The following is a 242,699-nucleotide window of genomic DNA, read 5'->3' as shown; positions in this document are numbered from 1 at the left end:
TTATTCAAACATTAGCAAGTTCACAAAACAAAAAGTCACTTTCAAGCCAAAAGTCCCCTTGCAGTATTGGTGTCAGTTCACACCAGCAGTATTGGTGTCAGTTCACATCAGCAGGCTTCAGTCAGCCTGTTCCCCTCACACGGGTCTCAGCCCTCCACCCCGGCACAAGCCTCAGATCCCAATACAGAGATTTCCTCTGCTGATCCCAGCTGTTTTTTTTAAACGCAGCTAGGTGTTAACGAAAACCCGGACCGGCACCTGAGATCCAGTCCGGTGTTTGACCCCACCGGGCCACCAATCAGTCCAGCAGCACACACTGGGAGGAAAATACCTGCCTCCCCATACAGTGTCACAATGCGTATAATCACAGCCGTGATGGCCTAGACCAGGCATGCTCAACCTGCGGCCCTCCAGCTGTTGCGAAACTTCAACTCCCAGCATGCCCAAACAGCCTACAGCAGGGCATTGTGGGAGTTGTAGTTTTACAACAGCTTGAGGGCCACAGGTTGAGCCTGCCTGGGCTAGACATTGGAAATGTTATGTAAAATGGTATTTAATCTACTTTTGCAATAGCTTTAAAGGGGTATTCTTGTTGTTGGACGTTATCTAAGTATTAGATCGTGGGGGTCCTACTGCCTGAGACCACCACCGATCACGAAAACGGAGGCCTCATACCCCCTGCAGCCCTCCTGAAATGAACATACGCCATGCCCTCTGCAGCACATATGCGAGGCTAGTCCATTCATTTTTGTAGGAGTTATGGAGATGGCCGAGTACAGGGCACGGCTATCTCCGGAATTCCCATAGAAATGAATAGAATGGCCGGACACATGCCCATCAGGCGGCTCTGTTTATTTCAGGGGGGTATGAGGCCCCTGTTCTCATGATCAGTGGGGGTCCCAGCTGTAGGACTCCAACCGTTCTAATAGTTATCCCCTATCGTGTTGATAGGGGATAGCTTCAAACAACTCGGAGGTGTATATAACATCCTGTCAGTGTTATACAATATATTTCAGAGCTGTAAGGGTTACATAGTATCATAACTCAATATAATGCTATGTGACCCCGTCAGTGCTGGGAGGTCAGGACGGGAGCTGCTGCAAGTCAGATGCGTGAGACTCGCTCATCTGAAAGGGGCCTAACTGTATCTACAGTATTTCAGCTGAGCACCACTTTCTTTGAAAGAGGCTGAGCTGCGATTCCAGGCACAGCCTTCTGAAAGGAGTGGCGCTGTTTACTTAGTCTCATACAATCCCGTTCAATGAAGGTATTAGAGGGATGGCTCGAGTCTGTACCATGAAGAACCGCTCTCCATTCTCAGTTTGTGTCATTGGCTACTACTCACCTTCTCTTCATTGGTCTCTTCTGCAGCTCCCCCAGTCCACACACTAGCACACCCCCGCAGGAACCTCAAACAGCTTGACTTTTGCTTGCTTTCTGACTCTCTTCTCCCACTCTCTACCATCTGTTGCCTCCAAGACCCAGAAGCTGCTACCACCCTATATAACACCACATTAAGTACAGCTCTGGACACTGTTGCCCCCCTCACACACAACAAAATCCGGAAAATCAACAGACAACCCTGGCACACCAACCTGACCAAAAAACTCAGACAAGCTTCCAGGGCTGCTGAGCGGCAATGGAAGAAATCCCATTCTAAAGATCATTTCACCGCATACAAGCAATCCCTCCTCATATTCAAATCCTCACTCGCTGATGCAAAACAGGCTTACTTCTCATCTCTCATATCTTCCCTGTCCCACAGCCCTAAACAACTTTTTAGCACTTTTAATTCCCTTCTCCGTCCCCCAGCGCCCCCACCCTCTCCTCTCTTCTCAGCTGAGGACTTTGCCAAATATTTCAAACAAAAGATAGTCCACATCAGAGAAAGCTTTACTACACAGTCCCCACAGACCCTCTACACAACTGCTCGGTCCTCTTCTCCCAAAACCCACTTCTCTACCATTACAGAAGGTAAACTCTCCACTCTACTCTCCAAATCTCATCTGACCACCTGTGCACTTGACCCAATCCCATCCCACCTCATCCCTAACCTCACTGCAGTGTTTATCCCAGCCCTAACTCATCTCTTCAACCTATCACTAAACTCTGGTGTCTTCCCCTCTGCTTTTAAACATGCTACCATTACACCCATCCTCAAAAAACCTTCACTTGACCCATCTTCCTTGTCCAGTTATCGCCCCATATCACTTCTTCCGTATGCCTCAAAGCTACTTGAACAACATGTCCATTCAGAACTGTCCTCCCACCTCTCCTCCTGCTCCCTCTTTGACCGCCTACAATCTGGCTTCCGACTCCACCACTCGACCGAGACTGCCCTTACCAAAGTCACCAATGACCTACTCACAGCCAAAACCAAGAAACAATACTCTGTCCTCCTTCTCCTTGACCTGTCCTCTGCCTTCGACACTGTTGACCACTCCCTTCTGTTGCAAACGCTCTCATCTCTTGGCATCACTGACCTGGCCCTCTCCTGGATCACATCATACCTCACAGACCGGACATTCAGCGTCTCCCACTCCCGCACCACCTCCTCGTCTCATTCCCTCTCTGTTGGTGTCCCGCAAGGCTCTGTCCTAGGACCCCTGCTCTTCTCTATCTACACTTTTGGCCTGGGACAGCTCATAGAGTCCTATGGCTTTCAGTATCACTCCTACGCTGATGACACACAAATCTACCTCTCTGGTCCAGACATCACCACCTTACTATGTAGAATCCCACAATGTCTATCTTCTATATCATCCTTCTTCGCCTCTCGCTTTCTTAAACTTAACATGGATAAGACAGAATTCATAATCTTTCCCCCATCTTGTTCAACCCCCCCTACAGACCTATCTATCACGATCAATGGCTGCACACTATCCCCAGTCAACAAAGCCCGCTGCCTTGGAGTGATCTTGGATTCTGCCCTTTCCTTCCGACCGCACATCCAAGCCCTTTCCACCACCTGCCGTCTCCAACTCAAAAACATCTCCCGCATCCGCGCTTTCCTTAACTTTGAATCTGCGAAAATACTTGTACATGCCCTCATTATCTCCCGCCTAGACTACTGCAACATTCTCCTCTGTGGCCTTCCATCTAGCACTCTCGCACCCCTCCAATCTATCCTCAACTCTGCTGCCCGACTAATCCACCTCTCACCCTATTATTCCTCTGCCTCTCCCCTTTGCCAATCCCTTCACTGGCTCCCCATTGCCCAACGAATTCACTTCAAAGTACTTACAAATACATACAAGGCCGTCCATAACCTGTCCCCTCCCTACATCTCTGAGCTTATTTCCCGATACACCCCCACACGCACTCTCCGATCCTCACAAGACCTCCTTCTCTCCTCTCCTCTTATTGCCTCTTCCCACAATCGACTCCAGGATTTCTCCCGTGCATCCCCCATACTCTGGAACTCGCTACCCCAACATATCAGACTCTCACCTACAGTGGAATCCTTCAAAAGAAACCTGAAAACCCACCTCTTCAGACAAGCCTACAACCAGTGACCCTGCTGCCTCTATACCGCCACGACCTGCTTCACCCGCACCTACTGTGTCCTTCTCCCATACCATGTAGATTGTAAGCCCTCACGGGCAGGGCCCTCTCTCCTTCTGTACCAGTTTGTAACTCATTTTGTTTATGATTAGTGCAATTGTCTGTATTATGTATGTGCACCCCTTATCATATGTACAGCGCTATGGAATGAATGGCGCTTAAATAATAAATAATAATAAAATTGGCACAATGGACGTAGCTCTAGCACTAGGAGGCGACACTAGGTAAGAAAAAAGGTCTCCTACACATGCTATACCTCTCCTACAGGCACCAGTCTCGGGGCTTGTTCACACATTGGTAAATTATGGACATGTGCCGTGTCTCTGTAGATTTTTATGTTTCTGTTCAGACATCTTTATTTTCATTGGTGGTAAGCAGAAAAACAATGGAGGCAGTTTTGCAGATGAAACACCTGTAGAAGTCTATTGGTTTGCGAAATCCATGCCGTCCGTGTTCTGTCCGTTCTTCTATGATTCATTGCGTAGAAGAAAAAGGTCTAAGTATTTTCATCCACAAATTGGACTCGTTCCTGTCACTGTGAATAAGGGTGCTTTCACAATAGCGTTTTTCTTTTCCGGCACTGAGTTCCGTCACAGGCGCTCTATACCGGAAAAGAACTGATCAGTTTTATCCCCATGCATTCTGAATGGAGAGCAATCCGTTCAGGATGTTTTCAGTTCAGTCTTTTTGACTGAGCAGGCAAAAGATAAAACCGCAGCATGCTATGGTTTTATCTCTGGCTAGAAAAACTGAACACTTGCCCGAATGCATTTTTTTCCTTAGGAATGTATAAATGCCAGATTCGTCCTTCCGGCCTGTGCATGAGCAGACCGGAAAAAAAGTGAAAAAAATACAGATCTGGCATTTTTAATGCATTTATAAGACTGATCAGGATCCTGATCAGTCTTACACATGCCATCAGTTGGCATACGTTTTGCCAGATCCGGCAGGCAGTTCCGGCAACGGAACTGTTTGCCGGATCACTCTGACGCAAGTGTGAAAGTAGCCTAAGGCCCCTTTTACACGGGCTAGTATTCCACGCGGGTGCGATGCGTGAGTTGAACGCATTGCACCCGCACTGAATCCTGACCCATTAATTTCTATAGGGCTGTTCACATGAGCAGTGATTTTCACGCATCACTTATGCGTTGCGTGAAAATCGCAGCATGCTCCTCTTTGTGCGTTGCGGTGCGATAATCCACGCAACGCAGGCCCCATAGAAGTGAATGGGGTTGCGTGAAAATCGCAAGCATCCGCAAGCAAGTGCGGATGTGGTGCGATTTTCACGCATGGGTTCTAGGTGACAGTCTATTCTCTGTATTATTTTCCCTTATAACATGGTTATAAGGGAAAATAATAGCATTCTGACTACAGAATGCATAGTATAATAGTGCTGGAAGGGTTAAAAAAAATAAAAAAGTTAACTCACCTTATCCTCTTGATCGCGTAGTTCCCGGTCGGTCTCTTCTTTAGCTGTGGGCTAAAGGACCTGTGGTGATGTCAGATCACATGCTCCATCACCATGGTGATGGACCATGTGATTGGAGCATGTGATCTGACGTCACCACAGGTCATTCAGCCCACAGCTAAAGAACAGACCGGGAACTACGCGAACAAGAGGAGAAGGTGAGTTAACTTTTTTTATTATTTTTAACCCTTCCAGCACTATTATACTATGTATTCTGTATTCAGAATGCTATTATTTTCCCTTATAACCATGTTATAAGGGAAAATAATACAATCTTCAGAACATCAATCCCAAGCCCGAACTTCTGTGAAGAAGTTTGGGTACCAAACATGCGCGATTTTTCTCACGCGAGTGCAAAACGCATTACAATGTTTTGCACTCGCGCGGAAAAATCGCGCATTTTCCCGCAACGCACCCGCCTCTTATCCGGGCAAAAAACATGACGCCCGTGTGAAAGAGGCCTAAGGCTTTGCCTAATGTCTGGGAGGCAGCTTAGTGACGTGAGTAATGTGGACTGTGTATGGCAACATGGGGGAGATTTATCAGGACCGGTGTTTTCTCACTTAATATACCCTGCGCCGCTGGAGGATGCTCCTAATCTGTGAGGCGCACACCTCCTTGTAAATTAGGTGCATCCCCCAGCAGTCAGTGCGCCTAAACAGCAATCTATGACAGCCCAGAGCTGCTGTGGATTTCTGGCTTCATTCGCGTCAGAAAACTGGCGAAAATGAAGATAAATTTGTCGTCTACATGTCACCAGATGGTTGGGGGCCCGCACTGTACGGTATCAAGGTCCGCAGGTTTAGATCACAGCATTATTCATGTGTTAGAATGGTCCAGTCAAAGTCCAGACCTAAATCCCATTGAGAATCTGCGGCAAGAGTTGAACATCCAATCTGACTGAGCTTCAGCTGCCGTATTTGGCAAAGAAGGATGTGCAAAGCCGGTGGAGACATACCGCAAAAGACTTGTAGCTGTAACGAGAGCAAAAGGTGGTCCTACAAAGTACTGACTCCCGGGGCTGAATACAAACGCACTCCACACTTTTCAGATTTTTATTTATTAAATATTTTGAAAACCATGTATCATTTTCTTTTCCCTTCACATATATTCGCTACTTTGTGTTCGTCTGTCACATAAAATCCCAAGAAAATACATTTAAGGCCTCATGCAGTTTGCGATCCCCCAATGCACGGGAAACGGCCGGGATGGATCGAGACCCATTCAAATTGAATGGGTCCGTGATCCGTCCACACCCCAAAACAAGTGAATGGGTCTGCATCTGTGATGCTGGGAGCACACAGCCGGAGCCCCCATATTGCGGACCCGCTGTTTGCGGGCCGCAATATGGCAACGGCTGTGGGCATGAGGCCTAAGTTTGTGGGTGTAAAGGGAAAAAGGTGGAAAAGTTCACTGGGTATGAATACTTTTTCAAGGCCCTGTACTTGTTTTTCTTCACGTGTCCGTGTGCTGTGCCTCAGTAATACCATATTTATATAGGAGCGTGCCTCTTTACTGTATATACTCATACACATGCCCAAATAGACAGCAATTGCAGCAGTGGTCACTAGAGGGAGCTGTTAGCTTATGTTAGACATTCTCTTCCATGTAACAGCGAGGACGTCCGCGCACATCATTTTATTTTTATGTAATTTCACTCAGAATACATCATTCCTCTAATAATTTGGGACTTTCCAGTCATAAAGGTTGTCCGCTACTTAAGTTAAAATTCTCTGCGATGGCAACTGAAAATGTGAGCAGCTACATGACCAAAAGTAGGTTGGATCCTCTTAGAAATAAAGGATCTGGATATTTTCACACTGAGGAATGCAGTCAGAGGACGTCCGCCTCACTATGGGGCTTTTTATTACTGAGATCAATGGGCGATGGGTTGTCATCAGTTTGTAATCCATTTATTCCAGGTTTACAGTCGTTTTATCCTCTGCAGTGATTGTCAATGGATTCCTTCATCAGTCTGAATGAGAAAACGGATCATGATGGATCTGGTAATGCGCTTCATGATGAATGTCAATCCTTTACATCTCAAGATTCATTGTGATGTTATTTCAGTTTTTTTTAAGGCTACGCGCACATGGCTTCTACATCCATACTTAGTATTTTTTGTCCATGTCTGTTCCGTTTTTTTTTTTTGGGGGGGGGGGGTTTGCGGCACGTATGCGGAACAATTTACATCAATGGGGATGTAAAAAAAAATGCAAATGACTGTGCATTTCGTGTCCGTATGTCCATATGGCTGTTCCACCAAAAAATATAGAACATGTCCTATTGTTGTCCGCATTACGGACAAAGATAAGACTGTTCTATTAGTATCCGTGTTGTGTAGACCCGCGATTTGCTGACCGCAAAACAACAACAGTTGTGTGCATGAGCCCTGATAATGATGGGCCCAGTTTGAGGTTCTAATTTTATTTATTTTTTGCGGACAAGACCAGCAGTGCATGCTGCGGCATTGCTGCCATCGACAATAACTCCTGTCACCCTAAGGGCTCATGCACACAAACGTATTTTCTCTCTGTGTCCGTTCCGGGTTTTTTTACGGACCGTATGCGGAGTCATTCATTTCAATAGGTCCAGAAGTTACTCCATGTGCATTCCGTTTCCTTATGTCCATATGTCTATTCCGCAAAAAAATAGAACATGTCCTATTATTGTCTGCATTACGGACAAGGATAGCACCGTTCTGTTAGGGGCCAGGTGTTCGGTTCTGCAAAATACGGAATGCACACAGACGTCATCTGTATTTTTTGCGGACTGCAAAATACATACGGTCGTGTGCTTGAGCCCTTAAAGACATACTCTGCGTGACCTTCAAGGTAGTCGTTACCCTCTGTTCACACTTGTGTTGTGGTCCTCTGTTGTGTTTTCCGGTATTGGTGACCACAGTGATAACAGAGTCACAGCAAATGACCTCCAAGCAGACCCCGGTAAAGTCCAAGGGGTTCGATACTGATCTGTGCCACAAACAAAGAAGCCCCTTACCGCCCCCCAGATGTGCCATTCAGTGCCGAAATAGCAAAGGAGTTTCCAGGTGTTCTGTAGATGAAGAAGCTGAATGTGATGCCACATCTCCTCCACAACGGTTCTGTTTATCTCGTTACATGATGCCCCTAAGCTGCAGAACAGAACCGTCCAGGGAGCTGCTGACATCACATTCAGCTTTTACATTCATACCAACTGGCCGGTGAAGGTCCATCGGCAGATCATCTTTTGCATTCCTGACGTTGGGTGTGAGACTTTGGTGCTGTTCTCAACTTGAGTTTTTACTGTCCTCAGGATAGGTTATCAGTATCTGATAGGTGGTGGTCTGACTCCTGCACCTCCGCCAATCAGCTCCAGCTTGCGCGGCGGCCTCCTCGTGGTACACCAAGTGCAGCTCCATACATTACATAGCGGTTTAGCCTTGTATTGCAGCTCAGGTCCATTGACTTGAATGGGACTGAACTGTGCCTAGGCCACGTGACCGAAGAAAGTGACATCACTGGCCCAGGACAGGACCACAGTGGTCACCAGAGCTCCAAGGTCTCTTCAAACAGCTGATTGTCGGTGGTGCCGGGAATCAGACCTCCACCGATCTGATACTGATGACCTATCCTGAGGAAAGTCCCTTAAATAATTCCAGACTACAGGCGATATTAAAACAATGTAGAATAAGGAAATCATTTCGATATTAAAGGGGTATTCCATTATAAAAACAACCAATCACAGCACAGCTTTCATTATCTACTGGGCACACGGATGGCGTCTGAATAGGATGGCGTCACACGGATGGCGTCTGATAATACACTATAATGGTCGTGATGGATCTGTAACCACGGACAAAATAGAGCATATGAATGCGTGCATGTGCTGTGTAGTAACCTGTATGAGGCCTTATTCGCACGCCAGTGATTCACGGACAGCACATGCACGCATTCATATGCTCTATTTTGTCCGTGGTTACAGATCCATCACGACCATTATAGTGTATTAGTACGTGAAAAACATGGACCCAACTCAGACGCCATCCGTGTTTAATCCATGTTTCAAGGACAGTTTATAGAAGATGCTCTGAAAATTAATTTTCAGCTGGGCAGTGTCTGTGGAACACGGATAACACACGGAGAACAAAAAACCAACACATGGGCCAAACACGGAGTCTTCGCGGAAATCTTCATGGATGAATCACTGACCATCTTATGACGGATTTCATGGCTTACACAGACATGTGAGTGAGGCCAGTATTTGCTCACACTGTAGTCACTGGACTGACCGCGCTGTTTAATATGGTGAGCTATGAAAGTAGAGGACGGGAGTCGTATGGCCGCGGCGTCTGGTAAATAGTAAGGCTGGATATTATTTACCTTTGTTTTGCTGGTGTAAGCTCTGCTGTCAGGCCTGAGGGCTGTGTACAGACAGGCAGCTCAGCAATTACTGCGAGTGACAGCTCAGACTCTCATATTCATCACTGTGCGCCCCTCTCACCCCGCGGGCGACTTATTATACAAGTAAAATAAGGAAAAGCAGCGTTATCTACACTACTGGGTATTAGAGATATCATAAGAAAATGATACAATGATCTATCTATCTATAGTATGCATCTATCTATTATCTGTCTATTATCTATCTATCTATCTATCTATCTATCTATCTATAGTATGCATCTATCTATTATCTGTCTATCTATTATCTGTCTATTGTCTATCTATCTATCTATTATCTGTCTATCGTCTATCATTCACAAAGCATTCAGACCTTGCACTTTTTCACATTTTGTTATGTTGCAGTCTTGTGCTAAATTGAGCGATTACAGCCTCCAGTCTTCTTGGGTAGGTCTCGACAATGTTTTCACATCTGGATTTGGAGATTTTCTGCCATTCTTCTCTTCACATCCTCTCAAACTCTGTCAGGTTGGATGGAGACGAGTGGTGGACAGCCATTTTCAGGTCTCTCCAGAGATGATGGATTGGATTCAAGTCAGGGCTCTGGCTGGGCCACTCAAGGACATTCCTAAACCTCTCCTATTTTGTCTTAGCAGTGTGCTTAGGGTCATTGTCTTGTTGGAAGGTGAACCTTCAGCCCAGTCTGAGGTCCAGAGCACTCTGGATCCGGTTTTCATTAAGCACTTTGCTCTGTTCAGCTTTTCTTAAACCCTGAGCAGTCTCCCTCTCCCAGCCACTGAAAAACACCCCTACAGTATGATGCTGCTGTTTTGGTCAGTGTCTGGTTTCCTCCAGACATGATGCTTAGAATTGAGGTCAAAAAGCCATTTTTTTTTTTCATCAGACCAGAGTGTCTTGTTTTTCATGATCTGAAAATACTTTAGTTTTTTTTGTTGCAAACTCTAGGTGGGCTTTCATGTGTCTTTTACTGAGCAGAGGATTCTTTCTGGCCACTCTGCCATAAAGTCCGGATCAGTAGAGTGCTGCAGTGATGGTTGACCTTCTGGAAGTTTCTCCCATCTGCACACAGGATCTTTGAAGCTCAACCAGAGTGACCATTCAGTTATTGGTCACCTCTCTTACCATGGCTCTTTTCTCTCAATTACTGGGGCTGCCAGTCCTGGTTGTTCCAAACTTCTTCCATTTAAGAATTATGGAGACCACTGTGTTCTTGGGAACGGTCAGTGCAGCAGATAGTTTTGTGCACCCTTCTCTAGACTTGTGCCTCCACACAACCCTGTTTCTGATCTCTACAGGCAGTTTTCTTCCTCGTCATGGCATAGTGTTTGCTCTGATTTGCATTGTCAGCTGTGAGACCTTATAAAGACAGGGTTGTGTCTTTCAAAATCATGGCCAATTAACTAAATGTATCACAGGTGGACCCAAACAATGTGTAAAAACATCTCAAAGATGATCAAGAGAAATGGGTGGCCCCCAGAAGTAATTAAGTGTTCAGTTTTTTCACCGCTACTCTTCTCATTACACACAGCCAACTTTCCATATAATACTGACCAATGCCACCTGAAAAAAGTCTCAAATGACTCGGTGGTAACGGAGAGAATCAAAGATGGGGGGGTGGGGGGGGGGGGATATATTCAAGTGATATGAGTCATTGTGCAGGAATGTGACAGACACAAAGGAGAAGGTAGTGAGGTTCGGAAAAAAAGAGGCAACCTGTGCAGCTGATTTTGATTGACTGCCAGAAGGTCGAGATTGTCACCAGATACAAATATCTAGAGGTCCACCTTGACAATAAACTTGAATGGCAAACAAACACATGCAAAATAAACAAGAAAAGAGTGAGTCATCAGTACTTCATGAGGAAACTGAGGCCATTCAACGTGTGTAAGAAAATACTAGAAATGTTCTACCACTCTGTAATGGACAGTATTATGTTCTTCACAGTCAGGGAGGAAGTGATAAGGAGGGGGACATGGGGGGATACTCAAACTAATTAAAAATAAAAGCTGGCAGCATGGCGGGCACCCAACTGCCTCAACCTGAGTTGGTGGCAGAAGGGAGGATCATTGCAAAATGTAAGAATATCATCAGGAACCAGCCCCACACCCTACACCCACTAGTACTGAGGCAGAGGAGCAGCATCAGTGAGGGATTCATGCAGATGAAATGCGGCAAGGGCAGGTTCAGGGGATTCTTCCTTCCGACAGCCATTGCACTATACAACAAGGAACTGCAGAACAACATGGACTGAAAATCAGGCCCGACTAATGTTCTGAAAGAAGGCACCATGCATTGACTCCTTATACAACTATACAAACACTCCCGAGGTGTAAATTTGTATGCTTTTTCCCTCTCCCCCCCTACTCCTTCCCTCTGACCCAATCCTCTTACATGAATAAGTATACAGTGAGTCGCTTGTGGCACTAAGGGATTAATAAAGATTATTTTTATCACAGTCAAGGTTCTCCAACTTTTCAATCAGGGCCTTGTCAGTAATGCCCAAGTAAATTGCATCTGGCATACAAGTTACAGGGTCATCAAGGGCAGATGCTAATGACTTAATTTTTCAATGTCTATAACTGGACAGGTTGTAGACCCTGATAACATTCCCCTGTCACAATGGAAAGTATTGAGTGTTTGTGCTCTCCTCCATGTCATGATTCGAGTATGAGTTCTGTGATGATTGACATTTGTCCCTCATTGTTTAAAAGATACTGGACCATTAGAAAGAACAAAAGACAATGCCCACACAGTACAGGCCTAGAGCTAACATGGAGGGTAAGATACTTTTACATGGTGCAATACAGGGCCATGAATAGAAGTCACAACGCAGATGTGAACTTTTACCTTCATTTGGTAGAATTTGAATGCCTAGTAATGTGGTGGTTGCTCACTAGAGGACAATACTTCTATAAGTGATGGTGATCCCTAGGAACTCTGTGTATGACCATACAGTTGCTCCATGAGGAACTTTAGTCTCTCCTAGAAGCATGAACTCCTAATTAAAATAATTGCTTAGATGTAATTATGGAAATGAGGGGAAATTTGTGATTAATGTTTCAGATTTAGACAGCTTGAGCCTCCTATGTAGAAGATGAGCCAAATGTATTGCTGTGGAGCATGCTGTGTGACTGATTTAGCACATCATTTTGGAAACTTTTTCTTAGGAAACTTCTTGGTTGACTTATTTCTATGGGGCATTTAACCCCTTAGTGACCAGAAACATTTTTTTTTTCGTTTTTGCCTCTCTGCATTTCAGCACCTATAGTATTTTTATTTTTTCATGTATGTGGCTGGCTGAGGCCTTGTTTTATGTGGGAGAAATGTTATTATTTTGTGGTATACCATATTTTTCACTCCATGAGGGTGCATTCACACGACCATATGTAATTTGCGGTCCGCAGAATGCGGATCCTCAAAAAATACTCATGACGTTCGTGTTGCATCCTTTTTTTGTGGACCTATTGTAACAATGTCTATTCTAGTCGGACAAGGACAGGACATGTTCTATCTTTAGTTTTGCAGGGGTACGGAACAGATATTGGGATGCGGACGAACAAATTTTTTGTAACATTCCTCAGGTCATATTAATACCTCATATGTATATTGTTTAATTTGTATTTAATGTGTGAGGGAGAGGAAGAAATTGATCTGTCACTGGCTCTTTCTGTTTGGTTTTTATGAAAGAGGGCAAGCAACTCACCATCTGCACCCCAGGAGGCTTTCAGCAGGTCTAGGACTGCCTTCAGATCCCTCCAGTGGATGTGCCGTCTTGGATGCCTGTTGAGGGTGACCTTCTCCTACGACCCCTTCTGAAGCCAGACAACTGGTGTTTTGTTGAGTTCTGCAATGCTAGGTCCATTGTGGACCCTTTTCCATTTATTATCTTTTCATTCTAATTATGTTGTTGCTCTGCTCATTGCACATTGTTAATAGGCTGCAGACCACGCTGTGCTCATTCTCTGACTTTCTCTAAGTTACAATGTAGTGTTTCCCCGCACCTCTCCACTAAACCTGAATAACTACTGGTTCATATAATCTTATTTGGATTATTTTCTATTTTCTTCAAAGATGTTACATTTATGATGTTCTAGTCTAGAGATACCATGATGATGACATTGTTTTGTATGGATGTTTTGCCCTGACTACACCCCCTTACTACAGACTCAGAGCTTTGATAAATGGTTTCATAGTTGTAATCCTACTTTATAAAGACATGTCCTTTAGGCCTCATGCGGTCCGCAAAAAGGGGTTCCGTTGTTCCGTGATCCGTGTCCGTTTTTGTTTCCGTGTGTCTTCCTTTATTTTTGGAGGATCCCCAGACATGAAGGAAAGTAAAAAAAAATCTAAGTCAAGTTTGCCATGCAAATGATAGGAAAAAAATGGACTCGGATGACAATCTTGTGTGCCTCTGAGTTTTTTCACGGACCCATTAACTTGAATGGGTCCGCAAACCGTTTTCCGTGAAAAAAATAGGACAGGTTATATTTTTTGGACGGACTGAAACCACGGATCGCGGACGCGGATGACAAACGGTGCATTAGCCGAGTTTTCAACGGACCCATTGAAAGTCAATGGGTCTGCAGAAAATCACGAAAAACGGAACAACGGACACGGAATGAAACAACGGTCGTGTGCATGAGGCCTTATCCAGCTGGATATTTTTACAACTGAAGATATATTTTCCTTAAAGGCACTATTGCTGATACAGAAGTAATTTTGCTTCAAATCATGGTCAATCTACCTGTTTTTCATCCACCTTCCAGACCCTAAGTTGTTCACCTCTGGGGTTCTGATCGTAGAAGGCAATATAAATGTGACATTTAATCCCTTATTAGACTTCTTCTCTGGCAAATCTGCGTTATCTATAAAAACACTAGATAATAGAACCTTGGAGAACTTCCATTTTTGGGATTGCTGAAAAATTATACATACATCTACAGATGAGCGAATCGAAGTTGACAAAGTGAAATTAGATCCGAATTTCAGGAAAAATTTGATTTGCAACGAAGTCGAATTTCCTCACGCTTAGTGGTAATGAATCGTGTTTTTTCCTAAAATGGCTGCTGCACATATTAGAACATGGCGCTAAGAACTCTGGGAATGAGGGATCACCTACAATGCCATGCATGCTGCCAATCAGCAGCCAGCCCTGTGATGTCACAGTCCTATAAATAGCCTCAGCCATCTAGGATTCTGCCATTTTCCAGTGTACTTAGTGCAGGGAGAGACGTGACAGGTGCTAGGGACAGTGTTAGGAAAGACTTTATTCATAAAAAAATAAATAAAAAAGATTTAGAAGTTCAGGGAAAGATCATTCAAAGTGTAGGGAAAGGATAGGGAGGCATTATCCACACTATAGGGAGAGAGCAGGGTCCAATAGGGGAGTGTAAAGCCTGGGTAATGAGCGATTACTATTATACCTTGATGCACTAATTTGGGGATCCAAATTGCACTATATGATAGCTCAGTAATTCCAGCAAACCTTGCTTGTTATTGGGGTGAAAGTGCTATGTGATACAGCCAGTTTTGGGGTGTATTAATAGGAAATACAAGTATAGTACGTCTTATTAGCCGTTCTGCAGTGAAAGAACATTGTGATGCAGCCGTTTTTGGGGTGTATTAATAGAAAATATAAGTACGTCTTATTAGCCGTTCTGCGGTGAATTTACATTGAGATACAGCCATTTTTGAGGTGTATTTATAGGAAATGCAAGTACTTCTTATTAGCCGTTCTGCGGTGAACTCACATTGTTATACAGCCATTTTTGGGGTTAATTTATAGGAAATCTAAGTACTTCTTATTAGCCGTTCTGCGGTGAACTTACATTGTTATACAGCCATTTTTGTGGTTAATTTATAGGAAATCTAAATACTTGTTATTAGCAGTTCTGCGGCGAATTTACATTGTGATACAGCCTTTTTTGGGGGCCAATTTATAGGAAATAGAAGAACGTCTTATTCGCCATTCTGCTGTGAATTTACATTGTGACACAGCCTCTTTTGGGGTTTATTTATAGGAAATATAAGTACGTCTTAGCTGTTCTGTAGTGAATTTACATTGTTATACAGCCATTTTGTGGGTTTATTTATAGGAAATACAAGTACGTCTTATTAACCGTTCTGCAGTGAATTGACATTGTGACACAGCCTTTTTGGGGGGGTGTTTATAGGAAATACAAGTACGTCTTATTAGCTGTTCTGCTGAGAACTTACCTTGCGATACAGCCATTTCTGGGGTGTTTACTTTTAATAAATTCTTTTATTTTACAGTATGTCAGACAGAGGAGTGACAGGCCCTTCAAAGGGAACGGGCAGTGGCCAAAATGTTTGGTGCAGGCAGAAGTAGGGGGCGGGGTGGCAGCAGAACAGGCCTGAGCTCCTAGTGTCATCTAGCGGTCGTATCTTGACCAGCAGTCCAGTGGTGCTTGAATAGTTGATTCGGTCTTCTACTTTGAAGCAAGTGACATCAGACTCCCCCAGCCAAGAGACGATTGTGCCCCCACCTGTCCTGAAACTTCCTCTGTTATTTTCAGTTCCCTCAGTTTGAGAAGTATTATATGCCGTAGGCTCAGCTCCACTTTTAAGCAAGGATGAGTTTCTAGAGGACAGTCAGCAGTTACTGCCCAGCCAGGATCTGGAGGAGAGATCAGCCACTTCCTCTGGTAGGCGGGCAAGTAGTGATGAGAGTCGCATGGCAGCTCGTGTTGCAAGCGGTCAGGCTCCTGGCCCTGAGACCGTTGAGGGGGACATCAGTGACGTGCAGACAGTAGCGGATGATGATGTAGCCCATCGCACTTGGGTGAAGAAGGGGCTTTATCATCATCAGGAGAAGAGAGTGCCTGAGCAGTGGCTGAGCCAGCATAGTGGTAGTGTGGCCGTGAGTCAGCAGAGTGGCAGAAGTGCGAGGTCAGGAGCCAATTGTGCCCGCGTTAGACTGCCTGCCTCGCAGGAGCCTAACTGCCTGGAAATTATCGGTGCAGGGGTTCATGGAGGCAGTGGTAGCAGGCAGTCAGCACGGAGTGTTAGAGGGAAAATGCCATACTCGGCGGTGTGGCAATTTTTCATCAAGCTGCTGGAGGAGGTGAACATGGCCATTTGCCGAATCTGTAGGCAGAAGGTGAAGCGTGGCCAATGTTGGCACCATGGCCCTGAGTCAACACATGCAGTGTCAACATACAGTTGGCTGGGAGAACCGTGGCTCTGATGTAATGGTCCAGCCTGCCAGTGCATCACGCAGTGGCCTGCACCCCTTTTTTTTACAGTCAAGGCTCCACCACCTCAGCAGAAGGGAGCCGTCTTTCCTTCCCATCATCTACTGGTCCTGATGCTCCAGCTCCTCCTACTCCCATCAGTCATTTCGTCAGCAATAGATCACCAAAGTGATTTAAAAAAGACAGCAGTGCGAGTGCACTCATCCAACAGCGCAGATGCTGAACATGCTCCTGGCCAAGTTGCTGGTACTGCTGTCCCTCTCTTTCCAAGTGGTGGTCTCTGCACTTTTATAAGAACTGATGGCTTGTGCCAAGCCAAGGTAGAGAGTCCCAAGCCGTAATTTCTTTGCGAAAAAGGCAGTACCAGCCCTGTACACATATGTGGGCCAGTCCTTGAGCCTGTCAATGTCCACTAAAGTACACAGCAGCGCCAATGTGTGGAGCTGTAACTACGATCAAGGACAATATATGCCTTTACAGCCCACTAGGTAAATGTGGTTCCTGCCCAGCCATACCAGCAACTTGGCCAGGTAAAGCCACTGCCGCCTCCACGTTCTCAAGCTGTGAGTCCTGTGCTAATGTCTTTCTCTGCCTCCTCATCCTCCACTGCAGGAATAATTCACAGTGCTCCTCCAGTATACCACATGTGCAGGGCACGGCAGTGTCATGCTGTTCTGCACCTAGTTTGCCTGGGCAAAAGGAGTCACACAGGGGAGGAACTGCTCTGTGTCCTCCATCAAGAAATTAAATCCTGTCTATCTCCGCGACAACTCAAAATCCGAACCATGGTCAACAATAAAGGTAAGAATATGGTATCGGTGCTGCATCAAGGAGGGCTGAGCCATGCGCCCTACATGGAGCAAGTGTATAATCTGATTGTAAAGCTTAAAGTCTTCCACCCATCTGCAAGACATTCTAAAAATGGCCAGGAAACTTTGCATGCACTTCAGCCACTCTTACACTGCAAAGCACACCCTCCTTGAGCTGCAAAGGCAGAATGGCGTTCCCAAACATCAACTGATATGCAACGTTTCCACCCGTTGGAACTCTACCCTCCATATGTTGGAACAACTATATGAGCAGAGAAAGGCCATAAACGATTTCTTTATGATACAGGTGGACAGAAGTACTCCCTTGTGTAACTTCGATGTTAGCCAGTGACAGCTCATGCGTGACACCTGCCGTTTGCTCGAGCCATTTGAGGAGGCCACTTTATTTGTCAGTCACCAGAAGAACGGGATGAACAACATCATTCCACTGATTCACGTCCTGGAACAGATGCTGCTAAATCTGGCTGGCCAGGGTACAGGAGACGTGGCGCCTACGACTCATGGCAACATGAACCCTGTGGGGGCTGAACTGGAGAAGGAGGACATTCACGCATAAGCAATGTGTAGAGAAATGGGTGTTTTTTCTGCACAGGTGATAGGAAAGGAGAAGCAGGAGCAGTTGGAAGAGCTGGAAGATGAGGAAGACGAGGCAGATGACCCAGATACACTGTGGCAGTATGCAGTGGAGATGAAGGCAGGAAGTCCCTCCGAGTCACTTTCGCAAATGGCACGATGCATGCTCAGTTGCTTGCATTGTGACAGTCGAATTTTCACCATTCGACAGAGGGATGACTACTACATGTTAGAACCTAGCTACCAGACCAAAATGGGGGTCTTTTTTGCACCCGGTGAGAGGGAGGACAAACTGAACTACTATCGAGACATCCTATGTAGTCGGTTGGACACTGCCTATGTGCGCCATCTCACCTCCTAACGAATATCTGACCTTCCACTGCCATGGCTGCTTGGGGGTGAGGGGGGGGGCAGGAGCAGTACCAGCTCCATCAGCAGCAACTTAAGTCTAGAGTCTCTGATGATCAGTTTTCTTCATCCGCCTAGTAAAGAAACTACTCACCAGCAGCAGCAGCTAGACATGGTGCAGAACCTGAACCAGCAGGTGGTGGCATACTTGGACTGCACCCTGCCACCCCACATGGAAGATCCCCTGGACTACTGGGCAGCCAAACTTAATTTATGGCCGCAACTGGCCGAGTTTGCCATGGACAAGCTTTCCTGCCCAGCCAGTAGTGTGGCATCAGAGCGGGTGTTTAGTGTGGCGGGGGCCATAGTTACCCCAAAGAGAACTCTCCTTTACACCCAAAATGTGGAGAAACTTACCTTTGTGACAATGAATCAGGCGTGGATCAGCTAGGATTTCCACGCACCAGTGCCTGATGCATCAGACTAGATTATCCATGGTGCCACACCCAAACTTTGTCAAAAGAGACCTGTTTCTTCTGGCTACCTTCTTCAGCTACTATTCTGATGCTGCCACCATCCTAATGCCACACACCTGCTGCCAGGTGATCCTACTGCCACCCAACATCTTGTGCTGGTACTGGCCAGGCTTGTGCCTCCCACCTCCCCACTCTGTGACTCTGTGGTCTCCTTATGATGATGCCACCTCACCACTCTGTGGTCTCCTCATGCTGCTACCACCTCACCACTCTGTCACTGGGCCACTCTGTGGACTTCTCATGCTGTTCCTACACTATGACGGGACCGCCATTTTCCCTTTTTGGCCTTGTTGACATCAGCATTTATTTTACCCTTCCTCTGATCGGATCCTGTGTTTGGAGCAGCCGTAAGGCCTGTATTACATGGTTCCTATTTTGCATCAGGATATGCTCATGATTTGGTAGCCAAAAGCAGGAGTGGGTACAAAACACAGAAGACATGCAAATATTGCATTCACGTGTCATCTCTGTTTTGAATCCACTCCTGCTTTTTTTTTTGGCCTTAGCAATACTGATGAATTACTGACCAAATGCTGACCGAGTGAAGGCGGTTGCTCAATAGACAGGATCTGCTTTTTGTGGGTTGTTCTTCTGGCGGATCAGAAGTAGTGAAAAATAACCTGTGACGTCAACACAAACTTACTGCTAACACCCTCTCCACTCTGTCGGATGGGGGCTAAACTTGTATCAGCATTTAACAGAACAGGCTCTGTTGAAATCTATGTGGAATCAGCTGACATTGTAAAACAAGTGCAATCTTTCACACTATAGTAGGATCTTGGGCCGCTGCACGGTTCTTCATACCTGACGCTGTAAGGCTGAGTTCACAATTAAATTATTTGGTCAGTTCTGGCACGGTAACTAACCAAATAAGTGAAGTGTGCAGTGATTCTAAGAGCGACGCCTGTCATCCTGCCTGACAGTACTGTTTCACTACCACAGCAGAATTCCTATTCAACAAATATATACCCTCTGCAATGAGGATGAGATCCACAGCCATTTCTGTGGCAAAAACACAAGAAATTCATGAATATTTTGTTGCAGACTTTTCTGTGTTTTTGCAATAAATGTGCAGCAAAATCTTCACCGGACTCTTCGACAGTATTTTACGTCTCTTGTGATGTACCCTAAAGCAGTGCACTTTATAAAACAGATATAAAAATGTAGTGTAACACCGAAAATGATGTCCCTCTTTTTCAAGCTTGTATGAAAACCTATTAAATTTGTGCTTCCGAGCTTGTTCTCAGCAGCCGTAAAACCATTCTGTAATAAAAAAATAAAAAATAAAACTCCAGCGAGAATACAGCTGTCAAAATGCGTTAAATAAGATTTATTATATCACTTCAATAAGAGAGCGCAAAAAACAGCAATGTATGACTGAGAGTAATTACTGGAGCAATCAATTATAGCAACTACATGAAAATCCAGAACACAAGTCTTTGTATAAATGGATGGGAAATGAAATTCACTTTATCTATGGATGTCATTTCTAGAGCATGCCAGCAAAAACAAGGTTTCCTCATCATTCAATTAAAGAAACCCCAGCATGATGAGAAAGCAGTGCAGTCTGCAGGTTATAGAGCAGGAGGAGCTGAGCAGATTAATATATAGGTTTGTGGGAAAAGATTCGGTAAAACTTACAGTTTATTGATCTAAATCTCTGCTCTTTCTGGTCTAAGGAGTCCAGTGGGCGGTCCTACTCAGTGCTTGACGGCCTTCCTGTATAAATGTGCATACAGAGATAGCTGTCAATCATTAAATAGTATGAGCAGAGATTCAAATGAATAAATGATTCGGTATACTGATACAATCAGTTTGCTCTGCTCCTCACGCTTTATACCAACGATGCCTGCAGATTGACCTGAATTTTCAATCTGACAGGTTCACTTTAGTCACAGACAACCCTAATCCTTGGAGGTAAAAAAAACGATGGCTGCTTAAATAAAATTCTTGTATATCCAGATGAAGTAGAGCTGTGTTTGTCATTAGGCCCCATTTTGATGATGAAAAACAGAAGAGGTTGCAGTCAAGGGAATTTAACTGGGTTTTTTTTTAAAAATACCTGCATTCAGGAGCATTGCTAGGTATGTTGAATCGGGGCCCGGACTACAAGCACATTGCTGTGATGTTTGTATTTTTCACTGCACTGGCAGCTTATTTTCATGGTTATATTGAGCCACCAGTGCGGGGCTGCAGTGCGGCTCAAAATACATCAGCCAGGGGCACATTAAACTTATGGGAGCAGCTCTGTTGTACCCCCGGCTGAAGCGCTGGGGGACCGGCCAGCAGCCAATCACCGATGTCTCCATATCAGAGCAGGAAGCGGAGCTTGTGCTCAGCCCCACCCCTCACTCAGGCCTGGCACCCGAGGACCAGACCCAGCCCTGAAGGAGAGTCAGACAGGACAAGCAGATTGCAGAGGTACTGCAGCCTGTCCTGCTCCAGCTGTCCAGGTCACCACTGCTAGAGTGTGACAGGCCTTATGAAAATAGCCTCTGCCAGCCCAGCAGCAGCCACTACCAATGTGGTTCCATACAGCAGAGAGGTGTGTTACCAATAAGTTCTCCACCATCCATGTATAGGACAGTATGCTTATGGGACTTGTTTACTTGTTAAATAGTATATATTTCAGCAAAAACATTTACATTGAAAAGCTAAGCTGACCCAGCTTATTTCACTGCAAGGTTCATTAAAGGGATTTTCCAGTACTTAGATATTAAAACCTATCCTAAGGGTAGGAAATTAATATCAGAACAGTGGGAGCCCGATACCCTTCACCCCTACCAATCAGGTGCTTTGGTCTGCAGCCAGATACCATACAGTGGATGAAAGGTTCCGTCCACCGTGTAGATTCCAGCACAAGCCCACTGCACACCAGCTCCCATTCACTTGAGCTGCAGTAGCCTGGCAGTGGACAGAACCCTGTGCTCCCAGTTTTATCCACTGTATAGTTTCCAGTCCCGGCGAATGCCTGGGGAGGGTGCCAACTGTTGGACCCTCACCAAACTGATATTGATGAGCTATTCTGAGGATAGGCCATCAATATCTAAATACTGAAAGCTCCTCTAATTTGATTCATCTAATTATAGCTAGTCATGATTAAAGGGATTCTGCACTTTCATTTAACTGATGATCTATCCTCTGAATAGATCATCAGCTTCTGATCGGCAGGGGTCCGACACCCGGGACCCCCATCGATCAGGTGTTTGAGAAGGCAGCGACGCTCCAGCAGCGCCGCGGCCTTCTCACTGTTTACCGCTGGGCCGCCGGCCCACTGACGTCACAACTAGTATCAACTAGCGTGGGCGCAGCTAAGCTCCATTCAAGTGAAAAGAGCTTAGCCGCGCCCACGCTAGTTTATACTAGTCGTGACGTCAGTGGGCCGGTGGTCCGGCGGTAAACAGTGAGAAGGCCGCGGCGCTGCTGGAGCGTCGCTGCCTTCTCAAACAGCTGACCGGCGGGGGTCCCGGGTGTCGGACCCCCGCCAATCAGAAGCTGATGATCTATCCAGAGGATAGATCATCAGTTAACTGAAAGTGCAGAACCTCTAAGTTCCATTAAACAACTTGCTAATGTGAATTACGACTGAAAGCATATGCCAGGCTCCACTTATTGTGTAATGCTAGGTGAGCAGGGTACACGTCTATTACCACCTTGGCAAAGTAATGTCTATTGTATAGACAGCATCATGAGAAAAACAAAGAACACCCTCTTTGAATTCTATGGTTTTATATATCAGGGCATAAAAAATAATCTGGTTCCTAGAAGGTGTAAGTCTAGTTTCATCCTAGCACTTTGAGATCTGGCATAGCTCATATCTATCATATCGCCGTCCGGCCCCATTCTCTATAATGGGGACCAGTGGACATCTGGCTGCAACCCGGCAAATATGTTGCATAACTGTCGCATCGGAGTGACAGCATGTTGCAATGCGACACCATTAACTATCATTACAAAAACATTGTGCGACTTTTCAGCTACACATGTTACCATGTAGCTGTACCCTTTTTTGTGATGCGACTTGGTATCACCCGACAAATGTCACCGTGTAGCCGTAGCATTACTGCTTCCATAGGAATTAAGAGGTAAGTAGCAGCTAGATACTACCACCTTTTTTAAAACCAGGTGTTTTGGCAGTTTGCTGGTCTGGAGCTTTCAGGTGTGTGCTAACACTATGCCAAGGAGGAAAGACATTAGCAATAATCTTAGAGAACAATTGTTGATTTCCAAACAATTTGAAGTCCATCATTCAACAGTGATAAAGATTATGGCAAACATTTAACAGTTTGACAGTTGACAATCTTCCCAGGAGTGGACATCCCACCGCATTCACAATAAGATTAGACAATCCAGTGCTCAGAGTAATTGCAAAAACCCCAAGAGTTACATCTATGACTCTATAAGCCTCAGTTGTCAGCAAATTTGTACCTATGAAACTGGCTGACCTGTGCGCTTAGCAGCTGAAGGCATCTGCATTGGTCCATTGTTCATATGTTCCTGCATTGCTGAGAAAAATTATATTTTAATATGTGCAATTGATTCTCTAAGGGCAACGGGGGCATTGGATTACACCTAGAGGCTCTACTGTCTCTGCAACTGCTGCACCCTGTCAAGAAGTGTAGGCATGATTGCGGCTGTCTGGCCATATCAATAATAAGTTGCTTCTAGAGGCTCATTTGCATATATTAAAACATAATTTTTCTCAGAGATACAGGCACTTATAAACATAGGACCAACGTAGATGCCTTCAGCTGCCAAGTGCACATGTAACAGGTCAGCCAGTTTTATATGTACAAATCTGCTTATAGATGCCCTTTAAGGGTCGAAGTTCATTACAGTACAATTAGAAAAAAAAAACAAAAAAAACAAACAAACAGGTATGGCTTGTTTGGAAGGGATGCCAGGAAAAAGCCTCTTATTTTTAAGAAGAACATGGTAGCACAGGTTAAGTTTGCAAAGTTGCATCTGAACAAACCACAAGAGTTCTGGAACCCTGTTCTTTGGACAGACAAGATCAAAGTGGAGATGTTTGGCCATAACCTGGGCACCATGCAGTTATTGAGTAGACCATCAACTCCTCAAATGTGAGGCCACCTATCCAACTGCTAAAAGCTTAGCCGAAACTGGGTCCTGCAGCAGGACAATGATTCCAAGCAAAAAGGAATGACTGGAAAAAAAAATTCAAGGTGTTGCAATGGCCTCGCCAAAGTCCACACCTCAACCCAATTGAAATGCTGTGGTAGGACCTTAAGAGAGCTGTGTATAAATGAATGCTCGCAATCCTCAATGAGCTGAAAAAAAGATGTTAGGAAGAATGGGCCAAAATTCTTCTAGGATGATGTGAGAGACTCATGAAGTCATACAGAAAACAATTACATACTTCAAGTTATTGCTGCCTGCTAAAGATGGTTGTCCAAGCTATTGATTCATGGGGTGGACTTTTTTTTCTTCTTCTTATACATGGCTTTTCCATTTTGACTTAATTTGTGTTGAATATATGACACAAAGGAATCTGTTGTGTGTTGTCAGGTTAAATAGATTTTTTTTTATTTAAATAGGATTTTTTTCTATAAAATTCTTTTTGAGGAAAAAAATATAGATTTAGGAAAACTAGAGGAATGGTCAAAAATCTGGCAACTAAAATTTAACATTGATAAGTGCAAGATAATGCACCAGGGGGGTAAAAACCCAAGAGCAGAATATAAAATCTGTGATACAATCCTTACCTCAGTATCTGAGGAAAGGGATTTAGGGGTCATTATTTCAGAAGACTTAAAGGTAGGCAGACAATGTCATAGAGCAGCAGGACATGCTAGCAGAATGCTTGGGTGTATAGGGAGAGGCATTACCAGTAGAAAGAGGGAGGTGCTCATGCCGCTCTACAGAGCACTAGTGGGACCTCATTTGGAGTATTGTGCTCAGTACTGGAGACCATATCTCCAGAAGGATATTAATACTTTGGAGAGAGTTCAGAGAAGAGCTACTAAACTATTACATGGATTGCAGTAATAAACTTACCAGGAAAGATTAAAGGACCTTAACATGTATAGCTTGGAAGAAAGACGAGACAGAGGGGATATGATAGAAACGTTTAAATACATAAAGGGAATCAACAAGGTAAGAGAGGAGAGAATATTTAAAAGAAGAAAAAAAAACTGCTACAAGAGGACATAGTTTTAAATTAGAGGGGCAAAGGTTTAAAAGTAATATCAGGAAGTATTATTTTACTGAGAGAGTAGTGGATGCATGGAATAGCCTTCCTGCAGAAGTGGCAGCTGCAAATACAGTGGAGGAGTTTAAGCATGCATGGGATAGGCATAAGGCCATCCTTCATATAAGATAGGACCAAGGGCTATTCATAGTATTTAGTATATTGGGCTGACTAGATGGGCCAAATGGTTCTTATCTGCCGACACATTCTATGTTTCCATATGTGTAATTTTTGGGGTAAATAAATTCCATTAATCCATTCACAATGTCATGCTCTTCCAGAGGTTTTTGTAAGATTATTGGGCAGTTTCTCTGCCTAAAAGATATTATCACAGATGCTTGGTTTACTTTTGCAGTTCTTAAAACTGAATTTGACTCAGCAGAGATCACATGCCTCTTCTTCACAGCAAAAATGTTATAACATGAACAGAGTTGAGAAAAATACCTTAATCCTAACTTCTACAAACCTATGAATGCAGAATCAACCTAATCAAACTAATATGAAAAGTTGTTATTCTAAAAATCTTCATCAACTTGCATATTATAAGTTATACCAGCAAGAATTAGTCTTTATGTAGAAAACTAGGATTTAAATCAAGCCTTACTGACTAGTGATTTAAATTGTGATTTAAATCGTGATTTATATCATTTTGATTTAAATCAAATCCACCCTGTGTGTTGTTCATATGAGATTGTATTTACCTAAGACCTTCTAAAGACCAGGGGGATATTTATCAAAACCGGTGTAAAGGAAAACTGGCTTGGTTGCCCATAGCAACCAAATTCCTCCTTTCATTTTCCGAAAGAGCTCTGAAAAATGAAAGATGTAATCTGATTGGTTGTGCTGAGGAACTAAGCCAGTTTTCCTTTACACCAGTTTTGATAACGCTCCCCAGACATTTTTTTTATTATATCCTGAAAAAGAATGTGTATTTTGTTTTTTTCATGATTATGCATAAACTATGTATTCATATTTTAGTAAACCATAGATTGCACATCCTGTTCCCAGTGTTAAAGAATTGTGGCAAGTCAAAGGTCGCTTGTTTTCCATATATCATATCTGATGTAGAGTCATTCGGTCGAGGGTCTTTAGTAATGTTAATAACTGGTCTGACACTTTGTAGTATGACATGCAGAGAATATTTTCAGATGGGGTCCTATATTTCCTAGAGCACTTTATAAGTGAATCAATAGGTTGGTAAAATTTCTACCTAGATTTTGATGATCCCAAATTACGATTGCATAATATATCACACTGTAATTAATAAATATATAGGTAATGCTTCATACAGACAGTCTCATCATCACATTTCATATTTTCATTGGTGTGTCCAAACCCCAATGTGTTAAATCCATTTTGTATAAATAATAGAAGCTGGGGAACTGCTCCTCAGACTTAGCATATACGCCATCCTTATCTGTGTGTTGCTCTGTTCTCGAGCCTTGAGGAAAGAAGGGAAAGGAGGGACATGAGCTAAACATTTAAGTATGTTAAAGGTATAAATAAGGTTCAGTAGGGAAGTGTTTCAGGAAAATATTTCAGGAAATATTTTTGCATTGAAAGAGTATTTCAGGCTTGGAACAAACTCCCATCAGATGTGGTAGGGAAAATAACAGTAAGTGAATTTATACATGCCTGGGATAAACACATGCTTGTGATAAGTAATAATATAAGGGTAGAATAGATAGACCATGTGATATTTTTCTTCTGTTAATCATCTGTGTTTCTATATAAGTACCTAAACACCTTTGATTTGACCCCACCCAGATAACAAGGGGAACTCCATTAGCAGTTCCTGAGGTCAATATACTTTGACAATAGATAATCATGAGGGTTGACATATATGTGTAGAGATGCCACCACCACAGGTGCCTAGTAGTCCAGATGACTGTGTGGTGTGTAGTCCTCCTGTAATAGAGAAAAATAGTAGTCCGGTTGGTCCCTCATTTGGAAGTTGTGAACATGCTAGAGGACCTTCCACCAGGATATTACCTCCATGCTCTTATATATCCAGTCTAGAAAGGATACAATCTTGGTATATACACCTGGGCGGTTGGGCTCAGCACATCCCATTCCCCAGCTCACCACTCCAACCAGTCGCCAGGTATAGTCAGTCTGACAAACCAAGGGTCCACCACTGTCACCCTACAGGAACAAGACCAGAGAAAGTGAGGCAACCCTTCATTATACAATGTAACTTATGACAACAATTATCTCATCTCTAGTTTCCACAATCTAAAAAGGCTATCTGTCTATGTATGGTGTAGGTGGTAGTTTAATGGTGTAGAGAATGTTGGCATATATTTAGACCTCTGGTCCAATTGATTACTGATTTAATTATATATTTTGCTGAAATAATGTCACTATTCATATACTATTTTCATAGCCTTAAGGTGCCTATACGCATAAGAGTAAAGCCAGCTAAACTCCCCGATTCTGTCACGACCAGAGGGCTATCTTATGTCTATGGGAGCCTTTTGACTCTGTCACGAACAGATGATGTTGGGGAGGGGGGAGGGGGGGGGGGTTGGATATAGTTGGCTGGGGAGATAAGCCACCACTAGTGTCTAGCAACTGCTTACTCCCCTCTTCCCGTTGAGGATACACATATATCCAAGGGTGTGTATGTATGGGGGAGTTGGGAAAAATAGTTTTTGGCTAAACCTTCTAGCAGTCATTTTTCCAGTATCTCTTGCCACATCATCTCAAGTTACAGTAGTTCCCCAAATATAGCCAATCATTCTTGGTCTGCACTTCTATTAGATCTCAAACTATTAAAGCAATGGTTGTGGAACCACTGTGCCAACCAGCTTGACTTTGGGCTAGACCTAAGGCCTTAACCTGATGGTCCCATGGCATTCACCCTTTAACCCCTATATAGGGATTCACTGCAGGGAAGCCACCAGGCCATGACCTCTTGGAATAGTGCCATGTGGTTGGCTGTTGACCCATAGGGATCAGAGACACTGAATAGGCAACACACACACAGTCGGGAAACAGGAAGAGGACAGGGCTGGCAGAGTTTATGCAAATCCAAGAAACAATCCAATGGTTAGGGAAGGCGGCACATGAACAGGAGAGTGAACGGGCACAGGTCAGAAAACAGACAAACGGATAATGGTCTCTACAGCGTTTTCTAGCTAGGGGCTGTATAAGAGCTAACTGTGCAGACCAGGACCAGGGGTTATCCAAGAAAAGATCATGAGGGTATGAGTCCTAGCACCCCTGTGAATCAGCTGTTTCAGGGAGCCACTGTGCTCTGCTCATAAAAGCTATGGATAGCGCAGTAGGCCCCTGACAGCTTTCCAAGCATAGCATCATATAGCCACTGTGCTTGGTATTGCAGCTCAGCCTCATTGACTTGAAATGGGCTGAGCTGCAACTAGGCCACGTGCCCGATAGACGGTGATGTCACTGGCCTAGGAAGAGACCCAGCCTCTTCTAACAGCTGATTGGCTGTGGTGCCGAGAGTCAGACTCCCACTAATCTGATATTGATGACCAAAATCAATATCTTTTCCCAGATAACCCCTTTAAAGGGGTTGTCAGGTTTACTATATTAGCTGCTTGAAAGGAAAGCAGCTCCACTTGAATGGGAAGGAACAACTGTAGTTTCACTCAGTCCCATTCAAGTGAATGGGACGGAGGAGCTGTAATGTTGACAGCGAGCAGTTAAATAGCTGACACTTAGCACTCCATCGATGGGATATTCATGATCTATCCTGAGGATAGTAAACAGATGGGTATATACAGGTGAAACTCTGTAAATGAGAATATCGTGCAAAGTTTATTAATTTCAGTAATGCAACCTAAAAGGTTGAGATAGACTCATTACATGCAAAGTGAGATATTTCAAGCCTTTATTTGTTATAATTTGGATGATTATGGTTTACAGCTTATGAAACCCCAAAGTCTCAGTTTTGAGGTACCCTTTGCTAAGGGGGTATGGAATAATTAGCTGACTATAGTGTGACACTTTGAGCCTAGAATATTAAACCTGTTCACAAAATTCTAATTTTAAGCTGCATTAATGCAATTCCTTTTAATTTGCATTACTGAAATAAATAGACTTTTGCAAGATATTCTAATTTTTCGATTTTCACCTGTATGTAGGAGCAGCTGATAGCAACTGGACACAGTCATGCAGCAGCTCACAGAGCAAGAGACGATTAACCCCAGCAGTGCTGAAGACAGCGCTACAATGAATACAAGCCCTAATTCACACACACGAAGCTGGTGCCTTTGCGCTATGTACTGCCATTGTAACAAAGGCACAGCTCATTAGGGATGTAGTAGAATGGGATATTCAGATAATGGAGGTTCAGTGACCAGATCAACTACAGGATGCATTCATGTCAAAATGGACCAGAGTCACCACATATGTTAGTTTATGTCTAATGAAGGTTTTATGAAAACTAAAACTAAAATAGGGGACGGTTGATGTATAATTCATTCCGTACCTGACATGCATCCACTTTTCCATCAAGGTAACCAGCACAAAGCATCCTGGGAGTAATGTCGCCATCATATATGCAGGAACTATTGCATTTCTTAGTGCTTATGAGGGGCACCATAGCTTCCTTCAGACTTTGAGGCATGTGTGCTAAGGAAATAAGATACTTATGAATCTGTCCAATATCTTGTCAAAGCTTAAAGGGATTGTCCAGCTTTTTTATTTGCACCCCAGCCAGGAATACCTGTGCAAAATACATACTCACCTGCTGCCCGTCTCTCCGTTTTATGTCTCAGTCCCTGCCTCTCCTGACTCGCCTTTTAACCACTTCAACCCCCCTAGCTTAAACCCCCTTAATGACCAGGCCACTTTTTACACTTCTGCACTACACTATTTTCACCGTTTATTGCTCGGTCATGCAACTTACCACCCAAAGGAATTTTACCTCCTTTTCTTCTCACTAATAGAGCTTTCATTTGGTGGTATTTCATTGCTGCTGACATTTTTAAATTTTTTGTTATTAATCGAAATGTAACGATTTTTTTTGCAAAAAAATGACATTTTTCAATTTCAGTTGTAAAATTTTGCAAAAAAAACGACATCCATATATAAATTTTTCGCTAAATTTATTGTTCTACATGTCTTTGATAAAAAAAAAATGTTTGGGTAAAAAAAAATGGTTTGGGTAAAAGTTATAGCGTTTACAAACTATGGTACAAAAATGTGAATTTCCGCTTTTTGAAACAGCGCTGACTTTCTGAGCACCTGTCATGTTTCCTGAGGTTCTACAATGCCCAGACAGTAGAAAACCCCCACAAATGACCCCATTTCGGAAAGTAGACACCCTAAGGTATTCACTGATGGGCATAGTGAGTTCATAGAACTTTTTATTTTTTGTCACAAGTTAGCGGAAAATGATGATTTATTTTTTATTTTATTTTTTTCTTACAAAGTCTCATATTCCACTAACTTGTGACAAAAAATAAAAAATTCTAGGAACTCGCCATGCCCCTCACAGAATACCCTGAGGTGTCTTCTTTCCGAAATGGAGTCACTTGTTGGGTAGTTATACTGCCCTGGCATTTTAGGGGCCCAAATGCATGAGAAGTAGTTTGCAATCAAAATCTGTAAAAAATGACCGGTGAAATCCAAAAGGTGCTCTTGGAATGTGTGCCCCTTTGCCCACCTAGGCTGCAAAAAAGTGTCACACATCTGGTATCACCGTACTTAGGAGAAGTTGGGGAATGTGTTTTGGGGTGTCATTTTACATATACCCATGCTGGGTGAGATAAATATCTTGGTCAAATGCCAACTTTGTATAAAAAAAATGGGAAATGTTGTCTTTTGCCAAGATATTTCTCTCACCCAGCATGGGTATATGTAAAATAACACCCCAAAAAACATTCCCCAACTTCTACTGAGTACGGCGATACCAGATGTGTGACACTTTTTTTGCAGCCTAGGTGGGCAAAGGGGCACACATTCCAAAGAGCACATTTCGGATTTCAACGGCCATTTTTTTACAGATTTTGATAGCAAACTATCAAATGAGGGGCATGGCGAGTTCATAGAATTTTATTTTTTTTGGGCACAATTTAGCGGAAATTGATTTATTTTGTATTTTCTCACAAAGTCTCCCTTTCCGCTAACTTGGGACAAAAATTTCAATCTTTCATGGACTCAATATGCCCCTCACGGAATACCCTGGGGTGTCTTCTTTCTGAAATGGGGTCACATGTGGGGTATTTATACTGCCCTGGCATTTTAGGGGCCCTAAAGCGTGAGAAGAAGTCTGGAATATAAATGTCTAAAAAAATTTACGCATTTGGATTCCGTGAGGGGTATGGTGAGTTCATGTAAGATTTTATTTTTTGACACAAGTTAGTGGAATATGAGACTTTGTAAGAAAAAAAAAATAAAATATTTCCGCTAACTTGGGCCCAAAAAATGTCTGAATGGAGCCTTACAGGGGGGTGATCAATGACAGGGGGGTGATCACCCATATAGACTCCCTGATCACCCCCCTGTCATTGATTACCCCCCTGTAAGGCTCCATTCAGACGTCCGTATGATTTTTATGGATCCATGGATCGGATCTGCAAAACACATACGGACGTCTGAATGGAGCCTTACAGGGGGGTGATCAATGATAGGGGGGTGATCAATGACAGGGGGTGATCAGGGAGTGTATATGAGGTGATCACCCCCCTGTCATTGATCACCCCCCTGTAAGGCTCCATTCAGACGTCCGTATGTGTTTTGCGGATCCGATCCATGTATCCGTGGATCCGTAAAAATCATACGGACGTCTGAATAGAGCCTTACAGGGGGGGTGATCAATGACAGGGGGGTGATCAATGACAGGGGGTGATCAGGGAGTGTATATGAGGTGATCACCCCCCTGTCAGGCTCCATTCAGACGTCCGTATGTGTTTTGCGGATCCGATCCATGTATCCGTGGATCCGTAAAAATCATACGGATGTCTGAATGGAGCCTTACAGGGGGGTGATCAATGACCGGGGGGGGGGGGTGATCAGGGAGTCTATATGGGGTGATCAGGGGTTTATAAGTGACAGGGGGGTGTAGTGTAGTGTAGTGGTGTTTGGTGCTACTTTACAGAGCTGCCTCTGTCCTCTGGTGGTCGATCCAAGCAAAAGGGACCACCAGAGGACCAGGTAGCAGGTATATTAGACGCTGTTATCAAAACAGCGTCTAATATACCTGCTAGGGGTTAAAAAAAAAAATCACATCTCCAGCCTGCCAGCGAACAATCGCCGCTGGCAGGCTGGAGATCCACTCGCTTACCTTCCGTTCCTGTGAACGCGCGCGCCTGTGTGTGCGTGTTCACAGGAAATCTCGGCTATCGCGGGAGGACACGTATATGCGTCCACCCAGAAGAGCAGGGCCGCCGCCAGGACGCAATCCTGCGTACGGCGGTCCTGAGCAGGTTAATCCCATCTATCAACTTCTATAAGGCCTCTTGCACACGAACGTATTTTCATTCCGTTTCCGTTCCGTTTTGTTGCGGACCGTATACGGAACCGTTCATTTTAATGGGCCCGCAAAAAAACTCTGTGTGCATTCCGTTTCCGTATTTCTGTGCCACAAAAAAAAATAGAACATGTCCTATTATTGTCCAGACAAGGATAATACTGTTCTATTAGGGGCCAGGTGTTGCCTTCCGCAAAATAGGGAATGCACACGGACGTCATCCCATTTTTTTGAAGGATCCATTTTCTGCGGACAGAAAAATACATACGGTCGTGTGCAAGAGGCCTAAGGAAGGGGTCACTGGCACCACTGCAGACAATGGCTGGGTAACTGATGAGGGTCACAAGATGAATGTAGAGAGGCAGGGAGACAGTATGGAATGGACTAGGGTGCAGGTGAATATGGATTTTTTCAAAGGTATTCCAGGCTGGGGTAGAAATATAAAAAAAAATAAAAAATCGAAAATCCCTTGAAGGTCATTATGTGGCCTTTTTTTTTAAGTTTAATATGACAAACATTTGTGTTGTTGCAGTTATTCTGCTTTCAAATGCACCATCAGTACTGTTCTTCCAATTCTGGGTAAGGCCAGAGGTGACAGATATTTTCCATATTGACATGCAGTGCATTGATCCATATATTTTTGAAAATGCCATCCACATGTATTGTACTGCAAATTATCATGTCTGTGAAGGTTCTCATTTATCCAGGTCATGGTATATATCTGTAAAGAATAAATCAAGGCAACTGGACGTACTGTAGATTTCTTGAAAACGTTTCACTCGTTCTTCCAACGAGCTTTCTCAATTCTGAGTGATTGTACAAAAATTCTGGGAATAAATATGTAACTGAATCCACATCTGGTAATTATACCCAGCATTGGGTCAAAGGTGTTGATTCCATTATCCTAATTGGAGTCAGTAGGTGATAAAGACTTACCAGATGTGGATTCAGTTACATATTTATTCCCAGAATTCTTGTACAATCACTCAGAATTGAGAAAGCTCGTTGGAAGAACGAGTGAAACGTTTTCAAGAAATCTACAGTACGTCCAGTTGCCTTGATTTATTCTTTACAGATATATGCAAATTATCATGGATTTTCAGAACGAATCTGCACTAAAAAAGGGAGTTCACTCTTTGGCCACATGCACGTGTAAAAGTACGTCTACATGGCACAGTCGTAATGCAGTTAGGACCTGCAGAAACTAGAATGGAATACCCCAGCATTCACTGTCTTCAGCAGGGGCGTAGCTATAGGGGAAGCAAAAGATTAAACTAAAAGATTTTATTGTCAGGGTCCCCTCAACAGTATTATACAATGACATTATATTACAGTGACACTGTAGGAAAAGGACAGAGTGGCTGCCGGGCATCGACTGAGAGCGCAATCTTGACTAGCCACTGGAGTGGGCTTGCAAAGAAGTTGCTGTTCAAAACTTTGCTGTGGCACCCAGCCATTTCTAGCTATGCCACTGGTCTTTAGTCAAGATGCAAATTTATTCACAAACAGAACATGTGACGTTTCGACTGCACAGTCTTTTTCAAGCACTCTGTGCAGCCGAAACATCTCATGTTCCTTTGGTGAATAAATTTGGATCTTGACTGAAGACAGTGAGTTTCTGCCTACAAAGGGCCCATAGGGCTTGGGCCCGACACTGCTGGTACCACCACCTTATGGACTTTCTGTAACCAGATCATTCAGTCGTGCTGTTTATTGCTTGGATTATGCAGGAGCTTCTAATAGAATTGGAAATAGGTTTCTGACATAGTTGTGATGGTGGCACCTGATTGACCCCACATAAAACATGTCCTGCTGCTTGTGGTTCCTGACCGCAGGGGGTATACAACTGAGTAGCCGCTTGCAGTATATGTTTAACATATTTTACCACATGTGTCACTATTTGAGGTTTATCAGACTGGTAAATAACCATGGACATTCACAATGGTTCAGACACTAGTCCTTAAACGATTGTGGACAAAAAATGCATGATCATGCATGCAGTAACCATGCAGCGCCATGTGGTCATACACTTACATATTACGTGCGGTTTTGCAGCACAGCACCACACACTGCCAGCTAAGTAGATGACATTTTCAAAATCTTATCTGCAAGCTACGGCCATTTTCAATACATAAATTGACCTGCAGTTCGGCTTTTGAAATCCACAGCACGTCAGTTCTTTCTGTGGATTTTCATTGCAGATTTCACCCCTCGAAATTATGTGTTCAGCGTGGCATTTGGTAAGTGGGTAGGGGATAAGGCTTTGTAATGAGAGAACCCCTTTATAGGGATATTTCAAAACTGTAAGGGCTCGTGCACACAAACGTATTTTCTTTCCGTGTCTGTTCCAATTCTTTGCGGACTGTATGCGGAACCATTCATTTCAATGGGTCAGCCCCCCCCCCAAAAAAAACCAGCTAAAGTTACTCCGTGTGCATTGCGTTTCCGTATGTCCGCATGTCCATTCCACAAAAAAATAGAACATGTCATATTATTGTCCGCATAACAGACAAGGATAGGACTGTTCTATTAGAGGCTGACCCGCAAAATATGAAATCCACACAGACCTCATCCATATTTTTTGCGAATCCGTGCTTTGCGGACCACAAAATACATACTGCAGTGTGCATGAGCCTTAAGTTTGATGTTCCATCCTTAGGAAGATGGAGGTCGAGCACCCCTGCAGAACAGGGTCCCCCGTGACTAGTCCTGTCAGCCTCAGTTTTGTTGGTATGCTTCTGTTAACCCTTTCGCTACCAGCGCCATACATGTACGGCGCTGGAGCGAGAGGTAAACATGGAGCCTGCTCGCACTTGCAGCGGACGTTTTAAATAGCAGAGACCTGTGGCTAATTACCGCGACCAGCAATAATGCCGATCGTGGTGATCAAAGGCTTTAGATGCTATGATCAAGTGAGATCACTGCATCTAAATGCGCAAAAATCTAGAAGCTCGCACTTCCGGGATCGTTACCGGCATCCCCTGCAGCCAATGGGGATACTGGTAATTGATTTGAATGGGCTCAGCCTTGTAGAAGAGGCTGAAAGCCTTCAAAGTGCAACATAAAAAAGGCCAATATAAGAAATAAGCAATTCTCAATAATAAGTCCAGTTTAAAAATACATGATTGTTCAAAATTCTAAATCCCAAAATTCTAAATCATTGCAAAAAAATATAAACGTTTTAAATCACCACTCTTTGCATATCATAAAAATGAAAATACATAAATAACAAAAAATATAAACATCATAGGTATCACTATGACTGAAAATGCCCGCACTATTAAAATATATAACTATTTTTCCAATACGGCGAATGGCATAATGGAAAAAAGGGTCAAAATGGCTGATTTGCTTCTCCCTACCCAAAAAATGAAATAAAATATGATCAAAAAGTCACACACACTCCAAAATAAGATATGAGTAGATAGAAAGTGAGATATAAGAAGATAATAAAGTTATGGGGGTCAGAATATAGTGATGTAAATTTTATTTTATTTTTTTTCAAAGGTAAAATGTATTTTTACACTATTTAGACATAAAAAACCTATACATATGTTGTAATCGTACTGACCCAGAGAATGAAGGGCATAGGTCAGTTTTGCCGCAAACGGAAAGCCGCGCTAACAAAACCCGTAAAATGGTGGAGGAATTGTGTTTATTTTCCAGTTCCACCCCATCTGGAATTTTGTTTACCTCTTCCCACTACATTGCATGCCATAACTAATGGTGGCATTAGAAAGTACAAGTTGTCCAGCATAAAATAAGTCTTCATATGGACATGTGAACGGAAATATAAAAACTTTATAGCTCAAGGAAGATAGGGAAGAAAAATGAGAATGCAAAAAAGAAAAAAACTCGATATCCTAAGGGTTAAAACACTTCTAGAAACTTTTCAAATTAAACTGTGACCAATACAAAACTCATTACAGCCGTAAATGTATGAGACATGCTTCTTCTTCTAGCGGTGCAGCAGAGGGATTTCTTACTGCTGACCGCTACCAGTATTGTTAAGCTGAGTGGATTTGCAGTCGAACCTACTTTTAGTAGATGTTAGTAGGCATTGCTGTATTTAGTATTATAACTGTAGTTTAATTGGGCATTAGACGATACAGAAGAAGCGTCCTGCCCGAGCCTGCAATCTTCTCCTGCAGAACGGAAACCTGGAAATTAGCAGAAGATTGTGTTTTGCATTCGGGGTCGGACTAGGAACTTAAAAAGGCCCTGGAAAAAAAAATAACCCCTGCCACCTCTACTGTATATTACATATGGCGTTGTGCTATACATTTCATTAGCATTTATAAGCTGCAGACTTTAGATATGGTGTGCTAGTAATCATCCGTCACTGCAGATTGCTCATTCCCAGCTACTACCTACATTACATAGCTACTTCATTTTCTAGTTCTCGGCTGTCACTGCAGCTTCTTCATCTAGGGAGTTCTCTTCGCTTAAAGCCTTGAGGATGCCATAGACCTAGACCTTTGTATCTATCAAGACTTTAATTATCTCACCTAACCAGGAAGGACTCACTTCATGCATAAAATCAATAAAGGCCATGGACGATCCATCTACCTTACCATACGTTAGCATCAGTAGCATTATCACTCGTGTCCTTCCAGATGTCCTCTAGTCCTGTGTATTTATTTCCTGACTGGTTTCTTCTAATCGTGATAAATATGTGCACCTTTGCAACCAATGCATTCAACATAAAACATTAAACGTTTTCTGTCTACAGCTCCTATGGAGACACATACGTCTTAAAAAAAATAAAAATAAAATAGAAGGACATTTATCATTTGTGTTTGTTTCTGTGTCAGTTTTAAAGGGGTTTTCCAAGACTTTAATACTGATGACCTATCCTCTGGATTAGTCATCAGAATCTGATCGGTGGGGGTCCAACACCCTGGACCCCCGCCGATCAGTTGGTTGAAAGGGCAGCAGGGCTTGCAGTAGCGCAGCGACCTTCTCTCAGCTTTTCCTCGGCCAGTAATGTCACGTTCATTTGTCACATGGCCTAGACTCAGCCCAGTGAATGAAGTTGAGCTGCGATACCAAGCACAGCCACTATACAATGTACAGCGCTGTGCTTGGTGAGCTGCGAGAAGGCTGGGACGCTCACAGGGTCCCGGGCGTAGATCCCCAGGGACCAGATACTGATGACCTATCCTGAGGATAGGTCATCAGTTGTAAAATCTTGGAAAACTCTGTCTTTGCTGTGTGTGTCTGCTTCAAATTTATGAAATGGTTCAGCTTAATAATATATTTGGTGTGAGCGCAATGTGGTTTACACTTATACAGTATCTCACAAAAGTGAGTACACCCCTCACATTTTTTGGAAATATTTTATTACATCTTTTCATGGGACAACACTGAAGATCTGACACTTAGATACAATAAAAAATATAGTCAGTGTACAACTTGTATAACAGTGTAAATTTGGTGTGCCCTCGAAATAACTCAATCCATTAATGTCTAAACCACTGGCAACAAAAGTGAGTACACCCCTAAGTGAAAATGATCATGTGACTCGTTAGTGTTACAAGGTCTCAGATGTGTTAAATTTGCGGATATCACTCTCATACTGGTCACTGGAAGTTTGACATGGCTCCTCATGGCAGAGAACTCGGAGGATCTAAAAAAAGAATTGTTGCTCTACATAACGATGGCCTCCTGGGCTATAAGATTGCCAACACCCTGAAATTCAGCTGCAGCACGGTGGCCAAGACCATACAGCAGTTTAGCAAGGCAGGTTCCACTCAGAACACCCCTCGCCATGGTCGACCAAAGAAGTTGAGTGCACGTGCTCAGTGTCATATCCAGAGGTTGTCTTTTCAAAATAGACGTATTAGTGCTACCAGCATTGCTGCAGAGGTAAAAGGGGCGTGGGATCAACCTCAGTGCTCAGGCCATACTCTGCGCACGGCATCAAATTGGTCTGCATGGCTGTCATCCCAGAATGAAGCCTTTTCTAAAGATGATGCACAAGAAAGCCTGCAAACAGTTTGCTGAAGAAAAGCAGACTAAGGACATGGATTACTGGAACCATGTCCTGTGGTCTGATGAGACCAAGATTAACTAATTTGGTTCAGATGGTGTCAAGTGTGTGTGGCGGCAACCAGGTGAGGAGTACAAAGACAAGTGTGTTATGCCTACAGCCAAGCATGGTGGTGGGAGTGTCATGGTTTGGGGATGCATGAGTGCTGACCGCTCTGGGGAGCTAGAGTTCATTCATGAATGGCAACATGTACTGTAACATAGTGAAGCAGAAGCATTTTTTGCGGGATGAGATGGCACTATTTTGGGGTGCATATGACGTTTTGATCAATTGCTATTACACTTTTTGTGACGTAAGATGACAAAAAATTGCTTTTTTTTACACCGTTTTTATTTTTTTTACGGTGGTGACCTGAGGGGTTAGGTCATGTGATATTTTTATAGAGCCGGTCGATACGGACGTGGCAATACCTAATATGTATACTTTTTTTTATTTATGTAAGTTTTACACAATGTTTTTTTTTTGGGTAGGGTATGATTTTTGCGGGATGAGTTGACGGTTTGATTGTTACAATTTTGCCGTACATGCAACTTTTTTTTATCACTTTTATTACCTTTTTTGGGAAGTAAGGTGGGCAAAATTTCAATTTCATCATAGCTTTTTATTTTTATGGAGTTCACCGTTCGGGTAAAGTAACATGACTGTTTTATAGATCAGGTCGTTACGGACGCGGCGATACCAAACATGTGTAGGGAATTTTATTTTTTTCATTTTTAATCAGTGATAAATTTGATTTTTACTTTTTTTACTTTTCTTTTGACCCAGACCCACTTGGTTCTTGAAGATCCAGTGGGTCTGATGTCTGTATAATACAGTACAGTACAATATATAGTGTTTTGTACTGTATTTTACTTTCACTTTGTGCCTTTAGCACAGATCTGTTCAGGACCATGGACAGCAGGATGCCTGAGATGCCTGTGGCCACAACTGCGCAGACGGGGAAGGGTAAGGAGGGGGGGGGAGCTCCCGACTGTTAACCTCTGCTCTTCCATACCGTGGTCCGTACCGTGGTATGGAAAGGGTTAAACGGCTGACATTGCATCACAGATGTCAGCCGTTTATACCAGGGTGTCAGCAATGTTCTGACACCCTGCTATACCCACTGGCCACCAACGATTATTCAAGGGGAGGCGGCAACCCGCCCCCCCAGCACCCCGCCGACATAAAATCATTCAGGGGTGGGGGGGTTGTGAGACCGCGGGGATCAGAAACTGCAGAATTGACCTGTGGTTTGTTGCGATCGCCGACATGGGGGGTCACGGGACCCCCCGCGCATTTAGCCCAGGTGTCGGCTCAATGATTTGAGAAGGCACCTTGTCCGATCACCGCCGGCTGGGCGGCAGTGATCGGAACAACACATGACGTACCGGTACGTCATGTGTCCTTAAGTACCCGTCACGGCGGACGAGCACTCAGACACACAGATAAACCAACAACCAGGCTCTAGGCGAGAAGCAGGCGAAGGGTCACCTCCTAGCTAATCCCTGACCTCTCTCCCTGCACTGCTCAGCCCACATTCAGACCTTGGTGGTAGGAATGATGTGTCCCCGTGCCTGGGCTAAAACACCCTAGATTCCCTGAGATGGTGAAAAGGGGAAATAGGAGCAGCCTGCTCGCACAGAACCTGGATGGGAGAGATGACACAAACACAACTTAGACAGCAAACAACAAAAACTGAAACTACACTTATCTTATCTGAGCTGGAACAGACAACCTTTCTTCCTTGCTTCCAAGGCCAGACTGATTTCTATAACCCGCTCAGAGCACTTGAATTGAGAGCCATTTAAACTAATGACCCCAACCAGTGCACCTGATGGGAGGCGGATCCAGCACGACTCCAAAACAAACACACATGTGCTGCTATTCTGGCCGACCTCTGCACATAGTCAGAGCAGGGCATGACAGTACCAGGACAACATGACGTACCGGTACGTCATGTGCCCTAAAGATGTTACATTTCATCTGTCTCTAACTTGGCAGGGGCAGATGGAAGGCAGTACAGGGTCAGCCTACACTGGGTTTGGGCCCATTTACACGACCGTACTTTTCTGTAGGCATCTTTTCCGCAATTTTTCGGATTAGATGCAGATCCATTCATTTCAATGGGGCCACAAAAGATGTATACAGCACACCATGTGTTGTCCTCATCCGCACTGCTGTTCTACGAACCTGCAAAAAAGATAGAGCGTGTCCTATTCTTGTTAGTTTTTGCAGACAAGAATAGGCATTTATATCATAGGGAAGGACATTCTGATCTAATTCAGTCCACAAAAATGGATACGGTTGTGTCAATGAACCTTTTATATGCAGTCTGTAACCATGGAACCACCTACAGTAGATCTAGATAGGAGCTGAACAAAAAATGTGCATTAAACATTTTTATCATGAATTCTGCCTTCACAGCCTGCTTTATTTTCTGGTGCAGCTTTGTGGAGGTTTTAGGTTATTGACACTGTATTTTAATGGCAGTTTTTTCACAATATATATTGGCAATACTCACTGTTGTCAGGATGAGTATATCCCCAGCCTGAAACCCAGCACTCGGAGCCTGCAGGGAGATCTTGTTCATATTGTGGTAGGCACACAGGGCGAATGCTGTCTGAGGAAAATCATGGTAGTCAATTGCAAGAGTCATCCACAAAAAGGGTTAGAAACATAAGCAATATATACTGCAAAAAGGATATAGAATACCCATAGCTCTAATGTAGAACAACAGCTTAAGGCCTCATGCACATGATCGTATTTTATTTTCGGCAAAATACGGAATGCACACGGACGTCATCTGTATTTTTTGTGGATCCGTTTTTTTGCGGACCGCAAAATACATACGGTTTTGTGCATGAGGCCTAAAAAAGTACAAAGATACATAGGGATTTATAATTACTGACTAATTAATACCTGTTTAGTGCCCTGGAGCAGGGGTACTTTAGTCTATGTACAGTCGTGGCCAAAAGTTTTGAGAATGACACAAATATTAGTTTTCACAAAGTTTGCTGCTAAACTGCTTTTAGATCTTTGTTTCAGTTGTTTCTGTGATGTAGTGAAATATAATTACCGTATATACTCGAGTATAAGCCGACCCGAATATAAGCCGAGGCCCCTAATTTTACCCCCCAAAAAATGGGAAAAATGATTGACTCGAGTATAAGACTAGGATGGGAAATGCAGCAGCTACTGGTAAATTTCAAAAATAAAAAAAGATACCGTACCAATAAAATTACATTAATTGAGGCATCAGTAGGTTAAAGGTTTTTGAATATTTATTTCAAAGAAAAACAATATGGTATCAACAATAACTTTAACAGTACAAAAACCAACTAAAGCGAATATTTGATTTTTGGAAAAATACCAGTTCATGCAAATTTTTATGCGAAAATTTGAATGCGATTTTTTTGCGAATTTTCGCAATCAAGACCTAGACTCGAGTATAAGACGAGGGGGCTTTTTGAGCACAAAAATATGTGCCAAAAAACTCATCTTATACTCGAGTATATACGGTACACGCACTTCATACGTTTTAAAGGCTTTTATCGACAATTACATGACATTTATGCAAAGAATCAGTATTTGCAGTGTTGGCCCTTCTTTTTCAGGGCCTCTGCAACTCGACTGGGCATGCTGTCAATCAACTTCTGGGCCAATTCCTGACTGATAGCAACCCATTCTTTCATAATCACTTCTTGGAGTTTGTCAGAATTAGTGAGTTTTTGTTTGTCCATCCGCCTCTTGAGGATTGACCACAAGTTCTCAATGGGATTAGGATCTGGGGAGTTTCGAGGCCATGGACCCAAAATGTCAACGTTTTGGTCCCCGAGCCATTTAGTTATCACTTGCCTTATGGCACGATGCTCCATCATGCTGGAAAATGCATTGTTCTTCACCAAACTGTTGTTGGATTGTTGGAAGAAGTTGCTGTTGGAGGGTGTTTTGGTACCATTCTTTATTCATGGCTGTGTTTGTGAGCAAAATTGTGAGTGAGCCCACTCTCTTGGATGAAAAGCAACCCCACACATGAATAGACTCAGGATGCTTTAGGCCCCTTTCACACGGGCTAGTATTCCACGCGGGTGCAATGCGGAATACTATGGGGCTGTGCACATGAGCTGTGATTTTCACGCATCACTTGTGCGTTGCGTGAAAAATCGCAGCATGCTCTATATTCAGCGTTTTTCACGCAACGCAGACCCCATAGAAGTGAATGGGGCTGCGTGAAAATCGCAAGCCCCATGGTTGCTAGGTGACGATCGGGCTGGGGACCCGATCTGTATTATTTTCCCTTATAACATGGTTATAAGGGAAAATTATAGCATTCTGAATACAGAATGCAAAGTAAAATAGTGATGGAGGGGTTAAAAATAAAAAAAATAATTAACTCACCGAGTCCACTTGATCGCGTAGTCTCTGTCTTCTTCTGTAATGTTGAGCTGCCAGCTAAGGACCTGTGGTGACGTCACATCACATGATCTAATCACATGGTCCCTCACCATGGTGATGAACCACGTGATTGGACCATAGTGACGTCACCACAGGTCTTTTGCCAGGTCCTGAAGATAGAACAGAGACCGGCAGCTATGGAGCAGGTAAGTTAACTTTTTTTTTTTTAACCCCTCCATCCCTAATTTACTTTGCATTCTGTATTAATAATGCTATTATGTTCCCTTATAACAATGTTATAAGGGAAAATAATAAGATCTACACAACACCTAACCCAAACCTGAACTTCATTGATGAAGTCCGGGTTTGGGTCAGGGTACCAAACATGGCGATTTTTCTCACGCGGGTGCAAAATGCATTAAAACGCTTTGCACTTGCGTAGAAAAATTGTGCATTTTACCGCAACGCACCCGCATCTTATCGGGCCCTCACACGCCACGCTCGTGTGAAAGAGGCCTTACTGTTTGCATGACATAGGACTGATGGTAGCGCTCACCTTTTCTTCTCCGGACAAGCCTTTTTCCTGATGCCCCAAACAATCGGAAAGAGGCTTCATCGGAGAATATGACTTTGCCCCAGTCCTCAGCAGTCCATTCACCATATTGTCTGCAGAAGATCAATCTGTCCCTGATTTTTTTGGGAGAGAAGTGGCTTCTTTGCTGTCCTTCTTGACACCAGGCCATTTTCCAAAAGTCTTTGCCTCACTGTGCGTGCAGATGCGCTCACACCTGCCTGCTGCCATTCCTGAGCAAGCTCTGCACTGGTGGCACTTCGATCTGCAGCTGAATCCTCTTTAGGAGACGATCCTGGCACTTGCTGGACTTTCTTGGACGCCCTGAAGCCTTCTTAACAAGAATTGAACCTCTTTCCTTGAAGTTCTTGATGATCCTATAAATTGTTGATTGAGGTGCAATCTTAGTAGCCACAATATCCTTGCCTGTGAAGCAAGTTTTATGCACGCGTTTCTTTGCAGGTCACCATGGTTAACAATGGAAGAACAATGATTTCAAGCATCACCCTCCTTTTATCAGGTCAAGTCTGCCATTTTAACCCAATCAGGCTGACATAATGATCTCCAGCTTTGTGCTCGTCAACATTCTCACCTGAGTTAACAAGATGATTACTGAAATGATCTCAGCAGGTCCTTTAATGACAGCAATGAAATGCAGTGGAAAGTTTTTTTTCGGATTAAGTTAATTTTCATGGCAAAGAAGGACTATGCAATTCATCTGATCACTCTTCATAACATTCTGGAGTATATGCAAATTGCTATTATAAAAACTTAAGCAGCAACTTTTCAAATTTTCAATATTTATGTAATTCTCTAAACTTTTGGCCACGACTGTACATTTGTGGACATTTGCCCCTGTTGCTACCATGCAAATCCATCATCTCCCTACTTTATTGCATATTGAAGGGTTAACTTGTATTGTGATTTATGCTGCAGTGTGCGCTTTAGCCCTGTTTATGTCTGAAGACTTGTTTATGTCTGGAAAAACTGCTTATTCATTCCAATATACTTGCATTTAAACTGTATACAATTATACAAGTCTATGACAGACTTAGGGCTCATGCACACAAATGTATTTTGTTCCTGTGTCTGTTCAGTTTTTTTTGCGAACCATATGCAGAACCATTCATGTCAATGGATCCGCAAAAAAAGCTGAAATGACCCCATGTGCATTCCGTTTCCGTATGTCTGTATTTCCGTTCAGCAAAAAAATAGAACATGTCCACAATACAACTCCTGCAAAATACGGAATGCACACGGATGTCATCCTTATTTTTTGCGTATCCGTTTTTTGTGGACCGCAAAATAAATACATAAGGTTGTGTGCATGAGACTACTTTCACATTAGAGTTTTTTTTTATACAGGTTTTGAGATCAAAACCTTAATAAAATGCTTCCGTTTCATTTAATACAATCGGATGCATAAGTTTAGTCTGGGTCTGGTTTTATTAAATACAGTAGAAATTGAACGAACTGTATCCTGCATTAAAATCACTGTAAGTCAATGGGTGCCGGATCCCTTTTTTTTTTGTTACTGAAAAAAAACTGATCCGGCACCATTGACTTACATTGATTTTCATGCCGGATCCAGTTTGTTGAGTTTCACAGACCAGACACAAAACCGCAGCTTGCCACGGTTAAACCGGAACGGAAGGCATCCTAATTCTGATCTGGTTTGTTCTGTTTTGTCCCTATTGATAATGAATGGGGGAAAAATGAAAGCGTATTGCCCCGGTTTTGAGATCCTCTGCAGGGTCCGGAATGCAACGCACGAACGCATGAACAGAAGCAATGAGCGCTTCCATCAATACAGATGGTAGCGCTCATTGCTTTTCCCTTTATAAGATGCAGGGCATAATGGATGCGCTCACTAGTCTGCAGGAGAATGGGGAGAGAAGCGCTGTGAGCGCTGTACAGTACTTACCCCTCCTCCTGCTCGCTCTTCTCAGGGCCCGCATTGCTGTGTCCTGGCTGCCTGCAGCATCAGGACGTACAGAGCGCACTCTGACGTGACGCTGCAGGAGGTCAGATGACTGCAGCGCCGGTCCTGAGAAGGGGAGACAGCCATGACAGGGAGAGTGGTGACAAGAGAGGTAAGTTACTTTATTATTTTACAGTCTGATCTGAGGTCTAATATGGAGGTCTAATGGGGGGTCTGGAGAGGTCTAATGGGGGTCTGAAGTGGTCTAGAGGTCTGACTGGGGGTCTGGAGATCTGATATGGGGGTCTGGTCTGAGGTCTGATATGTGGGTCTGGAGGTTTAATGGGGGTCTTATATGGGGGGTCTTATCCGAGATCTGATATTGGGTTGGGGTCTTACATGGAGGTCTAATGGGGGGTCTAATCTTAGGTTTAAAACTGAGGTCTTCTGAAAGGAAGGTAGTTTTTTTTAAATACTAGCGCACAATATAAAGGGTTGTTTTTGTACTGACGCACTATCTGTGTGGTACCAGTATTTTCAGGAGGACTGTGTCTGCATGAAAGTATTGGGGAGCACAGTGGACACAGAATTAGGGGTGGCAGGATGGAGTGTTGAGAAGGTGGGAGGATGATGGAAAAGTAGGAAAGTAAAAGGTCTGTTTGTTAAACTCTGCAGAGACGAGGCGCGGCTGAAAGAAGTCACCAACAGGAGAAGAAGAGGAAAGAGAATATCTACATCAGAGAAGAGAAGTCACTGTATGTAAGAGGTATATGGAGCTGTATGACCCTAATGTTTTCCAAGCATGTCTTTAAAGGGGGTGTCCGCTTTTTTCTTTGTATGAGCGCTGCCTTCTCTGCTCTGTTTACCAGCTCATCACTGCAAATGCTACAGCGAGCAGGTGAACAGAACAGAGAAAGCAGCTCTCATATGAGCGCTGCCCTCTCTTCAAACAGCTAGGGTCTGGGGGCACAGAGGGCATTCCTACTATGGAGGAGACACAGAGGGCATTACTAATGTGAAGGGGGCACAAAGGGCATTTTTACTATGGAGGGGCACAGAGCCATAAGGCATTACTACAATGAAAGGGGCACAGTGGGCATTATTACTGTGAAGTGGGTTCAGTGGGCATCATTACTGTGAAGGGGGCACAATGGGAATTTCTACTATGGAGGGGGCACAGTGGGCATCACTACTATTAAGGGGGCATAATGGGCATTATTACTATGAAGAGGCAAAATGGGCATTATTACTGTGAAGGGGGCACAATGGGGATTATTACTGTGAAGGGGGCCAAAGAGGGCATTGCAACTGTGAAAGGTGCACAGAGAGGGCATAACTACTGTGAGGGGGCACACATCTGTACAAAACTACTGTGAAGGTTGTACAATGAGGGCAATACAAAATACCCTAGGCACGAGAGTGCTTAGGCTCCCAGGGCCTTCTCGAGCGGGGACCTCAAAACGTGTAGGTCTCTGCAGTTTCAAACAATAGAGGCCAGGGCTAATGTCTGCGACTGGTAAGAATGTATACATTTAATCCTTTAGATGCCATGGTTATAGCATCTAAATGGCAAAAAAAACTAAAGCACGACAACCTATACAAATATGATATCTTTGTAATTGTACTGACCCAGAGAATGAAGGGCACAGGTCATTTTTACCGCATAGAGAATGCCGTAGGGACAAAACACATAAACCTGGAATTTTGGAATTTTTTTCTCGCTTTCCCACACCTGTAATGACTACTATGGTAAGTCCTTGGTATTCACAGCATTTATCACTGTGCAATGCAGTGCTCATTAGAAGAGACAGCTTATGCAACTAACAAACCATGCACCCATGCTAGCTAGACAAGACCAGGCGAAATTTTCAGCCTAAGGATCTTAAATGTAAACAAAAAATAGTTCTATTCACTGACACGAAGCAGATAATTTGAGAAAATGTGGGGCAGATTTACTAATGCAAATTCTTGGTGTGTATTCCTTGGGGTTTTAGGCACTTTTCATGCTGTGCCCGAGAAAGGAGCATGGCTGAGAAGAAAGAAGCGTGACTTAAAATGTGACAATGGAAGAGATTTATTTAGCTCGGACTAGTGTCCATCGACCCTGGCAGATCTGTCATCATTTACTCCAGTTTTCCGGCTACAAACTGGCCTATATTTCAATCGAAGTGCTATATTTCATTCTAGAACTCCTGCATAACAGATCTGGTCTGGTCTGTAGCCTTGTCTTGGTCCAGGGAACTTTCTTCCTGGATTTTGAGGCTCTTTGGTTTGGCCTCCTGATCCAGCAGAGCTTAAGGTTCTCTGGCTGGCTTGGATACAGCCTTCCCCTAGCAGGGGGTACTCTGTTCTCGACCTCTCCCCTAGAAGGGGTAGGCTAGATTGACTTCTAACTGGCTAAACTCCTCCCCCCCTAGAGAGAGAGCTAGAATGGAATGAAGGTTTCCATTCTAGGTAAAATATCTCTGCCATTAATGCTGCCATCTGTTGGTGAACCAGGCATATTACACTTTAACAGTTACATAACAATAAATATGAATACACATTTTGCAGGGTCTAGAAATAAATACATATGATGATATTATGTTAACTATAGGAGATAGTGGCTGGGTGCAAAGGTGGTAATGCACCTCTGGGGTGTTACACTTCTCCACGTTGGCTGTGAACAGGCGGCTGCGCTTGTCTGTGATAACGCCCCCTGCCATGCTAAACACACATTCAGACAATACACTGGCTGCAGGGCATGCCAGCACCTCCAAGGTGTAAAGGGCAAGCTCAGGTAATGTTCCCAATTTGGAGACCCAGATGTTGAATGGGGCAGACCCATCAGTCAGTACATGTAGGCGTGTGCACACTTACTGTTCCACCATGTTGCTTAAATGCTGCCTCCTGCTAAGACATTCCGCATCAGCTGGTGGTGCTGGTTGTTGTAGTGTGCTGACAAAGCTTTTCCACATTTCGGCCATGCTAACTCTCCCTTTTAAGGTGCTGGCAGTGCCCAATCTGCGTTGGCCACTTCTTCCTCCTACTTCTCTGCTTTTGCCTTGTGCTTCCACTGAGCCCCCGCTGTCAGGTGTGAATGCCATCAGCAGTGCATCTACCAGCATGCGCTTGTACTCGCGCATCTTCCGATCGAGCTTTAGCGACAGAATTAAGAACAGCACGTTGTCCTTGTAGCGGGGATCCAGCAGGGTGGCGACCCAGTAATCAGCACTGGTTACAATGTGGGCAACTTGGCAGTCATTGCGCAGGCACTGCAGCATGTAGTCGCTCATGTGTGCCAGGCTGCCCAGAGTCATGATAAGCTGTCCTCTGTGGGAGGTGTATTGTCTGTGTCCTTTGTATCCCCCCAGCCACGACCCATTGATGACCATAAGCTGCTTTGGGTGCCACCATGCTGTGAACACGGTTCCTCCTCCTCATCATCCTCCTCCTCCAGAACTGTGCCCTGGCTGGATAATTGTGTACCTGGCCTCTGTTGGTGCAGGAACCCACCCTCTGAGCCACTTGTAAATGACTGGCCTGATAACCGTGGAAATGATCTTTCTTCCTCCTCCTCTTCCTCCTGTGGCACATCATTTTCCATCATCGCCCAAAGCGGTTTTTCAAGGAAACATAGAAGTGGAATAGTAACGCTGAGGACTACCATGGCACTGGCCATGTTGGTGGGGTACTTGAAACAGCGGCACACACGTCCCGCACGGAGGCCCTGTTGTTGGTGGTGAAGTGGTGCTGTTCCGCAGAGCGACTCACCTGTGCGACTGCAGCTGAAACTCCACAATCGCCTGCTGCTGCTCGCACAGTCTCTCCAGCATGTGCAAGGTGGAGTTTCACCTTGTGGGTATGTTGCATATGAGGCGGCAAGCGGGAAGGCTGAAGTTACATTGCAGTGCAGTCAGGCGAGCAGCAGCAGGGTGAAAACGCTGAAAGCGTGCACAGACAGTCTGCAGCTCTGACATATCGGGGTAATTTTTAAGGAACCTCTGCACCACCAAATTCAGCCCATGCGCCAGGCAAGGGATGTGCGTCAAACCGGCTAGCCCCAGAGCTGCTACGAGATTTTGCCCATTATCGCACACAACCAGTCCAGGCTTGAGGCTCAACAGCACCAACCACTGTCTGTTGTTCCATGCCCGTCCACAGCCAGTTGGCGGATTACAATAGGGACGTTCGGGTCGGCAGCCCCAGGCCCAGCGCCGCTGGGGGGCCCAACGCCGACCTGAACGCCCACATACTGCGGCGGGGCACGGCAGAGCATAGCTCCCTGTCCCGTCGCCTATCACCGCCATAGGCTTCAGGCCTAGTAGGCCTGAGGCCTATGCGGTAGGGAAATCCAGGCGCAGGCATGCGTGATGATGTCATCACGCGCCTGTGCCTGGACACAGCACATTGACGTGTGCACGCCTGCCTCATCCCGCCTTGAACCTTCGTCTGCGAGCCTGCGTGCCTGCCCTGGACGGTGAGTATTTAGCTTTTCATTTTTTTATTTTTTATTTCATGTGCCTACTTTGGGGGACATGTGGAGGACGACACACAGAGGAGGACATATTAGGGAAGAGTCGAGACCTCGAGTACATGGGAGGGGGAATGTGGGGGCTGTGTGGGGCTAAATTATTATGGCATTGGGAGGGACTACTATGTGGAGGCAAATTACTATGTGGGGGCAAATTACTATATGGGGGCAGTGTGGGGGAAAATTATTATGGGAGGGACCCGGACTACTATATGGGGGCAAATTACTATGTTGGGGCAGTGTGGGGGCAAATTACTATATGGGGCTGTGTTATTATTGGAGGGACTACTATGTTGGGGCAAATTACTATATGGGGGCAGTGTGGTGGAAACGATTGTGTGGGGGCAGTGTGGGGTAATTGCTATGTGTCGACAGTGTGGGGTTATTTCTATGTGGGGACAGTGTGGGGAAATTGCTATGTGGGGACAAATTACTATGTGGGGGAAACTATTGTGTGGGGGCAGTGTGGGGTAATTTCTATGTGGGGAAATTGCTATGTGGGGACAGTGTGGGGGCAGTGTGGTGGAAATTACTATGTGGGGGCAAATTACTATGTGGGGGCAGTGTGGGGGGAAACTATTGTGTGGGGGAAATTGCTATGTGGGGACAGTGTGTGGAAATTGCTATGTGGGGACAGTGTGGGGAAAAATTACTATGTGGGGGAAACTATTGTGTGGGGGCAGTGTGGGGTAATTTCTATGTGGGGACAGTGTGGGGAAATTGCTATGTGGGGGAAATTACTATGTGGGGGCAGTGTGGGGGAAATTACTATGTGGGGGCAGTGTGGTGGAAATTACTATGTAGGGGCAGTGTGGGGCAAATTACTATGTAGGGGAAATTACTGTGTGGGGGCAAACTACTATATGGGGGCAGTTTGGGGGAAATTACTGTGTGGGGGAAAATTACTATGAGGGGATTACTATGTGGGGGCAGTGTGGTGGAAATTACTATATGGGGGTGTTGCTATTGGGGAGGCACTGTAGGGGCAATTCTATTATTTCTGGGGACACTATACAGGGATTATTGCCTGGAGCACAATAGAGGGTGGTATTATTACTCGGGGCACTCTAGGGGACATTATAACTGCTGTGGACACTATAGGAACATTTGGGGTAATTTATCAAACTGGTGTAAAGTATAACTGGCTTAGTTGCCCATAGCAACCAATCAGATTCCACCTTTCATATTTGACAGCTCTTTTGGAAATCCAGTTCTACTTTACACCAGTTTGATAAATGACTCCAATTATGTCTGAGTCACTATTTTGTAAGCAGTATAGTACCTTGGACATTGGGGAGCAAAACGGGCACAGTATTGGGGGTGGCAGGATGACACTGTGGGGACACAAGGATGAGGAGGTTGATGGAAAAATTGAGAAATCTAACATGTCTGTTACAAACTGTAGAGACGAGATGCGGCTGAAAGAATTTGCCATGGTGGTCTGGGTCAAACGGAGGAGAAGAGGAAAGAGAAGGTCTACATGACAGGAAATGTCACTGGACGTAAGAGGCATGTGGTGCTGTATTCTCCTCCATGTCTTTTTTATTATAATTATATGTATTTTAAATTTGGCGACCACATTTTTCAGTTTAGGAGTAGGACCCAATTTGGGATATTTTTTTTTGTCTGCAGATGTCATATGGCCTAAGAAGAGACTGTGGCGCTCCTGAAGCACCGCAGCCTCTTCATACAAAAAAAACTAAAACTAAACTAAAATGGGGGGCGGGGGGGGGGGCCCCCAAGTTGGTGAGACAGCCCTGGGCCTATCATGCACTTAATCTGCCCCTGTCCACAGCTCCTGCGAAGTGTGGGGCTTTTTCCCCAAACGGATGAGTTTCAAAACAGCCTGCTGTCGTTTGCCCATGGCTGTGCTGAAGTTGGTGGTGAAGGTGTTGCGCTGACCGGATGAGGAGGTGGTAGAGGAAGAAGCAGAGTAGGAGGAGGAAGCAACAGAAGGCAAAGAGAAATGTCCTGCAATCCTCGATGGCGGTAGGACATGCGTTAAACTGCTATCAGTCTCAGGTCCAGCCGCCACAGCATTTACCCAGTGTGCAGGTAGGGAGATATAACATCCCTGACCGTGCTTACTGGTCCACGTATCGGTAGTTATATGGACCTTGCCACAGATGGCGTTGTGCAGTTCACACCTGATTTTGTCTGCCACTTGGTTGTGCAGGGCAGGGATGGGTCGCCTGGAAAAGTAGTGGTGGCTGGGAACCACGTACTATGGGACAACCACCGCCATAAGGCTTTTAAAAGTCTCTGTCTCCACCAGATGGAATGATGGCATTTTAAAGGCCAGGAATTTAGAAATGCTGGCATTCAGTGTTTGGGGGGATGGACAGCTGAACGTTTCCATGATACAGTGTGGACATGCTGGGTGACGCAGGTGGAGGTGGTGGTGTTGCTGCCACATCCTCTGTTTGCGGGGTGGCACCTTCACTTCGGGGGGGGGGGGGAGGAAGAGCCTGAGACTGCAGCAGAAGAGGGAGCAAGAGGTGCCTGAGATCTTTTGTGGTTTTTAAGGTGTCTACTCCACTGCAGCTCGTTCTTTGCATTTAGATGCCTGGTCATGCGGATGGTGCTCAGGTTTAGAACATGTATGCCTCGATTCAGGCTCTGATTGCACCGCATACAAACCACTCGTGTCTTGTCATCAGTACATTGTCTGAAGAACTGCCATGCCAAGGAACTCCTTGGAGCTGGCCTTGGTGTGCTCAGTCCCTGGGTGCGGTGGGCAGTAGCAGGCATACTGGCTGGGGACGGCCACTCTGCTTTTGCACCCTGCTCCCTCTTTTGCTGTTCGGCTGGGGCTGTGTGACCACCACCTCTTCCTCAGAACTGCACACGTCACTCGCATGACCTTGATTTCATGTGGGGTCTAGGACCTCATCATCCTCCACATCATCTTCCACCCACTCTTCACCCCTGCCCTAATTGCCGGTCTGCACTCGGCCGAAAGCCGCAGCAGTTGGCACCCGTGTTTCGTCATCATCAGAGATGTGCTGCGATGGTCCTCCCATCTCCACATCCTGAAACATAGTGGTTGGGAATCAGTGCACTTAATCTCTTCCACTTCCGGGGCAGGGCTAGGTGGCTGGCCCACGGAAACCCCACCAGCAGAGTTGTCAAAAAGCATAAGAGACTGCTGCATGACTTGGCTGATTTGCAAGTGGGGGAGGTGAAAGACAGATGCCCATGGGCTGCAGGTGCCAACTTTGCGGTTTCAGCAGGGGACCGGGTGGGAGATAATGTGAAGGAACAGAGGCACTGTCAGCCATCCAATCTACTAACTCCTCTACTTATTCTGGCCTCACCATTCGTACACCAGTATTCGGGCCTACAAAATGACGCTGAACGTCCTGTCGCCTACGTGCACCTGAGGAAGGTGTTTCATTTGGGCTTGTAGTTGACACAGATTGACCTCGTCCTCTCCCTGCAACAGGAGCACCATGACCAGGGCCACATCCGTTATTTGATGCTCTCCTCATTCCTTGAGGTCACCCACCGAACTAATAGACAGATTAACTATATTAATTTCCCTGTCACGTATGCGGTGCAGGTTTACCTCACACCATAAATTTGAATATGTCACCCACCGAACTAACAGACAGATTAATTATATTAATTTCTCTGTCACATATGCAGTGCAAGTGTATCTCACACCAAAAATGGGTATATTTTACTAGCCGATCTAACTGTCAGATTAACTATATCAATTTCCCTGTCACGTATAAAGTGCACGTGTATCTCACACCAAAAATGGGAATATGTCACCCACTGAACTAAAAGACAGATTAACTACAGTACAGACCAAAAGTTTGGACACCTTCTCATTCAAAGAGTTTTCTTTATTTTCATGACTATGAAAATTGTAGATTCACACTGAAGGCATCAAAACTATGAATTAACACATGTGGAATTATATACATAACAAAAAAGTGTGAAACAACTGAAAATATTCAAGGTTCTTCAAAGTAGCCACCTTTTGCTTTGATTACTGCTTTGCAAACTCTTGGCATTCTCTTGATGAGCTTCAAGAGGTAGTCACCTGAAATAGTTTTCACTTCACAGGTGTGCCCTGTCAGGTTTAATAAGTGGGATTTCTTGCCTTATTATAAATGGGGTTAGGACCATCCGTTGCGTTGTGGAGAAGTCAGGTGGATACACAGCTGATAGTCCTACTGAATAGACTGTTAGAATTTGTATTATGGCAAGAAAAAAAACAGCTAAGTAAAGAAAAACGAGTGGCCATCATTACTTTAAAAAATGAAGGTCAGTCAGTCCGAAAAATTGGGGAAACTTTGAAAGTGTCCCCAAGTGCAGTCACAAAAACCATCAAGCGCTACAAACAAACTGGCTCACATGTGGACCGCCCCAGGAAAGGAAGACCAAGAGTCACCTCTGCTGCGGAGGATAAGTTCATCCGAGTCACCAGCCTCAGAAATCGCAGGTTAACAGCAGCTCAGATTAGAGACCAGGTCAATGCCACACAGAGTTCTAGCAGCAGACACATCTCTAGAACAACTGTTAAGAGGAGACTATGTGAATCAAGCCTTCATGGTAGAATATCTGCTAGGAAACCACTGCTAAGGACAGGCAACAAGCAGAAGAGACTTGTTTGGGCTAAAGAACACAAGAAATGGACATTAGACCAGTGGAAATCTGTGCTTTGGTCTGATGAGTCCAAATTTGAGATCTTTGGTTCCAACCACCGGGTCTTTGTGCGACACAGAAAAGGTGAACGAATGGACTCTACATGCCTGGTTCCCACCGTGAAGCATGGAGGAGGAGGTGTGATGGTGTGGGGGTGCTTTGCTGGTGACACTGTTGGGGATTTATTCAAAATTGAAGGCATACTGAACCAGCATGGCTACCACAGTATCTTGCAGCGGCATGCTATTCCATCCGGTTTGCGTTTAGTTGGACCATCATTTATTTTTCAACAGGACAATGACCCCAAACACACCTCCAGGCTGTCTAAGGGCTATTTGAAGATGAAGGAGAGTGATGGGGTGCTGCGCCAGATGACCTGGCCTCCACAGTCACCGGACCTGAACCCAATCGAGATGGTTTGGGGTGAGCTGGACCGCAGAGTGAAGGCAAAAGGGCCAACAAGTGCTAAGCATCTCTGGGAACTCCTTCAAGACTGTTGGAAGACCATTTCAGGTGACTACCTCTTGAAGCTCATCAAGAGAATGCCAAGAGTAATGCAAAGCAGTAATCAAAGCAAAAGGTGGCTACTTTGAAGAACCTAGAATATGACATATTTTCAGTTGTGTCACACTTTTTTGTTATGTATATAATTCCACATGTGTTAATTCATAGTTTTGATGCCTTCAGTGTGAATCTACAATTTTCATAGTCATGAAAATAAAGAAAACTCTTTGAATGAGAAGGTGTGTCCAAAAATGGGTATATGTTACCAGCCGATCTAACTGTCAGATTAACTATATCAATTTCCCTGTCACGTATAAGGTGCACGTGTATCTCACACCAAAAATGGGTATATGTCACCCACCGAACTAACAGACGGATTAACTATATTAATTTCTCTGTCACATATGCAATGCACGTATATCTCACACCCAAAATTGTTATAGGTCACCGGCTGAACTAACAGTCAGGTTAACTATATTAATTTCCCTGTCACGTATAAAGTGCACGTGTATCTCACACCAAAAATGAGCATATGTCACCCACCGAACTAACAGACGGATTAACTATTATATTTTTATGTCAAGGGTACAAAGATGGTGCATTGCACCCACAGAAAGTTGCTATAGGTCACCCTCAGAATTAACAGCCAGATTTATTATTATATTTCTGTGTCAGGGGTGCAAAGTTGGTGTATTGCACCCGCAAAAAAATCATTATAGGTCACCCGCAAAACAAATAGCCAGATTGCTAACTCTCTCCGTCGCTTCAGCTGCCTGCTTCCTGTCCCTGCACTACTCATAGCTGATGATGGTGCTACATGTGATCCAGCTTATATGGAGGCTGGGTCACATGATGCACCGGCCAATCACAGCCATGCCATTACTAGGCATGGGTGTGATGGCTTCTAAGTACCCACAGCTTAAAAGCTTGTTAATTGGCTGCCCTGCAGCCTTTCAAAAGCTTTATTAAATGCCCTAACACTGAACTTGAATCCAAACTCTTCCGGCAAAGTTCGGGTTCGGGTATCCGAACTCGAAAAGTTCGTTACAGACCCGAACTTTGCAGTTTGGGTTCACATTCACATTTTGTGGCTCTGTTTTTTTGCAGGATATAATACAGACACGGCCACGTGCATGAAGTCTTATCTAAACACCACTGGCGTTTCAAGAAAACTAGTAAAAAGAGAAGGAAGACTTTGCAACCTATTTCATTCATTCCGGCTGGTAACTGATGAAATTATATTGCAAAAATAATAACAAAATCAACCTGAATAATTTATCGGTTTCTCCAGTTTCATTAATGCAATGTCATAATCATGGGTCCGGGCATCATACTTCTGGTGATAGATGATTTTCTCCACTGCCGATGAAGATGCTTGTTGTCTTACAGCAGAGTGACTGACCATGCCCGAAAGGACGGACCAACTGGACAGCTGAGGAGACCTGTAACTTAAGAGGATCACTCAACAATGACACATGAAATAATTAATCATTTAATTTTATTTCTATGTTATATATATATACATACACACACACACATACACAGTTTTTTAAGCAGTCTCTTTTTTAAAGGGATAATCCACCATAAAAATATATCTCCTATCCACAGCATAGGGAATAAATATCTGATCAATGGAGGTCCTACTGCTCGGACCCCCACCGATCATAAGAAGGAGGTGCCAGAGTCCCCGTGGTAGGTGAACAGGTGGTCACACATGTGCTCTGCCGCTCCAGTCAACTATATGGGACTGCTGGAGCACTGTACCTTTAGCTTCTCTTCAACAGTCTCATACAGTTGAATGGAGTGGCAACATACATGTGTGACCACCATTCAGCACACTTCAGGGATTCTGGCACCTCATTCTTGTGATTGGTGGGGTTCCCACTTCAGATCCATTGAGGACCAGAAGCAGAGGAGAAAGTGGAAGTGGAGCGCCAGTAACAGGTGAGTTTTTTTTGTTTAACCCATGCATTCTGCCTGAACATATGAAAAGGTCTCCTGGTCTCAGAAAACCCATTTATACTAAAGTCAGCTTCTGGACCATGAATGCCTTGGCTTGGGAGAGACAGAAGATTGGTAAGGTGAGAATACAGTTTTTTTACACAATTTCCCACACTTGCAGATTTTGCATGTTAATCCACAGCAAAAGTTCACAATACTAGGATTTAATGACAGATAATAACTTCCCAACTGAAGTCAATAAGGAAAATTTTCAACAAATCCTTGCTTTTTCCATAGCATAAATTGCCAAACTGTGGATTGAAAATTTTTCACTGCAGGTCAATTTCTGTGCAGAAAAATGCAGCAGCATATGGATGAGATTTGTTATACTCATCCACTTTCCCACTACTGTAATCTGATATTGATTTTTCACATCTCTGCACTAAAAAAAATCCATTCCACAACATTTCCATGAAAAATTATCTTGAGGCCTCATGCACACGGCCGTTCCGTGCATTGGGGACCACAATTGCGGCCCCAATGCACAGGCAACATCCGAGCAGCGGGCCGGACCCATTCAACTTGAATGGGTCCGTGGTATGTCCGCATTGTAAAAAAAATATGACATGTCATTTTTTTTGCGGTGCAGAACCACAGAAAGAAACACGAAAGCACTCTGTAGTGCTTCCGGTGTTCCGTTCTGTGACGCCGTTCCACATCTCCGGAATTGCGGACCCATTCAAGTGAATTGGTGCGGGGTGCACACGTGTGCATGAGGCCTAACTGTTCTCATAATGAGCATGATCTCATACCAAAAACTACACGGTACTCAAAATTTTTTGAACCTGTATAAGATGTCATTATAGGTGGATGAGTTGCTAACTTCATCCTTTCCTTATATGAGAAAATGAAAACCATGGTCTTTCTGTAGACAGCTTTTAATATGTTAGAAAATTTCAAAGTGTGACTAGAAGCAATTCTGTTCATACACAGACTATTTCTTGATGAACTGATGGGCTGGGTCATCTAACAGAACCATCTACGGTCAGCCTAGAATTTCAGATGGCTGTTTTCTTGGCTGTGTTCATAGTTGGTCTGACTGTGATGGTTGTTGTCTTGGATGACATCGCAATAAGTTAAAACAACAAATCACTGATCAATTTGTGATGTGATCTGTGGCCTAGAGATACAGACCTGTCATCAGGGGAGTAGCTATAGGGGGTGCAGAGGTAGTAGTGGCTACTGGGCTGAGGAGCCTGAGGGGGCCCAAAGACCCTTGTGCCACATTAGAAGACACTGCTATTATAGAAAGTGCACGCAGGTCAAGTTACACCTCTGGCTGGAGGGAAGGGGGTTGTCATGGAGGGAGGGAGGTGGGTTACAATCTTTGCATCAGGCAGCACAAAGGCTATGTGCGTCATGGAAGGTGAGGGAAGGAAAGCAAACCAAACAACAAAATTAAACAAAACAGCAGGCTAGGCCCCACAGCTAGGGAACAGGGAAAGGTCACCTCCTGACAATCCCTGAGCCTTTCCCTGACTGCTACCAACATGAACAAATCTCGAAGCTAGAAGTGTTCATGCACTCGAACCTAAGCCCTGCTGCAACTGACACAAACCCTCAGCTAGGAAGCAGGCAAAAAGACAACCGGTTTCTTGCACAAGATGAAGGAACCAGCGTCTACATAAGGCCTAGCCAGTACAAACAACAGTAGGGAAGCAAGGAGGACTTAACTGAAGACGAATTGGGAGCAGGAGATCCATCAAACACCAGCAGAGAACTCCAGGAGAAACTATAAACCGCAAGGGCTGTAGTGAGAGGCAGGTATAAATAGCATCACTAACTAACTAATGAGCAGAACCTGCGAGGGGGTGGGATCCTGAACAAAGCCACAACAAAGCAATCTGTCAGATAGATTCACGTGCAGCAAGTCTGACAGATCTTCTCAGATCACTCACAGGCCAGGGCGTGACAATGTGTTTCCCTGCCCCTGGCCACAAAGCACTGAAGGAAAGAGGGGCCCATACTGAACTCTTGCACCAGGGCCCATGAGCCTTTAGCTACGCCCCTGCCTGTCATGTAGCATGGAAGACTTTTCAACTACATCCTGGGTAACAACCAAATCCCACATGGCACATGAACTTGTTAATTTTTGTCATTGGTCAGCATGTGTATGTACTGTAGATGCAAATGGTCTAAATTGGCCTAAAATGGCTTTTTAAGGCCTCTTTCACACTACCGTTTTTTTTTTTCTGTTTTGCGGTCCGTTTTTTGCGTTCCGTATACGGTCCGTATACGGAACCATTCATTTGAATGGTTCCGCAAAAAAAACGGAATGTGTTCCGTATGCATTCCGTTTCCGTATTTCCGTTCCGTTGAAAGATAGAACATGTCCTATATTTGGCCGCAAATCACGGTCCGTGGCTCCATTCAAGTCAATGGGTCCGCAAAAAAAACGGAACACATACGGAAATGCATCCATATGTCTTCCGTATCCGTTCCGTTTTTTGCGGAACCATCTATTGAAAATGTTATGCCCAGCCCAATTTTTTCAATGTAATTACTGTATACTGTATATGCCATACGGAAAACGGAACCACAACGGAAGCAAAAAAAACGGATGCCCAAAATCTGTAGTATATATCCAGCTTAATCAATATTTAGATAAGGTTGAGTTCATATGACCATTTAGCTTTCTGTTCTTCCGATCCGTCAGAAGAAGAGAACATAAAAAATAAAAAAAATGATCTGTAATTTTAAGCATCAGTTATTATCCGTTTACATCAGTTTGTGTCACTTCTGTCAGAGATCAGTTATTTTTGAGAAGAGAAAAGGTACGGTACTTTTTGCAGGACTTTTTCTCCTGTCAAAAATAACTGATCTCTCAAAGAAGTGACACAAAACTGACGCAAACTAATCATAACGAATGCTCAAAATAACAATCATTTTTTTTCTATGCTTCTGACAGATCAGGAGAACAGAAAGCTAAACGGTGATGTAAACTCGGCCTAAGGCCTCCTGCACACAACCGTTTTTCCCCCCCCGTTTACTGAGCGTTTTTTGCGTTCCGTATACGATTCGTATACGGAACCATTCATTTCAATGGTTCCGCAAAAAAACGGAATATACTCCGTATGCATTCCGTTTCCGTATTTCTGTTCTGTTTAAAGATAGAACATGTCCTATTATTGGCCGCAAATCACGTTCCGTGGCTCCATTCAAGTCAATGGGTCAGACAAAAAAAACGGAACACATACGGAATGCAATCCGTATGTCTTCTGTTTCCGTTCCGTTTTTTGCTGAACCATCTATGGAAAATTTTGTGCCCAGACCAATTTTATCTATGTAATTACTGTATACTGTATATGCCATACGGAAAAACGGAACAGAAACGGAAACACAACGGAAACAAAAAACAGAACAACGGATCCGTGAAAAACGGACCGCAAAACACTGAAAAAGCCATACGGTCGTGTGCAGGAGGCCTAAGGCTGTTTCCCAAATCATCATATCTTTTTGCACTGTTTTTCATTGTGTTTTTTTTACAATGAAAAACACTGCATGTTGGCCAGAAGCAAATTATAGTTCTTTTGTGTGGTCTTTTTTTTTTATAGCATCCTGTTGGTTTTTTGCCACTTGGCATTTTTATTTAAATAACAGCATGCTGTAGGTATGGGATTTATTTTCAAGCATTTTCCCTATAGGTAAAAAACTGCAGAAAAATATTATGCACTTCCCCCAAAAGCAAAAACATTTTAAATGCAATAAAAAAAATCCAGGAAAAATGTAGTGTGGCAGTAACAGTGATTCACCAAGACTTACTTGTGCACACAGTGTGCTGCGGTTACGATCCATTGTTGCGCTATGATGGAGCCACCACAGACATGCTTGTTGTGTACGTACAGGCTGACTTGCCATGGCCAACGACCCAAGGCCACATCACGTCCTCCAATTATTCTCGAAGATTTGTAACGGGATCCACATTCTGCAGAAGTAAGGGTAAAATGGTATTCTGCTTTAAGAAACAAAATCATGGAAGCATTCTGTGAAATCAAAAGATTTAGGGCTCATGCACATGAGCAACTAGTGGTCCGCAATGCATGGGCACCGGCCGAGTGCCCCCCATTTGCGGATGCGGACCCATTCACTTGAATGGATCCATGATCCTCAAGAATGAGTCTGCACCAGAGAAAAATAGAACGTTCTACCTTTTTGTGGTGCGAAGGCACGGACTGAAATCCCATTGAAGAGCTCCGTAGTGCTTCCATCTGCTCTGTGCCTCCACTCCACACCGTTCCGTATCTCGCAGATTGCGGACCCAGTCAAGTGAATGGGAGTGCACACGGCTGGAGCCCGTATATTGCGGACCCGCTGTTTGTGAGCTGCTGGTCTTCTGAGTGTACAAACAACGGTAAGCATCTTTTACCAGAAACAGCGCCACTCTGGTCCATGGACTATGTCTAGTATTGCAGCTCAGCTCCATTCACTTGAAAGTGACTGAGCAACATAAGTGGTGCTGTTTCAGGAAAAACAGTAGACCCTTTTTTCATCAAATGTATTTAGGTTCTTGCCACACTACATCTTTTTCTTTGTTTTTGTTTTTTCATGCAATTTTTTTACAAGCGTTTTTGGGGTAGAATTTTTTTCAGACACTTTTTTTCGTATAGAGAGGTCTATGGGAAAAAAATGCCACACCCAGAGCATGCCGAGATTGGGAAAAAAAAAAAAAACACGGAGGAAAAAAAAAACACTAGGAAAATGACACTACAAAACAATAAAACATGTTTGTAGGACATTTCATAATTTCCATCCTATAAGCCTGCATGTAACATCTGGCCACAGGATTTTTTGCTAATAAAAATAAATAGAAAAGTAATAAAAACATACAGTAATAAAAAAAAAATAATGTATTGAGAAACTGCCCTAAAGAAAAGGCTTTAAAAGTAAACCCAATGCTTTCATCGTTGTGGTGGGCGGTTTCACAGATAGCTTTTTTTCTGGAAATAAGCTGCAGTTTTTGTAGTAGTTCTTCATGCACCTTTTTGGGCCAGAAGGAATGAGAAGTATAAGGCCCCTTGCAGACGAGCGTGTCCGGATTAGGTCCAGATGCGTCCCGGGTGCATTGCGGCAAACCCGCGCGAGTAAGTACCCAATTGTAGTCAGTTTTGACTGCGATTGCGTTCCGTTGTTCAGTTTTTATCGCGCGGGTGCAATGCGTTTTGATAAAAAACTGAATGTGGTACCCAGACCCGAACTTCTTCACTGAAGTTCAGGTTTGGGTTCGGTGTTGTGTAGATGTAATTATTTTCCCTTATAACATGGTTATAAGGGAAAATAATAGCATTCTTTAATACAGAATGCTTAGTACAAGGTCAATTGAGGGTTAAAAAATAAATTAACTCACCTACTCCAATTGAGCGTAGCTGGCGGTCTCCTGTTCTTTCTTCACGACCTGTGGTGATGTCACTGAGCTCATCACATGGTCCATCACCACGGTGATGGACCTTGTGATTGGACCATGTGATGTGACGTCACCACAGGTCCTTTAGCCGACAGCTCATGATTAAAGAAGTAAGAAGAGATCAGAGGTGAGTTAATTTTTTTTATTTTTTAACCCTCAATTGACCTTCTACTAAGCATTCTGTATTAAAGAATGCTATTATTTTCCCTTATAACCATGTTATAAGGGAAACTAATACAGTGAATAGACTGTCATCTTAGCAACCGTGCGTGAAAATCGCACCGCATCCTCACTTGCTTGCGGATGCTTGCAATTTTCACGCAAGCCCCATTCACTTCAATGGGGCCTTTGTTGGGAGGAAAACGCACAATATAGAGCATGCTGCGATTTTCATGCAACGCACAAGTGATGTGTGAAAATCATTGCTCGTGTGCACAGCCCCATAGAAATGAATGGGTCCGGATTCAGTGCGGGTGCAATGAGTTCACCTCACGCATTGCACCCGCGCGGAAAACTCGCCCGTGTGAAAGAGGCCTAAGAGAAGGCCTTCTACTCCTGGTTTTGGTTCAATAAACTACATAAGAAACTGCCACAAAACACTGCAGCCAATCTCAACTCACTCTCTGAAAATAGCCCATCGTTGTCCCAGACAGGTGAATGGGGAGGTGGCTGCTCTGGCATGGTGCACTGCTCTGGGACTTCTAGTCATATGCCATCAATGCCCCAGATAAGACAACCTCTTTAGGCCTCTTTCACACTACCGTATGGCTATTTCAGTGTTTTGCGGTCCGTTTTTCACGGATCCCTTGTTCCGTTTTTTTGTTTCCGCTTTCGTTCTGTTTTTCCGTATGGCATATACAGTATACAGTAATTACATAGTAAAAAGAGTGGATACGGAAGACATACGGATGCATTTGCGTTTTTTTTTGTGGACCCATTGACTTGAATGGAGCCACGGAACGTGATTTGCGGTCAATAATAGGACGTTCTATCTTTTACGGTATTAAACTGTATGGGTGAATTCACAAGAGGTTCAGATTCCATTCCATATCTGATTCTGTATGTATCTGCATGGATTTCTACAAGCCCCATTTAGGTGAATACGACAGTGCAATGAATTTCCTTTACTACAATAGGAACGGGCTGTGCTACAGAACTCTGCTAGAATATGCATAAAATAGGTCTTTAAATATTTCACATTTACAACTCACCGGAACATTTTAATGTAACAATTCGTCCAGAAAGACATCCTCGTCTGCAAAGTGAAAGGTGGAAATAAAAAGCTGGCACAAAGTGTACCAAATGTGATAAATACTTCACAATCATAAAGAGGCAATTCACTAAAAAAACTTCCCAAACTAATGTCGTAAGAAGAGACCTATGGAGAAAAGGCCTCTGTTAAAGAATACTGTATATGTGGATAGTATGTAAACCACGCCTGACAGCCCGTGAAAATATCCAGTATTACTTATTATCATGTATGTAGTAATAGTTTGCTTTTACTTTGCTTTTGTACAGTGATCTATGCTTTCCGTTAGGCCTCTTTCACACTGGCGTGTTCCGTGGGCATTCCGTGTCACAGATGCGGACCCATTCACTTGAATGGGTCCACAAATCTGGAGATGCGGAATGGTGCGGTACGGAACCACGGAACGGAACCCTACGGACGCACTACAGAATGCTTCCGTGGGGTTTCGTCCCGTACTTCCGTTCCGCAAAAAGATAGAACATGTCCTATCTTTTTGCGCAACAGCGGGATCACGGACCCATTCAAGTGAATGGGTCCGCGATCCGCTGCGGCTGCCCCACGGACTGTGCTCGTGCATTGCGGCCAGCATTTTGCGGGCCGCAGCACGACTACGGGCCGCACACGCCAGTGTGAAGAGGCCTTAGTCTCCTGACTTACCTGGTTTGCCACATATGCTCAGGTCCAGTAGTTTGACCAAGCGGGACCTGAACAAATTCTTGACTGTGATTTAAATGGTTGGATGTCAGATTCACAGCCTTGTGATGCACCAACCTACAAGAGACAATTCAGGGAGTTAGATTTTAACTCGGTTATGAACTTTACGGTATATCGTACAACATCAGAAACAAGTCTTAGGAGGTAACATAATTCAGATATGAAGTTGAGATCCAAGTTGGCAGCCAAAGAAGACCTAAAATTCCATAATCAAATAAACTAGACTGCTACAAACAGACCCCTTTGAAAATACAGTAATGTATGCATTTCCTGATGTCTCTTTATCATTTCTGCATTTTATACATTTGTCAGGAGTCTGACATATAAATGGATTTCCTGAGGTTTGAGTGATGACAGGGGTGGTGGTCCTGTGATGGCAGGTTAGATGACAGCTCTCAGCTAAGTAGTGTAGTGACAAGGTAAGGATTGGTGGCAAGTTTGATAAAAAAAAAAAAAACAGCAAGCAAATTTGGAATATATCATTGTCCTAATATGGGCACAATAAAGGGACAGTCCAAGACTGACCTAAACTTCAATCCAGGAAAATGTCTAGCAGGATGTGCCAAACTAAACTTGTGCTTCATCATTTACCCTGGGTTCACACCTGAGCGTTCTGAAAGGAGCGCTCTGTATGCGCGATTGTACGGGCGTTTGCAATCGCGCATACAGAGACAAGCGAACGCCCATTGTCGCGCGTTCCCGAAAGTCTATGTACGGGAACGCGCGACAAAACGCCCCAAAGAAGCTCAAGAACTTGTTTATGCGTCGGGCGTTTTTCAGCGCGTTCGAACGCGCTGTAAAACGCGAAAATGTGAACCAGTCCCATAGGGAAGCATTGGTTTGCATCGGTTATGCGTTTTACAGCGCGTTCGAATGCGCTGTAAAACGCGCAAGTGTGAACTTAGGGTTAAAGAGATTTTCTGGGGCCAAGGTAATGATGACCTACCTTTTAATGTCAGGTTGGAGGGGGTCTGACTCCCAGCACCCCAGAAGCTGTGCAGTTCCGGTGCCAGAGCTTCTATAACGAAGCTGATTGTGGGGGTGCTGGAAGTTAGACCTACGCCAATCTGATATTGATTATAGAGATAAGCAAATCGATTAGTTGGAATTTAAATATGTCATGAATTTTTCCCAAAAATTGTCAGAATTTCTTGAGATTTGATTTGGGAGAATTATGAGAGAGAGGAAAGAGAGGCGAGAGCGAGAGAGATTTTCAGAGATCTAAAGCACTTTCAATTCAAATAGAATCGATTCGTACCTGAACCAAATTTCTTGGCAGAATCAGATCCGATTAAGGATTGGCGCATCCTTTTAAAAAATTTACCCATGTTAAGAGTAAGTACAGGAGTGGTTGAAAAATTACTTTCGGACAAAGTTTTTTACCTGATGTATCCCAAGTGTCTACATACATGGGTTCCCCAATCTGCGTTCCATCTTTCATGACAAGTGAGGAGCCATTCTTGTCTGCTTTCCACCTGCACTTCCAACAAGAAGTTTTCTGTGTTTATTCTGAAAGATACTAAAACCATATTATGTAAAGGATGATTTATGATGAAAGATTTTTTTTATTAATGAACGGACACCCTGACATCCAGATGTGGTATGGCTGTAATCGGGCTTTGAGAATAAATTAATACTATTAAATGGTGCCATTACAAAATACAACTTGACCAACAAAAAATAAGCCCTAAAACAGCTTTGTGAATGGAAAAATAAAAAAGTTAGGCTCCTTTCGCATGGGCAAGTTTTCCGCGCGGGTGGTGCAATGCGTGAGGTGAACGCATTGCACCCGCACTGAATACGGACCCATTTATTTCTATGGGGCTGTGCACATGAGCATTGATTTTCACGCATCACCTGTGCGTTGCGTGAAAATCGCAGCAAGCTCTATATTGTGCGTTTTTCACGCATGGTTGCTAGGATAAAAGTCTATTCACTGTATTATTTCCCCTTATAACATGAAAATAATAGCATTCTTTAATACATAATGCTTAGTAGAAGGTCAATTGAGGGTTAAAAAATATATTTAAAAAATGTACTCACCTCCTCCAATTGATCGCGTAGCTGCCGGTCTCCTGTTCTTTCTTCAGGACCTGTCAAAGGACCTGTGGTGACATCACTGTGCTCATCACATAATACAGGCATGTCCAAAGTGCGGCCCTCCAGCTGTTGCAAAACTACAACTCCCAGCATGCCCCAATAGCTGTAAGCTATCCAGGCATGCTGGGAGTTGTAGTTTTGCAACAGCTGGAGGCCCGCACTTTGGACATGCCTGACATAATACATCACATGATCCATCACCATGGTGATGGACCATGTGACGAGCTCAGTGACGTCACCACAGGTCCTGAAGAAAGAACAGGAGACTGGCAGCTACGCGATCAATTGGAGGAGGTGAGTTAATTTTTTAACCCTCAATTGACCTTCTACTAAGCATTCTGTATTAAAGAATGCTATTATTTTCCCTTATCACCATGTTATAAGGGAAAATAATAAAAATTACAGAATACTGAACCCAAACCCGAACTTCTGTGAAGAAGTCCGGGTCCGGGTCTGGGTACCAAACATGCAGATTTTTCTCACGCGAGTGCAAAATGCATTAAAACGCTTTGCACTCGCGGGGAAAAATCACGCATGTTCCTGCAACGCACCCGTATCTTTTCCCGCAACGCCCGTGTGAACCAGCCTTATGGCTCCGGGAAAGCAGGTAGTGAAAAATGGAAAAAAAATGAAAATCTCTGCGTCCTTGGGGTCAATGTTGTAGCTGCATTGTGTTTTTAAAATCTTTCCCAGTGACAACCATACTCGGTGACACAAATTTCCTTCATTCATATGTATAGATAGTGCTAAGGCTGCACCGCCAACGTGGTGAGGTGAGCTGATTGTCTTAGGCAGTGACAACTAGGAAGTGCTCACCTCTCTATATTCACCTGTATCATCGTCCTAAAATGGGGCATTTTTGTACTGGCACACACTATAAGGAGGGCACTGTGGGGACATTGTTTCTACTGGTGGAACTACTGGGGGAACTAAAATGGGGTACAATATAAGGGGACATTTTTGTACTGGAACATAGAATCAGTATTTTTTTTGTACTGGCACACATTATTTTTGCAATGGCACATGTTATAAGGGTAATTATGGCTACTGAGGGGCATTGTGGTGGGCTTTATTACTACTGGGGGACTATGCGGAACATGATTACTAGTATGGGCACTACTATTGGAGGCACTGTTAACATTAATTGCACTCTGCCAGACAATTATTACTATTGGTGGGACTTTTGGGAGCACTATTACTGTGGAGGGCACCCCGGCACAGTATCAGTGTAGGACAATATGTTTACGACACTATTAGTGTCAGGGACACTATTTCCTGGGTGCAGGGCATCATCTGCGTGGTACTAATACTTTTAGGGAGAACTAGTTTTCTCAGGGGGATTATCTGTTTCTGCAGTATAGTATTGTGGAGCACAGTATTGTGTGTGGCAGGTTGGGATGTTTAGAAGGTGGAGGATGATGTAAAAAAAGGAAACTGATATGTTTGTCAAACTCTGCAGAGACAAGAAACGGCTCATGGCGGTCTGGTCCAAATGGAGAAGATAAGGAAGGAGTCCATACATCAGAGGAGACGTCATTAGATGTAAGAGGTATGTGCTGCTGTATTACCCTGAATGTTTTATAGCGCTGTAAGTAATGTTTTCCAAGTATGTCTTAAACAGTAGGGCTGGAGGGAAGGGTTAGATTGAGAATTTGGTATGGGGAATGGGGCGCCCTTTCAATTTTTGCCTCAGGTAGCAGGAAGGCTAGGTGTACCCATAGACAGTGCAGTGGGCTGTATCTGCTTTAGGACTACTGCAATGATTAAAAAATAATAGACAAAAATACATAAAGTAAAACAGTCTTCATAAGTATGGAGTGCAGCACTTCCCTCAGTGACCTGCCATAGGCAGGAAGTTGCATATAAAGTTTTATCTGTGCATTTATTGTATAGTGTTTTTAGTTTGCCTTATCTAGGTCTTGGTCTAGGTCTTGAGCATCCTTTCTTCATTGTGCCATTCCTTTGTTATTCCTTCTAGAAGTTTTTGAATTGACAAGTAGGTTACCATCCTTTTCTAGGAGGAATAGTAGAGGAACAGTACATTATAGAGCTCTAAGAAAAAATGCTCCAGAAATGTAAAGTCATAGGGAATATACACCATTACTTTGACTGACTTAATATGTTAATGCGATAAAAAACAACAACAAAATAAAACTCACATTGCAATAATACAACAAATGAAATTAAAGTGACCATCTTGGCACAACTGGTGTCAAAATAATGTTAGCTATATCTTAAGTATTTACTAAAGCAGAAATGTCAAGAGTCAGGACAAACCCTCTTCATTTAGTACAGTAAAGCTGTCATTTCATTTCTTTCCTCTAATTATAATGTGATGACTGTGATGAACCTTACACAGTCTGCACAGTAAAGCCAAAAAGTGATCTGCAGAAAACAGAAAAGCTTATCTTGTGTGCTCCAGTGTTCAATGGCAAAAATGTAATGTTTCAGAATTTCTTTATGTGTATAGTCTTATAAGAAGGAAATAAAAACACCTCTACACAGGGGTGGATTGGTCATAAACATTACAGAGAAATTTCTCAGTGGGCTGATGCAAAGACGGCCACCCAAGCCCTCAGTCTGCTGCTGACCGGGTACACAATGAGCTATCAGTGGTCATTCATTCTGTGAGATTCAGGTACTCATGTACCCGACCAGCAACCCACATGCCCTCCTATATTCAACTGCTCTGGCCCACACATCACCTCCTTAGCCCCCTGCTCCATATCCTAATCAGAGAGAACTGAAGGAGGAGGAGAGAGAATGGCATCTATTGATGGCCCCCACAGAGGGACAGCTTTTGGGGCAATATATTGTGCTGCACTGTGGCATATAGTTCTTATGGGACTATATTTTACTCTATAGTATTGCTGACCCCGCCTGTTTGTTTTACCCCACCTTCTGTCAATTTGGACCCCCCTATAAAATGGGGTCACTTTTAGGATTTTTTTTCAGGGCCACTTCAAGTTCCCAGTCCGCCCTATCCTCTATACCATTTGTATAGGATATTTATCCCCAAAACAGCAAATTTAAAGGGTCTGGCCTACAAGTAATATTTATTATGTATCCACAAGTTAGGTAATACATTTTTGATTGCTGGGTGTCTGATCACTGGGACCCCCATAGATCACAAGAACGGGGGCCCCAAGGCCTCTGTTTGAATGGAGCAATAGTGTGCATGTACGACTACTGCTGCTTTCCTTTAGATGGGAACGCCCTGCAGTCTAATATACAGTAGATGGAGCTGTGGTCACGCCCACACGCTATTGTTGAATTAACACATAAGACTTAAGGCTTTTATAATCAGTGAGGTCTTAATAGTCAGACCCCAGTGATCATACATTTATCACCTGTCTTATGGATAGGGAATAAAGGTTGTTCCTGGGCCAACACCTTTAAATAGTATACCATGATCGATGATACATTCCCTTTAAAGGAAATGTCTCACCATTTTTTTCTGCTAGATAAAACCAGATAGCGGTACATATACTTTTTCTCTATTCTCTGTTTTCTGATTGTAGATTTTTTTTATTCTACTTTCTGAATATGATTATGGGGGCAGCCATCTTGCTTGAGCCGCTGTTAACATCATTTAGAGCTATGCTTTACAGCAGTCTTCGTAGGTCATAGACACAATGGTCAGGAGTAGACCTCATTGACTTCTCTGTGAGAGTTTTCTGGGTATGCTCTGTGACCTGTGCAGAGGTCATTGTACAAGGAAAGAATAGATAAAATCTGACAATCACCTGTTGTGAATGGTGGATCTTGTCTTATCTAGACACATAGATGTTATATGTCATTCTAATCCTATCTGTAATGATAGGCAGATAACTGCAGTAAACTGATTTGTACAGACCAAAAAGTGACACCTATTATTATGTTTAGTGGCCAGTGTGAAAACTGCAGGATTTTATGTGTTTTTTTCATGGATATTGACATGGAAAATTAAAAATACCCACCAACAATTCTCTCAAAATATGTTTAACATAAACACATGATTTCAAGAATAGGTCATTTTCGTATGACATATTCCTTTTAAATCATTTAGCAACACATATCAAGTAAAAATAGAAAAAATAAAATCCCAAACCTTTTCTGCGTGGAACAGTAGTGACTTCATTGTCAGTGTCATTACATCGAGAGGTCACCTCCACATCTTGTAGTGGTGCAGAGCCTTGATAAATTAGAGGCTTCATGAAGTACTGCACTGGAAACAATCAGAAACCAAAAATAATAAAAATTATTTTCTTGGCCAGAATTGTGTCATACATGAAGGGACATATTCTGACATATCAAGAAGAAGACCTCAAACCCCACTACTCCTTTGAATGCTGTGCGCCGTCTCAGATGTCAGAAATCTCCTGACACATTGACCCTATTGCAGTGAATGAGAGATTTCCAAGTACAGTCTGAGAAAACTGAATAGAGATGAGGACATGGGTTGCTAGATGGCCGCTAGCACATCCGCAATACCCAGTCCCCATAGCTCTGCGTGCTTTTATTCTGGGATTCGCATCCTCACCTATCCCGTGGTTGAACTTGATAGTCGTTTGTCTTTTTTTAACAGTATTAACTATGTAACTATATGTAACAATGATTTTATACATATGCAATTAATTTGCATATGTATCAAATCAGTTTTTATACACAATAAAAGCACACAGAGCTATGGGAACTGGGTATTGCGGATGTGATAGCGGCCATCTAGCAGTCCATGTCCTCAGCTCTATACACAAAATCCCGGTGACAGGTTCCCTTTAAAGGGGTTCTGCACTTTCATTTAACTGATGATCTGTCCTCAGCTGTTTGAGAAGGCAGTGGCGCTCCAGCAGCGCCTTGGCCTTCTCACTGTTTACCGCCGGGCCGCCGGCCCACTGACGTCACGACTAGTATCAACTAGCGTGGGCGGGGCTAAGCTCCATTCAAGTGAACAGAGCTTAGCCGACGCTAGTTGATACTAGTCGTGACGTCAGTGGGCCGGCGGTAAACAGTGAGAAGGCCGCGGCGCTACTGGAGTGCCGCTGCCTTCTCAAACAGCTGATTGGCGGGGGTCCCAGGTGTCGGACCCCCGCCGATCAGAAGCTGATGATCTATCCAGAGGATAGATCATCAGTTAAATGAAAGTGCAGAACCCCTTTAATGTAATTCACTAATTTGTCTATTTATCAGGGATTCTACTTTACACTTAACCTTGCATTCATTGGCCACCATGTGTTCGGGATCCTCTAGTTGGGATAGATCTTTGTTCTTAGATTTTCTAGGACGTTGTCATTGCTATGTAATAAGCTAATGGTGTTTATAATGTATGAATGGAGGCTGGGTCTCTTCCGGACACCATCTTTCTCATTTATTTTATATCCGAGTGTTTATTATATTGGCATTGATGCATTACATTAGATAATATCTGCACCATCTGTGATACCAAGAAAGAGAAATTGAGGGAGCCATTCATTTTAAGTTGAGTAGAGGTTTAGGTAGCGTTTCTGGCATAAATCCCACAGCCCCTTCATTGCAACATTAGTCAGATTCTATCAGCATATCAAGTCTATGATAAAATAAATAGAGGTTTTGAGCGAATCAATCTAAATGATTCAAAATTTGCATCACATTTCCCAAAACGTTGGGCTTCCAGTAAATATGAGACTTTTGAGATTCGGATTCGATTGGACTGAATCACTCAAAATGGCATTCCCCATTTTACAATTCATAAGACAGCACAGCAGGGCAGGAAAGATGAAGAAGGAGGGGGATCACATGGCACTGGGCAAGGCCCTGGCTGGCAAGCTTGCCCATGATGACTTGCAGTCAGCCAATCAGGAATAATGATAGGCTATATAAAATCCCAACCAGGGAAGCCATATGTATTTGCAGCTTGTACATTGATGTGACAGGATGTCTGGCAAAGAGACAGCAAATAAAGCTTATCTTTAGACACACAATACAGCAGGTTGAAAGTCATACAGGGATAGTTTTAGTTATAGATATAGTTAGATTTCATTGATAAAGACAGGACACGATCAGTGTAATGTACTTATGAGGCACTGGACATCAATATTTAAAGCTACAGTACTCATTTTCTGAGTTCTATCAGCCAACTATCAGCCCAATAATATAAAAAAAATCACTGACAGAAATGTTCTACAATATTAATCCTGGCTATAAAACCTCCATTGATCACAGACTAGTGTTCCTGGCGTATTTGAGGAACCTGATAAAATTATTCTCCCCAAGTGCAGACACCATTACATTTGTGAAAATGAATCAGACATGGGTCCATGAAGATTTTCACACACCTCCAACTAATGTAAATGAATAGATCTGCCATTGCTGACAGTGAAGACTGGATATTAATCACTGGCTCAACGACGACACTGCTGCTGTCTGCCTGACCATCATGCCCCATTCTTTACTGCTGCAGTTGCCCCTAATGCTACTAGTACTACCCCTACATAGCTGCTCATTCCTGCCTTGTCTTTCAGGTTCCATACTGTACTGCTGCTGGAGTTTCCAAAGAAAGGAGAATTATTTCACAGCTTTTGTAAAAACAAGTGATTGCTTCTTCACTTTCCCAGAAATCAGCCACACTGTCACCGGCACATGTATTTGTGGAGCTGGAACTGGTGGAGATACCGTATATATTTTCTAACATCACACCAAACCTGTTGCATCTTCCCAAAAATTGGTAATCTTTGGACAGCTTGTTAAAAACAAGCCATTGTTTTTTTCTGATACCACCATGTGTGTATATTGTTCTTGATATTAAAAAGCTTGAAAGAGGTTGCATACATAACATAATCTAATCTGCCAACCAATTCATTTGAATCAGACCCAAAATTAATTTCAAGAAATTTGCTCATCTCTAATTGAAAGTTAAGCAAAGGTCACAAAGCCACATTCAAGTAACACAACACTCACATCCCTATGCAATAATTTAACTTATTTTATTAGCATTTCCAACACTAGTGTCTCGGTCTGTTCCAGACCAGTCCAGCACTCCTCCTGCCACACATTGCTCTGTTTAGCCGTGACCAAGGTCAGAGATGGAGAGAAGCATTAGTGTCGGCCTCCATGTGTGTTTGCTGGAAATACTAATAAAATTTATTATTGCATGAGAATTTAAAGGGAACCTGTTACTGGGATTTTGTGTATAGAGCTAAAAGACATGGGCTGCTAGATGCCCGCTAGCACATCCGCAATACCCAGTCCCCATAGCTCTGTGTGCTTTTATTGTATAAAAAAAAAGATTTGATACATATGCAAATTAACCTGAGATGAGTCCTGTCCCAGAGAAGAGTCAGGGACAGGACTCATCTCAGGTTAATTTGCATATGTATGAAATCAGTTTTTTTTTTACACAATAAAAGCACACAGAGCTATGAGGACTGGGTAGTGCGGATGTGCTAGCGGCCATCTAGCAACCCATGTCCTCAGCTCTATACACAAAATCCCAGTGACAGGTTCCCTTTAAGTGCTGTCGTTACTTTCTCTATGTGGAGACAGATGTATTCCTATCACTGAGCACCACCGAAAGCATGACCAGCGTGCCAGCCATTATTTTACAAAATCCACGCACATTTTATAGTACTAGTATGCCCTAATACTCTAATGCTATCTAATGCAAATAAAATATCATATTTCTTCTCATGTACAGCTATATTTAGTACCATTTAATAAGTTATACATCTCATCATTTAATTTGCACGTGAGAATTTTACTGAAAGTTATCTTGTGGTTATTAAAATGCTTACAAATTACACTTAATATTGGTCATAAATCTTCCGCTAAAGTGCTAATTAGATATACTCTTTCTCCTGGCAGCGAGCCGCTCAGGATACAGGACTGCCGGCTCTTTGCAGGGTGCATTGCTAAACTGGCTAAGAACAGTAAGTGAAAAATATATGATGCATCATCCTGGCAACTCATCAACATAGGTGAATTCAAGTATCTCAAAATGTCAAGACGGTACTACGATGTATCAAGTGGTTGTCCCACCAGTAAATGCAGCATTTTATGTATTATACAGTATGCTAAGAAAATTGAACAACTGAAGAGTTCATAAACAGTGCCTTAAAAAACGTATTCATAAAGTATAACTGCCATTTTGTAAATTTTTTTTTTTTTGCTAATGTGTAGGGACAGGGATAGGAAACATTTTTCTAATATAATTTATATAGTATATAGATTCAAATTCCACCTTTCATTTTCCAAAGGAGCTATCAAAAATGAAATGTGGAGTCTGATTGGTTGCTCTGGGCAACTAAGCCAGTTCTACTCTACACCAGTTTGATAAATGATCCCATAAGTGTATAAATATATATTGAATTTATAGTTATTGCTGTACTGTTCCCACCGGATTGTGAGGGAGCAGTGAGGTCAGACGCCCAGCAGCTCCTACGCCAGCCCATCTTCGTGTTAGGAAGACGAATGTGCATTAGCGGTAATGGACATTTCAGCCCAAGTTTTGTACTATAAATAAATGATTTCCCTAAATTATATTAGATAAATGTTCCCTATCTCTTTCCCTACACATTAGTTAAATATTTGCCAGTTACATTTTAAATGTTATTTTATTGGGATTTTATGTGATAGACCAACACAGAGTAGCAAGTACATGTGAAGTGAAAAGAAAATGATACATGGTTTTCAAAACTTTTAATAAATAAAAATCTGTAAAGTGTGGCGGGCGTTTGTATTCAGCCCCTGGAGTCAGTAATTCACGGTGGAAATGATGTGTTCAGGGTAATGTGCAGGTTTCAGCCACACATAGCATTTTTCATTTAAGCCAAAGAGCTCAACTTTGGTCTAATATGGCCGATGGCACCTTCTTCCACATGTTTGCTATGTCCCCTACATGGCTTGCAGCAAACTGCAAGTGGGACTTCTTATGGCTTGCTTTCAAAAATGGCTTTCTTCTTGCCACTCTTATATAAAGGCAAGATTTGTGGAGCACATGACTAATAGTTGTTCCGTGGAGAAATTCTCCCACCTGAGGGGTGGATCTCTGCAGCTCCTCCATTAGGCCTCTCGGCTGCTTCTCTAATTAGTGTTGTCCTTGCCTGGGCTGTCAGTTTAGGTGGACAGCCGAGTCTTGGTAGGTTTGCAGTTGTGCCATACTCCTTCCATTTTCTGACAATTGATTGAACACTGCCTGTGAGATGTTCAGAGCTTGGGATATTTTTATAACCTAACCCTGCTTTAAATTTCTCTACAACTTTATCCCTGACCTGTCTGGTGTGCTTCTTGGTTTTCATGATGCTGCTTGATCACTAATGTTCACTAACAAACCTCTGAGGCCTTCACAGAACAGCTGTAGTTATACTGAGAATAAATTACACACGGGTGGACTCTGTTTACTAATTAGGTGACTTCTGAAGGCCGTTGGTCACACTGGATTTTATTTAGGTGTTTTAGAGCACAGGGGGCTGAATACAAATGCACATCACACTTTTCAGAGTTTTATTTATTAAACATTTTGAAAACCATGTATCACTTTCTAGTAACTCCAAAAATGTTTGCTATTTTGTTTTGATCTATCACAAAAAAAACCTATAAAATACATTTAAGTTTGTGGGTCTAACGTGAAAAAGTTTGGAAAAGTTCAAGGAGTGTGAATACTTTTTCAAGGCACTGTATATACTTACAGAACTGGAGCCACCTGGTGTTATTAGTGTATATCAGTGTGCTGGTGGACAATGTCCCCACTTCAGGTTCCTTATTCCCATAGGATTAGTGATCCTCTGTTCACTGAACAGCATCCTGTACAAATTGTTTCTAAGCTGCTTGTCAGGAAAGGACCTGAGCCCCTACAGTAGCACAGCAATATGCAGCAAACTGAGGAGACTGCTTCTGGGGATTGCCTTATGAGCAAGCAAGCATTATTTATTTTTACTGCTCCACACCCCATGATTCAAAAATTATCCAGCAATCTGCGGGAAAATTTGCTGAGGCCTATATATACAGCTGCCCAGTGGCGTACCTACCATATAGGCAGACCACGCAGCTGCTATGGGGCCCGTGGCATAGGGGGCCCGGAGCGCATGGAAGGCCCTGCCCCCTACATCTGCAGACAGTTTTTCGGGCATTGAGGAAGCACACCCACTTGTCCTCTGTTCAGTCCTGGCCGGGCCCTGCTTGCCCCCTCCGAACCTCCCCCGCCCCCCCATTCTGTACTCAATAAAGCACACTGCTGATGTCCCGACCCTCCATGTAAGGCTCAAGCAGACAGAACTTCACCGACCACGCCCATATCCATGAAGCCACGCCCCATCCAGTGAAGCCACGCCCCCAATGACAGTCGTGAATAAAATACTGCAGCAGGAAAGAATCTCAGGTAGGACACTAGCTGCCTGCCACCTCCCTCTATCCTGCTGTTACCCGTTATCTCCCTCCTGGCCCCCACAGAACCTCTCTTGTATGCCCCTCTACTACTGTCCCCACAGAATAGGTGCATCCATCTGTGGCCTCCAGCCACTATCATCTACTATGTTCCCTGAAGTCCTCAGAGACTCCTTGCTACCTTCTGTGACCAAAAGAACCTGTACAAACTTCTGTGCCCCTTTCTCATAACAGAGCCCCTGCCACTTTTTGTATTCCTTGTCACCACCACCCACTCACAAAGCCCATGGAACCCTTTGTCCTTCTCCAATCTGTGTCTGTCCATCCATCAGTAACTGAGCCCCTATCACCTATTGGACTTGTATGTGCCCAATCCCTTAGTACAAAGCCCTTGTCAACTTCTGCCCCCTGATCTATCAGAGTCCGTGCCACCTGCTTCTTTCCCCTTTCATATAAAAGAGCCCATGCCAGCTGCTGCTACCCTCCCTCTAATAACACATATCCATCACCTTTTGTCTTTTATGTTCACTCTGTTCTGTCAGAATACTATTCCTTATCAGAATGCTATACCCTTGTCACTTCCGGTGACGTGGCCGCACCTGAAGTGACGAGAATCAGCTGGAGGAGGGGGTGTGCGGCGCTGCGCAACCGCAGATCCACGGATAAGTCGAAATTGAAGCAGCGCCGCGGGAGAAGCGCCCACTTAATGCGCATGCGCGAAACCAGCCGGGACACACTGCGCCTGGAGCCACGGCTGGGTAGGAGATAGTGCGCACGTGCGGCTATATACTCTGGTCCAAATCTACCTACCCCTGAGTGCGCACGTGTGCTGTAATCCTGATGTGTGTGGCCGACGGGAGTATATAGCCGCACGTGCACACCCTCTCCTACCCAGCCGTGGCTCCGAGCGCAGGCGCAGTGTGTCCTGGCCGGTTTTGCGCATGTGCATTTAGTGGTACCTGATAAGGTATAGTATTCTGACAGAACACACTCCCCTCATAGAGCCTCTAGCAGCTTCTAATCTCCCCAACCACTGCAGTGTCCCTGACATCTGCCACCTCTAACAGTGCCTAGTGGCACTGACTCTGTGGCAATTATGGGACAAAACATTGCTAATAGCAGCCCTGTCCCACTGTGTGCAGGATATGGTGGCTTTATCTGTGCACATTGTATAAGGGTCCATTCAGACGTCTGTTTAATGGGTCCGGATCCGTTTCGCAATTATGCGGAACGGGTGCAGACCCATTAATTTTCAATGGGGCTGGAAAAGATGCGAACAGTACACAGTGTGCTGTCCGCATTTCATGTCCACTGCCCCAAACTTCCGGTCCGCGGCTCCGGAACAAAATAGAGCATGTCCTATTCTTGTCCGCAGCTGCGGACAAGAATAGGAATGATCTATTAAGTGCCGGTGATGTGCGGCGTCAGTGTTTTGCGGTCCGCAATTTGCAGACCCCAAAACACTATGGACGTCTAAATGGACCCTTAGCAGGATTATTTATCTGTATAGGCATATTATGTTATTATTTGTGCATAGTGTATGGGAGAGGCACTATATGGTGGAGTTACTGGTGTGTGCAAGGTTTAACAAAATTATTGGTGTGTAACGTGTAATAGATCATATTTTTAGTGTATAACGTATGATGTTCACGCTTTTATTTCTTGCACGTTATGACAGCAATATCAACTTATACAGTGGAGGAAATAATTATTTGACCCCTCACTGATTTTGTAAGTTTGTCCAATGACAAAGAAATGAAAAGTCTCAGAACAGTATCATTTCAATGGTAGGTTTATTGTAACAGTGGCAGATAGCACATCAAAAGGAAAATCGAAAAAATAACTTTAAATAAAAGATAGCAACTGATTTGCATTTCATTGAGTGAAATAAGTATTTGAACCCTCTAACAAAAAAAGACTTAATACTTGGTGGAAAAACCCTTGTTTGCAAGCACAGAGGTCAAACGTTTCTTGTAATTGATGACCAAGTTTGCGCACATTTTAGGAGGAATGTTGGTCCACTCCTCTTTGCAGATCATCTCTAAATCCCTAAGGTTTCGAGGCTGTCTCTGTGCAACTCTGAGCTTGAGCTCCCTCCATAGGTTTGCGATTGGATTAAGGTCCGGAGACTGACTAGGCCACTCCATGACCTTAATGTGCTTCTTCTTGAGCCACTCCTTTGTTGCCTTTGCTGTATGTTTTGGGTCATTGTCGTGCTGGAACACCCATCCACGACCCATTTTCAGTTTCCTGGCAGAGGGAAGGAGGTTGTCGCTCAGGATTTCACGATACATGGCTCCGTCCATTTTCCCGTTTATGCGAATAAGTTGTCCTGTGCCCTTAGCAGAAAAACACCCCCAAAGCAAAATGTTTCCACCCCCATGCTTGACGGTGGGGACGGTGTTTTGGGGGTCATAGGCAGCATTTTTCTTCCTCCAAACACAGCGAGTTGAGTTAATGCCAAAGAGCTCTATTTTGGTCTCATCAGACCACAGCACCTTCTCCCAGTCACTCTCTGAATCATTCAGGTGTTCATTGGCAAACTTCAGACGGGCCTGCACATGTGCCTTCCTGAGCAGGGGGACCTTGCGAGCCCTGCAGGATTTTAATCCATTGCGGTGTAATGTGTTTCCAATGGTTTTCTTGGTGACTGTGGTCCCTGCTAATTTGAGGTCATTAACTAACTCCTCCCGTGTAGTTCTAGGATGCTTTTTCACCTTTCTCAGAACCATTGACACCCCACGAGGTGAGATCTTGCGTGGAGCCCCAGAGCGAGGTCGATTGATGGTCATTTTGTGCTCCTTCCATTTTCGAACAATCGCACCAACAGTTGTCACCTTCTCTCCCAGCTTCTTGCTAATGGTTTTGTAGCCCATTCCAGCCTTGTGCAGGTCTACAATTTTGTCTCTGACATCCTTGGACAGCTCTTTGGTCTTTCCCATGTTGGAGAGTTTGGAGTCTGCTTGATTGATTGATTCTGTGGACAGGTGTCTTTTATACAGGTGACTAGTTAAGACAGGTGTCCTTAATGAGGGTGACTAATTGAGTAGAAGTGTCTAACCACTCTGTGGGAGCCAGAACTCTTAATGGTTGGTAGGGGTTCAAATACTTATTTCACTCAATGAAATGCAAATCAGTTGCTATCTTTTATTTAAAGTTATTTTTTCGATTTTCCTTTTGATGTGCTATCTGCCACTGTTACAATAAACCTACCATTGAAATGATACTGTTCTGAGACTTTTCATTTCTTTGTCATTGGACAAACTTACAAAATCAGTGAGGGGTCAAATAATTATTTCCGCCACTGTAGTCAAGTCAATATTCATGATAAATGGCAATTTTTTCTCATGGTAAACTAAGCATCAGCAGCAAGAGGTTAAAGAGGTTATCCAAACCCTATAATGCCCCCCAAAAGCCAGGGCACCTCATACAGGTAATACTTAACCCGCTCCCGGTACCCGCGTCACTGATGCCCACATGGCCACCACTGCATCCCCCCCATCACATGAATAAAAACATCCAGAGATGTGGGGGGCAGTCAATAGCAGGCCACAATGGGAACGAGCCTCCTTAGCATCATGGGTGACGCTAGGGAGGCTCATTTCCTTCACGGCCTGCTATTGGCTGCACCCCGCCGAGCATAAGTATTATCTGTATGCGGTGGCCAAGCATTTTGGGGGGCATAATAGAGGTTTGATAACCCCTTTAACAGGATACCAGAGTTTTTTTTTATTTTTTAATTTTCATTTTTCTTCCCTATCTTCCTTGAACCATAACTTTTTTTATTTTTCCGGTCACATATCCATTTGCGGGACAAGTTGTACTTTCTAATGGCACCATTTCATATGGCATACAATGTAGTGGGAAGCAGGCAAAAAATTCCAAATGGGGTGAAATTGGAAAAAAAAAACGCAATTCCTCCACCATTTTACGGGTTTTGTTCCTACGGTGTTCCCTTTGAGGCGAAACTGACCTGTGCCTTTTATTCTCTGGGTCAGTAGGAATACAATGGGGGTGTGGCAGGGGAGGAGCCAGGGTAGGTAGTGGGATGGGCCAGGGGTGGGTAGTGGTCAGAGTTAGGGGGCCCAATTCAGATTCTTGCTATGGGGCCCAATGATTTCTATGTACGCCCCTGCAGCTGCCAGAGTCGCAAAGAGACTGACTGGGAAGTTATGGGTAGTATATTTACAGCTGCCAGAAGGGGGAGGACACCGACTGGAGCTGATCTGGAGCAAGGGAGGATGAAAGAAATAGTTTGCATGAAGAAAAACAGAGAAATGGCTCACGGGACACGGCCCAGCAGCCTGCCCACAATAGAGCAGATTAGCTGTGATGCTGATGGGGTGCATGGAAGAAGATAAAAAAAAAAAATGTTAAAAATGCATATTTTTGGGTGTAAATTGATGATGATGGGGAGCACGGAAGAAGGCAAAATAAAAGTAAATTTTTTTATATTTTTGGGGTGTAAACAGTGCAAAATAGTTTAAAAAAATGCTAATAGCCTGTTGGTACTTTACTATGAACTGAATTTGTGGGATAACCCCATTGCTCAGTAGTAGTTTAGCCACCTGTAAGATCACAAGTCCATGCTAGAAGCTCTGCTCACTCCAGCATTAGCAATCCTTCAAAAATACAGACTTGCATTATCAATTAACCTCATAACGTGGATGACATGTTCCAGTGAGCAATGTATTTCATACTCACTAACCACAGGGGAAAAAACCTTCAAGGTCTTTTATTGCTTGATCCATTTCATATAAGAACATTCATCATGAGGGGCGCTGAGAGACATCGTTCACACCTCCTCCCCTCCACGTGACATTTCGGGACTACACGCCTCCTTACTCAAGTGTATGAGGGAGGTGTGAACGATGTCAGTCTCACCGTCCCTTAAGATGAATATTCTGATATGATTATGAACTGGATCAGGTAATAAGACACTGACCCTAAGTTCACACCTGAGCGTTTTACAGCGCGTTCCTACGCGCTGTAAAACGCTCAACAAGGAGAAACCAATGCTTCCCTATGGGAATGGTTCTCACCTGGGCGTTTTACAGCGCGTACGATCGTGCTGTAAAACGCCCGACGCTCAAACAAGTTCTTGAGCTTTTTTTGGGGCGTTTGTCGCGCGTTCCCGTACATAGACTTTCAGGAACGCGCGACAATGGGCGTTCGCTTGTCTCTGTATGCGCGATTGTAAACGCCAGTACAATCGCGCATACAGAGCGCTCGTTTCAGAACGCTCAGGTCTGAACCCAGGGTGAAGGTTTTTTGACCTGTGATTTGTGAGTATGTATTACATTGCTCACTGGAACATGTCATCCATGCAATGAGATTAATTGATAATTCAATTATATATATTTTTTTAAAGATAACACCTTTTCTGTCATATGTATAAAACTGTATTCTTAGCAACAGAGAAAAGAAAGGGAAGAGAGAAGGGAAATGGGAAGGAGAAATTGTAGGACAAGTAGAAAAAAAGGTAAATGGTGAGTGGCACAAACCATCAAATACGTTATTGTGAGATGTACTATATAATTTTTTTATGCAAGGTAGCCAGGGCAGATTTCTGTACTCTAATGGAATGGATCTTAACCCCTTAAGGACTATTTCACCTTCTGGCCATTTTTTGCAAATCTGACCAGTGTCACTTTAAGTGGTGATAACTTTAAAACGCTTTTGACTTATCCAGGCCATTCTGAGATTGTTTTTTCGTCACATATTGTACTTCATGACACTGGTAAAATAAAGTAAAAAAAACTAACATTTTTATTTATAAAAAAATAAATAAAAATTTACAAAAAATTTGAAAAAAAATGCAAATTTCCAAGTCTCAATTTCTCAACTTCTATAATACATAGTAATACCTCCAAAAATAGTTATTACTTTACATTCCCCATATCTCTACTTCATGTTTGGATCATTTGGGGAATTATATTTTATTTTTTGGGGATGTTACAAGGCTTAGAAGTTTAGAAGCAAATCTTGAAATTTTTCAGAAAATTTTAAAAACCCAATTTTTAGGGACCAGTTCAGGTCTGAAGTCACTTTGCGAGGCTTACATAATAGAAACCACCCAAAACTGTCCCCATTTTAGAAACTACACCCCTCAAGATATTCAAAACTGATTTTACAAACTTTGTTAACCCCTAAAGGGTTCCACAAGAATTAATGGAAAATAGAGATACAATTTCAAAATTTCACTTTTTGGGCAGATTTTCCATTTTAATATTTTTTTTACGGTTACAAAACAAGGGTTAACAGCCAAACCAAACTCAATATTTATGGCCCTGATTCTGTAGTTTACAGAAACACCCCATATGTGGTCGTAAACAGCTGTACGGGCACACGGCAGGGCGCAGAAGGAAAGGAATGCCATATGGTTTTTGGAAGGCAGATTTTGCAGTACTGTTTTTTTTTTACACCATGTCCCATTTGAAGCCCCCCTGATGCACCCCTAGAATAGAAACTCCAAAAAAGTGGCCCCATTTTAGAAACTATGGGATAGGGTGGCAGTATTGTTGGTACTAGTTTAGGGTACATATGATTTTTGGTTGCTCTATATTAAGCTTTTTGTGAGGCAAGATAACTAGAAATAGCTGTTTTGGCACCGTTTTTGTTTTTTGTTATTTATAACATTCATCTGACAGGTTAGATCATGTGATATTTTAATAGACCAGGTTGTCACAGATGCGGCATTACCTAATATGTATACTTTTTTTTATTTATATAAGTTTTACACTTTATTTTTTGTCCCACTTTGGGACTTGAACTTTTGGGGGTACATTTCTTTATAATGCATTCCAATACTTCTGTATTGGAATGCATTGGCTGTATGAGTAATACAGTGTGTATTACTCATACAGCTTCCGGGGCCTGTGAGATCCAGGGGGCTGGATCTCACAGGCTCTTCACCGGAGGGCAGCGCAGATGTCTCAGGAAGGTATCGCGCTGCCCTCCATGCCATCGGGTCCCCCCCACAGCCCCATGGGGACCCGATGGCACCACTGCCGCTCCAGGTAAAAGCCGCAAACCGCAGGTCTGAATGACCTGCGGTTTGCGGCGATAGCCGACATGGGGGGGGTCACATGACCCCCCCTGCGCATTTAGCCGAGGTGCCTGCTCAATATTTTGAGCATGCACCTTGTTCCGATCACTGCCCGCCGGGCGGCGGTGATCGGAACAACACATGACGTAACGGTACCTCATGGGTCCTTAAGGACTCGGGAACCATGCCGTACCGGTACGTCATGTGTCCCCAAGGGGTAAAGGAGTTTTCTGGGCTTTTCCTAAAATCCCTCTGGTCTTCTAACCTGTGAAAGCAAGATTGTTTCAGCAGTACTTACCTTACCCCACTGTTGTGTTGCTGTGACCACCTGGACTGGCTGCGGGCTATTCTGCTGAGGTCCCCAGCGTATGGGCTCCTGAGTTTTACTGTTCAGCTGCAAAATCTAAATGTGGTACACAGGAAGACTCAGGAGCACATCTGGCCAGGACCTTAGCGGAAAAGTCCACAGCCATTCCAGGTGGTCATGTGAGTGCAGAGGAGATAGTGCAATCAGTGCCACAATGGTGCATTAAGTATTCTTCCACAGGTTAGAAGACAAAGGGATTTTAATAAAGGTCCTTTAAGCTACAGGACAATCAAATCTAGAACTGGATTTACATCTTGGGTCTATAAGCATACATTGCATTCAATTCCAACAAATAATTAGGCCACACCTTATGTCATGTATGATTTTATAGTTTTCAGAACACACTTCTCACATCTAGCGTCCTCTGCAGCCTTCCCCTTGTCTCTTTCTGAGTGTCCTCCTGTCATCCCCACTGCACTGTGAGTTTCTAACCAACATAATGTAAAAATGTATAGAATTTGCATATGAATGCACACTGTTTTGTATAATTACAATGGTTGAGCGAATCGATGTTGAAAAAGTGGACTTCGATCTGAATTTCTGTGAAAATTCGATTCTCTGCTTAGCCAAATTTCCTCGTGCTTCGTGGTATGACGGTAAAAATAAAAATAAATCCTACTTACCTTATCCATTTGAGTGTGAAGAGGCTGCCGCGGCCATCTTGCTTAAGAGTCCTGCGCAAAATCTTGTGCCCATGACGTCATCACACACTATGCAAGATTTCGCAATACATCTTCAAGCAAGATGGCTCTTTTCACTCAAATGGATAAGGTATGATCAAAATATTTTTTTTATTATTGACCCCGGAAAGGCCCTAATATGAATGCCATATGCTGCGATCAGCGATGAACGCGGCATCTGAGGGGTCCAATGACGAGGCGGCGCAATCGCCGTTCCCCGTCATTGCGTCCGCTACTTACAAAGAAATGCGCTTCGTGATGAAGTAATTTGTCACAAAGCGAATTTCTTTGTTAAATTCAGGGAAGCAGCCGAATAAAATTTTGAAGAACTTCTCTCATCCCTAATATTTAGATAACTTATATCAGTCGTCCTTCCTCCAAGGCAACCTCTAGGTGCAGACCTACTGCATAGGTAACATCAGTCCTGAGCAGATCATATATTTATTACATGGAATCAGCAACCATTATTAGCATGAAGCAACATGCCTATGACCATGTTGTAGATCAGGGTTGTACGGATAGAGAGGGGTTCTTGATATTGTCAAATATCAGGAAACTGCTTCATTGCTTTACAAGTTCCTACATGGTTGATGTGACTTCTCTTTTATCCAAGTTTAACATGCAGGTTTAGCAGAGTTGCACATTTTAGTCATTTGGTTTTACTACGATGCATCAAGTAGTCACCTGGGGAATGTTAGATGGCTGTTCATGTCTTTAAATTAAATATATTGATATTGGCAGAAATAGATGAGCCTGTATAATTCGCTATCCTGAGACCTCGTGTGGATAAAGAGTGAATTTTCATTTTAAGAGAGCTTCGTTTTTAACTGCTTTAGTAAAAGCTGTCAGTTTAATTGCACAGATCACATATATTCATACATTGGAAAGGGGGGATATTAGCAGTAAAATGGTCTATCCTTTTTTCTTATTTTTTTCCATTGGGATTCTTGGGCCCTTGGTTTAAACTATCTTGTATGTACTTAGGTCTAGAATATGTCCCATCTGTATGTATCTAGGAATCCTGACTGTGCATTCTGGAAATAGCAGCACATGGCAGGTTTCATCACGATCTGGACAAATTAAAGCAGATATAAAGAGGACATGTTCTGTATATGAGGCAGGTAATTGCTGACATTCCAGATTACTGAGTCAAACCTCCAACAAGTCAATGAGATATTTTATAGGATACTGCCCTACTTTAGCAGAATAGGATGTGTCAGCCCCGGTGACCACTGCTTTATGACACTTACATTATAATATTTGTAAGGCTGAACAAAAAACAGACATAAGGCTGTCCAGTTCAACTCATCTTGCAAAGTAGTTCCAGAGGAAGCAAAAAAAAAGCCAATTTTCCTCATTTTAGGGAAAGAAAATCCCTTTCCAACTCCAATCCATTAATCAGAATAACTTCATAAATCAACAATCCTTCTTCCAAAATCCAGTAATTATAAGCTGTAGTATTGTTGATATTAAGAAATGCATCCAGGCTAGAGATGAGAGAACTTCTTGAAATTCGGTCAGTGTCAGAAATGGGTAAACACATGGTTAACTGTGTCAACAGTGTGTTTGAAACCACTGCTTCGTTGCAGTGCTTCTTCATATATTTTTTTAAATACTTTCTAGCTTATCAGGGACAGATGGTGTTTAAACACACACGGTGTTATAGGAAAAATACAGTGGCTTGTTGGTACTAAGTTGCCTTAATGCGTTCAGTTTTGCTCTGCTATCTATACACACATGTTAACATCATGAGAAACAGAGGCTTGTTCTGCACAAGCATCCAAAAGTTATGTGTTGATGCCTGCTTGTACACATGCACAAGTGTTAGTTTTAGAAGAAAGAGTGGCTTGTTTTGAATGAGTCTGGAAAAATGTTCCCTTTTATTTGGGAACAGCATCACTACAGTGTGGATGTGGAAAGTGTAAGTTATGTAGGAGTAATAATAGTAGCAATAGTCAAACCAGCTGTAGCAGCACAGCATGGAAAAGACAAGACAGTAGATGTGGTGTGTGTGCGGCTGTGTTGTGGTAGTATTAGTAGTAGCGACAGCTGTGTATAGTAAGGGTAGTGGCTGCTGAGCTTCGCTTAGTTCTTGGATGTTTTGAACCTGTGCCCACATTATCAGTGGCATCACAAGTTCCTGGGCTTATATCTGTCCCTGGCAGTTTTTTGGGAGGTTCTGGCCATACTTTTACTTTGCTCTTCATTGTCGCTGCAGCTTCCACCCCCCTCCTCTGATGTTACCTCCTCCTTATCACCCTAATATGCTTCCTGACCCTCCACAACACTTTTATCAGACTATGATATGTCATTGTATGTTCCTTGGCTCTCATCGAAATTCCCTGCTCAGTATTTTCCCCAAGGGCCACTGCCCCTACCACTACCATCTACACAGCTATGCATGGGGTTCCCTACCTCACCCTGAACCTCCTCCTCATGGCAGTCCAAATGCTGGCTGTTCTCACACAAGTGATCAACAGAGAGACTCTCTTGAGTATTTTCCATAGCGTGTGGGGTTTTGTTGCCCCTTCTTTGGAAAAAAGAAGGCATTTCACTAGGAAGGGGCAGTAAAAACTGATAATGCAAGTTAAGGGCTTTTTTGGGGCCTCGATGAGGATCAGGAAGAAGGCTATGACCCTTAGCAAGCCTAGTATGATACTGGGTTTCTGGGCAATATACGGTATATGTTTTGTCTGAGTGGTGCTCTTTTTAACTACGGAGAGTGCCTAGTACGCATAGTAGATGTGCTGAGTATTGGGGAGGCAATGGTTTTCAGGGAAAATATATGAAATTAGGAACATCTTACATCTGTTGAAATCAGATAGGTGTAGGAAATCTAATTTGCATATCTTTCCCAGAGTAGCATACTAGTCTTTTCCTCTCTACATCTATTTTTTTTTCTCTCTCTGATCCTAGAGCCTTCGAAAGTCTTTCCAGGAGACCAGAGTGTATTATGTATCAACTTTTAGGGCAATTGGAAAATATTCGATTTGGCAGCATCAGAATGAAGTCGCTTGGGCCCACCGTCTGTGCATACAGGACCTTAAGGGGCCTGTGTTGTTAGGGGTCTATTATTGTCAGAGCTTGGGCCCACCAGAGGATCCTCTGGTACTCCGGTGGGCCAGTCTGACCCTGGATTTGGGTACAATTTGTACTTTTTAAAATTCAACAAATCTGCCCCGAACCAAATTTCAAGTAATTTGCTCAACTCTCATCCATATCATCCTACTCCGACTGAGAGGAGTGAGCCATCCAGGCCATAATATCATCCTCTTTGCCCTCAATAATAATGTGGTGATCAGAATCAAGGAAAAACTGTGGTCTACTACTACTACTACTACTACTACTACTACTACTGGCCGGATGGACTCTTGAATAACAAGTTATGGCTTTTTGCACTCTTCCATTTACCATAAATTTTATTATGTGGCCTATAAATGAAAAGTTACAAGTCGGGTACACATATTAAACGGTACTCGCAAGGTAGCAAGTGTTTTTCTGTAATTTAAAGACAGAGGGGCAATTAAATGTCCCTCCTCTTCTACACACTGGTATTGAAAATTTCAAATGCTAATACAATTCGAGGAATGAAACTGCTATATTAGTCTTAAGCAATGCAATGTGTTAACTTTTATATAAGTACTGTTATTGCAGCACGGTATGCAGTGACTAATAATGCAGGGTAGTTTTACACTCACCTAAAGAATTATTAGGAACACCTGTTTTATTTCTCATTAATGCGATTATCTAGTCAACCAATCACATGGGAGTCGCTTCAATGCATGTAGGGTTGTGGTCCTGGTCAAGACAATCTCCTGAACTCCAAACTGAATGTCAGAATGGGAAAGAAAGGTAATTTAAGCAATTTTGAGCGTGGTATGGTTGTTGGTGCCAGATCTGCTCAGTTACTGGGATTTTCACGCACAACCATTTCTAGGGTTTACACAGAATTGTGTGAAAAGGGAAAAACATCCAGTATGCGGCAGTCCTGTGGGTAAAAATGCCTTGTTGATGCTAGAGGTCAGAGGAGAATGGGCCGACTGATTCTAACCACTCGTTACAACCGTGGTATGCAGCAAAGCATTTGTGAAGCCACAACACGCACAACCTTGAGGCGGATGGGCTACAACAGCAGAAGACCCCACCGGGTACCACTCATCTCCACTACAAATAGGAAAAAGAGGCTACAATTTGCACAAGCTCACCAAAATTGGACTGTTGAAGACTGGAAAATGTTGCCTGGTCTGATGAGTCTCGATTTCTGTTGAGACATTCAAATGGTAGAGTCTGAATTTGGCGTAAACAGAATGAGAACATGTATCCATCATGCCTTGTTACCACTGTGCAGGCTGGTGGTGGTGGTGTAATGATGTTTTCTGGGCACACTTTAGGCCCCTTAGTGCCAATTGGCCATCGTTTAAATGCCACGGGCTACCTGAGCATTGTTTCTGACCATGTCCATCCCTTCATGACCACCATGTACACATCCTCTGATGGCTACTTCCAGCAGGATAATGCACCATGTCACAAAGCTCGAATCATTTCAAATTGGTTTCTTGAACATGACAATGAGTTTACTGCACTACAATGGCCCCCACAGTCACCAGATCTTAACCCAATAGAGCATCTTTGGGATGTGGTGGAACAGGAGCTTCGTGCCCTGGATGTGCATCCCTCAAATCTCCATCAACTGCAAGATGCTATCCTATCAATATGGGCCAACATTTCTAAAAAATGCTATCAGCACCTTGTTGAATCAATGCCACGTAGAATTAAGGCAGTTCTGAAGGCAAAAGGGGGTCCAACACCGTATTAGTGTGGTGTTCCTAATAATTCTTTAGGTGAGTGTATATTTTTTTTAAGGGGTAATTGCTACAGTTTGTAACAGAATGCATGGTACTGGGATGCTGCCAATATGCATATGAACTGTAGAAACATCTTTATAAAAAAAAACTAAAAAAAAAACTAAAAAAAAACTGTCTGGTTGTTTAATCAGAAAAATATGACTTTCTTGTAGGAGTTCTGTAATGCAGAACTTGCCAGCAAGCTATATCAAACAACCAAGACCAGTCCCTCACATACTCTATTTACTAAGCTTTCCCAATAATAAAATAATAAATAAACGTACAGGGTGTCCCCTCGTCACAGTCCGGGGAATAAATACATGATGGTAAAGATCTCTCTACTGACCCCTGATATATTTTGACATAGTTATTAGATTTCCCTCAGACGTTGCTGCAGTTGCGTTTACTTTCAAGTAAAATTCCTAAGTTCTTTTCCATATCAGTTTTAAGTACTGTTTTACCATTTAGTATGTACGGGAGATTTATACAATCTACATTGAAATTGCAACACCAAGAAGGAAAAATCATGGAACTTTGGAAACCACAGGATTGATAGACCCGTTAAAGATTAGCAAATGATAAAAAGGGAAACTAAATATTCAAAAGATCTTGATTTACTCATTATAGAGTACAAGTGCCGCATACAAAAATACACTCACTCACACACCATAGCATACTATCAATGAGGTTATTAATGGTTGTCTGAAAAATGTTTTGCCATGTGGAATGCACTTGGCACATAAATCAAGATCCAGGCCGCTCCTCTTGCATTTGCCGACTAATGATCTCCCAGATGTACTTAATGGGAGACAAGTCCAGAGGTGCTGCAGGCCATACAGATTGCTAACAATAGCATGAGCAACATGTGGCCAGGTTTTTTCTTGTTAAAAAGAAAAACAGCTCCTGGGACTCTTTGGAGAAATGTACATACCACTAATTCCATAGAAACATAGAAACATAGAATGTGTCGGCAGATAAGAACCATTTGGCCCATCTAGTCTGCCCAATATACTGAATACTATGAATAGCTGCTGGCCCTATCTTATATGAAGGATGGACTTATGCCTATCCCATGCATGCTTAAACTCCTTCACTGTATTTGCAGCTACCACTTCTGCAGGAAGGCTATTCCATGCATCCACTACTCTCTCAGTAAAGTAATACTTCCTGATATTACTTTTAAACCTTTGCCCCTCTAATTTAAAACGATGTCCTCTTGTAGCAGTTTTTCTTCTTTTAGTCAAAGTAATTTTTATTGAAATATCAGAGATATCAGAAAATTATATCGCTTTCGATGCAAGAAATACAAGTTATATGAGGATTATCCGTTACATATTGTTTGAAAAGCATTAGTACATCCACATTATGGTATATTTCTATATCACGTCTTCTCGATATGTTTTAATTTAAGAAGAGTAAGGGTAAGAAGGGTAAAGTGTAGATAACCTACAAAAAAAAAACATTATAGCACTTGCTATTACAAACGATCTTTGTCATTTGTGATACATAAAATTATCATAAGCTCTTACATAGTGTTACAGGCTCATGTAACCTGCAATACTTAACTGTATATAAACGTACATATAACAGTAAATTAAGGGTGATCGGCTCCCGTCAAGATATCAGTTTCCGTTAATTCTCCGGAAAGTGTTTTAACCAGGTGTCCCACTTTAGTTTTATGTAATTGCTTTTCCCCGCACATATTCCATAGATTTTTTCGTTTATGTAGTTCTTTGAAACCATCTCAATTACATTTCTTATGTTAGGGATATTGTCCGACTTCCAATTTTTAGCAATCAACATCCTGTATGCTATACATATGTGAGTAAGGGGGTATTGTATTTCCGAGGTTACATTTTCCATTTCCAGGTTTAGCAGCACCAGTTCAGGGGTTATCTTAAAAGGTTTCCCCATTATCATACTAGTTAGGATCTCTAGGTCCTTTTTTAGCTTGGTAAGTTTTGGGCATATCCAAAAGGTGTGTAATAGGGTGCCCCTTTGGTTGCATTTTCTCCAACAGTAATTCGAGCAAGTGTTATAGAACTGGTGGAGCTTAACCGGGGTATAATACCATCTGCTGTACATTTTGAAGAATTGCTCTCTATGATTCGTGCAGATAGTGGCTTTTTTAAACCATTGTGTCGCTCGCTTCCAATTATCAAGTGATATATTTCTGTTTAGATCCATTTCCCATTTCTTATGATATGATACACTTTCTTGTAGTGTATCGTTGTTGCAGTAGTCATATATCCTTTTAAAGTTGTTTTTTGTTAAGCCGCTTATAGAGTGGTTTAAGAGGTCCGACAGTTGCTGTGGCAATACTATTTCTGCTGAGGGGTATTTTTCCCAAATGGTTTTTATATTTTTGTACATGTCTCTGTCTGAGTCCGTTAAATTATATTTTTCTTTAAGAGACTCATATGTTTTGAAGCTGTTGTTTTCAGTCAATTGTCTTAAGTGGACTAGTCCTTTAGACGTCCAGTTTTCAATGTTTTTGAGTACGATGATATGTTTTAATGATATTATTTCCAGAGGGAGCCTAATTAAGTTTGGTGATTTTTTATGTTTGGAGATTTGTGTGTTCCAAGCCTCTGTGGTGTATTTTACGGTGGGTAAAATTTTCTTTGTAAATTCAGGGAGCTTATCCGAGTTCATTATGAGGTGTGTCCAGTTTTTTACTTGAGTTGCTTCCGATTCTATTTCTACCCAAATTTTGGGTTCCTTTATATGTCTTATCCAGTCCATTGATTGCTGCAGCATATTTGTGTTATGATAAGCTTCTATATTAGGAAGGGATATTCCTCCGAACTGTGTCTTTTTTGTAATAACTTGCAATGGGATTCTAGGTTTCTGTTTGTTCCATATAAAGTTATTAGCTTGCGTTTGGAGGTTTTTTAATATGTATTTTGGTAGAGAGATGGGTACTGTCCTAAATTTGTACAGCACTTTAGGCAGTATAAGCATTTTATAAAGGGTTAATCTGCCAAACCAACTCCATTCTCTTAACGCTAACGAATCTATATCTTTCCTGAGATTTTTAAGCAGAGTGAGAACATTTTCTTTTATTTTTATTTTTATTTTTATTTTTATTTTTTTTCCCAAAAAAAATTTATTGGGAAAATTACAAAACATTGACAGCAAATTTTTTCACAACCCCTCAATTCTTAGTGACGCAACCAAATGTAAATAAATATAAATATAGTCAGTTCATCTTTTGGTTGCATTTAGAAAAAACGCTCCCCTCCCTCCCCCCTAATCTGTGGTGCGTCAAAGTAGGACCCCCATAAACAACCCAGCATGACCTCAATTAGTCAATCTTCCAGCCACCCCAAATCCCATTCCACTGGTCCTCAACTTCCCTCCATTTATATATAATTTCCTCGTAGTTTTTTACCTTATCGGTTAAATTTATCCATATATTTATATCTGGAGTGGATCGAGCAAACCAGGTCCTACTGATCAAAACTCTAGCCAACATCAATATTCTGCTCAGAAAGATCTTTTGATACTTGTGATTTTTTAATTTGGAAAAGTCGTTAAGCACGAATACGTGTAGTTCAAAAGGAATTCGAATTTTTAGTTTATGAATAATACAATTATTAATGCTATTCCAGTATTTTACAAGTTCTGGACAAGTCCAAATCATGTGGAGGAAGTCTGCTCCTACAGTATCACATTTGGGGCAGTTGGACGTGGCTCTCAACCCGCATTTATTCATCCATAGGGGGGGTAATGTATAGTCTATGGGAAATGTAAAATTGTATTAGGACATGGTTAAAGTTCTGGGATACTGAAGTCAGATTCCCAAAAATATTCTCCCACCCTTCTACTCGCAAATGCGGGCAGTCCGCTTCCCATGCTTTTTGTCCTGGTGATTGTGTATCACTAAACCGTGCCTTAATTAATAACTTATATATATTGGAAATCTTAGTTCTAAGAGGTGTACCCCCTACCCAATCATTCAGAAAAGATAAATTATCTATATCCAGCAGACGTTTATCGTCCAAACTGGATAGTACAGATCGCAATTGAAAATACCTAAACCATGAGAGATTTCTTATATTATGTGTCATTTCTGTAAAAGATTTAATTTCTCTATCTTTAACTACCTGTGAAATATATAATATTTTATTCTTCTGCCAAAATGTGTCAGCTGCAATATCATCTAACCTTTGTAAATAGAAATTATGCCAAAGAGGCGTAAATATGAGTGAACCCCCAACCTTCAACCATGTCCTAGTTGTACCCCACACTTTCAGGAGTAGATTTATAGTCTCTTTATAGCCTTGCTCGTAGCTCTTCAAAAGCCCGGATTCCAACAAGGTAAAAATATTGTTATGAGCGTGGCTAGTTACCAACTTCCCCAGTAGTGCACTATTCTCTGATTCATAGCACCTCAATAGCTGGGCTGCAATAAAGTACCCTTTAAAGTAGGGGAGATTTAAACCCCCCCACTCCACTGATTTATACAAGTATTCCAGCTTAATTCGCACTCGCTTTCTTCCCCATATTAGATCATTAATTATTCTTTCCATGAGTTTAAAATGTTTGTCTTGTATCCAAATAGGTGTATTCCTGAGCACGTAAAGAAATTGTGGTAATATCACCATTTTAACTAGTGAAACTCGATCAGCTCTGGATAGGGGAAGTTTCAACCAGATTCCTATTTTAGCTCTGATCTTTACCATTATGGGGATAAGATTGAGTTGTACAAAATTTTCAACCCGAGGCGATATAGTCAAACCCAAGTATTGAATAGTATCAACGATATCCAACTGTGTAGCAGGAACCTCCTTTTGTGGCAGGGGATCTATTGGGAGCAGACCAGTTTTTGCCCAGTTTATTCGGAGACCAGATACCTCACCAAATGCGTTAACCATTTGAATAATCCTAGGAAGAGTGGTTTCCGTATGGTCTATAAAAAACAGGACATCATCTGCATATAATGAGATGCGGTCCTGTGTTCCCAGGGTACCAAATCCTTTAATCTGGTCATCCTGCCTGATGGCCAACGCAAGGGGCTCGATATAAATATCGAATAACAGGGGAGATAGTGGGCAACCCTGTCGGGTGCCTCTGTTTAAATCAATACTACTACTCAGAATTCCATTGAGACTCAGTTTTGCCCTTGGGGATCTATACAGCAACCTAAGAATACGTATAAATTTTTCCCCAAAGCCCATCTTAGCAAGAACCTTCCAGAGGAAGCGCCACTCCACCCTGTCAAAGGCCTTAGAGGCATCCAATGACAGGATGGAGCGGGCAGTCCCCCCCGGGGCCTGGATATTAGAAAAGAGTCGGTGTAGATTATGGTGTGTACCCTTATTTTGTATAAAGCCGCTCTGATCAGGATGGACAATGGAGGAAATGACCCTAGAGAGCCTTGTAGCCAGGACCCTCGCAAGAAGCTTAACATCTGCATTAAGCAGTGAAATTGGTCTATAGGATTCTAAATCTAAAGGGTCCTTGCCTTTTTTTGGAATTAATATTATTATGGCCTCCATCATTGAGTCTGGAAGCATCCCCTCCTCTGATGATTCAGCAAAGACCTCCAACAGTCTGGGAAGAATGCAGTCCTCATATTTCTTATAGAATTCATATGGAAGCCCGTCTGAGCCAGGGGTGGAGTTAGTTGAGCATAGTTTAATAGCTCCCTCAAGTTCCTGAATTGAGACCTCCAATTCTAGTGCTTTCTTTTGGATCTCAGTAATAGTTGGAAACTTGATCCTATCTAAATAGAGATCTATCTTATCATCTGTAATGTTGGAATCCGCTTTATACAGATCAACAAAATAGTCAAGAAAGGCCTTCTCCACCGGGCCCTGTGAAGTGACTATCCTACCATCACTCAATCGGACCTTATCTATATGTTTTTTAGATTGTTGATTGGAGATTACTCTAGCGAGGAGTTTACCAGGTCGCCCTGACTCTGTAAAGTATTTTTGCCCCTTAAAAAAAAGGTTCTGTTGGGCCTTATCCAATAAAAACTTAGCATATATTTGTGTGGCTCTTTGCATATTTTCCCTATTCTTCTCCGTCTTATGCATATGGAAGGATTCTGTCGCCAACACTACGTGTTCTTCTAGATTTTTCTGTTTTTTTTCCATATTCCTTTCTAAGGTTCGCGATATTACTAACCATCAATCCCCTCATATATGCCTTATAGGTATCCCATACTACTTGAATTTTTGCTGAACCATAATTAATATCCCAGAATCGGCCTATATCATTTCGAATTGCTTCATGCGTCTTTATAACTGATAACCAGTAGGGATTTAATCTAAAGGGAGATTTTGGTATATATCTTTCCTGAGATAGACATAGTTCAATTAGTATCGGAGAATGATCTGATATTGACCTTGTTTCATATTTCATTCGCTTTATGAGTTTCACATATTTACTATTAATCAATACAAGATCTATTCTGGACAATGATTTACCTGCTTTGCTAGAGCATGAAAAAGCCCTTTTCCCCTGTCTCAGATGTTCCCAAGCATCCTCAAATCCAGTCTCCATGCAGAACCGTGCCAGGGGGGACCCCGGGAGCGGACTGTCACTCCTAGCTCTCATAGAAACCCTGTCACAGAGAGGATCGATGACACAGTTAAAGTCACCCATAATCAGTGTTGGACATTCTGGCCATTTGTCCATGAATAGTAGAAGAGAGTTAAGAACCGAGAGAGAAAACGGCGGTGGGATATAGACAAAAGCCAAGATACATATCTTCCCCCCTATCCTACAATATAGGAAAATAAATCTCCCCTGTTGGTCAACAGAGGATGCCTCACAAACGAAATCAATAAGTCTGTGTATCAACACCGTGACACCTCTCGAGTAATTGGAGAGGGTGGAATGGAACGTGTGCGCAGCCCATCCCCTGTCGAGCACTCTAGTATTCTCCTCAGTAAGGTGGGTCTCTAACAAGCAAATTATTGCTGGTAAGTGGGCCTGAGTTAAATCAAAAATCGCTTGTCTCTTACCTCTATCTCCCAGACCACGTATATTCCAAGCAAGAATTCTAGTCAGCGTCATTAACAGTGGTCAGATGGAAAAACCGGAGAAAGAGGAAGAACAAGACAAAAAAAACTAAAATAAGGGAAACCATACCTACTTTGACGCACCACAGCCCAACCCCACCCCCCCCTCCCCCCCAACCCCCCCCCCCACCCCCCTCCCACAGGCAATCCACCACATATTGTAGTAGATTTCTTTCCTATGACCAACCCTCGACCCTCCCCCCACTCAGCCACCCCCACACCGCCATTAAGAAGCAAAGAAAACTACATTTAGGGGTATAAGCCCCTTATAATACTAATTATTCCCATCGGATCATAACCCAATTGAGTCAACAATTGTTTCGCTCAAGCCAATCCACGGCTTCTTCTGAGGAATCAAAAAAAAGGGTTTTATCTTCAAAAACAATCCGCAATTTGGCTGGGAATATAAGAGAATATTTAATATCCCTTTCTCTTAGCTTCTTTTTAACAGTCATAAATGTGCGTCTCTTTTCTTGTATTTCTTTCGAAAAATCAGGAAAAAAGGCCAGTCTAATCCCATTATACACAACCGGTGAGGATTCCCTCGCCCTTCTCAAGAGGACATCTCTGTCCCCTGTAGTCAATGACTTAGCAAGGATTGTCCGAGGTTGTCTCCCTGGAATTGGTTTTCCTCCTGGGACCCGATGAGCTCTTTCGATCATAAAAAGAGGAGAAAATGACTCTTTACCAAAGTTCTCAAGAATTAATTTCTGTACAAATTCAGTTGGATTTTTTTCTTCCTCACCCTCTGGAATCCCTATTATTCTCACGTTGTATCTTCGTGACCTATCCTCCAGGTCCACTACCTTTTTCTTCAAGAGATTATATTCCGCTTTAAGTGTAGAAACTTCCGTATTTATTTTTTTGGATTCATTCTGTATAAGGGTGACGGAACTTTCAAGGGTGTTGACTCTGTCTCGCATTTTGGACAATTCATCTTTTATTAGTCCCACATCAACTTGAATAAATCCAAGTTGGGTTGTAACCACCTGTATTAAATCCCCGTTCTGTTTAACCGCTAGGAGTATTTCTTCCAGCGGGGAGGAGTTGTCATTAGGGATAGCTTCCCCCATTATTCCGTCTTCCTCTTCAGGGTATCTAGCGCCTTTTTGTATTTCTGGCTCAGTTACCTCTGGTTCATAATTTTTTTTTTCAAAAAATTCCTTTTGTCCGCCCCTCGTATTGACCCTTGGGGACTTCAGGAACTGGTCCAGTTTTGTTGGTTCAACAGTTTTGGACCCATGTTTCTGACCTGATAGATCGGTCGAACGCCTAAAGGCTTTTGGGCCCATATCTTATTCCTCTTTAATCCTTTTTATTAATTTTTTATTTTTTTTTTGGTATATTTATTTGTTTTTTTTTTCCCTTATTCCGTCTCCTTCTCTCCTTTATGTATATATCTCTTTCTTATTTGCTCTCCTTCTTTCTCTTTTTTTTTTTTTTTAGTTCCTTTTCTTTTTCTTTTTTCCTTTTTCCTTATCCCCCTTTCCCTTTTTTTTTTTTTATAGTGCCTTCTTCTTGGTTCTTTTTTTCTTCTTTTTTTATTTTTTTCCTCTTTTTATTTTTTTTTCACTCCCCCCCTTTTTTTTTTTTTTTTTTTGTGTCCACTCTTCTTTATACTTTGTCTCCTCCTTTTTTTTTTTTTTTCCCCTTCTCCACCTTATACTTTAAACTTTAAAGTTCACTTTCTTGTACTCATATGCAACTTAGTCAATCTCCGTTCAAGGTTAGTTGGAATCAGCAGTCGTAGGGAGGTTAGTCACTATGACATCAAAAGGGAAACATAACGAATCGAGGAGAGAAGCTTATCGTCTTCTCCAACAAACCATCAGGTAAGGGGAACACAGGTAGGGGGAACATAGAGGTTACTCACTGACACCAAAAGGGGGGTAGCAGATCAGGCAGGAACCGGAGGCACACTCCACGGGGGTAAAGGAAAAAAACCTCCAGACAGCAAACTGTTCACAGCGACATGGAGGGCGAAGAAGGAGGCAGGAGCAGCAGGAGCGGCAGAATCAGGAATGGCAGAATCGGCAAAGAGCCGGAGGCAGCCCCCACATCCGGACCCAGCAGTCGATAGCAGCAGCGTGAGAGGCTTGGGCAAAAGGCAACAGCGCCACGGCTCAGCAACGCTGATCACACGGTCACGGTCCCAGAGAGGGTGGTTGGAGGATTCGGCACGGAGACGCCAGCATAATCGAAGCGGCAGCGGGGTAGCTGAGCAGCGCGGAAAGCCGGGAGCGCGACGTCCACTACGTCATCACGTCATCAACATTTTCTTTTATTAGAAGGTTTCTGTCTGGTGCTATTTCTGCTCCTAAAAAGGTTATTGTTTTGTGGTTCCATATGTAGTTGAACTCTTCCAAAATCTTGGTTCTGGTATCATCATTAATGTGAATCCCCAGTATATGAGATTTGTTTTGGTTTACTTTGTGGTAGGAGATTTTTCCAAATCTGTCTAATTCTTTCTGTGTTTCTCTAATGGACCTAATTGGATCAGTCAAAGTTAATATCATATCATCCGCGAATAATGTAGTTTTGTATGATTTATCAGTTATTTTAATGCCTTTTATATTCGGGTTAAGTCTTATGTGTGATATCAAGGGTTCAATTGCCAGAATGAATATAGTCGGGGATAGTGGGCATCCCTGTCTAGTCCCATTACTGATAAGGAAGGTATCTGAGTATATACCATTACATTGGACTCTTGCAGACGGACTTTTATATAGCGCGAAAATCGCTTTAATCATTGTTTCCGGAAGATCGTAGTGAGATAGGACTAATTTGGCGTAATCCCATTGAATTCTATCAAACGCCTTCTCTGCGTCCAGGGAGAGAAGCAGAGAGGGCGTTTTCCTAGTTTTTGACCAGAAAGCTAAGTCAATGACCTTTCTAGTGCCATCATATGGTTGTCTGTTTTTGGTAAATCCTACTTGGTCTAAGTCTACCAGAGACGGAATTAAGTCTTTCAACCTGTATGCTAGAATTTTTGCGTATAATTTGACGTCCGCATTTATCAGTGAAATTGGGCGGAAGTTTCCTGGGCTGGTGGGGTCCTTACCTTGTTTAGGGAGCGTGATTATGTTGGCTGTTAGCATTTCTTGAGGGAATTCTCCTTGTTCCATTGCTTTGTTAAAAGTCTTGGTCATATGAGGAATTAGAATGTCATTGAAGATCTTATAATATTCGGATGAGAATCCGTCTGGGCCCAGCGCTTTCCCTTGTTTTAAGGATCTTATTGCTAGCTCTGTTTCTTTTTCAGAGATAGGGGATTCAAGCGACTTTTTAACTTCTGGATTAATATTTGGGAGTTTGCATTCTTTCAGGTAATCGGTAATTTCTTCTTTTGTCGGTTGGTGTGTGTCTTTATCTTTTTTTAAGTTGTAAAGTTTTTCATAGTATTTAGCTATTGAGTTAGCTATTTCTATCGGGTTAGTTATTTTTTCTTTCATGATTTCGTCTATTAAGTGTTGTATTCTGAACTGAGTTTTGAAATTTTTAGATTGTCTGGCCATTAGTTTTGTTGGTTTATTAAAATCCCTATAGTAATGTGCTGTTATTCTTTTTGTTGATTTTAGATGATTCTTAAGTAAGATGTTGTGAAGTTTTAACCTAATCTTAGTTAGGGCTTCTAGCGTGGAAGAGGAGTTGTCTAGTTTGTGTTTTTCTTCAAGGTTTCCCAATTCCTTTAATGTGTTTGTAATTTCCCTTTTATGAGACTTATTAAATCTGGCCGTCTGTTGAATTATTATCCCTCTTGAAAAGGCTTTGTGAGCTCTCCACACCATAATGGGGTCAGAATGTGAGGAAGAATTAAATTCAAAGAATTCTTTTAAGTTTTTCCTTATTGTTTGGTTAGATTCTTCATTGTTGAGTATGAATACGTTATTTTTCCATGTGAAGGATGTAGGGGCCGGTGCTGTATTTTTAATTTTTAGTAATATTGGCGCGTGATCTGACCAGGTTATGTTGTTTATAGTACTCGATATGATATGATTGAATGCATCAGCTTTAGCCAAAAACATATCAATTCTTGCGTACGAATTATGGCATTGTGAATAGTGTGTATAGTCTCTTTCAGAGGCGTTTAAGCATCTCCACCGGCGTACGAATTATGGCATTGTGAATAGTGTGTATAGTCTCTTTCAGAGGCGTTTAAGGATCACCCACCGGTGGGTGTTTTGAGTTTATCCCATCCGGGACCTCCTGGGTGAAGTGAGTTAAAATTGTTTTTATTTATTTATTTTTTATTTTTTATCAATTATTTATAATATGACATCATAGCCGCTATTTGAGCCTTTGAATATAGGAATTTTAATAACATAGCAAACTTAAATCCTAATAACTTATTATTAAGCGGATATTTCAATACATATCTCTCATCTAAGGGACGGTGGCGCCGTCTAAAGGGGTGAAAAACATTTTTTCTTCCTTGCGTGCCTATACTTCATCCATTAGGGGGTTCCCCTGTTGGTTCTTTCCCCCTGGCAGCCTAATATCCCTACAACAGCATCAATACCAAAGTACATCACTTTTTTGCCTTGGCCAATTACATTTGCAGGTCCATCCCTTGGCGCCCTGCTGGATACTCTTGAACTTCCTTAGGGAAGACTAGAGATTAACCCCCCCCCCCTTCTTTTTTTTATCTCCTTTATCTCACTGCTGCTCTATGACATTGTCTGCCTACCTTTAAGTCTTCTGAAATAATGATCCCTAAATCCCTTTCCTCAGATACTGAGGTTAGGACTGTATCACTGATTTTATATTCTGCTCTTAGGTTTTTACGCCCCAGGTGCATTATCTTGCACTTATCAACATTAAATTTTAGTTGCCAGATTTTTGACTATTCCTCTAGTTTTCCTAAATCCTTTTCCATTTGGTGTATCCCTCCAGGAACATCAACCTTTTTGCAAATCTTTGTGTCATCAGCAAAAAGACACACCTTACCATCGAGGCCTTCTGCAATTTCGCCGATAAAGATATTAAACAATATGGGTCCCAGAACAGATCCCTGAGGTACCCCACTGGTAACAAGACCATGGTCTGAATATACTCCATTGACTACAACCCTCTGTTGCCTGTCCCTCAGCCACTGCCTAATCCATTCAACAATATGGGAGTCCAAGCCCAAAGACTCTAATTTATTGATTAGCCTTCTATGTGGGACAGTATCAAAAGCCTTACTAAAGTCTAGATAAGCGATGTCTACTGCACCTCCGCCATCTATTATTCACCCAATCAAAAAAATCAATAAGATTAGTTTGACATGATCTCCCTGAAGTAAACCCATGCTGTTTTTCATCTTTCAATCCATGGGATTTTAGATGTTCCACAATTCTCTCCTTAAGTATGGTTTCCATTAATTTCCCCACTATTGATGTCAGGCTTACTGGCCTATAGTTGCCTGATTCCTCCCTACTACCTTTCTTGTGAATGGGCACAACATTTGCTAATTTCCAATCTTCTGCGACGACTCCTGTTACCAGTAATTGGTTAAATAAATCTGTTAATGGTTTTGCTAGTTCACCGCTAAGCTCTTTTAATAGCTTTGGGTGTAGCCCATCAGGCCCCTGTGACTTATTTGTATTAATTTTAGACAGCTGACTTAGAACCTCTTCCTCTGTAAGGACATATGCATCAAAAGATTTATTAGTCTTCCTTCTTAACTGAGGTCCTTTTCCTTTATTTTTCTTTGTCAAAACTGAACAGAAGTATTCATTGAGGCAGTCAGCTAGTTAGAAACATAGAAACATAGAATGTGAGAATGTGTCGGCAGATAAGAACCATTTGGCCCATCTAGTTTGCCCAATATACTAAGTACTATGGATAGCCCCTGGCCCTATCTTATATGAAGGATGGCCTTATGCCTATCCCATGCATGCTTAAACTCCTTCACTGTATTTGCAGCTACCACTTCTGCAGGAAGGCTATTCCATGCATCCACTACTCTCTCAGTAAAGTAATACTTCCTGATATTACTTTTAAACCTTTGCCCCGCTAATTTAAAACTATGTCCTCTTGTAGCAGTTTTTCTTCTTTTAAATATTCTCTCCTCTTTTACCTTGTTGATTCCCTTAATGTATTTAAAAGTTTCTATCATATCCCCTCTGTCTCGTCTTTCTTCCAAGCTATACATGTTAAGGTCCTTTAATCTTTCCTGGTAAGTTTTATCTTCTTCCATATACCTTCCTTCTTTTGTTTTTTATTTATTAATTCCTTGTTTTAGTTTCCTTTTTTAATTTATGTATCTGAAGAATGTCTTATCGCCCTTTTTCACTGACTGAGCTAATTTCTCTTCTGCCTGTGCTTTAGAAGCTCTTATAACTTGCTTGGCCTCTCTCTGCCTAATCTTATAAATTTGCCTGTCATCCTTTTTTATAATTACTAAATGCTATCTTTTTGTTTTTAATGATTTTGGCCACTTCTGCTGAGTACCACAGCGGTCTCTTCCTTTTTTTGCTTTTACTGACAAGCCTAATGCAATTATCTGTTGCCTTCAATAGTGCCACTTTTAAGTAGTCCCATTTCTCCTGGACTCCATTGAAACTGTTCCAATCTGATAAGGAATCGTATACCACTAATCTAATTTTAGAAAAGTCAGTTTTTCTAAAATCTAAAACTTTTGTTTTTGTGTGGTGTGACTCAGTCACTGTACTTATAGTAAACCACACTGACTGGTGATCACTAGATCCCAAGCTTTCCCCTACAGTAATATCAGATACTAAATTCCCATTTGTGAATACTAAATCTAAAATGGCCTCCTTCTGGGTTGGCTCCTCAACTACTTGCTGTAGAGATAATCCCAGTAGGGAATTTAGAATATCTGTACTCCTGGCAGAATTAGCTATTTTGGTTTTCCAGTTTACATCAGGAAGATTAAAGTCTCCCATAAGGATAACTTCCCCTTTCAATGTCATTTTAGCTATTTCCTCAACTAGTAGATCGTCTAATACTTTGACTTGGCTAGGTGGTCTATACATCCACACTTACACGAGTTACCTTATGATTATCAAGCTGCAAGGTAACCCAAACTGACTCTAAATTGGTCTCGCTAACTTGTATTAAATTAGATTTTATGCTATCTTTCACATACAGGGCCACCCCTCCCCCTTTATTGCCTTCTCTGTCTTTCCTATATAGAGAGAACCCTGGTATTGTTATATCCCAGTAATTACTCCCATTGATCCATGTCTTAGTAACAGCCACTAAATCTATATTCTCAGATGCCATTATAGACTCAAGTTCATTGATCTTATTCCCTAAACTGCAAGCATTTGTAGACAAGACTCTGAGCTTGTCATTTCTTAACCTATGTGCTACTGGCATCTTCTGGCATTGTTCCGGGGGGCAGTCAGACTGCTGTATTATCACCCTTTTGCCCCCCTTTCCTAGTTTAAATGCTCCTTAGCAAATACTTGGAACTGTTCACTGAGGACATTCGTTCCCTTGAGAGAAAGATGCAAACCATCTTTCTTGTACAGTTCTTTTCCATTCCAACGAGAGCTACATGAGACACAAAGCCTAACCCTTGGTTCAGACACCACTCACATACATTGAATTCCTTAATGCGCATCTTCCTGTCATGCTGAAGGTTATGCACAGGCAAAACTGCAGAGAATGAAACAGTTGATGCAACCTCCCATATATCATTTCCAAGTGTGTGAAAAGCTTCCTTCACCTTTGAAACCTCATTGCAAGCCAGATCATTTGTCCCAAGATGGACAATAACATCCACCTCCCTTTTCTGCTTTGCTTGCCTAACAATATTAAGGATAAGTTGTCTATCCCTGCTAGCGGTAGCACCAGGGAGACATCTCACAAAACCATTTTCCTCAAACTTCACATCTCTTATGATAGAATCGCCCACCAACAGCTGCTTACTATCAGTCCTCACCTTCTCCTTTTTGTCTTTGGCTGAAGTCTTGCATACTTTAGGCATGGGAGATAATTGTTCCTCACGCACTGTGCCTGACCCATCCTCCATGTTTCTCTAGCGCTCTGAAAGTGCTGCAAATGAATTATGGAGAGCCACATATTGTGGGACTAGTCTTCTATCCAAAACTCTCAGTCTACCAGAACCTGCAGTAACCCATCTTCCATTTCTAGGGGGCCTCTGTGGCAGTGGCATTGCAACATTCCCAGCCTGAGTTTGTTTAACAGTTAATTTACAAATCTCAGACTTCAAAAATGAAATTTCCTGCTGCATTATGGAGAGCTGTCTACAGATCAGACAGTATCCAAACTCCGATGAGTGGAACCTGAAATAAAAGGACAACAATTCCTGCACAGAACCAGGTCTGCCATTTTAAAGAGGGGAAAGATTTTAAACAAACAAATCTTACTTTTTTAGATTGCATCCACCACCAGATTACCTCCTGAGTATCTCCAATGCACTTATAAAAGCAGCACTTTGAAAATGCAGCAAGCTTCAATTAGGCAAGCTAATACTATGTGGCTATATATACACACACTCCCACAAAAGCTCCTCCCCCAACAACAAATTTTACATCTTAATCACCTATGCTCATTTGCAATCAGACAATAGTGAGAACCTGTCTAACAAATTCCATACCTGTTTGGAAGCAGTGTCTGAGTATCCACCAGAAACACAGCTGAAGTTCTGTTTGGAAGCAGTGTCTGAGTATCCACAAGAAACACAGCTGAAGTTCTGTTTGGAAGCAGTGTCTGAGTATCCACCAGAAACACAGCTGAAGTTCTGCTACAGTGTTAAAGCTCTAAATTAGTCTAAGTTAGTCTCCTGAATATCTCCAATGCACTTATAAAAGCAGCACTTTGAAAATACAGCAAGCTATTAACAAATCCATCTAACGCTAAGCTGTTAGTGCACCTGAAATGAAGACTAGTGGAGTCCCAGGAGTAGGACCAGGGTGATGTTCTCTTGTGAAGGCTGTCTTGATGGTGTTATGCACATGGTCTCCAGATCAATCTCTTGCTCTCTTTGTGTCCGACATAAAAGCAAGACTCATCACTGAAGAGGATAGACCTTCATTTCAATCTCCATTGCCATCCTAGTATGCACCATAATAGCCTTTGAGAGTGATGGTGTGAGGTACATGGAACATCTGTAGCTGGACATCTGGCTCATAACCCAATGTTGTGCAAATGCCTTCTGATGGTTTGTGTAGACACTGTTTGCCTCCCTAGGCTTGGTTGGAACATCCAATTTCACTTGCAGTGCAGAATGGATCACTATGCACCAGTCCTCTAATCAGACCATCCGTCCGTGCACAGGTTTGTCTCAGCGCATCTCTTGCTGTCATTCAAGTTTCCAACCACCAGGACACACAATGCTTAGCAGTGCTGGCAATTTGGTATAGGCATGTAGCGATCAGCTGGAATGATAAATCAAGGTCTCTCAGTTTAAGGAATCTATCCTTCTCAATTTGCAACAAGTGAAGATAATTGGCAAGTTGATGAACAGGAGGAGTTGCGCAATCATCCCACATGACGTCAGGTGATTTTTTGGGTTTTATGAGGGTAAAAAATTTTGCTTTTAATCCAGCTTTTATGCCCCTCCTACATGCCACTCATTGGAGTTAGGCGTTCAAAACTTTGCATATCTTAGCAACAACTGCTGCTTTCTCAATTTGCATAACCTTACAGCCTGTCCTTCTTGGTGCTGCAATTTTAATGTTGAGAGTGTGTTTTCAATTCCCATGTGCATAACCTTACCTTTATCAGTATTCAGTTCTCTGCCCAAGCCTCCAATCTATCCAGAGCCATCTGTAGCAGTATACTGTCCTCTTTTGTGCTAATTACTTTAGACAGTTTAGCATGTGCCGTTAATAACCACTAATGGTAGTTCCATAACCTAGCACATATGGACTTCTGCAGCATTGCTATCAGCTGTGGACAGAGTTAATGTTCCTTATATGCAAAATTAATCAAGTCGATAGGAATAGAAATCTTTGTACAATACCTAAGATGTAAACTCCCACAGCTGTCCCGATGAGAAAACCAAGAGCAATGAGAAGGATAACCATCTTCTGGATTTTGCATCTATCATCTATCACCTTGGACTTTGCTAGAGAAGACGTGCAGAATAATAGAGATATATTGTTACAAGGAGTTAATGTACAGTATGGATCTTAAAAGATGACCATGTACCGTATTTTTCGCCCCATAAGACGAAAGTGGGGGGAAAATGCCCCTACATCTTATGGGGGTGAATACTAATGGAACCGCATTATGGAAGTGCTGATTAGTACCGGAGGACCCGGAACTGGTGAAGACTTTGTACTCAGCGCTTCCTGGTCCTCGGCTGTCGGCTGTGCAGGTCTGCGCACAGTGTGAGGCGCTCTGTGACGTCACGCTGTGCGCAGCCTTCACAGCACAGCTGACAGCAGGAGGATGCAGATCGCGCAGGAGGAGAGGAGCGGCGGCGTCCAGGAGCAGGTGAGCTAAGTGTTTTATTTTATTTTAGATTTATGAGGCTGATGGACACTTCTAGGGGCTAGTGAGAGGCTGCTGGGGGCTGATGAGAAGCTACTGGGGGCTGATGAGACGCTACTGGGGGCTGCTATAAGGCTACTGGGGGCTGCTATAAGGCTATTCGGGGCTGCTATGAGGCTACTGGGGGCTGCTATAAGGCTACTGGGGGCTGCTATAAGGCTACTGGGGGCTTATATGAGGCTACTGGGGGCCTTTATGAGGCTACTGGGGGCTCTTATCTGAGGTATGATTGGGGGTCATTCATATTGGGGTCTGAGCTGAGGTCTGATTGGGGGTCTGATCTTAGGTCTTATTGAGGTGTTATTAACATTGGGGATCTTATTAGGGCTGTTAGCTGAGGTCTGATTAACATTGGGGGTCTAACCTGAGGTATAATGAGAAATATTTTTTTCTTATTGTCCCCCTCTAAAACCTAGGTGTGTCTTATAGGCGAAAAATACGGTAATTCCACAATGTTACAGAATGCCAGTTTAGACCTTAGAACACCATTGTGAAGTTTAGATAATTAAAGGGGTTATACAGCTGATTTCACAATCTCTGGACAGGTGTGGTGCTGTTGAAAGCAGTCATGTTTTTAGAACCTTTTACAACCTGTTTACAAGGGTTATCCCATGATTAATGTAAAAAATGAAAAATAGGCATCATGTGGTTCATGACAATCTCTTTCTTACAAAGCTAGAACCATTCCTGTACTTCACATGAATCCAGAGTGTTAAGCAAATAGGTGTGGACCCACTGCACCGCTGACTGCCTATACCCTGAAGGGGCATGACTAAGTAACTACCTGGTCTTTACTAGAGACTCTGATGGTAAGGATATGCTTGGGCCATAAGGGTAGCTACCAGGTACCACTCCAGAGTCAGTGGCAGCTGACCAGGGGGTCAGAGAAACAGGTGAAAAAAAATGAGGAAGTCCGGAGTCAGGGCAGGCAGCTATCAAGAAAAGTCCGTAATCGAAGTCCAAGGTCAGGGGCAGTTGGCAATCAAGCATAGTCCATTTAATCGAGAGGCAGGGTCTGGTACACAGTAAAACAGAAACTTCCAAACACCTTCACACAAGGAACTAGACTGGCTAGTGACCAAGATTGCTCAGGCACCTTCCTGAGACAGGAAGCGCCTTTTAAGGGTACTTTCACACTAGCGTCGCTGGATTCCGCCAGACAGTTCCGGAAATCTGTATGCAAATGGATACCTTTTGTAGACGGATCTGGATGCGGATCTGTCTAACAAATGCATTGCAAAACCAGGTCTATCTCTCCGGTCTCTCTGTCTCTCCGGTTGGATCAGTTTTTCCGGAACACTTAGGGCCGGATCTGACATTAATGCATTTTAATGGAAAATAATGCCGGTGTTGGGGGGGGCAACCAATGGCAGGCGAGGACGGGGACAATCCTCCCTAGCATCACCCACGATACTAGGGAGGCTCGTCCCTGTCCCCACCTGCCATTGGTTGCTCCCCCCAACACCAGATGTTTTCATCCGTGTGCAAGGAGAAGCAGGAGTGGCGGTGCGGAGACCAGTAGTGGCGCTGGGAGCGGGGTAAGTATATTACCGGTGAGGGGCCCGGCACATGTGGGGGGGGGGGGGGGGTTGAGAAATTGCATAACCCCTTTAAGAATGTGCCTGATGACACGTTGATAACTGTTAGACAACAATCAACAGCATTATGAATGCAGCTCTGGACTATAAATCAGGCTGTAACACAGTCAGGATCAGTACAAAATAAGCAATGCACTGTATATGCAAAGTTACTTCAAGGGGGTGTCCGAGTTAAATAAAACTCGGGTAACTCCTGTAGATGTGGGAAAATGAATCAATACTTTTCTCCTCACTTGATTCTGCGGTCCTCCCCGCTGCTGTTTGTTTTCCTGGTAGCAGTGGTGATGTTGTGTGCACACAGGTCACTGCTGCAGCGAGTCCCTGACCAGCAGTGATGTCCCATGTACTGCTGAAGCAAGTGATTGGCTACAGCAGTGACCTGAGTGCATAGGACGTCACCACTACAGCCAGGAAGATCAAGTCATCAGCGTGGAGGACTGGAGCTCAGAGCTGGAAGCTGTTGGGAGAAAAGGGGTTCTCATTTTACCAGGGGCCGCCAGGGTTCTTGTTCAACTCTGACAACCCCTTTAACTTTCTTTATAGATTTGTATGCAATTTTTATATAAATAGAACTTTAGAGGCTTTCAGAGGTGGACATACTGTAAAAATGCTTCAAATAAAAAGGAGGTTGTCCAAAAAGGAAGCTCACAACTTTTTTTTTTGAAAAGTTGGTCAAACATTGGATGTATGTTGGTTGAACCAGCCACGTTTACTGGGCCTAGTTGACCATGTAATGCAGGGATCAGCAACCTCTGGCACCCCAGCTGTTCAGAAACTACAACTCCAGGAATGCTTCATTTACTTCTATAGGAGTTAAAAGAACAGCCAACCATGTTTGCAAGCTGGCAGCTGCAGTTTCACAACAGCTGGAGTCCCAAAGGTTGCTGATCCGTGATCTAACGTGTAAGGATGGGGGGGGGGGGGGATTGTCAATCAACTCTTCTCCGATGTTTGGCATATTACATTTTAATATGCCTGATCCTTTGTTCTCGGGGGAGATAAGCCACTGCCACAGGTTTCTGGCAGAGGTTTAGTCCCTTTTAAGAACACATGCACACTCGGCTGAACCCGGAGTTTCTTGTTTCAGTTCCATGTTTCTTATTTCGCAGTCTGATATCACTACTATCCCTTCATTTCACACACAAAATAGAGAAAATGCAGTGAAATAATAATAATATGCAGAGCAATAAGTAATAAACCTCATCATTCGTGATCTTTAAAAGCCTATTGAGAATTTTATCTACAGTATTTCCATTGTTCATGTTGTCATGTTTTTTTTTTTTTTTTAATATCTTTCCACAAAGGGATTCCGTCTAAATACCCATTATAAATTTTCCCTTTGATCGAACATTGTTACATTTAATGAGTATTGTAGGGATGAGATTGCATCTATTGCAAACCCCATTCTCCGCGCTCAGTAAAATATCCTATCATGTTAGTGCATTGAGAAGGCAATATAACATTTTCCAATGTCTCGGCTACTGCTAAAGGAAATGCTTTGGACGGGAGACAATTACTGAACAGTAGATTGCCTTTTTTGGATGGTAATATTGACATACACATTCGGAAGGATTACCTGTTAGACTGAATATGTCGAATTTACATTAGATTCCTAATTCACTCTCTGTGTACGGTGGAGGATGGAGGCGTAATAGATAAATACAGCGCCCCATGATATACTATTGGATTGAGCACCGCCCAGCTGTGACCACCATCTGCAGCATGTGGATACATATTACAGTCACACAGTCTTTACTCTGTCTTCTGCATCTTTACAATCCTCCAGGGTCTCACAGCGCTCTGCAGTCATTCCCCTATCTTACATCTGCAGGCAATTAATTAATCTCTGTCCTTTTATTAAAAATGTTTAATGACGGTGTCAATCACACCTACCATAAGTCACCTACAGTTATGATTTGGTAGCTTGAACTGATCCCACTTGGTACACCCTTATGTCCGATTCACACGCCATGCAAGTTAGTTTTCAAAATAACCCTTTAATAGCAGAGAAGCTCCCCCAGAGCTGCCTAGTGCTTGTACCTCAGATATTTTGACCTTTCTCGTAGAAGATAGTCTTAGGGTGAATAATGGAGGGTTTATAGAAGAGGACTGGCATTGAGTTTAGGGTACTTTTACACTCGTATTTTGTGCGGATCCGTCATGGACGGATCCTTTCAGATAATTCAACCGTCTGCATCCATTCAGAAGGGATCTGTTTGTATTATCTTTAATATAGCCAAGACAGATCCGTCTTGAACACCATTGAAAGTCAATGGAGGATGGATCAGTTTTCTATTGGGCCAGATTGTGTCAGTGAAAAACATTTTGCTCAGTTTCCGTCTCCAAAGCGGAATGGAAACTGAACTGATGCATACTGATGCATTCTGAGCGGATCCTTTCTCATTCAGAATGCATTAGAATGCAAACTTATACGTTTTGGACCGCTTTTTAGAGCCCTGAACGGATCTCATAAATGGAAAGCCAAAACGCAAGTGTAAAAGTAGACTTAGGCCTCATGCACACGACCGTTTTTCGGGTCCGCATCCGAGCCGCAGTTTTTGCGGCTCTGGTGCGGACCCATTCACTTCAATGGGGCAGCAAAAGATGCGGACAGCACTCCGTGTGCTGTACGCATCCGTTGCTCTGTTCCGAGACTTTTTTCCCTGTCTTTTTTATGGAATTTGCTATGGAGATTCCGAATGGAGAAGTGAACAAGCCCTGAGTGACAAACTATAGGCCCTAAAACATAACTGAGGGGATCCAGGAGCAACTCTCTACCATAGGCTTTCATGATGATTAATTTGCTTAAATAGTAATATTAGTATTATCACCTGTACTATAGAATGTACTAAAGATAGGTCATTGATAGAGCTGAGCGGACACCTGGATGTTCGGGTTCGACAGGTTCGGCCGAACTTCACAAAAAAGTTCCCGACCCGAACTTGACCCCTAACCCGAACCCCATTAAAGTCAATGGGGACCCGAACTTTTGAGCACTAAAATGGCTGTAAAAATGTCATTGAAAGGGCTAGAGGGCTGCAAATGGCATCATCATGTGGTTAAGAGCATGGCAAGTGCTCTGCAAACAAATGTGGATAGGGAAATGACTTAAAATAACATAAAATATGTAAAAAAAAAAAAAATTATCTTGATCTAGGAGGACGAGGTCCATATGGAGTGGGTGGTTGAGAAGGCGGTGGATGTGGTAGTGTAGGTGGAAGCAGCGGTGGAGGAGGGGGAGGTAGCCTACACTGCTTTCTGGTTTTAAATTTATTTTAATTTTTTTAAATTAGGGTACATAACCTGTGATAACCCCCTCCAGTCATGCTAAACACACGTTCAGACAATACACTGGCTGCAGGGCAGGCCAGCACCTCCAAGGGGTAGCAAGCTCAGGCCATGTGCCTAATTTGGAGAACCAGAAGTTGCAGGGGCTGACCCCTGTCAGTCAGTTCGTGTAGGCGTGCGCACACATACTGGCCCACCATGTTGCACGTCCCTGTGATGTTCATAATCCAATTGGATATCTGCTCTTACAACTTTCGATGTTCTTTTCTGCGCCTACCATGGTGATCACGGGTGGCAGGGAATCAGGGTTCCAGGCCGGAGAGGGAGCCTGAGAAAGGGATACCACATCCAAGGGAGGTCAATGGATGAAATTAAATGTAATTGAGCGGAAATGTGGGACAAAGTATTGAAGCATAAGTTTCAAAGTTAAAGGGGTTGTCCAAGTTATATTTATTGATGACCTATCCCCAGGATAGGTCATCAATATCAGATCAAAGGGGGTCCGACACCAGGCACCCCCTCCGATCAGCTGTTTGAAGAGAAGGCGTGCGTGGTGTCAGCGCTGCCTCCTCTTCACTGTTTACCTTCTAGCCGTTGCATCTGCAGTGGTGAGCAGGTGTAATTACACCCAAGCCGTCCCATTCATTTCAATAGGAAGGCTTGGGTGTAATTACACCTGCTCACCACTGCAGATGCAACGGCTAGAAGGTAAACAGTGAAGAGGAGGCAGCGCTGACACCGTGCGAGTCTCCTCTTCAAACAGCTGATCGGAGGGGGTGCCGGGTGTCGGACCCCCTTTGATCTGATATTGATGACCTATCCTGAGGATAGGTCATCAATAAATATAACTTGGACAACCCCTTTAAGGCAATTACCCACTCCCGACTCGGGGAGGTAGTGACGATAAAAAATAATACAGGACTCTTAAGATGCCCTGTTATTGGAATGATTAATAAAAAATTATAGGGAATGTCACTGGGGTATTTAGGATTTGGAAACGTTAGCCATGAGAGGCCCTGCTGCCGCTTTGTTGACTCTAGATAACTTCTGCCTGATCACACGTCGCTGTGACGTCCACGATCCATTTGGATATCTTCTCTATCAACTTTCGATGTTCTTTTCTGAGCCTACCATGTTGATCTTGGTTATCGGCGAATCAGGGTTCCACGCTGGAGAGGGAGTGTGAGAAAGGAAGACCTTATCCAAGGGAGGTCAATGGCTGCAATGGGATGGAGCGGAAATGTGGGACAAGTTATTAAAGCAGAAGGATCAAATGAAAGGGCCAATTAAAAGATGAATTTTAGAAATTTAAGTCCCTGTCACCTATGTAGAGCAGGGTTTTTTTATCGCCAGAAATGGGTTAATGTCACCCACTAATGGAACAGATTATTTTTAAAAATTTCGGTCCCTGTCACCTATGCAGAGCTGGGGTTTATTCACAGCAAAGTTTTTTAAATGTGACCCAATAATTTAAAAATTAGTGAAATTTATTAACCTGTCTACTAGGTACAGCAGGGGTCTATCCCAGCCAAAAATTGTTGAATGTCACCCGAAAATGTAACAGAAAAATTAGTGAAATTTATTAAGCTGTCAACTAGGTAAAGCAGGGGTATATCACACCCAAAAGTTGGTGAATTTCACCCGAAAATGTAACAGACAAATTAGTGAAATTACATAAAATAAAATGCATAAAAAAATAAATAAATTAATTTATGAAGTGGAGGTCCATATGGAGTAGGAGTTTGAGGAAGCGGTGGACGTAGCGGTGAAGGTGGAAGCGGCGGTGTAGGAGGACGAGGTAGCCAACACGGGTTTTAGGTTTTAATTTAATTTATTTTTTTATTAGGATACAATCCAAAAGAGTGTGAAATATTAAAAATACAAGAATGAAAAATTGCGCTGTAGTTTAACAATGGCTTGTTAAGGCCGGTATACATGTCTATTCTGCACAAGGTATGGACAAGTCCTGTGGGATTCATGCCTGGTTCATTTTAATGAATGTGAGCTTGTCCACATTGGCTGTGGACAGGCGGCTGCGCTCGTCTGTGATAACGCCCCCTCCAAGGCGTAAAGGGCAAGCTCAGGCCATGTGCCCAATTTGGAGACCCGGAAGTTGAAGGGGGCAGACCCGTCATTCAGTACGTGTAGGCGTGTAAACACATACTGCTCCACCATGTTGGTGAAATGCTGCCTCCTGCTAAGACGTTCCATATCAGCTGGTGGTGCTGGTTGTTGTGGCGTGCTGACAAAGCTTTTCCACATTTCGGCCATGCTAACCCTGCCTTCTGAGGTGCTGGCGGTGCCCCAGCTGCGTTGGCGACCTCTTCCTCCTCCTCTGCCTTTGCCTTGTGCTTCCACTGTGCCCCCACTATCAGGTGGGAATGCCACTAGCAGCGTGTCTACCAGCGTGTGCTTGTACTCGCGCATCTTACGATCACGCTCCAGTGAGGGAATTAAGGATGGTACGTTGTCCTTGTAACGGGGATTCAGCAGCGTGGCCACCCAGTAATCAGCACAAGTTACAATGTGGGCAACTCAGCGGTCGCTGCGGAGACACTGCAGCATGTAATCGCTCATGTGTGACAGGCTGCCCAGAGGCAACGACAAGCTGTTCTCTGTGGGAGGTGTATCGTCTGTGTCCTCTGTATCCCCCCAGCCACGCATTAGTGATGGCCATGAGCTGGTCTGGGTGCCACCCTGCTGTGAACATGGTTCCTCCTCCTCCATCTCCTCCTCCTCATCCTCCAGAACTGTGCCCTGGCTGGACAATTGTGTACCTGGCATTTGTGGGTGCAGGAACCCGCCCTCGGAGCCACTTGTGAATTATTGGCCGGAAACCCTATGAAATGACCCCACCTCCTGTGCCAAATCCTCTTCCATCATCGCCAGCAGCATTTTTTCAAGGAGGCATAGAAGTGGAATAGTAACGCTGAGAACAGCGTTATCGGCACTGGCCATGTTGGTGGGGTACTCAAAATAGCGCAACAAGGAACACAGGTCTTGCATGGAGGCCCAGTCATTGGTGGTGAAGTAGTGATGTTCCGCAGAGCGACTCACCCGTGTGTGCTGCAGCTGAAATTCCACTATCGCCTGGAGTTCCACCTTGTGGGCACGTCACAAATGAGGAGGTGAGCGGGAAGGCCGAAGTTACGCTGCAGCGCTGACGGGCGAGCAGCAGCAGTGTGAGAACTCTGAAAGTGCGCGCAGACTGCCCATACTTTATACAGCAGCTCTGATATATTGGGGTAATTTTTCAGGAATCTCTGCACCACCAAGTTCAGCACATGCGCCACGCAAGGGATGTGCGTCAAACCGGCTAGTCCCAGAGCTGCTACAAGATTTCACCCATTATCGCACACCACCAGGCCGGGCTTGAGGCTCACTCGCACCAATTACTCATCAGTCTGTTGTTCAAGGCCCGTCCACAGCTCCTGCGCTGTGTGGAGTTTGTCCCCCAAACAGATACGTTATACCTGCTGTCGTTTACCACTGGCTGTGCTGAAGTTAATGGTAAAGGTGTTACGCTGACCGGATGAGGAGCCGGTAGAGAATGAGAAAGCGGAGTAGGAGGAGGAAGCAACAGGAGGCAAACTGAAGCGCCCTGCAATCCTCGGTGGTAGAAGGACATGGCTAAACTACTATCCACCTCAGGCCCGGCCGCCACTGCATTTACACATTTTGCTGTTAGGGAGAAATAATGTCCCTGACTGAGCTTACTGGTCCACGTATCCGTAGTGAGGTGCACCTTGCCACAGATGGCGTTGCGCAGTGCACACCTGATTTTGTCCCCCACTTGGTTGTGCTGGGAAGAGATGGCACGCCTGGAAAAGTAGTGGCGGCTAGGCACGACATACTGTGGGACAGCCACCGCCATAATGCTTTTAAAGCTCACCGTCTCCACCAGATGGAATGACAGCATTTCAAAGGCCAGTAATTTTGAAATGCTGACATTCAGGGCCAGGGATCGCGGGTGGGTAGGGGGGTACTTCCTCTTCTGCTCCTGTGTTTTGGAGATGGAGAGCTGAACGCTTCTGTGGGGCATTGTGGAGATGCTTGGTGACCCAGGTGGTGGTGTTGCTGGCAGATCCTCTGTTTGCGGGGTGGGAGGTGCCACTGTCACTCCAGAGGTAGATGAAGAGGCCGAGACTGCAGCAGAAGAGGAAGCAGGAGGAGCCAGAGACCTTTCTTTGTTTTTGAGGTGTCTACTCCACTGCAGCTCGTGCTTTGCACTTAGATGCCTGGTCATGCAGGTTGTGCTCAGGTTGAGAACGTTTATGCCTCGCTTCAGGCTCTGATTGCACAGAGTGCAAACCACTCGTATCTTGTCGTCAGCACATTGTCTGAAGAACTGCCATGCCAGGGAACTCCTTGGAGCTGGCTTTGGTGTGCTCGGTCCCTTGCTGCGGTGGCCAGTAGCAGGCGTACTGTCTAGGGCATGGATGTCAAACTCATGGCCCTCCAGATGTTGCAAAACTACAACTCCCATCATTCCCTGATAGCTGTAGTATGCCCAGGCATGATGGGAGTTGTAGTTTTGCAACAGCTGGAGGGCCACGAGTTTGACATCCCTGGTCTAGGGGATGGCCGCTCCGCTTTTGCACCCTGCTCCCTCTTCTGCTGTGCTGGTGGCTCTGTGCGACCACCGCCTTTTCCTCCGAACTACACAGGTCACTCGCATGACCTTGATTCCAAGTGGGGTCGAGGACATCATCGTCCTCCACATCATCTTCCACCCAGTCTTCACCCCTGCCCTCCTTGTCGGTCTGCACACTTTTGAAAGCCCCAGCAGTTGGCACCTTTGTTTCGTCATCATCCGAGATGTGCTGCGATGGTCCTGCCATGTACTCATCTTAAAACGTAAGTGGTTGGGCATCGGTGCACTCAATCTCTTCCACTTCTGGGGCAGGGCTAGGTGGATGGCCTATAAGACCGTGAACTGGGGAGTTTTTTAATAGCAGAATAGAACAACAGTATCTAAAGGGTGTATTTCAAACGTACAGATGCAGACTAGGCCGCAATTTAAGATTTTTGCCCAAAATGGGTGTTTTTTTAATAGCAGAATAGAACAACAGTATCTAAAGGGTGTATCTCACAATGACATATGCAGCAAAGGCTGAAAAATTTAGTTTTTTGCCCTAAATGGGTGTTTTTTCAATAGCACAATAGAACAACAGTATCTAAATGGTGTATCTCACACGTACAGATGTAGACTAGGCCGCAATTTAAGATTTTTGCCAAAAATTGGGTGTTTTTTTAATAGCAGAATAGAACAACAGTATCTAAATAGTCTATTTCAAACATAGAGATGCAGACTGGGCCGCAATTTAAGATTTTTGCCCAAAATGGGTGTTTTTTAATAGCAGAATAGAACAACAGTATCTAAAGGGTGTATATCGCAATGATATATGCAGCAAAGGCTGCAAAATTAAGTTTTTTGCCCTAAATAGGTGTTTTTCTAATAGCAGAATAGAACAACATTATCTAAAGGGTATATCTCACAATGAGATGCAGCAAAGGCTGCAAAATTATGTTTTTTTTCCCTAAATGGGTGTTTTTTTAATAGCAGAATAGAACAACAGTATCTAAATGGTGTATCTCACATGTACAGATGTAGACTAGGCCGCAATTTAAGATTTTTGCCCAAAATGGGTGTTTTTCTAATAGCAGAATAGAACCACAGTATCTAAATGGCGCATCTCACACGTACAGATGCAGACAAGGCCGCAAATTAAGATTTTTGCCCAAAATGGGTGTTTATTTAATACCAGAATAGCGCAGCAGTATGTAAAGGGTGTATCTCACAATGACAGATGCAGCAAAGGCTGCAAAATTAAGATTTTTGCCCTAAATAGGTGTTTTTTTTAATAGCAGAATAGAACAACAGTATCTAAAGGGTGTATCTAACAATGACATATGCAGCAAAGGCTTCAAAATTATGTTTTTTTCCCTAAATGGGTGTTTTTTTAATAGCAGAATAGAACGACAGTATCTAAATGGTGTATCTCACACATACAGATCTAGACTAGGCCGCAATTTAAGATTTTTGTCCAAAATGGGTGTTTTTCTAATAGCAGAATAGAACCACAGTATCTAAATGGCGTATCTCACATGTACAGATACAGACTAGGCCGCAATTTAAGAATTTTGCCCAAAATGGGTGTTTTTTTAATAGCAGAATAGAACAACAGTATCTAAAGGTTGTATCTCACACGTACAGATGCAGACTAGGCTGTAAATTAAGATTTTTGCCCAAAATGGGTGTTTAATACCATAATAGCACAGCAGTGTGTAAAGGGTGTATCTCACAATGACAGATGCAGCAAAGGCTGCAAAATTAACTTTTTTGCCCTAAATGGGTGTTTTTTTAATAGCAGAATAGAGCAGCAGTATCTAAAGGGTGTATCTCACAATGACATATGCAGCAAAGGCTGCAAAATTAGTTTTTTTGCCCTAAATGGGTGTTTTTTTAATAGCAGAATAGAGCAACAGTATCTAAAGGGTGTATCTCACAATGACATATGCAGCAAAGGCTGCAAAATTAGTTTTTTTGCCCTAAATGGGTGTTTTTTTAATAGCAGAAAGAACACTATCTAAAGGGTGTATCTCATGGGGGGCGTGGCCGTGAAGCCGAGGAGTATGGCCGCTTGATCCCTGAGCTCCTGCTCCAGCATAGCGTCTCAGACAAGCAGATTCCTCACATCGGGCTCTAAAGTGTACCTCTTGGTGCCATCTGGTACCGGAATCATCCCTGATGATGACCAGAGGAAAACGCAGCATGAAAAAACAAGGGAAACTGGAGTTTTTCTTCGGTCAGGATCGGGACAAAGATGGCGCTGGCGCGCGTGTCCCGCACGAGTCCTCCCCCTGTCCGCCATCTATGGCCAGCGCAGGATCCCCTCGAGCATCGGATGATGGAAGCTCACAACACCAGAGCCCTCGGGGGTCACCGCATAACTCCGAAGCGAGTGAGTACAACGATAGGGGGGAGAGGGCGAAGCAAGACAAAACGGCCTCTGCTGGCTACGCAGCACTGAGATCCCCGTCCACAAGCCCCGCGAAGCAAAGGCCTAGACTCCAAGATCCGGCACCAGGGGAAACGGTAGCGGGTGACAGTCTTGGCCGGCATGCAGCAGACACTCTACAAGAGGTGTTACATAGCTTCCCAACGGACGATAAACCTGCGTCCAATATTATGCTAAAAGAAATGTTCCTGGCATTTAATCATTCAGTTACCTCACACATTTCGCAGCTCCTAATACCCATCCACTCGTCGGTTTCCGATTTGGGGAATAGGATCGATCATGTGGAAAACAAGATGGGTGAATTCGCCGAGTCGCACAACAGCCTATTAGATTCGCATGATGGGCAAGCAGAAGAAATCGCATATCTGAGGGCTAAAGTAGCTGATCTGGAGGATCGATCCCGCAGAAATAATCTGAAATTGCGTGGGGTGCCGGAATCCGTTCAAGCTGTAGATCTACAGTCATACATTAAACAACTTATCAGACTCCTCCTGCCTAACTGCACCGAGCAAGACCTGATAATAGACCGGGCGCATAGAATTGCGAAACCCAAGCACCTGCCAGATGACGTCCCGAGGGACGTGCTAGCCCGCTTACATTTTTTTCAGGCTAAGGAGGATACTTTGGCGGCGGCGAGAAAGATGGACGCGCTACCAGACCCATACCAACAAGTGAAGCTGTTTGCGGACCTGTCCGTGGCTACTCTTCAGCAGCGTCGCACGCTAGGATCTATTACTTCAGCATTGAGGTCACACTCCATTCAGTACCGGTGGGGATACCCGGTGAAATTATTGATCCAAAAGAATGGAACTCTAACGGTTATCCGCACAGTGGAAGAAGGGAAGGCGATACTAGCCACATGGAATATTGCTGTGGAGGACACCCTTCAATCAAAGCAACACCGCCACTTGTCCGAGGAGGGAGAGTGGCACCGGGTGGAAAGCAGAAAACAGAAGAAGCACCGATGAGAGGACTCTTCAATCTTTCCTGCATACAGATGGAGCAGGAATTTGTTCATTTAACAGGAGTCTCCTGGTGGTAGGCAGGACTGTTTTTTCCCCTGCATTGTTCACAAGGGTGTGAGCTCTAACCCTTGTATTTTCTCACTACTGCCCCGTATAATGGGCAGACAGTTTAGATTTCAATTGTTTTTGTTCTCATTTTATTTTTTCTATTTTTTCTTTTATATGTCATGTCACTTTCGAATAATAGGTACAAATATGGTACGAAAAGATGTTGTGGTCGTCCCTCCATGTCATCCGTGTGATTATTTTCTGGCTACTCTATTACTAGAAAGATGGTACTTAAAATAGTCTCACTAAATGTTCGAGGCCTTAACAGCCCATACAAGAGGCGGATGATGTGGAGGGAAGCGGTCTCAACCAAATGTGATGTTTTTTGTGCACAGGAGACCCATGTTATAAGTGGGGAGGCAGAAAGGTTGAAAAACCCAGCTTTTCCAGTTATTTTTCAGTCACATGGTCCAAAGAAGAAGAGAGGGGTACTACTAGCAGTTAGGAACTCGGTGGCTCATACAGAGAAAAAGACAGTGATAGATTCAGGGGGTCGATATATTATACACATCTGCTCCATAAACAATATTACATACACACTAGTGGTGGTGTATGCCCCAAATGTTAGACCTATAAAGTTCTTAAACAAAGTTTTTAAAAAAGTACAGTCCCTGAAGGAAGGCAGACTTATTATTTGCGGGGATTTTAACATGGTTCCTGATCCGCATCAGGATTCATCTTCTACATCAAGGACTGGTTCCAATGCCCTTGCCCAATCCCTATTGGCGAATTCCCTATTTGATGTATGGCGTATTCATCATGCTTCGGAAAGGGATTTTTCTTATTTTTCTCCAGCACATAATTCCTATTCTCGCATTGATATGTTCTTAGCAGATAGAGCCTCACTGACAGCGTGTAAAAGCTCCTCTATTGGGACAATCACGTGGTCGGACCATGCTCCGGTATCGTTAGAATTGGTAGAAGAGTTTGTCTCCCCTCCAAATTCTCTGTGGAGAGCTAACGAATTTATATTAGCTAATAACAAGTACCAGGAAGAGATATCCGCAGCTTTGGTGGAATATTTCAAATTTAATGCTAAGTCTGGACCAGACTCCACCATTGTCTGGACCGCCCACAAGGCATACATAAGAGGTATCCTACTAAAACTAGGGCACAGGCATAAAAAGTTAAGGGACAAGCATCAGAATGATCTTATAACGCAAATTCAAAAATTAGAAGCGCAAAACAAACTCACACCTATGGCAGAGCTGTCTGAAAAGATTAGATTGCTTAGGAACCAGCTTAGAGAAAGCTTTTTACACTCGTATGAACTTTCCCTTAAGCAGGTTAAAGCCAAATACTATTCTCAAGCCAATAAGGCAGGAAAACTCCTAGCAAATAGGGTGAAAGCAAGAGCTCTTAAATCCAAGATCCCTTATCTGTGGAACCCTTCTAAATCACACAAGTTATATGACCCTAAAGATATTGCAAATAGGTTTATGACCTATTATTCGCAATTGTATAACCTGAAGGAGGAACCTGGTTTTTCTCCTGCATCCCCAGATGCTATGGAAAACTTCCTGAGGTCCTTAAACATCCCTTCCTTGGACTCGTCCCAGAAGGAATCCCTTTGTAACCCCATATCGCAGGAAGAAATCTCTAGAATAATAAGAGACTTGCCGAATCAAAAGAGCCCTGGTCCAGACGGTCTATCAAACTCTTACTATAAAATATTTTCCGATACTTTGCTCCCTCATCTTCATGCAGCCCTGTCTAGTGCCATGACAAATGGTATACTGCCTAAGGAAATGTTGGAGGCGGTCATTGTCACCCTGCCTAAACCTGGTAAAGAACCCTCCATCCCGCAAAATTTCCGTCCCATTTCCCTACTCAATACTGATCTAAAGATCTACGCGAAGATTCTAGCAACGCGGCTTGCTGACATAATCCCCACTTTAATAGCCCCTGACCAAGTAGGGTTTGTGAAAGGACGCCAGATTACTGATAACTCCAGAAGAGTGTTGAATATAATTGACTTCGCCAACAGATCAAGAACCCCAACAGTTTTGGTTACTTTGGATGCCGAGAAGGCCTTCGACCGAGTTAATTGGGAGTGGGTCTTCTCGGTACTCCGTAAAATGGAATTCCCTGACTTTATTGTGCAAGCCATAAAGGTTCTCTACTCAAACCCCTCAGCCCGAGTATTAGCAAATGGAGTGCTATCTGACCCATTTGCCTTATCCAATGGCACTAGACAGGGCTGTCCTTTGTCGCCTTTAATATTTATTCTATCTTTAGAACCTTTGGCGCAGACGATACGTCAAGAGGAAGCAATAAGTGGAGTCAGTATAGGGAATAGGCAACACTGCATATCTTTGTATGCAGACGACATAATTCTGTCCCTATCTAACCCCCAGGTGTCCTTGATGACGGTAATGGATATTATCCGTTCTTACGGGGCTGTCTCGTATTATAAAATAAATGAGAGTAAATCTCAAGCTCTCCCATTGGGAATTCCAGAGAAAACCCTATCAAAATTGAAGGAGGATTTCACTTTAGACTGGCAGAAATCTAAGATTCAATACTTAGGGTTTAATGTGACTGCTACCCCCCAGGAGTTATATAAGGCAAATTTTCCATCTTTACTATCCTCAATACAACCCGAGATTGATAACATGGCAAAAGCAGAACTGTCCTGGCTAGGCCGTATCGCTGCCTTTCAGCAACATACGCTCCCTAAACTATTGTACTTATTCCGCACTATCCCTATTCCCATTCCGAGTTCCTTTTTTAACTTGGCAAATAAAATGTTAAATGCTTTCATTTGGCATAGGTCCAGGCCAAGAGTGGCGAAAAGTATAATGTATAGACATAAGAGGAGTGGAGGGGTAGGACTGCCAAACCTATATGACTATTATCTAGCTTCTAGAGTTAATCAGCTGAGAGATTGGTGGAAAGAGGAGACAGAGAAGCATTGGGTGCATATTGAACAGTCACAAACGGCAGGTCATAGCTTACGCGCCTTACTCATGGCCGCACTACATGATGACTACTCAAATATACATCCTGCTTATTATGTCTCTACGTCTCTGGCTTTATGGAAGATATACCATGATAGAGGAAAGGAATCACCTACTTCAATGGCACACCTAGTGCCAATTGATTCTCTCCAACACCTATCTGATGGCCTGAATCTAAAAGCTTGGAAAGACAAGGGTGTAAACACGGTAGCGGACTTAGTGGTAGGATCAGCATTAAAACCCTTCGACATCCTTAAGCAGAATTTTGACATTTCCCCAAAAGAAGCCTTTTCTTATATTAAAATAAAACATGCGTTGGGGAATAATCCATCCTTCAGACTGACTGGACATATTCAGTTATTAATCCGCTGGTCGGCAGCAAATCAGGTACATACTGGGATTAGATTCTTATATATGTACTTAGGGGAAAAGGATAAGTTTGTGAAAACGGCTCCACTTATATCTTGGGAAAAAGACCTAGATAGGACGTTTACTTTGGCACAGTGGTTATCCGCATACAAGACAGCAATTGCCACCTTTAGATGTTCCTCACATTTGGAAGCATTCATAAAGACGACACTTAGGTGGTATTACACCCCAGTCAGGTTACATATGTTTTTCCCCAGCACAAGCGTACATTGCTGGAGAGGATGTGGCGGACGTGGGACACTTTTTCATATCCTATGGTCATGCCAGCGGGTTTGTTCCCTTTGGAACCAAGTGTTTCATGAGATTTCTGGGACGGTTGGGCATAGGATTACTCCAGACCCGGCCTTGGCCTTATTGCTGATTGATCTTGACAAATTGCCTGGCAAATTTAGGGTGATGGTAGCCCATCTATTGATACATACCAAGTTAGCAATTACAAGAAACTGGAAGAGTGCATCTATTCCTGATGTACAAGAAATAGTCAGGTCTGTGGATACAACCAGATCGTATGAATATATCTTGGCACACCAAAGGTTCCAGGTGAAACATCACCTTCAGGTGTGGGGGGTCTGGAGGGGTCTGAGTCCAACGGTTCCGGAAAGATTAGGATTGTGTGGGGGTCTTGGGGGGCTTAAGTGAGCGGGATTCTCTGAATTTGCATGTTGAGCTCCGACCACTTAATGCTCTGAAAGCATCTCAACACTGAATTGACTCAGTATAGACATGACTTTGTTTTTATTTGATTTAATATGATTTGATTTGATTTGGTTACACATTATTTGCTGTATTAATGATTTATGTCATCATTTAATCTAAAGGAAAATGTTGGAGAAGTGTGTTGACCCATATTCTTGGTACATGTTAATTGTATATTACGGATGTGAACACTCTCTCTGATAATAAAAACTTATTGAAAGTAAAGGGTGTATCTCATATTTACAGATACAGACTAGACGGCAAATTAAGATTTTTGCCCAAAATGGGTGTTTATTTAATACCAGAATAGCACAGCAGTATGTAAAGGGTGTATCTCACAAATGACAGATGCAGCAAAGGCTGCAAAATTAACTTTTTTGCCCTAAATGTGTGTTTTTTTAATAGCAGAATAGAGCAACAGTATCTAAAGGGTGTATCTCACAATGACAGATGCAGCAAAGGCTGCAAAATTAACTTTTTTTGCCCTAAATGGGTGTTTTTTTAATAGCAGAATAGAACAACACTATTTAAAGGGTGTATCTCACATGTACAGATGCAGACTAGGCCACAAATTAAATTTTTTGCCCAAAATGGGTGTTTATTTAATACCATAATAGCACAGCAGTGTGTAAAGGGTGTATCTCACAATGACAGATGCAGCAAAGGCTACAAAATTAAGATTTTTGCCCTAAATGTTTTTTTTTTTTAATAGCAGAATAGAACAACATTATCTAAAGGGTGTATCTCACAATGACAGATGCAGCAAAGGCTACAAAATTAAGATTTTTGCCCTTAATGGGTGTTTTTTTTTAATAGCAGAATAGAACAACAGTATCTAAAGGGTATATCTCACACATACAGATGTAGACTAGGCTGCAATTTAAGATTTTTGCCCAAAATGGGTGTTTTTTTATTAGCAGAATAGAACAACAGTATCTAAATGATGTATCTCACACGTACAGATTCAGACTAGGCCGCAATTTAAGATTTTTGCCCTAAATGGGTGTTTTTTTAATAGCAGAATAGAACAACAGTATCTAAAGGGTATATCTCACACATACAGATGTAGACTAGGCTGCAATTTAAGATTTTTGCCCACTATGGGTGTTTTTCTAATAGCAGAATAGAACAACAGTATCTCAAGGGTATATCTCACACATACAGATGTAGACTAGGCTGCAATTTAAGATTTTTGCCCACTATGGGTGTTTTTCTAATAGCAGAATAGAACAACAGTATCTAAAGGGTGTATTTTACACGTACAGATGCAGACTAGGCCGCAATTTAAGATTTTTGCCCAAAATGGGTGTTTTTCTATTAGCAGAATAGAACAACAGTATCTAACTGGTGTATCTCACACATACAGATGCAGACTAGGCCGCAAATTAAGATTTTTGCCCAAAATGGGTGTTTAATACCATAAAAAAGCGTGGGGAAATATCCTTATTAAAATATAACTTTTATAGAGTATACATTAAAATACACCAAGGGATGCATCAACATGACATACAAACATATAGGGGGTCCAATTAGGTACCCCACCGCTGGTAGAAAGAAGGTAAATAAATGGACCTGCCACGCCTGTGAGGACGCAAGCAGTCTTACCCGACCAACCAGGTGGCTAGGATCAGTTTGGCTCTGTTTGTTGCCTGGACCGGACGGTATCTCGTATTGGCAGGTTGTCAGGAGGAGTTGTGTTCTTGTACCCTATCTCACCCTTACATTCGGGGGAAGGGGACTGCTCCCATACTGCCTATCTACACAGAGTTCGCCCTGATCCGGACGCCCCGTCTGGATACCTGTCCCTAGTTATGGACCTGATCACTAGCACTATTAAAGTGCAATTTCTTCAGTCCTCCCGACGTGGCACATTTCTGTCGTGTCGACTCCTCAGGGGAAGTTGGTACACAGAAAAATACTTGCATATACCATATGCGACCACAGGTGACAAAAAAGAGACCATGTGGTCAAATCAATGAAAAAAGTGGGGGTGAGGAAGGCTCTATTAAATACAATAGGATAAGAGCCAATATATTGACACCCCTGGTGTTGGAGTGCCAGACTGTTTAAGGGGAACCTGGATGTTTTATATTGGTCCATCCTAACATTCCATTAAATAAAGCACCCATAATCCAGCCTTTCGTTAAGGCCGCGGGGTGCTGAGGTTTTTAGACAAAAGATCCAGCGTGATCCGCGCTGGAGGAGGAGCCTGTCCCAGTTACCCCCTCTGAGACTTCACCAGGTCGATGCCCATAAATCTCAAAGAGGCAGTGCCATTATGGATGGTATGTACATGTTTGGATAGTGGGGTGTCCCGTTTATGAGAAATATCCCCCAGGTGTTCCCCTATCCTCCTCCTGAATTCTCGTATCGTCTTCCCTATATACTCCATCCCACATTCGCACTGAATACGGTATATAATCCCTCTGGACTTACAGTTGATGAAATGTGGGATGGAGTATTTTTTCCCTGTCACATGACTTACAAAAGTTTTTGTAGTTTGTATAGATCTGCATGCTACACAATTACTACATCTGTGGCTGCCCACAACTTTGGACCGCAACCAAGTGGAGTTTGCGCGGTTGGGTGCGTACTGGCTGTGTACCAGTTTGTCGCGCAAATTGGGTCCCCTTCTATAGGTGATTTGCGGTTGGTCACCAAGCACGTCTTTCAGGTCCGGGTCCATTTTAAGGACCTCCCAGTGACGTTGTATGATGTGCTTGACTTGTTTGGACCCTCTATCAAAGTTTGTGATAATTCTCAGAGTTTTCGCCTGAGGGGTGGAAGACTGATTCGGAGTTAAGAGGGAGGATCTTGGGCGGGATAGCGCTGTTTGATACGCAGACCTCAAGACGTGGTCGGGGTACCCCCTTGACAAGAACCTTCTCCTCAAATCTACTGCCTGTGTGACGAAGTCATGTTTATCTGAACAGTTACGTCTGAGACGTAGATATTGGCCCCTGGGGATCCCTCTCCTAAGCGGGAGCGGGTGGTTACTCTCCCACCTCAGGAGGGAATTTGTGGAGCTGGCTTTCCTGAAAATTGAAGTGTCGTGTTCACCCCTGTTGTTCCTGGAAATTTTTATATCCAGGAAGGGTAAGGTCGTAGGATGCGATTCGCAGGTGAAATGCATGCCAATCTGATTCTGATTGAGATGCTGGACAAAAGCCTCAAAACCTGCCTGATCTCCATTCCAAAGAATGAAGATATCGTCGATGTATCGCGCCCACAAGCCAATTTCAAAGGTGTCCAATGCTTCATCCTCCCTGAAAACCAACGTCTCCTCCCACCAGCCCAGGAATAGGTTGGCGTACGACGGGGCACAGGGACTCCCCATCGCCGTACCCCTGAGCTGGTGGTAGGTTTTACCGTCAAAGGAGAAGAAGTTTCGTGTGAGTGTGAATTATCACAAACTTTGATAGAGGGTCCAAACAAGTCAAGCACATCATACAACGTCACTGGGAGGTCCTTAAAATGGACCCGGACCTGAAAGACGTGCTTGGTGACCAACCGCAAATCACCTATAGAAGGGGACCCAATTTGCGCGACAAACTGGTACACAGCCAGTACGCACCCAACCGCGCAAACTCCACTTGGTTGCGGTCCAAAGTTGTGGGCAGCCACAGATGTGGTAATTGTGTAGCATGCAGATCTTTACAAACTACAAAAACTTTTGTAAGTCATGTGACAGGGAAACAATACTTCATCCCACATTTCATCAACTGTAAGTCCAGAGGGATTATATACCGTATTCAGTGCGAATGTGGGATGGAGTATATAGGGAAGACGATACGAGAATTCAGGAGGAGGATAGGGGAACACCTGGGGGATATTTCTCATAAACGGGACACCCCACTATCCAAACATGTACATACCATCCATAATGGCACTGCCTCTTTGAGATTTATGGGCATCGACCTGGTGAAGTCTCCCCCCAGAGGGGGTGACTGGGCAGGCTCCTCCTCCAGCGCGAATCGCGCTGGATCTTTTGTCTAAAAACCTCAGCACCCCGCGGCCTTAACGAAAGGCTGGATTATGGGTGCTTTATTTAATGGAATGTTAGGATGGACCCATATAAAACATCCAGGTTCCCCTTAAACAGTCAACCTCCTCCCCCCTCCCCCCCCTTGACATTTGGTGCACCTTGCAGCAGCTTATGCGATCACTCCTGGTCGCTACAACCCTGCAGGAAATATCAGTTTTATCTTGCTGTGATTCAGTGTCACAGCGTCGCTATGGACGCATCTATCAGGAAGCATTCCATAAGGTTGCCCATCTGTTGACTTGATCTCCTAGGCAACCCACCCTCCGCATCACCTCTATCTTGACTGTGATTGGCCGCCGCTATCACGTGATGCCGGCGCCGGCTTCTGACGTTTTTTTCGCGGCGCATGACGTATTTTCGCGCGGCGCATGCGTATGACGTCAAACGCCGGCGTGGACGATCGCAGGGCGGTCCGACCAAAAGAGGCGCGGATGGGCTCTATTTAAACCCCATGGAGGTATGTATCTATGTGGCTGGTAGATGTAGAGGAACCCCCGAAGTTAGAGGGACATCACCTTTAGTGAGGACCACCGTATCCCACACACCAACGAGCAGAGGAATATCTATTTCCCTGCAGTCTGGCACTCCAACACCAGGGGTGTCAATATATTGGCTCTTATCCTATTGTATTTAATAGAGCCTTCCTCACCCCCACTTTTTTCATTGATTTGACCACATGGTCTCTTTTTTGTCACCTGTGGTCGCATATGGTATATGCTGTTTTTTTCTGTGTACCAACTTCCCCTGAGGAGTCGACACGACAGAAACGTGCCACGTCGGGAGGTCTGAAGAAATTGCATTTTAATAGTGCTAGTGATCAGGTCCATAACTAGGGACAGGTATCCAGACGGGGTGTCCGGATCAGGGCGAACTCTGTGTAGATAGGCAGTATGGGAGCAGTCCCCTTCCCCCGAATGTAAGGGTGAGATAGGGTACAAGAACACAACTCCTCCTGACAACCTGCCAATACGAGATACCGTCCGGTCCAGGCAACAAACAGAGCCAAACTGATCCTAGCCACCTGGTTGGTCGGGTAAGACTGCTTGCGTCCTCACAGGCGTGGCAGGTCCATTTATTTACCTTCTTTCTACCAGCGGTGGGGTACCTAATTGGACCCCCTATATGTTTGTATGTCATGTTGATGCATCCCTTGGTGTATTTTAATGTATACTCTATAAAAGTTATATTTTAATAAGGATATTTCCCCACACTTTCTTGTGCTGGGCCGTTACACATATTGAACCTTGAAATATCAGTGAGGCTTGGTCAACCACTAGCCCCATTCAATTATTGTTATCTTATACTGCTATGGCAGGGTTCTTGGCGACAGGGTTCGACGCAGAGAACTGGCTGCATGAGGCCAAAGATATTTTTTCTGATAAACAGTTCCATCAGAAAAAATACCTACCTTCTTTTCAAACTGCTTTTGCGGACCTTACCCAGGTCTACAAGGAACAGATCACGTCTTGGTGGGAGGTGCAAAGCCTAGACAACTATATTAAAAATAATATTGTCCCTAGGGGGCTGCGTATCTCTCTCCTCCCAGCGGCTCGCTCACGGCATCCTGGTTTTCTTACCAAGTGGGAACATGAAGCCACCAACAGCTCCCTCAGACTCATGAGGCTCCTGCTGGAGGAGGAAAGAAATACGCTAGCCACCCTTACCCAAAAACTGACAGAATATACGGAGGTAGTGCAGACTTTTTCGCAAGAAGCGGAGTTTCAGAACAAGGAAAAACAGTTACAACTCACATTGGAAAAATATCAATATCACCTCAAAGAGAGGAAACACCATCTGTTTATTAGAGATCTCTCCGACTTCAAAGAAAATCGTATATACTCGTCCCTGGGTAACACTAGAAGGGAGGCGATACCTAGTAACTCCGAGAGATCTTCTACCGAAACTGAGGTGTCTGACTCTGATAAAGAAACGGTCCCTAAGGCAAACAAATACCCTAACAGGGGCAACCCCAGAAGGGGTAGATCCCGGGGTTCATATAGAGGACGGGATAACCGTTTTTTAGGGCAATCCAACCAAATCCTGGACTACCAACTTCGCAGTGGCACCGGACAACCTCCAATTTAGTTCAGGGACCTCAAGTCATCAATCTTTCCTCCCGCTCACTCAGCCCGGACGAGATTAAAACCCTGGAATTAAGCCTTTCCTTTGTGCCCACCCCTAAATTTGATAGATTTTCATCCGTCAAAGATATCAATCTATTTATTCGCAAACTCAGGTGGCATAAACACTTCAGACACATGGATCGGCGCCAGTGCCTAGAACTAGGGATCCCGACCGACCTAATGGCTGATGTACAATTACTGCAGTCACTAAGTACCGAAGAGGATCCCATCCAGAGCAAGGGCCCATTCACTAATCTTAAGCTGAGAAGTACAAAAATGCCACCCACTGCGAATGAAGTGTCTTGTATTGACGTATTCCTCAACATGGTCACCAGGGATCTGGAGGACCTAAGAGTGTCCACACACTATTCCAACTGCGCTGAGTCTGTGACCACTGCCATCTCTACACTAGCAGATGACCCCCAGATTGTCATCAAACCTGCTGACAAAGGGGGTAATATTGTGGTCATGGACTCAGTGCAATATACGAATATGTGTAGGAATATATTGACAGACACAGAGACGTATGAAATCCTTGACAGGGATCCCACAGAGGGATATAGGCGGGAACTGAAAATGATTCTGGAGGAAGCTAAGGCTTCCAACATCATCACATCTGATGAATATGCCTTCCTTTTTCCAGCACACCCACGCAGGTCCACATTCTACAGCCTCCCCAAGGTTCATAAGGGGGTCTGCCCCCTCAAAGGGAGACCCATTGTCTCCGGGGTGGACAACCTTAATCAGAACCTTGGAATATACATTGACCGGATATTGGCACCCTTTGTGGCGGCTCTCCCCTCCCATGTCAGAGACACCACCGATCTCCTCAAACGTCTGGAGGGTCTGACATTGGAGGAGACATGCCTCCTCTCCAGCATTGATGTGGAGGCGCTTTATTCGTCCATACCACATCATCTGGGCCTAACCGCCGTGGAACATTTTCTTAGATCACGGGGTTGTCAGTATCGCGCCCACAGCCAATTTGTCCTTTGCATCCTGAAATTCACACTCACACGAAACTTCTTTTTCTTTGACGGTAAAACCTACCACCAGCTCAGGGGTACGGCGATGGGGAGTCCCTGTGCCCCGTCGTACGCCAACCTATTCCTGGGCTGGTGGGAGGAGACGTTGGTTTTCAGGGAGGATGAAGCATTGGACACCTTTGAAATTGGCTTGTGGGCGCGATACATCGACGATATCTTCATTCTTTGGAATGGAGATTAGGCAGGTTTTGAGGCTTTTGTCCAGCATCTCAATCAGAATCAGATTGGCATGCATTTCACCTGCGAATCGCATCCTACGACCTTACCCTTCCTGGATATAAAAATTTCCAGGAACAACAGGGGTGAACGCGACACTTCAATTTTCAGGAAAGCCAGCTCCACAAAGTCCCTCCTGAGGTGGGAGAGAAACCACCCGCTCCCGCTTAGGAGAGGGATCCCCAGGGGCCAATATCTACGTCTCAGACGTAACTGTTCAGATAAACATGACTTCGTCACACAGGCAGTAGATTTGAGGAGAAGGTTCTTGTCAAGGGGGTACCCCGACCACGTCTTGAGGTCTGCGTATCAAACAGCGCTATCCCGCCCAAGATCCTCCCTCTTAACTCCGAATCAGTCTTCCACCCCTCAGGCGAAAACTCTGAGAATTATCACAAACTTTGATAGAGGGTCCAAACAAGTCAAGCACATCATACAACGTCACTGGGAGGTCCTTAAAATGGACCCGGACCTGAAAGATGTGCTTGGTGACCAACCGCAAATCACCTATAGAAGGGGACCCAATTTGCGCGACAAACTGGTACACAGCCAGTACGCACCCAACCGCGCAAACTCCACTTGGTTGCGGTCCAAAGTTGTGGGCAGCCACAGATGTGGTAATTGTGTAGCATGCAGATCTATACAAACTACAAAAACTTTTGTAAGTCATGTGACAGGGAAACAATACTCCATCCCACATTTCATCAACTGTAAGTCCAGAGGGATTATATACCGTATTCAGTGCGAATGTGGGATGGAGTATATAGGGAAGACGATACGAGAATTCAGGAGGAGGATAGGGGAACACCTGGGGGATATTTCTCATAAACGGGACACCCCACTATCCAAACATGTACATACCATCCATAATGGCACTGCCTCTTTGAGATTTATGGGCATCGACCTGGTGAAGTCTCCCCCCAGAGGGGGTGACTGGGACAGGCTCCTCCTCCAGCGCGAATCGCCTCAGCACCCCGCGGCCTTAACGAAAGGCTGGATTATGGGTGCTTTATTTAATGGAATATTAGGATGGACCCATATAAAACATCCAGGTTTCCCTTAAACAGCTGGTAGATGTAGAGGAACCCCCGAAGTTAGAGGGACATCACCTTTAGTGAGGACCACCGTATCCCACACACCAACGAGCAGAGGAATATCTATTTCCCTGCAGTCTGGCACTCCAACACCAGGGGTGTCAATATATTGGCTCTTATCCTATTGTATTTAATAGAGCCTTCCTCACCCCCACTTTTTTCATTGATTTGACCACATGGTCTCTTTTTTGTCACCTGTGGTCGCATATGGTATATGCTGTTTTTTTCTGTGTACCAACTTCCCCTGAGGAGTCGACACGACAGAAACGTGCCACGTCGGGAGGTCTGAAGAAATTGCATTTTAATAGTGCTAGTGATCAGGTCCATAACTAGGGACAGGTATCCAGACGGGGCGTCCGGATCAGGGCGAACTCTGTGTAGATAGGCAGTATGGGAGCAGTCCCCTTCCCCCGAATGTAAGGGTGAGATAGGGTACAAGAACACAACTCCTCCTGACAACCTGCCAATACGAGATACCGTCCAGGCAACAAACAGAGCCAAACTGATCCTAGCCACCTGGTTGGTCGGGTAAGACTGCTTGCGTCCTCACAGGCGTGGCAGGTCCATTTATTTACCTTCTTTCTACCAGCGGTGGGGTACCTAATTGGACCCCCTATATGTTTGTATGTCATGTTGATGCATCCCTTGGTGTATTTTAATGTATACTCTATAAAAGTTATATTTTAATAAGGATATTTCCCCACGCTTTCTTGTGCTGGGCCTTTACGCATATTGAACCTTGAAATATCAGTGAGGCTTGGTCAACCACTAGCCCCATTCAATTAGTGTTTAATACCATGATAGTACAGCAGTGTGTAAAGGGTGTATCTCACAATGACAGATGCAGAAAAGGCTGCAATATTAAGTATTTTGCCCAAAAAGGGTGTTTTTTTTTTACTAACAGAATATGACAGCTGTATATAATGCTTGAATTTCACACGTTCAGATGCAGCAAGGGCTGTAAAATTGTGTATTTTGCCCAAAAAGGGTGTTTTTTAAAACCCAGAAAATTATAGCTGTATTTCTAGCTTAAATTGCACATTGACTAATTCTGCAAAGGCACCAGATGTAGGATATTGCCAAAAAAGGGTGTTTTTTTTCAGATTATTATTGCAGTATTTCAAGCTTGGATTTGAATGTCACAAAAGCACATATGCAGTGCTGGTGCACTGAGCTTGCATAAAATGTCCGCTGCCGTCCACCTAACTAACAGATGGATAAAAGTTAGTTATCTCTGTCACTGGGCTAAGGGCAGGGTAAAAAGATTGTGCACTGCACCCACACAACTATATCTATGTAGATCGCTGAGTTCAATTGCAGTTCTGATAACAGATTCTGTCCTATTCTCTCCCTCACAGCATCATCCTCGCCTTACACTAGTAACAGCAGAGTGACGTGCAGCGCTGCGTGACTCCAGCTTATATAGAGGCTGGGTCACATGCTGCACTGGCCAATCACAGCCATGCCATTAGTAGGCATGGCTGTGATGGCTTCTTAGGGCACAGAGTTAAACGCCTGCTGATTGGTTGCTTTGCAGCCTTTCAAAAAGCGCCAAGAAATCGACGAACACCAAACCCGAACTTTTACTGAAATGTTCGGGATCGGGTCCGTGGTCCAAAAATCCTAAAGTTCAGTACGAAACCGAACTTTACAGTAAACCCTAGTTATTGATCTAGTTATTTTCCTAGTTACCATATTTGGAGCCAGGAAGGAGGTATCTTTGCCTTCCTCTGGATCAACACTGATGAAGTATAAGACCATGGACATGATGGATAGACTTAAAGGGGCCACAGAAGAAGAGCCTTCCTAGCATCACCCGCAATGCTAGGAAGGCTCGTCCCCATCGTAGCCTGCTATTGGCCAGATGTTTTAATCTGCGCAACGGGAAGGTGGAATGGCGGCCGTGCGGGCATCAGAAGCGACGCGGGTGCCGGGAAGCAAGGTAAGTACAACCTGTGTGAGGGGCCCGGGCATTAGAGGTGGCATTATAGGGATTGGATAACCCCTTTAATATATGTCTTATTTCAACCTTAAAGGGAATATGCCACAAGGAAATTCACTGATAAAGCAGCCACACTCTCTTGTAGGGCTAGCTCAGCTGAATGTAATAATACATTTTACTTAGTAAATCCATTGCTTCAATCTGGAGAAAAAGTACTTTGAATCCATATGCAAATGAAGACCTAAGTGCACCCTCACCGGATCAAAGCCGATTTGTGCACCCTTGCTCCTCCTGCTTCCTCTGTAAGTCCCTCCCCCTCCTTCATGATCGACAGGGACAAGTTCCTGCATAGACCTGGCAAGGGTGCACTTAAGTCTTCTTTTAGATATAGTGTAAGGGATCGTCTCTTTCAGGGGGTCACACTCACAGATATCTCACCAGACAACGGATTTTCATGTCCAAACTGTGCATTTATTTTGACAGTCTTCTTATAAAGGATAGTCCAGTTATACATAACTGGGTGGGATGAGGTTCCCGCACCGCCAACACTTAAAACACAAATAAACTCTTGCCCGTCTAGGCGCTATCTAAACACAATACGTCCCTACCTCACTCATAGAGCTCAGTTCACATATGGACAACATATGTGGCTTTCCTCAGCCATCATCAATACTGCAGCCTCCAGGCTGTGGCAACTCCAGTACCTTTTGGGGGAGTGTGGCCCAGTAGTCCTCCAGACGCTGGGCGTGCAACCCTCATTCTCTAGGTGTCGCTAGGTCCTCCAAACTTCAGGCTATTCAAAGCCTTGTGGCCCCTCAGTCCTCCTGACTGAGACCACACACAGAGCCTCTGCTTCACAAAACAGTCTCGCTCTCCCTCCTCAGACTGACCTGCTCTGAGGCGCTTTATGCTAGACTGAGCACCTCCAGCAGGCCTCACCTGTGATCACCTCAGGTAGCAAGGCTCGCCACCAGTCCAAGTAAAATCCAGCCCAGAAAATGTATACAGAAATGTCTCAGCAAACTATGCTTTGCTGAGTTTACTGCCACTCTCTGGATTTTATTTGTCTCACCCATCTGAGGTACCTGAAATGGGACAACACACCTTCCAGCACTGTTCACATTACCACAATACATTAAAAGTACTTTTTCCCCAGTTTCTCTGCACATGCATTGATATAAGATGAAAAGATTGCATGCTCAGGATTTAGAAGGGATTTGAGATAATATATGTTATGCTCTCCATTCACTTCTATTGGTGTACCAAACAGAACCGAGCAAGTGTGCTCGGCTCTATACGGAACTCCCATGGAAGTGAATGGAGAGCGCACCGTGCAAGCACAGCCATCTTTCCATTCACCTCTATGGGAGTTCCAGACATAGCAGAGCATGCTCGTTCAGCTCTTCTCAGAACTCCAATAGAAGTGAATGGAGGGTGGCTGCAGTTCTGCATTGTAACCTCTTTCACTTTGGGGGTCCCATTCTAGAGATAGGGCAGGGATTAGCAACCTTTGGCACTCCAGCTGCTGTGAAACTACAACTCCCAGCATGCACACATATTTGGCTTTTCTTGTAACTCACATGTAATTGAAAGGAAAATTCTGGGAGTTGAAGTTTGAGAACAGCTGGGGTTCCGGAGGTTACTGATCCCTGTCCTAGTGATATGCCACCAATGTGTAAGATGAGCTAACCCCTTTAATTGTTACAGTCTCTTAATGAGGGAACAGACTTAATTTGCTACACTATCTTTGGCAATTAACATAGATTAAACTGTTCCTTGAAGAGATAACAACTCACTCTCCCTCTGGTTTGCATTGCAGCCAATGACACTCTAGTCTCCTCATAGTGGCATCAATGTAGATGGGCCAGTTCTCACGGTGGCTATGGGGCTCCCCAGCGCACACTAAAGGGAGGGGAGTACCCTTTCTTCTGCTCTGGGCACACCCTTTTTTAGGGCCTTCTCTCTGGTGGTAGGTGGGGTGCACTTGGGGTTGGTTGGCTTTGGGGCTCCCTCAAGGAGGAGCTGTGGAGAGGCAATGTTGTATCGGTACAGGTTGGTGATGCCAGGCAATAATGAGACCGCGTTAGGAGAAGCAAGTCCACTGTACTTCACTGAAGCAACTTGGCAGATGGCACACACAGGCACTTGCAAAAGTGAGCTTGGTCTATACAGGTTGCATACAGTTTTCCCAAGGCTGTGTATAGGGATATAGGCCGTATAGTTTTTACTTCTATGAGCATCTTTCCAGTTAATCCAAGCAAACTTTCCAATCCAGCCAAGGGTGCAAATTCTCTCTCTTAATAAATTCTCGCTCTCAATATAGCACTACAATAGCCAGCTGCAGGTGTAGTCTTATAACAGGTGGCCAGTCTGTCTCGGAAGTATGAAGTCCACGGCTGACATACATGTGTTACCTTCACTGATGTTTTCTCCATGCACGGTCCCTTAAGATTGCCCTCAACCTTCTGTAAAGTTTAGTGCTTATCTCCCTGAAAGGCTGGCTTGTCTTTCATAGTTGTTCTCAGTTCACAGTGCTGGTGTATCCCTATCTGCTGCTTCTCTTTGCAACTCTCACTACACACACAGAATATAGCTCCTTACTCCTCAGCTACCTCTTACAGACTCTGTACTGCTTGCAGATCAGAGGGGTGGGACCAGCCAACCCCTCAGCTAACAACTGAATCTAGAGCCAGAATATTAACCCCTTCTTCCATATAGGCACACTAAAATCACATCAACCACTTTAGCAGTAAAGCATGGGGCCGATGCAGGTGCTCTCAGATTTCTGTATCTCACTTCATATCCACTGCACACACTCCCTTTATCCGTGGCAGTATCTCTGCCTTGTGATATGCATTATACCACTTTAGCAGTGAACCACCACATCACTGCAGGTGCTTTCAGGTTGATGTATCTCGCTTCACAACCCCTGGGCACACTCTTATCCATGGCAATATCTATGCCTCAAGACATGCAGAATTGGACAGTATTGCACACGGTATCTCGTACTATATTGCTTACAGGCTGATCACTGTCATCTATCTTTTTTATAGGCTGCTATCTAGATGTATAGACTAAGAGGCTTCACTCAACCCCTCAGCTCTGGTTCCAAACTCTTTGTGGCATTCAAATTCTATTGCACTAATAATTTCCTGAGGTGTTGTACCCTTATTTCTAGTAGAAACCACCTCTACTAGTTCTCATAGAAATAATACTGGACCTGTCTCCAGCTGCAGCCACCAGCTCACTCTTCCATGTCTTGTCTTACACTGCACATACTGAACATGTGGCATTCATATCACGTCTTTTTATGTTTTTCTGACATACAAATTAGTTCACAAGAGCTCTAATAGTGGGCCTGAACCTCTCTGTCCATCACAGCTTCAGTCCATACATATTAAAAGACAATTTTTAAAAGATAGCAGGATCATTTCTGTGAGCTAAAGGTATCAGTTTAATGTGGAGATGGTAAATATGGGGCATTGCTGACAGTTTAAAAGTAATTTTACCACTGACAGACTCACTTTATAGGGTTTTTTTGCCAATTTTACCAATATTTATCTAGCAAATGGCTTTCCCCTACTTGGTTGCAGCAATGACTCCACTAAAGACTTCTGAGGAGGCGCGGCAGCATGACGTAGGCAACGTACGTGCAGCGGTCCGCCCTACCCCCAACGCCGGCTCCAGCTCTGACCCTCGATGCCGCTGCTAAGACACCGCTAAGCTCACCCTCCCTCTGCTGATTTCTGGATGCCGGGCACTAAAGTGCTTTACCGCTCTGCCACGCCGGCTCGGCCCTAGGCTGCACAGGGCATTGCGGCTCCATTTATTGAGCTGATATCTGACGCTGTCGTTCGGGTCCTTACCTGTTCCACGCTGCTCCAGGCTCCACACGCTCCCCACGTGCTGTGAAATCGAACAGTGAGTGGTCGTTCTCCCTGTCTCTCTGTCTTTGGGTACTCTGAGTGTTTTTGTGCCATAGGCTTGGTGCGGCCGTTTGCGGAGTGGTCGTCTGTGTCGTCTGCTCTGCCTGCTGGGCAACTGTGAAGAGTAGGGGAGCTGGCGGACTATGAAATGTAGCTATCCGCTACTAACACTGCTGCCCCGTCAATTCTCTACCGTTTCACTCTAAACCGCTTAATAGAGCGCAGCGGACGCCTTTGTGGAGCTGCTTTGATCATGATAAAGCTAAGAGGCTTCGCCCTGGATGCTATATTAGTAGATATTAGCGTCATCTCTGTACTGTTTCTGGATTATGCACTGCACTGTATGATTTATATATTGAAAACCGCTCTGTCATCTCTTTGAGCTCCGGATACCCGAGTATATAAGACCCATTTAGCTGTTGGAGGGCTGTTGAAGACCGTAGGCAGACTGTGCCAAAGACACTGGGCGATACCAAATCTGAAGTTCTCCGGCACCCAGGAAAACTAAGGGAGCAAGAATCAAGGAGATTGGGGATATGTAAGACCTTTTCCAACTCCCGCTCTTTGCTACAGGACACCTTTTTTTTTTTTTTTTTCTCTCTCTCTCGGCGTCTTAGACAAACAGGGATCTGTATAAACACACTTTGAAAGTAACCGCGCAGGAGAGGGAGAGAAGGAGGGGGGAGAAAGGAAGGAAAAGGGGAGAGAGGAGGGGAAAAGAGGAGAGAGAGGGGAGGGAGAGAGGGAGAGAGGGAAGGGAAAGGAAGGAGAAAGGAAAGGAAAATGGCCCCTAAAATCCCCGATAGAAAATCTATTGGTACATCATCTCCCAAAGGGGGCACTGTAAGGACACAGTTAGATAAATATCTTAAATCACCACCCCCACCAACTAAGACGAGGAGTAACCAGAAACAAATACCACAAACGGAGGATTATGAAGAGAATGGGAACCCTGTAAACAGGGCGGGAGAAAGTCAGCCATCTGAAGTAGATAACCAGATGAACAATATCGATCGCAAATTAGCGGGCATACTGGAGGCAGTCAGAACAACTAACCAATCATTAAACACGTTGACAACGACGGTGGCAGCAGTGCAGACCGATATCTCAGTAATTCGAGACGACTTAAACAAAATGAGGCAACGTGTTAAGGAGTATGTAACCCTGACCACAGAGCTACAAAAAGAATCCACCCAGATTAAAAAAAGGATAGAAACATTAGAAAGTGACAATAAGGCACTAAAGGGGAAAATGGCAGATCTGGAGGACAGATCCCGGAGAGATAATCTCAAATTGGTGGGCTTTCCGGAGGCAGTAGAAAAAGACGACCCCAGGGGCTTTATCCAAAAATGGCTATCAAATAATGTAACAACAGCAGAGGCAGCGGTGACACTAACAGTGGAGAGAGCACATCGCATCCCAACCAGAAAACCCCCACCAGGGTCAGCACCAAGGCCATTATTAATTAAGATGACCTCCTCAAGAGAGCGGGATTATATCCTTAGGTGGAAAAGAGAAATACAAACGGTGAAATATAGCGATTCCAATATAGAGATATACCCGGATTTTTCGAAGGCCACGCAAGATAAAAGAAGGGAATATAAGGATGTGAAAAAGAGACTGATACAAGCGCAAGTGAAATACTCTATGCTGTACCCCGCGAAATTACGGGTTATATATAAAGAGACCGTTCTTTTTTTTGTTAACCCAAATGACGCAGCTGATTGGATGGACTCAAAGGGCATTAAATAATAAGCTGGTGATGCATCGAGAGGAAGCTGGGGGGGTCGACGGTGTGGGGGAGGAGGGGGGATAGTCTATGGTTAGAGTCCTATGAGTCACAGTTTGCGACTCGAAGGACAGAATGGGTGTGGGGTTTGGGGAGGTGGGAGGGTTGGGGGAGGGGGTTTCTTTCCGCGGGGGACTGTCGTGGTGTTGAGGGTATGTTGCTGGTGGTTCCCCTGTTCTTCCGCTCAGTGTTGCCATATTCTTTAAAATGTCTAGCATATTGACATGGAATATCCGCGGTTTTGCGGATAAAATTAAGAGGTGCGCAGTGTTCGATTTAGTTTCAAGACATTTACCAGCAATAGTGGCCCTGTTAGAAACACACCTTACAGGTGAAAAAGCGGCGGCACTGGGCGGAAGGAGATGGGCCTCCCATGAATACCATTCCTGCCACTCTATATATTCCAGGGGAATTAGTGTGTATATTCATAGACAGGTAGATTATGTCCCAATCGAACAGCTAATCGATCAAGAGGGCCGGTACATCTTTTTGCACTGCTATTGGCAGGGGCAAAGGAGAATCATAGCGTTTATATACATCCCGCCCCCCTTTACTACTACTGTATTATGTAAACTGATGGACTATATTGCAGCACGAGAGGAGTGCCCGGTGCTGGTGATGGGCGATTTCAACTCGGTCATGGACATTAAAAAAGATAGGATCTCCACTATAACTAATTATGAATTAAATCTAGGATCAAGCACAGTGCTATCTAGAATCTGTACGGAGATGGCACTGGTCGATATCTGGCGATCCCTTTACGGAAATAAGCAGGTATTTTCTTGCTTCAGTAACACATATAGGTCCATGTCCCGAGTTGATCTGGCTCTCGCCAGCCCCGGGCTCATTAATAGGGTTAAAAAAATGAATTACGAATGTCATGGCATCTCTGACCATAGCCCGGTTATGGTAATACTGGACAGTCCTAAGAAACCAAACCAAAATAGAATTTTTAAACTCAATCCCCACTGGATGACATTGATAAGGGATTTAGATAAGATCAATGAAGAAATACAACTCTTTTGGAGGGATAATGTTAATTCAACACATATCCATATGGTTTGGGACTCGCTCAAGGCATACCTTCGGGGTATCTATTCATACGAAATCAAGAAACAGAAAAATCTCTTTGCCCAAACTCAAAAAGAAATAGAAGGGAGGCTCAACCAGAGAACGAATGAGATTATCCACGTAAATACCCCAGAAAAACAACTCCAACTTAAAAAGGCACAAGAGGAATATAAACAAAATTTATACAAAAAAGCACAGAATAAAATGTTTTTTTCAGGGTTGAGGAGTTTTAGTGAGTCCGGCAAGCCAAGTAGATTATTATCTATGATAGTTAAAAATCAAAGGGGAAGTTTGAATATCACTGGAATTAGGACCGAGGCAGGAAACATCCTACGAGACACTGATGACATCCTAAGGGAATTTACTAGGTACTTTTCGACATTATATCAAGCCGGGCCCCAAAATCAGGGAGGAAAAATAGATCAATATCTGGATAATATTGACATCCCTGAATTTGACCAACAAGATATTGAATGGTTAAATAGACCTATACAACTGACCGAGCTACAGACTACGTTGTATTCCATTAAGGGCAATACATCCCCAGGGGTGGACGGTTTCCCATTTGAAGTATATCGGAAACATGAGGGAACTATCTTTCCCCCAATGTTGGAGGTACTAAATCAATCTTGGACAATGGGTTCCCTACCCCCCCTCATGGATGGAAGCCACCATCACATTGATCCCCAAAAAGGGGAAAGATCCGCTGTTAGCTGCCTCTTACCGCCCCATCTCTCTGTTGAATACAGATTACAAAATTCTTGCCAAATTGTTAGCCAACAGATTAAAAACTGTCATACATAAAGTTGTCCATGTAGACCAAACCGGGTTCATTCCCAAAAGAAACATACAGGATAATATAAGGCGGGCTTTCCTGAATATCCAGACGGGGGACGGGGGGGACTGCTCCATCCTGTCCCTGGATGCCGCTAAGGCCTTTGACAGGGTGGAGTGGCCCTTCCTTTGGAAAGTCCTATCACGGGTGAAGATGGGCGAGTATTTCTCCAGATGGGTTCGCATTCTGTACCAAAACCCGGTATCGAGGGTTTGAATTAATGGTGAGTACTCTGCCCCTTTTCCCCTGAACCGAGGAACACGCCAGGGCTGCCCCCTTTCCCCTTTGCTCTTCTCGCTATTCCTGGAGCCAATTGCATGTAAAATTAGAACAGATGAGGAAATATCTGGCTTTGGGTGCGAGGGGGAAGCTGACAAAATTAGTTTATATGCGGACGATATGCTGCTCTTTTTGGGGAAGGGGTACATAAACTTGCCTAGGGTCATGGAAAGTCTGGATGAGTTTGGATCCCTATCTGGATACGACAAACTGGGAAAAATCTAAATTTCTTCCATTGAGACGCCCGGTTCCACGGGGCCATAATTTTCGGGTTAGTATACTGACCCCAGCAGACTCCCTACTGTACCTGGGTATCCAGATAGGGACCAAACTGGAACATTATTTGAAACTGAACATACTCCCAATAATAGATAAAGTTAGGGAAAAAATTAGAACATGGCTAAAGCTCCCTCTGTCCCAAATCAATCGAATAGCGCTTATTAAAATGACATTATTACCAATGTTATTATATGTTTTCAATGCCAGTCCAATCACGATAGAAGACAAGTTCTTCAATAAGTTAGAGACCCTCTTTAACGAACTGATATGGGGCCGCAAACGAGTCAGAATTAAGATTCAGTATCTGTATAAAGAAGAGGGTGGAATGTCCATCCCTTTTTTAAAAGGATATTATCTAGCTGCCCAATTGAGATGGTGTGTGAGGAATCGGAGGAATAAATGCATCTGTCTTCTCTTTGGGGAGCATTGCAGATTATGGTCGGATCTTTTTCATATTCTTGAAACCGCTATTCTTAAGAAGAAAACAATAACAAACCCGTTCTGTAGAATGCTTGGGTATATCTGGCAACAAATTAGAGATATGGCGGGCGTATCTGAAGCAGTACACCCTACTGTGGGGGAATGCACACTTACCACAAGTTATGCAACTAGGCAACGCTGAATATTGGGAAAAAAATGGGATATATTTAATTGCACAAGTTTTTCATCAAGGACTGATTAAGCCCTTAAATGAAATATTTTAAGACATTACATTAGGATTTACTGATAAATTTCGATATGAACAATTACGTCACGCTATACAATACACGGAGAATAAGAATTATTTGAAGATAGTAAGGAATACTTTTTTAGATCTTTGTCTAGACATGACACTCAACACCTCTATATCACATATATACGTTAAGCTAAAATATGAACACACAAAAATGATCACATTTAGGGGTGAGGTTAAATGGGAAAGAGACTTACATAAAGGGGAACCTATAATCTGGAACACTGTGTACAGAAACATTAAAAGATCGACCATCTCACCCGCTCATGCATGGATTCTTTTGAAAATCATACACCGCCTTTATTACACACCAGCATTATTACATACCATTTATAAAGATAGGAAACAGAACTGCTATAAATGCAATAAAGACAGAGGAGATTATAAACATCTGTTGTGGGAATGCCCAGGGATAAATGAATATTGGATAAAAATATTTCGGAAACTGCAGGACTACTCCCCTATGAAGTACCAGGCATGTATTGATTATGCCATGCTGGGCACACTCCCAGAGACAGACGAAAATAAAACAGAGCAGATACTGTGGCTTCGGGGTATCGCATTAGCCAAAATAATAATTGTGAAACACTGGGGCACCATGCAATACCCCAGTTTTCAGGAGTGGTTGGAGTGGATGAACAGAGTTAGGCAGTACGAACACACTCTAGCCCAAACAGCAGGAAAAAAGGCAGTCTGGCAGCGGATCTGGGGTAACTGGAAATAACGACAGTCGATGTAGATATGGCGGTTATGTGGAGGGGAGGGGAGGAGAGGGGGGGGGGGTAACTGGCAACTGGAAACAATAAGAATGTTAAAGATGCAGACACGGCAGCCCCGCGGAAAGAAAAAGGGGGGGGGGGGTGGAGGGAGGGATAGGGGGGGCTTATAAATAAAATAGAAACTCAGCACAGGTTTAGATGGAACTATTAATCTCATTTTACTGCTTTGTGATATCGAAATAGAAGAATGTTATATATTATTTTTTGGAAAATAAAATATATAAAAAAAAAAAAAAAAAAAAAAGACTTCTGTAGGCAACCGATGACCCCAGTCCAGTCCTGGAAAACTCCTTTATGGTACACGAACTTTAAAATCCAATCTGCAAGTCGTTTATATGTTCTACCCATGGGTTTGGTATGCACAGTTTTTCTCTCACATTTCAAAAATATACAGATAGGCAAATTGCCTTCCTATGAAACTGACCCTAGTATGTGTTGGGGGTAGAGCTGACTTCCCAGCGAGTCATCCAATGACACAACTATCCCTGTGTTTTGAGTGCCTGTGAGAAAAAGTGAATTACAAATGTTTGTCATTGTTATATGTGCTCTCGCATTTCACCTTCAGGGGATTTCTTTTTATTTCTACTATAAGGCTTCATGCACACGACCATATACAGTGCCCGTATTGTGGCCGGCAAACAGTGGGTCGACAATATACAGCCACCGGCCGTGTGCTCACCGTATCACAGATATAGACCCATTCACTTGAATGGGTCCGGAATTCGGAAGATATGGTCTGGTGCTGAACAGAGGCATGGATCAGAAGCCCACGGAAGCGTTAATGGGTCCGTGTCCGCAGATGTCTAATCAGCCCCTCCAGCTAATCAGGATATTCGTTGACTCTTTGACTCAGATATTTACTATGAGCATCTGAATTGCAAAGATTTATGGTCTATTTAGTTCTGGTTTATATGTGAAAGTGTGAGAGTGAAGACATTGGCATAAATGACATGTATATACATGGTGATGTATATTTTTATGGGCTGTGCTTTTCTTCTACTATTTCAGTAAATACCAGAATAGCTTGTTCAGCTCTCTAGTGTAAGGGGTAAAGCATCCAGTAAATTCAAGTAATTTGAGTGTTCTTGATAGGATCCACCATGCAGGAGAGAGAAGCAAAATGGATGATGCACTACCCAATGAGAATTTTTCGGTTCCTTAACTTACTACTCCTTTGAAATATTTCCAGTTACCTGTTTCTAGGTATTGGGTCACTTCAAATTGATCCTCTTTGATTTTGATTGCAGTTTTGGTCCCATAGGCATTGCTGTGTGTCATCATGTTGTGACCCTGTGCAGAGATTCATAATACATATTGGACTCTATAGGAAACATTGCACATTATATCAATTCTGAAATATAAGCACGTGGACAACCAGACATCAAACCAATATGAAGAGATGAGCAGAGTTTTAAAAAATTCGATTTGGTTGCTTCACAGAATAAAAAAAAAAAAAGTGCTTCATGACGATTTTATTAGTCACAGAGCTCACTAAATTAGGTCTATCCAAGCCTGCAGTTAAACTTTAGGGAGATTGTATCTCAGTGTACATCATGTGCATTGCAGCAACATGCATAGCTAGTCCTTTCTGGTAGCGAAACAGTTAGGCCTCATGCACACGACCGTTGTGTGCATCCGTGGCCGTTGTGCCGTTTTCCGTTTTTTTTCACGGACCCATTGACTTTCAATGGGTCCGTGGAAAAATCGGAAAATGCACCGTTTGGCAGCCGCATCCGTGAGCCGTGTTTCCTGGCCGTGAAAAAAATATGACCTGTCCTATTTTTTTCACGGCCAACGGTTCACGGGCCCATTCAAGTCAATGGGTCCGTGAAAGAACACGGATGCACACAAGATTGGCATCCGTGTCCGTGATCCGTGGCCGTAGGTTAGTTTCATACAGACGGATCCGAAGATCCGTCTGCATAAAAGCTTTTTCAGAGCTGAGTTTTCACTTCGTGAAAACTCCGATCCGACAGTATATTCTAACACAGAGGCGTTCCCATGGTGATGGGACGCTTCTAGTTAGAATACACTACAAACTGTGTACAAGACTGCCCCCTGCTGCCTGGCAGCACCCGATCTCTTACAGGGGGATATGATAGTACAATTAACCCCATCATATCCCCCTGTAAGAGATCAGGGCTGCCAGGCAGCAGGGGGCAGACCCCCCCCCTCCCCAGTTTGAATATCATTGTGCGGCCCCCCCCTCCCCTGTTGTTAACTCGTTGGTGGCCAGTGTGCGCACCCCCCTCCCTCCCTCCCTCTATTGTTTTAATACATTGGGGCCAGTGTGCGCGCGCCCCCCCAACCCCCCCTCCCTCCCTCTATTGTTTTAATACATTGGGGCCAGTGTGCGCGCGCCCCCCCAACCCCCCCTCCCTCCCTCCCTCTATTGTTTTAATACATTGGGGCCAGTGTGCGCGCGCCCCCCCAACCCCCCCTCCCTCCCTCTATTGTTTTAATACATTGGGGCCAGTGTGCGCACCCCCCCAACCCCCCCCCCCCCTCCCTCCCTCTATTGTAATCATCATCGGTGGCAGCGGAGTAGAAGATTTTCATACTTACCTGGCTGCTGGCTGCTGCGATGTCTGCGTCCGGCCGGGAGCTCCTCCTACTGGTAAGTGACAGCAATGCGCCGCACAGACCTGTCACTTACCAGTAGGAGGAGCTCCCGGCCGGACACAGAGATCGCAGCAGCCAGCAGCCAGGTAAGTATGAATCTTCTACTCCACTGCCACCGATGATCGGGGGGGGGGGGGGGGGCACACTGGCCCCAATGCTATTATTACAATAGAGGGAGGGAGGGGGGGGGGGGGGGGTTGGGGGGGCGCGCACACTGGCCCCAATGCTATTATTACAATAGAGGGAGGGGGGGGGGGGTTGGGGGGGGCGCGCACACTGGCCCCAATGCTATTATTACAATAGAGGGAGGGAGGGGGGGGGGGGTTGGGGGGGCGCGCACACTGGCCCCAATGCTATTATTACAATAGAGGGAGGGGGGGGGGGTTGGGGGGGCGCGCACACTGGCCCCAATGCTATTATTACAATAGAGGGAGGGAGGGAGGGGGGTGCGCACACTGGCCACCAACGAGTTAACAACAGGGGAGGGGGGGCCCACTGGCCACCAATGAGTTAAAAACAGGGGGGGAGGTCTGCCCCCTGCTGCCTGGCACCACCTGCCAGGCAGCAGGGGACAGTCATGTACACAGTTTTTTTGTATATTCTAACCTGAAGCGTCTCCATCACCATGGGAACGCCTCTGTGTTAGAATATACTGTCGGAAATGAGTTTCACGATGTAGCTCATATCCGACAGTATATTCTAACATAGAGGCGTTCCCATGGTGATGGGGACGCTACAAGTTAAAATATACCATCGGATTGGAGAAAACTCCAATCCGATGGTATAACAGAACTCCAGACTTTACATTGAAAGTCAATGGGGACGGATCCGTTTGAAATGGCACCATATTGTGTCAACATCAAACGGATCCGTCCCCATTGACTTGCATTGTAATTCAGGACGGATCCGTTTGGCTCCGCACGGCCAGGCGGACACCAAAATGACTTTTTTTTCATGTCCGTGGATCCTCCAAAAATCAAGGAAGACCCACGGACGGAAAAACGGTCACGGATCACGGACCAACGGAACCTCGTTTTGCGGACCGTGAAAAAAAACGTCCGTGTGCATGAGGCCTTACTGTGTGTCAGAATGACAGGCAGGTCACATATACGGACGCACACATCATTATGCAGGCCACAAACATTCCTAGCTGATCCCTAGCTATACCGAAAAATAAAAATAAACACATACAGCATCCTTTAGTAAAGCAAAAAAAAGCTAAATAAAATGCTGCATATCCCTGCAAGTGTCCTAATGATTCTTTAGTGGAACCAAATAAAGATATGGAGGCGGCGCCAATAAAGTATTGAAAAAAAGAAGGTTCATTTAATCCATGTTGTGGCAGTGGAAATACATGCGTTTGAATTCTTTCTGTTAGCTGTAGAATGACTGTGCATCACTATTAGGCCTCATGCACACGACCGTTGTGTGCATCCGTGGCCGTTGTGCCGTTTTCAGGTTTTTTTTCGTTGACCCATTGACTTTCAATGGGTCCGTGGAAAAATCGGAAAATGCACCGTTTGGCAGCCGCATCCGTGATCCGTGTTTCCTGGCCGTGAAAAAAATAGGACCTGTCGTATTTTTTTCACGGCCAACGGTTCACGGACCCATTCAAGTCAATGGGTCCGTGAAAAATCACGGATGCACACAAGATTGTCATCTGCGTCCGTGATCCGTGTCCGTGATCCGTGTCCGTTTTTTCCTATCATTTCAATGGCAAACTTGACTTAGTTTTTTTTTTTTCATTTTTCATGTCCGTGGATCCTCCAAAAAACAAGGAAGACCCACGGACGAAAAAAAGGGTCACGGATCACGGACCTACGGACCCCGTTTTTGCGGACCTTAAAAAAAAACGGACGCTCAAACAAAAGGACCCATTTTTTGGTGATGTCAACATGGCCAAATAGGGACACTAGTGGCCCCGTAACAGACTGGTGAGAGTGGCAACATAATGAAGAGTCATAATTAGAGATGGAATTCAATTAGCAATGAATGCGAATTTCCTCGCGATTCGTGGTAACGAATCACAATTTTTCCTAAAATGGCGGCTACATGTGTGAGGACTGGGGCAAGGAACTCTGGGAAGGCGGGATCACCCAGATTGACACGCATGCATGCAGCCAATCAGCATCCAGCCAGCCCTGTGATGTCATCTTAGAGTCAGACATTTTCCAGCATTCAGAGTGCAGGGACAGATGTGAGAAGGCGGTAGGGACAGCAATAGGAAAAACCTCATTGTGAAAAAAAAAAATGAAAAAAAAAATGATTTATAAGTGCAGGGAAAGGATAGGGAGGAATCATTTCACAGCATCTTAGTGCAGGGAGAGACGTCATAAGGCGCTAGGGACAGTGCCAGAAAAGTGATTTACAAGTGCAGGGAAAGGATAGGGAGGAATCATTTCACAGCATCTTAGTGCAGGAAGAGATGTCTGAAGTCGCTTGGGACAATGCTAGAAAAACCTTATTGTGAAAAATTAAAGCGATTTACAAGTGCAGGGAAACATTATTTGTGAATCCAAATAGCCATTATACAGCTCTGGCATTCTAGCAATTTGTTCTTGTTCTTGGGGTGCAAGTGCTATATTGAAAAGCCTTTAGTGGCTTATATCTGTGGAAAAAGAAAAATATATATATGCATTTCACTTCTGCAGTTATATGTGGTGAAAGGGTTCAGTGTCCTATTTCAGTACAAAAAGAAAAAAAATATACACACTTCACTGTTGCATTTATTTGTGAAAGAGTTTAGTGTCCTATTTCAGTACGAAAAAGGAAAAATATATACGCATTTCGCTTCTGCAGTTATATGTGGTGAAAGCATTCAGTGTCCTATTTCAGTACAAAAAGGAAAAATATATATACGCATTTCACTTCTGCAGTTATATGTGGTGAAAGGGTTCAGTGTCAGTACAAAAAGGAAAAAAATATACACACTTCACTGTTGCATTTATTTGTGAAAGAGTTTAGTGTCCTATTTCAGTACGAAAAAGGAAAAATATATACGCATTTCGCTTCTGCAGTTATATGTGGTGAAAGAATTCAGTGTCCTATTTCAGTACAAAAAGGAAAAATATATATACGCATTTCACTTCTGCAGTTATATGTGGTGAAAGGGTTCAGTGTCAGTACAAAAAGGAAAAAAATATACACACTTCACTGTTGCATTTATTGGTGAAAGAGTTTAGTGTCCTATTTTAGTGCAAAATAGGAGAAATATATACACATTTCACTTCTGTAGTTGTATGTGGTGAAAGAGTTTAGTGGCCTATTCCATTATAGAAAGAAAAAAAATGTACACACTTCACTGGTGCACTTATTTGTGGCAAAAGTGTTTAGTGGCCTATTCCATTATAGAAATAAAAAAATATACGCACTTCACTGGTGTACTTATTTGTGGCAAAAGCGTTTAGTGGCCTATTTCATTACAGAAAGAAAAATATATTCTCAGTTCTCGTCGGCGGTTATATGTGTTGAAAGCATGGCTGGGAGTCAGCAGGGTGGCAACAGTGGGAGGTCGGGAGCCAAACGTGCCTGGGGTAGACCACCTGCTTTGCAGCAGCCTATGTACCCGGGAAGTAGGTGTGCAGGGGTTCACGGAAGTTGTGGCGGTAGCAGTCAGTCAGTGCGGCGGTTATATGTGTTATCTTATATTTCAGTACAAAAAGAAAAATATATTCTCAGTTCAGGTAGGCAGCGGTTATATGTTTTGAAAGCGCTTAATGCCCTATTTCAGTACACAAAGGAAAAAAATATACGCACTTCACTATTTTATAACATAAATATATACACATTTCACTTCTGCAGTTATTATTTCAGTACAAAAACAAAATATATTCAGCATTCACTGTTGCAGTTATATGTTACAAACCCTTTAGTGACATATTTCAGTAGAGAAACAAAATATATTCAGCGTTGCAGTAATATTTGTGGTAAAATCTTTATTGACGTATTTTGGTCGAAAAATTAATTTTATTCAGCGTTCAGCTCTGCGGTTATATGTGGTAAAATCTATATTGAAGTATTTTGATCGAAAAACTTTTTTTTTTTTTTTTTTTTGTGGTCAGCACTGCGGTTATATGCGGTAGCATCTCCATAATGTCTCCATGATAAATCTACAGCATGGGCTGAAATAATTTATAATAATAACTGCAGAAGTTATATATTTTTTTGTACTAAAAAAGGCCAGTAAACGCTTTTAGCAGAAATAAATGCACTATAAGTACAAAAAAGGACAAATAAGTGCGTATATTTTTTTCCTTTTTATACTGAAATAGGGCACTGAACGCTATCAGCACATATAATTGCAGAAGTGAAATACGTATATATATTTTTCCTTTTTGTACTGAAATAGGCTTCTACACATTTTCAAAATAATCTTTCAGCGGGGCGGATAGATGCAGGATGACTGCGACGCCCCATGACCTTCCCAGGAGCAGCGGTTCATTTTTGAGCTGTCCGTATAGTGCGTGGGGAATCCGAAGATCCTCTCCATCTCCATGCTCCGTTATATGTGGTAAAATCGCTATTGACGTATTTCGGTCGAAGTTATATGTGGTAAAAGCTTTTGGAACATATTTTGGTCGAAAAACAAATGTTATTCAGCGTTCAGCGCTGCAGTTATATGCAGTAAAATCTTAATTGACGTATTTCGGTCGAAAAACAAAATTTTATTCAGCGTTCAGCACTGCAGTTATATGCGGTAAAATCTTTATTGACGTATTTCCGTTGAAAAACTAATTTTATTCAGTGTTCAGTGCTGCAGTTATATGCAGTGAAATCTTAATTGACGTATTTCGGTCAAAAAACTAATTTTATTCAGCGTTCAGCGCTGCAGTTATATGCGGTAAAATCTTTATTGAAGTATTTTGGTCGAAAAACAAAATGGGCCTCATGTGGCTTATACACACTTTCAAAATAATCCTTCAGCGGGGCGAATAGATGTCGGATGACCAGGACGCTCCACGACCTTCCCAGGAGCTGCTGTCGGGAGCAGTGGTTCATTTCTGAGATGTCCGAATAGTGCGGAGGGAATCCAAAGATCCTCTCCATCTGCATGCTCCGTTATATGTGGTAATCTCTTTATTGAAGTATTTCGGTCGAAAAACTAATTGATTAAAATTTTAAGAAAGTAAACTTTAATTCCTCATTATATTATCCTAATCTTCGAGGGAAATTCACGGACAATCAATTAGCCAAGCCTTTTGTGCCGGAGAACGTGTATTATTAAATCATGTTTTTAGCAACAATTTATAAAGTTGAGAAATTTTTACCTTCTGTTCTGTTCCATATTCCCTATAAATGAACAGATGAAGCGGCCACTCTGACCTCCTCTTGCTGCTGCCACCTCCGAAATTTCTTGTCGCCGTGCCACTCTGTGACCTCCTCATGCCTGTGGCCTCCTCATGCTGCTGCTACCTCCACACTATGTCACCTCGCTACTCTGTGGCCTCCCGATGCTGCAGCCACCTCCACACTTTGTCACCTTGTCACTCTGTGGTCTTCTGATGCTGCCGCCACCTCCACACTCGGTCATTGTGCCCCTCTGTGGCATCCTACTGACGCTGTTGCTGCCGCCATCTCCAGACTCTGCCATTGTGCCACTAAGTTGCCTTCTCCTTATGCTGCTACCGCCACCTCCAGACTCTGTCATTGTGCCACTCTGTGGCCTCCTCATACTGCTGCCAGAGATATCCTGTATCAGGAACCTCCTATACACCCCCAGGATGACCCTGATAAAGGGACGAAGAGTTGGCTAATATAAGTTGGCAAAAGAACTACCTTAAATACCAAAAATAATATAGAAATTAGGTATTTGACCTCAAACAGTATATGATCCACCAGAAAACAGTATCACAAAATAATGCCTTGTAAAAGTATCAGATAATTTCAATCTGTCAGATGATTTGTAATGATAACCCTGTACCAACGTGTTTCATCCATTTAATCGTAGGGGACATATTTATTTTTACTTGATAGAAGAGTATACATAAAAATATCTCTAATTCATTGCAATATAATTATCCTTAGGATGGAGTAGTAATGAACAAGAAATGGTTGTGGTTCAATGAGGCAGAAAAAATGCCAGCTATTTGATATAGATATAAATAGTGTCAAATATGGATCCCCCTTCCCCCCTGAAAAATGCTTACATCCAAATGGGGTTAATTCTCATGAATTGAGGGCAAATAGTGATATCCAAAATTTAATAGCAGATAAATGCCCTATAAATGGACATACTGTACAATGTCCATAGATAACATTATAAATAAATGAAGGTATAAATATATACTTGCGTGCCCAATATTTAATATGAAAGGCTAAATAGCCAGAGGATAGCGTGTTGTGGCTGCCTCATCAGAAGGAGGAGCGGGTCCAGATACAGCTGGTGTTCTCGATATGCCTCCTCAGAGTGAGAGGCGTGTTCAATATATGGCGCCCGCTCGGGAGAACGGCATGTCACATGACCGCCAGGTGCATATGACTGGGATCTAGGTCACGTGAAGAGCACGTCAGCGGTCGTGTGACTCGGAGACCCGATTACATGACAGGCGGGCCGGCAAAAAGGTTCTTGAGCAGCGCACCCAGATAAACGATGGTTGGTCACATGATATATTAAATAGATAAATAAACAAAAAATACACAAAGAATAGGGGGGACCAAAAGGTTCAAGTAGGCAAAAAAAGAGGCCGGCATAGTCCTGAGAAAAAGCAAAAAATAAATACCTCCTAAAAGATATATAAAGTTGGTGGCAGAAACAAATAAAAAAATAATAGAAATAAATATATATATAAAAAAATCATGGAGTTATTAATTGTATAATAGGGGCCAAGATTAAATTTTTATGAGGAGTGGCTAGAAACTCTAGAATCTACTAAAAAATAATAAAAAATAAAAGATGAAATGATGAAAGAAGAAATGGAAAAAAGTAAGGCCCCCAGTTATAGAGTTATTTGGCTGATAGATTATATAAAGCATGCAAAGTCATTACATTCATTTAATCCCAAAGGTGTGACTGTACTAAGAATATAGGTATATATAGATTCTTTTTGTCTTAGGATTTTATCCAGGTCACCACCTCTTATAGAGTGTTTGATTGTTTCAATCATAGAAAAATGTACTGATTTAATATTGCCAGCATGTCTTGCGAGTGGTTAATCTTGTTTGTTACGTAACTCACCAATATGCTCCAGAATTATCTTCTTGAACATGTCTTCCCCACATATTTTAATCCATTAATTTTATGCATTGTGCCAGATATACGACCCCTATGATATTACAATTTGCAAAAGTGCAGGCTTTATAGACTCTATTTTCTGAACTGTTATTAACAGTATCCCCCACAGCAATGAAAGGGTACGCTTTACATTTACATTTGAAGGTACCCATCTTTCGATTAGATAACCAGGTGTTTTTCTCAGGGGACTCAAAGTGGCTGTCTACAAGCGTATCACGTACACTCCGTCCTAGTCTAAATGTAATTGCCGCATTCTCAGGGAGAAATTTACCTAAATCTGGATCAGACTTGTTGAGATTCAGTATCATAGTTCCAATAATTCTTATTACTTCTTGTGTGTCACTTTTCTTTTTCGGTTGAAGCAGAGAGGATCGATCTATAGAACTTGCCACATTCCATGCTCCATATAGGCATGAATCGGGGTATCCTCTTTGTTTGAAGCGACAGAAAAGTTCAGAAGCGAGAGACAAAAAATTCTTGAAGCGAGAGAGAACTTACGAACATCATCCTATCCCATCAAACAATGGGGTCATCCAAACCCTCTATTAGAAACAGACTTGACAAGTGGAGAGTGACAACTAAAGGGTCAGGCACGCCAAACGAAGGCACACCGAAACTGTGTGTTTGCGTGTTGGGGTGGTGCCATACTGGTATATACACATGTACTTAGGTGAGTCTTGCTGACAGAGTATTCACCTGGAGTTTTGGCCAATATTTGTATGGGACATGACCCTATATACTCTCCATTGCCAATATCCTTGATTTGATTTATGTTCATGATTCCTGTAGACAGAAGATTCACTGGATTCTTTATGTATTTGCACTATACTATCATTACCAAAAAAATTTGTACATGATATATTTATTTATGTATGCAATATATATTTTTGTGTGTGTGTGTATTGCCGGGATGGTGTATTTTTTTCTGCCACTTCCCCCCTTTTTAATGGTATATCTTTTTACATATTAATGTATCAATAAAATAATACATTTTATATGGGTACTGTGTGAGCTCCACTTTTTCTTTAGTTGTTCCTCATTTGCGGGAGCTTGTACCGGGTTACTGATTTAAGTTGGCCCTTTATTGAGCCTACAATATACATTGGTATACCTAGTTTTGGCAACAGGGTCACTTTTGGTCGCTTTCTTGGATTTATTCAAGTGGAGAGGGAGAACAGGAGCAACCAGGAAGGGGGGACATGTCATCTTCCTCCTCTGGTTTATCCATATCATCATCCTCCACCCCGAACACAATTCCTTTTTTAGGCCAGGCACCAATAAACACCTATGCATTAAGGGGTCGAGTACAAACCCAATCAGAACAATACAAAAAATAAAAGAACTTTCTCCCGATGACTCTGTGATCCTAAATCTCTCAGAAATTACCCTGTCTAATTCCGAGAGGGCTATCTTGAATAAAGGACTGTCATACATACCAATTACCAGTTTTAACCCTTTCTAGTGGGTAAAAGATCTTCATCTTTTCACCAGGAAATTGCGGTGGCATAAAATCTTCTCTTCCATACATAAAAAAGATGCTCCGAACTAGGATTGGAATCAAGTGACCTTAAGGGTTTTGATCACCTTGTAGAACTACTCATTAAAGGTGATAGCCCTAAAGGACAGGGCCCATTCAAAACTCTTAAAAAGAAGAGCCCCAAAATGCCCCCAAAGACCTTGGGGGATGCCAATATTAATTTATTTTTAAAGGCAGTGATCCGAGATCTGGAACGGATTGAACCAACCCGAGTCCAAAGAAATTACACCCCTGCGAAATAGATGCTTTACAACAACTAAGTAAAAAATGAAAACATTATAATTAAAGGGCTTCTGTCACCCCACTAAAGTCATATTTGGGGGGGGGGGGGGCTAGTTAAATTCCTTATACTGCGATATATGAAAATATAATGGTGTTACTTTCTTTCGGCAGTTTCTTATAAAAACGAACTTTTATAATATGTAAATTAGGTCTCTGTCAGCAAGTAGGGCGTCTACTTGCTGGTAGCCGCAGCAAAAAACCGCCCCCTCATCGTGTTGATTGACAGGGCCAGCCGCGATCTCCTCCTCCGGCCGGCCCTGTCAGCATTTCAAAAATCACGCGCCTGTGTTCATTCGGCGCAGGCGCTCTGAGATGAGGAGGCTCGTCTCCTCAGAACTCCCTCAGTGCGCCTGCGCCGATGACATCACCGAAAGAGAAGACGTCATCGGCGCAGGCGCACTGAGGGAGTTCTGAGGAGGCGAGCCTCCTCATCTCAGAGCGCCTGCGCTGAATGAACACAGGCGCACGATTTTTGAAATGCTGACAGGGGGCACGACGAGGGGGCTTTTTTTGCGTCAGCTACCAGCAAGTAGACGCCCTACTTGCTGGTAGAGACCTAATTTACATATTATAAAAGTTTGTTTTTATAAGAAACTGCTGAAGGAAAGTAAGTAACACCATTATATTTTCATATATCGCAGTATAAGGAATTTAACTAGCCCCCAAAAAAATGATGACTTTAGTAGCGTGACAGAAGCCCTTTAAGCCTTTGGACAAGGGAGGAAATATAGTTATCCTTAATCTTCAACAGTACAAGGACATGTGCTTCATGGGTGAACTGAATTTTAATCATATAGGTCTATACTTTATATCTGAATTGCAACGGGATTGTATGACATTTTTGGATACGCGTATTGAAAGGGGTGAAAACAACTCCATAAAGACTACTCTGTATCGAAAGAAGACATCAACGAACAGCTTATTAAGATGGGATAGCTTTCACCCCAGACCCCTTAAGAAAGGTATACCAAAGGGACAATTTCTGTGAGTTCGTAGAAACTGCTCAGATCAAGGAGACTTTACACAGGAAGCATCTAAACTTTTCTGTCGCTTCAAAAAAATAGAGAATACTCGATTCATGCCTATATGAAGCATGGAATGTGGAAAATTCTATAGATCAATATGTACTCTGACCCGATTGTCATCGTCACTAGTTGCAAACCTAAGGAAGGAAGCAGTATACCTCTCCACCAAGTCTATGCTGGCCTGTAGCTGCTGACTGTCCTCACTAAGCTCATCCTTGCTTAAAAGTGGAGCAGAGCCAGCAGCATGCATTACTTCCTGAGCAGAAGGAGCAGCAAAATAAAGAGGCAGTTGCAGGACAAGAGTTGTTCCTGAGCCATGCCAATTAAGTGTGGTGTCAGAGGAACCCACCGATTCCTGACTGTGTGTATCTGTTGTCACCTGAGATGATGTTGAAGGGTGACATTCCAGTACAGCTAGATTGTTGGTCAAAACCCGACCAGAGGATGACCATGGCAGCTCTGACTGTTGCTGTGGCTGCTGCTACCACTACCCCTTCTTCTGCTGCTACTTGTGCTGGCTACAGCAACATTTTTGCCACTGCCCGTTCCTTTTGAATCAGTAAAGCAACAGATGAAGTCTGATGCACAGTAAGTCTATGTATAACAGAACAGATTAATTATGACTGGCGCAGCAGATGAACCAGATACACACACCTATATATTAGACCGCCTGTTAAGACTAAGTCTGATGCATAGTAAGTCTATCCGACAAACCCACCAAAGAAAAATTTCTTCCACAGAGATATAAATATATACACTTTATTTAATTCATACAATAATTATAAAAAATATAGGTAAAATAGCAGCAGGTGAGACCCCAAGAGAGAGCAAAGAGGGAACTGCAGAGCCTGTGTGGCGAAACGGCGTTGGGAGGAGGTGACTGCAGAGTTGTCTTGTTAGTAACCCAAATGTGGCTATTGTGCCCTGGGCACTAGTAATAATTTCTTGTGGGCATACTGTGATAGTATTTTTTCTGCTGGATTATACTCTGTGGCAGATGGACTCTGCAGTTCCCTCTTTGCCCTCTCTTGGGGTCGCACCTGTTGCTATTTTACCTATATTTTTATAATTATTGTATGAATTAAGTATATACTGTATATTTTTTCAATCTCTTTGGTGCCTAGCACTTGCTATGTCTCTCCCTTAGTTCACAGTAAACTTGCAGAGACTTGGCAGGATGAGGCAATTTATAGGGCTGCACAGCATTATGGGTTATATCGCATCCCCAGGCTTCTTAGTTTCAGTTTGCAATATGTGTATCCACCATTTTAGGAAAATTCATTACTACGAAACAAGAGGAAATTCAGTAATATCAAATTGTCCGTGAAATTCAGATAGAAGTCAATTCATTTCACTATGATTCGCTCAACACTAATCTGTGGTGAGGTTGAGCGAATCGATTCTATCGCTTTGGATTCGTCTGGAATTTTCCAAAAAGTTTGGATCCTAACAAAAGCAAATCTTTTATGAGAGAGACCAAAAATATGCATGATGAGTATTGTATGCATATCTTAATTCATCTGGTATGAGAGAAGATTAGCTTTCTTTTCTGTTTTATACAGTAATTTGCACAATGCTTTATTGGAAATACAGTAATTATTTTTACATTCTACTATAGGTACTGGGCTAGCCACTGATAGATTACAACAGATATTTACCCCGACATACAGAACTACATGAAACAAAACAAAAATCTATAGCATATTAGTTTTATATTTTACATGTTTATTGTAGGACAGATTTTTTTTATTTTTATGGATGGGTAGCTCATGAGGACAGCTCTGTGTGCATGGATTTGTAGAAATATGTGCAAAAGATAATGGGGTTCTGTATAATGTAGAATCAGTAATGCAATTTATAATATCCAGAAGATGGGGATATAGAAATGTGTTAACCATAATGACTTCCACTCTGAGAATAACAGAAATGTCCTTCCTTTTCCATTTTAACATGCAGCTGACTGAAGTTTTCCTAATGTCAAAGTGATAAGAACAAAAGCTATCAGTGCAGTCTTTCAGATGGATAGCATTTGATTTCTACATAATAGCTTAGGTCCTTTCGCACTAGCGTTTTTACTGGATCCAGCAGGGCTCAGCAAAAATGCTTCCATTACTGATAATATAACCATCTGCATCCGTTATGAATGGATCTGGTTGTATTATCTTTAACATAGCCAAGACAGATCCTTCATGATCTTCATTGAAAGTCAATAGAGGACGGATCTGTTTTCTATTGTGGCAGATTGTGGCAGAGAAAACAGATCCGTCCCCATTGACCTCTATTGACTTGTTTCTATGGGGAGTGGGTGTGGACTAACTGTATCTACTAACCGTTATGACTTTGGGCTAGTCCTAAGGGCATTATCCTGGTGATCTCCTAGTTTTCAGCCTTTAACCCCTATACAGGGATCTGGCCTTCACTGCAGGGGACCTAGCACGTTTGCCCACAGAGGTGGCAGCTGGGCCGTTAGATCCTGCACACTCGTAGGTTGTTGAAGCTGGTGTCCCAGTTGGTCCCATAAATGCTTAAATTTGGTTACTGGGCAGGCCAAGAAAGTGTTGCAATCTGGTGGAGACATTCTTGTGGAGACATTCTACATGTCTAGTAGTTAATAATCTCTCACCAAGAGGTAAACTACCCAAAAGTTGCCTCTATGAGCCTTTTTATAAGGCAATCAGACCACATCTGTAATTCTGTAATCAGTAAAAGCACAACTGAACTTCAGGTGCCTATTTTGTAAAGGAAAATGTGAAAAAAATTAAGTATATTACAAAAATTCACTTTATAGCATTTAGAATAGTTTTCTTTTAACCCCTTAAGGACTGGGGCCATTTTCGATTTTTTTTCCTCCCCATATTTCAAGAGCCATCATTTTTTATTTTCTGTACACATAGCCAAATAGGGGTATATATTTTGCAGGACAAGTTGTATTTTTTAATGGCACCATTTAATTTATCATATCTTATATTGGATATAGGGGAAAAAAATATTTTTTTAAATTTTCATATTACAGCGTTCACTGCTAAAAGTGACATAATGTCATATTCTGTGGTCAGTAAGATTACTGCGATACCAAATGTGTATATTTTTTTGTTTTAATACTTTAAAAAAAAAAAAACCTTAGAAGAAATAAAATTTTTCTTTGCATTGACATCTTCTGACACCTAACTTTTTTATATTTCCATCTACAGAGCTGTATGAGGGATAGTTTTTCGTGGGTGAACTATAGTTGCATACGACTTTTTGACCACTTTTTATTAAATGGGGACAATGTGACAAAAAAATAGTAAATCATGGATTTTTTTTGTTTCTCTTTCCGGTATTCACTGTGAAAAATATTTTGATATTTTAATAGTTTGGGCATTTTGGTATTCGACAATATGTATTATGTTCATTTGTTTGTTTGTACGTAAAATCGTAAAAGGGTCTTTTCAATGCAACATCTTTCAAGTGCAACTCTTTAAGTGCACATACCGAATTATACCAGAATGTAATATTATGGATATGGAATCCACTTTGTCATCACTGTCTACTGACCATCACCCAATTCTCTCCTCTACAGGTATGTCTGCATTGAACCTAACTGCTGCACCCAACTTTTCCAGAGTCTGATATTGTCCACACCACCATCTTTCCTTCTCATCCCCTGGTATGTCTGCATTGAACCTAACTACTGCACCCAACTTTTCCAGAGTCTGATATTGTCCACACCCCCATCTTTCCTTCTCATCCCCTGGTATGTCTGCATTGAACCTTTAATGTCTTTTTCCCTGCTGGATTTATTGAGTATTTGTTTACATTGACTATTTCACCCCTGTATCTGGTCCTCCCTTGAATAGGCCAAATGTAGCCCCCACCCCTCTTGTTCACACTTGATTGAACACTGAGTGGTATAAATCTAAGTCCTTAGGTCTTTCAGACCTTGGTATTTTCAATGCGACATTCAATGCACTCTTTAAGTGCACATACCGAATTATACCAGAATTGAACCAGAAGGGGACCAAAGGTAATTACAGAAATAGTTATTTCAAACAATGTGTCAATCTTTCATCTTACTCTTCCCAAACCTCCTGAAATACCCCCACATCCATTCACCCAGGAAGGAACTATTCATCTCTTCCTCCATCTTACCATCTCATCTGACCGCTTGCACAAACCTGTTTGGCAACGTAAAACACTTTCTTCCAAAACACACACAGATACCTCATGCCCTCTCTTATTCTCACCTACTAACACTTTCTCTGCTTCTCCTTATTGCTGGTGATATCTCTCCAAATCCAGGACCCCCTCAGCAAGTCCCCACTATCACCTCTACCTCCTACTACAAATTTCTGCAACCCCTTAAACCTAATAACTAGTGTTGGGCGAGCATGCTCGGCCAAACACCAGTTTGGCTTGAGCATCACTATGCTTGGCCGAATATCACATGTGCACAAGTGCGATGCTCGAGTAAGTGTACTTAAATCTAATGTAGCCTCTATTTCAGAAAATTTCTGGCAGGATTCAAACTCACAACCTTCTACATTAGAGCCAAGAATGTTAACCACTACAATATACAGACTTCTGCTGTTACTAGTAGTAAGTATTCCTATACAGCAGGTCTCATATCATTTTTTTTTTTTTAAGCAACTGGCCATGCAGCTGTATGGTGTAGTAGTTAACATTCTGGGCTATATCATAGAAGGTTGTGAGGTCGAATCCCTTCAGAAATAGAGGCTAAATCAAATTTATATATTTTATATTTTTTTCAGTAAATGTAAAAAATTTGTAATTACTAAAAAAAAAAATATATATATAAAATCATACTTCTGATATATATGAATGCATAACATGTTGGAAACTACTACTGATGTTTTAGCCATAATATATTTACATATATTATAATATATTATACAGTATATTCTAAATATATAATATATGTAAATTTATTATGGCTAAAAACTTATATATATATGTTTAAATTGAATTGACCACTACACTATACAGCCGCATGGCCAGTTGCTTAAAAATAAAAAGAAACTTCTGCTGTATAGGAATACTTACTACTAGTAACAGCAGAAGTTATATATATATATATATATATATATAATATAATTTTTTATTTTTTTAAAGAACCTGGCCATGCAGCTATATAGTGTAGTGGTTAAGATTCTTGGCTGTAATGTAGAAAGTTGTAAGTTCAAATCTTGCCAGAAACTTTTTAGAAATAGAGCAGGGATCAGCAACCTCCGGCACTCCAGCTGTGGTGAAACTACGACTCCCAGCATGCTCCATTCACTTCTCTGGGAGTTCTGAGAACAGCCAAGGAGGTGTGCATGCTGGGAGTTGTAGTTTCGCCACAGCTGGAGTGCCGAAGGTTGCTGATCCCTGAAATAGAGGCTAAATTATATTTGAATACACTGTGTCCCCAAGCACTGACTCCATACATGGACATAGCTATATATGAAGTCGGAGCAGAGACTCCTAAGCCGAGCTAGAGTCCTGACACCCTCCCCTCTTTAGAGCAGGGGGTGCCTGGTTTAATGCTTGGATTCCCCCATTGACTTCCATTGTGCTCGGGTGCTCTGTAGGGCACCCGTGCAGCAGCAAGTGTACTACTCGAGCACACAAGCACTTTGATGCTCGACCAACATTACTAATAACCATTCCTCTGCCTCCTGCTCCTTTGGTTCCTCTTGCAGGAGCATTATGGAATGCACGCTCTGTCTGTAACAAACTGTCCTACATTCATGACCTATTCATTAGGGTTGAGCGAACCTGAACTACAAACTGCAAATCACTGAAGTTCGGGTTCAGGTGATTTTATTATTTTCTATTATAACATTGTTATAACTGAAAATAATAGCATTCTTAGGACAGAATGCTAAATAGAATGGCCATTGAGGGGTTAAAAATAATAAATAAAAAAATGCAAAAGGACCTGTGATGACATCAAGGTGCTCACCATGTGTTCAGCGCTTTGACATCATCGCAGATCCTCCTGAATGAAGATAGAAGGACCTGTGGCGACATCACTGCGCTCACCACGTGGTGAGCACGGTGACACCTCTTCCCCTGTTGCACTCTTCTATAGCGGATTTCATTTCACATCCCCCCGCCCCGGCAGCAAACATGGTGGAGGAGTTGGTCTTCTCCTATCAGACACCTGCTCCTACAGCTCAACTCCACTGCCACCCTTCATTACACTCACTTCATTTGAAGTACACTCTGTTCGCATTTACTCTCCCTCCAACCTCCAAGTAGCTGTCATTTATCACCCCCAGACCCAGCCACCATCTTTCTTGACCACTTTAACACCTGGCTCCCACACTTTCTTTCGGTCTACATCCCCACTATCATCATGGGTGACTTCAGAATCCCTATTGACACCTGCCACTCAGCTGCCTCTAAACTCCTATCACTCTCTTCCTCCTTCGGCCTCTCACAGTGGTCTTCCACTCCCACCCACAGAGATGGTCACACTCTGGATCTTATTTTTACCCACCTCTGTTCCCTATCTAACCTTTCTAATTCGCCTCTCCCCCTATACCGACCACAACCTACTCACCTTCTCTTCACTGGTCTCTTCTGCTGCTCCCCCGCTCCACCCACTAACATCCCCCTTAAACATCTCGACTTTTGCTTTCTTTCTGATTCTCTTCTGCCAATCTCTACCATTTGTTCCCTCCAAGACCCAGTTACTGCAGCTACCCTATATAACACCACAATAAGCACAGCTCTGGACATTGTTGCCCCCTCACACACAACAAAACCCGAAAAATCAACAGATAACCCTGGCACACCAACCTGACCAAAAAACTCAGACAAGCTTCCAGGGCTGCTGAGCGGTGATGGAAGAAATCCCACTCTAAGGATCACTTCACCACATACCGGCAATCCCTTCTCATTTTCAAATCCTCACTCGCTGATGCAAAACAGGCCTACTTCTCATCTCTCATATCTTCCCTGTCCCACAGCCCTAAACAACTTTTTAACAATTTTAACTCCCTTCTCCGTCCTCCAGCGCCCCCACCCTCTCCTCCCATCTCAGCTGAGGACTTTGCCACATACTTCAAACAAAAGATAGTCAACATCAGAGAAAGCTTTAGTGCACAGTCCCCACAGACCCTCTACACAGCTGCTCAGTCCTCTACAGAAGAAAAACTCTCCACTCTACTATCCAGATCACATTTCACCACCTGTGCACTTGACCCAATCCCATCCCCCCTCATCCCTAACCTCACCACAGTGTTTATCCCAGCCCTAACTAATCTCTTCAACCTTGCTATCACTAACCTCTGGTGTCTTTCCCTCTGGTTTTAAACATGCTACCATTAAACCCATCCTCAAAAAGCCTTCACTTGACCCATATTCTTTGTCCAGCTATCGCCCCATATCAATTCTTCCAAATGCCTCAAAGCTACTTGAGCAGCATGTCCATTCTGAGCTGTCCTCATCTCTCCCCCTGCTCCCTCTTTGACCAGCTACAATCTGGCTTCCGACCCCACCACTCAACTGAGACTGCCCTCATCAATTCACCAATGACCTACTAACAGCCAAAACCAACATTACTCTGTCCTCCTTCTCCTTGACCTGTCCTCTGCTTTTGACACTGTCGACCACTCCCTTCTGTTACAAACTCTCTCATATCTTGGCATCACGGACCTAGCCCTCTCCTGGATCACATCATACCTCACAGAGCAAAACATTTCCCACTCTTACACCACCTCCTCGTCTCATTCCCTCTGTTGGTGTCCCGCAAGGCTCTGTCCTAGGACCCCTGCTCTTCTCTATCTACAATTTCGGCCTGGGACAGCTCAAAGAGTCCCATGGCTTTCAGTATCACTTTTATGATGACAACACACAAATCTACCAGACATTACCACCTTACTATCCAGAATCCCACAATGCCTATCTTCCATAGCCTCCTTCTTCTCCTCTAGCATTCTCAAACTTAACATGGATAAAACAGAATTAATTATGTTTCCCCCTTCTTGCTCAACCCCCCCACAGACCTATCTATCACGATCAATAGCTGCACACTCTCCCCGGTCAAACAAGTCTGCTGCCTTGGATTGACCTTGGATTCTGCCCTCTCCTTCCGACCGCACATACAAACCCTTTCCACCACCTGCCACCTCCAACTCAAAAACATCTCCCGCATCCGCACTTTCCTCGACTTAGAGTCTGCGAAAATGCTTGTACATGCCCTCATCATCTCCCACCTAGACTACTGCAACATCCTCCTCTGTGGCCTTCCAGCTAGCACTCTCGCACCCCTCCAATGTATCCTCAACTCTGCTGCCCGACTAATACACCACTCACCCTGTTACTCCTCTGCCTCTCCCCTCTGCCAATCCTTTCACTGGCTCCCCATTGCCCAGCAAACTCAGTTCAAAATACTAACAAAGACATACAAGGCTGTCCACAACCTGCCCCCTCCCTACATCTCTGAGCTACTTTCCTGATACATCCCCACACGCAATCTCCGATCCTCACAAGACCTCCTTCTCTCCTTTTATCACCTCTTCCCACAATCGCCTCCAAGATTTCTCCTGTGCCTCCCCCACACTCTGGAACTCCCTACCCCAACATATCAGACTCTCACCTACAGTGGAATCCTTCAAAAGAAACCTAAAAACCCACCTCTTCAGACAAGCCTACAACCAGTGACCCTGCTGCCTCTATACCGCCATAGGGTATATTATCACTGGATCGGGGGTCGAGTGGAGGGGTGGACCGTAGGTGCAAAAATGCAACCAGAGTATTTTTTATAAACCAATAGGTTTTTTTAATATTGTTATAGTGACAATGCATTTCGGGGTTCTGCGGACCCCTTTTTCTAGTCTAAAACAACATATACACAAAATCACAAATTAGAAACACAATGGTGTGCCTCAGGTTACAGAAATGTCTGGTAAAAAGAGATAATACTGGATAAAAAGTAGTGGTAACATGACCGTCACGAGTAATGATAGTAATAAAAGTGATAACATGACCGTCATGAGTCATGACCAACTTTACCCTCTTCTACTGTGTCCTTTTCCCATATCATGTAGATTGTAAGCCCTCACGGGCAGGACCCTCACTTCTTCTGTACCAGTTTGTAACTCGTCTTGTACATGCTTGGTGCAATTGTCTGTATTAGGCCTCATGCACACGACCGTATTTTTTAACGTCCCGCAAAACGTGGTTCCGTTGTACCGTGATCCGTGCCCGTTTTTTCTTCCGTGGGTCTGCCGTGATTTTTGGAGGATCCACGGACATGAAAAATGAAATAAAATTCTAAGTCAAGTTTGCCATTGAAATGATAGGAAAAAACGGACACGGATCACGGACACGGATGACAATCTTGGCTTGACTTGAATGGGCCCGTGAACCGTTGGCCGTGAAAAAAATAGGACAGGTCATATTTTTTTCACGGCCTAGAAACACGGGTCACGGGCGCGGTGTAAAAACGGTGCACAAGCCGAGTTTTCAACGGCCCCATTGAAAGTCAATGGAGCCGCAGAAAAAAAACGTCTAACGGCACAACGGCCACGGGTGCACACAACGGTCGTGTGCATGAGGCCTTATCTATTTATCCCCCTTTTATATGTATGAAATGAATTGTGCTTTAATAATAAATAATAATAAAAATAAAATAAGATGCTAGACCCGTGCTGACTATTAAGTGCTATGTGGTAAGAACGTAAGTGGCGCCCACTTAGATATGTAATACCCTAGTTGCTAGGCAGTATTGCGCTTATTGGTGATGCTGTGTGATACTAAATAGCTTTAACTTAAATATCAATTTCAACTAAACTGACCACTTGACAATATTAGGTTTATAAGTAGTACTGTGTAGCAGTGTAGGGATTGCAAAGACTTAGATCTGTGATCCAGAAAAACTCCTACTTGCCTGCGATGCCGCAAACAGTGTCTCACTTTGCAGGGATAGTGGCGTTATTCTGCTGTAGGTTTTCCTGTCTTCAGCCTCCACTGCCAACGCGTGCAGCCTCGACTGGTGGCTCATGCTCGCGAGGGAAGCCGCTCTAGTAATCCAATGGAGTGAATCTTCTGTGTGACGTCACACCAGGTACGGATGCCTCCTTGGACCAAAACTCCCCCGACGCATTTCGTAATTGCCAAATTCCTTCCTTAGGGATGATTCTGATCCCTCCTGCTCGCAAATAAATAAGCATTCGTTTCCATGGTTACCAGTCCTATTCAATTAGGTATTCTTTTGCATACGGGTATTTTATAAAAATAGATGACGCCCTTGGTGTGGCATGCTAGATGGTTCTCTATTAGGGATGAGCGAACTCGAACTGTATAGTTCGGGTTCGTACAGAATTTTGGGGTGTCCGTGACACGGACCCGAACCCGGACATTTTCGTAAAAGTCCGGGTTCGGGTTCGGTGTTCGTCGCTTTCTTCGCGCTTTTGTGACGCTTTCTTGGCGCTTTTTGAAAGGCTGCAAAGCAGCCAATCAACAAGCGTCATACTACTTGCCCCAAGAGGCCATCACAGCCATGCCTACTATTGGCATGGCTGTGATTGGCCAGAGCACCATGTGACCCAGCCTCTATTTAAGCTGGAGTCACATAGCGCCGCCCGTCACTCTGCTCTGATTAGCGTAGGGAGAGGTTGCGGCTGCGACAGTAGGGCGAGATTAGGCAGATTAACTCCTCCAAAGGACTTGATTAACTGATCGATCTGCAGCTGTGGATCATTGAGCTGCTGATCCTCAATTGCTCACTGTTTTTAGGCTGCACAGACCGTTTGTCAGTCACATTTTTCTGGGGTGATCGGCGGCCATTTTGTGTCTTGTGGTGCGCCAGCACAAGCTGCGACCAAGTGCATTTAACCCTCAATGGTGTGGTTGTTTTTTGGCTAAAGCCTACATCAGGGTGAAGCTGTCACACCAAGTGCATTTAACCAGCAATAGTCTGTTCATTTTTTGGCCATATACAAAATCAGGGGCAAGCTGCGCCTGTCACCAAGTGCATTTAACCCTCAATGGTGTGGTTGTTTTTTGGCTAAAGCCTACATCAGGGTGAAGCTGTCACACCAAGTGCATTTAACCAGCAATAGTCTGTTCATTTTTTGGCCATATACTAAATCAGGGGCAAGCTGCGCCTGTCACCAAGTGCATTTAACCCTCAATGGTGTGGTTGTTTTTTGGCTAAAGCCTACATCAGGGTGAAGCTGTCACACCAAGTGCATTTAACCAGCAATAGTCTGTTTATTTTTTGGCCATATCCCAGTCTAATTCTGTCACTAAATCCATACCGGTCACCCAGCGCCTAAATACTAGGCCTCAAATTTATATCCAGCTAAATCTGTCCCTAGTGCTGTAGCTGGGCGAGTTATTTAGTGTCCGTTCAAGCACATTTCTTGTTCTGGGTTGAAATACAATTCCCAATTTAGCAATTTCATAATTTAGTGGTTTCTGCTATATCAGAGCTATTTGAAATCTATCCCTAAAAGGGTATATAATATTCAAGGTGCACATTGGGTCATTCAGAATAACTTCACACACACCCGCTACTGTGTATTTCCAAGTCTAATTCTGGCACTAAACCCATACCTGTCACCCAGCGCCTAAATACTAGGCCTCAAATTTATATCCCGCTAAATCTGTCCTTAGTGCTGTAGCTGGGCGAGTTATTTAGTGTCCGTTCAAGCACATTTCTTGTTCTGGGTTGAAATACAATTCCCAATTTAGCAATTTCATAATTTAGTGGTTTCTGCTATATCAGAGCTATTTGAAATCTATCCCTAAAAGGGTATATAATATTCAAGGTGCACATTGGGTCATTCAGAATAACTTCACACACACCCGCTACTGTGTATTTCCAAGTCTAATTCTGGCACTAAACCCATACCTGTCACCCAGCGCCTAAATACTAGGCCTCAAATTTATATCCCGCTAAATCTGTCCTTAGTGCTGTAGCTGGGCGAGTTATTTAGTGTCCGTTCAAGCACATTTCTTGTTCTGGGTTGAAATACAATTCCCAATTTAGCAATTTCATAATTTAGTGGTTTCTGCTATATCAGAGCTATTTGAAATCTATCCCTAAAAGGGTATATAATATTCAAGGTGCACATTGGGTCATTCAGAATAACTTCACACACACCCGCTACTGTGTATTTCCAAGTCTAATTCTGGCACTAAACCCATACCTGTCACCCAGCGCCTAAATACTAGGCCTCAAATTTATATCCCGCTAAATCTGTCCTTAGTGCTGTAGCTGGGCGAGTTATTTAGTGTCCGTTCAAGCACATTTCTTGTTCTGGGTTGAAATACAATTCCCAATTTAGCAATTTCATAATTTAGTGGTTTCTGCTATATCAGAGCTATTTGAAATCTATCCCTAAAAGGGTATATAATATTCAAGGTGCACATTGGGTCATTCAGAATAACTTCACACACACCCGCTACTGTGTATTTCCAAGTCTAATTCTGGCACTAAACCCATACCTGTCACCCAGCGCCTAAATACTAGGCCTCAAATTTATATCCCGCTAAATCTGTCCTTAGTGCTGTAGCTGGGCGAGTTATTTAGTGTCCGTTCAAGCACATTTCTTGTTCTGGGTTGAAATACAATTCCCAATTTAGCAATTTCATAATTTAGTGGTTTCTGCTATATCAGAGCTATTTGAAATCTATCCCTAAAAGGGTATATAATATTCAAGGTGCACATTGGGTCATTCAGAATAACTTCACACACACCCGCTACTGTGTATTTCCAAGTCTAATTCTGGCACTAAACCCATACCTGTCACCCAGCGCCTAAATACTAGGCCTCAAATTTATATCCCGCTAAATCTGTCCTTAGTGCTGTAGCTGGGCGAGTTATTTAGTGTCCGTTCAAGCACATTTCTTGTTCTGGGTTGAAATACAATTCCCAATTTAGCAATTTCATAATTTAGTGGTTTCTGCTATATCAGAGCTATTTGAAATCTATCCCTAAAAGGGTATATAATATTCAAGGTGCACATTGGGTCATTCAGAATAACTTCACACACACCCGCTACTGTGTATTTCCAAGTCTAATTCTGGCACTAAACCCATACCTGTCACCCAGCGCCTAAATACTAGGCCTCAAATTTATATCCCGCTAAATCTGTCCTTAGTGCTGTAGCTGGGCGAGTTATTTAGTGTCCGTTCAAGCACATTTCTTGTTCTGGGTTGAAATACAATTCCCAATTTAGCAATTTCATAATTTAGTGGTTTCTGCTATATCAGAGCTATTTGAAATCTATCCCTAAAAGGGTATATAATATTCAAGGTGCACATTGGGTCATTCAGAATAACTTCACACACACCCGCTACTGTGTATTTCCAAGTCTAATTCTGGCACTAAACCCATACCTGTCACCCAGCGCCTAAATACTAGGCCTCAAATTTATATCCCGCTAAATCTGTCCTTAGTGCTGTAGCTGGGCGAGTTATTTAGTGTCCGTTCAAGCACATTTCTTGTTCTGGGTTGAAATACAATTCCCAATTTAGCAATTTCATAATTTAGTGGTTTCTGCTATATCAGAGCTATTTGAAATCTATCCCTAAAAGGGTATATAATATTCAAGGTGCACATTGGGTCATTCAGAATAACTTCACACACACCCGCTACTGTGTATTTCCAAGTCTAATTCTGGCACTAAACCCATACCTGTCACCCAGCGCCTAAATACTAGGCCTCAAATTTATATCCCGCTAAATCTGTCCTTAGTGCTGTAGCTGGGCGAGTTATTTAGTGTCCGTTCAAGCACATTTCTTGTTCTGGGTTGAAATACAATTCCCAATTTAGCAATTTCATAATTTAGTGGTTTCTGCTATATCAGAGCTATTTGAAATCTATCCCTAAAAGGGTATATAATATTCAAGGTGCACATTGGGTCATTCAGAATAACTTCACACACACCCGCTACTGTGTATTTCCAAGTCTAATTCTGGCACTAAACCCATACCTGTCACCCAGCGCCTAAATACTAGGCCTCAAATTTATATCCCGCTAAATCTGTCCTTAGTGCTGTAGCTGGGCGAGTTATTTAGTGTCCGTTCAAGCACATTTCTTGTTCTGGGTTGAAATACAATTCCCAATTTAGCAATTTCATAATTTAGTGGTTTCTGCTATATCAGAGCTATTTGAAATCTATCCCTAAAAGGGTATATAATATTCAAGGTGCACATTGGGTCATTCAGAATAACTTCACACACACAGGCTACTGTGTATTTCCAAGTCTAATTCTGGCACTAAACCCATACCTGTCACCCAGCGCCTAAATACTAGGCCTCAAATTTATATCCCGCTAAATCTGTCCTTAGTGCTGTAGCTGGGCGAGTTATTTAGTGTCCGTTCAAGCACATTTCTTGTTCTGGGTTGAAATACAATTCCCAATTTAGCAATTTCATAATTTAGTGGTTTCTGCTATATCAGAGCTATTTGAAATCTATCCCTAAAAGGGTATATAATATTCAAGGTGCACATTGGGTCATTCAGAATAACTTCACACACACCCGCTACTGTGTATTTCCAAGTCTAATTCTGGCACTAAACCCATACCTGTCACCCAGCGCCTAAATACTAGGCCTCAAATTTATATCCCGCTAAATCTGTCCTTAGTGCTGTAGCTGGGCGAGTTATTTAGTGTCCGTTCAAGCACATTTCTTGTTCTGGGTTGAAATACAATTCCCAATTTAGCAATTTCATAATTTAGTGGTTTCTGCTATATCAGAGCTATTTGAAATCTATCCCTAAAAGGGTATATAATATTCAAGGTGCACATTGGGTCATTCAGAATAACTTCACACACACCCGCTACTGTGTATTTCCAAGTCTAATTCTGGCACTAAACCCATACCTGTCACCCAGCGCCTAAATACTAGGCCTCAAATTTATATCCCGCTAAATCTGTCCTTAGTGCTGTAGCTGGGCGAGTTATTTAGTGTCCGTTCAAGCACATTTCTTGTTCTGGGTTGAAATACAATTCCCAATTTAGCAATTTCATAATTTAGTGGTTTCTGCTATATCAGAGCTATTTGAAATCTATCCCTAAAAGGGTATATAATATTCAAGGTGCACATTGGGTCATTCAGAATAACTTCACACACACCCGCTACTGTGTATTTCCAAGTCTAATTCTGGCACTAAACCCATACCTGTCACCCAGCGCCTAAATACTAGGCCTCAAATTTATATCCCGCTAAATCTGTCCTTAGTGCTGTAGCTGGGCGAGTTATTTAGTGTCCGTTCAAGCACATTTCTTGTTCTGGGTTGAAATACAATTCCCAATTTAGCAATTTCATAATTTAGTGGTTTCTGCTATATCAGAGCTATTTGAAATCTATCCCTAAAAGGGTATATAATATTCAAGGTGCACATTGGGTCATTCAGAATAACTTCACACACACCCGCTACTGTGTATTTCCAAGTCTAATTCTGGCACTAAACCCATACCTGTCACCCAGCGCCTAAATACTAGGCCTCAAATTTATATCCCGCTAAATCTGTCCTTAGTGCTGTAGCTGGGCGAGTTATTTAGTGTCCGTTCAAGCACATTTCTTGTTCTGGGTTGAAATACAATTCCCAATTTAGCAATTTCATAATTTAGTGGTTTCTGCTATATCAGAGCTATTTGAAATCTATCCCTAAAAGGGTATATAATATTCAAGGTGCACATAGGGTCATTCAGAATAACTTCACACACACGCTTCTGTGCATTTCCAAGTCTAATTCTGTCACTAAATCCATACCGGTCACCCAGCGCCTAAATACTAGGCCTCAAATTTATATCCAGCTAAATCTGTCCCTAGTGCTGTAGCTGGGCGAGTTATTTAGTGTCCGTTCAAGCACATTTCTTGTTCTGGGTTGAAATACAATTCCCAATTTAGCAATTTCATAATTTAGTGGTTTCTGCTATATCAGAGCTATTTGAAATCTATCCCTAAAAGGGTATATAATATTCAAGGTGCACATAGGGTCATTCAGAATAACTTCACACACCCGCTACTGTGCATTTCCAAATCTAATTCTGTCACTAAACCCATACCTGTCACCCAGCGCCTAAATACTAGGCCTCAAATTTATATCCCGCTAAATCTCTCGTTACCGCTGTCCTGTTGTGGCTGGGAAAGTTATTTAGTGTCCGTCAAAGCACATTTTTTGTTCTGGGTTGAAATACAATTCCCAATTTAGCAATTTCATAATTTAGTCGTTTCTGCTATATCAGAGCTATTTGAAATCTATCCCTAAAAGGGTAGATCATATTGAAGGTGCACATAGGGTCATTCAGAATAACTTCACACACACGCTTCTGTGCATTTCCAAGTCTAATTCTGTCACTAAATCCATACCGGTCACCCAGCGCCTAAATACTAGGCCTCAAATTTATATCCCGCTGAATTTGAATACAATACATTGGGCCAAATAATATATTTGTTGTTGTGGTGAACCATAACAATGAGAAAAACATCTAGTAAGGGACGCGGACGTGGACATGGTCGTGGTGGTGTTAGTGGACCCTCTGGTGCTGGGAGAGGACGTGGCCGTTCTGCCACATCCACACGTCCTAGTGTACCAACTACCTCAGGTCCCAGTAGCCGCCAGAATTTACAGCGATATATGGTGGGGCCCAATGCCGTTCTAAGGATGGTAAGGCCTGAGCAGGTACAGGCATTAGTCAATTGGGTGGCCGACAGTGGATCCAGCACGTTCACATTATCTCCCACCCAGTCTTCTGCAGAAAGCGCACAGATGGCGCCTGAAAACCAACCCCATCAGTCTGTCACATCACCCCCATGCATACCAGGGAAACTGTCTCAGCCTCAAGTTATGCAGCAGTCTCTTATGCTGTTTGAAGACTCCGCTGGCAGGGTTTCCCAAGGGCATCCACCTAGCCCTTCCCCAGCGGTGAAAGACATAGAATGCACTGACGCACAACCACTTATGTTTCCTGATGATGAGGACATGGGAATACCACCTCAGCATGTCTCTGATGATGACGAAACACAGGTGCCAACTGCTGCGTCTTTCTGCAGTGTGCAGACTGAACAGGAGGTCAGGGATCAAGACTGGGTGGAAGACGATGCAGGGGACGATGAGGTCCTAGACCCCACATGGAATGAAGGTCGTGCCACTGACTTTCACAGTTCGGAGGAAGAGGCAGTGGTGAGACCGAGCCAACAGCGTAGCAAAAGAGGGAGCAGTGGGCAAAAGCAGAACACCCGCCGCCAAGAGACTCCGCCTGCTACTGACCGCCGCCATCTGGGACCGAGCACCCCAAAGGCAGCTTCAAGGAGTTCCCTGGCATGGCACTTCTTCAAACAATGTGCTGACGACAAGACCCGAGTGGTTTGCACGCTGTGCCATCAGAGCCTGAAGCGAGGCATTAACGTTCTGAACCTGAGCACAACCTGCATGACCAGGCACCTGCATGCAAAGCATGAACTGCAGTGGAGTAAACACCTTAAAACCAAGGAAGTCACTCAGGCTCCCCCTGCTACCTCTTCTGCTGCTGCCGCCTCGGCCTATTCTGCTGCTGCCGCCTCGGCCTCTTCCTCCGCCTCTGGAGGAACGTTGGCACCTGCCGCCCAGCAAACAGGGGATGTACCACCAACACCACCACCACCACCTCCGTCACCAAGCGTCTCAACCATGTCACACGCCAGCGTTCAGCTCTCCATCTCACAAACATTTGATAGAAAGCGTAAATTCCCACCTAGCCACCCTCGATCCCTGGCCCTGAATGCCAGCATTTCTAAACTACTGGCCTATGAAATGCTGTCATTTAGGCTGGTGGACACAGACAGCTTCAAACAGCTCATGTCGCTTGCTGTCCCACAGTATGTTGTTCCCAGCCGGCACTACTTCTCCAAGAGAGCCGTGCCTTCCCTGCACAACCAAGTATCCGATAAAATCAAGTGTGCACTGCGCAACGCCATCTGTGGCAAGGTCCACCTAACCACAGATACGTGGACCAGTAAGCACGGCCAGGGACGCTATATCTCCCTAACTGCACACTGGGTAAATGTAGTGGCAGCTGGGCCCCAGGCGGAGAGCTGTTTGGCGCACGTCCTTCCGCCGCCAAGGATCGCAGGGCAACATTCTTTGCCTCCTGTTGCCACCTCCTCCTTCTCGGCTTCCTCCTCCTCTTCTTCCACCTGCTCATCCAGTCAGCCACACACCTTCACCACCAACTTCAGCACAGCCCGGGGTAAACGTCAGCAGGCCATTCTGAAACTCATATGTTTGGGGGACAGGCCCCACACCGCACAGGAGTTGTGGCGGGGTATAGAACAACAGACCGACGAGTGGTTGCTGCCGGTGAGCCTCAAGCCCGGCCTGGTGGTGTGTGATAATGGGCGAAATCTCGTTGCAGCTCTGGGACTAGCCAATTTGACGCACATCCCTTGCTTGGCGCATGTGCTGAATTTGGTGGTGCAGAAGTTCATTCACAACTACCCCGACATGTCAGAGCTGCTGCATAAAGTGCGGGCCGTCTGTTCGCGCTTCCGGCGTTCACATCCTGCTGCTGCTCGCCTGTCTGCGCTACAGCGTAACTTCGGCCTTCCCGCTCACCGCCTCATATGCGACGTGCCCACCAGGTGGAACTCCACCTTGCACATGCTGGACAGACTGTGCGAGCAGCAGCAGGCCATAGTGGAGTTTCAGCTGCAGCACGCACGGGTCAGTCGCACTACAGAACAGCACCACTTCACCACCAATGACTGGGCCTCCATGCGAGACCTGTGTGCCCTGTTGCGCTGTTTCGAGTACTCCACCAACATGGCCAGTGGCGATGACACCGTTATCAGCGTTACAATACCACTTCTATGTCTCCTTGAGAAAACACTTAGGGCGATGATGGAAGAGGAGGTGGCCCAGGAGGAGGAGGAGGAGGAAGAGGGGTCATTTTTAGCACTTTCAGGCCAGTCTCTTCGAAGTGACTCAGAGGGAGGTTTTTGGCAACAGCAGAGGCCAGGTACAAATGTGGCCAGCCAGGGCCCACTACTGGAGGACGAGGAGGACGAGGATGAGGAGGAGGTGGAGGAGGATGAGGATGAAGCATGGTCACAGCGGGGTGGCACCCAACGCAGCTCGGGTCCATCACTGGTGCGTGGCTGGGGGGAAAGGCAGGACGATGACGATACGCCTCCCACAGAGGACAGCTTGTCCTTATCCCTGGGCAGCCTGGCACACATGAGCGACTACATGCTGCAGTGCCTGCGCAACGACAGCAGAGTTGCCCACATTTTAACCTGTGCGGACTACTGGGTTGCCACCCTGCTGGATCCACGCTACAAAGACAATGTGCCCACCTTACTTCCTGCACTGGAGCGTGATAGGAAGATGCGCGAGTACAAGCGCACGTTGGTAGACGCGCTACTGAGAGCATTCCCAAATGTCACAGGGGAACAAGTGGAAGCCCAAGGCCAAGGCAGAGGAGGAGCAAGAGGTCGCCAAGGCAGCTGTGTCACGGCCAGCTCCTCTGAGGGCAGGGTTAGCATGGCAGAGATGTGGAAAACTTTTGTCAACACGCCACAGCTAACTGCACCACCACCTGATACGCAACGTGTTAGCAGGAGGCAACATTTCACTAACATGGTGGAACAGTACGTGTGCACACCCCTCCACGTACTGACTGATGGTTCGGCCCCATTCAACTTCTGGGTCTCTAAATTGTCCACGTGGCCAGAGCTAGCCTTTTATGCCTTGGAGGTGCTGGCCTGCCCGGCAGCCAGCGTTTTGTCTGAACGTGTATTCAGCACGGCAGGGGGCGTCATTACAGACAAACGCAGCCGCCTGTCTACAGCCAATGTGGACAAGCTGACGTTCATAAAAATGAACCAGGCATGGATCCCACAGGACCTGTCCGTCCCTTGTCCAGATTAGACATTAACTACCTCCCCATAACCATATATTATTGGACTCCAGGGCACTTCCTCATTCAATCCTATTTTTATTTTCATTTTACCATTATATTGCGATGCTACCCAAAGTTGAATGAACCTCTCCTCTGCCTGTGTGCTAGGCCTAAATATATGCCAATGGACTGTTGCAGTGGTGGCTGACATGAAGCCTGATTCTCTGCTATGACATGCAGACTAATTCTCTGCTGACATGAAGCCAGATTGTCTGTTACGGGACCTCTCTCCTCTGCCTGGGTGCTGGGCCTAAATTTATGACAATGGACTGTTGCAGTGGTGGCTGACGTGAAGCCTCATTCTCTGCTATGACATGCAGACTGATTCTCTGCTGACATGAAGCCAGATTGTCTGTTACGGGACCTCTCTCCTCTGCCTGTGTGCTAGGCCTAAATATATGCCAATGGACTGTTGCAGTGGTGGCTGACGTGAAGCCTGATTCTCTGCTATGACATGCAGACTGATTCTCTGCTGACATGAAGCCAGATCCTCTGTTACGGGACCTCTCTCCTCTGCCTGTGTGTGTGCTGGGCCTAAATATATGCCAATGGACTGTTGCAGTGGTGGCTGACGTGAAGCCTCATTCTCTGCTATGACATGCAGACTAATTCTCTGCTGACATGAAGACAGATTCTCTGTTACGGGACCTCCCTCCTCTGCCTGGGTGCTGGGCCTAAATATATGCCAATGGACTGTTGCAGTGGTGGGTGACGTGAAGCCTCATTCTCTGCTATGACATGCAGACTAATTCTCTGCTGACATGAAGCCAGATTGTCTGTTACGGGACCTCTCTCCTCTGCCTGGGTGCCTGGGCCTAAATATATGCCAATGGACTGTTGCAGTGGTGGCTGACGTGAAGCCTCATTCTCTGCTATGACATGCAGACTAATTCTCTGCTGACATGAAGCCAGATTGTCTGTTACGGGACCTCTCTCCTCTGCCTGTGTGTGTGCTGGGCCTAAATATATGCCAATGGACTGTTGCAGTGGTGGCTGACGTGAAGCCTCATTCTCTGCTATGACATGCAGACTAATTCTCTGCTGACATGAAGCCAGATTGTCTGTTACGGGACCTCTCTCCTCTGCCTGTGTGTGTGCTGGGCCTAAATATATGCCAATGGACTGTTGCAGTGGTGGCTGACGTGAAGCCTCATTCTCTGCTATGACATGCAGACTAATTCTCTGCTGACATGAAGACAGATTCTCTGTTACGGGACCTCTCTCCTCTGCCTGTGTGTGTGCTGGGCCTAAATATATGCCAATGGACTGTTGCAGTGGTGGCTGACGTGAAGCCTCATTCTCTGCTATGACATGCAGACTAATTCTCTGCTGACATGAAGACAGATTCTCTGTTACGGGACCTCCCTCCTCTGCCTGGGTGCTGGGCCTAAATATATGCCAATGGACTGTTGCAGTGGTGGGTGACGTGAAGCCTGATTCTCTGCTATGACATGCAGACTAATTCTCTGCTGACATGAAGACAGATTCTCTGTTACGGGACCTCTCTCCTCTGCCTGTGTGTGTGCTGGGCCTAAATATATGCCAATGGACTGTTGCAGTGGTGGCTGACGTGAAGCCTCATTCTCTGCTATGACATGCAGACTAATTCTCTGCTGACATGAAGACAGATTCTCTGTTACGGGACCTCCCTCCTCTGCCTGGGTGCTGGGCCTAAATATATGCCAATGGACTGTTGCAGTGGTGGCTGACGTGAAGCCTCATTCTCTGCTATGACATGCAGACTGATTCTCTGCTGACATGAAGCCAGATCGTCTGTTACGGGACCTCTCTGCTCTGCCTGTGTGCTAGGCCTAAATATATGCCAATGGACTGTTGCAGTGGTGGGTGACGTGAAGCCTCATTCTCTGCTATGACATGCAGACTGATTCTCTGCTGTCATGAAGCCAGATTGTCTGTTACGGGACCTCTCTGCTCTGCCTGTGTGCTAGGCCTAAATATATGCCAATGGACTGTTGCAGTGGTGGGTGACGTGAAGCCTCATTCTCTGCTATGACATGCAGACTAATTCTCTGCTGACATGAAGACAGATTCTCTGTTACGGGACCTCCCTCCTCTGCCTGGGTGCTGGGCCTAAATATATGCCAATGGACTGTTGCAGTGGTGGGTGACGTGAAGCCTCATTCTCTGCTATGACATGCAGACTAATTCTCTGCTGACATGAAGCCAGATTGTCTGTTACGGGACCTCTCTCCTCTGCCTGTGTGTGTGCTGGGCCTAAATATATGCCAATGGACTGTTGCAGTGGTGGCTGACGTGAAGCCTCATTCTCTGCTATGACATGCAGACTAATTCTCTGCTGACATGAAGACAGATTCTCTGTTACGGGACCTCCCTCCTCTGCCTGGGTGCTGGGCCTAAATATATGCCAATGGACTGTTGCAGTGGTGGCTGACGTGAAGCCTCATTCTCTGCTATGACATGCAGACTAATTCTCTGCTGACATGAAGACAGATTCTCTGTTACGGGACCTCTCTCCTCTGCCTGGGTGCCGGGGCCTAAATATCTGAGAATGGACTGTTCCAGTGGTGGGTGACGGGAAGCCAGATTCTCTGCTATGGAACCTCTCTCCAATTGATTTTGGTTAATTTTTATTTATTTAATTTTTAATTTAATTCATTTCCCTATCCACATTTGTTTGCAGGGGATTTACCTACATGTTGCTGCCTTTTGCAGCCCTCTAGCTCTTTCCTGGGCTGTTTTACAGCCTTTTTAGTGCCGAAAAGTTCGGGTCCCCATTGACTTCAATGGGGTTCGGGTTCGGGACGAAGTTCGGATCGGGTTCGGATCCCGAACCCGAACATTTCCGGGATGTTCGGCCGAACTTCTCGAACCCGAACATCCAGGTGTTCGCTCAACTCTATTCTCTATTTTATATATATTTTGTAAAGTTCTATTGTCTTTAATAGTTCTTTTCGTTTTACAAGATGGCATGCCTTTCATGTTTTGCATGGGAAGAAGCCAAATTTAGTATCACTGGCTATTTTGGTATTTGGTTATTTGGTGTTTATTTTAACGGAAGGGGCTATTGGTTTAAAATAAACTAAAGCTGATTGATTTTATCAGGGAATGTATTTTGTTTATTTTAAACCATAATTTTTTAAAAATTTAAAGGGAGTTTTTTTACCTACAGACATGGGGTACTGCTATAGGGACCAGATTTGTGCCAAGTTTCGCAAAGTTATATATGGGAAGATAGGAGGAGCATACCCTCTATCCCAATGGCGAGCGCCGCACAAATCTGGTTATTTGATGGAGATTTATTGATGATATTGTTTTTATATGGAGGGGTGGCGAGGACACTCTCCATGAATTTTATTGTAAATAAATAAAAATGAATTTTATCTAGAGTTCACTCCAACCTTTAGCACAGAGAAGGTACATTTTTTAGACTTAACAATCAGCATCCAGAACAGTCAGATACAAACCCATACCTATTCTAAACCAACGGACAGCAATAGTTTTATTTCATTAGATAGTTGTCATCTACCAGCCTGGTTAACTAATATCTCTCGTAGCCAATTCATCAGACTGAGGAGAAACTGCACATGATTAGACAAATTTGAAAAAGAGGCAGACAATTTACAAAATAAGTTTGAGGAAAAAAAGCAAACTGGAAAAAATAAGAGGAAATAAAGAAAACGGACAGGAAGATACTCCTGCACAAAACCAAACAGGACCAACCAGGACAGAGCATAAAAGAATTGGGACATCCTTAAACAAGATAAAGTTATAGGATAAAAAACTACCCAAACATCCATGTTTCACATTCAAGAGAGCACAAAACCTGGGAAATCTAATAGCCCCTTCCGTTAAAATAAACACCCAAAAAAAAAAATACCAAAATAGCCCGTGATACTAAATTTGGCTTCTTCCCATGCAAAACATGTAAGACATGCCATCTTGTAAAACGAAACAAACCATTAAAGACAATAGAAACTGTACAAAATATATATAAAATAGAGAACCATCTTAAATGCAACACCAAGGGCGTCATCTATTTTATAAAATGCCCGTGTGCAAAATTATATGTGGGCAGAACCAAAAAAACACTACAGACTAGAAAAGGGGAACATATTAGAAATATACTGTAAATAAAACATTTGAGGGCCATCCGCTCTCACGCCACTACAAAGATAAACATAATGGGAAATTTGGGGGGGTCCAGTTTTGGAGCACTAGAACAAATAAAACCTGATCATAGACTGATCATAGACTACATTAAATTGATGTCAAGAAATGAAACAAAGTGGATCTATAACTTAAATAGCCTTACACCAGCAGGGCTTAACCAGGAGATTGAACTGTTAGCATTTTCATGAGGACAACCTCAATAGATTCACACCCATATTAATATATGAGGATATTAATGTTGATCGAGCATGCTCGGCCAAACACTAGTTCGGCTCAAGCATCTCGATGCTCGGCACATGGTGGTACTTGGCTCGGGTCTCTGCCCCGCACATCTCTTGGCTGTTACGCAGCCAATAAACGTGCAGGTAAGTACTGCCCTCACTGTAATGCCGTAGCCATGTTGGTTACTGGCATTACAGTGATTGGCTGGCCGAAACGCGTCATCGGGTGCTATATAGCTGAGCTGAGCATAGGAAGGTACAGACAGTGTAGGGAGTGTTATTGGAAAATTTTTATTTGAAAAACTTTTCAGAGACCCAAAAGTCCTTTTAAGGACTATTGTGTGTGACAGCAGCAATATATATTTTTAGTGCTAAATAGCGTCTAATAGGCTGCTGCGGACAGTTAAATCATCCGCGCCACATCTCCTGTGTAAAGTGTGTGCATCCCTAAAATATCAGTGACATCCAGTGTACTTTTTCCGTAGACGGTATCTGCTGCGGATAGTGACATTAGCTGCACCACATCTCCAGTGTAAAGTATGGGCATCCAAAAAATATCTGCCATCCAGCGTACCTTTTCCGTAGATGGTGTCCGCTGCTGACAGTGATATTAGCTGTGCCACATCTCCAGTGTAAAGTGTGCGCATCCAAAAAATATCTGACATACAGTGTACTTTTTGAATAGATGGTGTCCGCTTCTGACAGTGACATTACCAGGGCCACATATGCAGTGTAACATGTGTGCTTCAAAAATTAATCTGTGACATACAGTGTACTTTTTTGCATAGACAGTGACATTACCGGTGGTACTTCTCCTGTATAATGTTTCCTCATCCCACCTGTGACATTCCCTGTAATTTTTATTTGCCGCTGGTGACAGCATTGACATTATCTGCGGGATATCTCCTGTGTGACGTTTTCACATCCAAAATACCTTTTTAAATTTCTTTGTGCATACACTTCCAAATCCTACGCTACTGTACGTGTGACAGACTTTTAATCATATATAACATTTAACATGAAGAAGGCGAGCAGTAAGGGACGGGGCAGTGGCCGTGATGCTGATGGTGCACGCAGAGGCCGTGGCCCTGGGCGCAGTGAAACTGTGCCTACTGCCAGGACACCGCTCTTGAAGTCAAACCAGTGTGACCAGGTGGTCAGTTGGATTGCAGCAGATAATGCTTCCAGTCGCTTAAGCACCACCCTGTTTTCCACCAAATCCAGTCTCAGTAACCAAGAGTCTGCTCAACCCAGTCCTCACCCTGATCCTCCTTCCTCCCACTATGGAGAGTCTGGCCAAACAAGTGATCCCACACTCGGATATTCTGAGGAGCTCTTTTCAGCACCATTCCTTCATTTGGCCCTCTCGCCAAGCACGCTTGAAGAGGGACAGATCTTATGCCCTGATTCCCAAACTCTTGAGCATCCACAATCACAAGAAGATGACGGTGGGGAACGGCAGTTACTGTTTAATGAGGTGGATGATGATGAGACACAGTTGCCAATAACTCAACAGCAATTACTGTCTCAAGAGGTTGATGAAGAGGATGAGACACAGTTGTCAATCACTGAGGTAGTGCTTAGGTCAAAAAGTCAGGAGAATGAGCAGAGTGAGGAAGAGAAAGAGGAGGTGGTGGACGATGAATTCACTGACCCCACCTGGGAAGGTGGGAAGCCGAGCAGTACAGAGGGGGAGGGATCTGCTGCACCGAAACAGGCTGGAAGAGGCAGTGGGATGACAAAAGGGAGAAGGTGGGTCACACCAAACAGGCCCACAACTGTTCCCCAGAGTACGCCCTTGCGGAAATCTCCCTTGCCAAGGAGTAGGTGTTCCGCAGTATGGCGCTTTTTTGAGGAAAGTGCGGACGACAAAATAATTGTAATTTGCAACCTGTGCCATACAAAAATTAGCAGGGGAGTGAACACTAGCAGCCTCACCATCACCAGCATGATCCTCCACATGGTATCAAAGCACTGTAATAGGTGGGCCGAACGCCTGGGTCCACAATCTGTGTCTGCGTGTCACACCACTGCCTCCTCTTACCATGTGTTATGTGCTGGCCAATCCCCTGTCGGAGGCGCAGGCCCGGATGCCTCCAGCCCTGCACCTGGACCTTCGCAAGCACCATCAGCGACCACATCCACATCCGTGTCCCAGCGCAGCATACAAATGTCCTTACCCCAGGCATTTGAATGCAAGAGCAAATACCCAGCCACCCACCCACAGGCCATAGCAGTAAATAAGTGCCTCATGTCAGCGGCCGTCCCACGTTACGCAGTCCCCAGCCGCCACCATTTTTCAAGGTGTGCCATGCCCGCCTTACAGCAACATGTGTCCCGTAACATCACACATGCCCTGACTAACACAGTTACTGGGAATGTCTGCTTAACCATGGACACATGGACAAGTGCATTTGGCCAGGGATGCTACATTTCCCTGACGGCATACTGGGTGAATGTTGTGGAGACCGGGACCGAGTCGTACCCTGGGTTGGCACAGGTGCTATGGACGCCAAGGATTGGGGGTCCTACATCGATCAGGGTTTCTGCCAGCCCCTACGTTAGTGGCTCCAACCCCCACTTCTCCTCCTCCGCCTCCACTTCCGAATTATCTGCGTGCAGCACCAGTCAGTCATTAGTCGGTAGCTGGCAGCAGTGTAGCACTGCAGCTGATATGCTTAGGGTACAAACAGCACACCGCTGCAGAGCTGTGACAGGGGATAAGAGACCAGACTGAGCTGTGACTCAACCTAGAACCAGACATGGTTGTGTCTGATAATGGCCGTATTTTGGTGGCGGCTTTGGAGCTCGGCACCACCAGGGCCGCTCCTAAAACCTTTCACAGGGTCAACTCACCAGCAGGCCCTTACATATAATCTTTTAGAGGGTCAGCTCACCAGCAGACCCACGCATATAATGTTTTACAGGGTCAGCTCACCAGCAGGCCCACACCTAAAAATGTTTACAGGGTCAGCTCACCAGCAAGCCCTCACCTACAATGTTTTACAGGGTCAGCTCACCTGCAGGCCCTCACCAACAATCTTTTACGGGGTCAGCTCACCTGCAAGCCCTTGCATATAATTTTTTAGAGGGTCAGCTCACCAGCAGGCCTTCACCTACAAGTCCAGCCTCACTATCCAAGAGTCTGGTCAACAGAATCCTCACTGCCAGGGGTAGCGTAACTAGTTATCACGGAGGAGTCTCGTACATTATTGAAATTAAACAGACAAATCGCTCCACCAACTAAGAACGTCCATGCACCGCCACCCACAGTATCAAGAAAGAGCTATTAATCTGTCAATCCTTTCTGTGTCCGGGCCAGGTGGGGCTTCCTGTGTTGAGTCAAATTAAGCCGCAGGCTCCACTCCTGGTGGTGCCCTTCCGTCAATTCCTTTAAGTTTCAGCTTTGCAACTTTACTCCCCCCAGAACCCAAAAACTTTGGTTTCCCAGAAGCTGCTCGGCAGGTCATGGGAATAACGCCACCGGATTGCCGGTAGTCATTGTTTATGGTTGGAACTATGACAGTATTTGATTGTCTTCGAACCTCCGACTTTCGTTTTTGATTAATGAAAACATTCTTGTCAAATGCTTTTGCTTTGGTTCGTCTCGCGCCGGTCCAAGAATTTCAGCTCTAGCGGCGCAATACGGATGCCCCCGGCCGTCCCTCTTAATTATGGCCCCAGTTCCGAAAACCAACAAAATAGAACCGGAGTCCTATTCCATTATTCCTAGCTGAAGTATTCAGGCGACCCGGCCTGCTTTGAACCCTGTAAATTTTTTCAATGGTCAGCTAAGCAGCAGGCACTCTCCCATAATTTTGTTAAATGGTTCGCTCAGCAGCAGGCCGTCAACCATAATGTTTTAGAGGGTCCGCTTAGCAGCAGGCCCTCGCATATAATTTTTTACATGGTCAGCTCACCAGCATGCCCTCACCTACAATCTTTTACAGGGTCAGCTCACCTGCAGGCCCTCGCATACAATGTTTTAGAGGGTCATCTTACCTGCAGACCCTCACCTAATTATACCTAATAGGTAATTTACGCACATTCTGCCTTCCTTGGAAGTGGTAGCCGACGGCCATAGCTATTTCTCAGGCTTCCTCTCTGGAATCAAACCCTGATTCCCCATTACCCGTGGTCACCGTGGTTGGCGCTGAAAATAATATTGAAAGTTGATAGGGCAGACATCCGAATGGATCGTCGCAGTCACGGCGACATGAGATCGGGCCCAGGTTATCAGAAATCACCAAAGTGGCAGCAGGCCCTCGCCCATAATGTTTTAGATGTCCGATCAGCAGGACCTTGCTCCAAATGTTTTTGAAGATCACCAGCAGGCCATCAATTATAATTTTTCAAGGCTGTTATGTGTAACAAAGGGTGTATTGTAGTTCCGGTTCCATGTAATTTTTGGCAGCCCTTTCACTTAATGCATAGGCTTTATGAGTGTAGGAGTCCCACTACCTGAACAATTGCACCACAATGTGAATGAGGCCCTCCTTCATATCCTTCATATGATATACAGGTTGTATCGGAGTGTCTCTTCCTTGTAATTTTTGGCAGCACTTTATATACATTAAATACAAACCGGATTCCAAAAAAGTTAAGACACTAAACAAATTGTGAATAAAAACTGAATGCAATGATGTGGAGATGGCAAATGTCAATATTTTATTTGTAATAGAACGTAGATGACAGATCAAACGTTTAATCCGAGTAAATGTATCATTTTAAAGGAAAAATACGTTGATTCAAATTTTCACGGTGTCAACAAATCCCCAAAAAGTTGGGACAAGTAGCAATAAGAGGCTGGAAAAAGTAAATTTGAGCATAACGAAGAGCTGGAAGACCAATTAACACTAATTAGGTCTATTGGCAAAATGATTGGGTATAAAAAGAGCTTCTCAGAGTGGCAGTGTCTCTCAGAAGCCAAGATGGGTAGAGGATCACCAATTCCCACAATGTTGCGCAGAAAGATAGTGGAGCAATATCAGAAAGGTGTTACCCAGCGAAAAATTGCAAAGACTTTGCATCTATCATCATCAACTGTGCATAACATCATCCGAAAATTCTGAGAATCTGGAACAATCTCTGTGCGTAAGGGTCAAGGCCGTAAAACCATACTGGATGCCCGTGATCTCCGGGCCCTTAAATGACACTGCACCACAAACAGGAATGCTACTGTAAAGGAAATCACAGAATGGGCTCAGGAATACTTCCAGAAACCATTGTCAGTGAACACAATCCACCGTGCCATCCGCCGTTGCCAGCTGAAACTCTACAGTGCAAAGAAGAAGCCATTTCTAAGCAAGATCCACAAGCTCAGGCGTTTTCACTGGGCCAGGGATCATTTAAAATGGAGTGTGGCAAAATGGAAGACTGTTCTGTGGTCAGACGAGTCACGATTCGAAGTTCTTTTTGGAAATCTGGGATGCCATGTCATCCGGACCAAAGAGGACAAGGACAACCCAAGTTGTTATCAACGCTCAGTTCAGAAGCCTGCATCTCTGATGGTATGGGGTTGCATGAGTGCGTGTGGCATGGGCAGCTTGCATGTCTGGAAAGGCACCATCAATGCAGAAAAATATATTCAGGTTCTAGAACAACATATGCTCCCATCCAGACGTCATCTCTTTCAGGGAAGACCCTGCATTTTTCAACAAGATAATGCCAGACCACATTCTGCATCAATCACAACATCATGGCTGCGTAGGAGAAGGATCCGGGTACTGAAATGGCCAGTCTGCAGTCCAGATCTTTCACCTATAGAGAACATTTGGCGCATCATAAAGAGGAAGGTGCAACAAAGAAGGCCCAAGACGATTGAACAGTTAGAGGCCTGTATTAGACAAGAATGGGAGAGCATTCCTATTTCTAAACTTGAGAAACTGGTCTCCTCGGTCCCCAGACGTCTGTTGAGTGTTGTAAGAAGAAGGGGACATGCCACACAGTGGTGAAAATGGCCTTGTCCCAACTTTTTTGGGATTTGTTGACACCATGAAATTCTGATTCAACATATTTTTCCCTTAAAATGGTAAATTTTCTCAGTTTAAACTTTTGTTCCGTGATTTATGTTCTATTCTGAATAAAATATTAGAAGTTGGCACCTCCACATCATTGCATTCAGTTTTTATTCACGATTTGTATAGTGTCCCAACTTTTTTGGAATCCGGTTTGTATACAGAAAATAATGTTTCCTAACAATTTTTCCTCTAAAATCGATTTTATCTTTGGTTTTGTGCGTATTAGGGTCCATTCACACGTCTGTTTTTTCCTATATCCCGATTTTCGGTCCGTTTTTTGCGGATCCGTTGTTCCTGAAAATGTTTCCGTATGTCATCCGTGTGTCATCCGTTTTTTGCGGATCCGCAAAAAACGGAAACATGTATAAATTTCAATAATCAAATAAAGTTGTTGGGATTTCTTTGAAAAAAAATTGAAAAAAAAAGAAAAGAAAATTTGTTATGTGTTTCCAGGAACGGATTCCGCATAAAACGGATGACATACGGAATGACATCCAGATGTCTTCAGTTTTTTGCGGATCCATTGACTTTGTATTGTACCAGGATCCGAATTTTGCGGAAAAGAATAGGACATGTTTTATATTTAAACGGACATGCGGAACAGAACAACGGAAACGGACAGCACACATTGTGCTGTCCGATTTTTTCCAGGACCCATTGAAAATGAATGGGTGCAGATCTGGTCCTGATCTGTTCCGCAAAAAATGGAACAGATCAGGAAAGAAAAAACGGACATGTGAATGGACCCTTATTGTCAGTCTGTAAAAGTGGCAGACAACATAATTCCCAGCAGCGACCTGGGAGTCCAAGATGCATCCAGACATCCTCCCCATGCTGTTCCCGAACAATTTTGGTGGTGTTTCCATCAATGTCTGACCTTTCCCTATGAACCAGGCACCCTCCCCTCTTCAGAGCAGGGGGTGCCTGGTTTAATGCTCGGGTTCTCCCATTGACTTCCATTATACTCGGGTGCTCGGTAGAGCACCCGAGCATCCCTATGTGTTCGGCCCAGGCCCCCGAGCACTATGGTGCTCGATCAACACTAAAGGATATATTAAATCAAGAAACTTCTTGATATTAAATATATGTCTAAACATATACTTAAATATTAGTCCATACTGACAAGATAGATCCATATAGAAAATTCACAGGGGATGGTATGGCAATGCTGAGGTATGCCATTTACAGCTGGCTTCTCACAGAATACCTAATTGAGTAGGACTGGTAACCATTGAAATGAATGCTTATTTATTCACGAGCAGGAGGGATCAGAATCATCCCTGAGGAAGGAATTCGGCAATTCTGAAACGCGTTGGTAGAGTTTTGGTCCAAGGAGGCATCCGTGGTGTAATGTCACACAGAAGATTCGCTCCATTTCATTACTAGAGCGGCTTCCCTCGCGAGCACGAGCCACCGGCTGGGGCCGCACACTTTGGCAGTGGAGGCTGAAGACAGGAAAACCTACAGCAGAATAACGCCACCACCCCTGCAAAGTGAGACACTGTTTGCAGCATCGCAGGCAAGTAGGTTTTTTTCTGGATCACAGATCTAAGTCTTTGCAATCTCTACACTACTACACAGTACTACCAATAAACATAATATTGTCAAGTAGTCAGTTTAGTTGAAGTTTATATTTAAGCTAAAGCTATTTAGTATCACACAGCATCACCAATAAGCGCAATACTGCCTAGCAACTAGGGTATTACATATCTAAGTGGCCACCAGTTATGTCCCGATACCCTTACACTATCACATAGCACTTAATAGTCAGCGTGGGTCTAGCCTCTTATTTATTTTTCTTCCTGAATTAAACTGAGGGTTTAGGCTATTAACCCTCTCTAGACCAAGCAGCGACGCACTCCACTGAGTGATAATTTTAGTGCAGTTCTTTACGGCAGCGCAGGTACCATTGAACTATTTAAAATGTAAATGTTACTTTTAGTCCCTTTAGGGGACTTGTGCATGCAGTCTTCTGATCACTTGTACCTCAATCAACAATAGTCGCTCCACCTGTAATTCCACCTATGATCCGATTCAGAGCCTCACTCAGGCCCCACTCGTGAACACATACACTTTGCTCGGTCATATCAAGCTTATTGAAACTCATACGTGAGATATAAATGATACTCACTCATTAGAAGTGTGACTTGCACTTTTCCATCTCTTTCTTCTGTATATAAAATTGTAGCTGTACTGCTTCATAATTCTGAGACCGCTGAACTAATTGCTATCCCAAGCTGAGCGACGTTTCGGGGTCACGCCCCCTTACTCTTGTGTGCTTGTGTGATGAAACCAGGTGCTTTAAATACAAGTTTCCATCATCATCAGACATTTGCCTATATTTAATATGAAACTAGCTGTATTAGGCCTCATGCAGTATTTTTTTGTGGTCCGCAAAAAGGGGTTCCGTTGTTCCGTGATCCGTGTCCATTTTTGTTTACGTGTGTCTTCCTTTATTTTTGGAGGATCACCAGACATTAAGGAAAGTAAAAAAAAATCTAAGTCAAGTTTGCCATGCAAATGATAGGAAAAAAACGGACGCGGACGCGCGGATGACAATCTTGTGTGCCTCCGTGTTTTTTTAACTTGACTTGAATGGGTCCGCGAACCGTTGTCCGTGAAAAAAATAGGACAGGTCCTATTTTTTTCACAGACTGGAAACACGGATCACGGACGCGGATGACAAACGGTGCATTAGCCGAGTTTTCCACGGACCCATTGAAAGTCAATGGGTTCGCAGAAAATCATGGAAAATGGAACAACGGACACGGGACACAACAACGGTCGTGTGCATGAGGCCTTATGAAAATGGATGCAGTGAAACCAAAGGGGCTGAATAAAATCTGTTTTATGATATTTTTATGAAATAATGTCTCAGTAACCGTTTTTTAAATGCAATATGAATGTTCTGTATATAGTGAACACTTTGTAAATACAGTCAGGTCCAAAAATATTGGGACATCGGCACAATTCTAACATTTATGGCTCTATACACCACCACAATGGATTTGAAATGAAACGAACAAGATGTGCTTTAACTGCAGACTGTCAGCTTTAATTTGAGGGTATTTACATCCAAATCAGATGAACGGTGCAGGAATTACAACAGTTTGCATATGTGCCTCCCACTTGTTAAGGAACTAAAAGCAATGGGACAATTGGCCTCTCGGCTGTTCCATGGCCAGGTGTGTGTTATTCCCTCATTATCCCAATTACAATGAGCAGATAAAAGGTCCAGAGTTCATTTCAAATGTGCTATTTGCATTTGGTATCTGTTGCTGTCAACTCTCAAGATGAGATCCAAAGAGCTGTCACTATCAGTGAAGCAAGCCATCATTAGGCTGAAAAAAACTAAACAAACCCATCAGAGAGATAGCAAAAACATTAGGCAGGGCCAAAACAACTATTTGGAACATTCTTAAAAATAAGTAACGCACCGGTCAGCTCAGCAACACCAAAAGACCCAGAAGACCATGGGAAACAATTGTGGTGGATGACCGAATAATTCTTTCCCAGGTGAAGAAAACACCCTTCACAACAGTTGGCCAGATCAAGAACACTCTCCAGGAGGTAGGTGTATGTGTGTCAAAGTCAACAATCAAGAGAAGACTTCACCACAAGATGTAAAGCCTTGGTGTAATGACCGGTGTCACGCACAGGGAGGAAAACAGGGAAAGCCCTGCCTAAGGGAGAGGGAAAGGTGGTGACCCCTAACTCACCTTGCGGCTGGCACCTGACTGCCCTGACGTCCATAGACGGGTTCCTCACCCGTGCGGCGATCACGTGCCTAAACCCTGGCTTTCCCTGAAATGAGCCCTAGATAGTGAACGGGCCGGTGGGATCGCTAGTCCTCACCACTGCACTAAGAGGGAAACACCAGGGAGAGGACAGACAAACACAGACAAAACACAAACACCCAGGTGGACGACAACAACTGTCCACAAAGGTCCAACAGGGATCCGGAGGGTAGCGTTCTGAATCAACAGTCAGAGAACGCAGCAACACAGCTCCAGTGGGTCAGGATAGATGTCCAGGCAGGAAGCTCTATCTCTGGCAACCAGAGAAGTGTGAGAGAGGAATATAAGGAGGTTTGGGAGTGCTGAACAAGGAACAGCTGAGGAGAAGGAGCTACGGATCCCTGAGTGAGCCAAAAGGGTTTGCAAAGCAAACCCAGAAAGCTACCATAAGGAAAACAGCCCTATCTTAAATAGAGCGTGCAGCCAACCGCTGCGACTTCCTGACCCCGGGTATAACGGAGTCAGGTGTGGTTCTCGATACCCTCGTGACAGTACCCCCCTCTCTACGAGGGGCCTCCGGACACTCAGGACCAGGTCTCTCAGGATGAGAGGCATGAAAAACCCGAACTAACCTGTCTGCGTTTACCTCAGACGCAGGAACCCACATTCTTTCCTCGGGACCGTAACCTCTCCAATGCACCAGATATTGAAGAGAGCGGCGGACCCGACGAGAATTAACAATTTTGGATATCTGAAATTCTAGATTACCATCCACGACAACAGGAGGGGGTGGCAGCGGTGATGGTTCTAGAGGTGGAACATATTTTTTGAGTAACGACTTATGAAAAACATTATGAATTTTAAAAGTCTGAGGTAACTCCAGGTGAAAAGCCACGGGGTTGATGATGGCTACAATTTTGTAAGGGCCAATAAACCTAGGACCCAGTTTCCAAGAGGGAACCTTCAATTTAATATTCCTAGTAGACAACCACACATAGTCATTCACTCCTAGGTCCGGACCTGGCGACCGTCTCTTATCAGCCATGCATTTGTATTTACCTCCCATATTTTTCAAGTTAGCTTGCACCTTCTGCCATACCGATGAAAGAGATGACGAAAAACGTTCCTCTTCGGGAACCCCAGAAGACCCCCCCTCTTTGAAAGTACAGAATTGGGGATGAAAACCATATGCACCAAGAAATGGTGACTTGCCAGTGGATTCCTGACGACGATTATTTATGGCAAACTCAGCTAACGGTAAATATGATGACCACAACTCTTGGTTTTCAGACACAAAACATCTTAGATATGTCTCAAGGTTTTGGTTGGTTCGCTCAGTCTGTCCATTCGACTGAGGATGGAAAGCTGAGGAAAAGGACAAGTGTACCCCCAAACGGGAACAAAAAGCTTTCCAAAATTTAGAAATAAACTGGGTACCCCGATCCGAAACAACATCGGAGGGGACCCCGTGAAGCTTCACGATTTCACTGACGAATACCTGAGCAAGAGTCTTAGCATTAGGTAGTGCGGGTAACGCAATGAAGTGTACCATTTTGCTAAACCTGTCCACTACTACCAAAAACACTGTTTTACCCGCAGACAAAGTCAGTGATAAAATCCATTGACAGATGTGTCCACGGTCTATTGGGAATGACGAGTGGTAATAGAGACCCTGCAGGACGTGTATGTGAAACTTTTGCGCGCGCACAGGTAGAACAAGAAGACACAAAATCCAATACATCCTGACGCAACCTTGGCCACCAAAAACGACGAGACAATAGCTCCAAGGTTGCTTTACTACCCGGGTGCCCAGCAAGTGCCGAATTATGATGTTCCTTTAATAATTCGAAACGTAGGTTCAACGGTACAAACAATTTCTCTGAGGGGCAAGAGACCGGGGTGTCCCCCTGGGCCTCTAACACCTTCCCCTCCAAAACAGAGTGTACCGCAGAGACAACCGCTCCTCTTTGTAGAATGGGCACCGGATCACTCACATTACCCCCTCCAGGGAAACAACGAGATAGTGCATCAGCCTTGGTGTTCTTTGCCCCAGGACGATAGGTAATGACAAAGTTAAACCTGGTAAAAAAATAGCGACCACCTAGCCTGTCTAGGGGTGAGACGCTTAGCTGATTCGAGGTACAGGAGATTTTTGTGGTCCGTAATCACAGTGAGCCTCTAAGAAGTGGCGCCACTCCTCAAACGCAAGTTTAATAGCTAATAGTTCCCTATTGCCAATATCGTAGTTCTTTTCTGCTGCAGATAGTTTTTTTGAAAAGAAAGCACAAGGACGCCATTTGCCAGGAGACGGACCCTGAGACAGCACCGCCCCCACTCCCACCTCTGACGCATCGACTTCAACAATAAAAGGCTGAGAGACATCAGGTTGGACTAGTACAGGTGCTGAGGTAAACCTCTCTTTTAGAGAGGAAAAAGCAACTTTAGCGGCGTCAGACCATTTAGAAAAATCAGTCCCCTTCCTAGTCATGTCAGTAAGCGGTTTTACAATAAGTGAATAATTTTTAATGAATTTCCTATAGAAATTCGCGAAGCCCAAGAACCGTTGTAGTGCTTTGAGGTTCTCAGGAAGATCCCAATCTAAAATTGCCTGGACCTTCCTAGGATCCATACGGAAACCTGAAGCAGATAAAAAAGTAACCCAGGAATTGTATTTCCTGAACGGCGAAGACACATTTTTCAATCTTAGGCTACTTTCACACTAGCGTTCGGCTATCCGCTCGTGAGCTCCGTTTGAAGGGGCTCACGAGCGGACCCGAACGCTTCCGTCCAGCCCTGATGCAGTCTGAATGGATGCGGATCCGCTCAGACTGCATCAGTCTGGCGGCGTTCAGCCTCCGCTCCGCTCGCCTCCGCACGGACAGGCGGACAGCTGAACGCTGCTTGCAGCGTTCGGGTGTCCGCCTGGCCGTGCGGAGGCGTGCGGATCCGTCCAGACTTACAATGTAAGTCAATGGGGACGGATCCGTTTGAAGATGCCACAATATGGCTCAATCTTCAAGCGGATCCGTCCCCCATTGACTTTACATTGAAAGTCTGGACGGATCCGTCCGAGGCTATTTTCACACTTAGCTTTTATATGCCAATATAATGCAGACGGATCCGTTCTGAACGGAGCCTCCGTCTGCATTATTATGATCGGATCCGTTCAGTACCTACACAAAATAAGGGCCAGAGATAATGTAATGACCGGTGTCACGCACAGGGAGGAAAACAGGGAAAGCCCTGCCTAAGGGAGAGGGAAAGGTGGTGACCCCTAACTCACCTTGCGGCTGGCACCTGACTGCCCTGACGTCCCTAGACGGGTTCCTCACCCGTGCGGCGATCACGTGCCTAAACCCTGGCTTTCCCTGAAATGAGCCCTAGATAGTGAACGGGCCGGTGGGATCGCTAGTCCTCACCACTGCACTAAGAGGGAAACACCAGGGAGAGGACAGACAAACACAGACAAAACACAAACACCCAGGTGGACGACAACAACTGTCCACAAAGGTCCAACAGGGATCCGGAGGGTAGCGTTCTGAATCAACAGTCAGAGAACGCAGCAACACAGCTCCAGTGGGTCAGGATAGATGTCCAGGCAGGAAGCTCTATCTCTGGCAACCAGAGAAGTGTGAGAGAGGAATATAAGGAGGTTTGGGAGTGCTGGACAAGGAACAGCTGAGGAGAAGGAGCTACGGATCCCTGAGTGAGCCAAAAGGGTTTGCAAAGCAAACCCAGAAAGCTACCATAAGGAAAACAGCCCTATCTTAAATAGAGCGTGCAGCCAACCGCTGCGACTTCCTGACCCCGGGTATAACGGAGTCAGGCGTGGTTCTCGATACCCTCGTGACACTTGGTAAGCCTCAAAAACAGGAAGGCCAGATTAGAGTTTGCCAAACGACATCTAAAAAAGCCTTCACAGTTTTGGAACAACATCCTATGGACAGATGAGACCAAGATCAACTTGTACCAGAGTGATGGGAAGAGAAGAGTATGGAGAAGGAAAGGAACTCCTCATGATCCTAAGCATACCACCTCATCAGTGAAGCATGGTGGTGGTAGTGTCATGGCGTGGGCATGTATGGCTGCCAATGGAACTGGTTCTCTTGTATTTAGTGATGATGTCACTGCTGACAAAAGCAGCAGGATGAATTCTGAAGTGTTTCGGGCAATATTATCTGCTCATATTCAGCCAAATGCTTCAGAACTCATTGGATGGCGCTTTTCAGCGCAGATGGACAATGACCCAAAGCATACTGCAAAAGCAACCAAAAAGTTTTTTAAGGGAAAGAAGTGGAATGTTATGCAATGGCCAAGTCAGTAACCTGACCTGAATCCGATTGAGCATGCATTTCACTTGCTGAAGACAAAACGGAAAGGAAAATGCTCCAAGAACAAACAGGAACTGAAGACAGTTGCAGTAGAGGCCTGGCACGGCATCATCAGGGATGAAACCCAGCGTCTGGTGATGTCTATGCGGTCCAGACTTCAGGCTGTAATTGACTACAAAGGATTTGCAACCAAGTATTAAAAAGTGAAAGTTTGATTTATGATTATTATTCTGTCCAATTACTTTTGGTCACAGACACAGATGCAAACTGTTGTAATTCCTACACCGTTCACCTGATTTGGATGTAAATACCCTCAAATTAAAGCTGACAGTCTGCAGGTAAAGCACATCTTGTTCGTTTCATTTCAAATCCATTGTGGTGGTGTATAGAGCCCAAAATGTTAGAATTGTGTTGATGTCCCAATATTTATGGACCTGGCTGTATATGCAAATGTCTAATGATGATGATGGAAACAGCTCGTATTTAAAGCGTCTGGTTTTATCCCACAAGCACACAGTAGTAAGGGGGCGTGACCCCCGAAACGTTGCACAGCTTGGGATAGCAATCAGTTCATCGGTCTTAGAATTATAAATTATTAAGGCTACAATTGTATATAAAGAAAAAAGAGATGGAAAAGCGCTAGTCACACTTCTAATGAGTGAGTATCATTTATATCTCACAAATGAGTTTCAATCAGAGTGATACGACCAAGCAAAGTGGATGTGTTCTGATCGCTTGTCCCATAGATCGCAATAGAATACTATTGCAGTCAATGGCATTCTGAAAGACTGCCTGCCAAGGCCATGCTTTGGGCGCGACTTTTTGGGCAGTTAGCCAAAACAAGCCTGGAAACCTCTATAAGACTCTAGGCTGTCATGGCAAAGGATCAGAAGGCAGAGGGCCCCCCTCCCTCTGCAGTTGCTACTGCCAGTGGCATCTGAGGTGTTACATGACGGCGTGTTAGCAATGTTGGCACCCGCATCCCCTTAACTCTGATCACGTACATGTACATGATTATTGGTTAAGGAGAGAGACTCTGGAACTTACTACCCAAACATATCCAAACTTAAAACCTACCTCACTCCCATCTGAACACATCCAAACTGGATACCAGCCTGTAATAATCCTGTCTCCACCACACTACCATATGAACAGCTTGTACCCTCACCTACAGTACTATCTATTTCCCTTTTCCTTGTAGATTGTAAGGTAGGGTAAAGTGTGAATACCCCCAGTGGTTGTCACGGCTGAGGATAGGGAAAATCCTCAGCCGTGCGATGCCAGCTGATGTCCGGTTGCTGCTCGGCCAGGGCAACAGAATTAGGGAGCTGGTCACCTCCTATAGCGTCCCTAATCTGACCCTAACTCCTATCTACATGGGCCGACCTTAAAGGTAGGAGGACCCATGCGCCGGAACCTAGGAGCCCTGACTTACCCTCCGTCCGGTCCCTAGCTAGGAGTCAGGGTAAGACGGCCTGTTCCTACTGGACACGGAGGAACAGGGGTCTCACGGGCCGAGTAGCCAGGAAAGGGGGAACACCAACAGTCTTATGGATATGGCAGGTGAACTAACTAGTTCCACCTACCTGCCACAGCCTTGCTGACTGGATCCCTGTGGACACAGGGATCCAGATCCATAAGCTGCACAGAAACCAAAGAGATAAGACATCAACCATACATCAGGGAAAGGAATCTTATGACCGGAAGGGTGGCCCTTACAAGAAGGATGGAATCCACAGGCGGCTGCTTCAGCCAAGCATGACTGAAAGCAACCTACTGAGCAGTGCTCCAGACACAGGCTTTATAGGGCTAAATGGCCACACCCACCGGACAGACACACCCAGTGACATCACTCACACACTGGGAGGGGAGTTAACCCTTCCAGCACCACAGAAGGGAAAGTCACAGACAGGGGAAGTGTCCAACAGATCACACTGTGGCTGTTGCCGCTGGCAACGACATGGGTGGCAGCCGTCCAGAAAGACAGCCCGAAGGCCAGGACACTGCCACCACATGTACAACATACCAGACGCTGCCACGGGCAGCCACAGTGAGAGGAAGATGTCCGTGCGCACCAAAACAACAAGTGCACACCAGACATACAAACAAAGTGCATCCACACACGCACACAACTCCCCGGGAACCGCACACAAAGCTGTTGTCCGCGGCAACCGCACTGAGGCCAACTACATTATGCCTCAGCTGCGGTTGACACAACAACCACAACCGCGGGCAACTCTATGCGGCTCCCAAGGAGTCACGACCATAACCGTGGCCGTGACAGTGGTCTTTTATAACCTCATGGGGAAATTTGTGTACAAACATAAATTGAAACGTGAAAAATAAAATAAAAACCCAAGCAGTTGCCCTTACCACCACATTTACCTTAGATTGTATATATTGTTGGATGAATTTATCACGTCATGCAGTCCAGAATTTTGCCTTCAAAAAGTCACAGAATTGGGCTTTTACAATTCTTTTGGCTTTTTGTGTGGAAAATGCATGGCATTTTTACACCACTTACGGTACTCCAGTTTTGAAAAGTAGGTGGGAAAGGAGGTCTGTAATGAGTGTCACTCCAGATTTATCACTTCAAAAAATTGCAAAATAGGTCACAAACTCACTCCAGTAGGGGGTTGCCTAGAAAAACTGAAGTACCTTTATTAGGGCTCTTTCACACTTGCGTTGTCCGGATCCGTCGTGTACTCCATTTGCCGGAATTACATGCCGGATCTGGAAAAACGCAAGTGAACTGAAAGCATCTGAAGACGGATCAGTCTTCAAAATGCGTTCAGTGTTACTATGGCAGCCAGGACGCTATTAAAGTCCTGGTTGCCATAGTAGTAGTGGGGAGCGGGGGAGCAGTATACTTACCGTCTGTGCGGCTCCCGGGGCGCTCCAGAATTACGTCAGAGCGTCCCATGCGCATGGATGACGTGATCCATGCGATCAGTCATCCATGTGCGTGGGGCGCCCTGACGTCACTCTGAAGCGCCCCGGGAGCCGCACGGACGGTAAGTATGCTGCTCCCCCGCTCCCCACTACACTTTACCATAGCAAACAGGACTTTAGCGTCCTGGCAGCCATGGTAACCATTCATAAAAAGCTAAACGTCAGATCCGGTAATGCGCCAAAACGACGTTTAGCTTAAGGCCGGATCCGGATTAATGCCTTTCAATGGGCATTAATTCCGGATCCGGCCTTGCGGCAAGTGTTCAGGATTTTTGGCCGGAGCAAAAAGCGCAGCATGCTGCGGTATTTTCTCCGGCCAAAAAACGTTCCGGTCCTCAACTGAAGACATCCCGATGCATCTTGAACGGATTTCTCTCCATTCAGAATTTATGGGGATAATCCTGATCAGGATTTTTCCTGCATAGAGCCCTGACGACAGAACTCTATGCCAGAAAAGAACAACGCAAGTGTGAAAGAGCCCTTAGACAAAAGTGTTAAGTTTAAAGAGGCCCCATGTTTAACAAACAACTACAAACAATATGAGCTGCTTGATTTGGTACAAAGTACACCAACACAGCCTCAAGCAACACTGACTTCAGATATCAGCCTCGTGAGTAATTCCCTACAATTATGTATCAAACAATGGATCAAAATAAACATTATTTTGGTGGCAATTTAAAAAAACTATAAATTGAAAATGGCAATTTTTTACTTTTTAGACAAAAACTAAAAAAAGAAAAAAATGTCTAAAAAAGAGGTGCAATAGTTATTTTGGTAGCCCAGAAATAATGACACCAAAAAAACACCACATGCACAAAAGTGCTTAAAGTGTCTAGTCATTTGGCCCAAACAGGATTTCTCTCTTTAAGTAGACCCCCTAGAGGGTGGTACCTTAGGAAAGAATCATGCTAACCTACTACCTGCTGATTCAGTTTGGTGATCTTCCAGTTCCCATGCCACTTGGGGACATGTCACATCTGAGACCAATCATTAGAAGCAGCAGCCCTAGTCGCCCCATGCAGACCAAGGTGGGAAGTGAACAAGCTGGAAACCTGGAAGATGGCAAAACAGAGCCAAGGCACCGGACTGGAGTGCCAGGGAGCAGATCAGTATGATTCTTTCCATGGGTTTCACAAGCAAGGGGGCCTACTCAAAAACCAACCAACTCTAGGAAAACCTCTTTAAGGGGTTAAAAGCATTCCCATACCAAATTCCCCAACATACCTGATGTCCTGTGTCTGCCTCGGTGGGGCACATTCTGTGTTTTTATCCAAGATACAAACATGAAAACTCTTTGAATCGTTTCCTAATTTCTGTTATAATCCACATTCATTAATAAAAATCCTCCCTATGAATGTCATTAGGCTGGAGGACCGTGGCATCACAATGTTTTATGCTGCTCCCAGTTGCTGAGTGTTGAAGGGTTCACAGTGGCGACCTCTTGTTAAATAGTCAGCTAGAATAGACTGTTATTTGTTGACACGAGAGCGCCAAATCAGCAGAGCTCGCTTGAATAGGTTTGTTGTTTGTATCGGGGTCAGGGGCTGGGTTGTACCCACAGCAGATCTGTAATGTTTATTCTGTGTCGGTTACTAGGCTCAGTGTAAGCTGTCAATCTTCAAACTCCGTACATCAAACAGACAGCGCACGCAGATCCAAGGGGCTGAGAAGCTACAGAAAGAAAAAAATATCCGGATCCGTCTCACAAATGCATTGCAATTCCGGTATTTCCCCCCCCCCCATTTTTAAAGGTCTGCGCATGCGCAGACCGCAAAACCGGATCCGTTTTGCCAGAACACTTGGGGCCGGATCCGGAATGAATACATTTCAAAGGAAATGAATGCCGGATCCGGCATTCCGGCAAGTGTTCAGGATTTTTGGCTGGAGAGAAAGCTGCAGCCGACTGCGGTATTTTCTCCGGCCAAAAAAGGTAAGAGGGACTGAACTGATGCATCCTGATCCATACTTAACGGAATGCTCTCCATTCAGAATGCATTAGGATAAAACTGATCTGTTTTTTTCCGTTTTTCAGCCCCTGTGATGGAACTCAATACCGGAAAACAAAAAACGCTAGTGTGAAAGTACCAGTTGTGAGCAATGTATGCTTTAAACGTATTTAAAACATGTTCAAAGGTACAAAGGATGTTAAAAAAAAAATTATAACGTAATTTAGAAATGTTACAAGCAGCAGGGAATTGCTTTTCCTTTTATATAATAATTGGAAAAAGTGAACAAAAAACTGGTTTACGAGTTGCTGATCACTTAAATTGTGTTTTTATTAAAACATAAAAAATATACATAAAACCTAGCTAGGGGTGACTCTTTTCGATAAGGGAACTTCTTCTTCATCAGGCACTTAATGAAGTTGATCAAGTGCCTGGTGAAGAAGGGGTCCCCCTTTGAAACGCGTCAGTGCTAGCTAGTCTTTAATGTATACTTGTTTTTATATGTTTCAATAAAAGTGATAAGCACCCCATAAACCATTTTTTTCTCACTTTTTCCATATTGTGTCCCATTTTAGATATCCTAAATGGTTGGAAGCAGCTGTCACTCCCATTCAATCTTACACCGATCCCGGATTTGTGCCCAAGATACCATAGCCTGTTTTGGTAAGCGCTTAACCGCTGCATCTTGTGTGATTTATTTAGCAGTACTTCACCAGGAGGTGCCCTGTCTTATCTACATTGCCATATAATGCATATTGTAGAGCCAAATCGACCAATGTTCACTTATCTTGATCAATATCAGGGCAGAGAAAGTACTAAAGCATTGCCTTATGAAGACAACCGTTTTCAATGTGGTCTACAAGAGCATATGTAATATAAGGGGGTCTTATTCTCGCATACTGTGTCCATTGGTGCATTACATGGGAGCTATGTGCAGTACCCCAGAGCAGGGGGTATCTGCAAATAGTTTGTTACTTAATGTATTGTTACATAATATACTGTTATATATTGTCATGAATTGTGTACCCAGTTAATAATCCTGGCTCGGCCCTTTTAGGAGGTTGGATGGGGATCCAGAATCCGCTCCCAGCTTAGTTAGTGAGTTTAGAGTTAAGAGAGAGAAAGCTGTTGCCGTGTGCTCCCTTTTCTCAGGCCCAGAAAGCTACAGAGACTCACCTCTCCTTGATAGACAGAAAGAGAGAAGGAGAGAGACAAAGAAGAGAACTCGAGAACCTAGAATCTGCATGGCTGAGCATTGGAGTTGTAACATCCCAGAGTTATGTTACTAAACTCTTTTCCCCACTACTATTTGTTGGTAACATGTGCCTTGTGATCTAATGTAATTTTATGTAATATTCCTCACAAATGTGCATTTTCTAAGCCTGTTAAATGTCATTGCTGTAATTTTCCATGTTCACCAGCAGGTGGCAGCAATGTGTCAGCAGGACCTTAGTTCAGTTTAGCATATCTAGACTGGAATAGTACATTCCAGTTTAGCTCCCCCCTCTTTGAGCAGAGTGGGCTCGCCCATATCCTGCCTCATGGGGAGAGAAGGAAGTTCAGTTAGTGTGCCAGCTACACCGGCTAGGGGAAGGCTGTGCTGGTAGGAGCTCCCAGTTCTAGGGATCCCAACCCAGGGATCGTGTCTTGGTTGAGACCAAAGATCACCATTCCCAGTCTGAGCCTTCAGCCTCAACTGGTGACAAGCAAGCAGCCACCTCCAGAACTCCAGGAAGAGCCATTCCCTTTGAGCTAACTGTGAGTACCATCCAGAGACCAGGAGAAGCCAAATTCCTCCTCAGCTAGTCAGTCCCATACACAGCAGAAGATAGACACAGCAGAAGATACAGATTCCTGACACATATTACAGAGCCATAAGCGGACGACTAATCCTGTAAGAGAGCTCCAGGCGCATGATAGAAGCAGAAGAGATATTAATCCCTGCCATACATTGCCAATACCTGCTGGGACCCAAGACTATTGCTGTATTTCATGTGGATTAATGCTGCCTCCAGTAAAGACAAGTTGAATTACTTTTCAAGCCTGGATCTCATTCATTACTACCAAGTTCCTCAATTACTCCTACTAGCAACACACTCATTTATTGCAAGTGAGCCAGGATCCAGGAGTCCAGCCGTACCAAGGTAGGAGACACCGTTGACACTATTGCCACTATCACACAGAGACATTACATCACTCTGGCATTCCTAACCTGGTACGTGAGTTGCAACACCTTAAAGGGCCCTGTACCCTGTGCACGCTGCAATTGGCGTCACAAACAAAAACTATAGACTTCTATACCCATATCCGGACCCACTGCATAATTTGGCGTATGTGTAACTGTACCACGGTCCTGCTCATTGCAGATTCAGTAAAGTAATCTGCTATCAAAATCTGCTAAGACTTTACTGCTGTGAGGGGTACTGTTAAGTGGACCTGGACACAATTTTGCCAGCTGTATCACTAAAACTCTGTATGCTGCAGTGGACACTATTGCACAAGTGCTATTTCCTGCCATAGGTTATTTTGGAAGACACTTTAGCAGGTTAGAGAGGAAAGAGGGCTACAACTCCCATCCTTTCCTAAATCTATACTGTGGCGAAAGCCACTTCGCCACAGTGTTTTGGAGGGGGCTGTTTGCCCGCCTCCTGCCCCTGGATTACGGGCCCTCTCATCAGCCAGGCCTCCTTTGTTCAAAAAGGGACTTGTACTAACTTGAACCCCTGGTCTAATTCGTGCCATTTTGGGATGTTAAATGTCTATGTGTATTGTAAAGAGTGGGACATTGTATATGTTGAGTAGTGAGGTCTGTTCCATTGTCTCTCTGTATGTATTGGTGATGTCCCTTTGTCCTGAGAGATAATTGAATTACGTCTCGATTGTCTCCAGGATAGAAGACTATTGTGTATTCTCCTGCCTGTGATGATTGCATCAACCCAGTGTGAGGTAATTGTATCACAGGCAGAGGGGAGGATCTTGTGTGGGTTCATGGTTCCTGCTCTCTGGATTTAGGAGAGGTTCCCCCACTGGAAGCTGAAGCCCGGTCTTGGGTCCAGCGTGGGTGGAGGACGGTGAGACCCCAACCAAGCTGCGGCGGTTCGTGGGGTCTGTGGTGGTTATGGTGTCAAGTTGAGTGCTTGGAGCCCTCGGGAAGCACTAGGAGCATCCATCGATGGAGGTACCCGGTCGGGGTGCCAGGAGATCCGTTACATATACATTGTTATCTGGGAGAGAATTGTACTGTGTACAGTTGGAACTATGTTTTCTATAACTGGATGAACTACAACTCCTATTTTGCACTTGAGTAAAGAGAGATGTTTATTTTTTTGCCTCTTGCCTGGTTACTGACTCCTGCACCATATGCCAGTCACTCCACACGCTACCTCGCACCCATACACACACTCGCCATCATGGACACTGCAACTACCATCAGGCAGAAGGCCTGGAACCAGGAGAAAGGGTGCGCCCTAATGTCACTGCCCTGGCCCTAGCAAGAGGATAGCCACTGTGATAAATTGTTGCTGCCAGAGCTATAACCACCCTAAGCCTCCACTCCGTTTCCTCCCCAGCATATGTAATATAATACATAGTCCACTTTAGAAAATGAACCCGTTCCAGCTGATTGTGGGCCAATTTCATGTGAGACAGGGTCTTTTCAAGATTAGAAAAACCTTTCAAATGGCCCAAACTGAATATTTTTGTCCACTTCATACCATGCATTTGTGTTTGGCATTCCTTTACCTAATTCCTTGACGCCTTCTGACAACAAACTTTAAACTACAGTAAGTGTCAGGGAAATCTGATTGGGAAACACTGGTCTAAATATACCTTCAACAGATGTATGACCGACAGCTGTTCTCCCCAACCCTCAGAAGAACATGCATGTTTTCATCTCTGGCGGTGGCTTAACTCCCTGGAGGACAAAAGGATTGGAAATTAAGATTCAACATATCCAGCGCATCTTTTCCCTGATATCATCTTTCAGGGAGTCAGACATCTCCATACACATGATAGTTGGTCACTACTGCTGAATTTAGTGGCTTTCACAACTTCTCTCTTATGTGTACTGACTCTTTAAGGAAAGCCCCAGGTCATGGACCTTCACCACCAAACTGGCATAGACTTTACTACTCATTAGACTGGCTAGTAGAACCAAAATGGGCTAAATAATACACAATGGTTAAAAATAAATGGCTCCAGCAAATCCCAGTGATCAGATATGGTGTTAGGACAATTTTCTACTTTGCAACACGACTCTAATTTCTCTCCACCAAACCTGAAACAATTCCTTACAGACAATAATACATTACCTGGAGCTGCACAAGTTTATTGTCTCTGTCAATGCTCCTGTTTTAGTTTTAGTAGCTATTTCTTTTCCCCATGATGATTCTGGGGCATCTTTCTTTACAACTCTAGGTTGTGTTGTTTCTTTACTATTTATCCCTGAAAATGACAATTAGGCATTGCCAGTTGCTGGGGGAGGGGGGTATCCTTGCATAGTCTATCTCAAAACCTCTTTGACAATGGGAATGGTAACACCAAGTTGTCAATTTAGTCATGAATTTCTACGAAGAATAAAAAAGGAACTGTACAGCACAGAGTTATAAGAAATAAATGATCCAGAAAATAATGTAAACCAGACAGACAGATCCTCTTAAAATGACACTTTCCGCTCATGTTCACAGCCCCATATGCTTTTTCTTAGAAAATAATGACTGCTGTAGAACATGAATAGAGGAATATATCTGTTGATCCATGTCGAGCGCTGTCACACTCATATAACTCCTTTATGGACAACTAAACCTTCGAAATGAAAAAAAAAAATATATATAATGCATATGTATAACATGAAAAGAACTGGTTAGCGGGACACTGACTTCCCTATGAGACTGACAGAGCAGATATCCTCTCCACTTTTCATACAGCATGATACAATAGAAAAGCAGCATGTAACCTAAATCTCAGCAGGGTGCATATCAAAATACAGGAATTACCAGCGTGATATTACATGAAATAAAATTCTTGTCCTGCACATGGAGAGTTGTACCGTCTATCTACAATATTGTGTGAGTGTCAAAGAGAACGTTACTATGAATTGGATATTCTTGTGCATAGGAAGTATATTGATAAAAGTTTCCTTCATTTCAAGATTAACGGGTTGTTCTCATTTTAGAATATTATGGCATATCACTAAGAAAAATTGTAAATTCTCAGGAGAAGGGGTTCAATCTTTGGGACCCCCACAATCTCTAAAACAAAAGGGCAGAGGGCCATTGAATAATTCTCTTGCACCAAGACACTCTCAGATATCCATTATGTGAAGGACTAGAGCACTGCTCTGTTCATGTGAATGGGCCTCTGTTCTAGTTCCTTGCATAGCAGGTGGTTAGAAGCACTGTTCAAGAAAAATCAGTGTAGTAGCCTCAGTGCTAGCCATGCAGCTGGACCTCTATTGAAAAGGAAATGGCAACATAGTCTTTGCTTTCTATGCTAGGTAAACGCCTTAAAGAGGTTTCTAGAATTTTGGTATCGGTGGCCTATCCTCAGTATAGGTCACCAATATCAGATCGGTGGTGGCACCCCCAATCAGCTGTTTGAAGAGACAGCAGCACTCCAGTGAGAATTGTGGCTTCTTTCTAGGCAGCAATGCCACGTTTATAGCTCTAACATGTCCTAAGGTTAGACCAAAGGTCTAACATGGCCTAAGCGCAGCTCATTCCCAGTCAATGGGCCTGACCTGCAGGCCCCAGAACTCACCAGAAGGCCCCAAGATCAGATATTGATGACCTATCCTGAGGATAGACTATCAAAATCACAGTCAAACCTTTTAAATCTGACCATAAACATTAGTTGAGTGTTCTGTAGTTGTCTCTCCCAATTCCCCCATACATATGTTTATTTCATAAAGCACAGTAGACAGGAAAGAGAGGACAAAATAGTTGGTTGAAATCTTCTTTTGGCTCCCTTCAGTTCAATCCTGCATGGCGTCATCTTATCTACCCTGAGAACAAAGGATCAAATGTGTTAAAATCTAAAAGCATGGTCCTTCTTTCCCCTAAATCTGATGTTGGGGGGAGTCAGCACACCCCCTATACACATAATGTAGTCAGCCAGGCTTGCTGACATTGGTGGATTCAGCAGACTGTCTCTTATGTGTATCGGCACTAGGGCTGAACTTTAGGATTTTTGGACCCCGGACCTGAACCCAAACTTTTCAGTAAAAGTTTGGGTTCGGGTTTGGTGTTCGGCTATTTAATGGCGCTTTTTGAAAGGCTGCAGAGCAGCCAATCAACAAGCATTTTACTCTTGTGCCCTTAGAAGCCATCACAACCATGCCTACTAATGGCATGGCTGTGATTGTCCAGTGCAGCATGTGACCCAGCCTCTATATAAGCTGGAGTCACGTAGCGCTGTACGTCACTCTGCTCTCATTAGTGTAGGGATAGGATGCTGCTGCTGTGAGGGAGAGAATAGGAAAGAATCTTTAATCTGAAGTGCTTGTTAACTGAGTGATCTACGTAGATTTAGTTTTGTGGGTGCAGTGCACAATCTTTTTATCCTGCCCTGTGTAGTTCGGAGGAAGAGGCGGTGGTCGCACAGAGCCACCAACACAGCAGAAGAGGGAGCAGGGTGCAAAAGCGGAGCAGCCGTCCTCTAGACAGTACGCCTGCTACTGCCCAACGCAGCAAGGGACCAAGCACACCAAAGCTCCAAGGAGTTCCCTCGTGTGGCAGTTCTTTAGACAATGCGCTGACAACAAGACACGAGTGGTTTGCACGCTGTGCAATCAGAGCCTGAAGCGAGGCATAAACATTTTCAACCTGAGCATAACCTGCATGACCAGGCATCTAAGTGCAAAGCACGAGCTGCAGTTGAGTAGACACCTCAAAAACCAAGAAAGGTCTCTGGCTCCTCCAGCTTCCTCTTCTGCTGCAGTGTCTGCCTCTTCCCCCACCTCTGGAGTGACAGTGGCACCTGCCACCCCGCAAACAGAGGATCTGCCAGCAACACCACCACCTGGGTCACCAAGCATCTACACAATGTCACACGGAAGCTGGAGTCACGTAGCGCTGCATGTCACTCTGCTCTGATTAGTGTAGGGATAGGATGCTGCTGCTGTGAGGGAGAGAATAGGAAAGAATCTTTAATCTGAAGTGCTTGCTAACTCAGCGATCTACATAGATTTAGTTTTGTGGGTGCAGTGCACAATCTTTTTACTCTGCCCTGAGCCCAGTGACACAGAAGAAAACATTTTATCCGTCTTTTAGTTAGGTGGGCGGCGGCGGCCATTTTATGCAAGCTCAGTGCACCAGCACAGCATATGTGCATTTGTGACATTCAAATACAAGCTTAAAATACTGCAATAATATTCTGGGTTTAAAAAAAAACACCCATTTTGGGCCAAATACTAAATTTGTGGCCCTTGGCTGCATCTGTCAGTGTGAGATACAAGCTTGAAATACTGCAATAATTTTCTGGGTTTAAAAAAACTAAAATTTTTGGCAATACCCTACATCTGGGGCCTATGCTGCATCTGTCAGTGTGAAACACACGCGTTAGATAATGGTGTTATATTCTGTTATTAAAAAAACACCCATTTTGGGCAAAATACTAAAATTGCAGCATTGCTGCATCTGTCAGTGTGAGATACAAGCTTAAAATACTGCAATAATATTCTGGGTTTAAAAAAAACCACAGATTTTTGACGATATCCTATATCTGGGGCCTTTGCAACATCTGTCAGTGTGAAAGACAAGCTTGAAATACTTCAATAATTTTCTGGGTTTAAAAAAATATTTTTTTTTGGCAATATCCTACATCTGGGGCCTATGCTGCATTTATTAGTGTGACATACAAGCTAGAAATACTGCAATAATATTTAGGGTTTTTAAAAACACCCATTTTGGCCCAAATAATAAATTTTGAGCCTTGGCTGCATCTGTCAGTGTGAGATACAAGCTAGAAATAATGCAATAATATTCTGGGTTTAAAAAAACACTAAATTTTGGCAAAATACTAAATTTGCAGCCTTTGCTGCATCTGTCAGTGTGAAATACACACGTTAGATACTGCTGTTATATTCTGTTATTTAAAAAAACTTCCATTTTGGGCAAATACTAAATTTGCAGTTTTTGCTGCATCTGTCAGTGTGAAATACACACATTAGATACTGCTTTTATATTCTGTTATTAAAAAAACACCCATTTTGGGCAAGATCTTAAATTTGCGGAGAATAAGGGGAGCGTCGAATAAGGGACGTGGCCCCGGTCATGGTGCTGCTGGTGGAGCTCCTGTTGCAGGGAGAGGATGTGGTCGATCTGCTGTGGCTTTTGGTAGTGTGCAGACCGACAAGAAGGGCAGGGGTGAAGACTGGGTGGAAGATAATGTGGAGGACGATGAGGTTCTCGACCCCACATTGAATTAAGGTCATGCAAGTGACCTGTGTAGTTTGGAGGAAGAGGCGATGGTCGAACAGAGCCACCAACACAGCAGAAGAGGGAGCAGGGTGCAAAAGTGGAGCGGCCGTCCCCTAAACAGTACGCCTGCTACTGCCCAACGCAGCAAGGGACCGAGCACACCAAAGCAAGCTCCAAGGAGTTCCCTGGCGTGACAGTTCTTTAGACAATGTGCTGATGACAAGACACGAGTGGTTTGCACGCTGTGCAATCAGAGCCTGAAGATAGGCATAAACGTTCTCAACCTGAGCACAACCTGCATGACCAGGCATCTAAGTGCAAAGCACGAGCTGCAGTGGAGTAGACACCTCAAAAACCAAGAAAGGTCTCTGGCTCCTCCTGCTTCCTCTTCTGCTGCAGTCGAGGCCTCTTCATCCACCTCTGGAGTGACAGTGCCACTTGCCACCCTGCAAACAAAGGATCTGCCAGCAACACCACCACCTGGGTCACCAAGTATCTCCACAATGTCCCACGGAAGCGTTCAGCTCTCCATCTCCCAAACACTAGAGCAGAAGAGGAAGTACCCCCCTACCCACCCGTGATCCCTGGCCCTGAATGCAAGCATTAAAAAATTCCTGGCCTTTGAAATGCTGTCATTCCATCTGGTAGAGACGGAGAGTTTTAAAAAGCCTTATGGCGGTGGCTGTCCCACAGAACGTCGTGCCCAGCCGCCACTACTTTTCCAGGTGAGCCATCCCTTCCATGCACAGGAGGAGGAAGAGGTCACCAACGCAGCTGGGGCACCGCCAGCACTTCAGAAGGCAGGGTTAGCATGGCTGGATTGTGGAAATGCTTTGTCAGCACGCCACAACAACCAGCACCACTAGCTGATATGGAATGTCTTAGCAGGAGGCAGCATTTCACCAACACGCCTACACATACTGAATTATGGGTCTGCCCCCTTCAACTTCTGGGTCTCCAAATTGGGCATATGGCCTGAGCTTGCCCTTAATGCTTTGGAAGTGCTGGCCTGCCCTGCAGCCAGTGCATTGTCTGAACGTGTCTTTATCACAGACAAGCGCAACCACCTGTTGCATTTATTAAAATGAACCAGGCATGGATCCCACAGGACTTGTCCGTACTTTGTGCAGAATAGACATGTATACCGGCCTTACCCAGCCATTGTTATACTACAGCGCAATTGCTCATTGTTCTATTTTGATATTTCCCACTCTTATGGGGTATTCCCTTATTTAAAAAAAATAAAATAGAAAATAAAAACAAAAACTACTACATATGGAACCCTCACCTCATAAATCAAGATTAATATTTTTTTATTTGTACGTATTTTACTTTATTTTATGTCATTTCACTAATTTACATTTTTGGGTGAAATGCACCAATGTTTGGGTGGGATATACCCCTGCTCTACCCAGTAGACAGGTAAACAAATTTCACTAATTTGTCTGTTACATTTTCAGCTGAAATTCACTAGTTTTTGGCTGTAATATACCACTGCTATACCTAGTAGACAGGTAAACAAATTTCACAAATTTGTTACATTTTTGTGTGAAATTCACCAATTTTTGGCTGTAATACACCACTGCTATACCTAGTAGACAGGTACGTAAACACATTTCACTAATTTGTCTGTTACTTTTTTGGGTGAAATTCAAAAGTTTTTGGCTGTAATATTCCACTGCTATATTTAGTAGACAGGTAAACAAATTTCGCTAATTTGCCTGCTACATTTTTGGGTGAAATTCACCAATTTTTGGCTGTAATATACCACTGCTCTACCTAATAGACAGGTAAACAAATTTCACTAATTTGTCTGTTACATTTTTTGGTGAAATTCACCAATTTCTGGCAGTGATATACCCCTGCTCTACATAGTGGAAAAGGAAATACATTTCACTTATTCGTCTGTTGCGCTAGAAAGTACATTTGCGGCCTACACTGCATTTAGGACACTACGAATCAGGTGAGGCCAGAACAAGTACAGACTATAGTAGATTGGGGGGCTGACGGTGCCTACAGTTCATTCGCATTGTCTACCACCCAGTCCCCTGCTTAAAGATCAGAGTAGGCACCTACCCCCTTCCAAATCAGGCAAGCAGTCTGAGCCCCAAGTCATGCAGCAGTCTGTTATGCTTTTTGATGACTCTGCTGGCAGGGTTTCTGTGGGCTATCCACATAGCCCTGCACCAGAAGTGGAAGAGATTGAGTGCACTGATGTCCAACCGCTTATGTTTCAGGATGAGGACATCCGCAGCACGTCTCTGATGATGACAACACACAGACTCCAACTGCTGCGGCTTTGTGCAGTATGCAGACCGACAAGGAGGGCAGGGGTAAAGAGTGGGTGGAGGATTAGACCCCGGCACAGCATCAGCACAGCAAAAGAGGAAGCAGGGAGCAAAAGCGTCTGTTACATTCTTGGGTGACATTTGAACATGTTTGCCGTGATTAAACCCCTTCTCTGCATAGGTGACTGGGACATAAATTTCTAAAAATCGTCTGTTACATTATCAGGTGACATTTTACCAATTTTACCATATACAAACTCCTGCTCTGCATAGGTGACAGGGAATTCAATTTCAAAAATTCTTCTTTAATTGACGCGTACCACCTCCTTTACTTGTAAATTTCAGCTTCAATAATTTGTTCCACTATTCCGCTCGATCAACATTTAATTTCATCCATTAACCTCTCTTGGATGTGGTATCTCTTTCTCACGCTCCCTCTGCGTGATCAACATGGTAGGCGCAGAAAAAAACATCGAAAGTTGATAGAGAAGATATCCAAATGGATAGTGGACGTCACGAGGACGTGCGATCAGGCAGAAGTTATCTAGAGTCAACAAAGCTGCAGCAGGGCCTCTCCTGTCTAACGTTTCCAAATCCTAAATACCCCAGTGACATTCCCTATAATTTTTTATTAATCATTCCAATAACAGGGCATCTTAAGAGTCCTGTATTGTTATTTATCGTCACTACCTCCACGAGTCGGGAGTGGGTAATTGCCGCACGCCCCCTCATTTACTTGGATGCTTCTGCTTCAATAACTTCTCCCTCATTTTCGCCCTCATCACATTGCAGCCATTAACCTGCCTTGGATGTGGTATCCCTTTCTCACACTCCCTCTCCGACGTGGAGCCCTGAGTCACCGCTAACCGTGATCAACATGGTAGGCGCAGAAAAGAACATCGAAAGTTGATAGAGAAGATATCCAGATAGATCGTGAACATCACAGGCACATGCAACATTGTGGGGCAGTATGTGTGCACATGCCTACATGAACTGACTGATGGTTCTGCCCCCTGCAACTTCTGGATCTCCAAATTGGCCACATGGCCTGAGCTTGCCTTTATGCCTTGGAGGTGCTGGCCTGCCCTGCACTCAGTGTATTGACTGAACATTTGTTTAGCACGGCTGAAGGGGTTTATCACAGGTTATATTTCCCAATGTTTTGGGGTGTACCCTAATTTAAACAAAAAAAATAAAAATAATAATATTAAAACCAAAAAGCAGTGTAGGCTACCTCCTCCACTGCCACATCCACTGCCTCCTCAACCTCCTAGATCAAGATTATTATATTTTTTTTACGTACTTTGTTATTTTAATTCATTTCCCTATCCACATTTGTTTGCCAAGCACTTGCCATGCTCTTAACCACATTTTGCTGGCATTTGCAGCCCTCTAGCCCTTCCCATGACTTTTTTACAGCCATTTTAGTGCTCAAAAGTTCGGGTCCCCATTGACTTCAATAGGGTTCGGGTTCGGGGTCAAGTTCGGGTCCCGAACTCGAACTTTTTTGTGATGTTCGGCTAAACCCGTTGAACCCGAACATCCAGGTGTCCGCTCAACTGTAATCGCCACCTTTAAGCAGACAGCTGTTAAAGTCTAAGACTAATTTATAGGCCATCCAGATTCTAAAATGACACATGACAGAATAACAGAAAGAAATATGCATTAACTGACCACTCCCAATTTGTGTGGGTGAAGAGGATCTGTTTGGTTCCCAGTTGTCGGATTTCAATCTAGTTGTTATGGTGGCAGTCTGTGTTCTCCACTCCATTTCATTCGGTGGGAACTTTTCTCACCTGCTCCATCACTCCTGGGCTCATACCCACTCTCCTATCCGGCAGGCCTGGTCGCTAAAGTAGTGCTGCTCTGTTAACCTCCATGCATGCTGAGGAACATTTCATGCTGGCAGATAGTTGCACAGACTCCATCTAGCCCATAAAGGGCCAGCACATGCACATTTATCTTTCCCAGCCTATGGCTGGTCAATTTATGGTACTTAAGTCACCTTCCACTGAGGGAAGATGCCTGAGCAATATGTTTGTCTGCTAGTGTACTGACTCGCTGGATTTTGAGATCTATCCTGATTTTTTTGCCTGATCTCTTGGTGCTCCACACCGGTGTCTCTTGAACAGGGACTACACCAAAAAGTAGCTGCCTAGTGTTTCCCATGCAGTGGAGTCCAGATCCCTGTACAAGGGTTAAAGGGTGACAACTGGGGGTTTCTTAGATAATGCCCTTAGGAGTAGCCCTAAATCAAATCTGTTCAAGTGACATTGTTTTAATATCTGCTTCGTAGCAACAGAATTTTCAAGATAAATTATATTACATGAAAATTTGACCATTGAATGTTGTTTTCTTTGTGTCCCATAAAGTAACATGGACACAGGCTAACATTATTCATTGTATATGCCGTTTTTTCACAGCTTGTGCATTTGAAACCTGCTGTGCTTAAGCTGTACAAAGCTGTGATTCTCGTTCTGCCAGATGGTTTATTCAGAAAACATGTTCAGCCATTTGGTATCCACTGTGGGGGTCTGACATAAACTTGTTACAAAAAGTGAAAAAGTTATGAGCCGGGCATGAGTAACCATTTGTAATAAAGGCAAACACCTGAAAAGTTCAACTTCAATGGGATGTTTATTATATGGCTAGAAGGGTAACATTTTTAAGTGGATTTTCCAAGAATAGAGAATCATTTATCAGTATTTTTTAAAGTAACTTTATATTCTTTATAATTCTATAATTTTCTAAATCCCAGGTATATAACCGAGTTTTCAATTTTATACAGGGATAACAAAATGCTCAGTCTCGATCCCAGAGCACAGTAGAGCACAGTTTGATCCATGGACCCCCCATATTTTTCATAACTTCATGTAGAGTTAGGATAATTGTCTAACTTCTCTGGTGGTTGATTCAACGGATGATGGCTGTAAAGAGTGTAGTTGAATGTACAGTTGCTATAGACAACTGAAGTTAAAATTCTTCAAAATATACCAAAAGTGTAAGGAGATAATGGTAATGTCACTGGAAGTACAGGGAAGGAAACACAACCAAAGGGAACCACAACAAAACAACAACAGAATAGGCCCCAAACCTAGGGATTAAAGAGGTCACCTCCTAGCATTCCCTGATACTCACCCTAACCTGCTAACAACATGTGCAAATCTCAATGGTAAAAATGCACATGCACAGGAACCTGAAACTGCTGAAACACTGCACCAGACCCTTAGCTTAGGGAACCGGGAAAGAGGCAACCAGCTCCTTCCAAACTGAATTTGCTAGTGTCTCCCTGAGGCCTAGTCGGACAGACACACCAAGAAAAGGGAAAGGACTTAGCTTGGGATGAAACTGGAACAGGAGAACCACCACACAAGCAGAGCACTCCGCAGAAGAGCTATCAGCCGCAAGTAAGTGAGAGGCGGAACATATAAAGAGCCACTTGACTGATAATGAGCAGCATCTGCGAAGGGGTGGAAACCTATCAGCAACAACGAAAACAAGAGAGATCTGTCAGATAGACTCCTGAGTCTTCCATCTATTTGAACGTCTAAGATCTCTCCCAGGGCCAGCGGTGACAGGTAAATGTGGACATGTTGTCTAGAATTTGGCAACGTAAAGGCTAGGGACATCTTTGGGACATTTTTTTATGAATGCACTTTATTAATTTTGGGCTTAAGATTTTTTCAATAAGTCTTTATTGTAAATTTTCAGCCAGTTCTGAGATACCGGGGTTAAAAATCAGTCTGTTTGCAGGCTATCACATTGTGTTTTGTTTGAATCCTGTCATCTAACTATGTAGTACCTCAGAGCGGGCACTACCTTTCCTACATCCTGCTGCTGGCTTTATTGGCTAACAAATAATGTAATCTGTGTATTTAATTCCAGGTCCTTTTATATTGTGCCTTAATAACATGCCTATGTAATGTATGTACTGTTATGTTCATGTACTGTGCCTGGTTCTTCAGAAGATGGCAGTTTTTCTGGCAGAGACAGATCTTTAGATAGAATGGAACTTTCCATTCTCTCCCTTTTGGGAAGAAGTAGGCTAGTTCTGTTCCCTAGCAAGGGAGGAGTTGCAGGAAGCTGGAGAGTTGAGTTTTAAAGTCCAAAGGGACCAGGCATGGCACAGTGAGTCTTCCAGGGTAAGCAAGTTGCAAATCACCTGAACTCCTTGCAGTTTATTGAGAATTATGAGTAGATCAACCCCAGTTAAAGGTACCAGAACTGTCATAAAGTCCAGTAAACAGACCGAAGCCAGACATGAGCTCATCAGAGAAAGAAAGCAAAGTGTCCGAGCTGACCCCCAAAGCCTGCTGGAGCAAAGAGAAAGTTCAATTGTTATCTGGATGCATGTTTATTCAAGTAAAGCTGTTGAAATTTAGAAAGTATAGACTTGGATTATTCTCCACCAACTGTTAACTCCCCCTTTTGTTGGTGCGGAGCGACGGTGTTCAGGTAGGAGCACCGTGAAACACAAACTAGTAATGCTGCATCACCACTTGGCATTCCTAAAAACCTGGGACACAATTGGCCCTGGGGGACGGCACGTTGCAACTGCTCATGTGTAGCTCTTATTTCTGATATCCTGACCTTATAAACACCCATTATAGCTCAATACTTATCAAACTGGTAAAAATATCCAAAAAGAAGTGTACAAAATAAGGATATAAAAAATAGTAATGGTGTCCAAACGAAATGAAGTAATTACTATGAAAAAAACAGACCCCTAAAAACATTAGATTTTAATTAACTCAATTCCTAAAATACGTAATCGTTGAATACAAAAAAATGTTACCAAAACAAATCAAAACAAAACATGAAGTAAGGGACAATGGCCAAGAGGCGGGTGTGGCAGGGGTGTTGGGTCTTATTTTCTCCCTACACGACCCTACTGTAGCCTCAGCACGAAGACAACCCCTGATGGTGGGATTTCACCGTCCTCGTGCCTAGGCCTGATGAGCCCTAGCTGCCCCTACCACGAGGGACCTAAAACACATATTTACCCAACGCCTTTCCCCCAATTTGGGTTCTTCAGGGGGCTGGTACAGATTAGATGAGTGGTAAAAAACAGATAAAAAGAGATTATGTACTTATGGTAGACAGTCGGTCAGGCGCATACTCAGGGACCTCACATGTTATCCAACTGGATAGTAAAGGATACTACATGTGGGAGGGCCCCATGATGTGTATCCCCTGGATTAGAAAAGATGGAAGATTCACTCCTTTGGGGAGAGGTGCAGTGGTATAAGGGTGAGACCCAAATATAGTCAATATGAATAAAACCACACACTCTCAAGGTAGTATGCAAAGGTAGATTTTATTTAAATGTTCCTTAATACCATACAGGTATGTATCCCTGGAATTTAATTAAAAAGATTACTTCGAAATAAGAAAAAAGTAAAAAAATATTAAAATATGAACAAATCTCCATGTGATGAAGCATTTAAGGTTGAGATTGCTTGTTTCGGTCAGATAGACCTTTATCAAATCATCACTGAAGAAAGAAGTGCGTGTCTGAGCGGTGGTGTCCCACGTGGAGGACGCTAGACCTCTTCCCCAGTCTAGCATCCTCCACGTGGGACGCCACTGCTCAGACACCCACTTCTCCTTTCATCAGCGATGATTTGATAAAGGTTTTATTTCGAAGTAATCTTTTTTATTAAATTCCTGAGATACATACCTGTATGGTATTAAGGAACATTAAAATTAAATCTACCTTTGCATACTACTTTGAGAGTGCGTGGTTTCATTCATATGTCCTGCAAAGGATGGCACCTTTCTCTGCTTAGGCTGTTCTCAATGCAGCAATGTCATCAACGGCAAAACATTTACCCACCCCTCATCAGGGAAACAATATACCATTAGGGAACATTTTTGCTGCACTTCTAGTTTTGTCATCTATTTAATTAAATGCCCTTGCGGGTTGGGCTATGTTGGCGAGACAACACAAAAGATTAAAGATCGAATTAGTCAGCATAAGTCCAATATACGGACAAATAAAAAAGATGCTCCACTAGTACAACACTTTCATGAGTACAAACACACCCCAGCCAGCTTTGTTTTCAAGTTATAGACTGGGTGCCAGCACTAAGAAGAGGGGGTAACCGGGAGGAAATACTCCATACGAAGGAGATGCAATGGATTCGACGCCTGGGTACCGTTGGTCCAGGTGGCACTGTCTTGAATAAATAATATTGGTTCCTTTAAATATATACAATGTATTGTATGTTATTTAATGTATTGCATGTTATTTTGTGTGTGTATATATATATATATATATATATATATATCACTAAACATGTTTTCTTTCTTTTCTTCCATAGGACCACGACTATGTCTAGTACCGGGTGGGGACACCCGAGAAGCACTAGATAGGTCCTTAAATGATACCATCAGGATATGGTATTAATTGGTCCTAATATCAACCTCCGGTGATCACCCCACTGTATTACTTCTTGTTCCTTTCTGTTCTTTGGCCTCTGCCCTTGGTCTCTACAGTAGTGTCATATGAAATGTAATTAACATGTACGGGACAATTGGATTGAGATTGTTATTATCACATATGATACCATTTTCTTCTTAATGATGGTTTAAAACATCGAGTAATGCCACTTTGTTTTAGCACATTGTACTCTAATACAACGAAGTGATGACATTACCGAAAGCCAGTTCACATGCGCGAGCCGTAAAGTGCCGCTGGTTAACTGCTAACCTACTGCTAACCAGGTTTAAAAATGGCGTCAGAACTTTCTGGACGCCAACGCGCATGCGCTTGCCCTTCGGACGCCAATGCGCAGGCGCTAGCTACAAGGTGCAGCGATTTGGCAAGTCCTGCCATAGGGATATAGCCTAGCTTTTATACACGCCCCTTCTGGGCGGAGCACACACCGGAACTTGGCGGTTTCAACTAAGGCTCTCGTCCTATTTAAACACACGCCGTGCGCTATGCACCATGCACACCGTGAGACCTAATTTATGTATTACTCATGTAATTTGCTTCTATATTTTTAGATATTTGTTCACAAATTGTTAGGAGCTACAGTATATGTACCATACCTTTTTTATGTGCCCTTAAGTGTTATAGAGCGTCTGCAGAATGGAGGACGTGGTCTTACATTTTGAGACCCGGATCCTACTATCAGAAATGTCTTCTTTGTTTCTATTACATATGTTTTATTACATGTGTCTCCTGACAACTTTGCTCTAATGTTCTATGTCCTTTAATCATAAGCATCTGGACCATACGCATGTATGCTATTTCTAACATGTATGGAAATGTTATGTTATATTATATAGACAGGTTGTCTTGTGTTGGTTCAGCGCATCTATGTCAATCCAAATGTTGGTACTAACCATCTGCTATGATTTGCCATAATTGTCTAACATGTAAAAATATTATAGCAGAGAAGTGATCTGCTCATGTCTTCTCTCCAAAACCCTCCAATCATGTTAAGAATAGTGTAGTAGAGATGTGATCTGCTCGTGTCTTTCTCTCTCTCTCTCTGTCTCCTTTTTTTCTCTAATTTTCCTCTTATCCCCCTTTCTCTATTTCTTTGATAATCATGAAAATCTTGTAGATTAACCCTTTTTTGCTCTGACAATCGTGTAATTGTTGTATATTACCTTTAAGGAGATTATATTTTTCACAATGTATCTTTATTTATTTATCTTATAGCTTGATAAAGGGCACCAAAATTGGGCCCGAAACATTGCTATAACATGTACCACTGATGTTGATAAATCAATAAAAATACTAGTTTTTTTAAGATCATTTGGTGTGCTGTCTCAAATATTGATGCATTGCTCTTGGTGTGATCTCTGTTGGTCGACCACTCCTGTGCAGGGTAATATTGGTGTTAAATTTCCTCCATTTGTATATAATCTGTTTGACTGTGGATTGATGGAGTCAAAACTCTTTAGAGATGGTTTCGTAACCTTTTCCAGCCTGATGAACATCTACAACTCTTCTTCTGAAGTCCTGTGGGGTCATTCTCTGAGGTCCTTTGTTGTTGCCATGTAGTACCCCAGAGTGATCAACTACTATTCCTACACCCTGCTACTGTTTCTAATGGCTAACCTGTAATGTCATTTGTGTATTTGATTCCAGGTCCTTTTATATTGTGCATTCATAACATTTCTATGTAACTTATATATTGTATTGCATGCACTGTGCCTGGTTGTCCAGCTTGTGGCAGTGTATCTGACAGAGAGAGAGATCTTTAGATAGAATAGGACTTACCATTCCATTTTCCCCCTTTTGGGCAGAAGTGGGCTAGTCGTTCCTACCAAGGGAAGTGTTGCAGAAGCTGTAGTTGGGAATTGAGAGTTGGAAGATGAGGCAACATGATGCAGTAAGGGGCTCACCCTTCTCCCAAGCTTGGAAAGCACCATGACTACTTGTAGTTCATGGACTGAGAAAAAGGCACCCCACTCAAAATTACTAGAACTGTCATAAAGTCAAGTAAACAGACTGAAGCCAGAGTTTAGCACAGCAGAGAGATAAAGCCAAGTGTTCAGATTCACCTGCCACTGTACCACAGAATCTGCTGGAGCCAGCAGCTATTGTCTGGATGCAAGTTTATTAAAGTAAAACCGATGAACTTTATCAAGTCTGGACTAGGGATGAGCGTGAATATTCGAATAGCGAAATATTCGTACGAATATTACAACTTCGTAAATTTGCGAATATTTCGAATATATTAAAATATATTTGTTATACCGAATATTCTTTTTTTTCCATCTGAACCTATTAGTCATATTAGTAATTTACTGTAATATCACTAAATTAGTGCTAGTAATTTAGTATCACAGATTTTGTGATAGTAAAAATTACTACTATCACTAATGGGTTGGCTTGGTAGAATTGTCGAATATAGAGCTATATTCTCTATCTTCGTCTATTCGACCAAGCCATCCCAATAGCATACAGCCCTTATGCGACCCGATTCACTCGCATATGTAATTGCATATTTGTCGCATAAACTAAACTATCCTACATAAAGAGGGAAATTATAAATCAGATTCTCATTACTAATTTATAATTTTCCTCTTTATGTACAGCACTATATTAGCTAAATTGCAGTCTATATGTGTATATTACGAATATTTGCTATATTGCTATAACTTAGATTTTTAGAATATTACGAATATTCGAAAAAACAAAGTTATTGCAATATAGCAAATATTCATAAAATACACACATAGACTGCAATTTAGCTAATATAGTGCTATAATCTTTTTTTATAGTCAATTTTTTTTTGTCTCTTCTGAACTTCATTTTTAGAAAAAATCGACACTATTAAAAAAAAATACTACAGCACTATATTAGTTAAATTGCAGTCTATATGTGTATATTACAAATATTCGCTATATTGCTGTAACTTAGTTTTTTCGAATATTTGTAATCAAAAAAATCTAAGTTATAGCAATATAGCAAATATTCGTAATATACACATATAGACTGCAATTTAGCTAAAATAATGCTGTAGTATTTTTTTTTAATAGTGTCAAATTTTATAAAAAAAGATTAAATATGGGGGATTCTGCCCGCACAACCCCTAGCAGGTGCAGATTGCTATGGCGAAATACAGATACAAACGCAAAAACACAAAATGCAATCGCACTCTGCAACCAGCACTCTGCCCTGCCTTTATGCTGGATGTTGAATAAGGCATTGGTGTACATTTTGGCCAAAGCGTAATAAGCTACTCACCACATCAAGGTCGCCTTAATGAGTGGTCCCTAACACTAGTTCCTACCTTTTATGGGCCATGACAGCCACACAAAGTCCAGGGAGCGCAGGTACAGCATGCACGTCAAACACACTCTGCTTTTAACCCCATCCGGTGCCATTACATCTTTCATCGGATCCAGGGATGCAAGTACCAACATGCATGTTGAGCCCACTATATACTTCTCCTGGAGCCAAATGGCTACTGGTAGGTGCTATATAAGCAGACTCAGTTTAATACTGACTTTAAAACCAGCCTGTTGGTACTTGCATCCCTGGATCCGATGAAAGCTGTAATGGCACCAGACGGGGTTAAAAGCAGAGTGACCTTTGCGACCAAGGCGACCTTGGCGTGCATGCTGTACCTGCGCTCCCTGGACTTTGTGTGGCTGTCATGGCCCATAACAGGTAGGAACTAGTGTTAGGGACCACTCATTAAGGCGACCTTGACGTGGTGAGTGGCTTATTACGATTTGGCCAAAATGTACACCAATGCCTTATTCAACATCCAGCATAAAGGCAGGGCAGAGTGCTGGTTGCAGAGTGCGATTGCATTTTGTGTTTTTGCGTTTGTATCTGTATTTCGCCATAGCAATCTGCACCTGCTAGGGGTTGTGCGTGCTGAATCCCCCATATTTTTTCTTTGTAGTATATATTGGAGGCGTGGCGATCTCCATGCCGTCATGCACACCTGACCAGTTAGTATGCCCTGGAGGCTGGTGTTAAAGTCAGTATAAAACTGAGTCTGCTTATATAGCACCTACCAGTAGCCATTGGGCTCCAGGAGAAGTATATAGGGGGCTCAGCATGCATGTTGGTACTTGCATCCCTGGATCCGATTAAAGCTGTAATGGCACCGGACGGGGTTAAAAGCAGAGTGTGCTTGGCGTGCATGCTGTACCTGTGCTCCCTGGACTTTGTGTGGCTGTCATGGCCCATAAAAGGTAGGAACTAGTGTTAGGGACCACTCATTAAGGCGACCTTGATGTGGTGAGTGGCTTATTACGCTTTGGCCAAAATGTACACCAATGCCTTATTCAACATCCAGCATAGAGGCAGGGCAGATTGCTGGTTGCAGAGTGCGATTGCATTTTGTGTTTTTGCATTTATAAAAAAAAGATTATAGCACTATATTAGCTAAATTATGTGTATTTTACGAATATTCGATATATTGCTATAACTTCGTATTTTAGAATATTCGTAATATTCTAAAATCTAAGTTATAGCAATACAGCGAATATTCGTAAAATACACATATTAGCCAACCAATATAAAAGTTGCCTTATACAGTTTAAAGAAAATCGGAAATTGGAAAACTTTGTTTAACTCTATCTCAACTGCTAGTTGAGGCTTATTTTCAGATAGAGTTTTCCAACAGAATTTTGGCTTGAAATGTTGACTATTAGGCCACACCGCTTTCCAACAAAGCCACACCCATTTCTTGTAAGCCACACTCAGGCTCAGTTGATTTCTCAAGAACAAGATGCACCAAAAAGTGCCAGATAGTTCCAGTTTGCACCAAATTGTGCCAAATGATAGCACAATGTATGAGAGTTGTCTAGGTGCACTGACACTAGTAAATATGGGCCAGTAATATTTCATAGACTATTCCAAAAGTCTTAAAAAATATAAAAAAAGCACAAAATGAATAGAAAATTTCCAATCACCACCTTTCCTCATTTTACAAATAAAAATAAGTAAACAATAAAAAATATCAACATTACTGGCATTGCCAATCTGAAAATGCTGGAACTCCTATGGTGAACGGCGTAATGAAAGAAAAATCTAAATTGCAGATTTTTTGTTGTTATGCCTCTCAGAGTTAAGTTTCTATTAATTCCGTTTGAACGTTTCCCTGTGACTTATATGCTCCCTGTGTTTGTTCATGTAAAGGTTAATGTCTCTCTGGTCTGTGTGTCTCTCTGGTCTGAACATCAGGTGGTCAGATCAGGATTGGAGCCTCCACAGAAATAGGGTATAAGGGAAAGATCTGCACCTGTTCTGTGTTTAGAGCCGCACCTGGTTTTGGCTTAAAATCACTGATGAGAATCGCTGACCGAACAATGATGTGTGAATAAGGGCTCATGCATGCGAAAGTAAGGACTCCGTGTCTGCAATATACGGGCGCTGGCGGCGTGCACTCCTGCTGTGGACCCATTGTCTTAAAAAAGGGTCTGCGATCCCCAAGATACAGCCAGAGATAGGACATTTCCTATCTTTTATGGAGTGGTGGCAGGGATCAGAGGCTCATGGAATCACTACAAAGTGCTTCCGTGGGCCTTCAGGTCCAGGCCTCTGCACTGCAAAAGATAAGACATGTCCTATCTTTGACCGTATCTTGCGGACCCATTGAAGTCACTGGGTCCTTATCTGCAGCACGGAATGCACACAGCCAGTGCCCGTGCATTGCAGACCTCTGTTTGCGGCCCGCTGTGTGACTGTACTTCTGCTCGGATTCGTGTGCTCAGCCTGATTGTTCATCAACGTCGTATTCGTCTGCAATGTCCGATGCATCTTCGTCAAGTCTTTGGTTATGTCCTGGCCTGCCTGTGAACATCATGCTGCTGTCTGTGTGTGCTCTGATCTGTGCAGGGGTGGTAGGGGTTGAGCAGGTGCACCAGCCCGTAGCCTAAGTGGGAAGTTGGAGAAGGTGCGTGCGATTACATCAAAGAATGCACCAGAGTTGTCTGAGTGGCTCACTCAGACTTCTGCTTCTGCACCCTACTCATCCTCTGTATCTGCACCCTCCTCACTCACTGCTGTGTGCACCCCCAAAGACAACACCACCACCACCATAACCCCTCCACTCGAGTCAGAGGAATTATTTTCACATCCATTCCCAGACTTCCCCAGCCATTATTGGCATCGGATGAGGAAAAGGAGGTAGCAATGGCCGCCACCCAGCGGTCTGACGACAGTACCCAGACCAGCCCAAGGAGGGTGGTCTCTGCTGTTGCTGCCTACTCCGAGATCTCTAATGTCAGTGGTGTGGAAGGTGACGATGATGACGTGTCGATGGATGTCACGTGGGTGCCCACGAGAGGAAAAGGAGGTAGTTTAGAGGAAGAGAAGGAGCAGCAGATAGGGAGGAGAAGCAGGCAGAACTCGCAGTGCACAGGAGTACAGTTGAGTGGACACCTGGATGTTCGGGTTCGACATGTTCGGCCGAACTTCACAAAAAAGTTCGAGTTCGGGACCCGAACTTGACCTGATCTTGACCCCGAACCCAAACCCCATTGAAGTCAACTGGGACTCAAACTTTTGAGCACTAAAATGGCTGTAAAAAAGTCATGGAAAGGGCTAGAGGGTAATGTGGTTAAGAGCATGGCAAGTGCTCTGCAAACAAATGTGGATAGGGAAATGACTTTAAATAACATAAAATACGTGGTGTAAGAGGTTGAGGAGGTGGTGGATGTGGCCGTTGAGGTGGAAGTGGCGGTGGAGGATGAGGAGGTAGCCTACACTGCTTTTTGTTTGGTTTTATTTTTTTATATTTTTTTGTTTAAATTAGGGTACACCCCAAAACATTGGGAAATATAACCTGTTATAACCCCCTCCAGCCGTGCTAAACAAACGTTCAGACAATACACTGGCTGCAGGGCAGGCCAGCACCTCCAAGGCGCAAAGGGCAAGCTCAGGCCATATGCCTAATTTGGAGACGCAGAAGTTGAAGGGGGTAGACCCATCAGTCAGTACGTAGGCGTGTGCACACATACTGCTCCACCATGTCGCACGTCCCCATGATGTCCAGGATCCAATTGGATATATTATCAACTGTCAATGTTTTTTTCTGCCCCTACCATGTTGATCACGGTTAGCGGCGAATCAGGGTTCCATGCCGGAGAGGGAGCGTGAGAAAGGAATACCAAATCCAAGGGAGGTCAATGGCTGCAATGTGATCAAGCTGAAATATGGGACAAATTTTTGAAGCCGAAACTTCCAAGTAAAGGAGGGGGCATGCGGCAATTGCCCACTCCTGACTTGGGGAGGTAGTGACGATAAATAACAATACAGGACTCTTAAGCCCTGGTATTGGATTGATTATTAATTATAGGGAATGTCACTGGGGTATTTTGGATTGGGAAACCTTAGACAGGAGAGGCCCTGCTGCCTCTTTGTTAACGCTAGATAACTTCTGCCTGATCGCATGTCCCCGTGACGTCCACGATCCAATTGGATATCTTCTCTATCAACCTTCGATGTTCTTTTCTGCACCTACCATGTTGATCACGGTTATCGGCGAATCAGGGTTCCATGCCGGAGAGGGAGCATGAGAAAGGGATACCAAATCCAAGGGAGGTCAATGGCTGCAATGTGATCAAGCTGAAATGTGGGACAAGTTATTAAAGCGGAAGGATCAAATGAAAGGGCCAATTAAAGATGAATTTTAAAAATTTAATTCCCTGTCACCTATGCAGAGCAGGGGTTTATTCATGGCAAAAATGGTAAAATGTCACACAAGAATAAATTTTTTTGAAATTTATTAACCTGTCAACTAGGTAGAGCAGGGGTATATCACAGCCAAAAATTGGTGACTGTCACCCCACAATTACAGTTGAATGGACACCTGGATGTTCGGGTTCGACGGGTTCGGCAGAACTTCAGAAAAAAGTTCTGTTATAACCCAAACCCCATTGAAGTCAGGTTTGGATCAAGTTCTGTTCAGGACCCGAACTTGATCCAAACCTGACCCCAAACCCGAACCCGAACATTTAAGCACTAAATGGCTGTAAAAATGTCATGGAAAGGGCAAGAGGGCTGCAAATGGCATCAAAATGTGGTTAAGAGCATGGCAAGTGCTCTGCAAACAATGTGGATAGGGAAATGGTCTAAGGTCCATAGGGACGAGGTCCAAAGGGAGTAGGAGGTTGAGGAGGCGGTGGATGTGGCGGTGTAGGTGGAATCGGCGGTGGAGGAGGATGAGGAGGTAGTCTACACTGCTTTTTGATTTTAAATTAATTTATATTTTTTTAAATCAGGGTACACCCCAAAACATTGGGAAATATAACCTGTGATAACCCCCCTCCAGTCGTGCTAAACACACGTTCTGACAATACACTGGCTGCAGGGCAGGTCAGCAACTCCAAGGGGTAAAAGGCAAGCTTAGGCCATGTGCCCAATTTGGAGACCCAGAAGTTGCAGGGGCTGACCCCTGTCAGTTCGTGTAGGCGTGTGCACACTTACTGCCCCACCATGTTGCACGTCCCCGTGATGTTCACAATCCAATTTGATATCTGCTCTATCAACTTTTAATGTTCTTTTATGCGCCTACCATGGTGATCATGGGTGGCAGAGAGGGAGCCTGAGAAAGAGAGACCACATCCAAGGGAGGATTCATTTTTTTAAATTTAAAATTATAGAGTGGAATTATGGGACAAATTATTAAAGCATAAACATAGGACAACTTTTTAAAGTTTAAGCATTGAATGAAAGGATGTGGCGTGCATTAATTAATGAAGAATTTATTAAATTTTATTCCCTGTCAACTATGCAACTAGGTATAGCAGTGGTACATCACACCCAAAAAATTTAGAATTTCACCCGAAAATGTAACAGACAAATTTTAGATTTTTTTTTTACCCGTCTGCTAGGTATAGCAGTGGTATGTCACACCCAAAAATTGGTGAATTTCACCAGAAAATGAAACTAAATTATTTTTTTTAACCTGTCTTCTAGGTATAGCAGTAGTACTTCACACCCAAAGGCCCCTTGGGTTGAACGCATTGCATCCGCACTGAATCCTGACCCATCATTTATATGGGGCTGTGCACATGAGCGTTGTTTTTCACGCATCACTTCTGCGTTGTGTGAAAATCGCAGCAGGGTCTATACTCTGCGTTTTTCACGCAACACAGGCCCCATAGAAGTGAATGGGGCTGCGTTAAAAACGCATTGCATCTGGATGTACTGCGTTGCGTTTTTTCACGCAAGTAACTTAGCGACACTCATGGGATTTGAAGACAGGAACCAAGAGGGAGAAAGTTGGCAGCATCAACTTTTCAGATCTTGCGGAGCCCAAAAGAGAGGAAAATGCCCAAAACACCACGCGTAATGGACGTGGAAAAGCTCATTGTCCTGGTGCAGGAGAGGCCCTGCATCTGGGATCTTCGGTCTGGGGAGTACCAGGACCGTTATAAAAAGGACGTGCCTGGGTGGAGGTTACCCAGGATCTTTTTGCCCCAATCTGGGAAAAGACAAAAGGCCAAAGTCGAAAGAATTTAAGTAAGTACACAATGTATACATGTTTGAGCCTTTCGGTAATCCCTAGTATATAGTCGTAGTTATACGTTAGTGTTCCTAGTATACAGTATAGTCGTAGTTAAACGTTAGTATTCCTAGTATATAGTCATAGTTATAAGTTAGTGTTCCTAGTATATAGTCGTAGTTATACGTTAGTGTTCCCAGTATATAGTCGTAGTTATACGTTAGTGTTCCTAGTATATAGTCGTAGTTATACGTTAGTGTTCCTAGTATATAGTCGTAGTTATACGTTAGTGTTCCCAGTATATAGTCCTAGTTATACGTTAGTATTCCTAGTATATAGTCATAGTTATAAGTTAGTGTTCCTAGTATATAGTCGTAGTTATACGTTAGTGTTCCCAGTATATAGTCGTAGTTATACGTTAGTGTTCCTAGTATATAGTCGTAGTTATACGTTAGTGTTCCTAGTATATAGTCGTAGTTATACGTTAGTGTTCCCAGTATATAGTCCTAGTTATACGTTAGTATTCCTAGTATATAGTCCTAGTTATACATTAGTGTTCCTAGTATATAGTCGTAGTTGTACGTTAGTATTCCTAGTTTATAGGCCTTCTTTTACTATTTTTTATGTCTAGATTTTGAAATTTATACCTGTTCCTTTCATGCCTTTGTATTACCAGTTGAAGAGGTCAAGAATCGTTGGCGGAGCTGCCGTGACCAGTTCCGCAAAGAAATGAAACAGCTTGGACGGAGCAGGGCTGGTCCCCCCAAGAAAAGGCCCTATCTTTTCCGGGAGCAACTGATGTTCCTGCGTGATGTCATGGATCTGTGTCCGTAAGTCCATTTTACTGATACTGAATTGGTCATAGGAGTTGTATTTATGGTATGGACATCTAGGTTACAGATGTAGCAGGGTAAACACACATGCTTTTTGAGACAAGTGATGTTAACTAAATGCTAATAAATGCATTATGCAATAGCTTTTCTATGCATTTTACTTAAAGATAACATGATGATTATAGACATTCAAGTTAAAGAGTGTGTGTGTTATTCCTGCTACATCTGTACTTATAATATAAATAAAGTAGTGAAATTACAACATATTTTTATTTATTTTTTTAGAACTGAGGACAACCTAGAGGATGAAGGTGATGAGTCTGGCCCCGCACCATTCAAGTGCATATGAGGAGGACACCACATCAGCACAGCATGATAGTGGAGCTGGACCAAGCACAGCACCATCCAGGCCTCCTGCAGCATCTGGTGCCGACCCCCCCCCCCCCCTCTGTCTCTACCCAGTAGGGCCAGACGACGGGCAATGCCTCCTGCCAAATCCAACATTTATATGCAAGTTCTAGATTATTTATCTAGAGCACGGCAGGAGGATCATCATGACATGTTTGCCCATTTTATGCGTCAGCTACATCCAGATCGAGTTTTGAGAATGCAAACTGCTCTTGAAATCGTTCTGGAGGTAGCAAATCGCCCACAAGAGTCTACTGAAATGTTTGATGCGCTGGAAAGCCTGCGCTGTCATGGGAACATGTTTGTCCCCCACCACCCCCCAGGAAGTCAGCCCTCACAGGGCCCCCAACACTTTCCTCCCCAAAGGGATCAGTATGGGCCACCAATTGCGCCATATGTGCCCCAGTATCAGGGGGAACACAGTTATAGTCTGCAGGACCCATCGTCCAGTCAACCTGGGCCAAGCCAATACTCTGGGCCCCCTTCCCAGCAACAATTCACTGGACCTCTTTATCAGGGACCCTCATTCAGTCAACCTGGGCCTAGCCAATACTCTGGGCCCCCTTCCCAGCAACAAATTTCAGGACCTCATTATCAGGGACCCTCGTCGCCATCAAAGCGTTATGTTAATTTATAATTTTTTGGGGTTTACTGAGTATTTTATTTAGAAAAGCCAGAGTATATTTCAATATAGTGTGCAATAAAACACTTTTATTTTTCAAGTTTATAATTGTTCACATTTGTGTTTATGTTTCAGCAACATACACAATACAATATAGATGTATGCTTTGTGTAAATTGCCATAAATTAAAAAAAATTAAATCACAATCAGTAAACACACATTAATGTATAGGATTTTTAGGTCCTAGATTAAAATGTTTAGCAAACAGATTTATGGACATCATGCTTTATTACCATATATACATAACATGTAAGACATACCAAAATTTACTCAAAGTACACAATATAAACAATTTTTCTAACGGATTTTAATCGCTATTACACATATACTCATATTTGGTTACTAATGAGAATGAGACCCACCTATTATACTTGACTAATTTTGAATTTCAAAAACATGCATTCCTTTGGTAAACTAATTTCCAATATATATATAAAAATTAGGTATTAGTACATATTTCACATACTGTGTTGAATAAACTATGTGTATGCAAAATATGTAAGCTTGCAACCCACGTCAAGGGTCCTCATTATCTTGCGAGTCCCTAACTAAAAAATGAATATACTAAACTAAACTCAAACCATCCTGGTTAGGAAAATATACTGGCAAACACAAAAGTCCATGAATAGAGGACTACTGCTGAAAAGCAAAAGAACCGAAAGGGGACATAAAATAATCAGAAAATAATACCCGCACTCTCAGTCCAGCAGATCTAGATCGTCCAAGTAGTAAAGTCTCTCTTGCTGATTGTGTACTGTAGACTTGGGCGTCTTCATCAGGTGTGGCCTCATAGGTGCGTATATAGTTATGCAGCACTACACACGCCTTGATGACCACATTGACATTTTGTGGTGCCAGCTGTATTGCCGACTGGAAAACCCGCCATTTATTTGAAAAAATGCCGAATGTGCACTTCACAAACGTTCTGGCTCTACTTAACCGATAATTAAAATTGCGCTTCTTGGCATCCAAACCGCGTCGAGGATAAGGACGCATCAGGTGGCTAGAAAGGGCAAATCCCTCGTCCCCTACAACCACATAAGGCGCTGGTGGCCCAGTAGAGCCAGGAAGGTTTGCTGGCTGTGGTACGTCCAGTTGGTTGGACTGAAGCCAGCGACCCATTCTGGAAGCCCTGAAGATGCGAGCATCTGCAAAACTTCCATAGGACCCAATATCTACAATTATAAACCTGTAGTTTGTGTCAGCCAAGGCCAACAAAACTACAGAGAAAAACTGCTTATAATTATAGTATTGGGACCCTGAGTTCGGTGGCTTCTTAACCCGTATGTGCTTCTCGTCAAGGGCACTAATACAATTTGGAAATTGAGCCCTCTCCTGGAAGCCATCGGCTATATCAAGCCACTGCTGCCTGGTTGGTTGTGGCAGCACTGAAGCCTTCAGTGTCAACCAAATGGCGGCACATGTAGCCCATACCACGCCAGCAATTGTGGAGGTGCCCATTCGAAAATCAAAATGTAAAGACGAAAAAGAATTACCAGTCGCCACACTTTGATAGCATATGTTTATAAATCTAGCACATTACTTAACATTATTTAATGGCAAAGTGGCTGGTAAGTATAAATGAAACGAGCACATAGTGGTATATTTTTTAAACCTATGCTTTATATTCTTAGAAAAAACTAAATAAGGAATAGCATTTAAGCTTTATAAAGTTCTAGACAATTAACATATACACACATGACGCCCGTGTGAAAGAGGCCAAAAATTGTTCAATTTCAACAGAAAATGCAACTGACAATTTTTTTTATTTTTTTTTCTTCGGTCTACTAGGTATAGCAGTGGTACATCCCACCCAAAAATTGGTGAATTTCACCAGAAAATGTAACTGACAAAGTAGTGAAATGACATAAAATAAAATACGTACAAATAAAAATAAAAAAAATAGATTTATGAGGTGGAGTTCCATATTGAGTAGGAGTTTGAGGAGGCGGTGGACGTAGCGGTGTAGGTAGAAGCGGTGGTGGAGGAGGACGAGGTAGCCAACACTGATTTTTGGTTTTAGTTTAATTTTTTAAAATTAGGGTACACTCCAAAAGAGTGTGAAATATCCAAAATACAAGAATGAGCAATTGCGCTGCAGTATAACAATGGCTGGTGAGTGCCGGTATACATGTCTATTCTGCACAAGGTATAGAAAAGTCCTGTGGGATCCATGCCTGGTTCATTTTAATAAACGTGAGCTTGTCCACATTGGCTGTGGACAGGCGGCTGCGCTTGTCCGTGATGACGCCCCCTGCCGTGCTAAACACAAGTTCAGTTAATACACTGGCTGCAGGGCAGGCCAGTACCTCCAAGGCATAAAGGGCAAGCTCAGGCCATGTGCCCAATTTGGAGACTCAGAAGTTGAAGGGGGCAGACCCGTCATTCAGTACGTGTAGGCGTGTGCACACATACTGCTCCACCATGTTGGTGAAATGCTGCCTCCTGCTAAGATGTTCCATATCAGCTGGTGGTGCTAGTTGTTGTGGCATGCTAACCCTGCCTTCTGAGGTGCTGGTGGTGCCCCAGCTGCGTTGGAGACCTCTTCCTCGTCCTCTGCCTTCGCCTTGTGCTTCCACTGTGCCCCCGCTGTCAGGTGGGAATGCCACCTGCAGCGCGTCCACCAGCGTGCGCTTGTACACGCGCATCTTATGATCACGCTTCAGTGTTGGAATTAAGGACGGTACATTGTCCTTGTAACGGGGATCCAGCAGCGTGGCCACCCAGTAATCAGCACAAGTTAGAATGTGGGCAACTCTGCTGTCTTTGCGGAGACACTGCATGTAATCGCTCATGTGTGCCAGGCTGCCCAGAGGCAACGACAAGCTGTCCTCTGTGGGAGGTGTATCGTCTGTGTCCTCTGTATCCCCCCCAGCCACGCACCAGTGATGGCCATGAGCTGGTCTGGGTGCCACCCTGCTGTGAACATGGTTACTCCTCCTCCATCTCCTCCTCCTCGTCACCCTCCAGAACTGTGCCATGGCTGGACAATTGTGTGGTGTTTGTGGGTGCAGGAACCCACCCTCGGAGCCACTTGGGAATGACTGGCCGGAAACCCTACAAAATGATCCTTCTTCCTCCTCCTCCTCCTGTGCCACATCCTCTTCCATCATCGCCAGCAGCGTTTTTTCAAGGAGGCATAGAAGTGGGATAGTTACGCTGAGAACGGCGTTATCGGCACTGGCCATGTTGGTGGAGTACTCGAATCAGAGCAACAAGCAACACAGGTCTTGCATGGAGGCCCAGTCATTGGTGGTGATTCATCTTCACACTATGTCAGCTGGCCACTCTGTGGTCTCCTGCTGCTGACATTTACACACTATGTCACCTTGCCACTCTGTGGCTTCCTGATGCTGCCACCACCTCCAAACTATGTCACCTTTCCACTCTGTGGTCTCTACATGCTGCTGCTATCGCCACACTATGTCACATTGCCACTCTGTGGTCTCCTCATGTGGCTGCAATCTCCACACTATGTCACCTTTCCACTCTGTGGTCTCCGGATGCTGCCACCACCTCCAAACTATGTAACCTTGCTACTATGTGGTCTCCTTATGCTTCTGCCATCTTCACACTATGTCACCTTGCCACTCTGTGGTCTTCTCATGCTGCTTCCATCTCCACACTATGTCACCTTGCTACTCCTTGCTACTCTGTGGTCTCCTGCTACTGCTGTCATATCCACACTATGTCATCTTGCAATTCTGTGGTATCCTGCTGCTGCCATATCCACACTATGTCACCTTGCCACTCCATGGTCTCCAGATGCTACTGCCACCTCCAAACTATGTCACCTTGCCACTCGGTGGCCTCATCATACTTCTGCCATCTACAGACTCCGTCATTGTGCCACTCGGTGGTCTTCTCATGATGCTGCTTCTGCACCCGCCACTTCCAGACTCTGTCATTGTGCCACTCTTTCAAAGTGTTTTTTTTTAGGTAATATTGATGGGTGACTGAAAAACTCCTTTTGCTGTATGGACCGAATGATGTCGTGTGAGGTTGTGTGATGTCTGAAAGTGTCAGTAAAATATATTATGAAACAACAAATATACAAAAAGTACATGAAAACAATGTCATCTCCTGCACATATTCAAAATGGCTGCCACCATGAGGACAAGGTAAGACCTTGACAGTACCCACCCCTCAATGGCCCCTCCTCTGCGATGCAAAAGACTATTTCTGCGGAAAGCGTGCATGGAAAGCACAGAGAAGGGCGAGCACCCGAACATCAGCGGAGCAAACCCAGGAGCACTCCTCAGGAGCATAACCTCTCCAATGAACCAGGAATTGGACTCGACCTGGGAGGAGACAAGAATACAGGATGCTGCTAATCTCATACTTTTCATGATTGTCCACAGGAATGGGACGAGGGAGAGGAAGTGAGGCGGTATAGAGATTGCAAACCAGTGGCTTCAAAAGCGACACGTGGAAGACGTTGGAGATACACATGCCAGGAGGAAGGTCAAGGGCATGGGCAACCGGGTTCACCTTACGGAGAATGCGAAAAGGTCCAACAAAACTGGGGGTCAGTTTCGGAGCAGGCACCTTAAGGTTGAGATTACGCGTTGATAACCACACCCTCTCCCCAACTCGGTATGAAGGAGCAGGCAAACGCCTCTGGTCAGCCTGGAGCTTCTGACGCTGAGAAGAAACCAATAATGACTCTTAAATCCGCACCAAAGAGGAACGGAGGGCATGAAGATGATCCTCCACAGCTGCAATGTCCTGTGGCAAGAATGACTCTGGCAACACAGAGGGCTGGAAACCAAAATTTGCCATAAACTGAGACATTCCGGAGGAGGAGTTGATGGCAGAGTTCCTGGAAAACTCCGCCCAGGGCAGCAGATCAACCTAATTGTCATGACGGTCAGAGATATAGCAGCGGAGAAATCGCTCCAGGGCTTGATCGGAATGCTCAGCGTCAAAATTAGACTGGTAGGCTGAGGAGGAGAGGTGAATACCCAACTGAGAACAAAAGGCACACCAGAACCTAGAGACAAACTGGCACCCGCGGTCTCAGACAATCTCCATAGGCAACCCGTGTAAACGGAAGACCTCCGTGGCAAACACCGAGGCCAGCTCCTGGGCAGTAGGCAGCTTCTTAAACGGAACACAGTGGCACATCTTGGAGAATTGATCGACAACCATGAGGATAACCGTGTAGCCTTGGGATGCAGGAATTTCCACAATAAAGTCCATGGCCAGGTGAGACCAGGGATGCTCCCCATTGGGAATGGGATGCATTAGATACATCCAGATACTCAAGATATTCAGGAGGCAACACAGAATACGAGGAGGTACAAAGTACTTTAACAGGTCCATTTATGCAAACAGCGCCACACTGTGGAGACCAAGAGAGGATCTCGGTCGACTGCTAATCAATGGTCGGATTGTGCTGCTGAAGCCAAGGGAACCCCAAAACCACGGAGTAGTGCAGGGACGAAATAATCTGAAAACAGGCAGATTCCCTGTGGACAGCCCCTATTGCCATATCGACCGGAACAGTATCGTGGGTATCCTGCGTCGCTCGCAGAGGTCTCCCATCAATGGCCTCGATGGCCAGTGGAGAAACACGAGGCTGCAGGGGTATGGAATTTGCAGCAACAAATGTACTGTCAATAAAATAACCGCGAGCACCGGAGTCCACCAATGCTTTAGTAACCGCTGTGCCCCCTGTCCAGGAGAGGACAACTGTGATCAGCGGTTTATCTTTAAGGGAAGCCAGGGATGAGGAAATTCCACCCAAGATCTGCCCCCGACAGGACCTTAGGTGCGAGCGTTTCCCGGACGGGTCGGGCATGACTTCAGGAAATGCCCACTGAGACCGCAATACAGGCACCGGCCCTCCCTCCTCCTAAAGGCCCGCTCAGCCTCAGAAAGGCAAGTGAATCCCAGCTGCATAGGTTCACTGCCAGATACACCATCCCCAGTAGGAGTGGGAGGTGAGGGAGGAATGGGTGGGAAAGAAAACGTAGTAGCCAATCTGGTAGTAGGACCTCCGCAGGCGCTCCTTAAACAAAGACCTCTATCTGAAGCCTGGTATCGAACAAAATCAGGGAGGAAACGAGAGCCTCGAGCACATCAGGGAGATCTTTAGCCGCAACCTTGTCCTTCAATGCATCAGAGAGAGCATGCGTGAAGGCAGCAACCAGTGCCTCATTAATCCAACCTACCTCTGCAGCCAGGGTACAGAATTCATTGGCATATTCAGCTATGGTTCGTATGCCCTGTTGAATGGACAGGAGATGCTTTGCAGCAGAGGCAGAATGAGCAGGTACATCAAATACCCTATGAAAGGAGGCAACAAAACTCGGGTAATCACGTATCACGGGTTTATCGTGCTTTGTGGTAACGAATCGCAATTTTTTCTAAAATAGTGGCTACAATGGCAGCTACACGTGTGAAGACATGGGGCAAGGAACTCTGGGTAGGCAGGCTCACCCATAATGCCATGCATGCAGCTAATCAGCAGCCAGCCAGCCCTGTGATGTCACAGCCCTATAAATACGGCGCCCATATTAGAGTCGGCCATTTTATGCAAGTTCAGTGCACCAGCACAGCATATGTGCATTTGTGACAGTAAAGTACAAGCTTGAAATTCTGCAATTTTATTCTGGGTTTAAAAAAAATCACCCATTTTTTGTAAGACCCTACATCTGGGGCCTTTGCTGCATTTGTCACTGTGAAATACAAGCTTGAAATACTGCAATAATATTCTGGGTTTAAAAAAACACCTATTTTGTGCAAGATACTAAATTTGCGGCCTTTGCTGCATTTGTCACAGTGAAATACAAGCTTGAAAAACTGCACTAATATTCTGTTATTATAAAAACACCAATTTTGCGCAAGATAATAAATTTGCGGCCTTTGCTGCATTTGTCACAGTGAAATACAAGCTTGAAATAATGCAATAATATTCTGGGTTTAAAAATCACCCATTTTTTGTAAGACCCTACATCTGGGGCCTTTGCTGCATTTGTCACTGTGAAATACAAGCTTGAAATACTGCAATAATATTCTGGGTTTAAAAAAACACCTATTTTGTGCAAGATACTAAATTTGCGGCCTTTGCTGCATTTGTCACAGTGAAATACAAGCTTGAAAAACTGCACTAATATTCTGTTATTATAAAAACACCAATTTTGGGCAAGATAATAAATTTGCGGCCTTTGCTGCATTTGTCACAGTGAAATACAAGCTTGAAATAATGCAATAATATTCTGGGTTTAAAAAACACCCATTTTTGGCAAGACCCTACATCTGGGGCCTTTGCTGCATTTGTCACATTGAAATACAAGCTTGAAATACTGCAATTATATTCTGGGTTTTAAAAAACACAACTTTTTGGCAATACACTATATTTGGGGCCTTTGTTGCATTTGTCACTGTGAAATACAAGCTTGAAATACTGCAATTATATTCTGGGTTTAAAAAAACACCCTTTTTTGGCAATACACTACATTTGGGGCCTTTGCTGCATTTGTCACTGTGAAATACAAGCTTGAAATACTGCAATAATATTCTGGGTTTAAAAAAACACCCATTTTTGGCAATACACTACATTTGGGGCCTTTGCTGCATTTGTCACAGTGAAATACAAACTTGAAATACTGCAATAATATTCTGGGTTTAAAAAAAAACACCCATTTTTGGCAATACCCTACATCTGGGGCCTTTGCTGCATTTGTCACAGTGAATTACAAGCTTGAAAAACTGCACTAATATTCGGTTATTATAAAAACACCCATTTTGGGCAAGATAATAAATTTGCAGCCTTTGCTGCATTTGTTACAGTGAAATACAAGTGTTAGATACTGCTGTTATATTCTTTTATAAAAAAAACACCCATTTTGGGCACGACCCTACATTTGGGGCCTTTGCTGCATTTGTCACATTGAAATACAAGCTTGAAATACTGCAATTATATTCTGGGTTTAAAACAACACCCATTATTGGCAATACCCTACATCTGGGGCCTTTGCTGCATTTATCACTGTGAAATACAAGCTTGAAATACTGCAATAATATTCTGGGTTTAAAAAAACACCCATTTTTGGCAATACCCTACATCTGGGGCCTTTGCTGCATTTGTCACTGTGAAATACAAGCTTGAAAATCCTTAATAATATTCTGGGTTTAAAAAAACACCCATTTTTGGCAATACCCTACATCTGGGGCCTTTGCTGCATTTGACACTGAAATACAAGCTTGAAAAACTGCACTAAAATTTTGTTATAAAGAAATACACCCATTTTGGGCAAGATAATAAATTTGCGGCTTTTGCTGAATTTGTCACATTGAAATACAAGGGTTAGATACTGCAGTTATATTCTGTTATTTCTGACAGTCCAATACAAGCATTATACACCTGTTATATTCTGGTATTTAAAAAAACACCCATTATGGGAAGATACTAAATTTGCTGCATTTGTCACAGTGAAATACAAGCGTTAGATACTGCTGTTATATTCTGTTATTTAAAAAAACACCCATTTTGGGCAAGATAATAAATTTGCGGTCTTTGCTGCATTTGTCACAGTGAAATACAAGAGTTAGACACTGCTGTTATATTCTGCTATTAAAAAAAACACCCTACATCTGGGGCCTTTGCTGCATTTGTCACAGTGAAATACAAGCTTGAAATACTGCAATAATATTCTGGGTTTAAAAAAACACCAATTTTGGGCAATACTCTACATCTGGGGCCTTTGCTGCATTTGACACTGTGAAATACAAGCTTGAAATACTACAATAGTATTCTGGTATTAAAAAAACACCCATTTTGGGCAAGATACCAAGTTTGCAGCCTTTGCAGCATTTGTCACAGTGAAATACAATCAGTTAATACTGCAGTTACATTGTTGGTTAACAAATAAAACATTTTGGGACAGTGAATTAATTGTATAAAATTAATATAAACTATGTATAAACTATTGTGAGACCTCAAGAAATGTTTCCTCTTTATGACACCGGCACTACCTTACTCTCAGTGAACTTAATTGTTGACTATTGGCGGTTAAATTTTTTGCCTGACATCCAAAACCATCAGTTAGTTTGGTGGGTGAATGCAAAGAATGAGGAGAGCGTCAAATAAGGGACCTGGCCCCGGTTGTGCTGCTGCTGGTGGAGCTTCTGTTGCAGGGAGAGGACGTGGTCGATCTGTGGCAGCTACACGCACAAGTGAAACACCATCCTCAGGTGCGAGTAGGCAACAGAACCTTCAGCGTTATTTGGTCAGGTCGAATGTGGCTCCACGAATGGTGAGGCTAGAACAAGTACAGGCGATAATAGATTGGGTGGCTGACAGTGCCTCCAGTTCCTTCACATTGTCTCCCACCCAGTCTCCTGGTGAAAGATAAGAGTTGGCACCTGCAGCCGATGTTCATCAGCCCTTCACGTCACCCCCTTGCAAATCAGCCAAGCAGTCTGAGCCCCAAGTCATAGTGCAGTATCTTCTGCTTTTTGATGACTGCTAGCAGGGTTTCCCAGGGCCATCCACATAGCCCTGCCCCAGAATTGGAAGAGAATGAGTGCACCGATGCCCAAACACTTATGTTTCAGGATGAGTACATGGGAGGACCATCGCAGCACATCTCGGATGATGACAAAACACAGGTGCCAGCTGGGGCTTTCTGCAGTGTGCAGACCAACAAGGAGGGCAGGGGTGAAGACTGGGTGGAAGATGATGTGGAGGACGATGAGGTCCTCAACCCCAAATGGAATCAAGATCATGCGAGTGACCTGTGTAGTTCGGAGGAAGAGGCGGTGGTCATACAGAGCCACCAACACAGCAGAAGAGGGAGCAGGGTGCAAAAGCGGAGCAGTCCCCTAGACAGTACGCCTGCTACTGCCCACCGCAGCAAGGGACCGAGCACACCAAAGCCAGCTCCAAGGAATTCCCTGGCATGGCAGTTTTTCAGACAATGTGCTGACGACAAAACACGAGTGGTTTTCACGCTGTGCAATCTGAGCCTGAAGTGAGGCATAAACGTTCTCAACCTGAGCACAACCTGCATGACCAGGCATCTAAGTGCAAAGAATGAGCTGCAGTGGAGTAGACACCTCAAAAACAATGAAAGGTATTTGGCTCCTCCTGCTTCCTCTTCTGCTGCAGTCTCGGCCTCTTTATCCACCTCTGGAGGGACAGTGCAATCTGCCACCCCGCAAACAGAGAATCTGCCAGCAACAACACCACTTGGCTCACCAAGCATCTCCACAATGTCCCTTGGAAGCGTTAAGCTCTCTGTCTCCCAAACACTGGAGCGGAAGAGGAAAAAAAAACCTACCCATCCGCAATCCATTGCCCTAAATGCCAGCATTTCAAAATGACTGTCCTTTGAAATGCTGTCATTCCGTCTGGTGGAGACAGAGAGTTTTAAAAGCCTTATGGTGGTGGCTGTCCCACAGTATGTACGTGCCCAGCCGCCACTACTTTTCCAGGTGAGCCATGCCTTCCCTGCACAACCAAGTGGGGGACAAAATCAGGTGTGCACTGCGGAACGCCATCTGTGGCAAGGTCCACCTAACTACGGATACGTGGACCAGTAAGCATGGTCAGGGATGTTATATCTCCCTAACAGCACATAGGGTAAATGCAGTGGCAGCTGGGCCTGAGGCGGATAGCAGTTAGGCGCATGTTCTTCCACCACCGAGGATTGCAGGGCGCTTTAGTTTGCTTCCTATTGCTTCCTCCTCCTACTCCGCTTCCTCATCCTCGACGTGCCCACAAGGTGGAACTCCACCTTGCACATGCTGGCCAGACTGTGCGAGCAGCAGCAGGCAATAGTGGAGTTTCAGCTGCAGCACGCATGGGTGAGTCGCTCTTCGGAAGAGCACCACTTTACCACCAACATGGCCAGTGCCGATGATGGAGGAGGAGGAATGGTGTTCACAGCAGGGTGGCACCCAAACCCGCTCATGGCCATCACTGGTGCATGGCTGGGAGGATAAAGAGGACACAGACGACACACCTCCCACACAGGACAGCTTTTTGTTGCCTCTGGGCAGCCTGGCACACATGCTGCAGTGTCTCCACAACGACCGCCAAGTTGGCCACATTCTAACTTGTGCTGATTACTGGGTGGCCACGCTGCTGGAGCCCCGCTACAAGGACAACGTACTGTCCTTAATTCCATCACTGGAACGTGATAGTAAGATGTGCGAGTACAAGCACACGCTGGTAGACGCGCTGCTGGTGTCATTCCCACCTGACAGCGGGGGCACAGTGGAAGCAGAAGGCAGAGGAGGAGGAAGAGGTAACCAACGCAGCTGGGGCACCACCAGCACCTCAGAATGCAAGGTTAGCATGGCCGAAATGTGGAAAAGCTTTGTCAGCACGCCACAACAACCAGTCCCACAGGACTTGTCTGTAACTTGTGCATGTGTAGACATGTATACTGGCCTTACCCAGCCATTGTTATACTACAGCACAATTGCTCATTGTTGTATTCTTGAGATTTCCCACTCTTTTGGGTTGTACCCTAATTAAAAATAAAAATAAAAAATTAAACCAAAAGCCAGTGTTGGCTGCCTTGTCCTCCTCCACCGCCGCTTCCACCTACACCGCTACGTCCACCGCCTCCTCAACCTACTACTCCATATGGACCTCCACCATATACATCAAGATAATTTTTTGTTAATTTTTAGGTATTTTATTTTAAGTTATTTCACAGATTTGTCTGATACATTGTTAGGTTACATATCCCAAACCTAGTGTACAAGGAAAGACATTTCACTAATTCGTCTGTTACATTCTTAGGTCACATTTTACAATTTTTGCCATGAATAAACCCCTGCTCTGCATAGGTGACAGGGACCTACATTTCTAAAAATTGTCTGTTACATTGTCAGGTGACATTTTACCAATTTTGCAGTATACGAACCCCTGCTCTGCATAGGTGACAGGGACCTAATTTTTGTAAAATAGTCTGTTCAATTGCTGGGTGACATGAACACAGTGTTGCTGTGAATAAACCCCTGCTCTGCATAGGTGACAGGGACCTAATTTTTGTAAAATAGTCTGTTCAATTGCTGGGTGACATGAACACAGTGTTGCTGTGAATAAACACCTGCTCTGCATAGTTGACAGGGTCCGAAATTTTAAAAAAATAATCTGTTCCATTGGTGGGTGACATTAACCCATTTTTGCCGATGAAAAACCCCTGCTCTGCATAGGTGACAGGACTCTCCTGTCTAACGTTTCTAAATCCAAAATACCTCAGTGACATTCCCTATAATTTTTTATTAATCATTACAATAACAGGGCATCTTAAGAGTCCTGTGTTGTTATTTATTGTCTGTACCTACCCGAGTTGGGAGTGGGTAATTGCCGCGTGACCCCTCCTTTACATGGAAGCTTCGGCTTCAATAATTAGTCCCACATTTCCGTTTAATCACATTTAATTTCATACATTGCCCTCCCTTGGATGTGGTATCCCTTTCTCACACTCCCTCTCCGGCGAGGAACCCTGATTCGCCTCTAACTGTCAACAACATGGTAGGCGCAGAAATAAACATCGAAAGTTAATAGAGCAGATATCCAATTGGATCGTGGACATCAAGGGACGTGCAACATGTTGGAGCAGTATGTGTGCACACGCCTACATGTACTGACTGATGGGTCTGTTCCTTTCAACTTCTGGCTCTCCAAATTGGGCACATGGCCTGAGCTTGCCCTTTACGCCTTGGAGGTGCTGGCCTGTCCTGCAGCCAGTGTATTGTCTGAACCTTTGTTTAGCACTGCTGGAGGGGTTTATCACAGGTTATATTTCCCATTGTTTTGGGGTGTACCCTAATTTAAACAAAAAAAAAAACAAAGCCAAAAACCATACCTCATCCTTCTCCACCGCCGCTTCCACCTACACTGCCACTTCCACCGCCTCCTCAACCTCCTACTCCATATGGACCTCGTCCTCCGTGATCAAGATTATTATTTTTTATTTTTGCGTATTTTATGTTATTTTAAGTCATATCCCTATCAACATTTGTTTGCAGAGCACTTGCCATGCTCTTAACCACATTTTGATGCCATTTGCAGCCCTCTTGCTCTTTCTATGACTTTTTGAGAGCCATTTTAGTGCTCCAAAGTTCGAATCCCCATTAACTTCAATGGGGTTCGGGTTCGAGGTCAGGTTCGGGTCCCGAACTTAAACTTTTTTGAGAAGTTCAGCCGAACCCGTCGAACCCGAACATCCAGGTGTCCACTCAACTCTAGTCAGGAGGAAAACCAGTTAGCGGTCAGCAGGTGTCCAAGAATTGCAGGGTAAACTGCAAGGAGTAGGAACAAACCAGAGAGAAAGTTCCAGGCGAGAGGACTGCACAAGCAGGAGCTAAAACACAATACTTAAGCAATGAGTAAAAGGCTTGAGAGATTTATATATGAAACAAGAAGTAAGATGGCACATAGCTGAGACACAATTCACCAACTTAACTGAGGGAAAACTTAAGGGCAAGACAGTCTGAACTAAACAGATATAGCAGGAAGGTTCCTGACATTACTCCCACCTCAACAGCCGCCTCTGGACGAGACCTGACTCGG

At 43.7% G+C, this 242,699-nt stretch overlaps 1 protein-coding gene across 1 annotated transcript; it reads right to left on the bottom strand.

The window, feature by feature from the left end:
- Window positions 1-26,489: 26,489 nt before the first annotated feature.
- On the bottom strand, window positions 26,490-199,953 carry LOC122926275 (transmembrane protease serine 5-like). Its single transcript, XM_044277649.1, has 11 exons — window positions 199,875-199,953; window positions 70,735-70,851; window positions 65,928-66,063; window positions 64,488-64,601; window positions 63,793-63,836; window positions 60,943-61,105; window positions 56,446-56,627; window positions 41,141-41,239; window positions 29,604-29,746; window positions 27,137-27,289; window positions 26,490-26,585 (listed from the first exon to the last, which is right to left on the bottom strand). The coding sequence occupies exons 1-11, from the start codon at window positions 199,933-199,935 to the stop codon at window positions 26,490-26,492; spliced, it is 1,308 nt and encodes a 435-aa protein (XP_044133584.1). The 5' UTR covers window positions 199,936-199,953.
- Between the last annotated feature and the right edge of the window lie 42,746 nt (window positions 199,954-242,699).

Source organism: Bufo gargarizans, chromosome 2, assembly GCF_014858855.1.
Source record: "Bufo gargarizans isolate SCDJY-AF-19 chromosome 2, ASM1485885v1, whole genome shotgun sequence".
In the NCBI taxonomy this organism is placed as follows: Eukaryota; Metazoa; Chordata; class Amphibia; order Anura; family Bufonidae; genus Bufo; species Bufo gargarizans.
This window is presented reverse-complemented; position numbering and strand designations above follow the sequence as displayed.

What these genes read in the sequence shown, in the direction of transcription:
- LOC122926275 (XM_044277649.1), bottom strand. Translation starts at nt 199,935, where the DNA reads ATGTTTGTATCTTGGATAAAAACACAGAATGTGCCCCACCGAGGCAGA. An exon ending in AGGCAGACACAGGACATCAG is followed by an intron (nt 70,852 to 199,874) that starts GTATGTTGGGGA and finishes GATTGTTTCCAG; the next exon opens with TGCAGTACTTCATGAAGCCT. An exon ending in ATATACTCATCCTGACAACA is followed by an intron (nt 29,747 to 41,140) that starts GTGAGTATTGCC and finishes TTATTTCCTTAG; the next exon opens with CACACATGCCTCAAAGTCTG.